General features: G+C 53.0%; 20 protein-coding genes, 1 long non-coding RNA gene and 1 pseudogene across 46 annotated transcripts; 12 read left to right on the top strand and 10 right to left on the bottom strand.

Moving 5' to 3' along the window:
- The first annotated feature begins 2,599 nt into the window (after positions 1–2,599).
- Positions 2,600–24,369, top strand: WNT3 (Wnt family member 3). Its single transcript, XM_048927212.1, has 4 exons — positions 2,600–2,679; positions 16,105–16,346; positions 21,541–21,806; positions 23,074–24,369. The coding sequence occupies exons 1-4, from the start codon at positions 2,600–2,602 to the stop codon at positions 23,551–23,553; spliced, it is 1,068 nt and encodes a 355-aa protein (XP_048783169.1). The 3' UTR covers positions 23,554–24,369.
- A 1,069-nt stretch (positions 24,370–25,438) lies between these two features.
- On the bottom strand, positions 25,439–80,655 carry NSF (N-ethylmaleimide sensitive factor, vesicle fusing ATPase). Its single transcript, XM_048927200.1, has 21 exons — positions 80,543–80,655; positions 73,538–73,623; positions 69,231–69,330; positions 67,386–67,425; positions 63,808–63,974; positions 63,135–63,242; positions 62,455–62,530; positions 59,184–59,339; positions 48,905–49,104; positions 46,803–46,968; positions 46,467–46,541; positions 44,986–45,173; positions 42,346–42,441; positions 41,981–42,137; positions 41,298–41,431; positions 40,078–40,144; positions 39,840–39,919; positions 33,607–33,741; positions 32,968–33,081; positions 27,456–27,511; positions 25,439–26,922 (listed from the first exon to the last, which is right to left on the bottom strand). The coding sequence occupies exons 1-21, from the start codon at positions 80,552–80,554 to the stop codon at positions 26,913–26,915; spliced, it is 2,223 nt and encodes a 740-aa protein (XP_048783157.1). The 5' UTR covers positions 80,555–80,655; the 3' UTR covers positions 25,439–26,912.
- LOC125684678 (oxysterols receptor LXR-alpha-like) lies at positions 56,078–58,772 on the top strand (annotated as a pseudogene).
- Positions 80,656–84,391: 3,736 nt separating the features above from the next.
- MEIOC (meiosis specific with coiled-coil domain) lies at positions 84,392–102,203 on the top strand. 3 transcript variants are annotated; one of them, XM_048927197.1, is made up of 8 exons: positions 84,392–84,506; positions 86,791–86,913; positions 88,430–88,587; positions 88,692–88,796; positions 90,155–91,964; positions 93,166–93,300; positions 96,800–96,980; positions 100,164–102,203. In XM_048927197.1, the coding sequence occupies exons 2-8, from the start codon at positions 86,875–86,877 to the stop codon at positions 100,337–100,339; spliced, it is 2,604 nt and encodes an 867-aa protein (XP_048783154.1). In that variant the 5' UTR covers positions 84,392–84,506; positions 86,791–86,874; the 3' UTR covers positions 100,340–102,203. The 3 variants fall into 3 exon arrangements, with proteins under 3 accessions (XP_048783154.1, XP_048783153.1, XP_048783152.1); XM_048927196.1 differs by lacking the exon at positions 84,392–84,506 and adding an exon at positions 84,561–84,612; XM_048927195.1 differs by lacking the exon at positions 84,392–84,506 and adding an exon at positions 84,688–84,950.
- A 351-nt stretch (positions 102,204–102,554) lies between these two features.
- On the bottom strand, positions 102,555–110,094 carry CCDC43 (coiled-coil domain containing 43). Its single transcript, XM_048927213.1, has 5 exons — positions 109,865–110,094; positions 106,206–106,293; positions 104,997–105,132; positions 104,639–104,697; positions 102,555–103,956 (listed from the first exon to the last, which is right to left on the bottom strand). The coding sequence occupies exons 1-5, from the start codon at positions 110,045–110,047 to the stop codon at positions 103,769–103,771; spliced, it is 654 nt and encodes a 217-aa protein (XP_048783170.1). The 5' UTR covers positions 110,048–110,094; the 3' UTR covers positions 102,555–103,768.
- A 65-nt stretch (positions 110,095–110,159) lies between these two features.
- Positions 110,160–120,195, top strand: DBF4B (DBF4 zinc finger B). 5 transcript variants are annotated; one of them, XM_048927203.1, is made up of 12 exons: positions 110,161–110,386; positions 113,162–113,350; positions 114,087–114,137; positions 114,675–114,744; positions 115,503–115,567; positions 115,894–115,930; positions 117,130–117,175; positions 117,720–117,836; positions 118,022–118,142; positions 118,805–118,914; positions 119,070–119,321; positions 119,479–119,646. In XM_048927203.1, exons 1-12 carry the CDS (start codon positions 110,282–110,284, stop codon positions 119,522–119,524), a joined length of 1,209 nt encoding a protein of 402 aa, XP_048783160.1. In that variant the 5' UTR covers positions 110,161–110,281; the 3' UTR covers positions 119,525–119,646. The 5 variants fall into 5 exon arrangements, 4 of the variants coding, with proteins under 4 accessions (XP_048783159.1, XP_048783160.1, XP_048783158.1 ...); XM_048927202.1 differs by having other exon boundaries at positions 110,160–110,386; positions 117,133–117,175; positions 119,070–120,195; XR_007373327.1 differs by lacking the exons at positions 119,070–119,321; positions 119,479–119,646 and adding an exon at positions 118,290–118,412 and having other exon boundaries at positions 118,805–118,890.
- A 430-nt stretch (positions 120,196–120,625) lies between these two features.
- On the top strand, positions 120,626–130,105 carry ADAM11 (ADAM metallopeptidase domain 11). The gene is made up of 26 exons (XM_048927198.1): positions 120,626–120,815; positions 122,041–122,231; positions 122,433–122,509; positions 122,714–122,777; positions 123,369–123,454; positions 123,538–123,604; positions 123,703–123,751; positions 123,830–123,900; positions 124,320–124,394; positions 124,455–124,526; positions 124,734–124,891; positions 124,961–125,045; positions 125,148–125,238; positions 125,316–125,367; positions 125,849–125,948; positions 126,259–126,330; positions 126,403–126,495; positions 126,568–126,648; positions 126,929–126,979; positions 127,616–127,679; positions 127,746–127,845; positions 127,917–128,036; positions 128,807–128,975; positions 129,055–129,169; positions 129,261–129,351; positions 129,811–130,105. Exons 1-26 carry the CDS (start codon positions 120,752–120,754, stop codon positions 129,854–129,856), a joined length of 2,304 nt encoding a protein of 767 aa, XP_048783155.1. The 5' UTR covers positions 120,626–120,751; the 3' UTR covers positions 129,857–130,105.
- Positions 130,106–136,543: 6,438 nt separating this feature from the next.
- Positions 136,544–151,697, bottom strand: GJC1 (gap junction protein gamma 1). Of its 6 annotated transcripts, XM_048927207.1 has the most exons (5): positions 149,722–149,940; positions 142,878–142,956; positions 141,840–142,155; positions 141,566–141,678; positions 136,544–140,157 (listed from the first exon to the last, which is right to left on the bottom strand). In XM_048927207.1, exon 5 carries the CDS (start codon positions 140,136–140,138, stop codon positions 138,954–138,956), a length of 1,185 nt encoding a protein of 394 aa, XP_048783164.1. In that variant the 5' UTR covers positions 140,139–140,157; positions 141,566–141,678; positions 141,840–142,155; positions 142,878–142,956; positions 149,722–149,940; the 3' UTR covers positions 136,544–138,953. The 6 variants fall into 6 exon arrangements, with proteins under 6 accessions (XP_048783164.1, XP_048783166.1, XP_048783163.1 ...); XM_048927209.1 differs by lacking the exon at positions 142,878–142,956; XM_048927206.1 differs by lacking the exons at positions 142,878–142,956; positions 149,722–149,940 and having other exon boundaries at positions 141,840–141,985; positions 142,074–142,088.
- A 1,957-nt stretch (positions 151,698–153,654) lies between these two features.
- On the bottom strand, positions 153,655–175,945 carry EFTUD2 (elongation factor Tu GTP binding domain containing 2). Of its 4 annotated transcripts, none has more exons than XM_048926869.1 (28): positions 175,921–175,945; positions 168,703–168,848; positions 168,295–168,460; positions 168,050–168,128; positions 166,758–166,833; positions 166,423–166,488; positions 166,186–166,221; positions 165,186–165,276; positions 164,811–164,893; positions 164,196–164,362; positions 163,479–163,603; positions 161,810–161,873; positions 161,345–161,435; positions 160,821–160,956; positions 160,419–160,546; positions 159,718–159,911; positions 159,253–159,364; positions 158,924–159,064; positions 158,610–158,711; positions 158,298–158,380; positions 157,189–157,275; positions 156,795–156,921; positions 156,300–156,387; positions 155,989–156,107; positions 155,421–155,515; positions 155,017–155,170; positions 154,328–154,435; positions 153,655–154,228 (listed from the first exon to the last, which is right to left on the bottom strand). In XM_048926869.1, exons 2-28 carry the CDS (start codon positions 168,805–168,807, stop codon positions 154,133–154,135), a joined length of 2,919 nt encoding a protein of 972 aa, XP_048782826.1. In that variant the 5' UTR covers positions 168,808–168,848; positions 175,921–175,945; the 3' UTR covers positions 153,655–154,132. The 4 variants fall into 4 exon arrangements, with proteins under 4 accessions (XP_048782826.1, XP_048782824.1, XP_048782827.1 ...); XM_048926867.1 differs by lacking the exon at positions 175,921–175,945 and adding an exon at positions 169,158–169,266; XM_048926870.1 differs by lacking the exon at positions 175,921–175,945 and adding an exon at positions 169,158–169,254 and having other exon boundaries at positions 168,703–168,808.
- On the top strand, positions 169,314–174,581 carry CCDC103 (coiled-coil domain containing 103). Its single transcript, XM_048926872.1, has 4 exons — positions 169,314–169,413; positions 169,631–169,826; positions 171,355–171,487; positions 173,188–174,581. Exons 2-4 carry the CDS (start codon positions 169,684–169,686, stop codon positions 173,644–173,646), a joined length of 735 nt encoding a protein of 244 aa, XP_048782829.1. The 5' UTR covers positions 169,314–169,413; positions 169,631–169,683; the 3' UTR covers positions 173,647–174,581.
- Positions 174,592–176,225, top strand: FAM187A (family with sequence similarity 187 member A). The gene has a single exon (XM_048926871.1). It carries the CDS (start codon positions 174,883–174,885, stop codon positions 176,125–176,127), a length of 1,245 nt encoding a protein of 414 aa, XP_048782828.1. The 5' UTR covers positions 174,592–174,882; the 3' UTR covers positions 176,128–176,225.
- A 796-nt stretch (positions 176,226–177,021) lies between these two features.
- LOC125684704 (glial fibrillary acidic protein) lies at positions 177,022–182,174 on the bottom strand. The gene is made up of 9 exons (XM_048927097.1): positions 181,202–182,174; positions 180,480–180,540; positions 180,229–180,324; positions 180,001–180,162; positions 179,754–179,879; positions 179,426–179,646; positions 179,242–179,285; positions 178,249–178,334; positions 177,022–178,129 (listed from the first exon to the last, which is right to left on the bottom strand). Exons 1-9 carry the CDS (start codon positions 181,630–181,632, stop codon positions 178,088–178,090), a joined length of 1,269 nt encoding a protein of 422 aa, XP_048783054.1. The 5' UTR covers positions 181,633–182,174; the 3' UTR covers positions 177,022–178,087.
- Positions 182,175–182,670: 496 nt separating this feature from the next.
- KIF18B (kinesin family member 18B) lies at positions 182,671–190,290 on the bottom strand. Of its 2 annotated transcripts, XM_048927096.1 has the most exons (16): positions 190,251–190,290; positions 189,517–189,860; positions 188,339–188,496; positions 187,818–187,922; positions 187,517–187,627; positions 186,606–186,803; positions 186,359–186,535; positions 185,948–186,022; positions 185,709–185,797; positions 185,443–185,557; positions 185,137–185,246; positions 184,826–185,019; positions 183,970–184,474; positions 183,769–183,864; positions 183,573–183,658; positions 182,671–183,313 (listed from the first exon to the last, which is right to left on the bottom strand). In XM_048927096.1, exons 2-16 carry the CDS (start codon positions 189,830–189,832, stop codon positions 183,216–183,218), a joined length of 2,433 nt encoding a protein of 810 aa, XP_048783053.1. In that variant the 5' UTR covers positions 189,833–189,860; positions 190,251–190,290; the 3' UTR covers positions 182,671–183,215. The 2 variants fall into 2 exon arrangements, with proteins under 2 accessions (XP_048783053.1, XP_048783052.1); XM_048927095.1 differs by lacking the exon at positions 190,251–190,290 and having other exon boundaries at positions 189,517–189,942.
- Positions 190,291–190,890: 600 nt separating this feature from the next.
- On the bottom strand, positions 190,891–195,530 carry C1QL1 (complement C1q like 1). The gene is made up of 2 exons (XM_048926731.1): positions 194,801–195,530; positions 190,891–191,356 (listed from the first exon to the last, which is right to left on the bottom strand). The coding sequence occupies exons 1-2, from the start codon at positions 195,356–195,358 to the stop codon at positions 191,177–191,179; spliced, it is 738 nt and encodes a 245-aa protein (XP_048782688.1). The 5' UTR covers positions 195,359–195,530; the 3' UTR covers positions 190,891–191,176.
- Positions 195,531–201,073: 5,543 nt separating this feature from the next.
- Positions 201,074–208,365, bottom strand: DCAKD (dephospho-CoA kinase domain containing). Of its 2 annotated transcripts, none has more exons than XM_048926757.1 (5): positions 207,305–208,217; positions 206,025–206,142; positions 204,322–204,525; positions 202,756–202,843; positions 201,074–202,675 (listed from the first exon to the last, which is right to left on the bottom strand). In XM_048926757.1, the coding sequence occupies exons 2-5, from the start codon at positions 206,134–206,136 to the stop codon at positions 202,390–202,392; spliced, it is 690 nt and encodes a 229-aa protein (XP_048782714.1). In that variant the 5' UTR covers positions 206,137–206,142; positions 207,305–208,217; the 3' UTR covers positions 201,074–202,389. The 2 variants fall into 2 exon arrangements, with proteins under 2 accessions (XP_048782714.1, XP_048782713.1); XM_048926756.1 differs by lacking the exon at positions 207,305–208,217 and adding an exon at positions 208,227–208,365 and having other exon boundaries at positions 201,075–202,675.
- A 94-nt stretch (positions 208,366–208,459) lies between these two features.
- On the top strand, positions 208,460–218,516 carry NMT1 (N-myristoyltransferase 1). The gene is made up of 12 exons (XM_048926754.1): positions 208,460–208,649; positions 211,420–211,531; positions 212,085–212,229; positions 212,980–213,098; positions 213,285–213,376; positions 213,782–213,898; positions 214,311–214,481; positions 214,841–214,949; positions 215,553–215,723; positions 216,238–216,405; positions 216,548–216,685; positions 217,436–218,516. Exons 1-12 carry the CDS (start codon positions 208,522–208,524, stop codon positions 217,454–217,456), a joined length of 1,491 nt encoding a protein of 496 aa, XP_048782711.1. The 5' UTR covers positions 208,460–208,521; the 3' UTR covers positions 217,457–218,516.
- Positions 218,517–218,524: 8 nt separating this feature from the next.
- Positions 218,525–227,757, bottom strand: PLCD3 (phospholipase C delta 3). 2 transcript variants are annotated; one of them, XM_048926752.1, is made up of 15 exons: positions 227,599–227,757; positions 225,372–225,530; positions 223,853–224,081; positions 223,125–223,254; positions 222,517–222,742; positions 221,678–221,879; positions 221,407–221,551; positions 221,174–221,326; positions 220,983–221,108; positions 220,544–220,703; positions 220,061–220,177; positions 219,841–219,989; positions 219,561–219,696; positions 219,082–219,231; positions 218,531–219,013 (listed from the first exon to the last, which is right to left on the bottom strand). In XM_048926752.1, the coding sequence occupies exons 1-15, from the start codon at positions 227,660–227,662 to the stop codon at positions 218,925–218,927; spliced, it is 2,235 nt and encodes a 744-aa protein (XP_048782709.1). In that variant the 5' UTR covers positions 227,663–227,757; the 3' UTR covers positions 218,531–218,924. The 2 variants fall into 2 exon arrangements, with proteins under 2 accessions (XP_048782710.1, XP_048782709.1); XM_048926753.1 differs by lacking the exons at positions 223,853–224,081; positions 227,599–227,757 and having other exon boundaries at positions 218,525–219,013; positions 223,125–223,259.
- A 307-nt stretch (positions 227,758–228,064) lies between these two features.
- On the top strand, positions 228,065–233,838 carry ACBD4 (acyl-CoA binding domain containing 4). Of its 4 annotated transcripts, none has more exons than XM_048926763.1 (10): positions 228,067–228,794; positions 228,861–228,981; positions 229,056–229,140; positions 229,217–229,337; positions 230,386–230,499; positions 231,406–231,602; positions 231,863–232,004; positions 232,749–232,927; positions 233,134–233,175; positions 233,503–233,838. In XM_048926763.1, exons 1-10 carry the CDS (start codon positions 228,725–228,727, stop codon positions 233,611–233,613), a joined length of 1,182 nt encoding a protein of 393 aa, XP_048782720.1. In that variant the 5' UTR covers positions 228,067–228,724; the 3' UTR covers positions 233,614–233,838. The 4 variants fall into 4 exon arrangements, with proteins under 4 accessions (XP_048782718.1, XP_048782720.1, XP_048782719.1 ...); XM_048926764.1 differs by having other exon boundaries at positions 228,082–228,794; positions 231,496–231,602; XM_048926761.1 differs by having other exon boundaries at positions 228,065–228,794; positions 233,134–233,620.
- Positions 233,839–234,845: 1,007 nt separating this feature from the next.
- Positions 234,846–236,369, top strand: HEXIM1 (HEXIM P-TEFb complex subunit 1). The gene has a single exon (XM_048926770.1). The coding sequence runs from the start codon at positions 235,005–235,007 to the stop codon at positions 235,842–235,844; it is 840 nt and encodes a 279-aa protein (XP_048782727.1). The 5' UTR covers positions 234,846–235,004; the 3' UTR covers positions 235,845–236,369.
- A 361-nt stretch (positions 236,370–236,730) lies between these two features.
- LOC125684562 (uncharacterized) lies at positions 236,731–241,216 on the bottom strand. 2 transcript variants are annotated; one of them, XR_007373300.1, is made up of 2 exons: positions 239,683–241,216; positions 236,731–237,241 (listed from the first exon to the last, which is right to left on the bottom strand). It is a non-coding gene; the product is annotated as an uncharacterized LOC125684562 (long non-coding RNA). The 2 variants fall into 2 exon arrangements; XR_007373301.1 differs by having other exon boundaries at positions 237,402–241,212.
- Positions 241,217–242,477: 1,261 nt separating this feature from the next.
- On the top strand, positions 242,478–246,660 carry LOC125684560 (myosin light chain kinase, smooth muscle-like). 4 transcript variants are annotated; one of them, XM_048926766.1, is made up of 11 exons: positions 242,478–242,557; positions 243,384–243,475; positions 243,882–244,007; positions 244,172–244,262; positions 244,379–244,582; positions 244,712–244,929; positions 245,048–245,171; positions 245,248–245,400; positions 245,604–245,724; positions 245,814–245,904; positions 246,276–246,660. In XM_048926766.1, exons 3-11 carry the CDS (start codon positions 243,992–243,994, stop codon positions 246,398–246,400), a joined length of 1,143 nt encoding a protein of 380 aa, XP_048782723.1. In that variant the 5' UTR covers positions 242,478–242,557; positions 243,384–243,475; positions 243,882–243,991; the 3' UTR covers positions 246,401–246,660. The 4 variants fall into 4 exon arrangements, with proteins under 4 accessions (XP_048782723.1, XP_048782724.1, XP_048782726.1 ...); XM_048926767.1 differs by having other exon boundaries at positions 242,535–242,651; XM_048926769.1 differs by lacking the exon at positions 242,478–242,557 and adding an exon at positions 242,954–243,049 and having other exon boundaries at positions 244,175–244,262.
- A 6,422-nt stretch (positions 246,661–253,082) lies between these two features.
- Positions 253,083–271,117, top strand: FMNL1 (formin like 1). Of its 2 annotated transcripts, none has more exons than XM_048927051.1 (27): positions 253,083–253,350; positions 253,554–253,819; positions 260,967–261,050; positions 261,344–261,427; positions 261,519–261,592; positions 262,158–262,241; positions 262,456–262,596; positions 264,066–264,174; positions 264,453–264,529; positions 264,594–264,687; positions 265,018–265,092; positions 265,500–265,610; positions 265,725–265,874; positions 265,977–266,078; positions 266,179–266,398; positions 266,634–266,933; positions 267,023–267,144; positions 267,686–267,888; positions 268,001–268,235; positions 268,320–268,388; positions 268,481–268,561; positions 269,000–269,129; positions 269,239–269,402; positions 269,522–269,623; positions 269,875–269,973; positions 270,196–270,319; positions 271,003–271,114. In XM_048927051.1, exons 1-27 carry the CDS (start codon positions 253,098–253,100, stop codon positions 271,104–271,106), a joined length of 3,657 nt encoding a protein of 1,218 aa, XP_048783008.1. In that variant the 5' UTR covers positions 253,083–253,097; the 3' UTR covers positions 271,107–271,114. The 2 variants fall into 2 exon arrangements, with proteins under 2 accessions (XP_048783008.1, XP_048783007.1); XM_048927050.1 differs by lacking the exon at positions 253,083–253,350 and adding an exon at positions 270,670–270,770 and having other exon boundaries at positions 253,518–253,819; positions 271,003–271,117.
- The last annotated feature ends 1,879 nt before the right edge of the window (positions 271,118–272,996 follow it).

The raw sequence follows: 272,996 nt of genomic DNA, 5'->3' as shown, positions 1-272,996 counted from the left end.
CTCATTCATACTTTGGGGGAGGATTTCTTCATGTCTTTACATTCTCTACAATAGTGATTTACTTTAGGACTGATGACTCGAACCATCAAAAAGCCATTTTCCTATTTCACTTCCAGTTAAATACCAGGACCAAAATTTAGGTCCTCTGAACAATGAATTCAAATGCTTCTGAGACCTGAAACCTCCAAAGACCCCACTGGTGCTGAGGAACCCATCTTCTCACGTTCACTTTCTGGCCGTGCCCCGAGCTGCCAGAATGTGCTATTCAACACTGAGTGCCCAAGAGCCCATCTGCAAGTCAGGCCCTCTGGTGCCATTGCTTAGTGCTGCACCACGGATCACAGCTCTTGCACGTCCTCTGACTCCCCCAGCACAATGCTTGAAGTCTCTCCGTCAGCAGCAGCCCTACATTGTCCATCTCTTGCTCTGTGCCTCCATTCAGCCGCTTTGCATCGCGCTGGCCATGCAATAAATCCACCCAGGGCAGCTGAACTGCACCAGGAAAAGCTTTATTTCCTAGGCTCAGGGTGTTGAAACGCATGGTGAAAAGCAATCCAGGAGAATCCACAGTCTTGTCACCTTTTCCAGACACTTTGTTTCTTACTTTGGTATGTTCTGGAAGGGAAAGGAGGAGTATCTAAAAGGACAAAAAGTGACAAAAGTTAGAGCATCCTATGCTGTGACTTCATGGACTCACGGTACAAATGGAGGCAGCTCTGAAACCCAGCACTGCTTTTTCATCTTTCTTCTCATTGGGCGATCCTTGCCCAATGCACACCTTTTTGGAGTAAATAGCAAATGAAGTCTCCAGGTTTTGGAGTCTTGGATCGCTTTTCAACATTTGGTAATACGTAGAACAATGATTTTGTGACTTGATATTGTCTTGATTTATAAACTGTAGTGACAAGAAATGGATAAAGAACACTTCTAGTTATTCTTGATGGAAAGAAATATCCCACCAAGCCTTTGATGATGGGGAAATCCTCTTTCTCTGGGCCCACACATGCTCCAACCAATCATTTAATTCAGATTTCAAAAGCTTTCCCAAACTGAATTTCTGCCCTGTTTTGGATCCTCCCCCACCCATCCTATGGGATGCCAATGACCTGTGGTATCATCTGAGGTATCAAACTTCCATCTCCCTTTTTCTTTTTTGACATCTTAATGGCTGAAGTACTTTCATTCATTACTTTCAATCACTATTCTGTCTGTGGAGCTCCAAAGCATCAGCCAGGTCAGATTCTTGCTGCAAATCTCAAAACTCAGACAGTGAATTCAACCTGTGCCCTCAAGCTCCCATTTGAAAATCACTGCTTAATTAAACCAAAGTGTTTGAATTCAGTAAAACATCGCTGGTGTTGGGTAAGAGATTTGCTGGGACGCTTTATAGCTAGGCTCTATAACTTCCAAAGCCATGAGATGCATTGGGCTGCCCAAGATCTTGCACCTCTGCTACAACAATTGCCCTGTACGAAATTGATTTGCCAGCACCTCATCTCGACATGCTTATAGACTGGGCAGCTCCACTGCAATGGAGCTGTAATGGCTGAGAATTCTATAATTTCAATTCAGGATATACTATGATTCCACAATTCTATGACTCCAAACCAGGATATTCTATGGTTCCATGACTCTGTGATTCCAATTTAGGATGTAGGAAGATTCCATGATTCTACAATTCCATAATTCTGTGATTCCATTATTCAATCTATGATTCCATGATTCTACAGTTCATCTTTTTGCATCCAGAGTTGCACGTCACAAGAAACTGAATAATGGGACATCTTCACACTCTTGACATGATTTTTTTTCTCAAAAGAAATCCAGGCTGCCATTGCCTCCTTCCTCCACCCATCCCACCCCACAATGGGCACTGCAATATTCATTTAAAGTTTACAACCAGTTTTGTCCACATGGCTCTGATCAACACATGGATAAAGGAGGATTATTTTGCCTCCCTGGTGCTCCTGCAAGGGTTAATGCTCACATCCCTCTAAAGAATAAGTTGTCTACCTCACCCCCACCATGAAATTAAGTGCAATCACAGCTGCCCTCCATCCTTACCTTGCGACGTCTTGGCCAGAAGTCTGTGCATCCTGAGTTTCTTGGGGGAGGGGGGGGGAGGGAGGAAGGAAAAAAGGGGGAAGAAAAAGAAAAAGGAAAAAAAAAAAAAAAAAAAAGGAAAAATCCACCACCAATCCCACAGCCTTTTGCAAAGATGGTTTGTCGGTGGGAGCGAGGAACAAAGTTGTGGGGTGGAGGGGGAGGAGAAGATGATTGACAGCGCAGAGGGAGACTCATCCCTCACCTTGGGCCATGCGGTCTGATTGGCTGCCGGCTGACATCCCCGAGCCCTGCACTTTTTAATAGACGCTTTGGGATGATCTACGGGGAAAAGGCTTGGAGAGGTGTGTTTCTGACAAGCCACAAAGTCATCCGCACTTCAAGGGACTTTGTTTCACTCTTTTTTTCCTTTTTTTTTTTTTTTTTTTTTTTTTATTTTTTTTTTTTTTCTGGAAGGGGGGCTGTTCTTCATTCTGACACTTCATGTTTTGCTGAAAACTTCGCGGCGATTTTCCCCTTGCACCAGCGTGGACTGATGGATTACCACCTGCTTGGATTAATTTTGTCTTTTCTCTTCAATGGCACAAAGGTCTTAGCGGGTTACCCCATTTGGTGGTAAGATTCCTTCCCCCCTTTCCCTCTTCCTATGATTGATTAATGAATTAATTAAATTATTAGCTATGGGATCTGTGTGCATGCACGGTTCTTTTCACCCCGAGCCGGCCGTGATTACATGTTCAATTCTAAGCTTAATTTCTCCAGATTCGCCTGGTAATTAATGAAAAGTTTGGGGGTGATTTTTAAAGGGTGATGCCTACATTTCCCCTTGTGCAAATGGAGTCTTCCCCACCACTCTTAATTTCTCCATTTTCGTCTCTGTAGCAATAGGCATTTGTTTGAGATGTTAAAGGATGTGTTTTTTATTTCTTGTGCAAGAGGAATTTTGGCTGTTGCGTGGCTGTTTCGCAGCTATTTCCTTCCTTTCCAATAATCCTCCAAATAATAATAATAATAATAATAATAATAATAATAATTCTATTTTCTTTTTGGCCACTGCAGTTTTTTTGACTTCTTTCTCTTCTTTTGTTGCATTCTGTTCTGTGAATTTAGTCCAGCAAATGATCTGAGAACGCAAATGGCACCTGAGAAAATGTTCGTTAGCAAAATTCCTCCAAGATGGGTTTTGTTCTTTCTAATTACGGAAACGTCACTTATTTTTTGGCACTAACAGTGATAATAATGAAAGAATAGGTTGTATCTGGTAACAAATAACCTGAGTTACTTATTTTAAAAATAAATATAACGATATGAAGAAATATATTTGCAAAAGGAAGCAGTTAAAAACAGAAAAGAAATAGAGAATAAAGCATTTGAAGTCCCTTAAGCAAGCAATTGCATAACAGAATATTTCAGTTAATTTCCCTCTTTATCATGTAGGATTTTGTCATTGGAATATATCTCATTAAGTTTCTGTGTGTGCCAAGTGGGGGCTTTAGACCTAATGATCCACAGAGCAAAGAGGGAGAGGTTGGAATTGGTGCTATGGAGATCATTGGGTTATTTCTGTCTTTTTCCAGAAAAGTCCTTTTTTTTTAATTCCTGAAGGAGGTCGTTTCAGTGCCAACATGGAGATGGCAAGAAGTAGGTGGGAGTGAACTTGGAAATGGACTGCCATGTCTGGGAGCATTTAGGGATGTGGATGGAAAGCCGATGTTTAAAATAATCTGCTTACTGAGAACGAAAATGCGCAGTTCCCAAAGAGAAAGACCAAGAATACAATGAGAATGCTCAGGAAGCATTTAGCAGCTCTGCAGGTTCGTGACATGGCTAAATCACAGCATGTTTTCCCAAAGAATGAAACGCCCCGGAACCGCGCGGGGCAACGGGATTCTCTGAGTGAGAACCCAAATCTCCTGACAAAAAGGTCCGCTTTTTCTATGAAAATATCTCCATTAGCAAAATGCCTCTTCCTGTCTTCAGGAGAAGATGGTGCAGAAAGGTGCCTGCCCCATGTCCTAGCCTTGCTTCAAATCCCTAAAGTTCAGCCCAAATGAACAATGCAGAGGACACGTAAGGTGGGCAGAAATGCATGGTGCATGGCAAGCAGAGTCCATGGAAAAGGATTGGATCAAACAAGATATCCATGCTATTTTGTTGCTTGTTTGTTTGTTTTTGCTTTTGTTTTTTGCAATTATGTCTTTATCCACAGTGCCAGAGCATCTCCACTGCTTTAAAATGAGAGACTCACAGAGGGCCGAAGGGCAGGGAATGGATTTTGTGATCAGTAGTCTCCCCAGTCCATTGGTCTTAGGCAGCTTTTGGCGGTGAGCCCCATTCGTTCACAGCCCAAGACATGGGGAGGAAGGAAAGATGGAGCACAGTATCTGCTCTGTGCCCTGCGCCGGGCCCCTGCACCATCTGGGCTGGGTGGGATAGGAGATAGATGGAGCTACCTGTGCTACTTGGCTGCAGGGCCAACTCTAACCTAACCCTAGTACTACAAAAGTGAAAAGGAACAAATGGGGCAGAGATGGGAAAAATTGTCTGTATGCTAACTGTAGGAGTGCTGACATAGAATCATAGGATTGTTTGAGTTGGAAGGGACTCCTGAGGGTCATCTAGTCCAATTCCCCTGCAGTGAACAGGGGATATGCCTCCTCAGATACGTGTCACTTATGCTGTCCACATTGCTACTTCTAAATGAGAGATAGAGGAGATGGAGAGATGTGAAGAACTGTGGGGACACAAAACCACTGCTCTTCCTATCCCATCAGGTGGAAGAAAAGTGTGCAGCAAGGCCATAGTTGGCATGCACAGCCTTGGGTCATGACAACAGACGTCTTAGGTGCCTCTTAGGAACACTTAGAGGTCCAAAAAGACAACTCCAGTAAATAACACTGAATGCTCACCTCTTCCACCAGCATTATCCACCTTTGAATGAGGCAAGGATGCTTGAAGACCTCTGGCAGGGGTCTGTCCTGGGGAAAGAGGTCACATTCAGAGCCACAGGTGAAAGCAGGAGGTAAAGAACTCGTGGCTCCCGAGGACAAAATGCCAATAGATCACTTCCCAGAACTGTGATTCACATAACACAAACATCTGTTTTTTCATCTCTAAGCAGGTGGAATGGCTTTTCCCATCGCATGTTATCAAATTCAATTCTACCCTTATCAAGAGAATCTGGAGGCTTTGGCAGCTCTCTGAGGCTCCCAGTGGCACCGGACCCTTAGGAAGAGGCAATAGAAAATAATAGAAATTTAAAAACGTCCTCACTCATCCCACTGTAACTTCCTCCTTAGGAAGCTCACTTATGTGAAAACCTTTTGAACGTAGGTGCAGTTTGAGGTGACATGTAACTTCTTTACCTTTCAGTGTCTCACTTGTCTTTAATTGAAGATGATTGCTTTACGTTTGAATCCTTCATTACAAGCACTATTTGATAAAGTTAGATACCTGCCTAAGGGAACCTATGCAGCAGCATGGGAAATTCAGGGGTGACTTCGGGGCTATCAGTAGCTCAGAGCTCATTAACTCTGGCCAAGAGGATGCAGAGGGTCCAGCAGCAGCCTGTGGCTCAGACTGAGCCTGGTTTGAAATGCAGTGGGTTGGCATTCATTCAGTAAGCATGTTTAGTCTCAGTTTCCTAAAGAAAATGGCTCTAAACAGAGCTGGAAATGGAAATTATGACCCAGGTAGCACTAAAGAATTATGAATCACTTCTGAAAATATTACAGTGAAAGAATTGCAATGGGAGATACCTCTCAGGAAGGTAGGATCCAGCCAGGTGCAAATCACCAAAGAATTGCTGCTGTTGGAAAGATGCTGCCTCTGTGTAAACTGATCTACCTTAAGTCTGATCTTGGAAAGGATGATACCAGACTTGATGACCTTTAAAGGTCCCTTCCAACACAGCCAATTCCGTGACTCTGTGATCTGACCTCTCTCTGTAGACACAGCCAAACAATTCATACCATCTAAACACCTGTTTTTCAGTGGCTGTTTCAGGGGTGAGGTAAATCTGGTGTGGATCAGCACATGGCCATAAGCTGTGATTTTCCTAAAGGGTCTGAAATGGGAAGGATTTGGCTGTATAATTCACATATCCCATGTATAAATAGTTACAGCCTAAGTTCCTTAAACTACCCAAAGTTTAATGTTAGCCTTCTGCTGGTAGACATAATTTTATTTTTTCATTATTACTACTTCTTGTTTTCTTTTTTTTTTTTTTTTCTAATTTGATCTGAGGCTTATTTTGTGTCTACAAATAGATGTGGTTTAATATTATTCAAGTTTTGAGGTAATGTTACAGTAATGTGGATGTAATAAAAAGTGTCTGATAAGGGGGTCAGGCTGTATTATTTCAGGTTGTTTCCTTGAATTTTTCAGGTCAGTGGACTGTTGGTGCAGTTCTTTTGCCACCCCTGAAACTATGAAAGAACTCTGATTTGCTCAGCAAATTTTCCGTGGTCAAGGAACTAAACTCTTTCCTTTCTTTCCTGGGTTTCCTGATTTGCTAATTTGTCTTTTTTCAGTTCTCTGAACCTTTCTAGTTTTAATTAATCTTACAAATGTAATCAAGCCTCTTACTCTTTTCCCAGTAATCGGACCTTTTATTTCTGAGTGAGAAACCCTTTCCCTGAGCCACTGAGCATCACATGGGCTTAGGCACTGGCGATTTTTCCAACAGAACTCCCAGGTTTAGAACAGAAGGAGTTGGTAGTCACTGATGATAAACCCAATTTTGTCCTGATCCCATTTCTATGTCTCATAGGCATCCATATTTCCTGTATCTACTACAGATATTCCATACCTCAGCTGTGCCATTCGCTATCCTTGTTTCCCACTTGATTTCCTTCCCTTGACTGTTGATGATTTCAACAGTTTGGTTCTTCCTTTTATATTCTCTGTTATTCTATTTATGCTCTCTGTTTTATATTCTCTGTTAGATTTCCAATCAAATATTTAATTTCCAACTGATTGTTGCATTGTGTTTCCTCTGAGCTCCAACTTTGGTAATAAACAGATTAATAAGTTTGACTCAAATGCATGGGATTTATGTCTAACGAGTTGTTTACGTACTACACTGAGCCTTTACATGAATGGTGGTCCCGTACCATGATGTCAGCCATCACTCAGCCCTTGAAATCTTATACCAGGGTGTAAGACCAAGGTAGGCATGGTGGTATCCCCCACCACCACTCATACTAACGTACTTAACGGCTCATTAATGGTACTCTCATTCAGTCCAGTCCACGTGGCCTGGCTCAAAGTTGTGTAGCTGCATTCTTAACAAGCATCCACTGTTTTAAGATCTGGCAGTTATGGATTTGTATCTTCATGTCCAACTCTGCCTGGTTTTGGTTATGATTCCCACTTAGAATCACAGAACATCAAGGTTGGAAAAGACCAGTATGATCACCAAGTTCAACCCAACCCATCCCCACCGAGCCCAGCCTTCTCTTGGAGTCATATGAGGCTCCAGGATTCTGATTAATAAGCCAACATCCCGGTTCTACCTGGCAGTAAATATTGAACCACTCATAGAAAGTCCCTGTCACACCACCCAGTCCCACAGGATGCTTTAAACTCAGTTAAGCTCAATATACACAATAATAGCCAGAAAGAACAGCAGATCCCCAGTGATTAAAAAGACATTTCAGGGTAAATTTTCTGAGCAACAATCAGCCTGTTAAGAATAGATAGAGTTTTTCAGTTCAAGGACACCTAATCTGCACAGAATTGATATAGGTTAGGCACTTTATGACAGCTATCTTAGAGGTGGGACACGGTTCAGTGAGCAGCATTTGTGGTAGGTGGACGGTTGGATTCAGTGATCTTAGAGGCCTTTTCCAACCTTCATTGTACTTTGATTCCACGATTCTCTTGTGAACAGTTCTCTGCAGTTGGTGCTCAGTGATTGACATGTAGAATTGATCAACATCTGCAAGCTCTGCACCTTGCTGCTTGGTCTCTTGGTCAGATATCTGTGGACATGTCGGTTGATTGGCAATGGAAGAGGAGATCAGATTTTTTCTCAAAACAGGAAACACTGAGAATGCCAGTGGAATATTTCAGTCCACTTCTACAACCCAAGGTCTGTTTGCAGTCTGATCATTATGTTTCCCAAAAATGGAATACAAAATGAGAAAATCCTAGAGATGAGCCAACAGGAACAAGCAACCAGAAGTGCTGAATTGCTTCAGATAAGGAGACAATATTTACCTCATATTTTTAGCTTGTGAAAATTCAGTGTGTAATGCAGTGAGTGTAATACAGATCTTGAATGGTGATGGGAGTGTGCCTAAGGAGCTTGCTGCTCAGGATAAAAGAACCTAAGGTTGCCAGTGAGATTATCAGGCTGAAGCTTGACTTTTCACCACCATGAACCACAGGCACTAATAGTAGATCTTGTTTCCAAAAGATTCAACTCTTTTCCCTGGTACACCTGACATTAAATACATTAAGATCCAGTTCATCCAGACGTGACAGAGCTTGGTGTCTTACTCTCAACAACATCCATTCTAGATCGCACCCCAAAGCGTGGGACAGCTGGGTGGATGTGGTCATTCCAATCCACAGCATTAAAACAGATGTTCTTGCATCCATGCATTCAGTAAATGCTTTTTGATGGCTTCAGTGCCTCACAGTGGGTGATTTCAGACATTAGGCACCAAGCTCTTAATGGTTCACCCCTGCCAAGGGCTCTTCAAAACGCCACCCATCTGGGCCCTACCAGCACCCAGCCACGGACAAGGAGTGCATCTCACATGAATTTCAGTATCTCTCTCTGCAGTGCTGAAAATATTGCTGTGTTTATTGCGGTCACAGCCTGGAAGCCCCGATTTGCATATGCAAATCATATGCATTTATGCAAATTCACGGGTGAATCATATTATCGCAGCCCCTGCAGAATACATTCTCTCCCATGGCGAATCACTTGATTGTGCTTTCTAAATGGAGAGTGACATGGCTTTGAGCAGGCATTGCTGAACATAACATTTACATCTGATACACGGGGCATAAAGGAGCCCAGTGCCTGGACACGCACCCTCGTCAGCAACTTTATTCATGCTGCATCGTTAGGAAGAGAAGCAGAGTCCAACTCCCAGCCCTGCCCCCATCTCCAACCCTTCTGGCTAGCAAATAACTCAGAGACGAACCTTGGGAGATGCCAAGACAAAGAGGTGGAGGCAGATGCCAAATCACTTTCAAGTCCATGACAGAGCCCTGAGTCACCCAAAGTGGAGCAGCTCTCCCGAAATGGGCTCATCTCACAAAAGTGCTGTTGCTGCAGCAACACTAATCCACAGGGCAGTCGGCAGAGATAATGCGAGGGATGCAACAGCGGATTCGTCTGCTTCACGCCGTGCTCAGACAAGAGGAAATTATAGGAATTTGGAGGGATCTTCTTGCTCTGTTTTGAAGCCCTTTGTTGTGGCGACTCCTACGGCAAAGGCTTCTGACATTAGAAGGAATGTTGGCACAGCAAAGGGCTCAGGTCTGACCCTGCCCCCTGCACCCTGAGCAAGCTCATGGGCTGAGTTATATCACCATTTGCCCAAATTCCCTGCCCAGGATCGAGGAGGGATTGCTCACACAACACCACTTGAGACCCTACGCTCCAGCTGGACCGTGCACCGTGTCCATGCACTCAGGTCCTGCCCCTGATTCCTCAGTAGAACTGAGAATTCCTGGAACACTGAGAATGACAGATATGGAGGTCAGCATCATGCAGAAAGAGACTGGCGTCAAGGTAGCAGACGATATGGAGACTGCAAAGAGGGCTGACAGTAGCAAAGGATAAGGTTGTTCCTCCAAATGAGGCAGTTCCAGGGATAGGAGGACTGAATGTGGCTGAGTGAAGTGTGTGAAAAGGGAAGGCAACTGTGGAATGAGATATTCCCTCAATAAAAAGATTTTAGGGTAGGATTTTTAACAGGTAATCTCAGGTGATAAAAGCCAGGATAGGTGTTTAAAAAAAAATGTGTTTGCTGAATGTTAGGAAAAACTTCTCCAAAAGAAATGTGGTCAGGTATTGGCACAGGCTGCCCAAGGTGGTGTAGAGTCACCATCCCTGGGGGTGTTCACAAACCATGGAGATGTGGCACTGGGTTAGTGGGCATGGTGGGAATGGATCAGGGTTGAACTTGGTGAAGGTCTTTTCCAGCCTTCATGATTCTATGGTTCTATGATTTTATGAGGATGATTCAGTTCAATTTTGGCTCAGCCTCCCGACTTTGTAAATTTGAGATTTGGCTTCAGCAATTACCATCTCTGTAAGGACAGTTCCAGAGTGGGGGGAATATGGAGAGGAGAGAGGAGAAATGAGAGACAGCGATGAGCACAACCTTCCTGCCCAAATCAGGGCCAGATCGAGTGGGTTGTCGGGTACCCTGTTCAGTTGGGTCATCACTGCTACCACTTACCGGCCCACACAGAACTGCATAAAGGCAGAGCTGAACACTCAGCTGGTGGACTCCTCCATCTCCATCCATGGTGTTGTAGTCAAATTCTTCCTGAGCGATGAGAAATGCATAGTTACAGCTCAGAGCATTCAAGGATTCCAAAACAGCTTTTCTGAAAAGCTTTGTAAATGGTGGGCAGGGTTCTGGTTCTATGGGTAAGGTACATTTTCCTGTGCTAGCTTGTGTGAGAAACGCCTCTTTGGCTTCAAACCACTCTTGATGGTTTGTGGACAACATTTGTGGAAATATAAAGTGAGTAAAAGCCCTGTGTAGGCACAGCTTAAAGCCAGGTGTCTGACTGCATGTCCAGACTGTGCTCCAGAGAACCTCATCCAGAAGCAAACAGGTAAAGTGGGTCAGTGGTTCATGTTCTAAAAGTGAATAATTTTCCACTCATTACAAAGGGAGCCTGAGCAGCTGAGATGGAGGCATCCATAACGGATTTCTTGCCCCAAAACGCCATGATGCAAAGCTGCCTTCTATCGAGCCCAACCTGTCCTATGGACCATCTCAACCCAGACACAGCACTTTCCTTGGCTTTTCCTAAGCCTCAGGCAGTTCCCACCAGCACATAAAATCACAGAATCATTGTGGTTGGAAAGACCACTAAGACCATGCAGTCCAACCACCTGCCTGTAGCTCCCATACCATTTCTCAGTCTGCTGAGAATATTCCTTTGAATTTGCCATAGGTAAATCCATGTCAGCAGTTCCCAGACTTGTCTGTGATGTGTTTGGATGTGGCTTGAAGAGGATTTTCTCCATAATCTTCTACATACTGTGCTGTAGTTTTCCAAAAATAACTACTGAAGCTGGTGTGCCGCTTCTGTTCCAAGTTTGCAAGATGCAGTGCTGACCATGCTCAAGGCTACCCTGTGGGTAGACCCTGGGCCAGCTTCACCTTGGAGTTCTACAGTAGTCTGAGGGTGAGCAGAAGGCATTCCCAAACATAAACGTCAGTTAACCCAGAGAAATCTGCAATAGTACCTATTCAAAATCCTTAGGAACTTGGGTAGCATACATGGAATGACACAGTATTGTCGAGAATGTCCAATATGGCGCATAAAAGGAGATTAAGAAAGGAATTATATTTACATACTTTAATTATTGTGAGAGTCAGGTTTATCATTAGCATGGTTGGAATAAATGATCTTAGTGTTTTTTCCAACCTTAATGTTCTATGATTCTATGAGAGGACTTGGTGGGGATGAGTTGACAGTTGGAACTGATGATCTTGGAGATCTTTTTCAAACTTAATTGTATTATGATTAGAAAACACATCTGCCTGAGGAGACCAGCCTTGGTAATTCCAACCTTGGTAATTCTTGCTTTTCCACTTGCCAATTTGCTCCTCATCCTCCTCTCTCCTTCTGGCATCCCAGTGTCCAGGAAGACAGATTTTTCTGTCTCTAAGAAGAACTGCTGGGCAAAAAAAAAAAATCCACAGGAAACAAAGGAACTTTCCTTGGTTTGAATTTAAGGGAAACACTTCTGTCTCACATACCATGAAGCATTGAGAGGATTTTCAGCAAGGTCATTTTGGGAACACAGCATCCTTTCTCCATCCCCTGCACGAGGGGCACTGGGGTTCATACGTGGTCTGTAGTTATCACACTGTTTCCAATTACTGAGCTGACTTTTAACCCAGAGGACAGAAAAAAAATCCTCTCGGCAACCACTGCATTTGATCTTTTTACCCTAAGGGTGAGAAATTCATTCGTATTGGCTCAAACAGAAAATCATAGACTGGATTTGAAGACACACAGTGTTAGAGAATCTGCAGCAAGTGTTGAACATCTGCCTTTTTCTTCTACACTCGTGCTTTGCCTTTTGCTGCTCTGAATTCCCACTCACCAGCCATTGTCTCGCCCTCTTCTGCTGCACAGAAAGTCTTAATCTCACCGCTCCCCTCACTTTAACTCAATAATCTCTCAGAAGTCTTTCCAATAGACCAATCAAACTGTCAACATAAGCCACTGCCTCAGCTCACTGCTATTGCTCTTTTGTCCCCTCTCCATGTTTAACATCCGATTTACAACAAGGAGGAGGCTTAAAACACTCTATTTTCTGCAGCTTCATGTGCTCTTGACTGGATAAGACAGCACACACTTGGCCAGAGCTCAATGATGGCAACGGGAATACAAAACCATCCTTAGGATGGACAGCAGCAAGACCCTGTTGGAATTACTTTTAGAGGCATTCATCACCCTGTGCCTTCATACAGCTGTTGGGCTGTGGGGATTTGCTGCCTCTACAATTCTCCCAACAACTGTGCCAATGGGAAGGGACCTTTGGTTCTACAGCCCCATCTGCCCCTGAGGCATTGCCGTCCCCAGCATCACCCCAGGCAACGGGGTCCAACTGAACCCTACAAACACCCCTCACTGGAGACCTCCATTTTGATGACAACCTGGCCCAGGGATGGATCTTCCAGCAAGAGAATTTTTCCTAATGCCAATTGAACTTCCAAGAGCTTGGCGCCATCAAATAGAATCATAGAATCATAGAATCACTAAGGTTGGAAAAGACCTTTTTAGGTCTTTTCCAATTGAAAATTTCCAATTGAAAATTCCAGTTGAAATTTACAACTTCATCACATGGAGCTGTAGGCAGTCTTTAGTCAGTCCTCAGCCTCCTCTCCTCCTGCCCAGTTCTCTCAACCTCTCCTGCTGCACCACGTGCTCTCAGTCTGTGATCATCACAATCACATCTATTGGGCACTGCCCACAGGAAGACAGAGTTTCTGGTCTCTTGCCACCAATACCAAGAAGAGGGAACAGTAATTCCCCTCAATGTGCTGAGTCCATATTGAGACAGTAAGTGATGTGCCTTGCAGATACTGAGAGTTGGATACAAACCAGGCATAGAGTCATAGAACGTTGAGGTTGGAAAAGACCTCCAAGATCACCAAGTCCAACCCCAACCCATCTCACCACCTCCACTGGCACAAGTCATTCAGTACAATGGCATCAGATGGCACCACTGGGATATTTGCTATCCCCACAGATTATCTAATGGCCAGCATGTGTGATGGAAGGGAGCATTACATGTGAGATAAGCAATAAGTATAGCTATTGTCTGGCATTGCTGGGACCAGCGTGGACTGCCTACTCAGGAGCAACTGCAGAAGGAGATGGTTCTGCTCCAGAATTAGGGTTCTGTCACCAGGATCTTGCCCACAGACACCAAAGTTTGCATCTCTGTGGACCCCATCCGACATCCAACCATCTCAGCTGTTCCTTCTCTGGATTTCCCTTCTTGCCATTTTCTACATCCATTGCCATTCTTATTATTCCTGTCTTCCTAGGATTAAATACTTCAAGCAATTCAGCTTCTGCAGACTGCCACAGTGCAAGTCTCTTCTTGCTTCCTCTGTTGTCCATCCACTACTGGTGCTTTGTCCACATTGCCTGAATCGACCCTTTTTAGTACATAAATCTGCCATATATAGACATGCTTTTTTTTTTCTGCTGCTACGTCTCTGTCAACCCAGCATTTTCAGACCCATCACCCTCCTACCAGTAGGGCAGTACTCTGTCACAAGGCTTGTTCAGTCCTCAGGAAATTGGTTGGAGTGCCCATGGACATGGACCCATGAAGACACGGAGTTCATGGCTTCTCCTCTCCTGGGAGTTTGGACAACCCTGGAGTTGGTATCGAAGCTGAGGTCAAGCATCCAACATTGAGTGCTCTGGACCTGTTTGATGCAGAGCTTTGGAAGGACACTTCCTTCTCTCCTTCCCTTCCCAACAGATGTGAAGATGAGAGAATTTAGCAGTGCAGCAGTTCAGGTTCAACCAATGTGCCAGCAATGCTCTGGGTTGCTCCTGCATCAGTGGAGGACTTCGCGTCTCTGGGGACCAAGAGGGATTGGAACACCTTGAGCTGTCCCTGTGGGAGAGCTCTCAGATGGTTCTTTCCCTCCTTATACCCAACCACAGTGTTGGGAGTGAATCTGGGTGAACATTTGCATTTGTAAGGGTTTAAGGAGAGTTTCTGGACGCTCTACAGAAAAGATCAAAACTCAAGGCACGTCCAGTAGAGATTAAATAGTGGGTGATTTATGAGCAAAGGCATGAGATTCACTTATATTAGGCAGTTCACTAGCAAACTGCATTATTCCTTATTCTAATTTTGTTGTCTTTCTGCCTATTCATTTGAGACCCGGCGTTTCTCAAGCTTATATGTGCATATATATTGCATGTTTTTACTTGCAAAAATATCCCTCATGCTGCTCTTGATCTTTAGACAAACCCAAAACTTTGTGTTCACAAAGGGCTGTTGTCAGCAAATTATGAGAATTTAAAAATATTCATATTCTGCTTGACATAATATGCTTTAGCACAGCTCTAAACTGGCCAAATCCTGTTCTTCTCAAAGAGTTTCAGGTCAGATTTCTCTCAGTATCACGAATTTTTCCAAACTTCCAAATGGAAGATGAGTTTGTTTGGAAAATAGGGGAAAACAGTGGAAAACAGGAGAAAAGAAGGGAAAACAAGGAGGGAAAAAGAGGGGAGAGGAGGAGGAAAGAGAAGAAAAGAGGAGAAAAGGGGAAAGAAGAGGAGAAGAGCAGAAAACAAGGGAAAAGAGGGGGAAAAGATGGGAAGTGAGGGGGAAAAAGGAGAAGGATGTAGGAAGAATGATCCCATCTGGTCTGCACAAGACCATTTCCTCCCAGGGTTCCTAAACCTCATCCCCAGCCAATGGGAGACACGGAGGTCAGCCGGATCCCAACTCTGCTGACTCCAGGGCTATTGGAACAAAAGGAGTCACTGGCCTGACAGACAGTGTCGGGACTCCTGAGAGATTTAAGGGATTAAGCAGAGAAAGAAAAAAGGGATTTCCCATGTGTTTGCCATAGGCACTCATGCTCCTTCTGTAGTGCACCGTGCTCGTACACATGCACACAAAGGCACACCAGAATGTGCCCCTGGCATCTCAGATCCAGATTTGGAACAGATTTTGTTCCATCTTTGTGTCTCAGGAGCTGCACAGGGAATCGTCGGTCCGTGGGTCCCAGGAGGTCAGAGCAGAGCTGCAGCACCCTGAACCTGTGGGCTTGGAGTAGAGGGGGACAAATGAGCCCTTCTTCCTGGTATTTTCTCCCCCTGCTCTTTTGAGGACACTCATCTGTTTGTTTGACATCTGGAGAAATGATGCTGGGAACTGGCTGAGGCTCATAGAGCACCAATGCTCCTGTGCATTCTTGGCATTTGAGCTGGGCATCAGGATCTCAGATTCACAGAATCATCAAATCATTAAGGTTGGAAAAGACCTCCAAGATCACCAAGTGCAACCACCAACCCATACCCACTGTGCCCATTCATATGGTCATAGAATCATAGAATCACGAAGGCTGGAAAAGACCTCTGAGATCCCCAAGTCAAACCCCAGCCCGGCCCACTGACCGTGTTCCCCACTGCCACATCCCCACAGTTCTTGACCATATCCAGGGATGGTGACTCCACCTCCTTCATGTTCCAGTGCCTTTTTTCTTCCTAAAACTCAACCAGAACCTCTCCTGGCACAAGCGCCAGCTGATTTCCCACCACTCACCTGCCCTCTCTCCCTCGCAGGTCCCTCGCTCTCGGCCAGCAGTACAGCTCCCTGGGGTCCCAGCCCATCCTCTGCGGCTCCATCCCCGGCCTCGTCCCCAAACAGCTCCGCTTCTGCCGCAACTACATTGAGATCATGCCCAGCGTGGCCGAGGGGGTGAAGCTGGGCATCCAGGAGTGCCAGCACCAGTTCCGAGGGCGTCGCTGGAACTGCACCACCATCGATGACAGCCTGGCCATCTTCGGGCCTGTCCTGGACAAAGGTAAACAGCAAAGTCAGGGGCTTGGGAGGCAGGCAGAGCCCTGGCGTCTCATCCCCACTTGGCTTTCCAAACACATATTCCTGCTCCTCTTCATCTTTTCCTACTGAATGCCCATCTTCCTAGATCCACCAGCCAGGTACTCCAGAAACTCACACAAAAAGGATGGAAATCCCAACACCCTGGGCATTACACTGTGAAAAGTGAGATGTTGGGTGTAGTTGAAATACTAGCCTGCAGCCAAATGCGGTCTGAGATGAGACTGCTGGAGGGCTTTGGTGTCAGGTTCCACATCTCGCATGATTTCCAGTTAGGGAACCAAGATCTCAGATAAAATAGCACACCCATGAAACAGAAACATACAGTAGGTAAAACTTCCATTATATCCCATCATACCCCATCCTACCCATCCCAACACATCCCGACTCATCCTTTTCCATCCCACCCCTTTTCATCCCATCCCAACTCAGCCCATCTCCTCCTCGCTCATCCCATCCCATCCCATCCCATCCCATCCCATCCCATCCCATTTCATCTCATCTCATCCTATTCCATCCCATCTCATCCCATCCCTTTCAATCCCATCCCATCTCTTCCCATTCCAGCCCATCCCATCCCATTTCAGTGCTAATAGTGACTGTAAGATTCAGTTCCTTTGTGCTCTGTCAGGATGATTTTGAGATAACTGCTGTATTTACAATCAAATAATTTGTCACAAAGCCTTTTTACACTGTAACTTGTTGCCTAATAAATACATGTCCTAAACGTCAACACTTACAAGATCAGAAGGTTTCAACTTTCCTTAAAACTATTGTAAAAACTTTAAGCACATTATGAAAGAACTATTATAGCACTCAGGCACTGAAAAAATCTCTCACCACCACTTCTGTCATCATTAAAGCACTAAAAATTTGGATGTGAACGTCCTCCCCTTAATGAGTAAACTGAACTTTGAATTTACAAAGAATATTTTAAGATTCTTTCAGCTGTGGGGACTGGAGCAAAGCCCCACACGCAGACATGTCTCAACATCTCCATGCACTCAGAGCTGACAAAGTAAAATATCACCTCTAGCTCTGAAATCATCCTGACAGATGGAGAAAAATCACCGGGCACGTTTGGTGTAGAGTTTTCCTGATCAAACGATGAGTTATCAATGGAAATGCTCCCACTGGCGGGCTGCTGAACACCAATCCATGGAGATCAACCTGGTTTCCATCCATGTGCCACAGCCCAACCCAGAATTCCAGCTTGTGGGGGTTTTGCTGTGGCTGGTGAGCCTTTCATTTCCTAAGGCCACTGATTAGTTTTCTGCAGGTTTTCTTTTTTGCATGTCTTTTCTACCAAAAAAAAAAAAAAAAAGGAAAAAAAGAAGGAAAAAAAAAAAGAAAAACCAACACAACCCCAGAATCTGGGGTAAGATCATGTTTTTACAAGCAAATCCTCAGACGTGATTTATACTGCAGGTGTTCAGTCTGGGGCAGCTTTAGGACAAGGAGGAAGGAAAAACCTGCTTTCCCCTCTCCTCCCTCCCTTCTCTTCTTAAAACAAGGTCAGCTTTTATGAAAAGATGATGCCTCTTCCAGCCAAGTCCTATACCAAAGCCAAGGCTGAGCCAACAGGAGGCTCAGGGAGAGCTTATTGCTCCCTACAACCACCTCAATGAGGTCATAGCGAGATGGGGTACATCTCTTCTTCCAAACAGCAAGCAATAGGACAAGAAGAAATGGCCTCAAGTTGAGTCAGGGGAGTTTGAGGTTGGATAGAGTCCCCATCCGTGGGGGTACTTAAGAGATGTGTAGGGACGTGCTTTAGAGGTTGATGGTTGGACTCGACGACCTTGGAGGTCTTGTCCAGCCTTTATAGTTCTATGACTGGTCGTGGTGGTGAGGGGTCGGGATTCAGCTTGGTGATCGTAGAGGTCTTTTCCAACCCTAATGATTCTGTGAGTGGTCACGGTGGGGACGGGTTGAGGCTGGACTCAATGACCTTGGGAGTCTCGCCCAAACTTTGTGATTCTGTGATTTAGAAGTGGCGCTGCTAAGTGAATGATCAGAGCTGATGACCTTGGAGGCCCCGTCCAGCCTTAATGGCTCTACGATTCCATGCCATGAGCAGCAGGGATTGGTGCTTCTCCCTGATCCTTCGGGGCAGCGCTTGCTCTCCCTCCCCAGGTGTCACCAAGGTGCTCCTCAGATCTGGGGCAGCTCGAGTCCATTTCTGGTGGCTGCCATTTCTGGTGGCAGGGCCAGGTGCAGGAGAGGCAGCTGGGCCTGGGCTGCCGTTGGGGTCCTTGTGCTTGGCTAAGCCCCTGACACGAGCAGTGAAAAGGCAGACCGCACCAAGATAACCCATGGCTTTTCTCAGCCATGACACTCGCAGTCATTTGCATCTAAACAGGGGTGTGTGGGATCAGGGGCTGTCTTGATATAAACTCCACAGCTTAAAGGGAGGGGGAGGGAGAAGAGAGAGGGAGAGAGAAAAATAAGCTTATACCGATGAGAAAGAGCTAAGCTTCCTCCCCTACTGTGAGGCAGGGCGAGCGATACCATCCCAGCACTGCGGTCGTTTCAAATTGCTGCACCATTCACACGCCCTTTAGCCATTCTGATCCGGTGGCGGGGGGCTGGGGAGAGCCATCAATAGGGATTTCCCAGCCCGGCTGGCGGGATTGGAGGGTGACGGCAGGACAGGGGAACATTGCCTCGTTGCTACGAGGTGCTCCTGGGGAATGCCAGTGCTCTGTGCCGTGGGTACGCTGGCCGGCGGAAACATTCAGCATTATGCTGGTAATACAGTGTGACACCGCGGGAACAATGGCAAATTGAGTGTCCCAGCAGGTAACGGCCCGGCTGGGAGACAGTCGCAGTGGTGCACTGTCAAGATCGCTCTAATCCTCCCTCGCCAGCCCCTCCCCTGGTTCTGGGAACTCTGCTCCCTCATTTCATCTCTGGGAAATTCTCCCGGCTCCTCGCCCGGACCCAAGGGGAGAATTTCCAGGCGATGCTGTTGTGTTGGCAGCTCATTCCCTGCCCCAACAAGGGGCTGCCGTGGGCCGGGGTTGGGCGTGAAGCAGGGTGGGAGCAGAGGGGCCCGTGTGCAGGAACCCCACCGCCACCACCGCGCTCCTTAGGGCGAGCCCTACAGAACGTGCCTTCATCCCATGCCCGTGGCTCTTCGACCCCGTGATGGAACACGATGGCATGTCGGCAAGGAGAGGGGCTCGTGTCCTCCCCCTCTGTCCTGGTTTGGGGCCAGGACGGCTCACCAGCCCATCTAATTTGATCTGCTGTAGACCGCGGCCCACCCAAATAGCTTTTGTCGGGCTGAAAAACTGGAGTTGGAGCAGTGATTTTCAACCTGTGGCCCCACAGCCCCCAGTGGTCCCTCCCTCAGTAGATGGAGGCAGGGTCTCCAGGGGGTATTGGAGCCAGGGAGGGCAAGGAGAGAAGAGCTTGAATTAAAGAAAGTGAACAACACAGCACCGCTCCCAGCCGTAGGGTTTGGGTTTGGGTTGAGCCAGGAGTTGGACTCTGATCTTTGTGGGTCCCTTCCACTTTGGGATATTCTACCATTCCATGGCTCAATGATCCAAGGCAGCCCAATTTCACCTTCAGCCCTTCCAGCACCCAGGGAGACAGGCCTTCCACCCATCCAGACAGAGCATTTTGAGACAACTCTGGCACCAGCATGAGGTGACAATAAATCCAAGGGCCTCACAATAGGGAAGCTACCATTTATTTGCTAGCTCGAGAGTGTACAAGGCCCCCCTTTTCCATCCTCTAAAGCTGCGTCGTGGTCTCCAGTGGCTGTTGGTGGCCCTTCCCAGTTATCTGCATTCATTCTCCATACTGACCCCTACCCATGTTGCACAAGGGATGCAGGGAAATCAGCCCTGCATTTCATTCTCCATGCCTAAGTCTTGACGGACTGAAGAGCCCGGGATTTTTTTCTTTTCCAAAAAAATGCTCTGCAATTTCAACCAAGAGCAGACAAGGAGAACTTCAACAGAGCTGTATTCCAACATAGCATTGGGTTTTGGTGCTTCTAACATCTCCTAAGTTTGGCTGGTAGTAGTAGGAGAAGAAAATCTTCTTGATGCCAGATGATGATTTGAGTGTGCTAAAGAGCCACCCATTATGGCACTTCGGCTGCTGCCATCCAAAATGCCCATCATTTCTGGGTCACAAAATTGACTGGAGAAGAGGAGGTCCTGAAGGCCATGGCCATGGGTGGAAGAGGTGATGGACAGAGATGCTCCAGTTCAGCAAACCCTTCATCTTTTTGTAGGTCCACGCACGCTCTCATCCCTAGCTCCAGTCCATCCAGCCATTCTGGGCAACTTATTTATTCCCATCTTCAGCATTCAATGCTGGCAGGAATTTGTCTGTTGAGCCTGTCAGAATCCACTCACTGCAACTGTGCACATGGAGCATGCCAACAGCCACAGACAAGAGTTTTGTCTGCTTTACCACACTGAAGTTTCACCTGCTTTGATTTCCTACAGGATTATTCACTAATTAAAGAGCAACTGCAAGGTTAATTTGATGGCTAACGGCACCCATTGCTGTGAAGTAACTTGGTTTAGTTTAGACACATCTAACTGTAATTAATAGCTCTTAGGCTTTGCTCTGCCATGGTCCAGCCCGTGTCGTCTGAAGCCTTTCCCCCATTTCTGATGCATAGCAGTTACTTGTAGGTGTCTCTGTTCATTGCAGGGGAGTTGGACAGAGGACCTTCCAGGGTCCCTCTGGCTCCAATGATTCTACAATTCTACAATTCTATGGTCCTACTTGGGTTGATGGTTGGAGAGGATGATGTCTTTCCAACCTTAATGATTCTACAGGTCGATTCATCTCTCTTGGCCTGAATCCCTGCATCCTCTTTGGGTTTCCAGACCAGAAATTATGGAACGTAGCTACAGAACCCTTGACTGGTGTGAATTGGAAGAGACCTTCCAGATTGTCTACTGCCACCACTGCCATGAGCAGGGACACCTCCCGCTAGGCCAGGTTCTTTGTTAGTCACTCTGGAAACTCCTTAAGCTAGAGTCACACTTTAACCCAGGTGTTTCAAAGGGCAGTTCAGAGAAAAAGAAGTAAAATAACGCTTTGTGTCTTACTGAGATTTTGAAGGAGGCTGGGAAGGAACGAAGCATTACTTGGCACGTAACCGCGTGGGTTCTGCTCCTTCCCAGCCACACGAGAGTCTGCGTTCGTCCACGCCATCGCGTCAGCCGGCGTCGCCTTTGCTGTGACCCGCTCCTGCGCCGAGGGCACCTCCACCATCTGCGGCTGTGACTCCCACCACAAAGGGCCTCCAGGAGAGGGCTGGAAATGGGGTGGATGCAGCGAGGATGCTGACTTCGGGGTGTTGGTGTCCCGGGAATTCGCAGATGCTCGAGAGAATCGTCCGGATGCGCGCTCAGCCATGAACAGACACAACAACGAGGCTGGGAGGACGGTGAGTGCTCCGCAGGCCCCAAGCTGCATGGGCAGCCCATGAACGCAGCCTCAGTGAGGCCCTGGTGTACTCCTGAGGTCCCTTCCAACCCCTAAAATTCTTTGGATAGGTGCACAGATGATTGGAGCAGCTCTCCATCACACATATCCAGTGAAATGTACCCAGCGGAGGTGTTTACGCCTCCCACCACAGCTCCCAGTCACAACTGTATCGGGATGTATTAGGAAATACTTCTTCGCTGAAAAAGCAGCGAGTCATCAGCACGGCTGGGGAGGGAGGTGGTGGAGTCACTGTCCCTGGAGGTGCTCGAGAGATGTGGGGATGTGGCACTGAGGGAGGTGGGCAGTGGGCACCGTGAGGGTGGGCAGGGCTGGGCTTGTGGAGCTTGGAGATCTTTTCCAACCTTAATGATTCCATGCCCACGCTTTCCAGACAAAGCTCAGCTCAGATGTCTGAATCCAGTTGAAGAAAGGCTTGGGATCATAGAATCATTAAGGTTGTGGAAAAGGCCACTAAGGCTGTCTAGTCTACCTACCTACCACCAGCACTGAGCCATACCTGTTAGGTACCACATCTTCACACTTCTTGAACGCTTCCAGGGACGGTGACTCCACCAGCTCTCTGTGCCAATGCATCACCACTCTTTTGGAGAAGTTTCTCCAAAATTGAGCATGAACCTCCCCTGGCACAACTTGAGGCCATTCCCCCTTGTCCTTTTGCTGTTACCTGGAGCAGAGGCCAACCTCACCCCACCACAACTTCCTTTCAGGCAGCTGTAGAGGGCAACGAGCCTCCTCCATGTAATTATGAATGAAAACATCAATTAACCAATGGATCCAGTTATTCACAAAGCAATACGACCTCACACATGCAAAGACTGAGCAATCTAGCCCTATCTAATGACTATCTCACTCCAGTATTAAAGTAAGGATCCATTACAAAACACATCATTCCTTAACCCATTTCGTGTCAGCATACGCTGAGACACTCTAGGATGGGACATGAATAGCTGCCTTCCTAGATAAACTAATGAGACCTTTCAGGGGAGGCTGGGGAAGAAGGAGGTAATTGCTATATTTTAAGCTTGGACAATCATTTAGTCTCAAATATTCTGTGTAATTTGTAACAATAAAGAGGAGGAGAAACGCTTCCTGCCCTTGAGGGAAGTGCCGTAGTGTGAAGTGCCCACTTTAGGATCCAAGTTAACCTTTCAAAATAGAGAACCCAAGGAGCGCAATCCCCACTGACTGTTTTCTCTCCTGGGCAGACCATCCTGGACCACATGCACCTGAAGTGCAAGTGCCACGGGCTCTCGGGAAGCTGCGAAGTCAAGACTTGCTGGTGGGCACAGCCCGACTTCCGGGCGATCGGCGATTACCTGAAGGACAAATACGACAGCGCGTCCGAGATGGTGGTGGAGAAGCACAGGGAATCCCGGGGTTGGGTAGAAACTCTTCGGGCTAAGTACGCCCTTTTCAAGCCGCCGACAGAGCGGGATTTGGTTTACTATGAGAACTCGCCGAATTTTTGTGAGCCCAACCCAGAGACGGGCTCCTTCGGGACAAGGGACAGAACCTGCAATGTCACCTCGCACGGCATCGACGGCTGCGACCTGCTGTGCTGCGGCCGGGGCCACAACACCAGGACTGAAAAAAGGAAGGAGAAGTGCCACTGCATCTTCCACTGGTGCTGCTACGTGAGCTGCCAGGAGTGCATACGTGTCTACGACGTCCATACCTGCAAGTAAGCGCTGTAGGTCTCCAGCTGCTGGGAGGCTGATCCAGAGCGGGGCATGGGGCTCCTGGCCCCAGCAGGGCAGCCTCAGAGGACAGCATAAAGAAACCCGAGCGCTCTTGGCCCTACCAGCGCTCCCTGGCCACCTCCCTCCATCTGGGGCTGTGTTAACGTGGTGCATTGACCCTTCCTGGCAGGCTGCTCCACAGCAAGGACGACGTAGCAGAGTTCCAGTGCCAATTGTCACGTGCCAGTGGTTTGACACAAGTTGCATAAAAACGTCTAACACGTCGGAGCTGCATTTTCTACTCGTTCATTTCTTTGCCCGTGGGAAAGAGAAGCACGTTCTCCTGAAAGAGCAATAAAATGGGTGAAAGACCCCTCGTACAGAGAGCACAGCGCTCAAACCTGTGTCTGGAGTGAGCCAGACCAAAATTCAGCCCCTCTTCTGCAGAGCCCAACAAACAGCTACCGGGTTTGAAAGCATCTGCTTTCAAACACAAAGAGCACAGGGGAGCTCTACGAAACCTCCACAGCTCAGCCATCAGCCGCCGGATCTGCGTTCTATTTAACCTACATATTAAAACCCTGTGTCTGGAAAGAGCCCAAGTACCTGACTTTCAACAAAATTCCTTTTGTTCTGTTTTCTGTTGTTTCATTGTTCTTCTTGTTTTTAATCGAGAAAAGGTATTTAATATTAAATAGAACATTTATTGCCTTGTAATTATTTTACTGTAGTCAGGTATTCTAGCACTGAATGGAAGACCTTTTTCCATCAATCTGCTGTATCCAAAGTTTTGTATAAAGTTGTAGAAGTCGATTGTTTTTTTATTTTATATTCAGAAAATTTCTCTTTTTATAAGCATTATTTATTATACAATGTATATACTTGAGTTAACTAAGATTATATATTATATAAATATATATATTTGGAGAAAAATATATTTCAACTTGCATTTTTTTGTGGTACGTCATTAAAAAGAAGGTAAAAAAAAAAACAAAAAACAAAACCATGCAATTCCCAGAGTGTCATTTGCCTCAAAATCCTTTCAGTTCTGCTGACTGATACCTGTGGGAATGGTGGCTCTTCTCCATTACGCTCAGTGACGGTCACACAAAAGCAGGACAGTGATGGTAAAAAGCAGCCAATAGATGAGATTATAAGCAAAGATCTCAGCCATCAGCCACAGGGTGCCACCTCTGTGCACACACCACGTTAATCTGATCCCCCACATCTCTTTCTTCCCAGAACAGCCGCCCCAGCACTTTCAAACACGGTAAGGAAAGGGATGAGGAATCTGGCCAATGCAGCTCAAGGCAATCCAGTTTTCACTACAAAACCACCCTGCCCAGGCACAGCAGGTCATTCTCTTTCGCCACCTGCAGGAAACTCCTCGAATGGAGGCCGTGGAAGAGGTTGAGCCCATCACTTTGCTCAGGTTTTCCAACCCGGACTTCTGGAGGAGCGACGCAGCGTCCATTCACACACACACACAGCTGAGGCTTCCTAGGCAGTGCCACAGAGCTGGAACAGACTGGGTGGGCTACAATGGCCTTCTTGGGCAGCTCCAGCACTACCTGTGGTCTGCTATCCAGATTTTGGGATCTCTTTGTTCCATCTGCGTTCAGTACAAACTGTTCAGCATCTCTCTGGCCACCAGCAGCCTGGGGATCACTTTCCTGCCTTAGAAACTTAGAACATTAAGGTGGGAAAAGGCCACTAAGACCAAGTTCAACCACTGAACTGTCACCACCATGCCCACTAAACCATGTCCCTAAATAGACTGACCCCATCTTGCTACAATCAGCCTCTGTCCTTTACACAAGGGAGATAAGCAAGCCACCTTCAAGCACTCTAGACAGACAGCTCTGTTTGACTAACGCCAAAGACACAGGTGTCTCCCAGTTGTGCTTTTTTATTGAATCCATCAATGTGCAATTGAACAAGATATTTATTCATCAATATAGCTCTGGACATAGACACAATAAGGTTTACATCATTTACTCTGAAATAAGTTAACGAGTGCTGCTGTCACGAGGACTAGCAGAGCAAAGAAAGGAACAAAGTCACAAGATCATACACAAAATGAGAGGGAAGAATAACCACTGGGACTCGCAATGTCATCACAATACAACAGCACTGCCAAAGGAAAAGAAACCAGAGCGCAGTGACTAAAACACTCTGACTGCCCTAAATATGCAATAAGGACTGCAGTACCTTCACCTTTGGGCCTGAAAATATGCAAAGCACCCTCCTTCCCTGGGAACACCCCGCTGGATACAAGCTGCTAGCCCTTAACAGCATGTCCTGTCAAGTCAAGGAAGCTACACTGACTAACACCTCATAAATGGCTTTGATTCTGTGCCCCACCAAATTGAGGTATGTTCCACGAACCTTATGAAACATGTGGAGCCAAGGAACCAGAGGGGAGTATCCTCCTGCAGTCATCATAACAGCACCTCATTGATGCAAAACGACTATTGGGGAAAGACCACAAAGCAAAGTTTGATACATTCCTTAGTTTGAGTGCAAAACCATGGCAGTGCACACCTCGTGCATCCACAGAGCTCGGCTTCACCTCCAAGGAGGAACTGCATCCTGGGGTAATGCAGCAAAAAATGGGATGTAGTGAGGCCAACTAATGCCAAAACCGTCACATCCAGGTACTAATACAGAGCGTTCGGGCTGGAGTCACCACCACTGAGCCTGTTTCTGAATTAAGAACAAGTTTCAAATACTGGATTCGGAAGTTTTTTCCTCTGTTCTGACCAACAAACTTCCCCACCTTCTTCCAGTCCTTATTATCATTAGCCAGAAAACACCTGGGCATACAAGGAAATGGCTGTTTGCATTTTGGAAATTCTGGAGTCTCATTACTGTGGTCACTGACTCTGGGTTAGCAGCCCTGCTCAGCGTTCAGTGAGGCACAGGGTGACACAACCGAACAAGAAAGCATTCATCAGATCAGATCACAGAGGAGTACTTTAATAAGCCTTCACCACAGGATTTACTAGAAGTCACATCTTCTTTCCTATAGTAGTAACTGGATGCTGGACATAAGTGAGCACTAGCTTCAAAACTTACAGAACATTTCCCCCATGCTAAAATCAAATGAGAACGCAGCCTCGCCTGCACAGAGACAGAAGCACAGTGTTCTAGAAGACACTTCCACGTGATATCTGTATATTAAAGACAAAGAATAAAGATACTGTATTGCACTAAACATGCAAATTCCACATTGGGTTCTTGGAAAAAGGGGAGCGTTTCACTTTGTCCAGTGTGTTGAACACAGAAGGGTAAAGATCCCAGTGTATGTTCTCCAGGTTGGTCACTTTTCCAGCTGCTGATCTTGCACTTGGTCCATCTTCAGTCTAGGGAACTCTTGGAAAAGAAACCAAATCCATCAAAAAGCATGCACAGGTATGAAAGCATTAAGCACACACAGGAGCCCACAAGGCAGGCAGGACAAGCACTGCTGTGAGCTTCCCCAGCTGGCCTACATGCATACATTAGAAAGTCATTTTCTAGTAGAAAATGCCACTGTGCTCAACCATTCCCTGTGATACTGACAGGGGAAAGGGCAGAGCATCCTTCTCTCAGACAGGAAAAAAAAAAAATCAAAGCTCCACTGTTTAGATAAATAAATGGATTTCAGCTCTAGCAGACTCACTTCCCATTTAACTTCAGTTGTGGTCCAACATCTGAGAACTCAGGCAGGTTCTCAAAGTCTTCAGAACTCCCCCCTCCCCTCCCCCCCAAAAACCTGCACAGAAAACTGATCTGAAAACCCCTGTGTACAGGAGGGGTCAACAGTCAAATACACCCTCATGCAGGTTCCCCTTATGGGAAGCAGCAGCCTTATTTCTGACCACAGCACAGAATTTTAACCAATGCTTTAAAATAAGAGCACTTACGTTCCTTCTTCTCTCAGAAGAGCCAAGAATTTTTTCACCCGATACTCAGGATCCATCTAAACACAAACAAAACAGATCTTCTTTAGTACATGATGCAGCCCCCACGTAGCACAATATGAAAATAATGCCACAAACTGCAAGTTTGGTTCTCTGAGTATCTTTGCTGTGCTGCAACAAGTCCTTTGGTCCAGAAGCTCCATGTCCTGTTTCCACTTGTATATTCTGCCTGTATCTTCAGCAACCCACTGTATCTTTAACACATTGCTGACAATACAGTGGTTTCATCCTGAAAGCAGTCGATGGCACTATGAAGCTGACTGGTAACATTCCAGTCCTTGTATCCACTTGGTGATAAACAAGCAGGTGGCTCTGCTAGAAAGTAAAACTGGGATTTATCCCAGGCAGGGATAAGCAGGGTGAATAAACCCTAAAACAACAGCAGAATTACCTGCGATGCAGGCAGGAAAGAAACAGCTAATGAGAATTTGTGCTGAGGAAAGCTGAAATTGTGCAACCTCCTGTCATGTTAAAATATCTCAGAAAGGTCAATATCTCAATACCAACTGCTGGATTATTATTATAAGTCATTGAAAAAAAGATGATTTGAAGGAACTCAGTAAGGATCAATGAGCGATGATGACGGGTTCTTAACATGCAATGGAATACTGGTACTGTTCAGGGTTCTGTAAGAAATGAAAGGCAACATTACTACCTGGAGCAGTGTCTGAAACGTGTAATATGCACTGGAGAGAGTTTAAAGGGCCACAAGGATGACCTGAGCACCTGTCATACAAGGAGAAGCCATGGGAACTAGGAGAAAGAAAGACCCAGCACTGGGATCCTGAAGGTGAACTCTTTCAAAGTGCATAAAAACAAGTAGTGAGGGAGTGAAGAAGAAGAGTGGTGCCTACTGACAGGACAAGAGGTCAGAGGCACAAACTGAAATACAGAAAATTACATGTAAATGTAAGAGAAAGTTTTTTTCTTTTAGGGTGATCCAATACTGTTAGCTACAGCCCATAGAGGCTACAGAGCGCCAGACCTTGGAGATACTCAAAACCCAAATGGGTTTGAGAGGAAGGACAAAATACATCTGATCTTTGGCCATGAGTAGCAAAGTGCAACTGAGAGGAATCCCTGATCTTGTCTGGTAAAACCTACAACGTTTTGGTAGATATTGGCTGTGAAAATGTCTACTTCTGAAAGGACTTCAGAGAAGTAAATCTGCAGCACAGCAAGACCTCAGACTTGACTTCTCATGTATGATCCAAACTCACAGATGGATTATTCATGAGAAAACTAAAACAGATGGACAAATCAAAACTTAAACAGATGTTATCTGATCTGTTAACAGATCAATAGCTAGGAAGCAGACAATGCTAGCAACACTTTAAATAATAATAATAATAATAATAATAATAATAATAATAATAATAATAATAATAATAATAATAATTTTGCATTCGAATTGGAGCCAGAAGGGCCTGGTTCCCATGAAACACTGATGTCACAGAGGATGGTGAGATGTTTGTTATCATCAATATACGCAATCTCTGAAGGTCAAAATTCAGTGTTGACCCTGCTTTGATCTTGATAGCTGCATTAGGTGCTATCTTGAAGTCCTTTCCAAGCAGAATGATTCTGAGATTGGAAGATTTTCAGTACTCTGCAAATAAGGCCAAGCAGAGAACTGCAGTTGTGACAACCAGAGGAACAGTGACTCTACTTAGCTGCACTCCAAAGAGAAGCCCTGCTGAGGGCCAAAGGCAACATCCATACAACCATCACCAATGTTTACACTGCTGGGAATGCCAATGCCCAACAGCCAAACGCACAAAACAGGAGTGTAGAGCCAAGAAGCCAGAAAAATCATCCATTTACTGAGTGAAACAAGAATCTTTCACATCTCCGATTAACCCAAGGAACCATGAACATTGGGGTGGTGCAAGACATGGCTTCTGACCACCAACAGAAAGTGGAAAGCTGGAAGAAAACATCTCAAACAGAACAGTCAGAGGGCCTGGCTCTTTCCAAGACTACTTATCTCAACGACTTGCAGAGGGCATTATCTACCTGCCACGAGTATTATGTACCTGCAAAGAAGATGGCCCTGTTGCCAGGACCTTGGTGCAATCTCAGGGTAGCACAGGAAAGTCAGGTGAACACTCAAAACTCATCACAACCTCAATATGACAGCAAAGGAGCAGTGAATCTGTTCTTTACCAGGAAATGTGCACTAAGGCAATCAGCTGACATTCACACTTGCCAATGCCAGTGTTCCATTTTCTAAATCAAAGATGGCCCTTCCCAATTCTTTTTGCTTAGACACAAGCAAGTGGCACTGGTAAAACCATCCATCATCCATCCTGACACAGCTTCTACAGAGCCTTTTGGGAGGAACAGCACCTACCTGCAATTTCTTAGCCAAAAGATGAAAGCCAGTAGCTTACTCACAAAATGTCGATGAAAAAGGAGAAGGCTGATCTGCTCTGAAAGAAGAGTGCAAAGGAGAAGCAGATTCAGGACTTGAGTAAAATTTCAGGCAATTTGTGAAAGGAGAAATGCTTCTATCAAACTAGGTGAGAGATTTTCTAAGAGAACAGACATGTGACCAATTCTGTGACACAGTTCCCACCACTAGGAAGAAACTGGCTGCCTCTCTCTACATAAGGGAGTACCAGCCCCAGGACGAGCCTGGGAGTCCTTAGGACAAAAAGGAACTTCAGTCCAGAGAAGAGAGAATCCAGCAAGACGTGCATGCCCTTGGATGCTCCTGTAAACCTATCATAAAACCTGAACTCTGGGTGCATTACTTAGTATAAGATAATATACACAGTATTTTAAGACAACTCCTAAAATAAATTCGTTAGTATGTTAAAATAATCAAAGCTGTTTGTCTGCAATGAAAGTTTTATTTACGCTAAACAGAAGTTACCAAATCAGGAAATAGTGGAGGTTCAAAAAAGGGCTTTCTGGAAAGCTGCCTGGCTCTGCCGGGTTCCTACTGAGAAGAGCAAGAGCTGACAATTAAGTCCAAGAGCAACAAGATGGGCGGGGAAAATAAGCAGCAGGAACCAGTCCCCTGTAAGAGGAAAAGGTGGCTCACGTATCCAGGATGGGGATGCAGCGTTGGCCAAGGTGAATCATAGAATCATTTGAGTTGGAAGGAGCCCTTAAATGTCATCTGGTCCAAATCCCCTGCAATGAACAGACACCTAATGCCCGATCAGGTGCTCAAGGCCCATCCAGATCTACCCTGGATGTGAGGGCTGTACCTGGCAGCATTGTGAGGTGGTCCATCTACTGCAGCCAAGAGCACTGCAAAATTAACTGGCATATCATGAGTGTATCCATTCATCAGATGCTTCTTTCAACAAGAACTCAACATCATGCCAGGACTCATAGTATAAACAAGATGACCGAAGTATAAGACACTGAATGAGAACAGTTCAACATTAAAGGGCAGGAACAGCAATAAACACAGCTTGAGGGAAATCAGACTGCCAGAAAGTGTGGGTTTACAAGGTTTGTACACATGGTGACAAAGCAAGCCAAAGCATCAAAGCAATGTGGTGGTTCATGATACTCCATGAAAGGATTCTGATACTGAAAGAAGTTGAGCAAGACTTAAATTGAAAACAAACTAAAATCATTTAAACCCTAAACAGGGTAAGAATAGCTACAAAAAGAACATGCTGGGTTTACTCATCCAGTAAAACAAAACACAGACTGAGGGACTGCAGAGAAGGAAGTTGGGTGCATGGTTTTCTTGCAGAGAATTCATTCACCATGGGATCTAATCACCTGCATTTTGGGAAACAGTGTTCAGCACTTGGCATTTTTAAGGATCTCTTATTTCTGATTGAAGCTTTTTTAAAAAGCTCTATTCTAGCCTGGTGGGAAATAAAAAGGATCAGAATATCTCATCTGATATAATTCCACACTACTGTAAAGCAAGTCAAATTAGATACTGCAGCAATATTCTTCTCTTTAATGACAGCCTGCATTGCTGTCCTGTATTTATAGCAATTCTGCAGATGGAACCATGCAAACAGCTCCAATATTTTGCAATAGAACATCCCTGCATTTAGCTTCCATAGGTTATTACATTCAGTTTGGGTGCAGACTGTAAGTCACATTGCTACCAGCCATCTATGTGCAGAAACACGCAGTTCATCAGACATCCATGCTGATGCCCAGAGTCACTTGTTAGGAACGGCACAAACAGGGTCACAGTTCTGCCCAACTTCTCCCAGCCTGTCTGGTCACAGACTTGTAAGCAGTGATGGTTATCTGGTTAAAAAATGCACAGTTCCACTCTGCACAGTGTACAGCAGCATGGAGACTCCCTGTCACACTATCATAGGTGTGCACCCACGGTGCCTTGCCATGGATAAGTCTGGGTGAGCACTTTCACCCATAACTGACTTAGCTGTAACCTTCAGTTTTGACAAGAACCAACATTTCAGGTCAGAGCAGCAACAGAAAACATCCTGCATCAGAAGAAGGAACCCATTGTGGAGGTGAACTGAAACGGGCTGCAGCAGAGTCCCCGAAGGCCTGCACCCCTTAAATACATTTAATACATGTGAGCAATGACTTACCGACTTGCCTGTAGGTATGGAATTAAAAGCCAAGGAAGAAGAAGAAAAAGTAATCTAGATAAATGACTTTATTCCCCGAGGTGACATCCAGTCAGAGCATATCCTCAGTGCTGTGCAAGTTTTAACAGAATTGTGAATAGTGAACAGAGGGATACATGACTTATATGCTGCTGAACTACATGCCTCTTAGCTTATGCTCAGCCTCTCCTAGGAAGATCTAAGGACAGTTCACTCAGCTGCACTAAATCCATTTGATGTGAAAGGAGAGCGTGTTGGGAGGGGGGAGGACTCAGAAGGGCGCTGAAATGTCAGTGCAGAGGATTAGGGCTGCACGCTACACCCTCTCATTTTCAGCATGCACACACTGTCGAGCAGCAGCTTGATGGCTGCTTGCAGGCATGGGTGATGGGTGCGGGGGAGGGTTAAGAACTGCATATTTCTGCCCTCTGCAATTATTTTCTTTAAAGTGCTGAAAGTGGAAAATAAAGAGGAGAGCAGCTGAACAGCCTGACAGATTTATCTTCTTTAGGGAAGAGGCACATACACCTGCACAGGCACCTTTTCTTTTTAAAAAAGTAATAAAAATCCTAAGCGATTGCTATCTGCAATCTTAACATGCTGACTGTAAAGAAGAAATTCCATGAAAAGTGAGTTAATCCAATCCCTCCCGTTGCCAGACGCTCGTCTCTGAAGTGCAGCTCTAAACAGCCCATGGGCACTGTGGTTTTAAAGATCTCTCCCCAGACCAAGACCTGGCGATTCCTTTGTTCAGAGAATTTCTTCTCACTGAAGCTCTTCTCCCAATTAAACCTATTCAAAGACTCTCAAAGTAGGAGTCTGCAGACAACTGGGAACCTCTGAGACTGCTACATTTACTCCAGTCCTGCCTGGATCAGAAAAATTCTTACTTGTAATGACATTTCTATCAGCATCAGCAGCTTCTTGATACCGATCCAAACAGATTTCCCCTTGACGTTCTGTGCAATGGTGCTGCGTTCCTTATCTTTAAAGTTACCCAGGAGCTGGAAAAGAAAGAAAGAAATCAGAACAGCGCCAGCAGGGACAATGTTACTTAGCACAGGGCAAAGTGAATGAGAAGCTAGAATGCATTTTCTAGCTTAGAAGCACGATTTGTTGCAATATATCCAGACAAGGCAAAACATCCTTCAGTATTCTCTAGGACTTCCACTATGGCATAGACAGGAAGCCATTTAGAGCACAAATCTGTGAAGAATCTATGATTTCTTTGGCACCAAAACCCCTTCATTTTACATTACTCCAATTAATGAAAGCTTGGCATCCTCCACTTTAAGTACCTCAACAATATTCATTTTCTAAGGGTACGAAAAGTGGGATCTTTCAGTCCACCACAGGAATTTCTTTCCTAAATCTACTGTTCTCTCACTTTTCATTAGTTTACATATGAACAAGTAATTCAGAGAAGTTGTAGTTAAGTTGGACAGTGTTCCAAGATGCAGATCTACTGCAAAATCATTCATTTCCAGCAAATTTTAAGGTTATTTGTCATCCTTTAATTTTTTTGTCACCTCCAAAGCTTCCATCAGCTGTTCCCCTGTCGCAATGTTGGGTACATGGATCGTGGTGCTGAAAGCATTCAACATTTCCATTTCCTGCAGGACATCTTTGCGACTGGTGGTTCCAATGATCAGGAGCTTGCGACCCTGTCCACACAACAGAGCAAGTGTCAAGAAAGGAGAAACAAGAGAGGAAGCATCCTGGGAATGCTTCAGCTCACCACGAATGGGAAACAGAAAATGGATGTGTAAAAACACTAAAAAAATAGTAAGATTACACCTCTCAGCAAGTGAATTTGCCAGCATCAATCATACACATCTAGGATCACGTTCCTGAAGTCCAGCAGCAGGGCTTATAGAGTTAAGGACAAATGAAAAGCATCAACTGCCAACGAAAATCAACCTCTGCTGGACCATCTTACAAATGCCATTGGAATTGGTTTGAATTCTGCTATGCAGATTCAGACACCTGATTGATGTTGGCTAATGGAAAGACCTGTTGGACTCCTCAGCTGTGATCTTTGTGCCCCTTTTCCAATTCAGCACACACAAAGCCCATGGGCCAGGAGGTCACCTGGCTGGCCAAGTACCCTTCTCACTGTGCTGCCCAGAAGTTCAACCAGTGCTTACAAAGAATGTGAAGTGAGTTCTCCAGGGACACCGAAACTCTCACCTGATTGTGAGCCACAGAAGTTTGACAACCAATGCTATGGAGCGCTCCAGCATTTGCTCTGGAGTTACCACCCAAGGACACGTCATGTTTTTGGTAGTAGCTAAGAACAGGGAATAACAACCTGCAAACTAACTTCTTGAATGATGCAACCTGAGCAACTTCTACACGGACAAAGAGCATGCTTGGTTATAATAAAAATGGAATCTATTTTGAGGGCTCATTAGAGCCTGAAAGATCCCACCAGGAAAAGATATAAACACTACAGAAATATAATTAGGTAAGTTTCACCGACTCCAATTTCAGGTGTCCACATGTGACCTCATTATCAGTACTTCTTTCTTTGCTAACGAAGCCCAGATGACACTTACCTCCACCCAAAGCAACCTCTACTCTGAACTCCCACAGCAACCCATTTTCTAGCTCAGCTGTAGAAAACCAAACTGCTGACAGCCACATTTATTCAGATGAATCCCAAACTTGCTGTAAATCAGGTCAGCAGACAATTACTACACACACAAGAATGACTCTGAGTGACTTATGACCACTTAGGAAAGCCACTGGAATCACTCATTGTGGCCACTTCTGTGAAAACATTAGCCCAGTGCTAAGCATTACTCAAAATACAAACACTGGGAATGGGAGAAGAGGAAAACAGAAATAATTATTCTACTGCGTGAAATCAGAGTGCTTTTATGCTCTTACTTTAAAGACACTTGTCATTTCAAGTACTAATGTCAAATACAGCACTGAGCTGGAAATGTCGGAGGAAAGCAACAAAGATGCACAGAAATATGGGATAACTTCCCTAGAAGACTCTTGATAAACAACAGGGCCAAGAAGGGAAATGGAGAGGTCCATAAAATCACAGACACTGTGGAGCAGGAGATGAGGGTGCAAACTGCTGTTTCTCGTAACAAAAATCACATCATAACAAAAAGCACTATGTGACATCAGAGGTCAGGCTCTGAGCACCTGACCAAGCTGTAGGTGTCCCTGTCCAGTGCAGGGTGGCCTTCAGAGGTCCCTTCCAACTTGAACAATTCTATGCTGACCCATCGCATGGCTGCATTAAGCACACTCAAGACCCTGAACCACTGAATGGTAGAAAACTCATCAGAACAGATGGCTTCTCTGCAAAGCAGTGCTTAAAAGTTTTTAACTGCCCCACCCAAAGCGTTCTTTTTTCCTTGCTCTCTTCAAAAGCTTTCTTCAACTTGCTACCTCTGAACTTCAACCACTGGAAAAGGTTACGATAAAACAAGCGTAATCTCTGCTGTACCAATTACTAACACAAAAATTGTCAGGAGTTCCCTGTACTTTTCAAGGTTTCAGGCAACTTGCACAGCAAACAACTGCACAACCTACAAGTCAGAAATGTTTTGCCCCAGGCACTACCACAGAAGCACACAAAGCCATGAAGTCAAACTGAAAAGGCTGACTTCATCCACTGCCCTGCAGTGGCAATACACCACAAGGTATCACTGGACTTATTCTTGATGCTAAGACGTACTGCTGGAGCGTCCCTGATTCCAGATATCCTAAGTGTTTTGATCCTTAATTTCTACAATAGCCATTGCAAAGGCTACAGAAGATCAGGACAGAAGTGAACTTCCAAAAATCAGTCGTAACCAGAGTAACACCAAGTAAGAAGGAACTTGGCTTTCCAACAGCTTGAGATCATTTGATTTCAGACATTATCAGGGCAGTGTTAGGAATAGTTCCTCCATCAACACAGATAAGGTACAGGCAGGCACCTCAGCGTGGTTTTCTCCTGCCCATTTTCTGGTAATGAAAGTGCCCAGTAAGGATCCCAAGGCCCATCGATCAGGACGTCCTCAGTGAGGGACATAATTTGCCCCACTGCCTTCTAGAAGTGGGAGAACCCCAGACCCTCTCTCTGCTACACTGAATTTATATGAGTAAAGGACATAATTAGACAGCTGTGGCACTCCAAGTTCATAAATTGAAGTCATTTTAAGTGACGGCATTCTCAAGCAATATGAGATTGATTCTCTCCACTGCATTTTCGCTTCCTAGCGGGCACCAGATGATTGCACTGATGACCAAACTAGATCATACAAGAATGTAATAGACTGCTACAAGCAAATGAAGTCTCAACATGTCAGCAGAGTCTCAAATTACCTAATTTCAGTGCATTTCACCAGCCCCGGGCAAGAGGAGCTCAAAACACAAGTGTCAGTGGGTACTGAAGTGCCTCTGTTGGATACCCGTCAGCTGATCACTTCACTTTGACCCCTTCTTTATTTTTAAGTTTTGAGATGTCAACAATTCTTCCCACGTAACGGGAGAAAATGCAGTTCCCCAGGTTTACAGGTGTAAATGTAAGATCACCATTGTCTCACACTGCTTCCAATTCGCACTGAGTGATGTGGAATCAGGAATGCATATGGGATTATATCCAACAAGGAGATTACTCTCCCCTTTTCTCCATCAACTTTCATAAATGTGCAAAAATGCAGAGGAGAGGAAAGGGGCTGGGGGCCTCTGGGAGCAGTGGAAGGGCATCCACAGGAATGTTCAAGAGCATCTCACTAAGCCCGACATCTCATAACACTGCACAAATTGTATGTCCAGCTTAGCGCGGGGATGCTGCAATGGTCTTTCACCCTTTGAGCCGATTGTTAGCTTTTCACAGGAACCAGCAGGGAAGCACATGTGAAACCTCTGTGGGGCTGGTGAGCGTCTCCATGCCTTGTGTGACTCTGCATGTCGATGAAGCAGCTTCGGCTTTCGGAGCTGCTGCTGCTTAGTTCTCAGAGAAGTCCTTTTCTCCCGCTCGGCTCCCCGCTGCGACAGTCCTTTTCAGGCTTTCTATCCCCCCCAGCCTCTTCTCCTGCACTCAATTGAAAGAAAGACCCAAGAGAACATGGTTTATTTTCTTCTCTTAGTCCATTTTAGAAAAGCTTTTTAATTGGTTTAAAAAAAAAGATGCTAAACAAAATGCAGTGTTTTTGGGCTGGTAACAGATACCACTATTTAAGCACTGCTCAGAGAAACTCTCAGTCGTGAATTTAAAGCACACCCAGAAACGTTTCTCGTTTCTCTAAAGCCTAATTGTGTTTACTCCCAAAACTTCTGCAAAAGTACAAGAAGGTTCAAGCATTTGCCCTCCGCACACCACGTTAATACACTCGCAATAGGAAGAGGGGAGTCCAGGAAGCAGCCTTCACCAACCAACTTAACATACACCTCAATGCATAATTAATGAGATATCGTCCAGAAATGCTCCTTACACACACAGCCTACAGTGACTGCAGGAAGCTGACTGCACATTAAGTATACTCTCTGCATGAGATGTGACAACGCTGTGTGAATACATAATCTGGGCCACAACACTGGAGAGGCAGAGCCGCACAGCTGGAACGCTGCTGCCCACCATCCTCAGCACTCTCTTGTTCCCATTTCTGAGCTTTCCACACCACTTGTGCTCATACTTGGGCCCCCTCTGCCCGTTGATAGAAGAGGACAGGAATTGTGTCCCCAGCATCTCGACATGAATTGCTTGCAGCAGCAGGACAGCTCCAGCGAGCTCCATTTTTATGGGGGATGAACAGAAACCACGTCCTGGTTGGGGGTCTGGGTCTTTGGTTGGGGGGCTGGGTCCCTGGCAGAGACCAGAATGGGTCTCAATGCCAAGAAGCTGGCATTGGTTTGACCTCGTGGAGCAAGTTAGCACCACTAATGCTACTCATGCTCATTTACAGCACGTATCTGCATCTCAAATTACAACCAAACCCACTGGAACCAGCCATCACCTCCAAACAAATTGCTCCCCGAGGGAACTGGTGATCCCAGGGGAAACATGGCAGGGCAGTGATTAACCAGTGGTTTTCCCTCCCTGTGGATTTCTCACTTGAGCTTGAGAGCCTGGAGAGTCTCTGTGCCCAGATTCAATCTTTTTCACAGTAAGAAGAAAACTCTTGGCCTTTCCTGCATGAATCAACATCTTATGCACAGGGTTATTTATGGAAAAAAATAAATAAAAATCCCCACATGTCACAACTGTCACAGAGAGCTCACAGGAAACAAAACACTTTAGGAAGAACCCTATGATCAGAGCTACCCAACTAGGCCCTAAAAGCCCATCTGATCCAATGTCCCAATTTCTACAGTAGCCAATAGTGGACACTTAAAAGGAAAAAAAAAAAAAAGAGAAAAAAGCATCAATCAGAGAGTGACATTTCCTCAGAAAACTCTCTACCCTCCAACAATTTATGGCTTAAGTCACCATAATATTGGCTGTCAACCCGAAGTCTTCAGCCTCAAGGGCATTTCAAACACTGCAGAGCACAAATCTCCAGCAACATGCATAAACTTGGCAAATATCTGAAAGCTCCAAGCCCTGCATCCTGCTTTCAGGAGACTCGAGTGCCAACAAAAGTGCAGCTAGGCAGGAAAATACACTCAGAGGACACAATAATAAAATGGAAAACGTAGTATTTTAACTACTTCGGGCTACTGAGCCAAATCAAGTTCTATTTTTCTCTTCTGATCTATGGGAATAATGGCATTATGGAAATATCTAGCAATAAGTCAATGAGTGCATGAGATTACAACAATCAGAAATGGCTGTGCAGCTGCACACAGCCAGCCCTTCTGTTCCAACTACAGGGTAACAGAATCCAAGTCTGATATTAGATGCTTCACATGGCGAGGGCAGGTCTGGGAGAAGATCTTTGTTCTCCCAGGTTGGCAGTCACAAGGGGAACATCAGGGCCTGTGGCATTAGAATTTAATTCAAAGTTCTGGATTTGAAAGGTCTTTTCAGCAGATCACCTAATGAAAAGAATACTCATGTATACGTGATTGCTTCCAGGATATTAAAAATGACACAAAAAGCAAAAAGGCTTCACCCAGGCTATGCTTCCCTACTTTTCCCTGACACAAACTTGAAAGTTTGTTTTCCTGCTAGAATCCTACTTATTCATGCAGATACTTTCACACACAGCACAATTCTAGTGAATGAGAAGAAAAATGGCAAACAAAAAGGGGGAGTCGCTCCCGTTTGTCTCATTCAGTACAAGCTTCAGAAGCATCATCGTCTGTTGTGTTCTTGAACCTCATCAAGTAAGAAATCACAAATTGACAGGGCCAGAAAACGATGTAAAACCCTGAGCTCTACTCACCTGATGATAGCAAGAATAAATTAAAACCCCAACATTCACAATCAGACACGACTCAGAAAACTGTTTCTAAATAAGGAGGGAGCTCATGCTTGAGCCAGGAATTGATTTGAGCTGAGCTGCTCCTTTTAAATCAAGGCAGACTGCTTGCATGTTTAGAGTTTACATGGTGAAGGTTAAACCTGTTTCCTCCTTTAGTATTTCATAAGATTCAGCTTTAAATAATGAGATAATTAAAGCTGAATCCTTTGTGGTTATCCTAGAAATGTCTAACTGAATGAACAGCAGGGCTGGGATTAACTTGACTGAATCAGAGACAATGGCAGTAATACCACTGGCAGCACAGCAGCTATCAGCAAGACACAAAGCCTTCCACTGTCAGAATTATGGCAGGAATAGGGCATCACACTCCTCGATTACCTCCTTACCTGAGGGGGGGCCTTCTTCAGCAGCACAAGAAGGGCTTGCAACACCAGATTAGAAAACCGTGGTCCGATTGGAACATAATCTGAAATGAAAAATGTATTTTAAGTATTTTAATAAGTAGTTGCAGAGGTATAAAAAAGCAGCCTGAGGCTCCTAAAGTAAATGGTTCCAGATCATTTTTGGTTTGCAGTATCTCAGTATTTCTTCACGGCAGACAACACGGTCCCTGTCCTTACCCACCTAGAAGTCTCTCAATGTCATCCACAACGACGCAGCTGAGCTGGGACTTGTATGCATCATCAAAGATCTGAAAAACAGCAAAAGGAGTCACTGCTAAAAGCACCAAAAGCACAACAGTTGTGATAGGAACTGTCAATCTGTTTCTAAGTAAGCACAGCAGTGTTTAGAGGAATAAACAGAGAATGAAAAAGTTAAAAACTATGCAAGTCTTGCAGTGAACTACTCCTCTGTTCTTAGAGTAACATCCCTCATTTAAATGACTAATCCAGTATAATTCAGCTAGCAAAATAAGTGCTGGCTCGCTTCTGTAAATTAAATCTCCTTCCTTCCACCTGGCTACCTGAAATGATTTAAGGAGTTCAACTTGTCTGCATTTGCCCTGTGCCCCAAGTTGTTAAAACCCCTGTTTAGCCAAACCCTACCAACTCCAAACTGCTCATTCAGGCAGCATCTGTTTTTTCCACGTGCAGCCCTGAGCCCTTCCTTCTTTCACCGTTGGAGACAGAGCTCCAGTGCTCATCGATGATCAGGCGCTCTGTCTCACTGGTAGTGATGATCATACATCAGATCCAGCTGGGACAGAACCAGGACATTTTCCCTTTCAGATGAGTCCCAAACTTCATTCAAAGAGACCACATGGAGTTTCCTCAGTTGGGGCAAAGCAAAAGAAGTTTTTTTGTACACAAATGAGTGAAATGCCTGTGAGCTGCAAGCTTAGACATGCTACCTTCAGCAAGATCCTTGCTCTCTTTTGGGTCTACCCTATCAAGCACCCTGAAAATATAACTGCAACTGACCAAAATAAATGCATGCTAATTTAGATTTCCTGAAGCTGGAAGAATTTGTGTCATTAGTGATTCTGCCACAGAGTTTCATATTACTGGCGAAAATGCACAGTTAAAAGATGGTAACTATGTTGACAAATAGTATTTTGTAGCTGAGAATGTGCTCTGACAAATTGTGTTACTGTGCTCTTCATGTATGTTGGAGTTTTCATGGAAGGAAACATTACTTTTGGAGCAATCCTTGTGTAAGTGCTAAAGCACTCAAGTGTCACAGGATGAGTCACTGAGTGTCAGTACCAAAAAACATTCATCCAACTTCATAACCACTGTCTGTATAGGAATTTAGGACCTACAGAGAGCACCATCACAGGACAGTCCCTTTCTCATCCAGGATGGAGCTGGGTTGTCATAAAAGAAAGGGTAGAAAAGAAGTACCTTCTTCATTGCCTGGCACTTGGCTGTTTCTGAAAATCCAATCATCTTATCAGGAGAACAGATCTTGATGAAAGGGAAGTTGGATTCCTCAGCTATCTTTGCTGCTAAAGCAGTCTTCCCACTGTGTGGGGGACCTGAAACAAAGAAACACAATTAGAAAAAAATCAGGGGAGAAGATGGGCCTAGTAAGGCTCAGCATGAACGATATTTTAAAACTGCTTGTTACTTCTTTCACTGAATATCTGAGAAATGACCTTTTCTTCTACTTGCAGAAAAAACAATGCAATTCAATGCTCCAGATGAAGGAAATGAATCCAACTATTGGAGCACACACAGCCTGACTTGGCATGAAATCACCACAAGGGAAAATGACACGTTTTGTAGGATGGGCCACTGTAGAAAGCATGTATTCCTATTCTGCAGAACCTTTTTGAATCACATTTATGCCTCTGAAAGATACGATGTCTGCAGGTACCAAGCAAACAGCCTGAGTGCCCAGGAAATATTGACAGAGAGAATTTATGATATGCCTGAATGCACACCAGCATAATTTACAGACCAAGGACACATCTTAACACACCCAATCCTAATCACAGATCACCACTTGGGCAGCTGATAGGCACAGTTTAAAGAAGGGTCTTTTTGTCTGTTTGGTTTTGTGCAGATATGATTCCTAAATTTACCTTCTAGAAGAACGCTGACCAGCGGAGTACGGTCACTGTTCTTGGTTTGCTGAACAAGCAGCTCCCCATCATCCAACACCCTCGTTACTGGGTCCCCCCACTTAATAATGCCATTCATGATATAACTTGCATAGTCCTCCTGGTTGGTTCCAAATGCCTGTTTTAACAGAGGGAACATTTACTTCACACTCATCCTCAGCACAAATTCTCATCAGTGAAAGTTGCTCACGGGTTTTGAATCTGCGTCATTTAAAGACAATTCTCAAAAATGGGGCTAAACCTCCTAATTACAAAAGGAATTTGCTTCCTTGCATCATTAACTGTTCTGGGTGACTCTATTATCCAATTACACAGTGCCTACTCACTGGTTTGATATCATTCTCCAAGGATGCAAAGAAGTCTCCTCTTGTCACACGTAAGCTTTCTGCTTTCTCCATGTCTACTTCCACTTTGTTGCTGGCCTAAAGAAGGTAATAAAACACATTAAACACATACAGCACAGCTGCAGAAGATCCCTTTACCAACTTCAATGCAAGGAACCAAAGCTGCAGTTGGGCTGCAACCCAAAAGGACTGTTGAATCCGAATAGGCAAGATTAGAAATTAGGTAGGTTCCCTTTAAAGTAAGGAACTGTTCTCTCCCTTCAGACTGCAGAAATACTTCACTGCAGATTCTGGGTGCTGTATAAAAAGGGGATGAAAACCTTCATTTTCTGACTTTTTTCAGAAGGACAAACTAAAGTTTGGTTTAACCCAACACCACGTTTCCCCACTCCTTTGGCAACTTCAAACAAAGCATTTTCCTCTCCACACACAGAACTCTTTAAGGCAATTGGTAAATATTAGATTTCTTTCTACTTCATTTGCCTCAGTGCAACCAAAGCTGAGTATTCCAGTGCAGAACCATCAGTATTGGAATACACACACCACAATTAGCTCAGCCCACGTTGCTCTCCTTTCTAAACTGAAGACAGCACTTTTCCTTCTGCTGCTCCCAAATTCAGATGCATTACTGACTGTGGCTCCACTCTACACTACAGAGCAGCTCCATTTTCTGCAATTATTTCTAGATCTGCAAATACATGGATTGCCTTAGGCAGCAATCAGGAATTACATGGATATGAAGCAACTTTCCCACTAAGTGTCACACAAACACTCTGTTACAGACTAATCCCATCTGTACAGTCTGCTGAGAATCCTGCATGGAGTTACAGATATCAAAAAGAGGATTAGGCACCAAAGGGGCAGAAGTTGATCTGTGCAAAGCAATCCATCTAACTGCAAGGTGACATGGCAGAAATCTACTTTACTTGGCAATGAGGTGAAAGATTTTCATTCTTCTACATCCTGGCTTTTGGTAATTTCTTTACTTCCCAATTATACCACAACAAATTTCTCTAGATTCCAAAACAAGCCTAATTTTCATTGAAACTTACCTGCATCTTACATCAGCTCATGGTTTTATCCTGAGAGTATAAGAGCCCTACATCATCTGATTGTTCACAAGGTTAAAAAATGGGATTCCAAGGCATTTCTTGGAAGGCACAGCAACACTTAACATCTTTCCCTACATGGACGAGTCAAACAACACTCCCCCTCCAACACACATCTCTCAGATATCACCTTCTAACTAGGATGATCTACAAGAAGAGCTTAAATGATTCAGAAGAATAATTCCATTTGATTTCCAAATGCAATTTGTAGCTTCACATACACTTCTGAAATCTAGGTCAGGCGTATGATGTATATTTTAAGTTTTGCACTACTCACAGCAGAGAATAAAACATCATTTGGCTGAAGACATCTTCAGAATAAACAGTGAGATTACCCAGAAATACTGTGTGCAAGTGTTTGAGAAGAAAAACAGAGTGTGATTGCTTGACATTTGGAAAACACAGACATCTATTACTGAGATGTCAAGGAGGAGACAGCTCTTTTATATTTATATGTCACCATTGTCTTCTCTCCCACTGCAAAATGCTGGCACAACAGGGAATATATCAAAATCAGCCTCCAAAATCAAGCAAAACTCAAACAATGAAAAAGCATCAATTAGAAGTGGAATTAAATATTTAAAGGAAAATGCTTTGTTTGTGGAGGGATGAAAATGCCTCTTTTTTTGAGACAGTACAAGAAAATGAGAAAGCGTTCATCTTTCTGCTTTTTATTATGGGAAACAATAACTTCCTGGCTACACAAAAAATATAAGTAGAAAGAACCAATGCTTCCAACAGATACAAATATCAGAGACATCAAATTATTCTTCTTGCTTAAATTAAAAAGATTTATTTTCTTTGTGTTTAAGGCTGAAGAGATTTTTTACTTGCAATAAATGCATCAGTGCTGTGCAATTGATGTTAAAGGCTCTGATCTGCAGTAATTCACACCAATTCTTGGCCACGAGAGAGGTTACATCTTTCAGCCTCTTTCTTCATGAACTAATAATCATCTCGTATTTCAACACCACTGAATACTGTGTTTTGCATCTGGGTTAATATAACCTGACATTTCATGGTCCTTGTAACTCCTTTCTAGTTAAAGATGCACAGCAAACATTGGGAAAGCAAGGTGATGTTCCTCTAGAATGGAGGAAGCTGAAAAGATTACAAGTCCATATGACCACAGAAAAGTCATAAGCCTGCAATCTCATTGTTCTCTATTTCTAGATCATTTATGAAGATGTTGAGCTGCACAAGCTCCAGCAGACACCTCTGCAATATCACTGACTGTTCTCACTTCCACCTCTTGTTTCCTGTATCCAATCCAATAAACCAAGCCTTTCAGTCTTCACCACAATACACTGAGAGACATTCTCACTGAGCTATGAAAGAGCCACACAGATGCTGGAGACGAAAGAGGTGATTTAGAAGGATGTGAAAAGATGCTGTCCATATGGAAACCATCTAAGCTATGTTAAGATGCCACTATATGTTGGAATATACAAGAAAAGATTCCACAAATAACGACTTTCTCCTTTTTTTTGCCCCGCAGACAGACAGGACTAACCTTGATATGTCTGTTCATTGCAGTAGACTGAGCAGCTCGAACTAAACCTTCTAATTCAGCACCACTGAAGTTTTTTGTCTCCACTGCCAGTTCTGCAATGTCCACATCTTCAGCCAGCAGCTGGTGCTCCCTCATCCGTACCGTGTGGATATGGAGAATCTGGAATCGACCCTTCTCATCTGGCAAACCTGAGTTGTCATACAGAGTGCATGTTAACCAGTGCTTCAGCACAGCTGCAGCAAAGCCCTCCCTGCTCCTCAGTGCTTCCTACGTCTAAAGGCTCTTTCTCCCTATAAGCCATTCCCTCATGTCAGCAGAATATTTTAAAATTCTTGTGTTTAATATAATATTTAAACATTTAAAAATTTGCCCTTGGCAAATCGCTTGGCATCATCCTCAAACTACACCAAGAAACAGGGTTCAGTTCCCTATAAGTTCATTGCTCTCAGGCTCCCATAGCAGGAATTCTCCTTACACAACAGCAATCTGGTCAGCCCAAGCACCCCTAAGCACAGTTTCCACCTTGTCATTTTCATACAGCCTTCATTTTCTCAGATGTAGCTGATTATTTCCCAGTTTTTTCCTTAGCAAGTCCCTTCTGAAATGCACATAATGCAACGTACAGAAAATGCCTTTTCTTGAAAGAAAGGTAAGTCAGCAGCACAACATCCTCTCGGTATAAACAAACTCTAATTAAGTTTTCATCTAATTTTCTGTCACTGAAAGGAAACACATCTCAGTAATACTGATGACCCTGCCTGTCCTTCCAATAAATCTCACCACAGTTTGAGATTTTTTTCAGCTTTGAAATACTCAGTGCCAAGCTCAGAGCACACAAAGTATTTCAGGACATTTGACTGATGTGAAGAAAACAGGAAAACGTTTCATGGGTTCTTACAAAAACTGCACATCTGTGCTTCCAGCCTTTAAACATGGATCTCCACTGCTTTGGATTTCTCACTGCAAGACAGAAGAACTGTGCCTTCCATCAGTCTCAGCCTGTTTTCTGTGCATTCAAACTTCCTTCTGAGGACCGTTAACAGAAGCGAGCACCAAAGTACAGCCACCCTTTGCACTCCATCGTAATCACTATTGATTAAACATTCTGATCTCAAATGGAAAGATAACATTGGCTCCTGAGGAATTCTAACCACCAGATAACTGTTATTTAATTGGAGCTGGTATCAGGTAGGTGTGTAAACTACAGAAGACCTTTCTAAATTAATGACAGGTATTCACATTTTCCAGCTCACACGTACCCAATTCCATTGCATAGACCCTGATATCTGGACAACGGCTTATCAGCTGGTAAATCCAACACAGTGTTTCAATTAGCTGAATAAATTTATAAATTCATGTGGTGAGTTGCACCAACTTTAGCACCCTCACCATCCTGGTTAGTTGTTCCCATGATGATATGTGTTTGCTTTGCTATTCTAAGTACCTGTGAGCTGATGTACTGAGCTGCACAGCTTGCTTACCAATCTCCATCTTCACCTCCAGTCTGCCCGGTCTCAGCAGAGCTTCATCAATCAGGTCAGGTCTGTTGGTCATTCCTTAGTGCAAAATTAAAACCAGGAGGAGCGTTAGCTGAGCTTACTAAGCAGGACTTCAATTCCTGAATACAGTCCATAGAGGTAAGAAGAGACCTCAAAGAGTGTCAAGAAAAATGATGAAAGAGACTCATTTTCAGAAATATTGGGAAAAGTCATGCCTTAAATTAGAATCAGGGCAATAGAGATCAAACCCGCATTGCTCCTGCAATGAACAGAGCAGCAAACTTCAGCCTGACCCCATAACAAGAAAGACCACCATACCAATCACCAGGATGTTATTGAGTTGCTCTACTCCATCAATTTTAGACAGCAGCTGGTTGACAACGGTATCATGAACTCCAGTGCTCCCCGCCATGCTGCCTCGCTGCTTGCAGATTGCATCAATCTCATCGAAAATGATGATATGAACACCACTGTTTGCTCCAAGCTATTGGAGAGAAAAGCATGTCAGGAGTGCCACATGTCACCACTGAAAGCCATTTAACAAAACACAACTTCAAAAGAAGATCAGCCAGCAAAATAAGAAACACTGATTTCTTCAAGTGATTTGGATATCACATGGTATGCATCAGATCCCTCCCCAGTAACATCCTGCTGTGCTCCAAAATGGGTTGGCTGGTACATCCAACCAACTCAACTGGGATGACTGCACCCATCCAACCAACCCAACTGGGATGACTGCACCCATCCAATCAACCCAACTGGAATGATTGCACCCATCCAACCAACCCAACTGGGATGATTGCACCCATCCAACCAACCCAACTGGGATGACTGCACCCATCCAACCAACCCAACTGGGATGACTGCATCCATCCAACCAACCCAACTGGGATGACTGCATCCATCCAACCAACCCAAGGCTGGAAATTTCCATGCTGGAAATATTGGATGGATGTACCCGATGTGGGAAACATCCCAAGTCAAAATGAAGCTAAGAAATACAAAGCTTGCCATGTAACTTAGCTCTCCGTGTTTCAAAGAGTCCATTTGTTCAGTGCCAATCAGAACACAACTGCTTATTTCCAGGTTCACTCCAAGGTGAAGCAGTTGCAGCTGGTAACAACACAAGATACTTTTCTTTGTGACCGAGTTATGAAGCTTTTTCCCTTCAAACTCCACCTCTAAAACATCCATTGTGGTCAGTGGGGACCACATTAATACTGGGTGAATGTGCTGTCCCTGGCAATCTGCCCCAGACACAAATCATTTCAATACCAACCTTTTGGAGACCTTTTTAATCTCACAACTTGTCATCAGGACCATCCCCCCCTCCAGCCAATACCATGTCTATTTTAACAGGTGTGCTACTGCAAAGGAAAGAAGCTCACAGCTTCCAGTCATATTGCAACAAGCGGACAGAAGGAGGCTGTTTACATCTGCGTGGGCTCCCCTCTAAGCTGGCTGATTCATTAATACACCTTGTGCAGAATAAAGTAATGTCAAGCACTATCACAATCTGCAGAACTGTCGTAAATACTATCAGAAGATCCAACACCCTTGGCTAATGCCTTCTGAAAAGGCCTCTCTGTATTTAACTCCGACTTACCTGATGCCATCTTTTCTTTATAGAAACTCTTATCAAGATAAAGTGATACGAAGGGCTACCATAGCACAAAGGAAAAAAAGGTTTTTACTGCTTCAAACTAAAGACTGGGCTTTCTGTAACCAGCTAAAGTAATGGACAAAAAGAACAAATTTGGGAAGAACAATCTTTGCCTCCAATCACACTTTTTGAGATCCATGCTCTCTAGCTTTGAGGCAGAGAGTTCTTAACCATTAGTTTTCTGCTAAGAAAAAATTAATGGTGTATTGATTATTACAGTCACCACAACATTATTATAATGCAGACTTATGTACTCATGTAACTCAAGAACTTGTAGTCATGAGAAGTTATTTGAAGTTCATCCTATTTTATGTGCCCTAACTCCAACTGGACTGTCTCCAAAATAAAACAAGAAAAATGAAAGAAAAAAAAAAAGAAGAGCAAAATGTTTACAAACCAAGTGCTTTTTAAGCACTTTCTGAACAGCTGACATACTGTGTAATATAAAACACAGCAGGATGGGCACTAATGAACTACCTCAAAATGAAAGCTAAACAAACTGTCTGTTTGTAGCACAGCTACCTGGAAGATCAGCTACCTTCTCCAGTTCTACAATATTCTTCTTCCTTTGAGTCAACATTGAGTGAATCTGTAGAACACTAATATTCACTGACTTGCAAGGAGTAACTATAATCAAAAGTGAAGCTGTGACTCAGTCTTTTAATGCAAGCAGCAATTTTCTGATTACAAACTTCCTTTCCAGGCATTCTTTAGGCACATTCATCCTGACCATGCTATTTATCCATGTTTGCATTACCCTTCTTTGTTCCTCTTCTGCATCAGCAAACAGCTTGCGGATGTTGGCCTCAGACTCGCCCACGTATTTATTGAGGATTTCTGGCCCGTTGACCACTTTTGGTTCTCTGGCATTCAGCATCTTGCCAATCTGTCTGGCCATAAGTGTTTTACCACAGCCTGGAGGTCCATATAGCAGAATGCCTTTCACATGCTTGCAGCCTAGAACGAGAGAGAACACAGTTAAAAACAGGGTTACATAGGAAAGAGCCAGGGAAGTGGTGGAGTCACCGTTCCTGGAGGTGTTCAAGAACCATGGAGATGTGGAGCTGAGGGACGCAGTCTGTGGGTATGATGAGCATGGGCTGGGGCTGGACTTGGGTGAGCTTGGAGACCTTCTCCAAAATAATGATTCTGTGACTTCTCACTTCCCCCACAGGGGCACATAGCACAGGTCAGGACAACCTTCCCTTACAGGAAGGTTTCAGTTGAGTTTAATTTTCGTATATAAAGGGAAATGAAGCATCCTTCACAACACCAGTGACTGCCAACGTTACCCAACTGAAGCTCAGCTCCCAGTGCAGATGCAGATAGTGGAGATCACTGCTTCCTGAATCAGAAATCATGGATTATTAGGTAATAATGTTTAACTTTTTACCCCTGCATTGAGCTTTAATGAGCCTAGTTCTGAATTTTTAGGACAAATATGGAGGAAGGCACAAAAGATAAGGCTGCATGGAGCCTGGGTAGCCTGACCTGGTAGCTGGCAACCAGCTCACAGCAGGGGGTTGCAGCTGAATGACCTTTAAGGTTCTTTTCTACTCAAGTCATTCTATGATTCTATGAAACTGAGAAAGGCTTCTAAGAGCCACTGGAACCATTACAGGCCAAAAAAAGCTTGACTGGTAACTAAAGAGATCCAAAAAATCTCTAATTTAATCAAATAACAGGACTGTTGATCACTGTGCATGAGCACTGGCATTTACATTCTACCCTTTGAGAAGAGGAAAGATTCAATGGATCCAAAGCTGGGAACATCCAGCTGATACTGAGAGACACATCCATGTGAAAACAAGAAAGCTCTCCCCTGGATTCACAGAATTTTAGATTCTGTTTTAAAGACAAAGAACAACAACTCACACCACAGCCACTCACCAGCCCTACAGGACATCCCAAGGAAAGAGACCAGGAGGAAGCTGCATCCATCTGAACACAAGTGGTCAATTACAGGGTATGGAGTCCTGTACCACCTTCTCTTTTTCTCTTGCTCCATCCAATATTGGTACATTTGAAGACAAAAAACCTTAGAAACCTTAAAGTACTCTAATGCATTTAGAGAACAAGTACTTTCCTTACCAATGCTCAACTGTGACTTAATTTCACTCACTCCTTAATATTACGTGATGAACTCACTTCAACATGAAAAACAGCTCAACACAAAATGTTTTCTAACATCAGCACACACTGCTCCCTCTCCTTCAGGTTGTTAGTGCATTGAAGTTTAAAGAGAACATCGCTGTGAGGAGCTTCTCACCCCTACAATCCCAAACAGAGATAGTGAAGCACTGCTTAATAAGCACAGTAATAAACCTGGAGGATTTCTCCATGGAAAACAAAGTGTAAAGAATGAAAAGAAAGAGAAAAGAAAATATTGCAAAAAAATCAAGATGTCTGGTTAAGAAGAATCCATCAGTCAACTTTCAGGCACCTACGAGTCAAGCAGCACAAACACACGCTGTCAGTGAAGAACCAGTTTTGCACAGGAACAAATGAGGCTCAGATAAATTAAAAGCTGTTCCTGTCAAATCAATGTCACGAGAGGTATTGTGAACGTGTTTTGCAGAGGAACATGATCACCTATGTAGCCAAGCAGCACAAAGCAGGGTTTTGATGATGAGTGATGCTTTCAGGGGAAATAGCAGGGAAAGAAAGTCAGCGGTGCTCAGAAAGCTCCAAAGTGCTCAAGCAGGAGAGGCCATCCGAAGGCTACCAACAAGTCAGGGCACATGCAGACAGCCCTGCTAGCATCCCAGTAGGGTAGGAAAGCTGCACTGTACTGCATTATCTCTTTGTAGCACACCTTCAAAAAAGCAGCAGCAAAAATACCAACTCTGGGTATTTTTAAAATAGACAAGTGATGACAAACTGCAAATGTTAGGTCTCAAATCACAGTGAGATGCGAAGGAATTCTGAGTGAGGTTATCTCCACATGCTGATTTCACCAATGTTGCCAAATGTCAATACTATTATGAGAACCTTAGAAACACAAATTATTAGCAGTGCAGACAACTAACTCATTAAGCTTACAATTAGGTGCCCAAATCAAAGGTCACTCCTGTAACGGGATACTCTAATTATGAATTAAATGACATGTGGTTACAGGCTGAATAGAGATGTTAACAGGAACTAAAATAGACCAGTATGGGAACTCTTCCACACAAAATATTAGGGAAAAGTCACAAAAAAACACTAAGAATGGGAGTTCTGAACCAGAATGTCACTTACCCAGAGACAGCATGAAGTTCATTCGTTCAACTCTCATTATTCACTTTTTTGAAAGATCAGAAGAAATGTTTTAGCATCATAGGGATTTTCTACCTGGGAGTGTAATTCCCCTTTTAATTAAAATGAAAGCATTCTGTTGTAACTGTATCACTCAGATACACCTATCAGGAATCTGCATCGAAAGCAAAGCACTGATCTTGAATGCAGGGAGAGATGCTTATCTCTGCACATTCAGCTCCAAGCAGGTTACAATAAGATCAGGGTTCCCAGACTTCACCTGCTCCATGGACAACATTGGCCCAAAACACAGTGGAATTTCCCCCTCCTCTCAACCTGTAAGTCCAGCAGTATTTCAGCCTACATCACTGCCTCCCGTTAATCTTCCTAAAGGATTTATGTGCTGCTGACAAGCAGCAGAACCAAAGGAAATAGTCCCTGTTTTGAGTTCAGAGATGGGACATGCAAACCCCTATCAAAAAGAAGTTTCTCTGGAACAACAATGACAAAAAAAAAAAAAGAGTAAATGCCTCTGTCTCAAACAGTTACAAAAATGTCATTAATTTAAAACACAGATTTCATAAGTCCTTGGATGGACTGCTGAACACAACAGCTGATGCTTAGAGTCACATCCTACCTGGATGTTAAGAGCCATAAATCTCATCAGCATTCTCTACTTTTTGGAGTAAAGCTGAATCACTTCTGTCTACTTAAAGTCAGAATGATGTAATTATAAATACATTATGGAACACCGACCTACAGAGTTAATCAGATTAAACAAATGTCAAACTAACAGGGTTACTGGGATGTCCCAAAACTAGTTTCCAGCCAGAGCAATGCTGTACTTAGCAAGCAGTGCTAATGCCTGCTATGGAACACCACAACTGCAACCAAAAGAAGTGAGAGAAGACGTCCCTGTAATTCAGTACTGGGTGCTGGCCTTGGCCATCAACAAAGCAAAAACCCTTGTGGCACTTTTGGTGACAAACACCTCTTCCCTTTGTTACATGCCTGCCTTTTGTGAGCTGCATTTCACATTTCCTGTGCTGAAAGATCAAACACCCACTGATCTGGGTGACCACACTGCAGCCTTTCAATACCTAAAGGGAGCCTAGAGAGGGGAGGGGAATCAACTCTTTGAAAGGGCTGATACTGTAAGAGGAGGGGAAATGGTTTTAAGTTGAGGGAGGGGAGATTGAGGTCGGACATCAGGGGGAAATTCTTTACTATGAGAGTGGTGAGGTGCTGGAACAGCTGCCCAGAGAGGTTATGGATGCCCCGTCCTTGCAGGTGCTCAAGGCCAGGTTGGATGGGGCCCTGGGCAGCCTGGTTTAGCATTAAACGTGGAGGCTGGTGGCCCTGAAGGTGGCGGGGGGGGTGGAGATTCGTGATCCTTGAGGTCCCTTCCAACCCTGGCCTTTCTGTGATTCTGTGATCTCCTTCCAGGGCTGAAGACCTTCAAGACATTCAGTCCACATACAGAAGCTATCCTGAGCCCATCATCCCAATGCCCTGCTCTAAAGCTCTCCAGTTCTACTGCATCCTTTCTGGTTGGAACTGGATGGGCTTTAAGGTCCCTTCCATCCCAAGCCATTGGGTTAAACAAGAACATAAGTTGAACAATAATGGCCCCGGTATGAACACATGAGACACAGCACAAGCGATAAGCCTCTATAGCATGACTTGGCACTGCTTTGAGCTCAACAGTTCAGCCAGACTTTAACCCACTGGGCTTCTCACCTATCTAGTCTGTCTTACAGCAGTTTGCCCACCAGGATGTCATAAGCGCTGAAAGCCTTGAGATGAACAATATCCACACCCCTCCCCTGATTCTCTGAACTGATCTCCTAACTGTAGGACAACTGAAAGGAGGTTGTGGCGAGGTGGGGTCAGCCTCAGCTCCCAGGTAACAGTGACAGGATGAGAAGGAATGGCCTCAAGTTGTACCAAGTTGTACCAAGGGGAGGTTGAGGTTGGCTAGAAGAAAAAACTTCCCTAAAAGAGTGGTGATGCATTGGAACAGGCTGTCCAGGGAGGTGATGGAGTCCCCATCTCTGGAAGCGATCAAGAGATGTAGTACTGAGGCACATGGTTTAGTGGGCAGTATTGGTGGTAGGTGGATGTTTGGACTTAGTTATCGTAGAAGTCTTTTCCAACCTTGGTTAAAGACCATTTTTACTTCATACATCCATGCTGAACACTCCTTATCATCTCCTTCTCCTTCATACGTCTGTTTTCTCCATCCATTTTCACCTTCCCAGGAACTGCAAGAAGAACCCCAGCTACTCCTCTACGCCTTCATGAAGACAGGAGTAATATTTGCTTTCTTCCAGTCTCACATGCCTTGATGTGAGGAGAGCAATTCATTTTATAATTGCATTAGGAGGTGAAGACACAGGAAAGCATTGGTCCAACTCTCGACAGAAAAGAAAGATCAACCATAGGCAATGCTAAGTTCAAACTGCAAAATACTTTTTAATTGAGTGATGATTTAAATTACGAGGCAGTCAACATTCATAACAGTGATAAAGAAGGAATATCTCAGTACAGAACAGGAGAAGAATGAGACAGTTCACAGGAGCATTGAAGACTTAGAGGTTACACCTGGACTTGGACTTCACCCAAAAGCACTCCAAGCATGTGAAGGCATCTCAAAGTCACTGAGAACACATGTGGGTAAGGCACTGGGGGGGAAGAACGTGATCACCACTCTTCATGTTACTAAGGAAAAGAAGAGCCAGGGGAAAGAAAAGGAGCATGGGGTTGGACTAAACCCTGAGAGATCCCTTCCAACTTCAACTACTTTCCGATTCTGTTGTATAGACCTAACACTAACTTAATTCCTAGAGAACTCTGGTATGGTGCCCTTTTAACTAGGTAGAAGAAAATAAGGATGAGTAACACCCAAAAGAAATTTAGTACATACATCTAAAGACAACTTCCCTCTAGGAAAAGGTATGAGGTCACACAGAGGGAGAAGAGACCTTCATAAAGATATGCAGGACCTCTTTATAACTTTGAGCTTTATAAACACATACGAAAAACAGTGCTCAAATGAAGTTAAAGATTAGTTGGAAAGAACACACCAAACCAATAACTCTGAAGCATCAGCATACATTGTTTTTATTGATAACTTGAACGATGGAGCAGAATGACAGAACTGAGTTGGAAGGGACCTTTAAAGGTCATCTAACCCAACTCCTCCACAGTAAGCCAGGACACCTACAGCTAAACCAGGGTGCTCAGAGTCCAACCCAGCCTGACTTCGAATGCCTCCAGGGACAGGGGAGGCAACAGATCTCTGGGCAACCTGTGGGTTCACCACCCTTACCTTAATAAACTTTTTTCTTGTATTCAAACTAAGTCTCCCCTCTTTCCATTTGAAACCTTTTTCCCCTGTCACAACAAACCCTGCTAAAGAGTCTCACTCTCACTCTCCACTACTGACAGCTCACCAGGTCTGCCTGCAGCCCCCTCCACTCCAGGCCAAACAGCCCCAGCTCCTCAGCCTGTCCTTGCAGGGGAGATGTCCCACCTCTCAGATAACTTTTGTGGCCCTCCTCTGGATGCACTCCAGCAGGTCCATGTCTCCCAGTTCTGAGAACACCACATCCAGATGCAGCACCAGATGAGCTCCCACAGCATAGAGCGGCGGGGCAGGATCACCTATTAAAGCTGCACCTTACATGAACAAACAAGAGTCCCCTTCAAAAAGATAAAAACTAAATAATAATAATCTATTTTTAAAAAGGGCAGAAAGGACAACCCAGGGAGCTAATGACCAATGACCTGTCAGTCTCACCTCAGTGTCAGAGGAAATCATGGAGCAGATCCTGCTGGAAGCTGTGCTAAGGCACATGGAAGAGAGGGAGGTGACACAGGACACCCAGCAAGGCTTCACAAGGACAGGTGCAGCCTGACCAGCCTTCTGGCTTTTTATGATGGCATAACAGCATCAGTGAACCAAGGAAGAGCCACCACTGTCATCTACCAGGATTTGAGTGAAGCTTTTCACGTGGTACCCAGAACACTCTTCTCTCCATATTGGAAAGATACAGATCTGATGGGCTTTGTTACAATAAGGGCAGTGAAGCCCTGGCACAGGTTGCCCAGAAAGGCAGTGGGTGCCTCTTTCTTGGAGACATTCAAGGTCAGGCTGGACAGGGCTCTGAGCACCTGATCTAGCTGTAGATGTCCATGTTCACTGCAGGAGACTTAGACCAGATGGCCTCTAAGGACCCTTTCTAACTCCAATAATTCTGTATGATAAATTGCTGCAAGGTTGACAATAATTGGAAAGTTTAGACAGTAAAGATACTCTAAGCAGTGGCATAAGCTGCATTAGGAAGTTCTTGCATTATCACCTCTATTACAGGTTAGGCATCTCTGACAGTGATGTTTCATTTGTAATGAAATCCTACTTTAAAAATAGACTGGGTGAGATCCTAACACTCTTATAGTATCTGAGCACTTCAAGAACAGGCAGGGAATATAAGAGGTCATCCACGTGGTGAAATATCTGTTTCAGTTAGAAAAAAAAAGAACAACAACAAAAAAGAACATTACAGTGTTCCATAATACAACACTCATCAAATAAAAAGGAGAAGCATTGGTTTCTACAAGAGGATCACTTACACAGCAAAAAGGAGTATCCAAAACCAGACCTAAGAAACTAACAGGGATGAAAGGCTGCATGTGGTTCACCATGTAGGTACATGGGTTTACCTGAGCCAAACGTCACAAGATCACCAGGGGTCAAACACCAGGTAAAAAGGAAGTAGACCATGGCCCCAAATTCCTGACCCTCATAACCACAAAGCAAGGCAGCAGCGTTTTGCTCCCTGTAGAGAATGTGTAGTTATTTCTGTGCAAGAGATTGTGGACTCTGCCAAGCAACTACCTGGCTTCTGGGAGCTCACCAGGGAAGGTCAGATTGCTTTGTAGAAGATCTTACCACAGAGGTGATATTGCTGGAGATATCCCTGTGCTACAGACCAGAGATTGAGAGCATCACTTTTATGAAGGACATGATCCACAATTAGGATGACTTGGCACAAGCAGGTCTGCAGTTTGAGTTTATTACCACAATCTCTGAGTTCTCAACAGGAACGAAAGAGCTGCAACTCAATGATGCTTTTAATCACCATTAACATTTTCTCTGCAGACTGACCAAGTGTGCAGAACCAGCGTGTGGTGGATCAGCTGCAGCACACCTGTGTGGAAACCTTCCTTCTTACATGTGCATCAACAGACCAAATGACCACTTGATGTTTCCAAGGATGTTAATGAAGCTGGTCAGTCTTCAGCAGTGTCCACTCCAAACAGGTGTTTGCCATTCAGCTGCAGGACAAAAAACTCCCTCCCTGATATGAAGACTCTCCCCACACATATAACCTCCTCTTCAGAGTCTCTTTTCTTTAAGATGATCAATGAGCAAATGCCCTGCACCTTTCCTCTCTTCTGGGTTACAAAAATAGATTTGCAGGAACTTGCCAACCCCTCTATTGAGAGCAACCCAATTCAGAAGGGTTCTGCAGGGCCCCCAGTGCGCCTGAATCTGAGGAGATCAGGAAAGTCAGTGTGGATGTTCTAGGGGTTTCACTGAGTTTCCTATATATTTCCTATATCCCTTTACAAGGATTCCAAGAGAAGCAGCTGTTATTTCTCTACCATGAGACTTCATCTCTTGAGTCGTCCTTTTATTCTGGCTCTCCTTTGGAAGGAGGATTGGAACTAGATGATCTTTAAGGTCCCTTCCAAACTAAGCCATTCTATGATCAACAATGTTCATAATACTAAAGAATCCCTATAAATGACCGTAAACCTGCAGCCTTAAAAGCAATCAGCTTAAATTGATTAAACTGCCCCAAAGTCTGCTGCCTTCCTCCTGCTGCTACAGCCCATGCAGTTGTGTCACATCAAGCCAACCAGAGAACAGGCTGCTGGGTTGGTCGGGTTTTGGTTTTTGTTCTGTTTTATTTTTCACTTTCAATTGTATTAGCTCTTTTCAGAGGCATACAATCCCAAAGCCAACAATAGGTGGTAAATATGAACATGGGAAAGGCGTGGGTAGGGAAAATGAAATTGTCCCGTTCCAGGGCAGCTATGGAAATGTTTGGTGACCAGCTGAAATGGATCTTAGATTTCTTTTCTTGTATAAACCAGAGGCTGCAGCATCTGAATAGCATTTACATCCTTGGATGATATGGTTAACTAACATTGATTTATATGCTCCAAACCCAGAACATTCCTTGGAAGTTAGATAAACCACACACAAATTGCAAGCAATTTCTGAAGGGTCTATGCTGCCTCTGTGTAGTTACGGGACAGAAATATTTATTGCATTTGGCATGGAAGTTGCAGTCTGTAAGCAAAAAACAGAAGTGGGTGAGTGCTAGAGCACCAGATAGCAAGCAAATTCTTTCTTTTCCTTTCCCAATAAATTATATACAAAGGTGAACAGCTGTCACATTGACATTTCAGATCTGAAATATAGTTAAGAGCAAGTTATAACTAAGGCAAAGAAAATGAATGTCAGAAAGTTTTGTTATTTCAAATTTCAGATAAGCTCTTTAGCCCTAGGGTTCATCAGAGCTCCGTTTGGAGTCAAGCTCCTTACCAGAAAAATGTTTCTTTGTGTAGTATGTGTGTAAACACGCACAAGTAAGGGTATATGTATGTATTCATACAAATAGTATGGCACACCTTGAATTCAAGATTAGCCCCTAGGAGGCCTTCCCTAACAGATCGATACGAAATACGTTAGGCAGCTGAGAGAGAATCATGCACTAATTGGATTTAGCCCAGGGGTTCTTCAACATTTCTCCCTAAGTGCTTAAAGCACTTAGAATAGACCTAACACACCTCACAGAGGAGTTCACTCCAACATCAACTCCACAAACACTGGTAATGGACACGCTCCACGCAGGCACACACAAACAGGACGTATCTTCTGATGAAAATCTGTTTTGTCATCAGAATCGTGATTGCTTCCATTTGTGGGAAGAGGGAAGGTGGATCAAGAAACATAAACATATTTAGAAATTCTGTAGCTCTGAATTCCAAATTTAAATACGATCCCACAAAGATTACATTCAGAGAATGAAGACGAGCTAGAACATCCTCAGCCACGTTATGGGAAAAAGTTATTTGCAGCTGCACATTGCTTAATAAAATTAAATCAGTCCCATTTATCTGCCTGCCAGCACATGTTTATAAAGTAATGGCACTGCCTCTGCTTCCCCAGACCCCAAACGGCTGTTTAAGAATCTGTACTTTTACCAACTCCACGACACGCCACGGCCTCTGCATCCTCTCCAGCACTTCCAATTGGGCCAATCCAGGATCACAGCTAATACTCTTTTTTGGGCTAACACTTTGAGAAGGATATAAGTTCTCAGTGCAGCGGCCAGGACAATAGATACAGTACATAATGCAGGATCATTAAGGGCAGAATTTCCTTTGATTTGTACAGAAAGCCCACTGCCAACAAGTCAGAAATGGGAGCATTTGGTCTCACTGCTGTGAACAAATGATGCATTCAGGAGAAGAGGCAGCGTTTGGGTTTCAACAGAAAAGTATTCAGTTAAACCATGTATCTCATTTGCTCAGACACTTCATGCACAGTGCTGAACATCCAAGCTGCTCCTCTGTCCCCCATAACAGGAGTATGAAAGACATTTGGGAGCAACAGTAGAAGAAAAGAATTTGTCAGTCCATTAGCTCTCCAAGCAACTGCCATATTATAGCATAAGGCTCTTACATGATAGCCAGTCTCCTCAAGCCAGGATTGTACTTACCCATTTGCTCCACAATTTCAGGTGGAAAAACTCGAGAAGCAAAAGCTCGTCGGAAAATATCTGAGAACTCTTTGTCAAGGCCCCCAATGCCCATTTTCTCAAAATTCCAGTCTGGGTTGATGATGGACTGGCGGTTCTCTTTGGTCTTTGATTTACCTGGCAAAAAAGAAACCACTTCAAACTCCTGGCACAGCAGAACTGCAGTAAATATAATACAAGCACCAAACTGGCTCTACCCAGGGAACCCAGCATTTCACAGAATCACACAGAATTGCAGGGGTTGGAAGAGAGCATTGAGCACAAAGCCCTTGCTACAGCAGGCTCCCTACAGCAGGTCACACAGGTAGGCGTCCAAATGGGTTTTGAGCATCTCCACAGAAGGGGAGTCCACAACCCCTCCTTGCATTTTCATACCTGGCATCTCAGGACTAAGCAGCAGTCATATCTGACTGAACTCAGGAGCACTGCTCCTCCCACGCATCACTTTATGTTTATTTATATTGAATTTCCTCTGCCATTTTCCTTCTTAGTCGCTCAGCCCCATCAGAGCACGCTTTGTCACCTTGTTACTCAGCCTTTATTCCACCTTATTCAATAATTATAACGAAAAGCAAAGGGGCCCAGCAGAAATTCAGGCTGAACTCAAGGGGCATTGGTTATTTACCTCTACCTTTCACTATTCATCCACTTCTGCTTAGTTTCCTTTTAAATAAACACTGATAAGAACTGCTGGAAGAGCTTTAAAAAATAAGCTTAAGAGTACTCAGTGCATTTAGGAGACTGACAGTAAGCACAAATGCTACAGTAAGAATGCAGCTGAGACGCTAACAGCCAGAACCATGTCTTGCCTTACACTGGAGGGGAATTTATGGGCAAGCACTCATATGAGCTGGATCAACATTTCCAAATGGCTTCTCATTAGAAACTAATACTAAAAGCCCAGGGAGGAAACAAAGATTCTCAAAATCATTAATACCTGCTGAATTTGAATGTCTTGTATCCTCCTGTTATACAGTGGCTCTGGGAACAATTAACCCCTACATTCAAGCATCCAGAAGCTCAGTAAGAACGCCAAATAAAAGTTCGGTGCTATCTGAACTAGACTGCTGTGAATCTTTGTCTGAAGGCACCTGGAATCAACGCCTTAACTCACAGAATTAGAGCTCTAACATGTCAGCTAGAGGTGAGTTTGTTTTGTCACACTAACACACAGCTGTGATGAACATCTGGCTCACTGATTGCTTTTATTTGTCGCTGCATTGTCCCACTGCACTTTTAGATCAGCCCACTCAGCCAGGCATGATCCTATATTACTTATCCTGAACTTAGCCTATACCCCCCCCTTCTGGCTGCATCTGATCATAATAAGATTCTCACACATTCCACAAAACCACCATCCATTGGTTTTATAACACATCATTTTATGCAAAGTAGAAGAAACAGAATTGGCATTATTTTTTAATGACCACAATTCTTATTTGCTGAAAAAAATAAAGGCCCTTTAATTGAAGCAGCCCTCAATGACATTTTATTTTTATCTTCTCACTCTGAATTTAATTATTCACAACTTCACAATTCTCCAGAGACTAAGGAAGCACATTAAGGAGCTCTGCCTCAGATCAGTCAGGAGATTAAATAAAGGAGCAAAGAAGTAAAGTGAGGCACAAGCAACTCTTGTCTCGTCTGCAGGCAGTGAAACAGGATCACAGCAAAGGAATCCTATTTCCAATCAATTAACCTTCTCTCAGGACCACTTTCCACACCTTCCCAAGCCAGCAGGAAAGTCACAGGTCATTTCATTGCAGTTGGACTAGATGATCTTTTAGGGTCCCTTCCAACTCAAACCACTCTGAGTCTGTGATTTTAAGGCTTTGAATACTCAGCAAATAAAATACCACTGCTTGTTCAGATGCAATAAATCAGGTGATGTCAGCACTCACCCCAAGCTGTCCAAACAAAATACAGTGGACAACTACAGAGCACAAAGTCACAGCCTCACACTGAGGCTAAATAATACTTCAGAACAGCATCAGAAGTGCCCCTTGCTGCAGCTCCTGTAGTGCTCAGTGAGTTAAACTGTAATGTCTTGAGTGCTATTAGCCTCACATTTTACTTCTGAACCAAACCCTCAAAGTACTGAGTGTGCAGAGCCAAGCAGAACTGTGAGCACAAATCTACCACAAAAATTGGAAGTCGCTGAGCTGAGGAGGCCACATCCACTGAGCCCTCACTCACAGCAGCCTTCCCTCCTCTGCCACTTCTTATCTGTGCAAAAGGAGCAGCACAAACAAAAGGTTTATTTCTTTTACCTGGTGTCTCTGAGCTAAGAAGAAAGTAAAAAAGGAAAATAAAGAAGAAAAGGAAGAATGCCTGCTCAGTACAGACATTCAATCATACCCAGCAAGGAATGCCTATAGCCATCTAATCTCCAAGGGAGGTATTTGCAACACTACACCTGCTAAGTGCTGTCCAGTCCGTAACACAGATAGGAAAGGGAAAAGACAAGCTAACAGCACACATCTGCTTGGCAGGAAAGCCACTATGGCCCCAGGGCACATATAAAACCAACTGTCAGAAGATTCCCTCAATGCTCACTTTGTGGACCAGGTCCCCATCATTCAAACTGGTGGCTCTGAGGAAGAACTCTGCATGAGCTCCTTTCTAAGTGAATGTGAGCAGGACACATTAATTATTCCCTGATTTATTTGCTAGTAAAGTCTGAAATTACATACAAGGGTTTTATTAAGGCTTTAGAAAGTGCTTCCTAAGACAAAACCTGCAGAGCTTTGTTAATATATTTGCTGTATTGAGTGCAGTTAGCATAACCTCTATTCTTCTAATTCAATTTCCTACTGTCAGAGTTTCTTAGTCACCTTTTCTTTCCCAATCTCTATCTGTGTATTCTAAATATGCCATGGTGATAAGTCCACAGCACATCAGAGAGCTGTGCAGCTGCAGACTGGGGTGACACAATGACTTCTTTTCAGTCCCAGTAAGGAGCAGCAAAGTCTGCAAGATGGACAGTGTCATCTCAATGCATTGGTTTCCCACAGACACCCAGATACACATTAACTCCCTTCTGAAGGGTCTGGAAAAGGCTCCTAGGGGGTCAAGTATTATCTCAACATTTTAAGACATTTTTAAAGGCAGTTTTCAATGGATTGGGTCAAGTAACATAACAAGAAAAACAATCTCTAAGCATACAAGTCTTTGAGGCCTGAAAGGCAGCAAACTTTGAGCTATTTCTCTCTTCACATACAGTGGCACTTACCAATCAGATTGAGAGAGGAATTCTCAGCTTTTTCAAAGGCCACTTGGCTGTTTCCAAAAACCAAACCCACCTCAATCTGAAAAAGAGAAGGAGTCCAAAAGTCACATTACGCTTTTAGAGCCAACTTCAGATTCTTTAGCATCTCCAAGCAGATCTCAGGAGGAAAGAGCAGAAAGAGCTCCACTACAAAAGTTATTGGAAGGAATGTGAAATAGCCTCCTCTAAAACCAGCTTCAGTAACAACTTGAATGTGGGACCTTGGTGGGCTTTTAAAAGTTAGTTCAAAAGTCTTAGTTCAAAACTAACTGTTCTATTATGGCAAGGTCCAGAAGGAAAAACAAACAAAATATTTGTACTTCCTACCAAAGGAAAAATCAAAATTGGGCATAACTGCTAGACTTAAAGGTCCAAGAGAGAAGTTTCCATGAATTAACATAGGAATTCCAAAAGATACTCCTTGTATTTCATCCAGCTCTGCACTTCAGTAGGTGCAACTCCAAGCTGCCAACTACACCAGCACAGGAAACTGAGAACACACATCTCCTCCAAGGCAAAAGCAGTGGCCAGATGAAACAGAGCAACTTCTTCAAAAGAAAGTAGCCTAAATTCCTCACTGTAGCAGCACCTTATCTGCACTTGAGCCTTTGCAGAACCCAGGGAGTAAATTCCTGCGTCCCCACCTTCTGTTTTTTGCTTCCTCCAGACTCTCCTTTGAGGATGCTGGGATCCATTCCTTCCATGGACTTTACTAACAGGCCGAAAAGCTTGTCATTAAAACTGAACACAAGCTGTGGGAAGAACAGAAGTAGATATGAAGTCATTAAATGTTAAACAGGATTTTGACAGAGCTATTAAGATCGGAAGAGAAAGAGGCCTGAGGACTAAGCTTCCCAAGCAACAAATTCCATATGCTTTCACTGTGTAAAGGTTGAGCATAACGAACACATCCTTTTCATATCCATACTATGCTACTGAGCTTTAATTAAAGCCAACGTTCACTTTACTTTTGTACACAAGGAAGATAAGTGCTGCTTCTCAAAAGATTCCAAGAGCTTCCATGTTTCTACCCAATCAAGCCAAGATATACAGAGAACACAGATTCTCAAACCTCCATTTTCCTTACAAAGATTAATTTCTTTAGCTAAGGAAAAGGAACATACTAAATCACTCTGCTCCTGCTCTCAGTGGAAGTCAGGATTGCTGAACACATCATTAAGACCACATTCACACAATAAACAACTTCCACTTCTCACTGCTCTCTGCAGCTAATACCTAATTATTATTCTTTATACAAGCATTCATTTTACTTCAGGTCATTAGGATACAACACACAAAACTGAAGCCAAAGCACACCTGCTGCCCTACAGAGAATGCCTGGCTGTTGAACTGCTGGATGAACTCAGCAGCCATCTTGTCTGTGTCGTACGGGTTGGAATCAATGTTCTTCTTCTGCAGAAAGTCAATCTCAATCGTCATTGTGCCAATACACTGCTTAGACTTGTCAAAAGTGTACAGGGAAACTGGAAAAAAAAAGAGAACATTCATTTCAGAATGCACAACCAATTGAACACACTGTAAGTCTGGCAACACACGTTCTTCTGTTCCGAATATTTTAGGACACTGAATACCCTATTTCTAATAGAAAACTTTATTTCCCTTAGTTCCTTCTTTCACTACAACATCAGAAACAAAGCAAGTGTACCTCTGCTGAAAATCCTGCATTTCTTTAATAATGTCCTTTAAGTAACATCCTTTAAAACTGCTCAAACACCACACAAGCCTAGGGAAAGAGGACAGTGGAAAATAGTAGTAGCTTCCTTAATGTCAACAGCCTTGGAAGATGACTTAAGAATGCTCAAAGGAAACACATCAAGCCTGAAAAACCACCTACCAGAGGTCATAATTGTTTTTTTCAAGAGATTGAGTAGCTCTTCTCCGGACAGGTTAGTAGAAATGGTAAACCATATTACTGCACTGAACCCACACATGATTTATCAGACTTTCACAGATCACAATGAAGCATCAACTACAACAGGTCTCAACTATTTCATGTCAAAACTCAGGGCAGTTGCTGCTGGAAGTAAGATGAAAATAAAAAGCATGGATCATAACTTTCAGGGCTACTGCCTCAACACAGCTGATTGGAAACACAGGATCTCACAAAGCAACCAGTCCAAGAAACTCACAAACCAGACTACAGCAAAGGACAGAAGGGGAGGAATGAAGTACATTACGAAGAGACAGCCAGCGTGGCTTTGCAAAGAGCAGACTGTGCCTGACCTGTCTGGAGGCGTTCTTGGGTAGAGCGACAGCATCAGCAAATGGCAACTGATGTCACCTACCTGGGCTTGTGCAAGGCCTCTGGCACAGCCCCACACCACATCTTTATCCTTCAGTTGGAGAAAGATGGGTTTGCAGGCTGCACTGTTCAGTGGATAAAGAGTCGGTGGGACGGTCGCAGCCACGGGGCTGTGATCAATGGCTTTGTCCAAGTGGAGGCGGTGAGCGGTGCCCTCCAGGGCTCCATCTGCGACCAGTGCTCTTCAACAGTGGCAAAGACAATGGCATGGAGTGTGCCCTCAGCAGTTTGCAGACCGAGCTGAGTGGTGCAGCTGACAGCACCAGCTAGACCAGGACAGGACTGAAACTGTGCACAGGAGAAACCCATGAGATTCAACAGGGCCGAGTGCAGGGTATTGGACTGGGGCAATCCCAGGTAAGAGCACAGAATGGGAGAAGAGCCTGAGAGCTGCTCTGCAGAGAAGCACTTGGAGACTCTAGTGGATGAAAAGCTGCACGTGAGCCAGCAGCACGTGCCTGCAGCCTGGAAGCTGATGCTCTGCTCCTGTGAGGCCCTAGGTGGAGGATTATGTCTAAGCCTGGGGCCTCCAGTACAGGAAGGATGCAGAGCTGTTGGAGCAGATCAAGAGGAGGACTGTGAAGATGATCAAATGCTGAAGCACCTCTCCTATGAAGAAAGGTTGAGAGATGGGCTTGTTTAGCTTCTGGAGAAGAGAAGGTTCTGGGGAGAGCAGAACCTTTCAGTACAGAACGAACCTTACAAACAGGAGGCACTTTTGGCACCAGCAGAAAGTGACAGGACAAGGCAGAATGGTTTAAACTCAAAGAAGGTAGATTTCGGTCAGATGTTAGCAAGAACTTATTTATTCAGATGGTGGCAATGGAATAGGCTGCCCAGAGAAGCTGTGGATACCCCAATCTCTGCAGGCATTCATGGCCAGGTTGGGATAGGACCCATGGCAGCCTGACCTGGTGGCTGGCAATCCTGCTCATAGCAGGAGGTTGGAAAAGGATAATCTTTGAGGATCCTCCAATCTAGAGATTCAAAGCAGAAGTTTTGTCTGATACAGAAGTCACAGCTAATGTAAAGCAGCAGGAACTGAATAAGGGAAATGCATTTCTCGCACAATGCCCTGCCTGCAGCCAAACCTCCTGGCAATGGAATGGTTTCAGGCAAATCCTGAGATGCCTGCTAGGTGCCACTAAGGAACTCAGCATCAAGCACCCTCTGCCCAAAAGCAAAGCTGCAAGATTCCCTCACCTGGAAAACCTTCAGCATAGCCCCATAAGCCTGACAGGGCTCAACATCACTGTACCACTACATGCAGGACTTCATTTCAGGCTGACATTTAAAGCAGAGCTTCCACATTAGCAGGGGAACAAGACAGAAAGGGAGCCCTGGCGAGTCACCCATTTTATGACTATATCTCCTGATCTGTAGAATAGCTTTGCAAATCCTTTATTCTCAGCAGGCAGTCATATGACAGTTAGTCACTCTGCATGAAATTACTTCAACTGTGTTGTTTCTTTTTTTAAATGCACATTCTCAAAGCATGAAGTTTTTAGCAGGATCTAGAACAAGCACAATCACAGATCTCCTCTAATAACTGATGGTGTTAAACATTAGCGTGTAATTCTCCAAATAATGTTAGTACTAAAAAGCATTTGTTGTTGATACATCACTCCAGCTTGTCACTACAGAGGAAGGTGCACAAAGACTTCAGACTTCTGCAAGTAATGATCCTTCCCCACAGACTTCTGAGACCAAAGCAGCTGGGAAGGTGACCAGCCAAAGAACGGGCTTCATCACAACAATCTTACCAAAGAAAAGTATGAGATGGCGGCCCTCGTGAGTACACAGGTAATTCCTGATGGTCAAAAGAATGGGTATGATCCATTACCTTCAACAGTCTGCAAAGAAAGTGGAGACCTTCCCATAACAGCTGCTGCCAGGAGTTTGGCAATACTCCAGAAGCTACAGGCCAAAGAGCAGCACCTCCAGCCAACAGTGATGCCAACTGTTCAGGCATCTCAGGTAGACGTGAAAGGCAGCAAGAGCCAATGAAAGAGCATACAAGCTGAGAGATGCAGATTGGGCTCTGAACACTGGCAGTGGCTCAAGAGGCTCCATTTATTTGAACAATGGAGTACAAACCTTCAGTCTACAAGAACCCGAGATGCAACTCCTTCTCTTCATCAAAATGCAGAACCCTTCACCTCTTGTCAAAATTGGCATTATAGCCCTGAGCAGAAACAGTGTGTAACAGGGCAAGATCTTGTTCAAAAGGGGAGGGACAGCAAGAAGCTATAGATTTCCCATTTCCTACAGATGGTTGTCCAAGAGCTGAGCAATGAACACAGTGAGACACCCAGACAATGACAATCATGTTCTCCAAAGCCACAAGGACAGACCACCTGTTCAATGTTCGCACTCACGTGTGGACAAAACATCCCAGTGGTTTTGAGAACATTAGCAGACAGGAAAACAGCAAACACAAGAGCAGTTCATCTCAGAAATGGGGGTTCCATATTACTCAAAGTGTTGAAGGTGTGGGATTCTCCAATTCAGTTTCACTTCAGCACAGAAACACGAACTCATTTCTTACACACCATGCTGCTGTCTGACTTACCGTCTATCTCTTGTCCTATGGAAAGTCCAGCCCATTTTCTCTGTAAAAATAAGACAGAAACTTAAGCAAGCCTGTCCTTCAGTAGAACGTGTCTACTCAAAATCTACTTAGAAAAGCAGCTCCTAACTCCCCACCATGAGAACTTTAAGAAAAAGAGGGCAGAACTGGATGAAGACCCCACAGTTAACAGCAAGTCAATCAGTTCTATTAATAACCCTGATTTCTGAAGTGATTCTGTCCAGCTTCCTACATATTACTAATCACCCCATTGCCCCGGACACCAAAGTTACCACCTGTGTATATTTGGTGATTTTTGTTGTTTCTTTCCCCCCCCCCTTCTGCTCCTTTTGGTCAAATACTGTTCACAGAGCAAGTAGTGCAATGGGCAAGAACAGTTTTTCCTGATTATTTTCAAAAGCTTACGTGTGGACAATAGTTGCAGGAAATTGTTACAACGTGCTTGAAGTTATACTAAAACTTGAAGCAATTAAAACTTGTCCAGGTAATTACTAAGAAGGGAATTCTCCAAACCCATCAACTTCCTTTGAATTCCTTTATGAAGTTTTGTGCAGCATGAGAAATAAGAAACGGTTCAATAATACGGGATGTGAAAATCTATGACCTTTATAATGCCAAAAGTTATTGCTTAGTAATTCCAAAAACAGTGTTTTTCCAGTGAGCAGTTCTTCTGACACAGATTGGCTACTGTGTATTTACAGCCCGCTTTCCAGGCAAGGCAGTACTCACCATCTCTTAAATATCTCAACCTTAGAGAGGAGTGAATCACAGAAGTACATAAGTACCATTGCACAGGGCTCTGGTAAAACTGCACTTAAATGCTTTGCTCTGTGGTCAATTATGTTTGGCTTTTTATCCTGGAAGAAGCAATGACCTTTTTCAAAAATGAAAGTTTCCCCCTGAACTCCCTCATCAATATCTTTATGGCTCCAAACTAAAATTAGAGATGAGGAAAGAATTCCCTCAGCATAACAGGGATCAAGCTTTAGAAATGAAAGCTCAGAACAGGAAGTACTTGGTATTTCCAAGAAAGTGAAAACAAACCACGTTTCCGCATTTAATCTCATTCTGCACAGCTTCCACTACTCATCCTTCCTTTCCCCTGACACTGCAGTTCTCCAGCAAAAAGTTACCCTAAACCCACCTTCATGTGAAGTACCACACCTACCTCATTCCCTATCAGAAGAGCTCCCCCAGACCTACAGTAACTGCTGCAATCTACAGAAATGACCACTGAACAGCGACTGCAGTTTCAGGAGGTACAAATATCTCCTACAGATAACTCGCTTTCAGCCTTGGCAGCTTCAGTCTCACCTGCACAGGCAGTAACTTCACACTCTCCTCACCCACTCATTCAGACAAATACGAACAACACGTCAAAAAGCAAAAAGTAGCTCGGATGCCAAGTCATCTTGAGGGAAAAAGCCTCGTGTGTGCAGCACAGGCTCTGCTCCTTGACTGGTTACCAGTAGGCAAATACGAAAGCAGTAGATCAGTGAGCTCAGCTGTTGCAGTTCTATGCATTGAACTCTCTGTGCAAGTCAGCTGAAGTCTCATTTTTCTACTGAGAAGTTAATTGTATCCATTATTTACTCCGAGCATCATTTAACATGCAGTAGCTTGACTTAATTAAGAAAGAATTAATAGTTACATCTATTTTATGCATTTAATTGCACATCTCCTCTAGAAATATTAATGATAAGCATAATAATCAAGGAACTTTGAAAGCAACAAAGAAACACTCTAAAACACAGGAAAACCAGGGAATGTTACAAATCCACCAACAAGAGATGTTGCTTATGGTTTCTTTATTGAAAGGGTTTATACCTGCGGCAAGCTGAAGGCGATGTTGCCAGGAACAACAGAGGGATGAGTTCTCAGAGTGAAGATGTATTTGTGATTGGGAGAAGTCTTCACAACAACATGTCTAGAAGAGAGAACAGGATTTTACTCCAACATATACCCACGTGCATGGCTCCCAGGGCTTTGAGAATTACAAAGAAACAAGTCTGCCTATACCTGTAACAGAAAAAAAATGAGGACTTGAGACGTATGTTGAACCAGGTGGTCTTCAATGTCCCTTCTAACCCAAGTCATCCCATGAAGAGGGCTCTGACAGGAATTCTGCACTTCAAATCTATGATGCTGGCACCAGGTGTCCAACACCTTCAGTGAATATAACATGATCTCAAAGCCCAACTGCAGGACACAACTGCTATTTAAATTCCCCCACAAGCAGCTTTCTGCTTCAGGAATTGCACAATGTAGACATAACCAAACCATAACCACAAAAGCATAAATCAGCACCACTTCCACATCTCAAGTACGTAACATCAGAACTGCAACCTTCAGCTCCAACACAGAGTATACCCAGATGATACAAAAATTATACAAATGAATCTCAGTATATTGTTCAGAAATTGAACTGCAGTAAAGCAGAAGGAATTCAGTCCAAGAAGTAAAAATCAGAGGGACACTGCAGCTGCCCCTTCTGTCAGCTCACGACCTACAGATTCTCTTGGAACTTGCTCAGGATCTGTAGACCAGAAATAGGACTACTGAACTGGAACAGCAGATGTGCTGCACACAGAATCGTCTGAGTTGGAAGGGACCCTGAAAGGTCATCTGGTTCAGTTCCCCTACAATGAACACAGACGTCTATTTTGGCTACACTGGGGATGCACAGCAGCTTCAGCTATACAAGAAAAAACATACAGCCCTCTGAAGTAGAAGAAATGCATGGCCTGTGCAGCCAAGATGACCAGATGTGTAAGCTGCCAGTCACTGCTTACACATCCAGGGCAGGCTTCCTTCCAGGAGCATCAGCTCTTGACAGCACAGAAGGAATAACATAGAAGATAACATAGAAACATTTTAAACACTTACCTCTGCCAGGAGGACAAGTGGTTTGATTCTTCACCAGTTCTGGCCCCAAATTATCCATGAGCTGCCTAAAACCCCACTGCAGAGATGTCCACCCTTCCCTTTATTTATTCCTGCCCAAAGTAGAAATCTAGAGCCCTGCTTCCTCTAAGCTAGTAGACGTTAATCCTGCCTTCAAGGAGGATCCAAGGAACCACAGGGCTGCTCGGCCTCACCTTAGGCCTAGGAAGGTGATGGAGCAAGTAATCTTGGAAGCCAAATGTACTGAAGGACAAGAAAACAACTGAGAGCAGTCAACATGGATGGACAAAGGGAGATCCTGGCCTTTGGTCTTTGCAAAGAACACCATGAGCACATTAAGGATCCAGGAAGCATCTGCTCACGCTGTTACGGACATCCTCCTCTGGTGGATGACTGGAAACCCAGGCAAATTGCTCAGCAATGTTTTTCATGGGCTCCCCACATAACTAAACTGGCATGACACGAGTGGGAAGGTGGATGGTCTCCCCATTAATAAGGCAGCAAAAAAAGGTAATAATAATTAGTCCCAAGAGGAAAAAAAAAAATACACTACCTGCAAATTTTCATGTGCAACACATAGTGCTGCAATCAACTCAAATTTGATCATGTCTCTTTACTAGACTTCTATCAGATCTCTCTTAACAGAGAAAGTTCTCTCTGGCTTCACAATCACAGAATGATTTACATAGGAAAAAAACCTTAAGATCAAGTCCAACTGTCATCTGACCTACAGAAGGAGGCTTTGGGCCATAAAGTACTATTAGTATGCTTCACAGTGAAAAAAGAGGCTTATGCTCTACAGAGGGTGGTTTGGACCTTGATAGGAGGCTTTGAATCTTCCAAAATCAGGCTTTGGACTCTCCAGCTCAGGGGCTGCATCCCAAAGTGGTGCTTTGATCTCTTAAAATAAGCATTTGATTCCCAAAAGAGTCTTTGGACCCTAAATAATCACACTCTGGCTCCTGGCAAATGGCTTTGGGTGCTAGAAAGGAGGCTTTGAGCACTGAAATGAAGCTTTGAGCCTTCACAAAGGTGGTGGTTGAAGGGATAATCATTAAAGGAGTCTCTGGGCTTTAAATTCAAGCCCCTAAAATAAAGTTCATCCTGTCGGAGAATGCCATGGACACCCAAGAGGAGGCTTTGGTCCCTAAAAATAACACTTTGGGCCTTAAGATAAGACTCCAGATCTGAAAAATTAGACTGCAGGTAATAAAACTATCTTCAGATCCCAAGCATAGACACGAGGCTCTGAAAATAAGGGTTTGGTGCTTGATAACAAGGCTGTGGCCTGTAAAGTGGAGCCTGTGGTTCCTATAAGTGCACTTTCCAGACACTAAGAGAGAGTTTAAAGCTTTAAGAGATTGTTTGCGCCATAAAAAGAAAGGCCTGTTCCTTAAAATGAGGCCCTGGACCCTGAGAATGACTCTCTGAAGCCCAAACTGAGGCACGGGGTCATTGAGAAACGAGGTTGGAAGCCGTAATTGAGAGAATGACCACAAGCCTTGCTCACGTCATTGCTTTTTGGCAGTACGTACACTGTGAGCAGCTATTCTCAAAGGATGAGTCACAAGAAGAGTAAAACTTCATCAAAAATCTCTGATGAGTAGGGAACTCACTAAGAATTACCTCTATAGAACCAGCCTGATGCATTCGTTTCACAAAAACAAGGTCAAATACCCCCCTAGTTTTGTGGGTTTTGTTGGCCTCTTTTTTTAATAAAAAAATTAAGTTTTGTTGCTCAGATACATGAACTGCATTATATATTTTATATGCAGCCCAAGACAGATTTATCCACTCAGCGTTGCCCAGATAAGCCAAAAGATCAGAAACCCATGGGATGGAAGCATATCACAGTGTCACCAAATCAACAACGTGACCACAGCAATGGGCTGCACCCCATGAACTCACGCTTCATAAAATCACGATTCATGCTTCCCCAACACACAGGACATGGAAAATAAAGCATGGGAAGATCTATGGTGGCAGCTTGGGGCTAAACAATCACACTGATCTACAGCTGAGGTCCCAGCTCTAAACCATAAGCACCAAATGTAAGCATTAAAGCTAAAACCTGTGAAAGTTACCAAAAAAATCCCTGCAGCCAATCATGAATTGGACAACAGAAAGCAGAACTGCTGGCAGCACGCACATTGCTGCAGCAGATCATAGGGATGGTCTCGCTCAGTTCATCTGCAATGCAGCAGAATGACTACATCTTTCGGTGCTAACTGAATACTGAGACATTCACACTGTAGCCTTACACTTCCCAAAACAATTTATAGCATTTGTTCACAGTCAAACATATGCTGCCTGCTTCATAAGCCCCAATTCCTACAAATAGGTGGCTCTCAAGCAAGTCCCAGAATACTGCTGCCTGTATATTTCAACAAAAGCAATGGAAGTGTTCTCAGACTGAAAGGAAGAGATCACATCCAAGCAGACAACATCACCTGCTCCCAATCCCAAATGTTTTCCTGGTTTGGGGCTGGAGAGAAGAAGTGGTTTGGGCTCTGATGTTCCTTTGGCACTGAAGGTGCAGGGCAGGAGCCCTCCAGAGGGACAGCAGCACAAAAAGAGCCAAGTCCTGAAACACTGCTCCCTTCCACCCCCCTTCAGAGCCATTCATTCTCCATCCTCAGCAGAATTTATCTGAGCCCTAAGGATATGATTCAGTATCATTTCTTAACACTGCTTTCCATTTATGAAATTATTTTTTAAAAGTTTTGTCTTTCCCAGATCAAGCCCAGCTTCAGCTTCCATCACCTGCACAGACTTGTAATTAAAGTACCCAAGTTGTTGTGCCCACACTCTGGCTGTCCTGCCCTGCTGTTCTTGTGCACGAAAGTCTCTAGAAGCAGAGCTGGTTTACGATGACACTGCTCAGTTCTCCAGTGTGATGTGAAAGTGGGAAGGTGCCCCCAATAACACAATTAAATGATACCAATCTAGCTGAAAATCATCCCAATTATGTAACAGGACCAACAGCAAAAAAAAAAAAAAAAAAAAAACAAAGGCCTGAGTTCCTTCATTAAAAAGTGTTTATAATTACTTCAGCAGCTCTTGAGCTGGAAATACTTCTGAGAAAAAAATTACCATTTTTGAGTATCTCCAGTTCTGAGAAAGCACATCTAAAGTTCTGGACTCCAAGGACACACAACTTTTAATTAACCTACTGTATCCAAGCTGTGAAAACAACTCCTTTTTGGTTAAAAGCTGAAAGACACACTTACTGTCCAGAAGGGAAGTCAGCCTCATTCACCACAGCACAGTTTGTTAATGACAGCTCATCAGTGGGACATCGCGCTGCTTGCATAGGCTGTGAAAGGGAGAGATGGGAGAATACATGAAACAAAGCCATATTTTCCCTTTATGTCTCATAACTTCTGTAAACCCATTAGAAATTAGGTCCCATGAGAGCACAGTCCATCGTCACTGATGGCCCCTTTCTCCATTGGTTTCTCCAAGCTCTTCCACTCAACAAAGATGATTGTATCCAAAACCTCTGCCTCCAGGAATGGAGAAAAAGATGTAGAAGGCAGGAGATCCCCATGGCCAGCCACAGACTGAAACTTTTAATTCAGAGCCAAGCTAAATACAATCCTGCAGGATGCTATTTTCAGAGTCCAACCCAACTATTTTCTTTGTCAGACACAGTTTTGCAGCCAGAGCCACCGTTTGTCAGTGTCAACTCATTGCTAATGGCCATTCCAAGTGGGGTTTCTCTTATACACACTTATCTGGATGCTTTCCCATGAGTTAGCATCACAATCAACACTCAGCCCATCACACCCAGGAACTCTGAGCCATTTGAGAAAAGAACCACAGTGAATTCATCTCCATGTGGATTGGAGCAGATTTTGGGTAACAGTGCAATCCCTCCAGAGCCATGGCTGTTTGCAAATGGATTCATTCATCATTTTATAACACTTAGATGCCCTTGACATATGTGACAACAGAGCTACATTCTGGTTTCAGCCTTGAAAACAGCTTTATCTACCCACATCTGAAGAGTAGTGAGAAATTTAATTAAATGTTCTTGCAATAATGGACTTCAGTGGACTCCCAACACGCACAGCACATCTGTAAAGCTCACCACATTTCAAACCAAAAAGCATTCACCAGCTCATCAGTTCTCCTTCAGATTTCTGAGAGCAGTGCAGCAGGTAGGATATTTCTGGACAGAACCACACATGAGCTCCTGGATTAAGCCTCTTTACAGCACGAGTCCTCAGATGCATTTTTAATCCTTCCCGACACGCTGCTTCCTACACGAACTGTGAGCGCTGCTCCTCTGGGTTATTTCTGTGTGCTTTTGGGAATGTGCAAGCTTTGCTGTAAGGAAATGCAGAACATAAAGGGATGCACTGCAAACCCAGCACAAAGCGCTGCTCTGGCAAGCTGTACAGCATGACAGAGCTGTGGGGAAACGCAGCTCCCTGTGCAGCAGCACCGTGCCAGCCAGCCCACTGCCCACCTCTGGGGTTCCAAATGCTCCTGTAGGTTAAAGGAATAAAAGGAGCCCTCTGTGCCTCCAGATGTTGCCCTGATTTACCCAAGGACGAGACTCCAAGGACAGAGGACCTCTGGGGAGGTGACTCCACATTCCAGACTGTGTCTCCTTCCTAGAGCAAAAGAAATCCATCATGCAGCTCCAGCACTGCAGTGCTGCTCCTAAATCTGCATCCATGCCAACAGCCCCTCTGTTTGCCAAGAGAGAAAGGAGACATAAATGTCATGATGAGAGACAAACGTGCAGGACCTCACCCTCGGATTTACGAGACATCAGCAACGCTGTCTCCATTCCTTTACTACTGAACTGATGCAAAACGTGAAAATCCAGCACCATGCTCAATGATCCTGGCATATTTTGCAAAGTAAAAGAACAAACAGCTCCACAACAAAAAAAAAAAAACACCATAATGTTCTAAATATCAGAGAGGTTTTTTTCTTTCCAAAGTTCCACGGATTCCTGCTTTCCTGCAATACAATACAACACTGAGTCATCCCTGCATTTTGGAGAGCTCAGCCCAAAAAGCAATGCTGTCTGGGTATTCTCATCCACACATAAAAGCACACTTTCTCACCCTGAATTTCAAGACCAGCATCCTAACAAAAGGCGAAAGCAAAGCACTGCACTCACTTAGAAAGGAAAGGAATACTAAAAATCTTTGCAGTACTGCAGAAATAGCACCGAGGGTGAGCACCAAGTACAAGATGGGTAATATTTGTGAACTGTAAGGCTGCTGACAGAGGAAGCTGAAGAAAAACATGTCCCTCATTAGCCAGACCCCACAGGAAATTCGTTGGTGGTACGCAATAGCACACTGCTACCTGCCTGCTGGATATGGGAGCTAAGACATCACACAGCATGGCAAAGATGCTCCTCACTTGGAACAGCTTCACTCATTTATTTCCTAACCCTACCCAGGATTATCAAACAGCTCCTAATGCTGAGGCAGGTTTTGCTCTCTGCACTGCAGACATGCATGAAGCACTGCATTCAGTGCAGTTTGCACCATGGATCAAGCGGCAACTGAACCTGAGGAAATGCTGAAAATAAACGAGCACGGGAAGCACAAACAGCAGGAGAGTGCTGCACACAGATGGCAAACAGCAGCACAGCATGCAGGAAGACGAGCTGAGCAGAGCTGGGTCAGCAACGGCCTGGGAGGAGACAAAGTCAGCTCTTCCAGCCCAGGAAAGCCTGCAGAGAAAGCATTCCCCTGTGACCAAAACCGCACACGGCTGCACCAGCAGCAATCCAGGCCACCAGAGCTACTGCACACCTCCTCCTGAACCACATCAGAGAACGGCATGTTTGAAGACACAGCATCAACCGACCCTTCGTGGGGCATCCTGCTCCTGCCTCGCTGAGGTAACGACGAGTTGCCCTCAGAGCAGCAGGCTGTGTTCACACAACCCATGGGTGAGCACTGAGGCCAGGACAAGGCTGGCAGCACCCTGCGGGCTGTTCACCACCTCAGCAAAATCAGAACGCATCGACATTCACTCTGTTGCTTCAGATACGAACAGCAGCCTCACCTTCCTGACAAAACAATTTTGAAATCACTGCAGCAGCCACATTTCCACCACAGCCTGCAGGGGAGCAGACATCCCTCAATGTCAGAACTGGTGGGATTTCTTTTTACCTTTCTATGAACACCCTGTGCTGGTAGCATTAGTGACCCATCACACCTCACAGAACAAAGCGTGTCTTGGTTGGATAAATACCCTGAGCACCTGTAAAGGCAAATGACTGCAGCTCCCTTAATGGAAGACGCAGCCTAAGGAGTCGCTGCAAATCTCTGCAGATTGCAATTATAAAGATAAAAACCAACAAACAAGCAAAAACTAAAGCTTTAGTTTAAAAAAAAAAAAATAAGATACAGCACTCAAATTTTACAAAATTCAGTGCAAACTTTTAGTCTGCAGAGATGCCAACTGACAGCATCCCCCCGCAGCCAAGGCAATGTATGCAGGTGAGCCATTTTCTGATCCTCTGAGGCACACATTTACCAGGGAAATTTACCACACTCAGCCTTAAATGCTGCATCTCTAAAATTAAAAAGGAAGAAGAATCACTGAATAGTTAACAGTTTGCTGAAGGTTTTCCTGGACACCAATAACGTTTCCAGAGTTGCAGCTCAGGAGGCCCTTCTGTCTCCTCCATGTGGCCTCAGTCTGCTGGGCGCTCTGGTTCTGGGTGTGGGGAGCTGCATTCTCCCTCTGCAAGAAGCTCACAAATGGCAACTTTCTTCTCCTGTTAAGAGAGGAAAGTTAGGATCTCAGGACTTAGCATTCCCCTTTTTGCTAAGGCATGGACACACCTCCATAAGGAGCTGAGACAATCTAGAAATCACTCCCATTTCCCCCACAAAAGCCATTTTATTGCCACGGAAGTGCCAAACTCAGCAAGGAGAGGTCGGATCTCCGAGCAGGGCAGTGACTGCTCTCACTTTGTTTGCAAAGTTTATGGCCCAACACTTTCAGCTCTGCAGGGAGTTTGCTGCTCCAAAGCTGTTTCACTGGGTGCACGTGGCTCTGGGAACTCGGATGCACTGCAATCCATTACTTTGCGATGTCTTTAGAAACACAGATCCAAGACTGAGACGTTTGCCAGATTAAAAGGCACACGAGGACAGCACCTGGATGCACATTTCTTACTACGTGTTTAGAACAAACACTCAAGGCAACAGGGACGAGGTTAAAAACGCCCTCTTCACTTGGAATTTGCTCGAGGTGCTGCCACCCCTTGCTTACCCACAGCTCCCCCCACCTGCTGGGCTGTACCAGCACTAATTATTCCAGGACAACGGCTGCTGCACACAATTATAAGCAGCCCACGTTCCAGACCCAACCTCACCAGCGAAAGCAAATGACACGACTTCAGGGCATAACTTACTCCAGATTTTGTGGCAGCAGGTCATTGCTTTATTGCATCCCAGGGGAGCAGAGCAGCGCGCTCTGTCTTCCTGTGCTGCTCACGCTCAGCCCTTCTGAACTATCTGTCCTACAGACACATGGAAGAGCTTTCCAGCACTGCAGCAGGGTCAGAGAGCCTGAAGTCCTGCCCGGATTCAAACGAGATGCAGCATCAGATGGCTGCAGCTCACAGCGACAGGATTTGTTAAGAAGGCTTTTCCATTAGCCAGAGCGACATCAATAATTTCATCTGACTGAAAATCCTGTCCTGCCCAATGGGCATTCCAGCAAAATGTATATTTAGCTGCTTCCTCAGGACTGGATTTCTGCAGGCTCAGGCAGAGCTGATGTTATGACAGCATGAACTCACCCCCAGCTACATTTGAGGGCACTTCCCAAGCCAAATCTCCCAAACAGGATCCTCTCCTAAATGACCTGCTAGGACCCAGGATAGGAAGATCTCGCTGCATCCCCCAGGCAGAGCAGGGAAATTCTTAATTAGAAGTAGCTGCCCGTGGTGAGAAAAGAAGTGAAATCGCTCCGGTTCTGAGGTTGTTGGGAGTGGTCAGAATCACCGAATCATTAAGGAACCCCTAAGACCATCATTCCAACCATCCACCTGCACCAACATGCCCGCTCCTCAGCACCCATGGGTGGATCCCATCCAGCCCCACGGACCCGTGGCAGCAGCAGCTCTCTAACTGTTCCTGCCTGGATCATGGGGGGTTTTTTCTGCTCCCTGTCCCAGACATCCAAGTCAGGGAGCAGAGAACCTCGAGGATAGCTGGTCTGACCATTAAAGACAGACAAAGAAGGCACTGCCAAAGAAGGCTCAGCCTTTTCCTTACCCACAATGGTCACGTCCTCCTCCACATCCATAAAGGACAGAGATTCTTCTTAGTATTGCACTGACATTTCCCCGTTGCTTTTTAACTATTAAGGTTTGGGGACGCTGCTCCTACAGCACAAAGCCAGGCAACAAATCAATCACAGATGACAAGGCCAAGCACCCCACACCCACAAACACACTCTGACGGCCAACAATTTTATTCCAAATAATCCATCGTGGATTTCTGTAGAGCAGAAGTTCCGTAAGCAGCAGCAAAATGTATTTGCAATGATTCTGCACAACGGGTACGGAGCTGCAGAAGTGACCTCAGACAAAGACGTTTCAATTTAGTTTTCTCTGGTTCCCCTAAAGCATGGCTAAAGCCCTATTTCTTTGGAAGCACTAAAAAACGTAAGCACCACTGCAGAAAGACCTAAATTGACAAATGGTTCTGCAGTTGCCTGATGACACCTGCTCCTATGAAGAACGATTGCCACATGTTAGCTGAAAGGAGGAGAAATTAGAATGTACCAAAAACACAAATCCCAGACAAAGCGTCCCACCTAAACCTGCCCTCTGATGCACTGCAAGGAGCACAGCATCAACACACAGTTCTGTAACGCGAGGGACCACAGCCTGTCCCTCACTGCAGCTCCTACAACTCTGCATTCAATCTATTTGATAGCTGATTTCAACAGGTATCTGCAGAGCATCTCCTGCTCAGGTCACTGGTGTTTCAGGAGGGGTTACAGTACAGTTCTGCAAGTGAAACCAAAATCATTTCCAACCACAGACAGGAGAAGCAAACAGGCCACTGCCTCCCATCCTGTGCTGACGGGAACAGCATTTCATGCCTAACTGACGTCCCTGATTCCCAAACTGCACGCAGGAAAATGATGGTGGGGTTATACAAGTTGCAGCTGTTGCATAACTGCAGCCACACAGCTCTGCTTTGCTTCCTGCACCACTCCATGCAGCTCTCTATTCTGGTGCAGTACAAGCTGAAACACAGTGCTGGACCAACAGCTTGATGCTGGCTGGAACAGGGCAGAGAAATCTCTGCACGAGCCACCTGCAGCTCTCTCTATGCATTCTCCACGTTTAGGCATCTTTAAATAACATTAACCATGGGAGAGCATCAGTGCTCCAGCATCAGGCTCACCTGTTGTAATGGGGATATCACACACCGCCATCCTCCCACATGCTGCTCCTTATTTATACAGACCAGCATCCAATGTGACACTGAACAGTGTGCTGTTGGCTGCCCACCTGACCTCTGCTTCATTCTCCTGCTGCCAACCCACGTTCCTTTACACATTAAGGCCTTTCTGCTGATTTTAGCTAAGCAGTTACCAATAGGATTTTTTATTATTATTATTTTTTAGGAAGTATACGATAAAACCACTGCACAGTCCTTAAGGTGTGTTTTAGTATGACATAATCTGGACCCACATTCAGTGCTCTCAGTACTCACAAGAATGAGGAGCCAGCAGGAACCCCACAGGTCTGCCCCATATCCCAGCAGGGCCTCAGGGAACCCTACAGAACTACCCCACATCCCACCTCAGGGAACCCCACAGACCTGCCTTATACCCCATCTCAGGGAACCCCACAGAACTGCCCCAAATCTCACTTGAGAGAACCCTGCAAACTGCCCCACATCCCCAGAGCAGAAGAGCTCCCACAGCACCCGTAAGGGACCCTAAACTCCTCCATAACCCAAAAGGAACCCCGCAGCACCTCACCCCGCAGAGAAGGGCTCACAGCACTCCTCGAGGACCCCACAGAACCCCAAATCTCCATTCCCCATAACCACAGGGACACCACAGCACCATTCGGTTACCCCTCAGGCTGCGAGATCTCACCCCAACGCCTAGCGAAGGGCAGAAGGGACAGGACAGAACCGGAGATAACGAGGTGAAGCATCCCACAGCTGGGCAGGAGGACGAGAAACAACCATTCCCCGGCTCCCCCCCTCACTTACCCGCCCCGCCATCTTGTCGCCTCACACCGCAGCACAGCGCCATGGGGCGGTGCTGCGCATGCGCGGAAGGAGGTGGAACGGACGGAAACAGAGACGCTGCGGGTTCGAGGCTGACCTCGGCCATGTGCAGTCAGGCGGTTCCGTTTTATAGCCCACGGTGTCGTTATTGAGCACCAAAACCTTATCTTCAGGGCACTTGAGAATCAAGGCACTGTTTTCTCACCTGCTGCCTGATTTTTCACACCTGGAGTCTTATTTTAGGGCCCAAAGCATTATTCTCATGGTGCAAAGCCTCCCCTTGGGCATCCATGGCATTCTGTGACAGGAGGAACTTCATTCTATGGGCCCAGGCCTGAATTTTAGAGCCCAAAGTCTCCTTTATCAGCCAGGAAAGCGACAAACCCACCCAAAACCCATCACAGGGAACCCTACAACCTGCCCCCCATCCCACCACAGGGAACCCTACAATCTGCCCCCCATCCCACCACAGGGAACCCTACAACCTGCCCCAACACAGCTCTGTATCACAGCACCCATCCTTCAGGACCTGCTTTTTAAGGGCCTTTTATTATGGCATGCGCCAGCAGACAAGGGAAGAGCCCCCGATGCCATCTATCTGGACTACAGCAACATCCCCATAACATCACGGACTCACTGAATAGCAGAATGGTTCAGGTTGGAGGGGATCTTAAAGACCACCCAGTTCCAACCCCAAAGCCACGTGCAGGGCTGACGGCCACCAAACCAGGCTGCCCAGATCTCCACCCAACTGGCCATGAATGTCCCCAAAGCACCCACAACCCCCCAATTCTTCTCTGCAGGGCTGCTCTCAGTGAGTTTTTCTCCAGCCTGGACTCCTATCTGGGGTTGCCCCAACCCAACACCCGGCGCTTGGCCTTGTTAAGCTTCCTATTCAAACACACTATGCTAATAGCATCTCATTGTGCTTTGGTTTGCCTACAAATTAGAGGTACATACAGATCTAAAAGCCCAGAGCTGCACTCCCAGCCTCCTAACATATGCCAAGCCTTGGAGTTAAGCTCATCTTTTGGTAGGGAGGACTTGGGGCATGCGAGACCAATTGCTCAGCCTCTGCTTGGAATGCAGCCATATTCTGCCCATGCAGGTCCTGTTTCCCCATGGTCTGCTCCCACTGACTCTTTGCAGCCAGACTTCTGGACGTGGATTTTTATGGGGTCCACCTCCCGGGATTTGGTTGAAGCAATGCTCTGCTCTTCAGAATAGATCATATTGGACAGACTGTCTCACGCCGAGAGATGAAAAGCGCTGCATCCCCCAGTGTAACGTTCTGCGGGAGGATGAGATTCCAATTGTGGTCTCCTGTCTTGAATTAGCTTTGAAGGAGGAAGGCAGCAAGTGATTGGACTACAAAGCGAGGTTCAATACTGTCTCCAAAGCTGCCCTCAACAACCTGGAAATCAATTCTGGGCACGAGCTGCGGTGCATTAGCAACCTGTTACATCAACTTCCTGAGCAGGGCTTCGTCAACATCATGAAATATTAACATTGATTTAACTGCCTTGAACAGGTAGTAATTCAGTGGTAGGAATTCAGTGGCATTCAGGTAGTAATTCATGGCAGGGCATGAGGAGCTCCTGCAAAATGGAGGCCCCCTCAGGAGGATGCTTTTTGCACAAGCTCAGTACCACGCTCTGCACCCCAGCACTGAACTCTGCCCAAACAGCACCATTAGGGGAAGTTTTGTCACCACTCTGAGCTTCCCAAAGCTCTCTGCCCTATGGCCTTAAAAAGTCTTCCAGAAACAAGCACAAGGAATATGACCGTTGCATCTGTAGAGAGGCAGTCCTGCTATGGACCACTCAGCGGCCTGCACCCAACCCACAGTACAGTTCTATAACACCAAAGACCCCAGCTGAATTCCAGGCTGCCAGACAGGCTTCATTTTCAACAGCTCTTCCTTCCTGAATCGAATGTGTTTATGGCTCCTGATAGATGCTTCCTCATTGCGTGCAGCTCATTTTGATGCACTTGATAGGGAATTTGAAGTCTCAAAGACACAAAATGCTAAGTAAATCATGCAAAATCCAGCTGCTGGCAGACAAACCCTACTGAGTCAGACTCTGCCCACCCTCAGCAAGTTTGCTCACGATATGAAGCTGGGTTGAGACACCAGAAGCCTTGCTGCCATTCAACAGGACGTGAAGGGCTGGACAGAGAGGAAGCTGGTGGGGTTCAACAAGAGGAAACGCAGAGTCCTGAACCTGGGGAGGAACAGCTGAAGCATCAGTACAGGGGGGGGGCTGAGCTGCTGGAGAGGAGCTCTGCAGTGGAGAACCTGAGGGGTCTGGTGGGCAGAGGTTGAGCCAGCAGCGCGCCCCTGTGCCCAAGAACGCAAAGGGAGCCCTGGGGTGCATCGTGTAGAGTGTGAGCCCTCAATGAGGGCAGAAGCTTCTCGGTGGCATGCAGCAATAGAACAAGGGGCAGAAAACGGAACACAGGAATTTCCACACTAACACAAGGAAGACATTATTTACTCAGAGAGGGTGACAGCACTGGAACAGGCTGCCCAAAGAGGCATCCTCAGGAGTCTTCTCTGGAGATACACAAGACATGTCTGGATGGGATGCCCTCCTGTGTGACCTACTGCAGGCAACCTGCTTCAGCACGGGGGGGTGGACTGAATGATTCTACAGATCCCTACGCCTACAATTCTGTAATTCTCTTCAGATTCGGGGCCAAAGAGAAGCACACCACCTGGTCCTGTGTCCCAGCAACACACCATCTCCCTGCTTAAACAGGGCCTCATGGAGCCCTAGACAGGATACCAAAAACCTTAATTTAGTTAGTATTCAAATTGAATGCCTCTTGATGCCCCAGAGAGGTGAGAACTGGTCCGTTCTCCAAAGAGCATCTATTAGGCAGAGAAGTGCCAAAGAACAATGTACAAGTAGGTGTCAGAGCAATGTTTATACCCCAACATCAGTACCAGCTATGGGCAAACAGCACAGGACTCACAGATGGAACATTAGATTTAACATGCACAAATAGGTGGGAACTTTGTGGACGCTGTATGAATGTTAAGTTCTTTCCTATGAGAGTGGTGAGGTGCTGGAACAGCTGCCCAGAGAGGCTGTGATGCCCCGTCCATCCCTGGAGGTGTTCAAGGCCGGGTTGGATGGGGCCCTGGGCAGCCTGGGCTGGTGTGAAATTGGAGGTTCGTGGCCCTGCGTGTGGCAGGGGGTTGGAGCTTCGTGATCCTTGAAGTCCCTTCCAACTCAGGCCTTTCTGCGATCCTATGATGTTCCTATGTTAACCGTACATAACAAAGGCGATTTATCTCTGGGATATGCATGCTTTGTGAAGAGATCCCCACACACCCAGTGCTGTAATAAACCAGCCATGGCTTTATGAACTATCATTTACCCAAGGCCCAGCACAGCTCAGCACTGCCCTCCACTCCCTGTGAGAAGCTGTGGCCGCCATGAGGCCTTCCCTCAGCTTCCTCTGCTCCGGGCCCAACGCACCGCGGGGCCTTAGCACTCCTCACAGCCGTGCCTTCAGGCCCACCCCCATTTTGTAGTCTGATCTCCCCACAGAACTGACAAATCAAGGCGGCTGAGCGCAACGCTCCCACGCGCTCCGGTCCGCGAGAACGCACTGAGGCATCTGAGCGTGCGGCGCTATCTCCGGGCGAACAACGGCCGCGCGCTCGCTGATTGGCTGTTCTCCCGCCGATGAGGGCGGGCTGAGTGCCAGCGTAATTTCTCATTCGCTATACCTTGGCGGACGAAGGCCAATAGAAACAAACCGCAGTTACCATGTGACCGGCAACGGCGTCCGTTGAGCCGCGTGGAAAAGAAAGGTGGTCACGTGGCGCGGGGAGGTGTGAGGAGTAAGTCGGCGTCTCATTGGTCGGCGCGCTGAGGAGCTGGCCAATCCCGTTGCGCGCGCGGAGCGGGGCGGGCGGTTGCTCCTCTCTGAGGTAACGGCGCCTCAGAACTGTTGGGGCGGTGGCGGCAGGGGTGGGGGGGGAAGAGAGCGGGCGGTGGGCAGCGCTGTGTCAGCCGCGGTCTGCGGGCAGCATGGAGGTGAGGGGCATCGCACCGGGCTGGGGAGCGGCTCAGGGGGCTGCGAGGCGGGGTGGAGCGGTTGGGCTGCGGAAATGTTCCTGTTAGAACGTCATCGACTGGTTGAGGCTGCCGGTCACCGAGCGGAGCTGCGGCCCTGTGCCTCTGTCAGGGGAGTTCCCTGAGATTCCGTGTGGGAAAAGGGCTGTGTGTGGAGGCAGGGGGTTGCAGCCGGCCGAGGCTCCTGCTGCTGGTGTGTTTTCTCATTGTTTGCTGTTTTGAGACGAAAAGCCATACAACTGCACAACCAAAGGAGAAGTGTGTTCGTAATGTGTCTGAGGGTACCAGTACTGGTGCTGGTAAGTGGGGAGGTTGTCCTGTGGCCATGTTGTCATCCTGTAGGGATAGAGATGGAGGAGTGCTTGTTCAGAATGGTGTCAGAGCTGTGGAATTGGGCTTTCTGAATTTAATAAGGATTTCTGAATGGAAAAGGTGATGAAGGAGAACTACAAGGAGCTGAGGGAACTGAGGCCGTTTGGGCTGGAGAAAAGACTGAGAGGAGAACATATTGCTCTCCACAACTGCCTAAAAGGGTGGGGGGTGTTGGGCTCCTGAGGGATCTGGAGGTGTTGGATCGTAGAATAGTCACAGGATCATCTGAACTGGAAGGGATGCTTAAAGGCCATCTGGTCCAGCTGCCCTGCAGTGAGCTGGGACACCGTCAGTGCTCAGACCCCATCCAGCCTGACCTTGAGTGTCTCCAAGGACGGGTTGTCCACCACCTTTCTGTGCCAGAGCCTCATCACCCTTACCGTAAAAACCTTTTCCTTCTGTATTATAAAAAAAGGGGTGGCCAGAAGGGACTGGGAGGTGATCGTCCCCCTCTGCTCGGCTCTTGTGAGGCCCCACCTGCAGTGCTGCATCCAGGCCTGGGGCCCCCAGCGCAGGAAGGACGTGGAGCTCTGGGAGTGGGTCCAGAGGAGGGCAATGAGATGATCAGAGGGCTGGAGCAGCTCTGCTGTGAGGAAAGGTTGAAGGCACTGGGCTTGTTTAGCTTGGAGAAGAGAAGGCTCTGGGGAGACCTCATTGTGGCCTTCCAGTACTTGAAGGGAGCGGATAAACAGGAGGGGGAATGGCTGTTTGTGAGGGTGGGTGGTGATAGGACAAAGGGGAATGGTTTTAAAGTGAGACAGGGAGGTTTAGGTTGGATATTAGGAAGAAGTTTTTCACCCAGAGGGTGGTGAGGCACTGGAACAGGTTGCCCAAGGAGGCTGTGGATGCCCCATCCCTGCAGGCATTCAAGGCCAGGCTGGATGTGGCTCTTGGCAGCTTGGGCTGCTGGTTGGTGACCTGCACACAGCAGGGGGTTGGAACCAGATGAGCATCATGGTCCTTTTCAAGCCAGGCCATTCTGTGATTCTATATCTAGTCTAAATTTGCCCTCTTTTAGTTTGAAACCGTTTCCCCTTGTCCTGTCACAACTGACCCTGCTGGAGAGTCTGTCCCCTTCTTTCCCATAGCTCCCCTTTAGATACTGACAGGCTGCTCTCAGCTCTCCCCAGAGCCTTCTCTTCTCTGGGCTGCACAGCCCCAGCTCTGCCTGTGCTCACAGGGAGTTGTTCCATCCCTTGGTCTGGATGGGATGCACAGATTGGTGTCAGGCTGTGCCAGGGGGCGTTGAGGTTGGGTGTTAGGAAGGGTTTCTTCATGGAGTGGGTGGTCGTGCACTGAAGGGGCTGCCGAGGGAGGAGGTGGAGTCTGCAGCCCTGGCGCTCTTTGGGGTGTGTATAGCAGTGGGGCTGGTGGGTCAGGCAGAGGTTGGACTTGGTGAACTTTCCTACTGAAGTGACTTTGGTGCTACAGTTATGTTCCAAATATTGCACCAGTAATATCACTGCTTTATTTCTCAGCTGTGTTTTTTTTTTTTAGCTAGTCGATTCTAACTTTAATTCTGTTGTGTGCCTCAGCATTCTGAAAAGGGGAAGAAAAACCCGAGGTTCTTGCTTTGTTTTCATTGCCTTTTCCCACTGGGCAACTATTTCTGAGCACATCCAGGTAGATGATGGGGAGAAGGGTGTTTCTTAGGGGGAAGAATCTGCAGATAAGTTAGTTAAATAAGTTACACCAATGAGATCTACACTTCCCAGGTTTATGTATAATTATGTCCTTCTACCACTTTTTCCACCTCATCTTTTGTAGCCCAAAGTTGTGTGCAGAGGAGGCAGCTGCTGTTGGAGCAGTGCAGAGGCTGGCAGCAGGCTGGCAGATGCGTTCAGCAGTGTGATGGCAGAGTCTGGCTCGCATGGCTGCTACAAACCACAGGTTCAGTTGGTTATAAATAAAATTTGTATGTCTCTGTAAGTGTTTGGGGTGTTTGTAAACAAAGCGGCCAAAAATTTTGTTGCTGATAATGCATGAATCAAATGCTGTAACTTATAAGTGTAAGGTTCAGCCGAAAAGACAGGAACTTAAATGTAGTCACAATAAGGCTGTTCACCTGTTGTGTATTTCACCTTTTGTTGTCTCTTGTAATTTTTTGCCCAATTCCATCTGCTGCGTTGTGATCGATTCTGAAATTTTCTGTCATCGCTGCCATACTCAAAATTTCAAGAGAATTTTAATTAAGAGATTTTAATTGGAGCAGTGCTGCAGAATGACGCAGGACCTTCTCCCCATCTTTCCTTCTCTCTGGTAACCTCTGTAGTGCAGGAATTCCAGATCAGCCTTCGGCTTTGTTCATTTGGGGCTCTTTCTCAGTCCACTGACTGAACATCACAGCAGAAGGGGGCTGACAGTAACGGAAAGAAGGAAAGAGTAGATGAGTCCATTGACCTTCTATGTTTATGAGGAAGAGTGACAGAAGACAGATGTTTATGTAGAAGGCTGGTAAATAGGTGAGAGGGAGCATGAGCAAATGGGGAGGGGGGAGGAGAAATTAGGACTTTAGCTGGAGATGTGCTAAATCTAGCTGAATACATCAGGAAGGAGTTAACTGTTGGCATACTGAAACATGGAAGCAATTAGAGCCAGCAGGGGGAAATGGGTTTAGAGTGAAGAAAGTGTAGTCATAGAAGTTATCTGTACTGAGCTGACCTGGGAAAAGAGTGACGTGAAGAATGTAGCAGTTGGAGGTGCCTATGGGAAGAGCAAGAATAGTGAAAACATGGGGGAAGTAAAGAGACGTGGCAGCAAAACCAAGAGGTTGTGACTGAGAGTTGAGTTTAAAATCAAAAACACCACAAAAAAAGCGAGGAGGGAGGGAGGGGGTGAGAATCTATCGAAGAAGTATTTAAAGAAGGACTCAGTGTGGAGTGCTACATATGAAGGAGAATGTGGTGATGAGGAAGATAGTGTTTCAGTTTGTTTTGTTCTTCTGCTAGTATCAACATTTGTAGCAAAGTGAGGAAGAAATTACCATTGTTAGGAAAACTGAGAAGGAGGAGCTTCAGCCTCCCAGCACGTGTTGGGGGGGCACAGAGGTGTTCAAACGTTCATAGAGCAGCTGAGCAGGAGCTGCTTGGTCCGACAGTCGGAAACGCTGTGATAGGAAAATCATTACATCTTTTCATTTTGCATTTCGTAGGCCTAGCTTTTTGCACAGGTAGGAGTCTGAAATGAAAACCCTTTCCCAGTGCCTTCAGGAATACAGCCTGGAAGTCAACAGGAGAGTGGCACTGTGGCACTATGCCCAAAATACATGGTGTGCTTGTTATGGTCAGCTGGTTGCTCCACCAGTGAAGTCATTTAGAACCTTGCAGAATGAAGAAACGGCAACTTAATATTACAATTTATATTATTTCATATTGAAATCCATGTTTCTATTGCCTGTAAAATGCAGAATGAAGAAAACGTAGACCCACCTCAGACCTACAGCTCTTCCCTCTCGACACCAGAATTCTCTGCAGCCGGGGATTCCTCCCTTCTGTACACAGCGTGGTCTGTGTGTGGAGATGACAGCAAGCAGCCCGCTGCTCCTCAGATGAACGTGAAATCCAGGTAGTCAGTTCTGAGTGGGTGATGGGTCGTGTTGAAGGAGATTGTTTTGTTTGTTTCTTTAACTTAATGAACTGTTTTAAATGAACTGACCCATTTGTTTTCAGAATTCAAATAGAAAGGAATGATTATGGCAGCGAAGCAGATTTATATGAGCTTGTGTCTAGCATCTTGGAAGAGCAGGATAAATCCCAGCCATACTGTGCTGAGGGGTGAGTATGCTGTCATGCAAGCACTTCTGGCATTCTCACTGCTGACAAAAACTGCCCTCACGAGCTCAGCCTGTGTTCTCTTATTCACCTTCACATCGCCTGTTAGCAAGCCCTCCTCCTCTGCATTTTCCTTTCCTCCCCCTTAATCTGATAATGTTTTACTTGTGGCAGTACCATGGTAGCTTTTGGTTTTCTGGCATTTACAGAATTTTTTAATTGGAAGTTTTAAAATAAATCTTTAAGCAGCCTGGAAGGGCTGTATTCAGGTAGATCTCCTTCAGTATCATGACTGAGTTCAGACCTGAGGTTTCATTCTTAATTTCAGTCCACAGAAGGAATGCACAAAAGAGGAAATAGTGCTCCTTCGTGCTCTCCTGAATTGACACGAGGGAAGAGTTCTATGAAGAATGAGTTTTCCCTGATGTTTGTGCAACCTAAGTAGTCCTTGCAGACCAAAATGTCAGATTTATTATTCCTATGTTCTGTTGCTGAAATAAATCATTAGATAGCCTGAATCTGACTATTCTAGTTCTCACAGATGAGGAAGGGAGCCCAGTTCTTGTGGTTCACAAGCCACTCACCCTTTGTCTTCCCCAGACAGTTCTGGTTTTTGGTTGTGTGCTGGCTGATGTGGCCAAAGTGAGGCTCTAAACAAAGTCAGTCTTGATCAGAAGGACTTACTAATTCCTTTGCTTTACATAGTTTAGATTTGACAGTGCTGAAAACAAAAATCCAATCTGGGCTGCAATGCATTCCAGCTACAGTTCCACTTTTTCACTTGGTCTGATTACATAATGATTGTTCTATTGTTAATCCATAGCACTTGGTAGAAGGAAAGGACGTGCCTGTTTTTAGTGAGTTGATTTAAATGCAGGAAGCAGCGTAAGCCAGTGTAAAATGCAGGTGATTCTGAAGCAAAAAGCAGCGTGAGGCACAGAAGCAGTTTGTGTAGAGAACTTGGACGTGGCTGTGAAGGGTTACGGGGAGTTTAAGTCATGGTGGTCTTAATCTTCTGCTCTATCAGGAACGTGGAGATGATGGTAAATCCTTTGGTAGGACTGAGTGCGCATTACTTGGTACAAACACACCGCCTGCAGCTCACAGGCACTGTATGTGTATCAGTTGTTCAGGCAAACCAGAATCAGCTCTCTAGTCTAGAGTTATAGGAAGATAACAGGCAGACATAGGAGGATGAAGAAGTGGCAGTAGTTGGTAATGTTTAAAGTAAGTGATTCTTTCCACAGTGAAGAGAAATCGTTGGGAGTGAACTGGTCTTTAAGACTTCTCTCCCCATTTGGGAATGGAGGAGCACTGCAGATGGAATCTAACACTAATGTGTGCTTCTTGCTTTTGTTAAGGAGTTGCTCTTCCAACTTCAAGTCGGTGTGGTCCATGAATGCTACGAGAGTCACAGACCATCACTACCTGTTGTCAGAAACTAAAAGACCATTTGCTGCAGCTGTTTCCCAGCAGAGTTTTTACAGTAGTGAATCAACATCTGCTGCTGAGAAACAGTACTTGCAAAGTGGTAATCTTGCACCACAGCAAAAAGCAGAGGAATGTTATCATGGATTTCCTGCTGCAGACCTCGAGGAGCAGCGCTTGTGCGCTTCTAGGAATGATTGTGCCAACTGCTGCAACATGCAGGCTAATGAGAATATGAAGACAACACCTGTGTGTCAGAGCTATCCGTGTGTGAAAAGCACCTTCACGCCTCCTGCTGCTTATTTGGAAGCAATCAAGGACTCAGGAGCTGATGCTTACTCCTACAGAAGAGAGAATGCGTGTCCCAAAGGAGCGGATGCACAGCTGCAACAAAAGCAGGCAGAAACACTCTCACAGTTTCAAAGATGCAACGAAAATGCTGATTATGGTAGATATGCTGAATATTCTCATTTTACCAAAGCAAAGCCTACCAAGAGCATCAACTGTAGCTTCCAAGAAAGTAAAAAAATAGTAAGTGAAATGACTGAAGCATCATCTCTGGATGTAGAACCCTATTCTAAATTATTTCAATTCAAATCAGGTACTCAGAGAAAAATAGAAACAATTCCAGATCAGCAAAACTTTACATTCACCAAGCCTGCAGGACTCCTATCAGAAAAGCAGTTTGCAAATGAGCCTCTATTCTGCAGTGATCTGGGGCAAAAATTTGAGTATGGACTGAATTCTCTTACAGCTTGTCCAGGGAACAGTGACTGTGCAAACGGTGTGGATAAGCCACAGTTTTCCAAGTCTGATCTTCAGACTCCTGAGTACTGCAAACCACTTCCATTATTACCAAACTCAGCAAACTTGTCAGCAGGTGCCAGTGTAAGGCAGGCTTGGATGAACTTCCAAGCCAAACCCGCTGTCCCACCTCAGAGTCCAAGCATGGTGAAACTGAATAATCGTTTATCTACTTTACAGAAAAATTCCAGTCTCCCTAATGACTTCTTGCAGTTATCCTCTTCAAATGTTCCTTTAAATAGTAATTTATCTCACAAGAACTGTCAAGATAATTCTTTGTTCTTCTCGAGTCTTGATTTTGGTTTTAACGCTTCAGAACGAGCTCAGTCGGCTGCTCTAATGGAAGCACTGGCAAAGACTGGGGAAGAAAATCTCATTGAGTTTTTAAGTGACAAGAAATTAATGCAACCAGATAGAGGCAGCTCAGCTCAGCAGCTGGGGACCCTTGAAAACCTGAACAAGCACTGTTTCCAGTTGAAGCCACAAAGTGGGCATTATGGTGTGGAAGGACAAAAGCACTCAGACAGGTTGTTGCAGAACGCGTACCAGGATTCGGTGGAGTCTCAGGGTCAGCTCAACCTCAGGCAGGGAAATGGAGGTAATAGCGCTGTCAATCCCATCACTCAGGCATCAGGCTTTGCCAACAGCTGTGTGATGGCTGACTGGAAGCATAACCATCAGCTTGGTTCAGCTGCTGTGCCCTCGAGATCTGCTCGTCCATTTGGCCGCCTGGTTGTCCCTCTGATGGAGTCCTACAGCATGTTCTCCAGTGACAGCTTAAATTGCTTCTATCCTTACGTTAACGATTTGATGTGCGATGTACCAGCGCTGGGATATCAAAAGCAAGTTAAAATGCACAGTGGGACTGCCAGGGAACTCCGTGTTAAACTGGAAGAGTGTTACGAACAGTGCAGAGCTTTGGAGAAAGAAAGGAAGGAGGTAAAAAATATTTCTTAGTATTCCCTGTCACAGGTCTGATCGCACTCGAAGGTGAGACCAGTTAGAGAACATGGGAAATCCTCACTAGTAAGAGTTGGAATAATGGGATTTGAGAGAGAAGAGTTTCCCCATGTATTTGAGACTGAAAAGAGAAGTTTTGTTGGTTGGTAGCCTGACTGGAGCATAGTGAATGTTGTGCTTACACCAAAATTCAGCGATGTTTTCAGCCTCTGCACTGGGGCCTGGAAGGGTATATTGGGTGGCTAAAAAATAGGAATTACATTGCAGCCCAAGGAGAAATGTATCTGAAAACTTTCAAAGCAAATCTATTGATTATATTTCAAATTAGGACTAAACTTCAGGCCCTTGAAGAATTAAAATAATGCCCTCTATTCTAGTTCTCTCCTTCCCACCTCCAGTTTGCCTGAAGTTTAAAGCCTAATATGTACTGGAACAGGCTCCTTTTTTTCCTCCAGAAACAAGCTGAAGAAATATAATAATATCGAAACACATAAAAGAAAAAGCTTCAGACAGTTCTGTATGGAGCAGTTTCCATGTTTAATGCAATTGCTCTTTTTGTTAGTAGCAGAAGTGAGTGCCTCAGTCCGTTGTTAAGTGTAAAACCTGTCTTGATTTCACCAGTTTAGGTGGTATGGAGACTCAGAAATGATCTGGAACCACTATTTGGTGTGAAGGAACCTTAATCAAATGTTAGCAGGGGGCAGTGGCAGCTGGCCCTTTGCTCCTTGTCTTTGTGGAAGCTGTTGTGTCAGTCCAGTAGAAGAAATTGAATGGAGATGTAACAGATTTTTGCCAGAGCATTGCCTGACAAAAGCCAGTCATTGCTTTGGATACAGTGGTTACAGGGACGCAGGGCTCAACTTGAGAAGGGGAGATTGATGTCTGTAGTAGAAGTAAAGGGCAAAAGAGGAGGAGCTGAGATGTAGGTGGCAAGTAAATAAAACCACTTTATCTTGTGATAATTGCTCTACTTGTAGCGCTTTGAGTAAACTGGTTGTTGATTTGAAAGAGGTGATTTTCACACCAAATGGTTAAATCCCAAATTAAATCCACATTATCTACTTAAAAAATCCAAAACCCTAAGGGGAAAAAGCTGTATGTCTTAAACTTCTTGCTCCTGAAGCAAAGCACGCCTCACAACTGCTGTTCTGAAGGAGATGATCTTTTTGTTTTCCTGCAGACTGAATCAGCTCTTGCTAAGAGTTACCCAGGGAAAAGCATTTCCAGTAATAACAACGCTCCAGTTCCAAGGCTGACATCAAACTCATCAAAAGTTGATCGCTTGATTGTGGATCAGCTACGTGAACAAGCCAGAGTGAGTTGTAAAAAGATTGTAAAAATCTGTTGAGTTTATTACACAGAGTACAGTAGAAGATACATGTTTGTCAGAGCAGCTTTTCTCCAGATGGTTTTGTTCTTCAGGGCTATGCAGGAAATATTTCAGCAGTCCCTGCTGGGACCTTTACAGCTCCAGGTTCACCCCAGGTCTTAGCAGGGAACCCTGGGTATCTCAGGCTCACAGTTACAGATGTCCATGCCAGGACAGTGTGTTTCCTACTACAGAGCTGTGCATGCAATGCCAGAAACCAACCAGCTGGCCAAACTGCTTGCACAGCTGTAAGATATCCCTGCATTCTGAGCTGTTGGGCACCTCTTGCTCAGCAGAGAAATGTTCATTACAGCTTTGTACTCACTATGTTAGGGGAGGCACCTGTGGGGGGGGAAAAGGAAACAAACATTTATTAATGTTTTTAAGACATTATGATGCATATTTGCATAACAGAGCTGTATTTGTTAGTGAGGAATGGGTATTTGTGCAACTTCAGCTTGAATGTCTGCACTGTTAATTTGTTTTTTAAGCTTAAAACAGGCTGTAAGTCTTGTGCCTTTTGAGCTGCGTGTGGCTCTGTGGCCAAATGATGGTGCCAGTGTGCAGCATGGTGCTGCCTGTGCAGAATCCTGTAAGGGAGACCAGAGGCAGGAGGTGAATGCAAACAGAGCAGATCTGTGCTGCCACAGATGGTGGTGGGCTTGCTTCTGGGCTGGGAGACCAAAGCCAGGCTGCCTGCGCTGCAGAAGGAAAAGAGATGTGGGCTGAGCAGCAGAGGTGCTGAACCCATCCCTGCAGGAGGATGAAAGGCAGAGGCTGCTGTTGTGAAAGGTGCTGGTTCTTGGAGGAACAGACAGAGCTCAGCTCCCAAGGCAGCAGTGCTAAGGCTCAGTCTTTCTTACCAGTCTCATACAGGTGAAATAAGCCATGGAGCCATGTTGGCTTACTGCCTGCTGGGATCAGCCTTCTGCAGCTGCCTCTTTTCTCCCTACAGCTGAGTAGAGAGCAGAGTGAAAATGTATCCACAGGCTGAAGTCTTACTGTAATTTTCCAATTACTGTTTCCTGAACTTTGGAAGAACAGTGTAAGGGAACTACCTCTCATTTCAGATGGCCTGTCCTCATCTTTAAGACTGTGCTTAAAGGAGGGCTTAATCTTGTCTAGCTATGTGAGGAACCAACCTTCAGAATAAAGAACCTCGAATGCCTATTACACAGCAGCTGAAAAGTAGTTTCAAGGATGCTCAAAAGCACAGTAGGCAGTTGAACCTAGATTTGTAGCATCAAAAAGTGCAGTGACAGCCAAGGAGAAAAACTGGTACAAAGGCTTGAGTGAAAGCTGAAGTGGCCGGATGTGGGATTAACTCTTGGTAGCATAGAACCTCTAGTTAAAAGCCTCTTGGTGCTCACAGACGTTTTTCCATTTCTCATTTGAGACTCTCATTTACAGCTGCTCTGATTTCCAGAACAAAATGTAGCTGAAGAAGAGACAATAGCTTCCTTCACTGTGCCAGTCAGTAGCTATTAACAGCACTTAAACTAAGATCTACCCTGTACAGACTCTCATCTCCTTTGTGTCTGGTAAATCTCCAGCTCCTCTGTAAGTGCAGAATGCCACTGCGGAATGTGCTGAGGCTGGATGTTCAGTCTCACCTATTGAAGTTTTCATAAGTAAAACACAATAGTCCCTGATGGACACACGTCACTGTATGATAAACAGTCATCAAAGCTGGACCTGAAACTTCAGTCCTTATTCACTGGTGTGTAAGGGAAGCTGCTGGCTTCCTGCTGCTTCCACTGAGGGATCTGAGTGAGTGAGCAAACCAGCCCTGTGGCAGTCAGAGGGGAGGAGGTGGGAAGTTGAGCATTTGAGCCTTTAGTGCTTCTCCTTGGGCTCCAGGGCAGCCCAGCTTCGACTCTTGTGGATTTTGATTTTACTACCTGTTGGTTCTCCCTGGCTTGTTGTAAAGAGTGCAGGCATTTGACTTGCTGCAGTGGGTGCATTAGGTGTGAGCATGGTACCTGAAAACCAGATCTTGGAGAACCTAACTTCTTCTGCGGGTCTGGATGTCACTGTAGCACCTAACAATACAAAAATGGCCTGCCAGGATTACCAAGTCCAACCATCAACAGCTCTAAGATGAGAAATGACTGCCAGGTTCATCTTTCTTCGTTTTACTTGCTTACATAATCCTGCTGTGCCACTCCTTGTAATTTGTCCTTCAGAAGCCACACTAGTGATTTCCAAACGTTAGCAACTTGTTTCCTCTCCCAGTGACTGATTCCTCAGTTGTTTATGTGAAATTCACCCTGCTCCCTTCCTTTTTTTTTTTTTGTTAGTATTATTTTTTACTCTATAAATGTGGGTTGTTATTTTGAGTTTACTGTTTGCTGCTGCTGCCACAGAAACCTGTGTAATTTATTAATGCCTGCAGTTTTTTTCCAGGCTTTCACAAGATGTAAGGGGAGGCAGGACTATCTTGCCAGGAGCTTGTTCTTCCTGAATGCTCTGCAAAGCCCGGTGTCAGGGAGCCTTGCTGCTGTGTGTGCTACTGCCAAAACAACTGTCTTGGCCTGCAGCCTGCTCTGAGGAGACTTGAGGCGGGTTGGACGAGTTGTCCTGCCTCACATGCTCTGTTTCCCAGCCTGTTGTTAGATAAGCCGAGCATTTCTCCTTTTCTTAGGAAAGCCTCCAGTCCTTCTGTTGTAAGGAAGCATCAAGAACTTGGCTTTTTGTTGTGCTCCCAGCCCCTGTTTGTTTGTTTGTTTGTTTTTTCACTTATTAATCACCAATAAACGTTACATGGGAATTCTGTAGCCAGTATCTGCAGACAAGGAGCCAGGTTCTCCAGAGGCCTATGAGCCTCAGCTGAGGAATCACTCACCAAAGAAAAATTCTTAGTAATGTAAGTGTTGTAAGATAAACAAGGCAGCAAAAGTGCAGATTTTCATTTCTCTGAAGAAAACGGTGATTTTTGAGTGCTTGTGCTTCATATCTATCCTGAAAGGCAGCCTATGGGTGTGGATATAGCAGCTGTTGGCAGTCCAAGCTGCTCTCCCCTGCTGATGTTGGCTTTGCACTGGCACAGGGAAATCGCCTGGGTGAAAACTGGGCAGCCTCTGTGGGATTCATTCTCACCCAGGTGGCTGCAGCAGTGCTGATGGAATGTAAGCAACAGAAATGTAGGTCAAAATGTTGTCAGGGAAACCACCTGTTACGAGGTTGTCCCAGAGCTGTAATATCCATTATTAACTGGTGAGCTGGGTGTCTTGCTGTTGTAACATTTTGCTGTTCTGTGCACGCCTATTTTACAGCTTTGTTTTTGGAGAAGAAAGAATTCCAGCTAAGAATTTCAACTGCTTCACCTATAGCTTTATGAACGGTTCCCAAAACAAAATAATGGTTACAGTTAATCTTTTCTTCCTAATCTGCTTGCTTTCCATGGAAGCTTGAGCTCTTGTAACTTGTGTCAAATGTTCATTAGGTCGTGACTTTACTGGGAAAAATGGAGCGCCTTCGCAGTTCTCCCCTTCACGTCAACATTTCCACTGCTCTTGATAAACATCTGGAGGTGATTCGTGTTGTGCAGATGCGTAGAAAATATGAGATTGTAAATGCTTCCCATCGACCAAAGCAAGGCGCTCCCAGGTGCCAAGATGACCGAGGTATGACTGAGCTGGCATACGTAATGACGTAGCTGCAAAAGTCTGTGTTAAAATGTCTGAGAGTTTGGATGCTACAGTTTCATTTTGTTTTACAGCCAGTTATAATCTGAAGTTATTTTTCAGCTCTGAGTGAAGCAGACCATCTTTTCTAGGTGATGAGACTAGTTAAATCAGTTTTGATTGCATTTATTCAATTAATTATGTAATGCAGCTTGTCACTGGAGATGATTTTAAGCTGTTGCCTCATTCTCTCTGTCCCTGGTAGTGCTGTAACCATTACCTCTGTAGCTCTGTATCTTAATGTTGAACCTGTGAAGAGTGATCAAGGTGTCCTTAAGTTATGAATGCACTTTTTAAGCATTGCTAGTGAAGACTGGCAAAAAAAGCCCCGACAAGTAATGTTTTGGATGGATATGCAAAGATGTACTGTCGAGAATGGTTTTATTCTTCGTGGTATCCAAAATATGCAGAATGTTCAGCTTAACCTCTCAGGAGTGCACAGGCAGAATGGCAGCTTCTTTCCTCTTTTTGTTCCCAGATGTAAGAATAAAGCCCTGCCACCTGTGATGCTCTGCTCCATGGCTTTGTGATGGAAGCATTGTTACAGTTCTGACACTGCTCTGTTCATCTTCTGCCTCCTTTCCAAAACTGAGTGAGATGGATGACTTTATGCCTTTTATGTTTCCCGTCATGCAGTTCTACAGTTCTCAAGATTACTTCAAAAGATACTCTAACAATTTTCCTTCTCACTTCTTCAGGCGTTTTTGTTTCTCTTTACCTTGAAGGTCATGTGACATTTTTGATCTTTAAGCCCATGAAAATAATTGGCACTGGCTTTAGTGCTACACCTTAACCAGGTCAGTGAGCTCTTTGGATCTGAGTAGACAAGAAAACAACTAGCTGTCTGTCGTGGTTTGCAGGCCTGCTCCCTGGCCCAGCTCCTCTAGGGAGAGAAGAGGAGGTGGCCTTGCACAGCAGGATCTGATCATTGAACCAGACGGGCTGTGCTTTCTACTTCTGCTTCTCCTCTGCCACGCTGGCTGGCTGTGAGATTGTCAGCCTGTTGTAGCAACTGGTGAGACATTCAAATGTTAGAATACTCAGCAACTACCTTTGCTGCCTGTTTGGGAGAGCTTTGAGGAAAGTGCCTCAAACTGTGCATCTCCTCTCTTTGCCAGAGCTTCCTTGTTAGTGTGTGAGTTCTGTGAGTTTTGTTCTGTCTGAGGAAGGGTCTCCCTCAGCTCCACCTTGTTCCCATGGCACCTTTATATTCCATCTGATACAATACTGACTACCTTACAAAGCAGAGTCTGACCGTTGTGTCCTGTGTTCTAGGAGATCTGATCTAAACAAAACTTGTACTTGAACCGTGGCCTCGTTTTCTCCTAGCTAACTCTTTTGTTTGAACACAGATTTGCTTTGTTGGGTAGCAGGTAGATCTGGGCTGCCCCATGGCGAGTCTGAAAGATTCTGCTACTACACACAAGAGTTGCAGAACTGTACACGAAATCTGGCAGTTGCTTGTAAATGGTTTTGACCAGCTAATGAAGGAAGTTCTGCAAGAAATCATGATGATGAGAAGGTTTTTCTGACTGCTATTTGCCACCTAGATCAATTCAAAGCCATTTGTAACCATCCCTCTCTTGCCTGAGATTTGATGTTCAGGATCTCTCAAAATAATCTAGATGTTACAGATGATCTTTTGAGGACAGAAAAGACCTCTTTAATGTCTGCAGCTCTTGGATACTGCATCCACAGACTTTAAAACAACTCCTCCTTATTTTGGTGAGATTTTCTCTTATTACCTGGTAGTGACCCAAATACCAGCTGTATCTTTCTGCTTTGAGATGTGCATTTCTGTGTCACTTGTTTCTTACATTCTTCTGATGGTTGAGGTACCATTTCTGTGGGCTGTTCTTTCACAAAGCTTGATGGGAAAAGCACGATCTTGAACGCTCAAAGGATGGCAATTCTATCCTCCTGTTCTGCATTCTGCCCTTGATTTCTCCAGAATTATCATTACAAATATTACCTTGAAGAATTTTATGGGTAGTTGATGTTCGTGTTGCACGAATGGACTTACTCCCTTATTCTTCCTGGTTACCTAAATCAGCTTTCTCTGTCACTCCTTCCGTCAGCTTAGCAGTGGTAACTGTAAGAGGAATCAGTGCTCACTGTTTCTGCAGAAGGAAAGAATGAGGTCTCAGAAAGGTTTTGCAGAAATCAGCCATTGAGCGAGAGGCAGACAAGCTGGTGAAGAGGAAAATGATGAGGAGATGAAGTTAGGCCTTGAAATTCTGTCCTTGTCTGAGGTACCCTTCATATCTCCAGGAGCAGTATGCTTTCACCTACAGAACCCAGGGCTGCTGCTTGAAAGTAGGTGCCAGCTTTGTGCAGTAAAAGGAAACTGCAGTCATGTTCCTGAGCCTGAGTGCCTGGGGAAGCAGGTCTTAAGTCAGTGTCTTCCACTTCTTCCAGTCCCCATGGAAGTGTTTGGCAGGGGAAGCAAGTACACATGCCCTTTCTGTGCAGTCCAACATGCAATGCAGAGTTAACCTGGAATAAGACAAAGTTCTGACTGAAAATTCTGGTGCTTCGAAGAGAGTATTAAATGTTTCCTCACAGAGGCTGGAATTGAAATCCAGTAATTACCCACACATTTAGTGATGGTTGTATGCACTGAGCTGTTGAGTCAGCGTGCCACTGTGCCACTCTGCCTCCCTTTACTTTGAAATGGTGGGTTTTGACACATTTTTGCAGAACGTGGTCTGCACACTCTAATAAAGTGTGCTAAATGAGCTTCTCCTCCACCTTTTGCCAGAATAATTTCTTAGGCAAGATGGGCAGAGGGTCCAGTCTGTAGACCTGAAGGGCTCACTGTGAACATCCAGCAATGAGCTCAGGGAGGGGGTTTGGCTGTAGAATATTTCACAGAGGTGACTGTGAGGTGACTCCCTCCTGACATGAGATGAGAGCAAAGTAGGAGAGTTAATAAAACAAGTACCTGCGTTCCGCCTTCTTCAATTAGGGCCTAAAAACGCTGCTTTCTCAGATGGAACTTTTACGACCTTTTGCAGGAAGAGACAAAATCAGACTCAAAAGGGTCTGAAAGATGCTGCTTTTTGACCAGCAGCGCAGCGATGAACTGTGTAGTAAAGATTAAAGCTCCTTTCTCCCTCGCAGACGTTTTAGCTCTGGTGTTGGCCATCAGTGAGATGAGCGCAGCGACGCGCCGCGTGCGTACGACTCTGTGGTGCGCCCTGCACATGAGCCTGCCAAAGCCTGCAGCCAGACAGCTGCTGACAGCAAAGGCTCTTCGGGAGCGGGCACGGCCTGAAGAGAAGCGTACGAAAATCTGAACGGCCGTGGCAGCGCGGATTGGATGGCAGAAACCAGGTGCAGAGGAAAAGGCGGCGGCGTGCGCCTGCGAGGAGGTGATGACGTTCATTCTTTCTAATTACTTGTGACGTTCAAACTGCTGATACTCGTATTTAAAGCTGTATCTTGAGGGGAGGTTGAATTTTCATCAAGGGCTCTCGGTTTCTCCTTAAACTGCTGAAATTACAGGCAGGACCATAATATTGGGAAGCCCAACTGATGAATGCTAAGTAATCGCACTAATTAAACAACGAGCACCCAGGACGTCATTTGACGTCTGCAGGTGAGCCTTGGTGTAGAATTCTTCTGTTAAGTTTGTTTAGTTTTGTTTTAGAAAAGGGGTTTTAAAATAACGAGTCTTAAAGATTACAGTCTTTCAGACTACAGTCTACTGTGGTGTCCAGGTGGTTTCAGACAAGATTGTGACATAAAAGTGTTTTCTTTATCAAACCAGTACCTGTAAACAGGAGGAAGAATGCTAAGAGTACTCAATATTCATGTAAAATTAAATATTTAACATATTAGTATTTATGAATTTGAGATTTTAGAATCCACGTTTGTGAAAGGAAATGCACCAGATTCTACTAAATTAAATGATGATAAAATTGCTCTTGCAATTTAGTAAATGTATTCAAATCATTTGGGCACGCCCTCAGGAAAAGAAAGAACCTGTTTTAAAGTACCTAAACATAATCAAAATGTGACATGCACACAGTATTAGCCTCTAAAAAAGCTGTACAGCAGCTGAAATAATGAGTATTGTTTTTAATGCCTTCACTTGAAAACTCTGATGGAGGGTAGGCATCACAATGTTCTGAAACTTGTGTTTTTTAAAGTTACTCTTTCACTAGTCTGGTTTGTGATTTGATTGTCCTATTTTAGACATATTAGTTTACATCTGTGTTTCTGACAGCTCTTAACACTTGGTGCTTATGTGCACATCTTATCTCAATCTCTGTACTGAGTATAAATAACTTATTCATTGATAAAAGCGTTGGTATTATGTGACTTAGGAGAGGAGGGGTTTCAGCACTTGCAGCGTCGCGTTCAGAACGCGTGGATTAAGTTCACTCAGTTTTCCTTGCCTCGATGCACTGCTGTTTGAAACACAGTCTGCATTCTTCCTAGTTGTGGAAATCCTGCCACGTACGAGATGGAATCACACCACATAAATTGTCATTAGGGATTATGAGAGAAACACTGAATGAGAACACAGCAGAAAGGAACCACTTTGATCACTGGTATGGCCAGAAGTACTGCCAGAGCGAATTCACGGGGCAGGAGGACAAAGCACTTTTCATACCACAAGTCACTGCATTAAGATTTGTTAACTAGGACATGTTGGTGTTAAAAACAAATGGAATTTAGTCTGTCTGGTAAGAAATAAATTAGCTTTCGTTGCAGAGAATGTGTTCTGTTTTCCTTCGTGTCTCGGTTCCTACAGCATTCTCCAGTAACGAGGATTGTCATTTTCATTTACCTACTGAAAGGTGAGGTGCAAAGCAGGGGGTACTGATATTAATAAAGGACATGACTGCAACTTTAGACTATAGCAAAATTGAATCAGTGCAGTGAATCCAAAGTGTATCTCAGTTAGAAGCTCTGTACTGTCATACAAAGCTCATGCAATGAATTCAGTACCTGCAGTAGAAATCTTAGGAGTGTGCCTGGGGTCTCCCTGGGCCTCAATGCCAGGACAAGGAGCGAGAAATAACATTTGCTATCAGGCACTTCCTACCAGAGACCCACTGGTCTCCTGAAAGTTCTCTGTCATCAGTGCTCAACTCTGCATCAACAGCAAGATTTATTAGCATTTGCTAACAGCTCTGTGGCTTCAAGGAAGACCTGTGACAGCGTGAGCCAGGAAGCATTAACTGTGCTGAAACAGGCTGACGGCCAGGGAAGAGCTGACCTTCTTCAATGCTGTTGATTCATGCAGCTGTGCTCATACGCAGGACTTCACTGTGCTTTGCTTCTGGCCCCCAAAGCAGCAGCGCTCTGGTACAGCCCCACAGGGCCATAGGAAGAGGTGTGAATGAGAGGAACCACACCAGCTCAGCCCCCTGAAATACTGCTGCTGGTAAGAGAAAGTGAGGGTGTGGGACGTGGCATGGAGCCTGAGGACAGACCCTGTGTCTGTCACTACCGCCGCAGACACAAGAGGAGCCCGGCTTCTTGGCCAGCCATCTTTATTGTTCAAGTCCAGAGATAAAGCAGATACTCACACTTGCAAAAATAGTTAAATAATAGGATGCGTTACCCCTAAATCAGACTGGTGCTGAAAGTGGGCAACAGGGGCAGCTACCACCAGGCCAGGAGCTGCCTCCTGCCAAAAGCCAGCCTTGCACGTGAACGCAGTGGCCAGAACATGAAGCAGCACAGGGATGAGGTGCACTGGTTCCCCTGTGCCCCTGGAAGCACCACAGGTCCTTCCTCCACACACAGGGGGGAGTTCAGGTGATGCTGCCACAAAGAAGGCTGAAAACGGCAGCTAAAGAGCCCTTGTGGGGTGAGAGAAGCCTTCACCCCCTCCTCACAGCTCCTGAGTAGGGCTGGGCCAGATGGAGCGACTGCTCATAAAGCCAGAGCATCCAAACCAGTCACAGCCTGCATTAAAGCATTTTCTCTGACAGCTGCTGTAGAAATAACAGTGGATGTTCACCCACACAGAACATCACGGAGCACCATTTTCCAGCCACCAGCATTAAGTTTCAGAACAGCACAAGGGCCTGACTGATGTGCTGCTGCTCTAGCTGACACTCCAATCACTGTGCTTTTCCCTTACCAAGACTCTGTGGGTGAAGTGGTCTCATAGCTGTAACTCATACATATTTCATATGATTTCCTTTCTCTTGCTGCAGAACAGCACTTGCCCTTGCTGAGGGCAGAGCCAAACCCTGCTCTTTCAGCCAGAATGAAGATGTAGCATTGTTCTTGGCAGCACAAATAAACGTATTTGCAAATACATTTTTCAAGGCTAGTGTAAATTCACATTCACCCCATAGCAGCAAGTCCTTAACTGCATGTCAGAGAGGGGCTTTGCTCTGTTCTCAAGTCGTAACGTGCTGTTGCTGCAGTCCATGGATGCAGCCCATTCAGAAGCCCTCTCCTACATCTTGCTTTAACTAGTTAGAAGTAAAACTGATCAATTTGAAACACAAACATCATAACTTCACTGTTCTTTGGTACAACACTGGCCACAAGAATGACTGGGACATTTGACACCACAAGCACATGGCAAAACTTGAGTTTAAGAGGTGCTTGAAATTTCTTTTTTGCTACGTAAAATAAAGGAAATGTTTCCGAAGAACCGGTCACCAGCCACGTGCCCAGAATTTCTGCTGCTTTTTAAACACACACCATATTCATAACTGATTGTATCCCCTTAAAGTCCAACTAGCAAACCCCAGCTATCGCTTCCGCTCTCCTTTTTGTGTCCTTTTCTTCTCCTTCTCCTTCCGCTCCTGCTTGGCTAACTTGTCCTTCTCTCGCTGCAGTTTGTCTTGCTCCTTCTTCTTCTGGAACTCATCTCGCAGCAGCTCCCGCTCCAGCTTTCTGGCATTCAGGACATCCTCCACGTTGGTGTTTCGGAACAGGGCTGGTAGTGAGCTAAGGGCAGACAAGGCACTCTGAACACACAGCTTCCTCTTTGTAGTGCTGGTTTGGGGCCGTACGCTGACTCTGTAGGATCAGCCACAATCCACCTACAACAGATCTCAGCTGCTCATTTTCCTCCCAGCTCTGCAGGGAGAGAAATCCCTCAGCCACCAGCTCTACAAAAGGAGATGCACAAAGACAAGGAACGTTTCTGACTCCCCTCTCTGCTTTCTCACCAAGCGGGTCAACAACCTGGAAGTAACATGAGGAAGGAAAAAGAACCTCTGCTTGTGCCGTGATAAATCCTGCTTCCACCCGAAACTGCCAGCTGCAGAGTTGCAGGAATGTTCCAAATAACACCAACAAAAGCACTGTTGGTGTCGTTGGCTCAGCAACCATGCCCTAGGTGTACATACAACTAAGTGTACCACAGCGGTCTTGTTTCAGTTTCACTTACAATGATCCCTGACATGATTTGCCTCTTTGGACACCGCTCAGAATTAAACTGATGTTTGGGAAAATTATCTGTATCAGTAACATTATGTGAAGCTTCAGAGAGGACAGTAGAGGAAAGGAAGGCATAAAGGAGAGAAAAGGAAAGGATCAGTCTTAGAAAGAATGGGAATTTCGCAGCAGATGCTGCCATCCTCCCAAAAACCCCAACTCAGAGAATCAAAGGATACATTTTTCTGATCCAATGTTTACTGCTGTCGCAGTGGAGCTGTCCTGTTCATCGTCGCCAGTGAAAGAATTAAGGAACTGTGGGCACTGCTCGTGGACTTGTGCTCCTGTAGACTCACTTGGATCAAAACCTGTCATATAACAATTGTACCAGGCCAGGAGGAAGAAGCTCAAAACAACACTGATGACTGAGAACGAGGTAAGCATAAAACCCAATGTTTAACTCCCTAAGCTGGGACCTCCCATGCTTTTTGCCATGGAAGCTCCCTCACAGGGAAAAAGATGGACAAGTTTCTCCAATTCCTCCACCAGACACTGCAAAGCCAGGAAGGCTATTTTAAACAAACATAAAAAGGATATTCCTCTTCATCTGTCACGTTGGCATACTGGGCCAGGAGGGCTGCCTTCCTCTGCTTCTCCTCCTGCGAGATCTCCTTCGGCTTCACGATGATCCTGGCCTGCTTCTCCATCATGCTGGTGATCGCCTGGACCTCATCTGCCAAAAACAGAGCATCAGTCAGCACCCCAGCAGCGAGGGCCTGCTGGCAGCTGCCACACCAGGTTTCCACATGGGTTTGCTTTTGTGCTCCATTTAAAGCTGGAAGATACCCTTCAGGTTTTGTGTTTCAAACACTTCAGTTTGAACCCACAATTACGAGTGGGTACTGACTTGGATCACAGAACGCCTCAGGTTGGAAAGGAACCTTAAAGATTCAGCTCCAGCACTGCTGCTGTGGGACTTCACCTGGGATGTATCCTCCTGTGGAGTCACATTTCTAACAGCATGGCTAGAAGGACATATTGCTCCCATCTTTCTGTGCCCAATAAGAAAAATCCCTCATTTACTGTGCAAAGCCACTGGTAGGAGCCAGAGGGATCCAGCAGCATCTTCAGCAACTCCCATTCCTTGGCCACAAAAAGGGGGTTATTTTTTAACACACGGAGAAGCACGTTTTCCTGTCCTCAGCCAAAGGCAAAATCAGACCAAGGACAGACTGCTTCTATGAATTTTAAGGCAAAGACACTCAACTGCTGTGTGCTGTAACCCTGAGATTTGGTCAAGAGAAGCACAACGTAAATGCAGGGTCCACGATAAGGGCCTGATGGGGACAACTATTTCCAGCACATCGGACGGCGTTCTGTGTGCACCAGAACCAACAAAAAAATGCAAAGCAAATAAGGGCTGTAGCCAAATGGGACGCAGCATCGTGACAACGCAGCCCTGAAGATCACTGAGCCATGCGCTGCATTAAACCTGCACAGCCCTCAGTATGGGATTTCGTTGTGCTCCAGAGGGAAAAAACACAACAAAAGCTTATTTCCTCTGCAGGATTATGAGCCCAGAGAGCAGCAGAATGCTAGCAGCAGCCCTAAGTGAAACTACTCTGCTTTGTTTGTATTTCAAGACAAAACAGAACATAAGCCACAGCAATGAGAAGCAAGTCAGCTCTGCAAACAACGAGCAGCACTGAGTTTAACTCCTAAAAGAGCAAACACACAGCTCTCATCTTGCCGAGCCCTGCACAGCACTCATAGCACACGGAAAGGCACAGTGAGCAGCAACACTACCTTCTTTTTTCTCTTTGGCGTCAACAATCTGAGATTCAGACCACTTCTGGACTACTTCCCTGCAAACATCATTTAAGAGATCTTCTTCCTAGTGGGGGAAAAGAGACTTCTCAGTCTTGGAACAGAGTTGGTCTGCTATAAATGAGCACAAATCAGGTATAAGTACCAGCTGCAAAGGATCAGAACACCCACCAGCAGGCTCAGCTTCCACACGAACTCTACCATGACAGGCACAGAGGGACTTTTGTTAACCTGGGAGCACAATGCACGCCACGAGACGCACCTGCTGTTGGCTCAGCTCAGGGCTGGAGGCAGACCTGGCTGCTGCACAAACAGCACAGCCTCCCTGCTCTCCTTTGGCAGCAGCACTATGCTCAGGGGTCAAATGAGGCAGCAAAGCAGTGTTAACCCAACCAGACCTGTTCTACAGCCCATCTATGCCAAACATGAGCTCTGAAGACTGCAGGTTGCTCCATACCCGCTGCCCAGAAGAGAATTTCCTATCAGGGCTTGCCACAGGCAGGCCTCAGCTGTCTTTCTCCATCTTACCCTGCCTGGCATGCAATTGGCATCTCAAAGACAGCACACCAAACCCCTGCACAGAGCTCCCAGCAAACCTCCCACAGCTAAGCACAGAATAACAGTGAGGTGACAGGAGAACCCAGACAGTGATACCACCACACAAAGTGCCAAGCACAGAGACCACGAGCACAGCAGAGGGAAGGGGGCCCCTGGGTGAGGCTGGAGGCACTATTAGGATGGACGTGCAGGATGTTCCAGACTGTGGCACAGAAAGTGATGTGCAAAACAGCAGAAGGATGAAGGGTTTGTGGCTCCCATCAGTGCCACACACCACGTCAAGGCGACCACTTGCTTTAAAGCAGAGTAAAGCCAGAGGGCAGGATGATGCTTAACCTGCTGAGATCAAGCGTGCAAGCATGGACTCGATGGTGTCCAGAGGTCTCTCCCAGCCCCTACAATTCATGGATCACTGGGTGGATGGGCTGCCCTGAGCTCTGGAAACCTGAGCACAATGGAATCAGGGCTGGAAAGTGGTAAGCAGCTTTAAGTTCAGCCAGGAAAGAAGGCTGGGAAGGACGCTCCCTACATGGCTGGTTTCAGTATCCAGGAGGAAGAAAATTGGGTAAAGAATGACAAAGGAACAGTGGTAAGCAGGAAGGAAAATGAACTGCAAAAAGACTGAAGATGATGGCAAACACCTGTAGGTGCTAATGAGGATTTGAGCAGTAAGAAACAGATCATTTGTGTACCTGAAACATGATGAAGGAACAATAACTCAGCCTTGGCACTATGGGGACTTCATATTCTGAAAGGAATAAAGACCAAGATGACAGCGTGCAAATGGACCTGAATGAAGCAATGGAAAAGAAACAGACAATGCAAAAGTTGACACAGAAGGAAAGAAAGAGAGGTAAGACCACAGCACATTCACTAAATAACCCTCCTAACTCAGCCCACTCAGGACAAGGACCTCTCACAGCCTATGGGAGATGCGCAGAGCCAAAGAACAGATGCTCCTAACACTGATGTTGACCAGGTTGCTGTGGATACAACAATTTTCACCTCATATTCTCTAAAGGAACAAGGAATTTTGTCATTTTAGAGGTTAGTAGACACAATAACTGGAAAATACACAAGAGCAAAGTGACCCAGAGTCTGAGATGAAGAGCAGAACACAAACAGAACTTGACTTGAAATGGGTGAGTTTGAATAAAGTCAGGCTGCATGAAATTTCTTTTAGTGAAGATGGCAAACAAAAAGAAAGCCTGGAATTTGTACACAGATCAAAGAGAAAAGAGTCAGAAAGAAGAGTTCCAAGTTAACCAAATGAAAACTGCTTCAAGTCAGTGCAGAAATCAGCAGCATCTACAAAAACAGTAAAAGTGCACGGAATAAAAGAACATCAGAGAGTTCAAGAGGCAAAAAGAACATTTTAGAGAAATAGTAGATAATCAAACTGAGTTAGAACTTGTGAGCGAAGAATAACTCAGCTGCAAGAGTCAGCCCTGTCAGGAGAGAACAGACTGAAGACACACGAGTGCCATGAACATGCACTGCATGAAAAGCAGTGCTTATGAAACTGGTGGCAGCACAGATGGCACCTCAGCACTAAAGGGAAAAGAGGAGAGATCAGAACGTAACACAGCCAACGGCAGAGCCAAGGTTTGGTGCTTGCTCCTCCTATTAGTCCCAGCACAGGGCTACACTGACAGAGCTGTGCTTCTTTTAGAAACGACAGCACTGCTGGAGCTGCAGGGTGGGGAAGTGATGGAAGGTAGTGAGCAGGTGCTCTGTATTTTAGGAAGAATGGTTTTTAAATGGTGAGCAGTCATTTAACAGAAGGAACTGTAGTTATAAGAACAAAAGTCTGATTGGGTTTTATGCTCCTGCATTTGGGAGAAAACCAGTGGCAGCAGCTGAGCAGACTGCTGATGAACACCGGCACACATTAACTACTCAGCACTTCATACCTGTGAATATTAATTCAGAACCAAAGAATCAGAAAGGTTGGAAAAGACTCTCAGATCCCCCGGCCCAACACATCCCACCCCCCTGACCACATCCCTTAGTGCCACTTCTCCACAGTAACTTGTACCATCCAGGGATGCTGACTTCCCCACCCCCTGGGCAGCCCGTGCCAATGTACCACTGCTCTTTCTGAGAATAATTTCTCCAAATATCCAGTCCTCCCCTGGCACAACTTGAGGCCATCAGCTCTCGTCCTATTGCTGTTCCCAGTAGGCTGCACAGGACTGAGTCCAGACACATCCTGAATATCTCCAGGGAAAGAGACTCCAAAACCTCACAGTCCCAAAGCTCCCTTACTCTCTGACTAGAGAATCCTTTCTTTGTGTTAGCATGGAAAGTCTCGTATTCCAGTTTCTGCCTGTTGCCCCTTGCTGCACATCACCAAAAAGAGTCTGCCCCCATCAGTCTGACTCCCTGACACTTGAGATACATATAAGGAGTGGTGACCCCTCTCAGCCTTCTCTTTTCCAGACTGCAAGGACTCTCAGCCTTTCCTCACACAGGAGATGCTCCAAACCCTTAATCACCTTTGTGGCCCTCCACGGGACTTTTCTAGAAGATACTGGTGAATCCTGAACTGAGGAACCTCATCACATTCCTCTCTGTGCAACTCGCAGCCTGTGCAGGTTTTGTTATATGGCAGCACAGCCTTCCAGCATGTCAGCCACTGCTCCCAGCTCTGCACCATCACCAAACTTGCTGAGGATGGATTCTATCCCTTCATCCACAGTGCTGATGAAGACGTTGCACAAAACCGGGCCCAGCACCGACCCGTGGGGAGCACAGCTCACACCGGCCTCCAAGCAGACTGTGTGCCATTGATCTCAGCACTCTGAGCTCTACTGGTCGGTCCTTTCTCACCCACCCTAAGCCCCGCTACAAGGACGCTGTAGCCGATAAGAGCCTCACGCCCTGCTGACCTAAAGGTGCACAGCATCCACCGCTCTCCCCCCCATCTACCCCACGTTCGCGACACCTTCGTGAGTCACCGCTTTGCTCCAGCACGATTTCCCCATGGCAAACCTCCTTCGGACGCTCCATAATTGCATTATACCCTCCCGCTACGGCCCCGTCACACACAACGCGGGGAACGCGGCCCAGCCCCTCACCAGGCAGGCCGCCAGCACCCCGCGCAGCGCCTCCAGCCGCTCCTCCTCGCTCTCCTCCTCCCGCAGCAGCCCCGCAATATACGCCCCGTACACCGCGCGGTCCAACCCCAGCGCCTCGAGCCGGGCCGCCAGCCAGGCCCCGAAAGCGCCCGGCCCCGCCGCCTCCACGCAGGGCGCCGCCATCTTACAGCGCTTCCACCCCTTCCGGTGGCGCACGAGCACAGAGCAACTTCCGGTGATGTGCACGGAAGCAACTTCCGGTAGCGCATGCGCAAAGAGCCAAGCTACGGCGGCCGGGGAGGGTGCCAATTGTGGCGGGACGCGCGGCCCTCACGGCCACCGTAGCGACCGCCGTTAGCAGCGGTGCGGGGGGAAATTTAAACGGCGGCGGAGCGCTAGAGGCGGTTTCCTTTCGGTATGGCGGCTCCTGCTGGGCCTCTCCGCGGGAGGACCTTCTTCCTGGATGTGCCCAGCGGGTGGGCGGCGAGGGAGCTGGCGGAGGTCATTCGGCACCTGGGCGGGGTGAGTCGGCCTCGGCCGCACGCTGCGGTGCGGCTGGGGGTCCTGAGGGGCGGCGCTGGGAGGTTCCCGCCTGTGGTCGTAGGAGGCTTTATGGGTGTGAAGGGATGGGGCAGGCACGGGGCGCTGGTCACCGCCTGGAGCGTTGGGAAGGGGCGGGTTGGGCACTGGGAGCAGTTTGTGGTTGGAAGTAGTGGTGGTGCAGTGGCTCGGGCTGTGCGGGGGGTCGCTGAGGACTTGGGTAAGCACAGACTGGGGGTGTCACCTCTGTGCCTGGGAAGCCACGGAACAGATCCTACATGAAGGCACATCGAGGTGTTTGTGGGGTGCAGAGGTGACCTGAGTCAGCCAGCACAGTATCACCAAAGGCAGAGCGTGCCTGATGTGTCTGTGGCCCTCACTGATGGAGCACCAGCGTCAGCAGACAAAGGGCAACTGATGTCACCTACCTGGGCTTGTGCAAGGCCTCTGGCACAGCCCCACACCACATCTTTATCCTTCAGTTGGAGAAAGATGGGTTTGCAGGCTGCACTGTTCAGTGGATAAAGAGTCGGTGGGACGGTCGCAGCCACGGGGCTGTGATCAATGGCTTTGTCCAAGTGGAGGCGGTGAGCGGTGCCCTCCAGGGCTCCATCTGCAACCAGTGCTCTTCAACAGTGGCAAAGACAATGGCATGGAGTGTGCCCTCAGCAGTTTGCAGACCGAGCTGAGTGGTGCAGCTGACAGCACCAGCCAGACCAGGACAGGACTGAAACTGTGCACAGGAGAAACCCACGAGATTCAACAGGGCCGAGTGCAGGGTATTGGACTGGGGCAATCCCAGGTAAGAGCACAGACTGGGAGAAGAGCCTGAGAGCTGCTCTGCAGGGAAGCACTTGGAGACTCTAGTGGATGAAAAGCTGCACGTGAGCCAGCAGCACGTGCCTGCAGCCTGGAAGGCCAACAGTGTTCTGGGCTGCATCAACAGAGGGGTGGCAGCAGAGAAGGGAGGTGACTGCCCCCTCTGCTCTTGTGAGGCTCTGTACTGGAGCATCTCTACTATGAAGAGAAGTTGAGGGAGTTGGACTTGTTTCTCTTGGGGAAAAGAAGGCTCTGGGGTGACCTCATTGTGGCCTTCCAGTACTTGAATGGCACCGACATTTACAGAGTCTGATAGAGATAATATGAGGGGGTGGCTTTAAACTGGAAGATGGGAGACCTAAGTAAGATCTTAGGAAGAAACTTTCTGCTCAGTGGGTGGTGAGGTGCTGCTGCAGGCTGCCTGGGGAAGCCATGGGAGCACCATCTCTGGGGAGATTCATGGCCAGGCTGGGCGGGCCCTGGCAGCAACACTGTTTATGACAAGAGGCTGTATCTTATGATCTTAGACCTTCCAACCTAAGCTGTTCACTGGGGACATGGGTTAGGAGACGTGGTAGAGATGGGTTGAGGTTGGACTTGGTGATCTTAGTGTTCTTTTCCAACTTCAGTGAATCTATGGTTTATGGAGCTGGTGACTGAGCCCTTCCCCAGGGAGCAGGGAGGTGTGGGGGTTCTTCCATGGAGGTCTCCAGACCCACCTGGACGTGGCCCTGCTGGTACCAGAGGGACCCCGAGGTGCCCACAGCCGTGCTGTGGTTGAGCTGTTGCTGTCTGTTTTCTGCTGTTTCCTCCATGGCACAGGCCTTTTTATGGGCTCCAAAGCATCCATTCTAAGTCCATCACAGCTTCATAGAATTGTTTGAGTTGGAAAGGATACTTGAAGGCCACCTGTCCCACTGCCTGCAGGGACACCCACAGCTTTGTCAGTGTTCACAGCTCCCTCCAGCCTGGGCACCTCCAGAGCATCCATCACCTCTCTGGGCAATCTGTGCCAGAGCCTCACCACCCTCGCTGTGAAATAACTTCTTCCTTATATCCTCCTTGTAAACAGCCTCTTCCTTATATTCAATCCAAATCTCCCCTCTTTGAATTGGAAACCGTTTCCCCTTGTCCTGCAGGTGCAGGTGTAAGATCTCTGCATTGCTCTCACATTTTCGTTCTGCAGACCTTGCCCTGGGATTTTGCTTTGGCTGCCTAGGTGCTTAGCTGGGCTGACTTGCACTTTTTCCCTTTTCTTCAACCATACATTCATGCTTAACTTGGTTTCCTTCTATCATTGCCTGGATGTGCTGCCAGCCCTCTGAGGAATGCTCTCCAAGTCTCTTTTCACTTTGTGTCTTCCAGTCTAAGAAAGACTCCCAGTGGTTGGTTATTTCTCTGGGCAGCTACCACAGTAGTTGGAAATAACTTTATCCTTTGGACTGTCCCTCTGCTTCTGATCAGAAGTCTCCTTGTGTCACTTCCCCCTGAACTGCAGTCTGCTTCTAGCAGAGTTCTCATTCCTTCCCCCTTCATGGAGATGCTGTATTTGGGTGCAGCATTTGTCAGCAGTCGCAGCCCAAGCCTCTGCACTGGGAGACTTTGAGGCACTCTATTCCTGCAGCCTCCTTTGTATCCTGCAGCAGAAGTCACTGCTGTAGGGCAGTGAGCAATGCCACCGTGGCACTGCATTCTGTGGGGCAGCAGGATGGCCTTGTTTAGCAGCTGTGACTTCAGACTGCACAGATTTCTATCCTCCTGCGTACTTCATACCCTACATCTCTCTGCTTCCACTGAGCTTCTGCTGAGCCTGTTGCTAGTGCCCTAAATCAGGCTTTTTGGTTTCTAGCCTCTTTCTTCATCTTCTGCCTTGTGTGCAAAGGTCTGCATGTGTTGCTGGAGTATTTCTGAGCTGCTCTGCTCTGTCTTTTGCTACAGGAGACTGAGAGCTTCCTAAGCAAAGAAGTCAGCTACGTGGTGTCCAGCAAAAAGGAAGCCAAGCGAAGCAGAGCCAGGGCTCGGGCTGAGAAGAGCAGTGTGACCTCAGAGGGTGCAAAAGCCCAGAGCTCAACACCTTCCTCCTCCAAAGAGAACCACACCAGACCTCAGCAGAAGCCACCAGACACTGTAAGAGCTATTTAGATTAAGGCCAGCCCGAGGGATTTATAGAGTGCAGCCAGTGTTGGGAGGTGTCTGTTGCTGCTCTGAGCAACTCTGTTCTTTTTTTTTTTTTCTCCATTCTCATTTGTACCAATGTTCCTGGTGTCTGTGCTTCTTTTCTCCCTCTAATGTGCATGTCACAGCTTTGAGCTAGCAGCAAAGGATATCTGCTCAAATGGAAGAGAAAATTGAGGGCTTTGCTGGCTTCCCAGCAGAACAGGCAGTCCATCCCAATGCGGGAGTGTGTCTAGGAAAAAAAAAAAAACAACACAACAGGAATGTAAGCAAAACAAATCTGCTTCAGAACCATTGCAGGCTGCAGTTGTGTGCTGACAGGCACAGGTGCAGGGCACAGCAGCTGGCTCCGCAGGAAGGACTAGCAAGGACACTTCTAGCCCCTGCCAGCCTCTTGGCACGCAGGGTTGCAGAGCTAAGTTGCTGCTTCCTCTTGGCTCGCTCTGAAGCTGTTCAATAAAAGCCAAGCCTTGGCTGACTGGCTGCCTACTGTGGATGTGAAGGGTGTCTGTGGTTTGTGTTCCCTGGAAATGCGAGTCCTGCTGTCTTTGAGATGGAGTCTTGGCCGGATTCCTCAGCAGAGCAAGCATCTCTAGAAATCATTGTTGCTGGGCAGCCTCGTTGTCCTCAGCTTGCTGCTGCCCGGGAACTGATGCTGGAACATAATGCTCGGCTGCTTTCTCTGCAGGCCCTGATCAGCAGGGGAAGGGAGCTGCTGCAGAAGGCCATGAAGAATCAGGTGAGCAGCACGTGGCTTTCCTTGAGCAGAGTTCAGAGGACTGCTGATCAGTGCAGAGCCAGTGCCAGGTGCTCTCAGAGCCCCTCCTGCTGAGGGGAGCAGACTGGGCTGGTAAAGGTACAAATCTGTCCAACGATTCTGTGGAGTTGGTGGCCCTGCAGAGTGCTGTGCAGTGCTTCTTCTCAGAGCCGTGCCATCCTGCCCTGTTCAGCTGCTCCTGAGGTCTGTCCCAGCGATCAGGTTGCACCACACAAGAGAACTGCTAACACAGGATCATAATGACGTGAGATTTCAGAACTGAAGCCACGTTGCAGGAGCACTGCAGTCACTCAGTGACCACTTAGGGAGTTCACACAGCAGTGAGAGTTAAAAATCCGAGCTCCGTTCTCCTGTTGGCTTGTAGGTAGAGATGAGTTTGAACCTTCTATGCCCTGAGGCTCACACACTAGTAACTCCTATGCTTTGGCCTGTCAGTTGGGCAACAAGGAAACCCCACTGAACCGGGTTTATTGCTGCCAAACCTCTCTGTTTTCACAGGACACCTGCAGTGGCAGCAGCATCCTCGCCAACGCTCGCTTGTGGGGAGTCCAGATTGTGCATGTGGATGGTATCCTTCTCTGTTATGCTGGAATTCAGGGAATCAGTTAATTTATTTTTATTATTATTATTATTTTAGAGAGAGGCTGTGCAGAAAGGGTACAGTGAGTGTGGGATGGAAGACAAGAGGAATTATGAGGAATGTGTGGTATTTAGTGATGCTTTGCATGCATAGGACGTGCTACTGCCACGTTCACCACAGCAAATGCAGACTATGTTGTAAAGTACTGACTATTGGAAATGTTCATGGCTCAGTCAGTCCTGAATTCACCATTTTTACGGCCTGGAAATGCAGCTGGTGATAATGGGGGGACTTGGTTAATGAGGAGGGGCTGCTGGTTGAGGACCTGTGCTGGAAGGTGCTTCCTGCCTCGGTGATGGATGGGAAGGGGGTGAAGGGACAGAGAGACGATGAAACTGCTTCTAATAATAGGTTCTGGAGTAAAAGGTTTCTGAGTGTGCCGTGACAGTGACGTACTGCTGTGGCTGCATTTGTCTGGCTGTGCGGCGGAGGCTGCGAGCACCCAGCCCTGAGCTGCAGCACTGCTGCAAATCTGTCAGAGTTTTCCAGTGTCCACATGCTGAACAATTCCTGGTAGCGCCCACTGCTGCAGAGGCTTAAAGCCAAGGGGTGGGATGGGATGGGATGGGATGGGATGGGATGCCTTCCTCGGAGCACCAACTCTTCCTTGGCTCGCTCTTGGGTGCATCAGCTGTGTAGTGGTGATGCTGTGCCTTGCTGAGCTCCTTGACAGCCCACCCCCACAGAAATGTTGTCGTATGCTCAGCAGCTGCTGCGTGCTGCCTCAGGAGCACGGAAACAGAGGACAGAGGTGAGTGACCTAAATTCAGCCCAGCTGGAGGCGCTCAGGACCCCTCAGTGGCTCTGAGAAATCCATCCCTCTCATCTAATGGTAATCATCAATCTAATGGTCAGCGTGAAGGTAGGGCAGATGATGAGAGCAGCAACTTGGATGTCATGTTGAAGCACCCCTAGGTAACTTGACAGCCGTAATATTGGAGTGGGTGAGGGTGGAAGGGGGTGCAGTCTGCAGTGCAGAGGGGTGGAGTGGTGGGTGAGTGCTGTAATCTCACTGGGGTCAGAAATCACCACTGCCTGCACTGCCTCCCATACTGAGTGTGGCATTCTCTCCTGCAGGCACAGAGCCCCGTGTCTGGACAAAGAGCTCACAAAGGTAGGCCTGGAAGTTGTTTCCCTGCACATTCACACTCGGAGCCACTTGAAGAAACCTCAGAATTTGAATATCTGCCTGAAACTTCGGCAAACAAAAATATGGTGACTGACTGAGGCGGTTTTTGCAGCTCCTTGTCTGTGAGCAGCTGAGGGCGTTATGCCTTCGAATGCAGGCAGTGTTCTTAAAACCCCACAAACAGTTTGCAGCTTCACTCCCAGCATCCCAAGGCACTTAGCAGCCGTGCTGCTGGCTCTGCTCAACCCGCTGGCTCCAGCAAAGTTCTGAGGTATAATGCATCCTCCAGCAGGGAGCAGTTCCTCACAACCCACTCGTTTCTGCTAGGCTGAAATAAGCATCTGAGGCACCAGGCAGGGAGGGGGCTGGGAAGCCCAGGTTCTCATCTGCAATTAGGCAGGAGTGAGGTGTGGTGCTGGGACTGCACTGGTGATGCAGGCCCGTTTGTGACTCCTTAATTCAGCTCTTTGGAGAGCATCACAGAGCAGAATCCAACCTCAGTATGATTTTCCAGTCTTGGTGGAAAGGTGGCGTGGGGGGCAGGGTACAAGAAGTTGTCAGATAAGGCAGGTTGCAGGCTGCAAGCTCAGAGCCCGTGGTCATGGCACACTGTGTGCTCTTCTCAGGGATGTGTGGTGACAGCTGTCACTGCTCAGCCCTCTGCCACCAGCACTTAAGCAGAAGCATTGATCCTGGCTGCCTCTGATGCAAGCTCAGGGCTGAGACTCGAGGAATGCACTGCTGAGGAGAGGTGGGTTCAGCATTCTGGAAGAATGAGGCTGGAGCTTCCTTGCAGGAAATACGACTGAGCTGCAAGGGAGCTGAGCTGCAACTTCCCCCTTTATTGGCAGTAAGGGAGGTGTGAGGGAGTTGGTCTGAGGGTCAGGCAGGTGCCAGCAGGAACACCTTGGAGTTTGTTTCTTAAGCAGCTCTCAACCTGGATTTTCAGGCGTGGGGCTCACAGGTGTGAGCAGTAGTGATGAGTTTGGCTCTACAGCCCAGCTCTGTTGGGGAATGAATGAATGGCAGGGAACGTCAGGCTGGAGGGGCTCTGAGCTCCTGGTGGGGCTGTGGGTGGCCCTGTGGGGTCCCTCGCTGGACCTTCAAGGGTTCTTCCAGCTCAAACCATTCCATGGTTCTGTGAATTTGGCAGATGGTCACTCCTAACCCAGCTGTCTTTCCAGCAGGAAAACTGAAGCCCCCTTTTCTGAAGGTTGAGGACCAGAGCAGGTAAGTGGGACCTTTCCAAAATCACAGCCAAACCACGTTAGAACTCCTAGGGGAAGGAACCCTTTACTGTTTCTCCTCACTTGTGGGATGGTGGATATTCTCTCCCCAGGGCAGAGTGTGGCTTCCTTGAAGGAAGGTGATGCTCTCCATGGCATTTCCCAAGAGAGAGCAAATAGGGTTTAGAGAAATAATCTTTATGGTTTGTGTGTCATGGGGGAAAAAAGGTGCTCGGTGGGACCTGGCAGCAGTTACTTCCTTGCTCAGATTCCACACGTGATCCTCACAGGTCACCTAATCTGCTTGAGCCCTCTGAAATAGGGAAAGAGATTAAAGCACAGGAGGTCAGAGCTTGTAACTTGATTACAGCGCCTGGCCTGGGGGGATTGGAACTCTGTGGTGTTTCTAACAGTGCTCAGAGCACTAATTAATTGCTCTGAGGACAACATTTAAGGTGACTGCAGGGTCAAATAGTGTATCAAATACCCCTCTGAGGGACGGACAGCTCTGCTCGTGCCACCATTGCTTTCTGATCCGCTTCTTCCAGGCAATTCCGGCCCTTCCACCACCAGTTCAAGAGCTTTCCTGGCCTCAACCTCCTGGCACCCAAGGGCTGCAGCCCCTTTGAGCCTCCAAAGAACCTCCCCAATTCCTGCAGGGCCAGGTAGGTTGTAGCCACTTCAGTGCAAGCTTTTAATCCTGATGCTTACAGAAGCAGCTGTGGGCTGAGAGGAGACCTGCTCTGGGCTCAATATCTGTAGCTCAAAGGAAGTGCTGTGTCCTTGCATCCAGATGTGACAGCTGGGTGCTTGCTGGAGGGCAGGGAAGAGCTTTGCTGTCGCCTTACAGGGCCGTGGAGGGCTGCACAGAGCACAGCAAGGGAGAGAAGAGCCCCCAGTCCACAGCAGTGCCAAAAAAGAAAAGGGGATTTTGTGAGTGCTGCCAGGAGACGTTTGAAGAGCTGCAGAAGGTAAAGGCAAAGCCACATCCTGGGTCATCCCAGCAGGTGTGGGGACTGCACAGTGCAGTGGGAGGTGTGATGTGACTGATGTTGGTAAGTCCCTTTGGAAGCAGAGCGGGTTCACCTGGCCTTGATGTGGTCGGATCTGCCCTGCAGGCAGAAGCCATAGAGCTGCTCAGATTTCCTGGTTTGGGCCAGAAGTGGTTTTGGAGATCATGAGATGCTCATCTGTGGGTCTTGGAGAGTCTCCAAGATGTAACCCTCCACTTGGTGTGTAAGGTGAGCTGTTCTGTAGCAGCTGGGGGACATTGGCTGATCAAAGAGATAAGAGCAGGGTTTTATCTCCTCTAGAACACCAGCGTGGCTTCCAGAGCCCAACCTTCAGTGATAGGCAGCAGGTATTTGGGATCTGCATTTTACTAACTGCTGGGAAAGCTGTGGGCTGCTGTTAGATACAGGCACAGCCCCTCATTATCAGGTGTCTATGGGAACAGAACACTGTAAGCAGCCAGGGGTGACAGCATTGCCTACGTTTCCTAAACCTGTTTCTAAGCAGTGGGGCTGCCTGGTGAGGGCTGTGTGCCACGTGGGGCCCTACAGGCTGTGGGCACTGTTTGGTCCTGCACTTGTGAAAGGATGAGCATTGCCAAAGGGCCTTTTCCTCCTCGCAGCACCTGCAGAGCCCACAGCACAGATGCTTTGCCCTGGATGACTCCCGTTACGCCTTGGTGGATCACGTCATCGCGCAGCTCGCCAGCAGCATCACAGGGCAGCTGCCCAGGTACATGGTGTGTCTGTCATCGTGCACTGAGCCCCACCGGTCTGAAATTACCCAAGGGCTCCTGGCCTCCTGCACTGCAGGAAAAAAGCTTCATCTTGCTGTGGGAGGGTGTTGCTGGGCCTTGAGGTGGATCATTAATGGATGGTTCTTTTCAGGGTGCCGCTGCCCTGCCTGACAGATGAACACTTAATGCCTCGAGCACAATGTGCTGCAGGAGCTGAGGTGCTGACAGCGGTGCTGGGGGAGGAGAGGCAGCAGTGTGAGCAGGCTGTGGGGCTGCTGAGTGCTGATCCCAGCCCTGGCACCAAGGGGTGCTCCTCCTGTCTGCCTGGGAACGGTGTCAGTGATCCCACAGAAACAGAGGGACTGAGTGGAAGCCGCCCTTCTGGACTGTCTGCTGAATTCAGGTCAGCAACTGCTGCTCCGTCTGAACCCCACAGACTTCTGCACACCCCTCCTGCCTGCAGGAAGCGCCCATTGGGCCCTGCTCAGCCCACCCCCCTGGGGAAGAAGCCTCGAGTGGAGCTGAGGGCCAACCCCACTCGGTGCCCTGTGTTCCTGCAGACCCCTCAGCACAACAGCACAACGGCTCCCTGTGGCTTTGAGATGAGTTCTGAGTCAGGCTGGGATGTCCCACTGCTCTCCACGCTGCCCCAGGATGGCAGGATCTGCTCTGTGGACAGGGATCTGCTCCAAAGGGGGGACACCCGCGTGCGGGGCAGTGGGTGCGACTCGCAGCTCTGCCTGGTGCTGCAGGGGAACTCGGAGTCGGACAGGAGCTGCAGAAACTGCTGTGCAGGGAGCAGAGCTGCCTTTCCCCCAATTTCAGACCTTTTTTGGCAGCTGAACTAATTCTAACCACCCTCAGTGGGAGCTGGGCAGCACCCCACACCTCCTGGGGGCAACACATCTTCATCCAGCGCCTGCTGCCCTGGCCTCTGGCAGGGGAGGAGTGATATGGGATGCAACCTTCTGCCCCAGCCCTTGGGAGAAGGACACAAAGCGGTGTGCTGAGCTCACTCCATCACCCTACAGCAGCAGGAGGGCAGCAGTGCATCCTCCTCCCAGCCATCGGGGTCTGCAGTGCCTCTCTCCCGTTGGGCTCCATGGGGTGGGCTGTGACCTCAGCATCCTCAGCATCTTGCCCCTGGGATATGGCTGTGGATGGGCTGGGTGTGCTTACAGATGTTTTTAACTGCCGCTAAGCTGATTTTGTTTCTAGTGAACTTCTAATAAAATGAAAGAACAGAGAGCGGCGTGCGGGGTGGGCTGTGTCCAACTCTGAAGGGCGTGAATTAGGGGTGGGTTGGGGGGGGAGCAGAGGAGCTGCAGGGGGTTGCAGTGCTCTGCTCTGTGGGGCTGCACGGCTGCCCTCGATCCTGGGTTTGTCAGGCCTGGGGTGGGGGGGTCACTCAGGTATCTGGGGTTGGGGGCGCTGACCCACACCAGATTTCACTGTGGGTTTACGTTTGGATTTTATTGCCCGGGCTCAGGACCCCCGTCTCCATCTCCTCTTCGTCCCATGGGGCCCCGCACCGCTGCGGGATCAGCGGGAATCCATCATTTACCCCCAAACCACCCCCGAAATGGTGCGTTTCCCCCGCAGCATCCCCTAAAAGTGGGGCACCCCATTACCGCCGGGGGCGGCTCCGCTGCACCGCCGCATCCGCAGCCGCCGGGGGAGGGGAGAGAAGGGGGGGGGGAGGGGCGGTGCTGCGGACGGGGACGGTGCGGTGCAGCGCTGTGCGGGTGGTGGGGGCGGCCCCTCCGCACCGCTCCGCTCCGCACCGCTCCATCCCCGGCCCCGGGGGGCGGAGGGGCGGATGATGCGGGAGCGATGAGCGCGCTGCGGGGCTGGGGGTGGCTGCTGGCCGCGCTGCTGTCGCTGACCCCGAGAGCAGGTAGGTCCCCCCCGGTCCCCTCCCGATCCCCTTCGGTCTATCCCGGTCTCCTCCGGAACCCCCCCGGACACTCCGGCCCCACCGCTGCGGTGTTTGGATGCGGCGGTACCGCACCGCGCCGCCCCCGTCTGTGTTCCCCGGGTGTCCCCTGGGCGTCCCCTGGCACGCAGAAGCCACGATGCTGTGCCCCCACCCCGGGACGCGGCCCCATCGCAGCCCCTCCGCGTCCCCACGGCCTCGGGACCCCCACAGGACCCGTCCTCACCGGGGCCCCTCCGTGTCCCCGGACCCCAGGTGTCCCTTTCGTGCTGCAGCATGGCCTTGGGTCCCCCAGGATATGTCCCCATCACAGACCCTCTGTGTTCCCATCACCTTGGGACCCCCAGGACGTGTCCACATTTCAGCCTTTCCATGTCCTCCAGGTCCCCAGGTGTCCCCTTTGTATGTGTGTAGCAGGCCTTAGGTCCCCATCACAGCCCCTCTGTGTACCCTGGGTCCCCAGGTGTCCCTTTGGGACTGCAGATCCCCATTGCAGTGCCCCAGGTTCCCATGACCTCGGCTCCCTTCCAGGACGTTGTGTCCCCTCCACGTCCCCCAGATCCCCAGGTTCCTGTGGCTTTGGATCCTCATAGAACACGTCCCCATCGCAGCCCCTCCATGCTCCCCAGGTGTTCCTTGGCAGCGTGGCCTTGGGTCCCACAGGATATGTCCCTGTTGCAGCCCCCTCATGCTTCCCCGGTCCCTATGGCATCAGGTCTACCCAGGACATGTCCCCATCACAGCCCCTCTGTGTCCCCCAGGTGTCCCTTCAGGGACAGAGCATGGCCTTGAGTCCTCCCAGAAACATCCCCATTGAAGCCCTTCTCTGTCCCCATGGCCTCAGGTCCCCCCCTAGAGCATGTCCCCCTTGAATCCCCACCATGTCTACAGGTCCCCACGACCCCAGGTCCCCCCTGATGCATCCCTGGTGCTGCCTCTCCACATCTCCTTGGTCCCCCCAGGATGTATCCCCATCATGGTCCCTCCCCGTCCATCAGGGCCCCATGGCCTTAACCACGGGGCACCCAACGCTTGTCTGTGGGGCACCCAATCCTTAACCACGGGGCGCTCAGCCCATATCTATGTGGAACCCAACCCCTGTCCATGGGGCACCCAGCTGTTGACCATGGAGGACCCAACTGCTGACCCACGGGTCCCACCACCAACCACCACTCCCGGCCCGCAGGCCCCACAGGTGCCACCCCACAGACCAGCACCCCGCAGCAGAGGCTCCCGCAGCCCGGCTGGCTGGAGGGACAGGCACTGGCCGAGGTCACCCACCCCAGCAGGTTGGTGGGACGCAGCGCAGGTGGAGAGGTCCTGAAGCATCAGCTGGACACCAGGGTCCGGAATGAGTCTGGAGCGGGAGGCGGCCCCGTAAGTGCACCGCGTTCCCATCACCCTAATGGGTTCCCATTAAAGCTCAGCTCTGGAGGTGCACGTGTGAGTACACGGCTCATGAATAATGAATGGCCCTCACTCGGCGCTGGGGAGACAGATCCGGTGCTGTGCCGCGTGCCGCCGAGCCACGCTTTGGGGTGGCCCCACGCACCCAACACAGACCCCGCTCTCTTGCAGGGGGTGCATCTGGCGCGGGTCAGCTTCATGGTGCGTGCCTTTGGCTCTGCCTTCATCCTGGACCTGGAGCTCAACCAGTGAGTGTGGGGTGACCCCTGACATGGGGCGTCGCTATGGGGCTGGCTGGGAGCCTTGCTGAATGCGGACGGGGCACAGAGGTGGTGGCATCTCAGTGTCCCTTTGGGTTGGGTTCCCAATGGCCGACGTGCGGCGCACGGCGCTCAGTGGGGTGAGGGTGGCAGGGTGGCACCATTGTCCTCACCCCACTGCTGTCCCCACAGCCACCTCCTCGCCTCTCACTATGTGGAGCGGCACCTCGGTGTCGGACAGAACAGCAGCAGCACGGTGAGGCTGTGCCATGCCAGGCTGTGCCATGCCATGCTGTGCCATGCCAAGCTGTGCCATGCCATGCTGTGCCATGCCATGCTGTGCCATGCCATGCTATGCCATGCCGTGCCATGCCAGGCTGTGCCATGCCAGACTGTGCCATGCCATGCTGTGCCATGCTGTGCCATGCCATGCTGTGCCATGCTGTGCCATGCTGTGCCATGCCAAGCTGTGCCATGCTGTGCCATGATGTGCTGTGTTCTGCCATGTTGTCCCGTGTTGCCCCATGCTGTGCCATGTTGTGCCATGTTGTGTCGTACCACACCGTGCTTTGTCATCTTGTGCCATGTCGTGTTGTGCCATGCTGTGCCATGTTGTGCCGTGCCCCACCATGCTCTTCTGTGTTGTGCCACGTTGTGGTGTATTTTACAAAGTTGTGCCTTGTTGTGTTTTGCCATGTCGTGCCGTGTTGTGCCGTGTTGTGCCATGTTGTGCCATGTGGTGCTGTGTTGTGCCGTGCTATGCTGTGTGGTGCCATGTGGTGCCGTGTGGTGCCATGCCACACCATGCAGCAGTGCCCCATGCCCTCAGCCCTGTCCCCTCTCTTAGGGCACAGGCGAGCACTGCTACTACCAGGGCCGGGTTCGGGGGTGGCCCCGCTCCTTTGCAGCGCTCTCCAGCTGCCGGGGGCTGCAGTGAGTACCGACCCCAACCCCGGGTCAGAGCTGTGCTCACAGAGCAGGGCTGTGGACAGAACCTCTCGGGGCTTCCCTTGCAGCGGGGTCTTCTCAGATGGACGGGATATATTTCTGATTGAGCCCCAAGCAGGCACCGAGCACGCAGAGGTGAGTGGGGACCTCTGCCCTGCCTCAGTTTAAGGGGGACGTGGCCCTGGGGACATGGGGACATGGGGACACGGGTCTTGATGCTCTCTCTGCAATAGGGTCTTCAGCCACATCTCATCCAGCGCACCCCAAGCTGTGCCTTGCCAGGTGAGCACCGTGCTTTGGCACTGCCTGGCACCCCCAGTGCGCCCAGTGCCCCAGTCCCACTGTCCCCATTCCCCGCAGGCTGCATGCTGGGTGCCGTGGGGCAATCTGGCTCAGGCAGCTCGGCCAGGCTGCGGCGGCGGCGGAGGCAGGTGAGTGCTGGGAACATGGGTAGGACATGGGCATGGGGCTGGGGACAGGGGTACAGGGTTGGGGACAAAGGTGTGGATTAGGGGAACAGGGACAAGAACACAGGGTTGGGGACAGGGATACTGTGTTGGGGACAAGAGCAAGAGGCTGGGGATAGGGATATCAGGCTGGGGAGAGGGGTACAGGCCTGGGGACAGGGATGCAGTGTTGGGGACAAGGTCATGGGGTTGGGTACAGAGGATGTGGGACTGGAGACAGGGGAATGGGGATGGCAACAGCAGCATGGATTTGGAGACATGAGGCTGGGAACAGGAGCACGCTTTGGGGCTCACAACCATGAAACAGGGCCAGAAACTCACAAACCCCACTCCTTGCCCCATACATCCCCATGGGCACTGCCCACCTCCTTCCCTGCCCGCAGGTGCGTCGAGCGCAGCACACAGTGCACAGTGAGACCAAGTACATCGAGCTGGCCGTGGTGAACGACCATCAGCTGGTAGGGATGTGGGGCAGAGGGATGGCAATGGGGCGGCCGCCCACCCCCTGCTCCCCAAAGTTCCTACAGCTCCGCAGATCCGTGGTGCTCACCAGCAACTTCGCCAAGTCTGTGGTCAACCTGGCTGACATGGTGAGCGTGGGTCCATCCATGGGGTGGGGACTGCGGGCCCATCTGTAGGGTGCTGAGCATGGTGCTGCCTGTGGTGCTGCTCCCATGGCGCGTTGTGCCCCATGGCCACCCCCACTGTGCACTTTGCCCCCTTGTACCCCATCATGCCCCACTGCCATCCCCCTGGCACGCTGTGCCCCATAGCACCCCATGGTCGTGCTATTGCAGATCTACAAGGAGCAGCTCAACACCCGCATCGTGCTGGTGGCCATGGAGACGTGGGCTGCAGGGGACCGCATCCGCATGGAGGAGGACTCCATGGGGACACTCAACGAGTTCATGCGGCACCGGCGCGAGGAGCACAGCGACGCCATCCACCTCTTCTCGTGAGCATGGGGTCAGGAGCCCAGCCCATGGCCACATGCCCACGTCCCCATTTGCCCCATCCCTTGTAGGGGACGCACCTTCCAGAGCAGCCGCAGCGGTACCGCCTTCGTTGGGGGTATCTGCTCAGCCGGGCGCGCTGGTGGGGTCAACGAGGTGGGTGATGTGGGTGCAGAATGAATGGCGGGCACGGGACCCCATGGTGACAACGTTGTCCCCACTGGAGATCCCATGATGACCGTGTTGCCCCCATTGCAGTATGGCAACATGGCGGCCATGGCGGTGACACTGGCGCAGACGTTGGGGCAGAATGTGGGCATGATGTGGAACAAGCACCGCGCATCAGCAGGTAGCAATGGGGACAGGGGTGGCACCCGTGGGGACAATGTCCCCTCCCTGGCACCGCAGTGCTCTGCCATCCCATAGGGGACTGCCGCTGCCCCGATGCTTGGCTGGGCTGCATCATGGAGGACACGGGGTGAGCGCTGTCCCCACGTGGCACACGACCACCCCAGGAGGTGCCACCCATGGGGTGCTCCCACAGTGGGGTGGTGGAGGGCGCAGTGGGGTCATTGGGAGCACAGGGGGGCCATGTGTGCACAGAGGGGTCATTGGGAGCACTGTGGTATCAGTGGGGTCATTGAGGCACAGCTGGACGGTGGGGGGGACAGTGGGGTCAGTGGGGCACAGCTGGATGGCGGGGGGGACAGCGGGGTCAGTGGGGCACAGTGAGGCTGTGGTGGCACAGCAGGGTTGTAGGGGCACAGTGAGGACACTGGGGGAATAGTGGTGTCACTGGGGAACAGCAGGGCTGTGGGAATACAGCGGGGTCAATGGGGGCACAAGGGGGGTCACTGGGGTACGGGCTGAGCGCTGCCCCCACGTGGCACGTGGCCACTCCTGGAGGTGCCACCCGTGGGGCGATGGCAGCCACCCGGTGTCACCACGTCCCCCCATAGGTACTACCTCCCACGGAAGTTCTCCCGCTGCAGCATTGATGAGTACAACCAATTCCTGCAGGACGGCGGTGGCAGCTGCCTCTTCAACAAACCCCTCAAGGTAAATGGGGCATCAGTGGGGCGGGGGCTCCCTAGGGCATCAGCAGTCCAATAGGCATCAATGGGGTGGGGAGCCCCTGGGGCATCAATGAGTCCAATGTGCATCAATGGGGTGGGGGGTCCCTGGGGGGTCAGTGGGGCCAACAGACATAAATGAGGTGGAGGAGTCTCTGGACCATCGGTGGGGCCGACGTATCAGTGGGATGGGGATTCTCCGAGGCATCAGGGGGCCAACGGGCACCAATGAGGTGGGAAATCCCTTGGGGTCACAGTTGGGTTGGGAGGGACAACCCCACAGCCCTTCCCCACAGCTCCTGGACCCACCAGAGTGCGGCAATGGGTTTGTGGAGGCAGGAGAGGAGTGCGACTGTGGATCGCAGACGGTGAGTGGGATCAGGGCCATGGGGGGGCAGCTATGGGGCCGGGGTGGGGCTGAGCACCGTGCCGCCCCACAGGAGTGTGCCAGGAGCGGAGGGAACTGCTGCAAGAAGTGCACGCTGACACACGACGCCATGTGCAGCGACGGGCTGTGCTGTAAGGGATGCAAGGTGCTATGGGGCACGGTGTGGGGCACTGGGAGGTCTGTGGGGTCAGGTCCTGATGTGGGATTTGTCCCCCAGTATGAACCACGTGGTGTGTCCTGCCGGGAGGCGGTGAATGAGTGTGACATCCCTGAGACCTGCACTGGGGACTCCAGCCAGGTGAGCGGGGTCACTGGGGCACAGTGGGGACGTGGGGGCACAGTGCAGTCACTGGGTGTGCAGTGGGGCTTTGGGAGTCACAGTGGGGTCACTGGGGCACGGTAGGGCCATGGGGGACGTAGTGGGGTCACTGGGAACACGGAGGGGTCACTGGAGGCTCAGTGTGACTGTGGTGGTACTGTGGGGTCATAGGGGCACAATAGAGTCGCAGTAGGACCATGGGGGCACAAAAGGAACACTGGGGTACAGCGGGGTCCCAAGTGTCCTCTCCTGCCCCCAGTGTCCCCCCAACCTCCACAAACTGGACGGGTACTTCTGTGATAAGGAGCAGGTGAGTGGCACCATAGGTATGGCACATCCATGGGATCGCAGCGCCCGTGGGTGCCAACCCTATAACCCTATAACTGCTTCCGTGGGTACCAACCATCACCCCATTCTCAATCCCATGGGTGCCACCACGACCCTACCCCTGCTTCCATGGGTGCCACCAGGACTCTATAACCACTCCCATGGGCACCAACCATCACCCTGTTCCTATTCCCATGGGTGCCGCCATGGCCTTATAACCACTCCCACGGGCGCCAAGTGTGACCCTATTCTCACTCCCATGGGTGGTACTGTGACCCTATAACCACTCTCAAGGGTGCCGCCGTGACTCTGTAACCACTCTCATGGATACCAGCCATGACCCTACAACTGCTTCCATGGGTACCAACCATGACCCTGTTCCTATTCCCCTGGGTGCCACCACAGCCTTATAACCACTCCTGTGGGCGCCAAGTGTGACCCTATCCTCACTCCCATTGGTGCCACCACGACTCTATAACCATTCCCATGGCTACCAGCCATGACCCTATAACTACTTCCACGAGTACCAGCCATGACCCTGTTCCTCCTCCCCTGGGTGCCACCATGACCCTATCATCACTCCCCTGGGTGCCAATCATGACCCTATCACCGCTCCCAGGGCCGCTGCTACGGCGGGCGCTGTAAAACCCGGGACCGGCAGTGCAACGCGTTGTGGGGCCGCGGTGAGTGCCCAGACCCCACTCCCACATCCCCGCGTTGGGGACAGCAGGTGACGCCGCTCGCTGCAGGCTCTGCGGAGCGCTTCTGCTACGAGAAGCTCAACGTGGAGGGCACCGAGAGGGGCAACTGCGGGCGCGAGGGCGCGGGGTGGACGCAGTGCAACAAGCAGTGAGTGGCCCCGCCGAGCGCCCCGCGTCCCCTCCTGCTGTCACCCGGTGTCACCGCCCCGCTGCTGGCAGGGACGTGCTGTGCGGGTTCCTGCTGTGCGCCAACATCTCGGGGACGCCGCGGCTGGGCGAGCTGAGCGGGGAGGTGGCCACCACGACTTTCTTCCATCAGAACCGCTACGTGGACTGCAGGTGGGCGCCGCCGCCCCGGGGACGGGGACACGGGGTCACCCCTATGGAGACGTGGGGACAGGGGGGACCCCACATGAACCCGCTGGGGACAAGGGCATGGTGGTGTGCTTGTGCCACCTCCTTAGGGATGGGGACGTGAGCACGGTGATGTCCTGGGTCACACCTTGGGGACAAGGGTGTGGACACGTTGGGGGATAAGGGCAGCGGGGTCTCTGTGTCACCCCACTGGGGACAGGGAGAAGGTGGCAGCGAGGTCCCTGTGTTCTCCCCTGGAGGACATGGACGTGGTTGGGTCCCTGCATCACCCTCTTGGGGAATGGACTCAGTGGCATCCCTGTGTCATTGGGGTGGAGATGTGGTGGAGCCCCTGTGTCACAGCCCTAGTGACGTGGACATGGGAAGGTCCTTCTGTCCCTGTGTCATCTTCTTGGCGTGTCACTCCGTGGGAGATGGGACAGGGACATGGCAGGGTCCCTGCGGGATGGGGACAATGCACACAGTGTGGTTCCTGTGTCACTCCTTTGCGGACATGGATGCAGTGGGGTCTGTGTGGCACCCCTTGGGGACAGGGACAGGGGACATGGACACAGCGGAGTCCCTTTGTCACCCCCTTGGTGTGTCACCATCCTGAGCATTGGGACATGGACCCGGTTGTGTCCCCACGTCACCCCACTGGATATGAGGACATGGCGGTGTCCTCTTGCCACCCCTTTGGGGACAGGGACATGGACCTGGTGGCATCCCCACATCACCCCACTGCCACCTTGCAGGGGCGGCCACGTGCAGCTGGCGGATGGCTCAGAGCTGAGCTACGTGGAGGACGGCACGCCGTGCGGCCCTGCCATGCTGTGCCTCGACCACAAATGCCTTCCGGTCACCGCCTTCAATTTCAGCTCCTGCCCCGGCAGCGGGGATGGGAAGATCTGCTTTGAGCACGGGGTGAGGCGTGGGGACGGGGCTGGGAGGCGCGGGGTGACGACAGAGGGTGGCATCAAGGGGTGACGCCGCCCCCTCCTAGGTGTGCAGCAATGAGGGGAAGTGCATCTGTCAGCCCGAGTGGACGGGGAAGGACTGCAGCGTCTACGACCCCATTCCTGAACCCAAACCCACGGGGGAGACGGAGCGCTACAAGGGTCTGCTGGGGGCGCGTGGTGCTGTCCCTGCTCCCCATGGTGCCCCATGGCCGTGTCAGCTCTGACGCATGTCCCTGTCCTCCTGTCCCAGGTCCCAGTGGCACCAACATCATCATTGGGTCCATAGCGGGAGCCGTGCTGGTGGCTGCCATTGTCCTTGGTGGCACGGGATGGGGATTCAAGTAAGCGGGGTCATCGGGATGCTCGTTCCCCCGGTCCCATTTGTCCCCTTGTCTCCATGTCCCGTTGTCCCACGGGGTCACTGGGATGCTCATTCCCCTGCTCCCATTTGTCCCCCTCATTACCGTGTCTCCTTGCCCCCCGGGCTCATTGGGACGTTACTTGCCCAGTCCCATTTGTCCCCATTGTCCCCTTGGTCCCTTGTCCCCTGTGGTCATGGAGATGCCATTCCCCCGATCCGACTTGTCCCCTTGACCCCATGTCCCCACGTCCCTTGTCCCCTGGGGTCATCGGGACGCTCATTCCCCAGTCCCCTTTGTCCTTCTTACTCCTTTGTCCCATGAGATCATGGGGATCCTCACCGCCTTGCTCCTACTTGTCCTCCTTGTCCCCTGGGGGTCAAGGGGCTCAGAGGGACACCGGGGACACTGACACCGCCGTCCTCTCCCCCCTGTCCCCAGGAACATCCGCCGCGGAAGGTACGACCCGGCGCAGCAGGGAGTGTAACCCCCCACCCCGTCGTCTCCTCGTCACCATCACCGTCCGGCGGCAGCGGTGACCCCCCCGGGCCGGAACCGCCGCCCGTCTGTCCGTGTCACTGTCTGTCCGGCTGCCCCCGTGCTGTCTCCATCTCTGTGCCCACCCCAAAGAGCCCAGTGGGGCGGGGGGGGGCTCTTTGGGGCTTGGTGTCCCCCGTGTCCCCCCATCCCATACCTCGTGTCACCCCCCTGCACTAAAGCGCTCCTCACTTCTGTGTTGCAGGTCCGGGGGGGCCTGAGCAGGTCCACCCGAGGAGGGAGGAGAGCACGGGGGGATCCCCCCGACCCCACTGCACCGCCACGAATGTCCGGAACCCCCGGGCCCTCTGGGGTTGGGGTCACTGCACCGCCATGAATGTACCCGGGGGGGCCACAACAGGACCCCCAACCCCACATGGCCCTGGGGAGGGGGGGGGGGAAGGGTCAGAACCCCCCCTCACTCCATGTCAACATCTTCCAGCTCTGGGGGCTGCACCCCCTGTATCAGGCCAGTATGCCCCAGTACCCCCCAGCACCAGGCCAGTTGTCCCCTCCGTGCCCCCAGAGCAGGGCCTGGAGGCCATCCCTGTCCCCCCCATCTCACATCCCCACCAGTGGGGTCCCACACCCACGGGTGCCAGGCTCTGGGTCAAGGATATCCCCCATCCATCATCTCCCCCATCCCAAAAGGTGCACCCCAAAATGGGGACCCAACGGCATCAGGGCCACCCTATGGGGCTGGGGGGCAGGGAGAACCCAGGGGAGTGTCACCCCATGTCCCCTTGTTCCCTGGTCCCTTGGGGTCACTGGGATGCTCATTCCCCTGGTCCCATTTGTCCCCCTTGTTCCCCTGGTCCCTTGTCCCTTGGGGTCATTAGGATGCTCATTCTTCTGCCCCCCTGGTCCCCTTGGCACTTCACATGTCCCATGTATCACCCTCAGGACAAGGGGGTGGCACGTGTCACCCCTGTCCCCGCGGCCCCACATCACCCCATGCCATCCATCCCACACCACCACGGAGCACTTAGGGCCCACCGCAGCCCCACGATGACACACAGCACAGTGGGGACCCCACACCCATGGAGGGGTGGCAGTGTCCCCCCCTATATGTGTCTCCTGCTATGGGGTCAGCAGTGGGACAGGAGGTGCCCCCAGGGCAGCCTGCATGGGGTGACCACGAGTGGCAGCCCCAGGACCATAGGGTGGCAGCAGGATGGGACGTCCCCAAACTCAGCTGTAACCGTGTCCCCATATGACACAGCAGCCCCGTGGCCATGGGCTGTGGGGAGCTGGGCAGCACAGAGAGGTGTGTGGGGGTCCAATCCCCCGTCCCTCAATCTGTCACCATGATGTCCCCACAGCTGCAGTGCCTGCGAGAGGACACCGCCGTCCCGTGGGAGCCCCGTGTCCCTGTCCCAACACTCGTCACTGGTTTTGGGGACGTGAACCTATATATAAATATATATATAAATATAAATATTTTTTTTTCTTAATGATTTTAATGCTGTACGGCCCCGCAGTGCCACCAGGACTGGGGGATGGCCCAGGGACGGGGTGAGCTGACCCCAGGGCCCCGCAGCACACCTCACCTCCTGCTCGCGTGCCTGCTTCACCCGTGCTGGGGGTCACCCGGACCCCACAACGCCTCCTGCAACGTCACAGATTTATTTACAATAAAGAACTGGAAAATCAGTGGGAAAATTCTGCCTTTCTGCGGGGCTGGGTGAGCAGCACGAGGCTGGGCAGAGCTGCACGCTCACATCCGACGTATCCTCACACATCCGGGGCCAGACAGAACTCACTCCTCTGGTCCCGTCTGTCCCCCTGTCCTCCTCTGGTCCCTGTGTCCCCCTGGTCCTGTGGTCCCTTGTCCCATAGGGTCACTGGGATGCTCTCTGCCCTGGTTCCACTTGTCCCCCTCACCCTCTGGCATCACTGGGATGCTCAATGCCATGGTCCTACTTGTTCCCCTTATCCCCTGCTCCTCCGTCCTGTGGGAACACATGGATGCTCCTTCCCCTTGTCCACACGTCCCCATGTCCCATGGGGTCACTGATATGCTCATTCCCCTGGTCCCATTTGTCCCTCTTGTCTTTGTGTCCCATTTGTCCCCTGGTCCCCTGCTCCTTGGGGCCATCACTGGGATACTTGTTCCTCTGGTCCCATTTATCCCCTCATCCTCTTGTCCCTTGGGGTCATGTGGATGCTTATTCCCCCGATCCCATTTATCTCCCTTGTCCTCTTGTCCTCGTTCCCTGGTTCCCTGACCCATGGGGTCATTGGGATGCTCGTTCCTCTGGTCCCATTTCTCCCTGTTGTCCTCTTGTCTGCTGGTTCCCTGTCCCATGGGGTCACCGAGATGCTCCTTCCACTGGTCCCATCTGTCCCTCTTGACTTTGTGCCCCATTTGCTCCCTGGTCCCCCATCCCTTGGGGTCATGTGGGTGCTTATTCCCCTGATCTCACTTATCTCCCTTGTCCCCTGGTTCCCTGTCCCACAGGGCCATCGGGACGCTCGTTCCTCCGGTCCCATTTATCCCTGTCATCCCCTTGTCCCCTGGTAACGTCCCACGGGGTCACTGAGATGCTCCTTCCACTGGTCCCATTCATCCCCTTTGTCCTCCTGTCCTCTGTCCCACGGCACACTGGGATGCCCGTTCCGGCCGTACTCCCAGGTCCATACGGATCTCCTCAGCTCGGTTCGACTCTCCCACGCCGCCGTTCTCCCCTCGCAGCGCTCTGCTCACCGCATCAGCCACCAGAGGGCTCCCCCTGCCCGCTCCTCGCACCGACGGCCGGCACAGGAGATGCGCAGCCGGGCCACGACGGCTCCTCGCCCCCCAGCCTGGAGGCTGAAGGCACGACGGGGCTGCAGAACGCTCCCATCTTTGGGGTCCTCCGGAAGGGCGCAGCTTTGCTCCCAGCCACAACAGAGGCGCGGCTCATTGGAGCTTTTTGGGGCCGCTGTCTGTGCGCCGCGGCGCCGAGCGCGTCAGAAATAATGTGGAAGCACAAGCAGTGAATGCTGAGTCCTTTGAGGCCTTTGGGCTCAGGAGGGCATGGAAACGGCGTTGGGTTCCCAGCCCACCCGAGGTCCTTCCCGGAGCCACGTGTCCTCCTGGAACACAGCAAAAAATCAGTGATTTATTTACCATCTTTTTGCCTGAGGGCAGCAGCGAGGCACTGAGCTGCAGGTGCTGCCCATCACAGAGCCCACGAGGAGGAAAAAAGACCCACTGCTCATCAGCAGACCCAACAGAACAGATCTCCTGCAGCCTCCTCTGTGCCATTACATAAAGGGGAGCTGCTCAAACCTGCAGTCCCTCGGCTCCTTCAGCTGCAGGAGCTGATGGTGGACCATCTGGCTGTGATTTGTCGGCGATAATCTAATGAGGCAGACCTCGTTCTTAGGGTGCACACAAGGAAGAACGTCCTCCTGACTCCCCAGGAGCACAGGGTGCCACGTGAGCAGCAGCTTGCAGGAGCAGAGGGAGGCGATGGCTTTTCAGCTCTGCTATCTGAAAGAGAGCAGAGAAGTTTGGGTCAGAGGGAGACATCAGATGGTTGGGAGCCAACTCTGCCATGTGGGCTGGAATGGGAGGATGCCTTCCTGCAGGGAGCCGTGCTTGGGGGATTAAGGAAAAGGGGAGAGAAAGCAAGAGCCCACGTGCTCTGGGTGCTTCACAACTGAGAGAGGCTGCTGGGCTGCACCCAGGGTGGGAGAATGAGGTCTGCAGAGGGGACAGCAAGGGCTCAGCCTCAGCCCTGGCCCCTCACCCTCATCCCATTCTGCTTCCTCCCTGAGTTGACAAATGAAAGCTGGTATTTGGCACCTGCTGCCAAGGTTCTGAGAGCGAGGCCACAGCTGGAGGCACAGAACGCAGACAGGAGCAGCTCGGGGGAGCAGTGAGCATCGCCAAGCAGCCGTGCTGCAGCCGTGGGAAGGAGCAGCTCTGCCAGCAGGCAGCGACCAGGCCCTGACCCACTGCTGGCCTTGCTGGGAAATGGGACACGCAGCCGCTGCAGGCGATGGGGCATCGCGTGTCGGAGCGCTGCTGCAGCAGGAAACGCTCAGACAAGGAGAAAGGAAGGGACACAGCCAGCCCAGCACAGCTGGAAATGCAATGGGAGGCTCCGGCGCTGCTCCCAGCTGCACTGGGGGTGCAAACGCCCTGGGGGCCATGGGGGAAACCCAGTTCCCAGCGATGCAAGAAATCTCCCATTGCCCTTTCGGAAGCGCTCCCCTGGCTGGGATGCTGCCTTGGAGGTCTTTTCCAGCTCAGAGATCCCATCACTCCACAGGCCAGCCTTGCTGCTGCTCTTTCCCTCGCAGTGCTGAGTTCACGTTGCTGCTGGGGAGCTTTGACCCCTGCGGAGCTGAGGCCATCACAGGCACCATGGCAGCAGCGACCCCAAGGCGGGTGTCAAAGCCCCCACAGCTCCCACTGCCCTGCAGGAGGTGGGGATCAGAGCCTGCTGGGCAAAGCAGCGGCTCAGCACCCTGAGCACATCTCCCAGATTTCTCTGAAGGATTTCAAAGCGATGACAAAACGGCAATTTGTTAAATCAGCTCTGAAGGCTGTGGAGCTCCTGAAGAACTCCTGCAATGTCTGCAGCGCTGTGGCACTCGGGGTCAGAGCAGTTTATGTAACCCCCGTCCCCTTGTGCTGCCACCAGCACTGCTGGGATCTCCTTTCGCTGTCAGGCTTTTCTCCTCCCGCGTCAGATACGAAGAAGATGCACACAGATAAGAAATGCCAAGAAATCCCAACAATACAGAGGATCACAGCTTCCCTTATGGGGGGGGGGGAAATAAAAAAGAAAGGAACCCATCTGTTATATAACCCCACTGCAGCTCAGCAGTGAGGTGATGGGAAACCGTGTCTCACAGAGACTCACTGAACCAAACGGCACCTCACACTGCTGCCAGCCCAGCAGCGCACAGCTTCCCTTCCCTGGGGCGATGGGGAAACAACATCCAGGGGAAATATTCACGCAGGGACAGCGTGTTATAATGGATGAAGGAAACTTGACGGCATTTTGCAGCTTCTTCAGCACGTTCTGGGTGAGCAGTGCATACAGCCTGCCCTCTGCTCAGAACCCTGGGTATCGCTATGCCTGCACAGCAGCAGCCTGCCCTGCAGCACTGAGGATTTCCCCGAGCTGAACATCAGCCGAACGGCGCCGGGTGAATGGCGTTCATGCTTTGTGCACAGCACCCCTCCCAACCTCCCTCCCTGCATTTCCTTGAATAAACTCCTTTTCTGTTGGATACAATCACGTGTCTGCTCTTGCTTTAGACGTTTCTTACCTCCTGGCCACACATCTCCCCATGTTGCCCGCGGCAGGACAGCTCTGCAGCTGCTCTGCTGGTTTTGGAGCTGCTTCTCTTCTCCGCAGCCGTGCTGCAAAGTCCTCACAAGCAGATTTTCTCTCTGGTTTTCAGCAGGAGGATTTGTGGCCACCTCAGCTCGGTGATAACGGGAGTGTGCCGAGCTTCCCTTCCAGTGCAAGGCAAGAGGGCTGAAAAGAGATGCTAACGCAGAGCAAGAATGTCTGCAGCACGAAGCATTTGCTCTGAAAGCTGAACGCTGCATGCAGTGCACAGCACGGGTTCCCCTCTCCCAAACCTGTGTATGGACGACCCCATGTGCTGACCCTGCATGCTGACCACATCCCAGCTCCGAGCCCACCGAGCTCCAGCTCACAGCTGATGTCATCACCCCGACTCTTCAGCAGCTCCTGCAAAGAGCTGTTGAGATGTGAGCAAGTTTGCTACCAAATATGGATGACAGATGAAGCGCAGCTGCTGATCCGCGCTCTGCGTGTGAGACAAAGGGCTCAGGGCCGGGGTGGCTCTTAGCTCAGCGAGGCTCTTTGGCTGCTAGGGCACCCTACATTCCTGGCAGCAGCTCAGCGACCACAGGGCCCTCAATTAGCGCCGGAGCTGATTAACAACGCGCCGCTTTGCTGAGCAGGCTGAAGGTTTGGGTGCCGTCCCTCATCCTTCAGGCTGGCACTCAGCAGCGCTGCTCTGAGCTGTGGCTGTGGGGCTTTGTGCTCTGCCCAGGGCAAAAGGAACGCTCAGACAGAAAGGAGCTCACTGGAGTCACCGCACAGCTTTAAACGAGGGCCAGATAAAAGGGCGGCAGTCGGCAGGCTGCAGGACCTGTGTGTGTGCACAGCTGAGACATCGCTGACACGAGGCCTCGTTGGTCGCAGACATGGGAAGAGATTTCCCCCTACAGACCCCCCTCCTGGCACGGCACAGCAGCACCCCAACACCCACAGCACCCTGCAGAAAGCAGAGCGCTGCTTTCCAAGCAGGGAGGAACCCGTGTGCTGACACTGCTCTGATAGAGACGAACTGAGCGGCTGCTGCAGAAGGTGGGTTACATCCTGCTCCTCCACCAACAGCCCAGCTCACAAAGCGATCCTTTGTGACAGCAAAACAGACGGGCATTCAGCTGCGACGTGCAAAGGCAGCCGGCCCCGTCTGCTCCGCTCGGGGCAGCTGAGGCCGCACGCTTCGCCGCGCCGCTCCTCCACATGAGCCCATGCAGATCCCGGGTGGTCGGGAGGAGCTCCTCGAGGGCTCACTCTCCACATTCCTCCCTTTCGACGCCGTTGGAAAGCGGCTCTTTGTTACGCTGAGGTCAAACAGGTTGAAACCCCAACCTCTGCACCCCCCCCATCCCCGCAGCACTGCAAAAACGCCGCCTCAGCCTGCTTTTCTGAACTGCATTTAATAGACAAAACCAGAGGTTAACAAACTCAAGGTACGTTCATTTTCTTTTTTCTTTTTTTCTTTTTTTTTTTGGTCCAAGATCTGTTCTGAGCGTTTATTTCAGCATGGCCTGCATCAAGCCAGAGCAAGGAGCGTTTTCAAGTAATGCATTATCATTTCTTCAGGAGAAAGGAGCCAAACCCGAAGCCTTGAAACCAACTGCAGCCACAGACCCCAGCAGAGGGCTGCCACACACGTCCCCTGCAAGGAGCGCGTCGTCTCAAAGCAGGGGCGCACTGCTTGCACCGCTGGAACTGCCAGGGAATGGAGAGCAACAGAAAGCAGGCATTTCTCAGCGTCCCTCAGATGTGAATGCTCATCGTGGCCAAAAAGACACTGCCAGGGGCAGTAAATACTGCATTCCCCCCCCCCCCCCCCCTTTTTTTTTTCTAATTATAAATTCAAGTTGAATGCCAAAACTGCAGAACGCCGCGGATCTGACCGGCCTCTCGAGCAGAAATGAAGCGGTGCATTTATTGCTCCGTCTGAACTCGGCCCCTCAGACGTGACAGGAGGAAGAGGGGTCGGGGATAAGGCATTGCTGTTTATAGTCAGAAGGGTTTTGTAAAGACCTGTACACACAGCGTGTGTGCGTGGGGCCGGGGGAGCAGGGCTGCCACAGAGCAGAGTGACCACGAGTCCATCCAAGCACATTGCTTTGGAAACACAGCAATCTGCCCCAAAAGGGACTGGAACAACTGGGAGCCCCGGGGAGCGGGGTGTTATGCAACGAGAGAGCACAGAAACATCTTCAATATGTAAATATGTTATGAGTTACGAGGCGTTTTCCATAGGATGAAAACACGCAGTGAGGGACCAGGGGACATAAGGACAAAGGGGACACGGGGAATGGGCATCTCAAACAGCCCGTGGGACCAGGGGACATGGGAACAAATGGGACCAGGGGAATGAAAACCACCATGACCTTAAGGGACAGGAAGACAAATGGAGACAAGGAAGACAAATGGGATCGGGGGAACAAGTATCCCAGTGACCCCAGGGGACAAGGGACCAGAGGACATGAAGGACAAAAGGGACACGGGGAACGAGTGTCCCCATGACCTTGGGACAGCAATCAGGAGACAAGGGGACATGGAGACAAGGGGAATGAGTGCCCCCAAGACTTCATAGAACAGGGGACAAGGGACAGAGGGCAAGGAGGACTAAAGAGAACACAGGAATGAGCATCGCAGCGACCCCAAGAGACAAACAGACCCAGGGAACAAGGGAACATGGGGACAAGGGGGGCAAATGGGACCAGAAGAACAAATATCCCCATGATCTCATGGGACAGGGGACATGGGACAAGGAAGACAAACAGCACCAGGGGAACAAGCATCTCAATGACCCCATGGGATAAGGGGGACAAACGGGATAAGGGGAAAGAGTATCTCCATGACCTCACAGGACAGGGACAAGGGCAGAAGGGGCACGGGGCGAGGACAAAAGAGAGCGAAGGAACGAGCATCCCAACGACCTCAGGGGACAAAGAGGACCAGGGACAAGGGGGACAAAAGGGACCAGGGGAATGAGTGTCCCAGTGACCCCAGGGGACAAGGGACACAGGGACATCTGGGTGAGACAGGCAGGTGGTGGCCCCCATACAGGCAGCTATGGGACGTTTGGAGCAGGGTGTTACGTAACGAGAGACCTCAGAAACCTCTTAAATATGCAAATATGTGGAATTACAAGTCATTTTCCACGGGATGAAGAAACGTAGCACATAACAGCCACAGCGTGACACTTCCATTCGTAGGTAGCACATCATTTTTATAGAAGGTACAGTCAGGAGCACCATCAGCAGACGTTTCCGACCCCCCCCTGCTCTAAGGGAGCAGATCTGGCTCCCTGGTGCTGTGTGTTCAAGGCACTTCTCAAATGCAGCATAGAAAGTTCTGACACTGAAAACAAACAGGAAACGACGACGAACCACAGTAATAAAAGGAGCAAAATGCTGACAGCTACCTACAGTTTTCTCCTTTCGTATAAAAAAGGGTAACTTCAGAGATCCAGTGTACAAATACAAAAATTGTGCATAATAAATGTACGATAATACTGTACATACAGCGTAAACCCTTCAATGAGAATGATTTAAATATACCTATTTGTCTCCTGGCTTGGAAGGCAGAAGAATAAAGTTGTACAGTCCTACAGTGCGCATATAAACACTTTCTTAGAGCTGGAATCGCTAGCCAACAGCATCCCTGAAAATAAGCAGAACCAAATATTTACTTAATGGAAGCCATTACTCAACGGGTTGCTGGTTGTGAGAAAAAGACAACATATAAACTCAGCCAAGGTCAAATCCAGACAGAGTTCTTCCCGTCCCCCGATTTGCTGCTGGCGCTGCTTTTGTTGGAGCCTGCTTTGGACTTCTTCTCTCTGGAGCTGCTGCTGGGGTTGTTTTGGTTGTTGTACGCCTGGATGGCCATGTCCAGGCGTTCCTGAGCCACTTTGATTTCCCTCTGCAGGTTCTCCAGGTCGGCGGGGATGTTCTCCTCGTTGCTGCCGTACTGCTGCTCCTGGGCGATGTTGGCTTTGTTCTGCCTGTAGGCCATCTTGGCGTTGGACAGCTCGGTGTACTGCATTTGGTCGGGTTTGACGGCGATGTTGTAGCCGGGGGGAGCAGAGGGTGTGTTCCAGGTGAAGGGGTAGTTGTAGGTCCCAGAGTCCTCCAGCTCTTTCCTCTTGCTGTTCAAGGTGTCCCGGATGGTGCCAAACCCCAAGTGCAGCATCTCCCACACGTTCAACAGCAAACACATGCAGCTCACCCCGTACATTATGAGCAGGAAGATGGTCTTTTCGGTCGGCCTTGAAATGAAGCAATCTATCTTATGGGGGCAGGGCTTCCTGCTGCACACGAACACGGGGCTGACCTCGAAGCCATACAGGAGGTACTGACCGACCAGAAAGCCGACCTCAAACGTCGCCCTCACCAGCAGCTGCAGCACGTAGATCCTCATCAGCCCGTCCTCGCGGATCCGCCGCCGCCCGTCGTGCTTGGCTTTGGCGGGGGGCTGCTGCTCCTTGTTCTCCCGTTCGCTTTCCAGCTCTATTTCTGGGTACATCATCGGGTCCTCCTCGTGGTCGTCCTCGGCCTCCTCCAAGCCTCGGTGCTGTTTCCAGCGCATCGAAAAGCTTTTGCTTCTGAACCTTCTGTCGACGTCGCTGTGCTCCACCATGCGGGCGATCTTGTGGATGGCGTAGCCCAAATACATGACGGACGGAGTGGCGACGAGGATGATCTGGAACACCCAAAACCTCACGTGAGAAAGAGGAGCAAAAGCGTCGTAACAGACGTTCTCGCAGCCGGGCTGCTCCGTGTTGCACACAAACTTGCTTTGCTCATCGTAATAAATGGATTCGCCTCCCACAGCGGTCAGGACGATCCGAAACACGATCAGCACCGACAGCCAGATTTTGCCAACGAAGGTGGAGTGGTTGTGGATCTCCTCTAAGAGACGGGTCAGAAAGCTCCAACTCATGGTGGTCAAATTATTTTACCTAGAAAACAGACAAAACCCCCAAAAGAGTTGAGTTGATGAGCTCAAGGCCGCACGCTGCAAACATGCAATCAGGAGAGAAAGGCTCAAATCTGACCACCAACGCAGAACTCTTCTGTGGCATCACCTGCTATTGGGAAGCTCCAGCTGCCAGGACTTGTTTGAAGACCTACGTCTCCTTCACAGGCTTTTGGGAAGTCCCCTGTCAAGAAGTAAAGTAGCAGCTCTCTGCCACTGCACAAACAAATCTTGCTTCCAAAGCGGCTTCCATGCAGAAGAGAAAGGCATGGCTGCTCTGCATTTCTAATGTTTACACTTTGGATTGAAATCTCCTTAACGCAGTGGATCAGAAGCTCAGCTCCTGTGACATTTTATGGGCACTGCTGGCTGCATCCCACTGCTGACACCAGGGCTTGTTTTCACTGCTGAAATCTGAGCTAACAATGTTGGCCTCCACCACCCACGGCCAACAGAGAAGCACTGCTAGTTTAATTACACTGCATACCTCAGTGCCCTGAAAAAGGGAAGAAAGGACCCTACAGAGCAATGCCGGCTGTCTTAAGGTAGCAATGAACCACTCAGCCAAAACCTGAGAGCAGGCAACTGCTGTTGACTTTGCTTCAGGACAGGACAATCCAATACAGACCATGAGCTGAGCAGTGCTGCCCTGCAAATCCACAACTTACAGCTATTCAAGTTGTTCCATGCAACGACAGCGGTGTTCACAAGCAGCACGCTGAGGTCTGGGGCGATGCAATTAATGCATTGATACAGCATAACAAAACCAGTGCATCGGTGCATCACCAGCACAACATCCACACAGCCAATGCACCATCAGTGCATCATCAGTGCAACCATCGATGCCATCAGCGTATCATCAACAAATGAAATGATGCAAATTTACCTTTTGTGTGAAATCAAATGTTATACTGAAAAGTCATCAGCACCGCACAACATGGCTGGACTGGGTGGGTCATTTGATTCGTTACTTGATGGCATGATGAGAAAAAAAATAGCATGATATAGCACTAAAAAAGCACACATAACAGCCACTAGAGACCTTGGAAAACAATTCCCACATTAGAACAAAGATCAACTGCTCCCAGTTACAGTGAGCTCCACCAAGACCAGAAACAGCTCTGCACCCAGCAATCCAGGCCTGACAAATGCCACATGTGGTACAGAAGCCTGCAGACTGACAAATGGAAACAGAGTGTAATTGATGCAGATAAATACACGGCTTTGGAGGCTGAGCCCATTGAAACAAAATGCTTTGGCCAAGCTCAATGCAAGGACGTATTTCAGGAAAAGCACGAGTCATTGGGTAAGAGCAGTCACTGGGTTGCAGTGAATAGGAGTCAGAATCCTCTGCAATACAGCAAAAGCAATTGATGCATAAGGGATCTCACCTCCTCGTTAGCAAGACGGCACGCCGTGCCGGTGTGTGCATCCTTCAGAAGTTGCAGGACGTCAGAGAGCGAACGCGTCAGCCTCGAGTCCATCTGAAGAAAGGGGAAGATGCCTGAAAGAGATCAGAGCTCCATTTGTTTCTGTGGGGAACGTGGGGAGAAACGGAGCAGGAAAACAGGCAGGGCTGTGAACCGCCCCTGAACTCTCTTCAGGACGGAGATCGTTTCCCGTTCTGACTGCCAGCGATTACACAAATGAGAGATCACAGCTCACCTACAGACACTGACAGCGCAGACTTGACACTCAGATTAACCACAGCCTTCACAGCGCAAGGCTTATCAGCTGTGTGTTAACGGCGTGCGTTGATTAGGAGGCTCTCAATGCTCAGATTTGAAGCTGCTGAGCAGCTCTGCTTCTCCCTGGCAAGAAAACGTCACTTATTCTATATTTAGCCCCAGTCCAGAGGAAAGCTGCGGATACAAATATGGGAAAACACACCAGCAGCACCTTCTGTCTGTAGGGAAACCTTTGGGCTCAATGGAATGACCTCTCATTAACCCGCTGTCCCGCTGGAAACGTCCATCTCAATCTAATTAGAAGGAAAGAAGGAAGTCATACGCAGAATTCTGGATTTCACATGGTTGTATCCTTCAGTTTCTGAGCTAGAGAGCAGCTCTGCCTTCGCAGATGTGCTGCAGGACCAGACACACGGCAGCAGCCTTCACCCCACGTCCACCAAGTGCCTCCCAGATCTGCCGGCCCGGCAATATTTAACTCAATAATCTTCCATCGTTTGAAGGAGAAGCCGATGGACGCTGACACACATCTGAAAAAGGCAGAACGTCAGCAATTTCAGCTCGTTTAAGATACGGCAGAAATGCATCCGAGAGAGAGCTGCACTCTGTGTCTGTGCCATGAGCTCATCCCCACGCTCGGCACAGAAGCACTCGGTACAGGGAATGGATTTACAGCATTTTTCCCCTTAAAATATACCCTCCTGTGCCGCCCTAATTAAATCTGATTAATTTATTAATGATATATTAGTTTTGCTTTGTTTTTAAGCAGTGTAAAAAGATGCACGCTGATCGGAAAAAAAAAGTCCAGAATAAATGCATGGCAATTCCAGTGATAATCCAAAGTGGTTTCATGCTGCGTGAAAGTCAAATTAGGCCCCCGGGCTAATTAAGATACGATTTGAATTAGGATGAATGCATAACTAGCATAATTCATTCAAATCTCATTTACATTCACTCGATTTTTACTACTCGAGAAGGAAGAAAGCGTTGGCCAAACCCATCACCAGCACAGCACCTCGGACGATGGAACCACAGATCTGGGCAGAATAGAACAGCAGGCCAAAGGGAGGTGGAGAAATAATCAGATTCTTGTGCTGTCAAAAAAATAAAGATGTCAAACACGCATCTTTTGGAAAGCCAACACGCGTGTACCCACCAAGCATTCAGCTCAGAGATGAGCTGGAGCTCGCAGATAAGAGCCGAACCCCCGATAGCCTCCGAGTGCCCCCCAGTAATGCCAGCATGGAAAGCCAAGTGACAGTTTTAGCATCGCTCCCCGCAGTGACACAACTCAAATGGAATTGGGAGATGTGTTGCGCTGGCCAAACTGGCATTCACTTCACCTACAGCAACGGGGAGCTCCAGAAGAGCTATTTCCAGGGCGGTGGAGGTGAGCTGTCGGCTCTGTGCCGTCTCGTGGGGTTCTGGGATCCTACAGACCCCAGATAACAAGGAAGTTCAGCAGCAAGCCCCAGGTGATGCTGGCATTCCGATGATGTGAAATGTAATAATGGAGAAAACAAGCTGGTCAGCAGATTTCACGAGAAGGCAGGGTGTTATCTGACAGCCTGTGAGATGGAACAGCTGGTCCTGGGGGCAACGAGCCACAGCATAACCCAAAGCTGGGACTGCAGCTTGCCACATGAGCTGCCCATCCGCCTCTCCATGACTTGCAAATAAAGAGTAACGGGGCAGGGGATGAAAAGGGCAACAACTTTGTGCAATCAGATCGAATCTGAACCTCAAGTCCGACAAGAACAAACAGCCAAACATGAAGGTCTGCGACCAACACCCAGCTCTCGGACTGCCAGCAAACAGCACTGCCTTCTGACATCCACAGATCAGCAGCAGATCCTCAAAATGACCACTGCTGCCAACCCCAATGACAAACCCATTGAGTGAGCACAGTTTCAGTACAGATTCAGGGCCACAGAATATTTCTGATCAAGCTCTTAGTTCCCCTTATTCCTCTCAACATGGATTCCATTGGGTTTCTGCAAGACGATTACAGTTGGACAGGATGATCCCAGAGGTCTTGTCCAACCTTAATGATTCTGTGACCAGAAACACTCAGCTCTGCTCTTCCAAATACCCAGGAGTGCTCTCCAGCAGCTGCTCCCACCTGGACACCTTGTGATGGAGCAACACAGGACACAACGCTCCCGAGATGAGCGTGCCCACAAGCCCAGCATCGAGCAGACACCAACACAGAACCACCCATTCAACTAATTTACTTACAAAGATGCTCAGCCCCCAATTTTTCTTGTACCAATGCACGTTACCCCCCAAAATGTGCAATGTTTTGCCATCAGGCAGTTGACACTACAGATTCAACCTCCTGATTTCATACTACAACTCTGACAGAGTTCCAGGGCAGGCTCCCAAGCTCTGGCTACAAACACAGACATACCCCACTGCTCCATTTTTGGGACAGAGAGGAGCCACCAAGTGCAGCCATCAAACCCACAGGTCTGGCAGTGGCCAGGCAGGCAGATCCAGCCCACTGCTACCAACCAGTGCAGCTCGGCAGGACTCTGCCCAGTTGGGTTTCCTCCAAGGAAGGAGAATCCACAAGCTCTCTAGACAACCTGTTCCAACATCTTCAAGCAGGATTGCTGTGTTTCAGTGCCCGCTGGGTGCCAACCCATCGCTGGGTGCCACACAGGGGAGGCTGGGACTCAAGCAGCAAAACTACTTTTCCTGTAAGAATGAACACAACGATGGGGGGATGTGTTACAGGGTCTGGAAATATACAGGAGAGCAGCACGGTGCCCCTTCCACCCCGTGCTGGATGGCAGCTCAGTAGGCACGCTCAGGACGTGCATCGCAGCACGGTGTCCCACTGACATCCCCATACCTGAAAGCAGCCCTGAGGACGGATGGGGGCTCCCACGCCGAGACCTGGGACACAGTGCTGAGATCAGAAGGAAAACACATCTGAGCAGCCATCAGGGAGATTCCCCCCGAAGTGATGCAGATCAGCACAGCGCCCCTTTAACGACTCCTGATCCCACTGCAGCGCTTCCACCGCGCTCCTCCAGCACGCTCACAGCCATGAGTGTCAAAAGAAAGTGACACGCTGGAGGCAGCTGACCCAGATATCATTCTCACGGCCATTTCAGGAGAAAAGAGAGAAGCCCAAAGAGAGCAGTGCTGTCTGCTCCTGTAAGTCGGATGGCTCTCGCAGAGCCGAGCAGGAGACGATGGGTGGGTAACACCTCATTCACCAGCACTGGATTATGGCAGAAGGGAAAAAGCAAGCTGACTTCTACTGATAGAACACGCAGCAATGCTAAACTTCCCCCAGTTTCTTATCTCCAGGCTTTCAGTACTTGAGGAGTATGGGCACAGAATCACACAGAGTCACAGAATGGCCCGGGTTGGAAGGGACCTCAAGGATCACGGAGCTCCAACCCCCTGCCACATTTCATGGCAGCCCAGGCTGCCCAGGGCCCCATCCAACCCGGCCTTGAACACCTCCAGGGATGGACGGGGCATCACAGCCTCTCTGGGCAGCTGTTCCAGCCCCTCACCGCTCTCACAGCACAGAACTTCCTCGACATCCAACCTCCATCTGCCCTCCCTCAACTTAAAGCCATTTCCCCTTGTCCTGCTGTTATCTACCCTTTCCAAGAGTTGACTCCCCTCCAGTTTTTAGGCTCCCTGTAGGTACTGAAAGGCTGCATGTCTTCACACAGCCTCTTTAAGTCACTGAACCTCTTGCTCACGTTGCACCCCTCTCCCAGCTGGAGCTCACAGGTGGCCCAACCGTGTCCTGGTGGAGAGGCAAACAAAATTCTGCTTTCCAAAATACTCTGAGCACAAAGGATGCTAAGCAGCGCATGCTGGACCACAGCTCATTCACTCAGGAAAACATGGGCTGACCACAGAACAAGGCAACCCCAAGGATTCCCTTCGTAAGGCATCCTGCACCCACCCCACCACTACTCTGCTGCTTCAGAGGCTCCTCAAGAAATACCCAGAAAGCCCCACCAACAGGCTGACTGCTTGGTGCTGCTAGAAGAGAGAACAGTGGCACATGGAAAAACAAAGCCATTTCCCCATCTCTGTACCCACAGAGCAAGAAAAAGGCACAGCCCCACTCCTCGAGGGACTCCTCAAGACAACAGTCCCAAAGCAAACCTACAAATTCTACATCTCCAAACCCAACACTCATACAGGACAAATGAAATCGCGTGAAAATATAGGCTAGAATCATCAGGCAGCACTTTTTGCAGGAGAAGGTCAGACAGGATTCTGCACGGGGACTTCCAGCGCACAGCAGCAGCGCAGACTGCTGCCTTTTACAAGACTTGCTGCTGTCTCTCAAAGGCTCCCTGCCAGGAAACCACAAGGCCATATTGGCACAGGGACTGTCCTGAAGGGAGGAACAACTGGGTGAGTGATAACCAAGAGAGTGGGAGTAAAGAGTCATTTCCTGCAGAGCAGAGAGGTCACAGCACAGCCTATGTCAAGGATTCCAACTGCGGAGCACAACGGGAGCGGAGACTTCCAATGAGCCAGGGACCAGAGATGAGCACATGGAAGATGAGTGGGTGCTGCTTCTGAACTCTTCAAAGCTCCTTTAAATGTCCCAGGAGTCAGTTTCCAGTAGGAGGATAGCTGTCCTTCTGAAAACAGCTCAACTATTTGGAAGTCAGCTGCAGAATGTCTGCGTTCACTAAAACTGAGCCATTTGTTAACCACCTAAGAAAGGTTTAGTGTGAAAACCACATTACTCTTTCCAGGAGCAGCACACCAGCAAGGCACACATCTCTCAGATGTAAGAACCTGACTGTTTTATTTTTAACCCCATTTGAAAGCACCCTCACACACAGAGCCAGCCCAATGCACGCCAACCACCACCCGAATGCTAAGCCCAAGTCCCCATACTGACAGCTGAGCACTCAGCCAGGCTTCAGCAGGTCACCAGGAGTCAGAAACACCCTCAAGAAAGGGGGAAAAACATCTATGAGCACAAGGAATCACCATTCTGGGCAATTTGTTGAAGCTCCGTGACCTCTGTCGGAGCTCCATGGTCATTACTGGAGCTCAAAGACCTCTGCTGGGGCTCAACCACCTTTGCAGGAGCTCAAAGACCTGCACTGAAGCTCAACAATTTCTGTTGGAGCTCAAAGACATTTGCTGGAGCTCAGTCACCTTCATTGGAGCTCAACCACCTTCATCAGAGCTCAACCACCTTCATTGGAGCTCAACCACCTTCATTGGAGCTCAAACACCTTTGTTAGGGCTCAACCACCCTCACTGAACCTCAAACACCTTCATGAGAGCTCAGCCACCTTCATTGGACCTCAACCACCTTCACTGGAGCTCAACCACCTTCATTGAAGCTCAACCACCTTCATTGGAGCTCAACCACCTTCATTGGACCTCAACCACCTTTATCAGAGCTCAACCACCTTCGTTAGAGCCCAACCACCTTTGTAGGAGCTCAGTGCTCTCCTGAACGCCCCTGGGCAGAGCCCACACCCCCCCATGCCACAAGCACTGCTCATCACCGCACACGCTGTGTCTTCCAGCAGTGCACCACAGCCATCCTCGGGTTTAAAACCAAAATAAAGACCTGTTTCACATTTCTTCAGCAGTGCGGCTCAATCAGGAGAGCAAAGTGGAAACAACGCTGCACCTTTTGGAAGGGCTTTGGGAGCTCAGCAGAAGCAGCAGCGTGCACAGCCACCTCCACGGCAAATCAAACCACCTGGGCAAAGCAGATCAATGGCCGAGAGGAACACGACAAAGGAAAATCATCAACCACAATCACCATCCACCTCTGCAACGTTTACACTTGGGAAGAACAGCAAAAGCTGCTGATCACCCACAACAGATGCCCTCTGTCTGTATCTCAGCAATATCTTAAACAAGGTCAAGCACATGCAATCATAATTGCCTCCTAACAAATGCCTACCTAAAAAGGTGGAACTAATATCCGTAAGAGCTGAAAGCTGGTATCGTGCCCTTATTTAGGCACAGCGCTGGAAGACCTCGGCGATTTTCATCTCAGAAAGCTAATTGGGAGAAATCCCTCGCTCCTGTGCAAAGCCATCAATCCCAGCTCCGCGACTCGTCTGAGCACACGCCTAATTTAAAGCCTGAAAGCAGCCCTGCTGACAGCAGGCACGTGCTGAGCACCGGGATGACCCAAAACACCCCCAGAAAATGCACAGCAGCTCTGTGTGTAAATGAAGCACAGCGATACGGTGAGGACGGCGGCTGCCAGGCTGGGGGCTCAGCACACACATCTGCTCAACTTTAGGCACACAAAACATTTTTCAGCCCAGTGACCCCACAGGGAAATGCCTCACACATCAGCTCATCTGACTCAAATTTTCCATCGCATTTCCCTCGGTGCAGTTTTGCCCATAAAGACTCTGTTTTTTGTTGGTTTTTTTTTTTATTATTCTTCCAAATATAGCTTTTTATTTATAGCCCGGGCAAACGATTCACCTCGCAGCACCACCGACAGCCCCACGCTCTTGTAGGCAATGCCCTCCTTAGGGGATTATTACCAAGATCTGGGACCACGGCATCGATGCTGGAAGGAGGAATGGCCCCCATTCATCGAGCGTCCACCAACTTTCATCTTAAACCACAGTTTAATTCAAGCACAAAACCCCTTAGCAAGGAAGGATTGTTTAACAACCCCCACCAGACCTCCCAGTCAACCGCAGTGTTGCAGTGGGAACGAAAGGGAAATGCAGAGAGTAGGAAACACCAGTTTATTTTTCACTGGAACGGTTCCTCGTTGGTCTCAGCTGCCTGAATGACAGCAAAGCGCTCAGGATCCCAACCCAGGCCTGGGCTGGATGGGACAAAGTGGAGTTTTAGGAGAGTCGGGGTGTTTCTGCACTTACAGAACTGCTGCAGCCAGCTCGTCCCCAAGCCAACAAGTGTGAGTTAAAAATTCAGCGCCAACTTCATCCGCTGCATTCCGGGCTCACAGCTGCAGAGCTCTGCCCTTGAACCCCGTCCTTGCCAGATGTAAAGCCACGTAAAATCAGAAGAGACCTTTCAATATTTCACCCGTGCTGCACAATTCCCATATTAATTATCTCTTCAGCCTGCAGGCAATTCCTCACAGACGCAGCTTTTCTAAAATTAAAAGCAGCAAAGCGCGCCCAAATCCTTTCCTGAATTCTTAAACTGGGTTCAGTGTGGAGCTCTGAGCCCTCCTGGCCTCTTTCCCTCATCCCAGGCGACCCGCAGCCCTGAGCCCAGCACCCTCAGCTCCCAGCTCCGTGCAGCCCTGTGTCACCTGTGACGGTTTGGATATTTCCTGCCAAAAAAGACACTCCTCTACCAAGGGCTACAGGTGGTGCAAACCGAACCCAGCCAGAAAACAAACTGAAAGGGACAATTCCTTCTCTACAAACACGCCTTTAGACCTGCAAGGTGATTCAAACCAACACACAGAACTTAAACCACGAAGCAATGCTGAACAAAGAACTGCTTCGTTCCACTTTTTAACACTGAAGCACCGTCTGCTGCTCAGAGGCATCAGCGACAGCAGAACTTACAATTTCAGCCCTGGAAGCACAAAGGCGGTCACTTGGATGGGGTACAGATGTAATCTAAACAGAACTGGAACTTGACAGAGCCGGCCTGAAAAGCAAAAGGGTGACAACGAGAGGCAGCAACCGGAACAAACCCGCAGCACGGCTGCCAAAGAACTGAAAATAAAAGCCTCTACCCGCTGTCAGCGCACAGCACAACGCTCCCCGTGCCCGGCCCGATCCGTCGCTCTCTCTACGGCCAAACGTCGGTCGAGAAGGAAAGGCACAGCAGCAGGGCGGCTGCCCTCGGAGGAAGCGCAGGCACTGACCGCCGCTCGGCTCACTTACCTGCGGCCCCGCCGGGCGCCGGGCATGGTGAGCGGCTCCCGGCCGGCCTGCACGACGCTGCCGGGCGGCGAGAAAGGAACGGAGCAGCCGCGCATCCGTCAGAAGCAGAAAAGATGCCCGGGTTCAGCCCACCCATCGCACGGCACGCCCCCAGCTCCGCTCCGCTCGCCGCGGGGACACCAGCGCTGCCCCTCGTGCCGGCCCAGCGCTGCAGCACCGCTCGCCTTTCTGCCGTCCCGCTGCAGGGGAAGACGCGCTCCGAAAGAGCAAAGCGTGGCGGCTCGCATAGAAGCAGCGCACGTACCGAGCTCCCCGCTCCGTCCATCGGAGCAGCGCTTTGCTTCTCCCCTGGGAAAGCGAGAACACGTTCCGTGCGTTCTTAGAAAGAAGCGTCCATGGCTGAACTCACATTGCTTCCCTGCTCAGACAAACGGGGCACCCGGCTGCTGAACCCAATTGTTGCTCAAGAATCCATACTGCACGCGCCTGCCCTCATTACAGCCCTGCCCACTGTCTCCTCTTTGCAATCAATTTGATAGTGGAAAAAAAAATTAGCGCTTCCCTGGGAAGCCAGGGCTGAACAGGCAGAAAGAACCAGGATTGATTCCTCTGAAAAGAGAAAGGGATGAAAAATAGCCCTAAAAATAGATGTGCAAATGTCACTGTTGTGAAATCCTAAAGCAATGGTGAAAGGCCTCACAGAGGCCGGAATGTTCCTAAGGGAGCCATTGCTGCTGAGGGATGGAGCACACGGAGCAGAGAGTGCTGTGCTATAGGGCAGCACCCCCAGATGTCCCAGAGCTGAATATGGGATGCCACCAACCCCTGACATCCCATATCTGGAGAGAGCGCCAACCCCAAATGTCCTATAGTTAGCTATAGGGGGCCATCATTTATCTGGCACCCCCAGATACCCCAGAGCTGAATATGGAGAGACCACCAACCCCAAAGTGCCAGAGGTGAACGTGGGATGCCATCAACCCCAAATGTCTTACAGCTAGCTGTGGGGGGCCACCATTTGTCTGGCACCCCCAGATGTCCTGTAGCTACGGAGTGCCACCAATCCCAGATGTACCAGAGCTGAACATGGGATGCCACCAAAACCAGGTGTCCCAGACTGGGCTATGGAGAGACCACCAACCCCAAATGTTCCAGAGTGAAATGTGGAGGGTCCACTGACACCAGATGTCCCATAGCTGAATATGGGGTGCCACCAACCCCAGCTGTCCTATAGCTAGCTATAGGGGGCCATCATTTATCTCCCAGAGCTGAATATGGAGTACCACCAACCCCAGGAGTCCCAAACTGGGCTATGGAAAGCCCACCAACCCCAAATGTTCCAGAGTGAAATGTGGAGACTCCACCAACCCTAGATGTCCCGTAGCTGAATATGTGGTGTCACCAATCCCAGATGTCCCATAGCTTGCTACAGAGAGGCCACCAACCCCAAATGTCCTATAGCTAGCTATGGGGGGGCCTCCATTTGTCTGGTACCCCAGATGTCCCAGAGAGTCCACCAACACCAGATGTCCTATAGCTGAATATGGGATGTCACCAACCCCAGGTGTCCCATAGCTGAATATGGGATGTCACCAACCCCAGGTGTCCCATAGCTGAATATGGGATGTCACCAACCCCAGGTGTCCCATAGCTGAATATGGGATGTCACCATCCCCAGGTGTCCCATAGCTGGCTACGGTTAGCCAACCCCTAACATCCTACAGCTGGCTGTGGGGGCCACCGTTGGTCTGGCAGCCCAGCTGTCCCATAAATTCCTATGGCTTCCTCCACCCCGCACCCCGGCCGTCGCACAGAGGCTGCCCGGCGCGGGACCTCAGGCGCTCACCTGACGCGGGCACCGCGGCCGTTCCGCTCGCTGCCGGTGACACCGCGCCGCACCGCGGCCTTCAGCGCCCGCAGGGGCTGCGGGGTCCGCGCCGGGCTGCGGCCCCACGGCGGGCTTTGGGCCGCGTGGGAGCACGGAACCCCCGCACGGTGCGGGCGGTGCTGGCGCGGCGGGGACCCCTCGTCACCCCCGGCCCCGCGCCGCCCCCCGCGGCCCCGCGGCCCCCTCCTCGCCCCTCATGGCCGCCGCCGCCCTCAGCGCGGCTCGGGCGGGGGGCGCGGGCCGGCGCATGCGCACAGCGCCCCCAAAACCCACCCGACTGCGTTGTGCTGCTCCGGGGCTGCGGGGTGATGGAGGTGGGGGGCGAGGGAACGGGGACACGAGGGATAGGGGACATGGGGTGGGGGTAGGGGGACATGGGGGATAGAGTGGGAACGGGGGGAATGGAAGGGGATAGGGGGACATCGGGAATGGGGTGGGGATAGGGGACATGAGGGGACACGGGGGACGTGGGGTGGGGACATGGGGAATAGGATGGGAATAGGGAGACATGGACAAGGGATGGGAATAGAGGGACATGGGGGATAGGGGACATGGGGGATAGGGGGACATGGGGACTGGGATGGGAACAGGGGGAATGGGAGGGGATAGGGGGACCTGAGGAACAGGGGACATGGAACAGGGAATAGGGATATGTGGAATGGGGTGGGGATAGGGGATGGGGACAGTGGGATAGGGGGACTGGGACATGAGGAATGGGATGGGGACAGGGGATGGGGATATGGGGACACAGAATGGGGATAGGGGAATGGGGCGGGGATATAGGGACATGGGGGATAGGGGGACATGGGGACTGGGATGGGAACAGGGGAAATGGGAGGGGATGGGGGGACATGAGGGACAGGGGACATGGAACAGGGAATGGGGATATGTGGAATGGGATGGGGATGGGGGACATGGGGAATGGGAATAGGGGAATGGGGTGGGGATATAGGGACATGGGGGATAGGGGGACGTGGGGACTGGGATGGGAACAGGGGGAATGGGAGGGGATAGGGGGACACTGGGAATAGGATGAGGACGGGGATGTGAGGACAAGGACATGGGGACAGGGCAGGGACAGGGACACTGGGAATGGGATCAGAACAGGGACGTGGAGACAGGAACACGGGCACATGGACACTGGAAACAGAGATGTGGGGACAGGTTGGGGTCAGGAACATAGAGATGTTTTCAGAAAACATTGGGATGGGGCTCACCCCGTTGTTCAGGACCCCATTGGGGCTGTGAGTGCTGCACTAATGGGGCCAACGTGAGGCCCCACCCCAGCTGCTGCTCCAACTGCAGCGGGGCCCCATTGCTCCTACTGTGTGCCCCGTGTTCCTGCTGCCCCCCTGCCGAGCCCTGCTGAACTCAGGCCACGCACAGAGCCCCGCTCCCAGCTCCCCATGCTGCCGTGCCTCAGTTTACCACTGCATCGCCCCATGGCCGGGCAGACAGGGAGGAATTCCAGCCCCCCCCATCCTGCACACATTCCCCATTCCCATAGAATGACTGCATCCGTGGAAAATTTCCACCCCGCATGTGGGGCCGGCTGTTGCAGGTCAGTGTTTTCCAGCTGCGATCCCACTGGGAGCATCCTGTGTGAGAACTGACCGCTTCCCACGCTGCCGCCCCGTCCTGCACCCACTGGGGTGTGCAGAGAGATGGGGTGGGTGGGGAGAAGGGGAGATACTTGGGGGTCTGCCCACAGGGAACAGCACAGCCCCCCAGAGCTGACACCCAGGCCTAGAGCACAAATCTGGGGGCAGAGCTGTGCTGGAAGGATGATGGATGTCCCCCCCCCCCCCCCCCCCCCTCCAGGGACAAAGCCCTTGCTGCAATGGGGCTGAGCCTTCTGGAGCCTCTGAAAACACAGCAGTGGGCCAAAGCCTAGCAAGAAAGGAAGAAAAGGTTAATGCAGGAGTGCCTGCATGACTTGTCCTGGCTGGGACACAGTGACAAAGACAGAAAGCAGCGCTGCGGTGGGAGCGACCAGGGCACTGTCCCCTCTCCCATCTGCCAAAAGGATCAGACTGAGCTCTGGGTGGAAGTTCGTATTCAATGTTTACCAGGGTTCCAAAAACATGTACAAAAAAAGGCTAAAATCCGGACTTGCCCCTTTTCCTGGGGAGGTTGGTAGGAACAGCCCCTGCCCTCAGCACTGCGCCTGCCCCAAAGGAAGGCAGAGCAACCATGGGCAGCACTGCCAAAAGCAGAGTTCACCCAGCAGCCTTACAGCCCAGGAGCCCAAACATTTGGCTCAAGCTGATGCGTTGCAGCCCAGACCACACCTGTGTGCCTGCAGAGAGCAGATCTAAAGGGAAAACCTCCTCGCTGCACACAGAGCTCTGACAACACACAAAGCATCGGTGCCCCAGGCTGCACTGTGCGTGGGGCAGGCGCTGAGCACACGGTGCACAAACACCCCAAGAGATTTCTCCAGCCATACAAGTGGGATCTGAGGATCTGAGGGGTGGGGATGTGCTGGGCTCACTGGGCTCCCTGGGCTCAGCAGAGATGCATTCACATGGGGTAGTTGAGAACGACGTCTTGCTTGGCCAGCTCCAGCAACATGGGATCGTCGAAGAACTTGCTGATGCTCACATCCTCGCTCAAGCCCTGTAGAGTAACCCAAATCTGTGTTATTCCTCTGCATGCCAGCAGCCATACAGCCACCCTGGCAGAGATCCCACGGATCCTGGTGCCCTGCAGGCTTACCTTCCTGCGCCGGGTCTTGATCATGAACTCTCTGGCCAGATGTGGGGCTGGCTGAGGCTCCAGGGGGCGGATGACGATGCTTTTGTCCAAAGGGTCACCAGGCACAATCTGCAATAAGACCATGGCTGAGAGCAATGCTGGGAGCTCCAGGAGAGCCTGAGCTGCAAAGGCTCTGGTGCCTTGCCCCGCAGACACCCCAGGTGCGACACCTTTGGGTGTCACAAAGCCCCAGCGTGGCATCTGTTCTCCAGGCAGGGAGAAACAGTCACATTGCCACCTGTGACCGATCCTGTAGGAAGTCACTAATGGAGTGTGACCAAAAGGCTTTCCTTGAGAGACAAAGCTGAAAGGTGGCAATCGCAGCACAGCAACAAGTCCAAGCCCTGTGCTCCCCGAGCACCAGAGCTCAGTGCACCCAAACAGCACCCAGCACAGCGTGCCTTCTCAGGCACCGAGAGACCCTTGAGCTCAGGGAGCAGCACTCAGCACTCCTAATAGGGGAAACGCTGGGTAACATGGAGCAAAGCCTCCAGCTTCTGGCAGATGCTTCATGGCTGTGAAGGTGCACAAAGCCTCCACCAGCTCCAACGCCCACACTGGAGATCCTGAGGATGTTTGGCCTGCCCTGTGTAAGCTGCTGCACAGAGCACAGCCTCATGTGCCATCCCCTCCTTCCCAGCAAGACTCACCTGCCAGTGGTGGAAGACAGACAGTGAGAACGCCTGCCCCTGCGTGTGGGTCCTCAGGTCTGTCTCAAAACCAAAGGAATCAATGGCAGGGATGAAGGCTTTGATGGTGTACAGAGGGGAGCCCGGGATCGGAGCGTCCTGCGTCACGTGGCCTCTGCCAGAAAGGCAAAACATTCCTTTTCCTACATGCCCCCTTTTATTTCTCCTCTCCGATGCTCCAACAGAACCAGGCACAAAGCCAAGTGCTGGACGTGGTGCTGGGCATCCCCTCCCCGCACAGCACAGGGGACAGACTTCACCCTCTCCCCTCACTTCCACATCAGCCCCCCCCCCCCAAAAAGGACTGCAGAGGTCTCTACCACCCGGATCCCAGCTGCTGCTTTGCTCAGGTGATGGCAGCTCACCTGCGCCGTGCCAGCACGGTGTACACGGCCGACACGCAGTCAGCTGGGGCCTGCACCTCCACAAAGTAGTAGGGCTCCATCAGACGAGGAGTGGCCTGGGGGCAGAAAGGGACACAGCAGATGAGCCTGCAGCAGTGCAACCTGCAGCACATAAAGGATCAGAAGCTGTCAAACTGCTCAAGCAGCACCCGAGTGGGGATCAGAGGGTTCCTGCTGCCCACTGTGTGCCCAAACCAACCCCAACAAAGGAGCTCTGTGCTTTTCTCCTCCTGCCCACGTTGTGTTCCCTCTCTCACATTCCCACCTTTCCCAGCAAGTCTAACACTTGCACAGCATGAGACAGAGCAGATGCAGGCAGGATTCCAGCCAGGCTGGAACGTGACCACTTGCAAAACCCGCATGCCAGCCTGGAAGGGCACTGCAAACATTCACAAGGCAGTTTAAGTCACACCATCCTCGTGGCAGACACCGCAGCACACGCACAACTGCGCTCATTGAGCCCCTGAGCCACCACAGGAGCCAGCACTGCACGAGGCTCAGCTTTCATCACGCCCAGTGCAACGCTCACCATCAGGAAAGCTGAGTACACCACCCTGCGTGCCGTCGGGATGATCTGTCCTCCACCTCTGTGCAAGGGTTCCTGAGCAATCACTGCATCCAGGATCTTAAACTTCACATTGCGGATCACTGAGGAAGAAACAACAGCACCTCAGCAGATGTCCTTGCCCTACCAGCACCAGCCATGTATCCCCAAAGACTCTGAGCACAAGGGTCGCAGAAGAGACACAGCCATCAGAGAAAGTTCAGCCACTGACACCCCCCAGCAGATATTTGAATTTGGTCGTCCATCAGCCCCACTTCTACACAGGTTCTACTTACATTCATCGCAGAGAGGCCCTTCCCTGGTCCCCCACTGAAATCCCTGCACAATGCTGTCCTTCACGGAGCCCAGCAGTGCCTTGTCCACCTACAGACAGAGAGAGCAAACGTTCCTCACGAGGCAGGAACAGACAGACCAAGTGTTTAAAAGCTGGTTATCAGATGAGCAGCCATGTTCTCCTGCACCCCCCAGAATCATCATCTTCAGAGTTTGACATCCATACTCATAAATTAAAAGTGCCTATTTTGGTAACCCTTAAAGACAGGCTGTTCAGTTGCCAGTTCTGAGAATGCTGGCCCAAACTGTAGACTGAAAAGCAGCAGGCAGTTCACCAGCTATGCAATGAGCATGGTGGAGGAAGCTCAATACATCTGAGATATGACAGACCAACAAAAACTCCTATTGGTAGGACCCTGCTGCAGGACCTGGAGGGAATTGCCACCTCTGGACAGAGGAGAATAAACGTTTCACTCAAAGGTAACCCTGTTTCTCACCTCTGAGGGCAGAGTATCATCTACCAGGATGTTTGGGCCAGTGGCATCCGGCCCAAAGGCCCAGATGGAACGGGCAGCCAGCAAATCCCAGTCATATTTGGTCTGGAAGAATTCACCCAGCTTCTTTCTGATGGAAGAACAGAAGAAAGTTTAAGAAACCAGCATCTGATCTGCACTCACGTTCATAAACCTGTTCCACATAAAAACAGTCTCAGCTCTTTACATGGAGCAAACTGTTTGCTGGGGCAGGACGCTCCCAGACTCACTGGCATTAATGGTGCACCCAGGATCTCTGCCTGGGAGCTGCTGACTGATACTTGCAGATCCCAGCACTCCCCACTTTCCCAATTATTTCCCTCTGAAAGGATTCTTGCTCTCCCCAAATTGTCCATACCTGTTCCACGTTATTTGCACCACTTCATTTTCAATGTCCTCCGCGAGTCCCTTCTCCAGAGGCTCGGCAATCATCGTGATCTTGTTCCTCAGAAGAGACACAGTTGCAATTAGTCCACAGAATGACGGAAATGGGAGTAATTGGCAGGACCTCGGGGACTGTGCAGCACAGCCAGAGAGATGAAGCCATCCATGTCTTTCAGCGTTACTGCTGTGCTTGTAAAGACAGCCCACGCTGCTAACAACTGCTCTCCCAAGTCTGCTCATCTCTAGCAGCAGACTGCTAAGGGACAGCAGTGCCCCATCCCTCCCTGCCAGATGTCCAGAGCTCATACTGGCTGCAGAAGGAAGTGTCAGACACAAGGGATGTTGCCTTGGAGAACCTCATTCACATGGGAACTCTGGCCCTAGAGCACGTCACTCCACCTGTCCTGCACCTCTAAGACAGTCAGAAGCCTGTCTGTTCCCAAAAACAAGACTTCCAGCCACAGTGTATCAGTAAAAAGATGTCAAGAAGAACCAGAAAGCACAGTGGAATACAGTAAAACTATCTGCAATGTATGACAGATCATGACTTGCGTGAAAACTCAGCGTTAAAACATGCTGTACTTTCATTCTGCTTTTTCAACCTGTGTTCTGTACCAGGCCTCCCTCTTTCGTGCCTATCTCATAACACCTTGCTGGAGCACGAAAATAAGACTAGGTTGCAAGACACCAGAATGGGTTGCAAGACACCAGAAAGGAGTACATTAATTTCAAGATTAAGAATGGATGAGACGAAACTTTTCACAAAGTCTGTGGAGTTACTGAAGGCAGTAATGGGCTCTTCGGCACCTGCTCTATGATCCCAATACACCTCCCAGTCTTGGAAACAACAGAAAACTGCTGAGAGGGTGTGAAATTCAGTTAAAGGAAAGGAGAACGTGGATCTCTCTTTATTCCCTCCATTCTGACAGCTCACAGAGAACACGCAAACATCTGTGGGACTCAGTGTGCTACTGGGGGTTCAGCAGATGGAAGGCTGCCACTTGTCTGGGAACGGCTCCCTCACAGAACACCTCCACTGCCTGCCCCCACTGCCTGCTCCCCAGAGGTGCCCAGGGCTCTTACTTCTTATTGGGAGTCTCAGCAAAGCACTTCAGGGAGGACGTTTCCACCACCGTCTCACAGAACGTCACGACTGGATCGGCGACCTGGAATGACAACAGGTTTGTAGCGGGCTCTGTGTTATTTAGGCTGACACAGAAGCCTCTCTGTAACAGGGGCCACAGGGCACTTATTGCAACAACCTCAGCACGCTGGGGAGGAACCAGAGGCAGACAGTCACCCTGTACACTGTGCAAAGTTTGTTTTCCCATCCTTCTGAGTTTGAAGGACAAAGCCCTTCCACAGCTGGGAGCTCCCCCCCCCTCAGCTCCTCACCTTGATATCAATCTCAGAATACATCTTCCGCAGATCATGCATCACACAATCCAGGTAGAGCTCCCCTGTTCCCAGGATCACATGTTCTCCAGACTCTTCCACCTGAAAAACAAGAGAAGGGTTCAGCTAACAGCATTATTGTTCACAGGGCCTTGTCTCGCAGAGCCCTACATAAACATCAGGATTTATCAGCATTAAAAAAAGCCAGAACAAACAAAACATCCCACAGTTAAGCTAACTTGTTTTTAAGATCAGCCTACGAGGTATCCCACAGCACCAGCTGAGAACAGCCAGCACACAAATAGCAGAAATACCTTTGTGGTGAGCGATGGGTAGCTCTTGTTGACTTTGCGGAGACCATCCAACATTTTGGGGAGCTCGGAGGGGTTGACTGGCTCTACTGCTATTTTGATGACAGATGTTGTGTTGAACTTCAAAGGCCGGAAGATCTGAGCCTGAAATCAGGTGAGGACAAAAAGTTTTGCACCACAGAAGGACAGCATTTGAGCGGCTCTTCCATGGGTGGCTCTTGTGCCCAGGCTCTTTGCAGGCAGAGTTCATTTAACCTCACCACCCGTGCTTTTAAGATACATTCCAACATTGAGTCCCTGCAAGGCTGAGTGACAGCAGCTACCCACAGTACCTCCTCATTGCCTCTCGGCTCCGTGACAGTTGCAGTCTTCACAATGGGCTGGTCCACTCCTTCTATCAGCACCCAGTTGCCAGCAGGAACACGGTTAACCTCAATGTGATACCTAAAAGGAGGGGAGAATGACAGAACCATAAAACAGTTGGAGTTAGAAAGGGTTTTTAAAGACCATTTCCTCACCAGAAGCCAAGATCTCCCACCAGATCAGGTTGGTCAAGGTCCCATGCAATCTGACTGAATGCTTCCAGGGATGGGGCACCCACAACCTCTTTAGGCAGCCTGTTCCAGCATTTAGCCACCCTCACACTACAGAAATTCTTCCTTATATCTGAACTAAATCTACTCTTTCATCTCTGCAGCTTCAGGCCCCTAACAGCACTGTGCTCCTCCCTATCCCTGACAGCAATGACTTCCAGTGACTTCTCTCCAAAACTAACACTTTGTCAGAGCTTTTCCTACCTCGCAACTGAGATCCAAAGGCGCCCAACGGTGCAGATCTGGGAATCCTCCTCATCCTCCAAGGTGTAGTTCTCTCCCAGGACCTTCACAGGCTGCCCAGCATGGATGGTACCACTGAGCACTCTGCCAAAGGCATGGAACTGAACACCGTCGTCTGTGCTGTACATTTTTGTTGTGTGACACATCAGCGGACCCTTCCCATGGAAAAGAAAGAAACCACTTTCAGTAGACAGCTAAACAACTGACACAGACCTGCTAGGACCTATAGATACAAATGGGTTTAAAAGACAGAACTTAGAAATTCTTCTTATGACTTGCCCATATGGGGTTATTGTTATCAGCATCACGCAGGCCAGTTTTCTCTGAGCTTGGAGAGTGAATAAAACTTCATGGAAAAGGGACAAAAGGCAGCAAAAGGACACAGAATCACCCCGCAGCGCCCACATGCTCCAAAGTCCTGACCCAGACTCTTGTTCTGAACACTGTCAAACAGTAATCTCTCCCAAGGGCTGCCCTGACAGGCACCAAAGTTTCTCAGAGTGAAGAGATCTGTTTCAGTATCGGATGAGAGGTTTCAGAGTGCTGGAAGTCAAATCTGTGCAGATGGCTGTCTAGGAGGCAGCTGCTCTGTCAAGGCAGTGAAAGGAGGGTGTATGTGGCACATTTTGGATGCTCGGAACAAAACAAAAGGGCTTCCTTACATCAGGGTCACATTCACTCATGGCCTCCCCGAGATCGGAGTCAATGCCGCCGGTGTAGGTGTGTTCAATTTTCGTCTTGGCTCCCACCTTTGGGGAGGGAATATGCTGCACACACATGTCCACAAAGCCTGCAAAAGTAACACGGCGTGATTAAGCAGGGTAGAAGAAAGACACGTACCCCAATAAGCACAACGTAAATCCCAACGCAGTGCCCCCACAGCAATGGGGAAAACGTGAGCAGTGTCTCAAGCTGTTCTTTGAGGAAACAGTTTGTCTTTTATACACGGAAAAGCAAAGCCATGAGAGGAATCCGTGCAAGCTGACACTCCATGTCTGCATTACAGCCCTTAAACCGTCCATGTGAGGGTAAGTGATTGGGAACAGCGGCAGAAAAGGATTTACCTGTAAACTCCCCAAAGAACTTCTTGCAGACAAGTCGTAGGAGCGGTCGAATGTTCAACTTCAATTCCTCTTTGGTCAGGTGGATGCCAAGTTCATCCAGAGTCCGAGGCAGAGTCGTGTCCACATCCCCCACCACCTGCAGGACGACAGGCACCGGTCAGCACTGCTGCAGGTTCTGTTCCCAAGCCCCAGGCTCCCAGGTGCAGCTGAAGGCCCTGAACTTATTGCCAGGTATCGCTCTCAGCTCCTGCCTTGCTCACACAGAGCTCACCCAAAACAGGCTGGGTGGCTCGTTTTATCACTCGGCCCATATCATAGCACCTTACAAAGAGCAAAAGCAGTTCTAACTGTACAGGCATAGGGCTACACGTGCAAGAAACAGCTGTAAGGAGATGCCCATCACTTCTATGCATGCTCAAACCCAGAAACGTGTGAAGTCCCGCAGGCACCAGACATACCACCACCTAGTGCCCAGTCCTTGCATGCTCACGTCTGGAGCTGCAGGATAACAAACCACCACGGACCTGAGCCAAGATCTTGTAGAGGGGCTCAAGAATGAACTCCACGAAGCTGCGCTGGGAGCTGCTGGTTGGGGCCTTCTTAGTGAACTTCCGCCTGTTGGAAGACAAAAAGAGCGGGGAGGAGGGAGCACACCACGAGCACCTGGCACAACACACACAGCCACTGCTCTTCTCCAGCTGCCTGCTGCTCCCAACCCCCCTGGGAAGCACTCGTGGATAACGGAGTCACTCCTACTCCAAACAAAGGTCAGCAGAGCGCCCTGCTCCCACCTGGGATTCAGGAGAACACAGAATCACATCAAACAGGAGGCCTGACCCAACCTTTCTGCCCATCACAAGATCACAGGGCAGCCCAGGCTGGAAGGGACCTCAGGTGGTCACCTAGCCCACAGTTTACATGGAAGGGAGAGGAAAAAAAAAAAACAAAACATCAATATAAAGTAACAGACACCTCAACAGGCCTCTTACGTTTTTGGGTTGAAGTAGATGTCGCCCCAAAGCCGCTTTGCAAACTCCTGATAATTGATATCTCCTAAAAGGAAGAAGCAAGAATAAGAGACACTCAGCGTTTCTCTCATTTTGGAGATCTGATTTTTGCTTTTTAAAGCAGCCCTGAGGTTTTGACGCAATGCTGGTGAGTGAACACTTGGTACCATCTGGAGTAACTGATTAAATCCAGAGCTGGGCAGGTTGGGCAGAGAAGTGGCCAGAAAACAGCCCTGTGAGGACTGCAGCAGCGGCCCCCAGGAGCGCCGTGCGTTTGCACATTTCCCTCTCAGGAACATTTCAGCTGTCCTGATCACACACGAGGTTCCAGCTGAGAGGAGTCAGACTCTGCTCTGCAGGAACCCAGCTCCACCTGCCTCATTTTCCCAACCTGACTGCAAAGGTGCTGGGATGGCTGACACCCTGCCGGCTCATCGCAGCATTTTCTGCCTTGCTGAACACCTCCAGGTTCCTGTTTCAGCTGATGCATTAAGTGCCTCTCCAAGTACCCAAGTGCTGAAGGAACGGTACTTGGCTGTCATGGTGGATTTACAAATAACAAGACAGCAGTGATAATTTACAGCTGTTTCCAAACAAGCTTTTGCTGTGGGCAGATGTGAAAGCATAAGAAATGTCAGGGTGGCTGCGGTTCTGACAGTTAAACCACCATAACTCACGTTACTGGAAGGGTGGTGGCTGCACACAAAATCCCTGGTGACCACCGCCGAATGGTATGGACTCAATTCAGCTCATGGACGACATCTCCACCAGCCGTGCTGAATGCTTTATCAGCCTCCAAAAGCTGGGCCCCGTCCTGCTTTAATTCCGCGGTGCCCAGGGAGCTCATTTATTGCTCCAAACTGATGGAGGCGCGCAGCAGCCCTGGAACAGCGGTCTTTGACCTCTACAACTTCGTCCTCCCTCAGGCCAAGTTCTTTGCAAGAGCTGATCTACAGCATCCTTCCTTCCTACAGATCACCCCAAATTCCCCACCACAGAACTTCACAACTCGGCTGGATCGCTGACTAACGCGAGCAATGCAAGCAAAAGGCCCCCTTTTACAAGAGGCAGATTGCCTCAAGGGGGCACCTGGGGAACAGAAAATTAAATCCAAGGCAGAAAAAGACGGTTTCTTAAAAAAGATCGAAGGGCAAAAGTGCAAAACCTCGTGGGCTGAGCTCTGCCTGGCTGCAGCTGAACCTCAGACTCAGATTCTTCTGGGAAAAGGCAGGCAGAGCTTAACAGCTTCACTGCTGAGCTGTGTGGACACACGGAGTGCAAGGCGCACGCTTGTCTTCAACTGCCACAGAACCAGCTGCTTCTTCTGATTAAGGGTGTATATAAAACGTCAACTCCTGACTCCAGGAATATTTATCAGGAGAAACTATTTACCTAAAACCAAGTTTGAACTCTATTTTTGCTTTTTACCAGCATGGAAAGACCTTCATAAATAGTCTGCAGTCTACGAGACTATAATAAAGTCACTTGGGGCTCAGATGTGCAGTACCTCTCAATTTCCTGAAGTTCAAGAGTGCATAAACTGACCACATAGATACACGGCGAAAGCTGAAGCAGAACAGCTTGGAAAGCCTCAACAAAAAGGTTAGGAAATGAGATGTTAAAGCATGCAAGGTTTCTGGATAATCCTCACCATATGTGTCTGCATAAATCTTTGCAAAAGATCCCAGCGTGAAGCAGATGCTGTACTGTGAGCTGGAGAAACACACGTTCCCCAGAAGGGGAGACAGGACGAGGTTCTCGTCGGTGGAATACATGCTGAGAGGAGACAGGTTTTGGAGACAAGGGGAAAAAAAACAACATAAATCAATGTTATGAACCAAGGAGGACGTTTACATTTATTTCCCACACCAAACAGCAGCAGGTGAAAGGCAGGCAGTTTACACTGCCTGGATCATTAGAAAGTGGGCGGCGAGGGGGGGTGGAGGGGCTGCAGCAGTGTGGGGAGCAATCAGTGTTGTGGGGTGCTGGGACACAGGGCTGGGCACGGCCCTGCTGCTGGCCTGGAGCTCATCAGGGAGGACTGGGGATTTGGGGAAGAGAGAGAGCAGGCGGTGGTGGGGCTGTGGGACGGGGTTGGAGCTGCTCTGTGCCTCAGTTTCCCCTCCACAAGTGTGGAGGTGCACCCTTGTGTGGGGATGCCTGTGCACACGTGGCTGTGTGGCTGCGTGTGCCTGTGTGCGTGGCTGAGCTCACATGTGCACACAGGCGTGCGATGAAGTGTGCTCACCGAGGTGGTGTGCAATGAATGGGCTGCAAAAGCTCCTGTGTGGGGATTCCTCTGCTGCTGCCAACTGCCCTGGCGGCACCTATCCACCCACAAACCCAGCCACCCACCCCCCATCCCTACCTGATCAGACCATTAACTTCATCCACAATATGTCGGAGTTTGTAGTAAGCATCTGTAGGGGGCAACTTCAGCTCCAGGATCAGGCGGTCGATTTTGTTGATGCACACAGTCACTGCCAGCCGCTCCTGCACCGCGTGCTTGATCAGCCTCTCTGTGTTCAGCATCACCTGCAGGGAAATGAGCACCAACGCCCCTAGCAAAAGCCCTCCTCAAAATGCTATGTAGGGCATGCCAGGCAGTGACCCTTACACACAGGGCTGCAGCCTGTAGGAAAGCCTCAGCTGAACCGTCAGTGATCGTCCTGAAATTTAAAGTAGGTGCTAACCCAACCGAACTGCTTGGGTCCTACCCCTCAGACATCACTGGTATAAATAACCTGCTCAATTTTACATACAGTGGAGATGCAAATAAATCAGATATGAGCCCACAGGTCACACACGTCACATCAGACCTGGAAACAGAAGCGGGAGGGCCGAGTCCCCACTTTGGCAGTTTCTCCAAGTGTCCTCCAAAAACCCTTCAGCACTCAAGCTGAGCCCCTCCCCTCCATGATAAAGCAGGGTCCAGGCTCTGGTGCGAGCTCAGAATTGACGCCTGGGAGAAGCTGACACTCACCCCCTCGGCTGCATCGATGAAAAGCACGACGCCATCCGAAATACGAAGGCCAGCCGTCACCTCGTCAGAGAAATTGACGTGACCTTCAGAAAACAAACAAAAATGAGGAGAAAAGTGAGAACGAGAGCAATCTCAAACCTGAGTGCAGGTCTGGGGCTGCCCCTCGGCTCGGGTCACTGACACCCAGCAAGGCAGAACACACAGATGCCCTCCCCCTGAAATTTGGCCTCGGTTTCCTACCACACATCGATCTGCTCCCATCAACAGCACTACCCAGAGGGCCAAAGAGGAAGGAACACGTGCTCATACGTCTGCTTTACACACCCAGCTGCCTTCAGCTACACACACCCCGAAACAGGATTTGCAGGATTATACCTGGGGTGTCAATGATGTTGAAGAGAAAAGACTTTCCTTTGGTGTCTGGCAGAACAATGGTCACTGGTGTGCTCTTGATCCCCACTCCCCTCTGAAACACAGCAAAGCAGGATTACCAGTTAAAGGAATGAAATGAAAAGTTCCCAGATAAAAGATGAAGAAGGAAGAATTCATCAGGACTGAGGGAAGCAAACATCCCTCCAGCCCAACATCCTGCACTCAGATCACTGCTGTGCAGCCCAGCTGCTCCTTCCACGCTGGTGCAGACTGGCCAGCTACCACTGTGGGGCCACGCAACCAGAGTCTGATTACAGCTAAGGAAATACAAATGCCAGAGACAGAAGATGTGCATTTTTCTGTGTTTTCACTGCTCTGCTATTGAGTTACACCTCAGCACTTAAGATTCAATCACACAGAGTGCAAAGCACAGCAGTAAGCTGAAGAGAAAGAGAAGCTCCCCAGGACTGCTCTGGTCATGGCAGCATTCAGTGCGAAGGACTGATAAAATCCCCATCCAATGCCAACATGCAATCACAGCACTCAGTTACAATTTCCCATCACAGGAAGCCTAGCAGAAAGATGTGCATTAGAAATTACAGTTTTTCTCCTCCTCCACCACTGCTATGAATCCCTTCCACCTCTTTCCCCTCAAAAAATAAAATAAAATAAAATAAAATAATTGGTTTACCCCTATGTCGTGATATTACTGCTACAGATTAATGGGCTACCTGTGTGTCACAATAATGCTGTGTGGATTTTCAGCATCACAGAGGTAGATAAGTAAAATCACACATGGAGGTGAGGGCTGCAGTAGATGGGAAACAGTTGGACAAGGGATCTGGCAAAACTAGAGAAGATCACTTTCTTGATAAAGAAAATAATCAAACTGCAGAAGGCACAAAAGATGATGAGATGAAAGAGGAAGAAGGAACTGTAAGTAATTGTGAGTGAAGCGTGAGGCAGCTGGGTGAAAGCAGTTTGTCCTACAAGGCTCACTTACCTCCTGCTCTGTGAACAATATATCAGTATAGCACAGCTGCAAAGACAAAACAAGAATCAGAATATCATGGTTTTGCACTGACCAGCACAACATGGCAGCTCTTTGCACGCTGTTAGCATGGCAAGTGACAGAGCTGGAATCAGGACTGCACTCCGGTTTTCCAGTCCCTCATTCTAACCACAGAACCACACTTTCCCCACACGTTCCAAGGCAGGAAGACACCCAGAGCTCACTCACATCCTGGTCGTAGCGCTTCCTGATTTCTGGGTGCGTCTGCTCTATCAGGCAGTCAACAAAACAAGTCTGAAAAACACCAAACCAAGGGGAAAAGAGATGCGACTTCATTCCAGGAGATAAACAGCAGCAGAATCCCACCCCTCCCACGGGGCACACAGAAAAGGGGCTACAGAAATACTTCCACATGACGGAAAGAAAGGCCACAAATAACTGCAGAGCAACGGGAGCAGGAGAGAACGCTGCTGCGGGGATCAGGGGGTCAAAAGAGCAGCAGCCAAAGAAAGGAACGGAGAGATCATTACTGCTACCCAGCGCACGTGGGATGTTCACACTACCTTGCCGTGGTGAAGGTGCCCACACAGAGTCACATTCCGAATCAGCTCAGAGTTGTCCATCAGATCTGCCAGGAAACTGGAGGGATGAAGCACAAAAGACTGTTGGAGGCTTCTGCTGTGTCTAAGAAAAGCAGGCGCCGCTTTCCACCCGAGGGCCCTCTGAATCCTCTCCAAACTTTCGTGCCCTGCGGAGGAAGAATCCCACTCTGCAGATGGGGAGGACAAGAGAGTTGGAGTCCTGGACAGATGGCAGTGGGTGGGAGGAGACGGAGTTGGTAAAACTGCAAGAGATTAAATACTCTGAACGCCTTTCTTCTCTTCTAGACAGGATTAGAGCAGCTCAGATGAGGAAACGCTTCCGCTCCAATGGTGGCAGGTAGTCAACTAAACCAGAGAGGTGGATAACAACACCCCACACACTTTTAAAAGGTGGCCACGGGGTGCTGCAGACTATTAATTCTGACTTTCAGGTCTTAATTCTGACTTTCAGGTCTTAAAACACTGATGCTCCCAGGGACTGGAGGAAACAGTAATAGAATTTAAATCTTTTTTGAACCAGCAATGAGCTGAGGAGTGAAGAGCCGGTCACCTCTGCAGAGGTCCCAGCCAAAATGGAACTGAGAACCTAAATCAGCAGCTACTCTTCAAAATAAAGGAAAGCTATCAAACAAGAATCAATGATTATGGATTTGCAGATAGTAAGCCCAGTCAAATAATCTCCTTCTTAAAAATACTTTAGTTTTCACTTATGAAGCAGGCTTTTTAGCATACAACATTTTGATTAAGAGCTTAAAAAGCACAAAAATCAATAAGAATACAAATTAAAAGCTTGCCTATCGGTCTTAAATCAAGGCTAAATGTGAAATCAATAGCAAGCTTGCAGGTTTCTGGTTAAGTCCCACCGGGACTTCTGCATGGCCCCATCTTAAGCATCTACATCAAGGAAGAGCAGGAGTAAGAATTAATTACTGATGGAGTGAGCATAGTATAAAGGCATCAGAAAAATAGTAGGAAATGCACCATGTTGCCTACAAGGAAGGCAAAATAGCTGTAAAATGGTTGGCCTCGTGCTTTCCTCCTCTTCTTTTTTGTTCAAACTCCGGGAGCCAGCTGCACTCGCTTATATGGCTGCTGTTAGTAAGAAACAAACCCAGTGCCCCCTGTGGGCTCCCGCCTCCGTACAGCACTCCCCTCTGCCTCCCCACCTTGCCTGTAAGCAATGAGAAGCAAGGAAATTGCAGCACAGATGGCCTGAACCAAAGCACACGCTTCCAACTCCGCAAATTACTTACTCCATCTCATAGACGGTGACCGGTAACGTCTGTTCCATCAATGAGAACTTTTTGGTTTTCACAGGTTTAATAATAGGCTCTGAAAACAAAAGAAAGAACAATAGAACACTGTTATGGGTGACCTGAACCCAGCACCCCCAAATACTGCATGGGGATTTTCTGCAGATCAGGAACACAGCTTTAAATTGACAGATTCCTTTCTCTTTTTATGGGAGGACCAAACGAGATGACTTAACGCCACTCACCAGTGAGAGGCTGCGTGTCCTCCTCCTGCACTATGGTCTCCACTTCAGGCCCATAGACCTCCTCAGCAGTGGGGTAGTACTTCTTGTCCTCGTGCAGCACCACCTCCATCCCAGGGTGGTCCTCATCGTGGTCCCCCATATCATCATCATCGTCATCATCCTCGAGCTGCAACCAACACTCACAGTGAGCTGCTGCCAGCACCAAAGTGCTTCAGAAACCTTAACTGTGGCTGGAGGTAAAGCCTCAGTGTCATAAATCAGGAGTCAGGAAACTGACAGCACAAAGGGCACCCTCCACCCTTGAGAGCTTTCCCCACAGTGGGAGCCAGGCATGGGGCAGGCCACATTTAACACCTCCTGTGTGTGGCCACGCTGCTCAGCACAGCCCCGCCACAGCCGTGCACCCACCTCGTCCAGCTCCTTGGACTCCCGGCCCAGCTCATCGTCCTCATCATCAGAGTCCAGCTCCGGCCCGATGTAGTTCCCAAACTCGTCGTACAGGTCAGTGTCCATGCTGGGAGTGAAGCGATGGGATCAGAGCTGGGAGCAGAACCCTGGAACCACAACTCAGCTTCAATTCCAGCCCCAGGACCAGACCAAGATCCCGATCCAGCCTCATCTCCACAGCCCATAACCGGCCCCGGATGCAGGACCAGTCCTACACCCAGCTCGTGCCCCAGAGTCACAGCCAGCCCCACGCGCACATCCTGCCTCAGAGACACCCCACCTCAGTTCCAGAAAAGGCCGCACATTCAGAACCCGCCCCTGACGCGGATCCTAAGCCCTAAGCCCCAGGCCCCGGCCCTCGGCCCTCAGTTCCCGGCCTCGCACCACGTTCCCCGCCCTTTTCCCGCACCCCTCACCCCGGATCCCCGCCGCGCTCTCCCCGCTCTCTCGGCCGTTGGCGCCGCCGACGGCGCAGCGGAAGGACCGGGGCTGCCCTGGGCGCCCGTCCCGCGCGGGGCGGCAGCGGCGCCGCCGCTCTTCAGGCACGACGCGGGCAGCCCCGCCGGGTCCTTCGGGCGGCGCGCGGCGCTGCCGCCATGGCAACGGGAGGGGCGGGCGCGGCGGAGCGGCTCGGGGCGCCGTCGCGATAGGAGCGAGGCTGCCGGGTTGGCGGTGCGTGTGGGCGGGGCCGATCGCGACAGGAATGAGGGTGCACGGCCCGGTGAGGGCTGTCGCGACGGGAATCCCTGGGGGAGCGGTGTGCGCCGGCCCGGTGGTCTGTCGCGACATGAGGGTCAGCCGCGAGCCGTTGCGGCAGCAGCGGGGTCCTCGTCGCCACTGAGGCGCTTTAGCGGGTATCGCTGTCACAACGGGAGCCTTATCCCCGCAGCTGGTCGCGCGCCGAGGCCTCCCGTCGTGGCTATCGCGACAGCAGGTGGGCCAATGGAGGCGGACGGAGCCGTGGATATGGGTGCGCTGCGGGCGGAGCTGCGGGCGGCGCTGGAGGCCGACGAGAGGCGCGAGAGGGAGAACAGCGCCAAGCTGCGCGCCGTGCGGCAGCGCGTGGAATCCTACGAGCAGTTCAGGTGGGCGCAACGCCCCGCACGGCACCGCACAGCACAGCACCGCACACAGCACCGCACAGCACTGCGCACAGCACCGCACACAGCACTGCACAGCACCGCACAGCACTGCGCACTGCACAGCACCGCACACAGCACCGCACACAGCACCGCACAGCACTGCACAGCACTGCGCACAGCACAGCACCGCACACAGCACCGCACAGCACCGCACACAGCACTGCACAGCACCGCACAGCACTGCGCACAGCACAGCACCGCACACAGCACCGCACAGCACCGCACACAGCACTGCACACAATACAGCACCGAACGGCACCGCACTGCACCGCAGTGCCGCATCGCAGGTCAGCCGCGGTTCCTCCTCTGCAGAGCTCCTCCTGCCTTCCTTCCTCCCTCGCCTGCCCGTGCTGGATGTCCCAGGGCTCCTCTTTGTCTGCAAGGGGAGATGGTTTGCAGTTGAGGGAGGGCAGATGGAGGTTGGATGTCGAGGAAGTTCTGTGCTGTGGGAGCGGTGAGGTGCTGGAACAGCTGCCCAGAGAGGCTGTGATGCCCCGTCCGTCCCTGGAGGTGTTCAAGGCCAGGTTGGATGGGGCCCTGGGCAGCCTGGACTGCCATGAAATGTGGCAGGGGGTTGGAGCTCCGTGATCCTTGAGGTCCCTTCCAACCCGGGCCATCCTGTGATTCTGTGTGATTCTGCCCAGGTCCTGCTGAAAGGCAGCTCGGCGGCTCCTCCATCAGCAGATTTGCAATCTAGGATGCAGGAAGCTCCTTTTGGGCAGGCAATGTGGGACACTCCTAGCATCCTCCACCGTGTCCCCGTCCCTCACATCCACGGGAAGATCCATAGATGGACCCAGGGGGGTCTATCCACCCCCAATAGACTTATCCAGTGCTGGAGCACGTGGCACTGGCAGCTCCATTCTGCCTGAATGTGGCCACACTGTCAGATCTGAGTAAAGGAAAAACTTTAAAATGGCATTTATGGCACTGCTTTCTCTCCTATCCCTATAAAAGGACTCAGCTGCAGTTCTCTTGGTAGAATACGATCAAAAATCACATTCCTGCTCAGTTCACAAAACCTGCAGTGCGCTGTGGTGTCAGCAGCCAGGAGTCATCCGCAGGAGAACAGAACGGCTTCTCCCCGTGGGTGCTGCTTCCCCACTTGTGAGGGCCAGCAGAGCCCTGAACCCATTTGAAAATCTCGTTACTGGGAGGACTAATGAACAACAGGCACAGACGTTCATCCCACGGGATGAGAAGAATGACATGAGCTGCTGAGTCCGGGCTGCTGCAATTAGTCACAGACGTCAGTGTAATGGGGTGGCTGAGTAAGAATGCCTATAAGAACGGAGGGCTTCTCCTGTGGAAGTCCCAAAGATACAAAATCTTCATTGTACCCTAGGAAAATGCAGGAGGAAGAAGAGTCCTGCCTGTCCTTGGGCCCTGGCTGCTGCAGAAGCTGTTGGGTAGAAACGCCAACTCCATCACCCATGTGCTTCACCTTGTGTCCTCTTCCTGTTCCCTGCAGGGACATCGTGCTGGCGTCACACCTGAGGCCTCTAGAGAAGAAGGACAAGATGGGGAACAAGAGAAACGTGCTGTGGAACCCCTGTGCAGGCCACCCGAGGGGCCAGCAAGCCACTGAGGTGGAGATACCACAGGTGAGGGAGATGCCCTGGGCGAGGGGAGATGCTTTCTGGGGCTTCACCCACGCCTAAATATTACTGCAGAATAATTTGGGTGTCACTTTAATGCACAAGAGCTATTCAGAATTATTTCTACGTGCGAAGAAGCCCTCAGAATACCCAGTTCTGAGCTGCAGGGTTCAGTCTCAGCTCCTTTTTTGTGTCTGCATCAAGAGTTGAAGACCAGATGATGGAAGACTCGGTGCCCTGTGTCTGACAGTGGCCAGCAATGGATTCTTGGGGAAGAGTGCCCTCCGTTGGCCACGCTCCTCCAGCTGGCTGCAGCCTGGAGACTGAGAGCCAGGCTGTGCATCTGGATTGCTGCATTTAATGGCCACAGATAACACATCTTCTGTGAACGGAGCCAATTCTTCTTCACCCCACAGTTTAATTATGCATGAGATGGAAAGGCGCTGCTTTGTTTTCAGCCTGCTGCCCGATGAGTTCATTGGGTCATCCTTACTTCTGCAGTTGGGAAACGGTGCAAAAATATTTTCTCTGCAGGCTCCGTGTGATGGGGCTGACATCTGCCCTGCTGCCATCAGAGGACTTCTTCCAAGTCCTGATCAGCTGAGTGTCTTCTGGAATGGAAGGACTCCGTGCTTCCATCTTTCCCTTATTTCCCTTCCCGCTCTGGTGTTGGGTTATTTTGATGCAGGCACCCACCAGATGTGCAGAAATAAAAAATGGTCACTTTGCTCTCAGTTGGTTTCCTGTTAGCCCCCAATGTTGGCTCTGTTTTGGTGTTTTCAGCCCGTGGTGACCCCTGGCAGCCCAGCAGCACGATGGCAGTGTTGGTGGTGCGCTCTGTTCTGGACTGTTCCCAGCTGGAAATGTTCTGCGTGAAATTTTTGACAGTGAATTTCGTTTGCCTGTTTATGATGAGATCCTTTTTGCAGCTCTTCTAAGGCAGCTTTGTCTTTGCTTGGGCTGAGCAGTGATCTCCCCAGAGCAAATGCTGCTCTTAATCCCATTAGTGCTCAGGCTCTGATCTCCAGGGCCTCTCCATTTCGTGTTTAGACACTGCCTGATGCTGCTGCACCTCGTTCTCAGGATCTGTATAAAAGCCCAAACATTTTAATCCTTCTGCAGGCAGCAGTATGAGTTCAGCAGTTCAATTACATATCGTATAAGCAGGATTTCTTTTTATCTGGAGATGCCACATTGAGCTGGATGTCTCAGTCTGGGTGCTCGATTGTGGGTGTTTGTGTTACAGGACGCTACGAGACAGTATGTGAGGCTGTTTATACAGGGTTAGGGTGTGCATATAGGATGCATAAAATAATATGCTTTCTGGGTTTTAAGCCCTTCAGCTTTTTTCTCTTCACCTGTTTGGTTTGCTTGAGAGGGACCCAAATTTCTGTGGGATTATCACAGTCTCCAAGAGATCCTTTTCAGTGGATGGTGGATCCAGAGTGGGCAGTTTGGGTTCCTGTGTTCATGTGCATTTCATCTCTCACCCACTCTTCCTTTATTTTCCTCTGAAGTCCTCTGGTTTCTCTTGGGCTCGATGAACCTGGTATCCCTTTGTCTCTTTGCATGTGTTGCTGCCTTACAAGCTTTGTGCAGCTCTTTGTGCTGGAAGGATCTGTCAGACATCCACAGGCTGATGGGGGGGGGATAAAAACCTTTGTGAGGAACAAAGCAGAAAACTTGACAATCATTTTCTCCTTCAGGAGCTGGAGCAATTGCCTGGAACCTCTGCCGAATTTTACAGAGATTGGCGCAGGTGCTTAAAAAGTGGAAAAGAAAAATACCAGCTTTTGCTTAAACTGGAGGGGAAGGCCTTGAGCAGAATCTTTCAGGCCGAGTTGGGTTTTGGCCTCCTGGGTGAGTTCCTTACCGTGCTGGCACAGAACGTCTGCCACGAAGACAGAGATGCTGTGCTTCAGATCTTACAGAGCCTTTCCAGCACCAAACGCTTTGGGTTAAACCTGGATCTTCTGAGCACGTCAGAAAAAGAGAGCACCAGGGATCTGTTTAGGAAGCTGCAGAGCATGAGTGGGGGTTATTGGACCCCTGGCCGTCCCTGTGGCGAAGCAGAGGGAGAAGCCCACCCCACCGACACCGACTTGCAGAAGGAAGCGGAGGAAAGGAGAGTCACAGAGCTGATGAGGTGCTACCAGGCCAGCTGAGGGAGCAGCAGTGGTTCTGCCAAATAAAGGTTAGCAAAGACTTTGTGTTCTTGTGATCTCTGTGTCCTCACAGGACAGTTCTGTAAGAATCTCTTAGGTGAGGAGAATAAATGAAGGAAAGAACATTTAGGCTGACGTGTACGGAGGAGAAACCAAAACCCAGGTAGTTCCTCCCCTTCTTCATCTCTGTCCATTGTCACTCTGGATTTAAGAAATGTAATCCAGGACATTTGATGCTTAACCACGCAGCCAGGGCTGGTGAGGGTGGGGATGCAGTGCAAGGCAGAAATTCTGGGACTGACCCATTTTAAGCTTTTTTACTTGGTGTAAACCTCAGAGATGCTGTCACCCCATGGTCCTGGACCAAGGTTTGCCTAAATTCTACATAAATTGAAATTTAGAAGGAACTGTCAGGCAGCATTGTAACAGGGGGACTCTCCAATGCTGTGTGTTATCATGTCTGGATTGATTAGCCATTCTGTTTAGGCTGCAGACTTCAGAAAGGCTCTCATATGGTACAGCTCAGCACCTGCCCACCACACTCTCCTGCAGGTCTAGTGTGGGAAGATCTCCCAGGAGTGCTGGAGAGCACAGGCTGTACTGCACTGCTCAGATTCCCTTGAATTCAGCTCAGAATCAACTACCGAGTCCATTTTGTTCAAAAGCCCAGCTAGAGGAGCAAAAGGCAGAGTCAGCCCTGCCTGGCTATATCTCACCCTCTCCCACCTTCTCTGGGCCCCCAATTTCAGGCTTCTCTTGGCACGTGTCTTGGTTTTGTGGCATGTATCTTGGGGACGTGTGTGTCCCTGCAGTCTTTTTGCCTTTGTGCAGCCAGGAAGCTAACAGAAAGCCTTTTGTCTTAAACAAAAAGGGAAGATCCTGGGGGCTCCCAGAATCAGAGCTGGGGATACTGATACATCAGGGAGGATATGAAACTCCAATTATATTGTGTGAAACCTCTGGCTCTGGGCTGCAGGTGAAGCTGCCAGCAGGGAGGTTCTCCATGATCATTGTCTACAGAAGAGTTGGTAAGGTGATCCTTATGTTTGCTTTTTCTCAAGAGAACAGCAGTGATTCCCTTGTTCCCCCCCCATTTTGCCTCCATGGCCGTGCTACATGATGGAGCTCTCTGCTGGTTGCCCATAGCAAAACCCATAGCACAGCACGTTCTAGAACACCTGGAAAGGCTTAGAGCAGCTGGAAGGGTTCCAGAGCCGTGTCCCTTGGACACGTAGGATGGAGATGGGGCTGCTGGGAGCCGTCCTGCTCCTCTGCATGGCAGATGTTCTCCACTCCTTTGCGATTGGGGAGAAAGAAGACATATTCAGGCGCATGGTGTGTCCTGCTTTCCTGATGTTTGACAACGCCGCCTACCTGGCCGACATGACCTTCGAGCTCCCCTGCAACTGCAAGCCCGAGGAGGTCTCCAACGTCGTCTGGTATTTCCAGAAGAACATGGGAGGCCACGAAACCACCGTCCTGACAGACTTTTCTGGCAACATGGTGCTCGACTCGAGCCACATCCACGTGGGCACTGACGTCCTGAAGCGTTTCACCATCCGGATGTTCAGCCTCATCGTTTTCCGTGCCCAGGTATCAGACTCGGGCCACTACCTGTGTGGCACCCAGAGAGGGGATTTTTTTTACGGCTATGACGTGGACGTGCAGCCCACCAAGCACATCACGGTGGCGTTCTTGGACGTGGGACAGCACGTCCAGGATGATCACACGGCGAAGGCCTTCAGTCTCTTCACCACCTTCTGGGACTGGACCACGTGCGACCGCTGCGGGGTGCGAGGCGAGCAGCGGCGCATCGGGCTCTGCTACGTGCAGAGCGCCCGGCTGCACCCGCGCTACCGCACCGTGCTGCCCAACGTCACCTCCTGCGGCTCCAGGGCCGTTCCGGCGCGGCTCCAGCGCTCCAGCCGCCACCGGAAGCCCGAGGTGGCGATCCGGAGCTGCGTGGCCCCGTGTCCGCAGGAGGACAACCCGCAGGAAGGCGTGCAGGCCATCTCCAACGTCATCCACAAGCTGGGCCAGAAGCCCTGGCTGCCCCGCGTCCCCACGCAGTTCTACAAGCATCCCCTCGGAAGAGATCTGGTCATCGCCTGCCCCGGGGCCCGGCCCGAGCACGCCGTGGCGTGGGACAAGGACTCCGTGCGGCTCTACCGCTCCCGCTACCTCGTGGGGGTCAACAAGAGCATGCGCGTCTTCATCGACCACGGAAACCACCTGCATGTCCGCCGGGTCCGCTTCAGCGACGGAGGCACCTACCTCTGCTGGAGGGAGGGCAAACTGGTGGCCGGGCTGCGGCTCCGTGTGAGCTACCAGGCTGAGCGCCGCCGCTCGCTCGACGACCCCGAGACGATCTACGTCGTCAAGGCCATCGGCGTCAGCTACGTCCTCATCGGGGCCGTCTTCATCGGCGTCCACTCGTGCCGCTGCTGCTGGTGGGCGCTGCGGCACTCTGTGAGGATTTAGGGTCAATCTCACACCTCGCACCGCTCCCTGGTGGGAAATTTATGAGGTTTTGACTGCTGGAAATGCAGCTGCTGCCCTCCTATCCTCTGCTCGGCGTCGTGCAGCGATGGAGACCAAAGTGGAAAGTCCCGTTGTGCTGTGGCAGGGATTTCCCACCGCCGTGTCACTTCCTGGCTTCGCTGAAGGCTTGTGGTGGGCTTTTAACCTCAGTGTAATCCTTTCTGAATGAATAGCTGGAGCCGTTGCAGCGTTTTCTGGATAAGCACCATGGAGTTCTTCTGCCACACCGGTGATTTATTAGGGTTGTTTTTCTAAGAGGCCACTGTAATCCTCCAGACTGTTCTACTCCAATTAATTCTGGCTTTCCTTACCTTTTAAAAATCATATCCCCACTGCCCACTGTGTTCCCCAAGGCCAACCGCAGCCCAAAGCTGCCCACCAAGGCAGTGCCACCAAGGCCAACCTCAGTGACGAGGACCCTCCTGTTGCCAATGCCAACTGTGCCCCAAAGGGATTTTAAGACACTCAGTGTTTGTGCAAGATCCTCAGCTGGAGCGATCTGTTTTTCGACAAGCTGAGTTTGAACATTTCTATTTTTCTTCTGCACCAGAGGGTGGTGGGCTGGAGCTCAAGGAGCATTGGGACACCAGTCTTAGACGCAGGGTTTGGGCAGAGCCAGGAGTCGGGCAATGATCCGCATCCCTTCCGGCTGGGGATATTCTGTGATGGCAGAATGCATTGGTCATGGCCTGGGGCTCAGGGCTGAGCCTTGGTCCCACAGTGAGAAACCTTTGAGCACCCAAAGGGCCGCTGTGCCCTGACTGATCCCAAAAACGCACCGCTCTGCAGCTTGTCCTGCAGGTTGCAGTCATGACCACCGAGGCAGCACTTGTGTTAGGCTTTATTTCACACCTCATGTTGTTGCAGCGTTAGGGCATTAATCCAGTAGCAGTAAGGGCTGCAAAGCGCCATCCAGCTCATGGGGGACAAAGTGACCCCTGGCACTGTCACCCCGTAACACATCCTGCCCTGGGAATGGCCCCTGTGGAACCAGGATCTGCAAAGCTCAGAGCTGAGCTGGGGGATGTGGAGATAAGTGGGGTGAGGAGGCAGCACCCCAGTGGCACCCCATGGGCTGAACTTATGGAGTAAGGGGAGTGCTGATGAGTGGGTGCTGCTGTGTTAGGTGGCAGCAGGGCACGTTTAGCTCATGGTCAGTGGCTAAAATAAAGTGAGTATGGGGTCTGCGGGGGCCCCAGGTGGGTGACATGCAGTGGGAGAGCGCACAGGAGACAGGGCCGCACGGTGCTGAGGGACAACAGATTTCTTCCAACCCCTCCAGAATGGCCATGCAGAGCTGGGCTCGGGCCATGAGCCCCCTGGACTGTCTCCTCATCTCTGGAGATGGAGGCATCTCAGTGTGCTGCATCCCATCAGGGTCAAAACAGCCCCATGGCGCTGTGTCCAGGAAAGCCAACAAGGACTCCCACGCTGCTGTGCCCATTGCTGCTCCAGCCCCACAACCGCTCTGCATCCCCAGGCACCCTGCTCAGGCCCCACTCCGTCACCCTTCTCCCCATCCCAACATCGACCTGCCTCCCCGTATGCTCCATCCTCCTCTTCCTCCTGCCTGCACCTCTTGGCTAAGCCCAACTGCTGCTCGACAACAGTAAAACATCCCTGGCCATGCAGTGCCACGTCCCCTCCATCCCTCCCAGGGATGCCCAGGACACGGTGGGGAAACTCGAGGTGGCCTCATGGACCAATGAGGTGGGAAGTGGGGAGCATTGCCCCCATATCTCAGTCCTGACTGGACCAACGCAGGGGTCCCGGGGGCGTGGGGTGGTGGGGGAGATGAGGGTGGGTTTCTCCTATGTCTCCGGCCCCACTGCAGGGCTCCCTCGCAGCATCAGGTGGGATCTACGGAGCTACGGCTACAAGCGTGGCTGTGGCTTCACACCTACACCACCTCCTTGTGCTCCTGCTTGGACTCCTTGATCACCTGGAAGCAGAGGGAGGACTGTCAGCCCACTCAGGTCTGTCTGAACATGCCTGGGGACGGGACCCGTGCACATGACAGAGTGTCTCCCCTTGGGGATGGAGGGGATGAAGACTTCCCACCTCTCCATCTCTCGTCTCCACCGTTTTGACCACAATGCTCCTCTTCAAATGAGCTTCTGACACAGACTTGGTGTCCAGGCTGGTCTCTAGGGAACACGGGGAGGTTTAGGTTAGACATTAGGAGGATGTTTTTCATACAGAAGGTGGTGAGGCACTGGAACAGGTTGCCCAAGGAGGCTGTGGATGCCCCCATCCCTGCAGGCATTCAAGGCCAGGCTGGATGTGGCTCTGGGCAGCCTGGGCTGCTGGTTGGTGACCTGCATACAGCAGGGGGTTGGAACCAGATGAGCGCTGTGCTCCTTTTCAACACAGGCCATTCTGTGATTCTATGGATGGGACAGGGTGGTGACCCAGTGCTCCCAGTATGGCCACTCATACACCTTGAAGGGGTGCAAAAGGAATTAGTTGGGCTGAAAAATCCCAATCTGTTGGAGCGAACACTGTTGGCCTTGGGAGAAATGTCGGCACTGGGTTGCGGTTGGGGACCTTGTGGTTGGGACTGGACTGTGACCTTGGGGTGAAGGCAGCACTGAGGACATGGCTGGCCCTGAGGATGTGTCTGGCTTTGGTATGTGGCTGGCCGTGGGGATATGACTGGCCTCATCGATGGTGTTGGCCTTGGTGACGTGGCTTTGAGTTGTGGTTGGCCTTAGGGACAAAGCATCCCTGGGGGAAGATCGGGCACTTGGTTATGGTTGACACTGGGGATGAGGGTAGCACTGGAGACATGGTTGGTGTTGGCTACATGCAACACTAGGAATACAATTAGCCTCATCAGTGGAGTTGGCCTTGGAGCCACGGTTGGCCTCAGCAACAGGATTGACCCTGGGGGAATGGTTGGCAATGGGGACGCGGCCTCGGAGATGCCGTTGGCCTTAGGGATGTGACCACAGCGTATCATCCCCTCCACCTTGGGACTCTGCAGGGGACTCTTGGGGCACAGAGAGCTGGCAGCCCATCCTACCCCCATCCCGTGCACAGCTGCAGCCTCACCTCGGATCTGCAGGTTGGAGAAGCTCTGCACAGGGACGGTGATCCTGCGGGAGCAACGGGAGCGTCGGGGAGAGCATCGGGTCCCCTCTGCCCCACGGGTGAGGCAGGAGGGCTGCAGGGCGCTCCCCAAACCCAGCAGCACCAAAAGGACCCAGGGATGGTTCGGGGCAGGGAGGGCCATCACCTGCTCTCCTCGCCCTCCAGCAGCTTGCGGTACGTGGCGATCTCGATGTCGAGGGCCAGCTTGACGTTGAGCAGGTCCTGGTATTCCTGCAGGTGCCGCGCCATCTCCTCCTTGAGGCTGCGGATGTCCTCCTCCAGCCGTCCCACCGTGTCCTGGTAGGCAGACGTCTCCAGTGCGTAGCGCTCCTCCAGCTCCCGCAGCTGCCTCTCCAGGGACTCGTTCTGGTGACCACCGTGGGACGTGATGCCCTCGATGCCACCTCCTTGGGCACCCGTGGTGCCACGACCCGGGGATACGTCCCACCTCATGCCCTACGGTTGGCACCTACCGAGCCCCGCAGAGCCTCCAGGTCGCAGGTGAGGGCCTGGAGCTGCCGCCGGTACTCGTTGGCCTCATGCTTGGCTGCACGTAGGGCCTCTGCGTGCCGGGCAGCTGCATCTGTCAGGTCTGCAAACTGGAAGGGACACACCGTAGGGTCAGCCCTCCTGTGCCATTGCCCCATAGAGCCACCCAGCCACAGGAGAAGCCAACCCAACCCACGGAGATGATATACGGGGACAGGGTGCCACCTGCACCTTGGACTTGTACCACTCCTCAGTCTCCTGCATGTTGCTGGCAGCCATGGCCTCGTACTGTGTGCGGATATCGCGCAGTGCTGCCGTCAGGTCTGGCTTGCTGGCATCCACCTCCACGTGCACCCGGTGCTGGGCCAGCTGCTCCTGCAGCTCCCGCAGCTCCTGCAGGGAACCGGGGTCAGCGAGGTGATGGATCCCCCCTGGAGCCCCGCACCGCAGCGACGTTACCTCCTCATGCACCTTCTGGAGGAAGGCCACCTCATCCTGCAGGGACCCTACGCGACGCTCCAGGTCAAGGCGAGCCAGGGCAGCAGCATCAACATCCTGCCACCGTGTGACATGGAGGGATCAGCACCAGGGTGGGCACGGGGGTCTGCCCATCCCTCCATCACATCTCCTGTCATCCCATCCCAGCCCTGTCCCGGGAGCCCCAGAGAGGGGAGCTGATGCCCACTCCCCATCTCATCCCCTGCCCTCACCTGCCGGTACGCAGCCAGGGTGCTCTCGGCCTCCAGCCGCAGGGTGACCTCCTGCTGCAGCCTTCAATGGAGCAGGGACATGTTGTTACTCATAAGACACAGTCACCTGTTACTCATGGTGGCCACTTACAGCTCAGACCACCCTAGAGCAGCCCCATTGCACTTATACCACCCCAGTAGCCATTTCCTAGTTCTGGTGGTCACCTCGGACCCCATCACTACCTTGGTCATCGTCCCGGTGACCCCCTTAGTGCTGCTGGACACCTGATACTTGTTCCAGTAGACACCTTTGTGCCTGGGACCACTATGATCACGGTGGCTACATTGGTCCTCGTCACCATCCTGGTCCTCATCCTGGTTGTGGCAGCCACTCTGATCCCCAGTACCACCTAAATCTCCATTATCACCCTGCTCCCCATCATCAACCATGGTCCTGGTGGCCACTTTGGTCCCCAGCATCACCTTGCTGCCCGTTGCCACTCCAGCACCCATCGCGCTGCCCATCACCAGGCCGATCCCCATCCCGGTCCCCATTATCCCCCCGGTCACAGTGGCTACCTTTAGTCCCCACCACCACCACCACCTCAATCCTCATCACCACCCTGGTCCCCACCACCACGTCGGTCCCCACCCCGGTCCTGGCAGCCACCTCAGTCCCCACCACCCCCGGACCCCCACAGCAGCCCCCCCCCCCCCCCCCCCGTTGCAAGACCCCCCCATACTTTTCCCGCAGACTCCCCAGCTCCTCAGCCAGGCCGTCCCTCTGCACCTCCGCGCGCGCCTTGGCGGTGCCCAGCAGCTCCACGCGGCGCCGCAGCTCCCGCAGCTCCTCCTGGTACACATCGGCCAGACGGGACGGCTCCTGCTCCCGCGCCCTGTTCAGCTCCAGCACCAGCACCTTGTTGCGCTGCTCCAGCAGCCGCACCTTCTCGATGTAACTGGCGAAGCGGTCGTTCAGCTCCATCATCTCCACCTTCTCGTTGGTGCGGATCTCCCGGAACTCCGAGTTGAGGACGTTGACCGACGAGAAATCCACCCTGCCCGACGTGCGGGGTGCGGGCAGAGCGCCGCGGGAACGGAGCCGCTCCGAGGGGCTCCACGCAGAGCCGCTGGGGCCGAAGCGGCGGCCGTAGGACAACCGGCGGCTCTCCATGGCGGAGGTGGGCGCGACGTGCGCCGCGATGGGGTTTTATGGCCTCGGCGTTGGCCGGAGGCCGTGCAGCACAAAGCCGGGCTTTGTGGCGCCCAGCGGGGGCGGCCGAGCGCTGGCAGCCGGCGCCGAGTGCTGGCAGCGCCCGCAGAGAGCGGGGGTAAAACGCGGGGCAGAGCAGGACGCAGCGCGAGTGCGGTGCTGTGGGGCGCTGCGGGTCCTGGGTGCGACGCTGTGGGGCACGATGAGGTGCACCCCAGGAGGCCTGGCAGCGCAGGGAGGCTGCTAATTAAGGCCAGCTTTAATTGGGCAGCCAAAATGTCCCGAGCCCGTTCCAGCCCAGCGGTGCCAGAACTGCCTGAAAGGGCTCAGTGTACACAGCGCAGCAATGAGACCTCTGTGCAGCACCGGGAAATGAGGGTGGGGGCAACGGGCACGGGGCCACCGCTGGCCCTGATGGGGTCCGGGCACGGGGACACGGCGGGGATGTGCCAGGATCGGCACAGCGGGGCCGTGGATGGGGGACAAAGCCCGTAGGTGACAGCTAGGTGGCAGCCGGCAGCTGGGAAAACTCAACCGGGATGGGGACAACGCCGGGCCCCAGCGGACGCCAGGGGCCCCTTTACGCCCCCCTCCATTCCCAGCTCTGCATCAGGCATCCTGCTCCAGCCCCCGGTTTGGTTCGACAGCCACAAAAGCACCTCCCCTGTGTGCTGAGAGCCCAAGTGGGGCAGGGACAGCTCTGCTGCTGCACTCAGTGGCGGCCCTTTGGGATCCCCCTCCTTTCCCCTCCCCAAATCCACGTGGAGGGATGGGGCAGAGGGTGCCCCCACTGTGATCCCCCCAGGATTTATTTTCTCCCTGCTCCCACGCAATGGGATCAAAGCAGAGAGCTGTCACTGCGGGGACACAGAGCCAGCCCCCCCTCCTTAATGAGGCAAACGAATACAGAAGCTTTAATTAGAAGCTTCCAGCCTGAGAGAAGACAGAGGGGAGAGCAAAGTAGGGCAGAGAGCAGTGACCCCAGTCCCTATGGGGAGCAGTGCATGGGACAATGGGGCCAGAACATAGCAGGGGCTGCGGGGTGAAGGCAGCCATGCAGCTTTTGGGACCTCAGTGCAAAGCCATCACCTCTGCTGGTGGCCCCAAGGACCCCCAGAGACCCCACAGCAGAGGAAGAAATACTCTGAAGCCCCAAAGGGACAATGGGAACCCAGCCCTGCAGGGAGCCCAGCACCACTCTGAGGCTGAACGGGGAAGAAACAGCCCCACCTCTCCCCTCATTCCTTTGGGTTGAAGCTGTAAGATTTATTAAAAGCGCGTGGCAGTGCTTAGCATCGCCCATCTGTCAGCATTCGACACCCCGAGAGGGGCTGAGAGGGAACAGCAGCGATCCATCTGCTACAGAATAGTGGGGCTGTGCAGGGGGAGGGGGCAGGAGGGAGCAGGGACAGCAGCCAGGGGACAGCGGGGCAACATTTGGGGTGGTGGCCCTTCTACCTCCCTGGATGGGAGGAACAGATGTGGCAGCTGCATTTGGGGCCGTGTGAAGGGTCCTGGCTGTCAGGGACATGAGCAGAGTGGCTTCATGGCTTTTGAGGTGGGGGCTGAGGGGCACCATCACGTGCTGCCAGCTCTCTGGGGCCACCCTGCCCCTTCCAGGTGAGCCCAGGGGGAGGATGCTCTGAGGGAGAAACAAGAGAAAGGGATGAAGGAGATGAAGAGGCAAAACCTACAAAACCCTGAGCCAGCCCCATCCTTACAGCCATCCCTAGACCCCCACCGCCCCTCCCAAGGATGCGGCCACAGGAAGGAGGCAGCAAACCCAAAAAACATGCCCCACCATCCCCAGACACGCCAACACACCAACACCAGGTATTTTGCCCCAGGTGTGAAGGCGTCAGGGATGGGGCATCACGCAGAGGAACGCCTGTGGGACTCACCTGGGATGCTTTGGGGCTGCGCCGGCCGCCGGCTGCTGCTCGAGGTGATGCGGCTCTGGATCCCACCCAGCGAACGGGAAGCAGTGCTGTGAAGGGAAAGGGGACACATGGGGATGGCCCCAGGCTGACAGCAGGCAAAAAGGGGGTCCCAGCCCCACAGAGGAGTGCCCACAGCAGCAAATGGCTGCCGTCTCACCTCACTGCTCGCCTTCGCTTCTGCGCAGACCCTTTGGAGATGGAGGACAGCTTTGGGATGGAGGAACCCTTCATGGAGAACACTGGGATGGAGGCTCTGCAGGGAGGAAGAAGGGTCAGAGGGTCCAGCCCTGGGCCCAGAAGGAAAAGGAGGAGCAGGTTCTTTGGGATGCTGTTTGTATCTAAGTGGTACAGCACCCACCTGGGCACAAAGGGGCCCTCCTGCTTCTTTAGGGCACACAGGGCATTCTCCCAGCCAGGGAACCGGGGCAGGCTGACGGCTCCCGGCTTGGCAACATCCTCAGAGAGGCTGTAAGTCACATTGAGGTCGCACACAGTCGGGGTGCAGCAGTTCTGGGCTGCCGATGTCATCAGGGGCACACGCCTTTTGGTGACAGTCAGAGGGCAGATTTTGGGGGTGCAGCACGGTGGCAGCTGGGGGGATCGGGGCTCTTTAGGGCACAGGGTGCTTGGGCTCTGCGGTGCCTCCGCTTCCCCCCCGGTGCTCTGTGAGGATTTCCGCTGGCGCTTCGCCTGCATGTTGAGGCTGTGTGTTGTTTCCAATCTGGAAGCGTTGCTCATCTCGGATCTCCTCCTCTTCTTCACTGCCAGTTTGGGGCTGGAGAGCGGAGTGAGCAGCTGCAGGCGGCGCAGGGCAGCCCTCGTCATGGGGCCGCCGGGCTCAGGGCTGAGCGTCGGGGCTGACGCTAAAGGAAAAGCAACACACGCAGTCGGCACCGTCTGCAGCATTCCCACACATCTCCAGCCCTCAGCATTGCCCCCAAGGCTGTCATTTCCCAGCAGGTATCACCAAACCACGCTCACATCAAACCCAGAGGGACAGAGCCACCGCAAATCCCCAAATCCTAAAAGCACCGCAGTGGTTCCAAGGGAAACGTGCTACGGCAGGGCTCAGCCTGGAAAACAGAGCCTGCAGAGCCTTCAGCCTCGATGCTGGGTTCATTTGTGACACTGGGGGCGAGGAGGCAGAGCTACAGACTGAGCAAGCCATTAAATGAGACCAGAAAATAAAGGAATCAGAGCTGCTGGTTGCTCACCATCACAGCCCCGCTGTGTCCTCGGGGCTGGAGGGGCCCCGCTGGTGTCTGTGGGTTCAGGGCTCACAGCTGCTTCCTGCTGCACCAAGAGCTGCAGCTCCTCAAATTCGGAGACCATGTCAGGAGTGAGGAGGTTGGCAGCCTTCAGGAGGGAGTATTGCTTCTGGGCAACACTCAGAACGGTGGCTACGAGCCTGGGACAGAGGGGAGGACAGTGTCAGATAAATGGGTCTGGGCAGCCCCTCCGCTTCCAAAGCATCGGTCAGCTTGGGCCACCTGAGCAGGAGGGGGCGCACAGAGGAAGGACTCACGTGTCTGTGTGGCTGTGGGACAAACATTGTGGAAGGTGGTTTGGTTTCTTCATTCCCAGCTGGAGATCTGCCTGCTGCGTGGGGCTGCTGGGGGGCATTTCCTCTGGGACCTGGAACAACATCCCAAAGCGATCACTTATCTGAGCCAAACGGAGCTGAGTCTCATCCTCCAAACTCCTTTATCTAAAAGCTGAAGGGTTTTGCTAGCAATAAGGAGCTCACGCTAAGCCAGCACCCCAGGACTGAGCTCCTGTCCTCTGTGCCATGTGGGCATTTGATCCCCAGCCCTCCCACTCTTTCTCTCACCTCCTCCTCTCCTCCCAGCTGAGCATCCTGCCCAGCTCCCAGCTCCTGCTGCTCCCCACTACTCTCCCTGCAAGCAGTCGTGTCTGAGCAGCTCTTTGGGACAGCTTCTTCCATCCTACAGAAACGAGGAGAGACAAAGAAATCCATTGGGAAAACAGCCACATTTGGGTTGGATTAATAAGGACGATGTTTGGGATTCCCAGCCCAGCTTCCTTTAGGGCTCACCCCAGCTCTGCCTCTCCTCCCCACTGGCCCCACAACCTCACCTGGGAGAAGGCAGCAGTGCTGGTATTTGCTTTCCTGTATCCTGGGCAGCATCCTCGTAGGCACGGAGCTTGGCCCGGAGATCTGCCACCTGTAGAGAAGGATCACCTGCACCACAGCTGTTTCAGCAGCCCCACAGAGCCCAGAGCTCTGCCAACAGGCAGCACTGTGACACGACTTGCAGAGGAGCTCAGAGGTGCACACATCAATCAAAGCACAGCTAAAAGACAGAGCACCTCACCTCTGTTTTCAGCTGCTCGCAGATTGTGGCATATTTACTGATGTGGCAGTCGAGGCTGAGCACGTTGCTCTTCAGCTGCAGAGACAAGGATGGGCAAGAGGTCAAAAGAGCAACGGGGCTGAGCTCAGATCCCTCCCAGTGCTGGAGCAGAGGCTGCAGATGGCACGAGCAATGCACGGGGACCTGCTGTCCCTGCCACCAGTCCTGCTGGGATGAGGGGCTTCGGCACAGACTGTGCATTCAGTGTCCTCAGCATCAATCGGCCAGAGGGGCTGGATGCCACAACCCAACAGACCACCCAACCTGGAGCACAGAGGCACCCACTGACCCTCCCCGCACACCGGGGCAGGCTGTGAAACCCAACTCCTTCCCACCGGCTCCCAAACCCTCAGCAGAAGATGAGCTCCTCACCGACAGCTTGATCTCCTTGGCCCTGTTGGCGTACTTGAGAGTGTTGTAGGTGTCCTCGTAGGCCAGGGAGGAGGGGCTGACAGCAGCAATCATGATGGTGCGGCAGTTGCCACCAATGGAGTCCTTCAGCAGGCGCGTCAGCTTGCTGTCCCGGTACGGGATGTGGGTTTTCTTGCTCTGCACCAAGAGAGGGGCTGCTCAGCTTTTGTGCCCTGGCACTCAGCAGGGCACGACAGAACAGCACTACCTTTGCATCAGCCAACGCATTGATGACGTTGATGAGGGCCAGCAGCGAGCGGTTGATGTTTGCGCCCTCCCGGAGACGCTCTCCTTTGGTTTTGGTGACAGAGGCTCGCTCAGAGCCTGCCAGGTCAATCAGGCTCATCTTGGCAACCCGCAGGTCCTGAGCAAGGCCGACAACACGGTCCTGCTGCTTCACGTAGATCTGCGAGCGCAGAGACTGGTGAGGCCACAACGCAACGAGGATGGACAAACCCAGCGCTGGGGGAATCGCCCAGACATCGCCTCGCAGTGCTTGGGAGCACCGGGAGCACCCAGGCTGCGTTCTCAGAGCTGAGCCCAACTCCTGTGTCGTATCCCAGTCCTACACCCTCAGCAGCCCACGCCTGGCTCACCAGCAGGCAGAGCTAGCAGCAGGGAGGGCACAATTCCAGCGCTGCTAACGGCTGTGCAGCAGGCAGGAGTCCAGCGCCCAGCAATGCACCCGGCTGGGAAGGCATCCAGACACCTGGACTCCCCCTGCTCACAGCCACCAGGTTCACACAGAAATTGCAGGCAGAGCCCTCAGTCTCCCCACGCAGCCGTGACAGCCCTGCTAATTCAAGGAAGGGCCTGGCTGGAATTGAAATCGAGTGGCTGGTTTGTGGGGGAGAGCACCGACACAGTGAGGACAAAGAGGGCAGGGATCCCGGCTCTGTGCTGAGGGGGACAATGGGACAGATAAGCCCTGGAGATCCCAAAGCCAAAGGTGGAGCCCTGGGCAGCCCAAGCTGATGTGGGGCACCCAGACCACAGCAGCAGTGCAGCTGGGGGCCTTGGGGGTCCCTTCCAACCCAACTTGTTGTGATTCCACAGTTCTAAGATCTTCAAGGCTTTTTTCAGGCCAACCATGCTGTGGTTTTATGGTTCAGCCCTCACCTGGAAGACCGCGTGAGAGCGGGAGGAGGTGGCGTTGGCGTCCGTGGGGTGCTGGGTCCGGTTTTTGTTGCCATTGGCCAACATCTCCAGGAGCTGCTCTGCTGATTTTGGCTGGAATCGAGCAGAGGGGTGGATATCAGCAGGCTGGGTGCCCCGTGTAGCCGCCACAACAACCCAACGTTAAGAAATGACAACTGGGATGTAAGGCACCCCACTGCCCTGCAGCGTTCCCTTCAGCTCAGGATCACATTTGCTGCTAGGACAGCATTGCACTGAGCCTGCGCACAGCCCTTACACCCACCTGGTGGAAGGAGAGCCCCTGGACCACGACTCCTTTCTCTGGATCCTCCCGGATGGCCAAAGGGCCCTTGGGTTCCAGCAGGTCGTGGATCTGCTCGTTGTACACCTGGAGCAGGGAACAGGCAGCCCGTTACCCCAGCATCGAGCAGCTCTGCGCACGAGGGTCACAATCTGATCCGATGAGTCCTTCCCACCCCAATCCCTGCAAGGCGCTGCCCAGGCGTGACACAGAGCGGCTGACAGTGCTCTAAATGCAGAGGACAGCTCTCGAGGGCTTTACTTGCAAGTCACTGCGCTGCCGCTCCTCCTGCACAGCCCTTTCAGATTGCTATGCAGACTGCAGGCGCCGCGGCGGCTCGGTGAGGCAGAAAAACTTCCCATTCTCTGCATGGCAGGAACCAGCAGCACCAGTTCCCCACCAGTTTGGTGAGCCCAAATCCAGCTGGGACAGCAGGCATCCCCAGCATACTGCAGCGCTACGGGGTCAGCAGCAGCCCCAAAACACATGGGGAACACGCATACCTCCTGGTAGGAGACGAGCACCTCGCAGCTCTTCTCGTCCCTCCTGGCCTCAATCCTCCTGTACAGCTCCGCCATGGTGAGGTACATAATGCCTGGACTCTGCTCTGAGCCCAGCATGGTGTAGGTTTTCCCCGCTCCCGTCGCACCGTAGGCAAACACTGCGAGGAGGGAGAGGGGTGTTTGAAACTGTCAGCAGCGTGACGGCCCTGCAGCAGACGCTGCAGCAGAGCGGGTCACTCGCAGCCGTCGCAGAGCGGTTCAATAGTTAATTACCCTCAGCACTGTCTGCACAATTCCCCCAGTGCAATTTCTCTCTCGTTTCAGCTGTCAGCGTCTCTAATTTAGCGGATAAAGACAGGACGAGTCCCCACGCCGTCACCCATTCAGACGCTTCAAGGCCACACTCGAGCCACCCTACAAGCTGAGCACCCCCAGGTCTCCATCTCTCAGTGAAGGAGGTTCTTTCTCCAGACCTTGCAATTCATCCACATTCCCCAGTCCTTCAGCCCCCTCTCCAAAGCATTAGCATTGGAACAGGACACTAATCTAGAGAACCTTAGCCTTTCTCCCCATTAGCAAGGCTTTGGGAATATCTCATTTGAGGATCTGGGAGTTATTTCACACAGGCAGAGACAGGAGATGCTGCCAGGTGGGCACGGTGACAGAGCCAGGAATAGCATCGTGCAGCCCCAGCGCCCAGCTCAGCGCCGTGCAGCTCGTTACGCCACGCTGCTGACAGCCTGCAAGCAGCACGAGGATCTGCAGCGCGGGGCAAGGAGCGTTCAGACCTGTCCTGTGTGCACTGCAGGGCTGGGAGATGCACAAGGAACACAGCAGCTCCCAGAGATCACAGCACACATCCATCTCACCCAGCCTCCTGCTCAGCAGCTCTCAGTATTCTCTCAGTCTCCCCTGTGCCAGGGACACCCCGCCTCGACCACACCTGCAACCCCCAGCTCAATGCTGATGGCAGTTTAGCACCACCTGCTCCTGTGCTGCTGTTTTATGACCCATTCCCTCTCATCTTCTTTGGGTTTTCCACCATGCTGCCACAAATCAAGGACTGAGTTGGCAGCAGACACAGACACCCCTTCCCACCCTGGGGACGTCCCTTGCAGCACAAAGGCCACATCCTGGCTCCGCTGAGGGTGTGTGGGACAGCCCCCCCCGGGCCGTACCGGAGCAGTTGTAGCCATTGAGGACTCCATCCAACACCTCCCTCGTCGTGTGCTGGAACACCTCCTCCTGCGTGGCCCCCTCCCCGAAAACACGATCGAAGACGAACTTGAGGTCCTTGCCGCGGTGTTTGGGGCCGCGGGCGGGCAGCGCGGTGCCGGGGGGTCCGCCGGGCTCCTCGGGGTCGAAGACGAGGATGTGCTGATCCACGACGTGCAGCACGGGCCGCGCGGCCCCGTCCCGTTCGCTGGGGACGGCCGGCCGCACCCGCACCATTACGGCCACGGCGCCGTCCTCGGGCGGGGCGCCCATCGCCATAGGGACGGCGGGCTCGGCGGGACGCGGCCTGGGATCCGCGCACAGCGGGGTGAGGGGCGCAGGTGAGCCTCGGGGCGCAGCGCCGGCACCCGCTGTCCCTACAGCTCCCCACCGCCCACCCCTCCGCCTGCGCCGCCCCCTGTAAGGCCCCGCCCGCCCCTACGGCCCCCCTTAGAGCCTAGAGGGCGCGGCGTTGACCCCACGGGCTCTACAGCACCCGCGCTACGGGCCCTACGGTCCCTCCCTACTGTCTGTGCTGACACCCCGAGGCCCCGCAGCCCTTCAGATCCCACAGCACCGCTCCGGCCTAACAGCCTTCGTTTGCGACCCGAGGCCCACGGCCCCCAGCAGGCCTCAAACCCCCGCTCGGATCCCGCCTGTTTCCCCTCAGCCCCACACCGCCCCCCTCCCCACTCACCCGCCACTTCCGGCCCTCCGCGTTCAAATCTCCCGGCAGCCCCTCCCGCCTTTCTGATTGGCCGTTCGCTCCGTTACCTCCCGTTGGCTCATCCGAGTCACGTGACATTCAGCCTCCGCGCGGGGCATCACGGGACTTGTGGTCCTGTATTGCGGGGCTGGGGGCGGGGCAGGGGGCGGAGCAGCCTCTAAAGCCCGGAGGGCCGAGCCCTTCCACGGGGCCACGTTCTGTCATGTATCCCATGTTCTCACATGGCGCCAACATCCCATCACAGGGACATGTCTGACCGTGTGCTACCATGCAGGCAGCTCCTCTCATGGGGCCACCTCCCACCACGGGGCCACATTCTGCCACAGGGCTGCGTCATGTCGCAGCTTCCCCACACCACCCCCCCCTGCACAGCCCAGCCCCACAGTGGGCACCGTGAACCCCCGAGGGGACCCAGCCCACTGTCACCCTGCAGGGACAGCGAGGGGACAATGACAGCGGCTCCCACCTGGACTGCAGCACCTGGGGACGGTGCCCCGTGTTCTTGGCCGGTCTGAGGGGGGACAATGAGGCCAGCAGGTGCCATCCCCAACCCTGGTGACATCCCGACACAGGGACAAAGACAGCACACGGGGAGAGGTCACAGCTCTGCTTTACCATGGAGTCACCCAGGGCCAGGCAGCTCCCCCAGCACAACCCCAGCACGAGGTACCCCATACAGACCCACATCCCACGGGCACTGAGCGGGTCGCAGCCAGGGGACTGCCCTTCTGCTCCCCCCGCCCCGATTAGCAGCAATGGGGTGAGCGGGTGATGGGGGAGGGGGATCCTGGGCCCCACGGCCGGCCATAGGGCTGCACATGGGGATGCCATGGGGCTGGGTGGGTGTGGAGCGATGCCATGGGGCGATGCCATGGGGTGATGCCATGGGTCCAGGCTCAGTCCGAATAGATGATGAAGCCCGAGAAGGTGCTGTATTTGTTGTTGTTGCCGCCGTGGGCTTTGCCCCCGTCCAGCTTGATGAAGACCTCATCACCTGCATCCAGGTGTAGGATGACGCTGTTGCTGGCGTAGTCGTAGTTCTGGTCTGCATCCTGCGCAATGGCGCTGGCCCGCACCTGCACAGGGGACACAGCTTTAGCCCACCTGCATCCATGGCCCCACTTCCCTGCTGTGACCCCGCACCCAGCCACCCCATGGGGCCCCATTTCCCGTTTCATTCAGGCTTCTTTGGACCCATTCCATGGTTGATGGGACCTGGATGGAAGAGATGGCACTGGCGTGGGGACAGCGGTGCCGTTGTGGTGCTGCGGAGCATTGCCCTGACCCATAGGCTTGAACATGGGGTTATGGCTCAGGCGTGGGGCGGGAAGGGATACTTATATCTGTAAAAACCCACACGTACCCAACGGCCTCGTGGCCACCCAGGGAAGTGGCACTGCGGCTGCAGCTGATAGGGAATTATTGGGGTAATCAAATCTGAGCCAGAGCCTTGCAGCGGGATCTCAGTGACAGTGACAAGGCAGCAGGTAAAAAATCCCAAGTGAAATGCAAAGCGGCACAGCAGGGAGAAGCAGCTCCTAATTAGGACTGACAAGAATGGGCTCTCCGTCGGCTCGCAGGGAGCAGCCCCAACCCTGCAGCTGAACGGACACAACCACAGCCCCGTGGCCGCCCCCGGGGTGCTGCTACCACAAAAGCCATCGGGGCAGAGGCAGCAGCATCCCCAGACCTGCAGGCAGCCCACGGCCGTGACAGATCCCACCCATCAGCCCCTGTTTACTCTGGAACCTACTGATGTCCCAGCACACCGCCCATCCCCGCTGCAGCGACTGCCATCCGTCTTCCCTCGTTAAGGAGCCACCTCGTCACCACGCGCCCGCCAGCCCTTGGCTAACCAGGGAAGATAAATGGCTCCATGGCAGCAGAGCCACTGCGTTGTCCCAGCAGCCGTGTCCCCAGGACCGGAGGGGATGCAGAGATGGGGCGCAGCAGCTCCGTGCTTCAGTTTTCCCATGGCGCTGCCCGTGGGAAAGGAGAAGAGCCCAAAATGGGGACATCAACCGAAGCAACCCCACGGCTGGGAGCTGTGCCTGCACCCAAGGGATGCGGGAAGAAGTGCCCAAAATGGGGACGTGGCACCTGGGGAGTGCTGTCACCAACCCCACTGACCCTACGGCTGTGAGCTGCCCCCAGCAGTGTCCTGGCCACTGTGACCACTGCAGCTCTGTGCCCACCCAGTGCAGAGGGACATGGAGCAGTGTTTGAGGGCACCCCGTGTCTTTGGGGTCCGACACATCACCTTTGGGTGCACCAGGGCTCTCCCAGGTGTGGCCCCATGGGCACATCCCTCTGTGGGGTCACACTTTGGGGGCCGTCCCCCACTGTCCCCCACATCCCCTCAAGGGACAACACTGAGGACATCCATCCACCTTCCTCCCAAACACAATTTTGTCACCCCGTGCTCACTGAAACAGCGACAAGCTAATACAAATAATCATGATTAATGCTAATTAATAACCAGGAGCAGCTCCCCTGGCTCTCATTAACTCGAGCGGCGCGGCCGGCGCTGCGATGGACACTTCTCCATAGGGAAACACTGGGGCATCGCTGCTGCGGTGCGACCCCACCACCCCAGCTTCACTCTGGGCTGTATTTCTGCGACACAAACCCCAATTAGAGCTGTGATATCGTGCTGGCAATTAACACCCGGCGCGTGGGGACGGCTGCGAAGCCGGCGCCCGACGAGGACGGCCGTGACGATGATTAAGCTGTATTGCAGGCGCACGCCCGAATGGGTTTATTTACTCTTGACAGGAGCTTTGTAGCTTCGGGAAACGCAGCTGTTAGTGCCGGCACGAGCCCGCGGCGTGGGGATGGCAAAGGGATGGGCGGCGACCCCGTTCCCAGCTGGGTTTTGGGATTCTAAATTACTGCGTGGGGTTATTTGGGAAGGAAAAAAACCATCCTAGTGCTGGGGAGACGCTCAGCGCAATGGGCACCGCGTGGGGGTCTCGGAGTTGTTGCCGTGGGGATAAGCATAGAGCATCCTGAGTGTCCTGAATGTGGGGCTGTGAGCCAAGGGAGGCAGAAACCAACAGCTGAACGCCAAACCCAACTGCTGGGCAAAGCTGTGGCTCACATCATGGGGGGATGCGGATGGCAAAGGGACGGGCCAGCGACCCCATTCCCAGCTGGGTTCTGGGCTCCTAAATCCCTCTAAATCCCACGGGGCTCTTGAAGAAGGAAAAATCCCATCCAGGTGCCGGGGTGATGCTCGGTGCAATGGTTCTGCGCAGTGACACTCAGAGGCAGCACCACGGGGACAAGCACTGAGCATCTCTGATGCCTCGGATCTGGGGCAGTGAGTGAAGGGAGGGAGAACCCAACAGCCAAAGGCCAAACCCAACTGCTGGGGCAGAGCTGTGGCTGAGGCCATGGGGAGATGTCACCCCACTGAGCTCAGAGCCTCTCGGTGCAGTGTGACATTTGCAGTGCGACAGCCACAGCTCCAGCAAAGGGTTTGTGTCGTGAGGATGCGACATCAGCTGGTAGCCTCAGCCATGGGGATGGTGGAGATGTGGGGGCTGCGGGTGGTGAGGATGGGGGCAGCTTGAGCACCGGGGCAGCGGCCCCACTGTGTGTCACCCAGGGGCTGTCACCGGGTGGAGGAGATGTCCCATGGGTGCACAGCAGCTGGGGATGGGGACATCTGTCCCCAAACAGGGCTGAGAAACAGTGGACCCAGTTCCGGGCTGGGCTCACACTGCCCTCAATGTGGGTTCAGCACTGCACAGCCCTGCAGTGTCCCCAAAACCACCACAAACGTTGTCCCTGCATTGCTGTCCCCAGGGCACGGCCGCTGGCACGCACCATGGGGACAAGGCAGGGAGCACACAGACAGCCCATGGCACAGCAGGGCACATCACTGGGGCAGGAGAAGGGGACCCGTGGGGACACATCATTGCTACCAGGAGAAGGATGGAGCATCCCAGGGTGCACATCCCATGGTCAGGAGGAGATAGGAGACCGCGGGGTGCACCTGGGGCACATCATTGTCACTGGGAGAAGGATGGAGCATCTCAGGGGTGTGCATCCCAAGGGCAGGGAGGGACAGAGCAACGTGGGGTGTGCATCCCATGGCTGGAAAAAGGACAGAGCACCCTGGGGGTGCACATCTCATGGCTGGAATAGGGATGGAGCACCCTGGGGGTGCACATCCCATGGGCAGGAGGAGGATGGGGATCTCAGGGCACAGAGGGTACCTGAGGCACATCATTGGCACTGGGAGGACGGAGCACCCTGGGGGTGCGCATCCCACGGCTGGAAGAGGGATGGAGCATCCTGAGGTGCACACTTCATGGGCAGGAGAAAAACAGGGCACCTCAGGGAGGGACCTGGAGCACAACACTGCCACTGAGGGAAGGACGGAGCATCATGGGGGCCGACATCCCACGGGCAAGAGAAGGACAGAGCATCCCGGGGCTGCACAAGATGAGCATCCCATGGGCAAGAGAAGGACAGGACCCCCGAGGACCTCCCCGCACCCCTCCATCCCGTACCTGCCCGTTCTTGCAGAGGTCAGCCCACATGCTGGTGCCGTCTCCGCCGCGCATCAGGACGTGGTAGGTGAAGAAATAAGTGCCGGGGATGACACAGGTGAACTTCCCCGAGGCGGCATCGTAGCTGTTGCCCAGGTTGGTGACCACATCATCGAACTTGAGGATCTCGTAGCCCTCGTGTGGGTTCTTCAGGCCGGCGTAGAAGGCGACGCGCGGCACCGTGCTGTAGGTGGCCGTGCTCACCGCCCCCGTGCCCCCCAAACCCGGCAGCCCGGGCGGCCCCGGTTTGCCCGCTTCGCCCCTCACCCCCGGCGGGCCCGCAGCGCCCGGCGGGCCCGGTTCGCCGGGGGGTCCCGGCGGTCCCGGTTTGCCCGGTTTGCCCGCTTTGCCCTGCGGCCCCTGCACCAGCGTGGAGGGCGGTGGGATCGGGCCGCCCCCCGGCGCGGTGCCCCCGTAGGGCTCGCAGAGCATGCGGCAGGTGCCTAGCATCTCGTAGCGGCCGTCGGTGCCCGCCGAGCTCACCAGCACCGGGATCAGCACCACCAGCACCAGCACCATCACCACGCCCGCAGCGGCCGCCAGCAAAGTTTTACGGCCGAGGCTGAGCCGACGCCCGGCCGGGGCTGCTCGCTGGGCCGGAATGGTGCCGGTTTGGGGGCGGACAGGGCGGTGGGGTTCGGGGATCGGCGGTGCCGCTCCGCTCCGATCCGCTCCGCTGAGCTCCGGTGCGCTCCGCTCCCGGCCACGCCCCCCCGCTCCCGGCCACGCCCACGCCTCCTGTGACCACGCCCACTGCCTGTGCAGACACGCCCGAGCACTCCTTGGCCACGCCCTCTCAGTCGGGAGTCACGCCCACTTCGCACAGACCACGCCCCCTCCGCGCTGTGATTCGCCTCCAGCGCCGCCCGGGGAGCGCAGAGCCACGCCCCCAATCTGGCCACGCCCCCAGCCGGTGCGGCCATGGGGTGCAGCCCCGGGGACACCCACGGGGCACGAGGGGTCAGAAGCACCGCCACCCCGTGTCCCCTCTGTGTCCCCGGCGGGGCCAGGGGTGGCTCAGCCAGAGGCACTGCTCCCTGGGTTTGTCACCTGTGTCCCTGCTGGCCCGCGGAGGGGATCCCTGTGACATCTGGGGACTTTCAGTCACACCCCATGGGGACACACATGTCACACGGAGACACACGGTTGGACAGTAAGGGGACACACGTGGCACACGGGGGACGTTGCAGTCACACACCAAGGGGACAAATGTCAGCCACAAGCTCAGGGTCAACCCTATACCCCCAAAGTGCCCCACAGCTCCCACCCTATAAGGACACCCCAATGGACTCTGTCCCCAAAGTGTCCCCACTGTCCCAGCTGGGACCGCTGGGGACGGGGAGCAGGACCACATCTGCACCCCAGTGCAGCCCATGGGGCGGCAGTGCCGCACTGCCCCTCCGTGGCCATCATCACTCCACGTCCCCAGCACGTCCCCATCACCCCAACTCCTCCCAGCCCCACGCACGCACCGCGCTGTGACCCACACGGGCTGTCGCTGCTGGTGGTAGCGGGGCTGAGCACACCGTCCCCAGCAATGCCACCCCCACGCACATGGCACTGACGGTGACGGCGGGGACGAAGCCCTGTGGCACACCCCGCTCTGTGCCTGGGGCTTTGGTGGCCGCGCTCCGCCGCGTGTCACCCTGCGTTCCGCAGCCGAGGACCGGGGGCTGCGGGGCCGAGCGCCCGCTCGTCACAGCCGGCATTGCGACGCGATGGGAGCTGACAGCCGCCCGCGGCGCCGCGGCCGAATCGCAACGGGGACGCGGGGACCGGTGACACCCATCAGAGTGACACCACAGCCCCGGGACACGCGGCCGTGGCGCTGGCTGTGGGGGATTCGGGGGCTTTAAGAAGATTTTGGGGTCGGGGTGCCGCCCCTGCGCTGTCCCCACGAGCAGTCACCACGTGAAGGATAACTGCGCTCCGCCGCCGCTTCCCCGCTCCTTTTCTCCCTCTCCCCTCCTTTTCCTTTCCTTTTCTTTTTTAATGAGCTCCTAAAAATACGCCTCGGCAAGGCCATGGGCTCCGTGAGTCACCCACCGGCGCAGCGCTCCCACGGATGGCACAGGGCTGTGCGTGGGGACGGGGACAGGGGTGGTGTGCCACAGAGGGGCCCCATTGGACACCCCCAGATTGGATCACAGCACTCGCCTCATGCCGAGGGATAATGGGACACTGCTGTGCTCAGACACTTGTGCCGATGTCACTTTGTCCCCAGAACAGGGCCACCACTACAGGCCACCTCACCACCCCAAACCAGTGCGTCCCCATAGTACAGCAACCACCCCAAACCACTGCATCTCCACGGCGCAGCCACCACCCCCAAAACACCACATCCTCATGGCACAGCCAGCATCCCAAATCATCCTGTCCCTATCGGCATGGACACCGCGTCCCCATGACACGGCCACCTCTCTCAGCCATAATGACCCTATTGACATGGACACCACCCCACTTCATGGCACAGCCACCACCTCAGGCCACCGGGTCCCCATGGCATGGCTACTACCCCAAAACAGGCACAGCCCCAAACCACCCTGTTCCCATGGCACAGCCAGCAGCCCAGGCTACCACATCCCCATGGCATGGCCACCACCCCAAACTACCTCATCCCTATCGACACGGCCACGAACCCAAATCAGCGCATCTCCAGGGCACAGCCACCACCTCATACAACCATGTCCCTACCAGCACGGCCACCACCCCAAGCAACCACATCCTATGGCACAGCCACCACCCTAAAGTGCCACGTTCCCACAGTGCCGGCACCAGGAGCATTACCCCCATTACCCCACATGTGCAGCACCACGTGAGTGGGGACAACATCCCGAGCGGTCCACAAAGAGACCCCGGGGTGATCCCTGTCCCCATCCCCTGCTCGTGGGCCACCACAGCCCCTCAGCCAAGCAAGCAAAGCCCATTAGCAGCTGAAGGATGGGGAAGGACAAAGCTGAGAGGCAGCATCTCCTCGTGCCGCACGCCTGCCGCTCTCTGCAAAGGTTAAGCAAACAGCAGCTCTCACAGAATCGATGCGCAGCCGAGCCCGCGGCTGTTTGCTCTGCAGAGCGAGGCGGAGGTGGGCGGCCGGGGGGCGCAGAGGGGCAGCGGTGGTGTGGGGCACAATCAATATTGTGGGGCACGGGGATGGTGCGGGGGCACGGGGATGGCCATGGCCTTGCTGCCGGCTTGGAGCTCGTTAGGGAGGATTGGGGATTTGGGGAAGAGAGAGAGCAGGCAGTGGTGGGGCTGTGGGACGGGGTTGGAGCTGCTCTGTGCCTCAGTTTCCCCTCCACCCTCGTGTGGGGATGCCTGTGCACACGTGGCTGTGTGGCTGCGTGTGCCTGTGTGCGTGGCTGAGCTCACATGTGCACACAGGCGTGCGATGAAGTGTGCTCACCGAGGTGGTGTGCAATGAATGGGCTGCAAAAGCTCCTGTGTGGGGATTCCTCTGCTGCTGCCAACCACCCTGGGGGCACCTATCCACCCACAAACCCACCCATTATCCACCCAAACAGCCTCCCTTCCCTTCCCTTCCCTTCCCTTCCCTTCCCTTCCCTTCCCTTCCCTTCCCTTCCCTTCCCTTCCCTTCCCTTCCCTTCCCTTCCCTTCCCTTCCCTTCCCTTCCCTTCCCTTCCCTTCCCTTCCCTTCCCTTCCCTTCCCTTCCCTTCCCTTCCCTTCCCTTCCCTTCCCTTCCCTTCCCTTCCCTCCTTCCCTCCCTCCCTCCTTCCCTCCATCTGTACATCCTTCCATTTATGCACACCTCCCTCAATCCCGACCTGTATCCACCCATGCACACGATTGTATTCTTCACAGCCACCCATCCACACATCCTCCCACCCATGCATCCATGCATCAATTTAACCCCATATCATTTGCACATCCATCCATCCATCCATCCATCCATCCATCCATCCATCCATCCATCCTTTCATCCCTCTACCCATACACCTGACCATCCATCCGTCTTCCACACATCTACTCATCCATGCATGAATGCACCTATCCTTGTTTCCATGCATGCATGCACTCATTTGTCCACCCTTCCACCCATCCCTCCACCCCTCCATCCATCCACCCATCCATCCTTCTATCCATCCATCCTTCCATTCATCCTTTCATACCTTAATCTCTCCATCCATCTCCCCACACATCCCTCTATCCCTCCAGACCCGCAGCTCTTCCAGCACTGAGAGGGGGCACCGTGACCAATTGCCTCGTTGGGCAGGAGAGCTGATTAAATGAAGGTGTTAATGAGGAGCTTTCCAGACAAGCGATGGTGTGGTGTGGTGTCTGGGCACTGTGACAGCAACATGGAGCTGGAGAGAAAGAAACAGAAGGGGAAACTGAGGCAAGTTCTAGCACAGTGCTCCCTTGTCCCTGCTAAATGCTTTGGCCATGGTCCCAGCCACCGTGCGCCCACTGCAGGCCAGACACCCCAGTGGCTCTTTGGTTGCCTGCTTGGCTAGAGATGTGGCTGATGGAGTGGCTGGATGGCTAGGCAGCTGGCTAGTGGGATGCTGGCAGCTGCCTAGCTGGTTGGCTGGCTGGTAGGCGGCTGGGCGCTGCGCTGGTTAGCTATCTGGCTGACTTGATGGCCAGCAGGCTGGCTGGTTGGCTAACTGGCCGGTTGACCATCAGGCTTTCTGGCTAGCTGGGTGGCCAGCTGGCCAACAGACTAGCTGGGTGACTCAGGGAGCTAGCTGGCCAGCGGGCATGGGCTAACCCTCATACCCAGCTCAGTGCTGGGCGATGCCCCCATCCTAGGGGTGACCCCGGCGCAGCTTTGGGGTGAGGCTGGGGCACTACATCCCCCAGCCCGTCCCCATTGCATGGATGCTCATTACAGAGGCTGTGGGCGCAGCGGGGCCACCACCCTCCCACCGCTTGGCAATTAAGGGCTGCCAACACCGATACTTAATTAGAGCCTGGCTGATCGAGACAGCCGGTGACTGATGGAAAATCACTGCTTGCCTGGCAGCAGGGGACAGGGATGAGGCGGGCGGACGGGACCAGCTCAGGGACCATGGGGACACGTTCCCCAGTGCATCGGGGACCATGGGGACGCATCCCCCAGTGGGTTGGGGACCGTGCAGTGACAGGAGTGACGGCCTACAGGACGTGCAGGGGAGCAGCCATGGCACTGCCAAGCGGCACTGCGTGACACCCCCAGGCCACGCAGTGACAGCAATGCTGGGTGACACCCGCAGGCCACGCGCTGGCGGCAACGCTGTGCGATGCGCTGCAGGACGGCGGTGACGTGAGGCCGGGTGACACCCGTGGGCCATGCAATGACATGGCGCTGTGTGACACCCGTGCACCAGGCAGTGACAGTGACTCTGTGTGACAACCCATGGGAGCTGCAGTGACACTGTGTGGCACCCCGTGGCCAGGCAGCAACAGTGACACCCCGTGCAGTGTGCAGTGACAGTGACACCATGTGACACCATGGACGGTGACGCCGCGGGGCTGTGCTGCAGCACTGTGCCACGCGTGCAGGACCGTGTGGTGATGGTGACACTGTGCCATGCTGCAGGGACCACGTGGTGACAGCAACCGGGACACCGGTGCCGTGAGTGACACCACTCAGCCCTCTCCTCCTGTCCCTAGGGGCCCCTCTTTGGGTGTTGGGTCCCAGTCCATGCCTGGGGACAAAGGGACACTGCTGTCCCCACAGCCTGGGTGCCTCCACGGACCCATGCTGGGTGGCAGCCACCAGTGTCACAAGCACGGAGGTCTCAAGCAGGCCTCGTCTACCCAGATGGATGTGCATTGCCCTTCGGGTTCCCTCCAGAGCCATCGATTGAGCTGTCGATGGCACAGAGCTGAGCCATTTGTCACCGGTGGGGACAGCCGCTGAGTGCAGGGTGTCCCTGAAAGGGTCAGGGATGTGGCCACAGGGTGTGCCCCAGGTTGTCCCCAAAACTGAGGGACATGGCAGCCAGAGGACACCCGCAGTGGGGGACCATCGTTGGGTACCCACGGGGGACGCAGCATCCAATTCCAAAGCCGTGCACTGGGCTCAGCATCCTCCCCACGGGTGCCAGCTGTGCAGCCAGGACACAAGATGTGAGCCCAGCTCAGCCCCACAGCCGGGCAGTGCACATCCCCATCCCCACGCTGGGCAGCACTGCGCCTCTCAGCCCCCCTGAAATCAGCCCTCCCTTGGCCCTACTAAACTCATTAGTGCCTGGGAAACGTCAGCGGGGCGGGAGCGGAGCGCCAAATGTGATTACTGTGCCAGCCTCACTGCCCCCGGCCTCATCGCAGCCCCATTTATCGCAGAGGCAGCGAGCCGGGAGGGAGGAACGCAATCAGTGCTTATCTCTGGCTTAGCCTGTCCTGCTCCAGCCCTGATTTATGGCTTGCTGGGAGGGACTCCCGGCCCCGACATCACCACCGCAATTAAAGGCACATTAAAAAGCAGGAGAGGGGCATGACGGAGAGTTATTGCTTGTGCTGGGATGCTCAGACTAAGCAGCCCAGGGCTGGGACCCACAGGTCCCTGCAGCCATGCTAACTGCGGGACCCGGAACCCCGCTGCACTCTGTGCTCATGAGCCCAGAGCTGAGAGCAGAGCTCAGGGCCAGGGCTGAGCCACGGCCCTGCAGGAACCGAGGCTGCAGAGCTCCTGGGACCAGAACCAGGCTCTGCATCGGGAACACATCAGCGTGCTCGTAAGCTTTGCTTGCACACAATGAACTTTACAGAGCGCAGCCGTGCCCCAGCATAGGAACAGCCTGGGAGAAGGCCAGGAAAAGAGCAGCGCTGCAGCCCGGAAATCTCAGAGCCACGGGGACCTGTCTGCTGGTTAGTGCTTTATTAAACCAAACGCCAAGAGCCAGCACCCGCCTCGCCCAGGCTCATCCTCTCCAGTAGTGCCTTCCCAAGGGGCAGCTCCCGGGTCTCAGCCCCTCTGGGGGTGCATCAGGCCCTCAGCATCATCCCCCCTTGGGAGGTAGTGCTCACGGGGTTGTTTAGGCTGCAGAAACATGGGGCAGAGGGGATGCGAGCAGCCAGCTGTACACCCAGCCCTGGGGAATGACGTGCTGCTGGTTCCCAACCACAGGTTTAAAGTGAAAGAAGGGGAAATCTCATATCTAATCCCAGGGGATCAACCTGGGGACAGTTAGCAGCAGGAACCAGATCTGAGAGCCCACCTATTCCCCCCATAAAGAGATTGCCATGGAAGAGGCTGAGGTGCCTGGATTCACCACAGGTTGGAATGCCACCATTCAGATCTCCGTGGGGCTAAGAAGGGCCTCATCCCCTCCATGGGAGCCGTCTCACCCACAGATGGGCACCAGCCCCTGAGCAGAAAGTTAAAGAACAGAGATGTGAGACGGTGCTGGAAGAAAACTCACATTCACCTTGGGAAGTCAGCAGGAGAAAACCTCACCCCACCGTCTGCATTCAGCTGGCAAAGCTCATTAAAACAGGTGGCCTTTCAGTGCCCTTTTCAAACCTGGAAATCCAGGCCTTCAGAAAACAACTGAGGGGAAAAAAAAAAATAAAAAGAAAAAAAAAAAAACCCTAAAAAGGTGAATTAAGAGATGAAACGTTGGAGGAGGAGGTACAGCAGCCCTCCGAGCGCAGCCACGGCCGTCCCCACCGCCAGCCGTGCCCACAGGAAGTCCAGGGAATCCTCCAGCCTCGCGTGCAGCCGCAGCACCTGCTGGCGCGTGCTCTCGCGGTCGCCGGAGTTGTCGATGACGTGAGCGGCCAGGCGGCGCTTCTCATCCAGCGGCAGCTGCGAGGCGATGCGTGCTTCGGCCTCGGCCTGGGACAGCCCGCTCCTCTTCCTCAGCCGTGCCAGCTGGGTCTGCGGGTCGCTGCGGGGCAGAGGCGGCGCTGAGTTGGGCGCGGAGGGACGGGGAGGTGGCCCAGTGCTCGCGGCTTGTGTGGCGCTTACCAATAAACCAGGACGGTGTGCTTCATGAACTTGGTCAACCTCTGGGTCTCGAAGAGCAGAGGGATGTCGAGGATCACATAGCGGTAGCCTGCAGGAACGACAACACCCCCAAAAGGGTCGGCGTTACACGGATTCCCAACAGCCTCACACGTGCGCTGCAGCTGCTCCGGCAAAACTCTCCGTGAGCGCAGCTGCTCTGAGAGAACAGCAGCCCCCCTCCTTTCAGACAGAGGAAATGGTTTCAGTCCAAGTTTCTGCAGGGGAAAGAAGAAAAAAAAACAAAACCAACCGAAACCCTAACCTGGATGATCTCAGACCAAAGGTGAAGCTGCAGAAATATAATGAGGAGATGAAACAAGAAGCTCAAATGGAAGCGGCAGTGCAGTGCTGGCAGGAGCAGCAGTCACACGTCGTCGCCAGCCTCTCCAGGGGAGCAGCGCCCACAGCAGAATTTGCTCTTCTCTCTTTCAGCTGTCCGAGGCTCTGCCAGGCTGCAGTCAGCTAAGCCGATGTTTCCCAGCTCATTTTCCAGCTTAGTTTTCTTCCCTTTTGGAAAGCTTTAGCTGAGCAGTTTCACTTTCCCCAAAGAGAGCAAGGAGATCCTTGCAGACAGCTCTGCTGGTTTATAAACAAAGCCAGTGCTCCCCATCCAACCAGGCCATGGCAACAAAAGCCTGGACAAAGGCACAATCCCCCAGCAAACCACCATTTTACCAGCATCTCTGTCTAGAGATGCTTCTTGCTGCCCTATGGCTTGATCAATAGAGCCTTCCTTACAGAGCAATCCTCGGAGACAGCATCCAGCTATCCCAAATCATTAAAACCTGACTAATGAGGACAAAGCAGCCTGCTGAACACACACTGCACTCTCGCCAAGGGGCAGGACAGGGCCTTCCTTCTGAGTTTGCAGCCTGGGTTCAGAACTCGGAGTGTTTTGGCTCCCAGCTCTCCTGCCCGTTGTTTCCCTTGCCTTCTGCTCCTTCCACCCCAAATCTTGGGGTCCCTGTGCAGCCCTATTCAGCTGTCAAGCAGCTCAGCTTTGATAAGCTCCACAAAACCAGACTGACTCTATTAAGACATCCTTCTGTCTACACGGAGACCTCCAAAACAGCTGGTGATCTTATCTGGCATTTGATTAGACCAAGTCTGACAGCTGCATTTGTTATATTTATCAGGGGGAAAAGCGGGACTTTGGAAAGCACAGCTGTCAGCCCATTTCTCACCTTATCGAGACTAAAAGTGCTCTGCAGCTTTCATCGAAGCCCAGGGAGGCTGGGAGCGGGGAATAATATTTGGCCATTTCAGAAGGTATGACATTATCCAAAGAGCAATCTCCAAAGAGGCCTCACAATGCCTTTCTCAGGCCCTGCAGATGTACTGTAAACCATACAAGAAGAATGCGAAGGGCAGCGGTGAAAGGCAGGAAGGGCAGCGACGAAAACTCGGAACACTGAAGCTAAAGGCCACCAGCGGCGGAGCACAAAGGCGGCCACTCAGCTCCGCTCCCCTTCCCTGCCCCTTTCTCCACGTTGACATGGGCACAGCCAGCAGCCCCGCCGCCCTTACCTAGCACAAAGTACTTCAAGACTTGCTTCAGCATCTCCTTCTGGATCTCGGGGTGGGTGATGGCGTTCAGCAGCCGCCGTTTCTCGGGGTGGGAGAAGATGATGTTTCCCAGTGCCTCACGGTTGATCTCTCCGCTCTCCAGGAGGATCTCGGGGCCGAAGCAATGCACGATCTGCCGATAGGCCTTCAGGCGGGGCTGCACCACTGATAACATTAAACAGCCGGAGGTCAGAGACAACCGCACGGCACAGGCAGCTTTTGCATCAGCGATCGGCCTCAAATGAGGTTTGCTCATTAAACAACAGAGCTTGAGAGCGCATCTGCCCGCCAGCACGCACCGGCAGACAGCTGGCACCGGCGCTGCAGGCAGCGCTCCGCAAACTCTCAGCCCAAGGTCCCTCCGAGGGCTGACGCCTGGGGATCGAAGCGCTTTGGGGACATTAATTCAGCGCCACGACCGCCTCGGACGTGCTGCACTGCCGGCTCTGGCTGTCACAAAGGTGTTTTGCTGCTTTTAGCCTCAGCCACCAAATTCTTAGTGAGAACGAATGCAGCGAGCGCCTCAGAGATCGATTCCCAGCAGGTATTTGGGGGGGACTCTGATGTTAAACGGGCATCAAAATCACCGACAGAAAGGATGAAATAATAAAAATGTAATTAAGATCAAGCTGAGGCTGGCCACAGAGAGTGGCAAACCAGATGTAATTTCCTCTCAGAAATCCAGGAACGTTGCCACAGGTTGTAACCATGGGCCAACCTAATAAAAGTCTTTAAGGCCAATTTCTTTCTCCATCGGAATTTCACGGCGAGGCCGTTGCAGGGTGGGGCAGATCCATACGTGAGCACACACACATAAAAAAGGAATTGGAGGAAAACGAAGCGATTGGTAGAAAACCGACATCAAGCATCCGTAGCGCTTTCCTACGGCCTCCAAGGGCTCTGAGCACCTCCAGCAAATTTCCAGCGCCTCCAGGGGAATTACAGTGCAATAAAACATGAGGGCATCGCAGCTTTGAGTGGCTACATGGTAAGATCTTCCACAAACAGAAGTGCTTTAAAATGACACAGCCTGCACCGCTGCTCAGCCCCAGCGCCGGGGTTTCTAAGCAGCAAGGTGCAGACGTGCAGGAGCACAGCCTGAATTCCCTCTGAGCTGAGATCTTCACGCCTCTTTTTTTTTTTTTTTTTTTTTTTTTTTTTTTTTTTTTGAGCACATTAAGGCACAAATGATTTTGTGGATGGATTTCTCTGTATTCACAGCCAGCACCAGGGGAATTCTTTCAGCTCAGTGATACCACCCAGCATAACTGAGTTACACGGTGAGGTCCTGGGGCTCAGGAGGTCGGATCAGCCCACGGAACCCAGTGTAAGGAGAAATGCATTTCTTTTGCCAAGAGCTCACTTTCAAAGCCGGAAAGCACTGACTGCATTGCACTCCTGGAGAGGGAAACTCAGGATAAGATCTCCCCTGGCATTTGTTATTAGGACATTATTTTTCTTTTCTTTTTTTTTTTTTTTATTAGAAATATATCTTAGTTCCAATCCCCTGAGACAGCTGCTCCACACATCCCCATCGGCTGGGGGAATGGGAGGGAAGCAGATCTAATGTACCCAGAGCACCCTCTGCCGTCTGCGCGTCACTGCACATCAATCCCAGTTGTCAGGGGAACATCGGGGAGAAAGATCAGCAATGCAGAACGAACCCTCTCTGGCAATAACATCAGCATCAATCACGGCACAGCCCAGTTCCCGGAGCACGGCCACCACCGTGCTCTTCCCCGACGCGATTCCACCCGAGAGCCCGACCAGGAACATTGCGCTCTGAAATAGAAAGAGAGAGCTGAAAACGCGCCAGGACGCGGCTGTTTTGTTCATCAAATATTTATACCAAACAAGCAACTCCATTCAGAGCCCAGTCATACATTTTCAGGGAGTCACTGAGACATTATTAGAGTCTTGGCACCCCTCTGAGCTGGGTGCCCACGCTGAAGAACAGAGCCAGGTTAAACAAGGCTTCCCCAGAGCATGGGGATTCTGGCTGTGCCTCACCTACAGCGTCCCAAATCAGAGGGCACCCAACGCTTCTGGCAGGGTGACACAGGATCTGTGACAACGGGAAGAACTCACTCAGCACTTCAGCCCACGAGGACAGATAGTGAGCCCTGCTTGATCTCAACAGATGGGGAGCAAGAGGAGACAAGCTACCTCTGACATAATCGGGACGCAGACCATGGGAGACTGCAAGTAAATCACATCTCTGCACTACCTGGAAGCCAGCACTGTCATCGGCAGCACGCACCGCATGGACAGCACGATGGATGCAAGAAATCACGGCTCTGAGCAGTGAGCTCCTGGCTGTCAGCTCACAAACAGGCATCAGACACACAGCCCTGTGCCTGCTGATAGCCCAGGGGCCGGTTCAGCCCTTTGCCAAATCGGCTGTGAGCGGCTCCATCCCCTTAGTAACCACATCCCCGGACTGGTGGGCTGCTCTTGGCCACTCCTCATCCTCCTCCTAGCCAGACCAGGGGAAGCTCAGCCTCTCCTGGAGAGGCACCTGCCCCAAACCCTGACGATCTGTGTGATTTCAATGCTTCCTCTTTGCTAGAAAAAGACACCTGCGTCACGACTCAGTCCTACAAATGGGATCCAGAGAGGGCTGGATGTGCTCAGCAGCAGCTGAAGGCAGTTTGGCAGAGGGAGGAAATGGGAGTTAGAGCAAAGAGAGGAAAGCCATCAGCACCTGCCAGCAACTTCACTCTGTGGCTGCTGAGAGTACACAGAGCCCACAACAGCACCATGTGCGCTCTTCCCTTCCTCTTGGCAAACAGATGGGGTTAACTCCAGCAAGAAGGGGGAATTCAGAGAGGGCAGCCACAACAAACATCAGTGATCTCCAAGAGGCTGAAGTAAATCCTGAGCTTTGTTGCCAAGTGAGCACCTGACCCCCATGGGGCATTCCCTCCTCCTATGCCCCCCTCACCTTCAGAGCAGGTTTGGATCCGGCCCTGGATGTTCTACATGTTCTACACCCTGTGATGTGAGCAGTGCTGGTGTGGGGGCGAGGAAGTGGCTCAGGCCATCAGTACCCAGCTTTGTGGGGAGGAAACTCTTTTCCTGTTTAGAAACATAAAACTCTCCTGCCCATGTAAAGTAAATACAGCGTTTCTAAGCGCAGTAACCCTAAGCTGTGGCCCCAGCTGGGACCTGGTCCCAACAAACCTATTTCTGTCCTGTTACGTGATCCCAATGAATCTATTTCTGTCCCTCTGTTATGTGCTCCCAACAAACCTATTTCTGTCCCTCCATTACAGACCTCTGTGAGCTGACAGCTGCAGGAATTACTGAGGGGTAAAGGAGCGGTGTGAAAGGCTGGCATCCAAAATGCAGCCCAATGGAGTTTGTAAGCATTTGTACAGCCACAGGGACCAGACGAGACCCGTGGTGCGAGGTATCAACGTGCTGTGAGGTGTGAATGTTTAACGATTTGATTTGTACACAGGGGCTGATCATCCCTTCCTGCAGGAGCCAGATGCTGCTTTTCCCCCAGAACAGAGCAGTTTGGGGCGGTGTTGGTCTGCCCTAATTAAACAAACAAACAAGAGGAAAGCCAAAACCAGAAGAGAAAAAAAAAAAATAAAGTGGTGAATTCAATGATTTTACCACACAGAACAGAGAGGCCTAACGGCCCACATCCCAAGGAGCCGTGACTGAAGGCCAAAGTGCACCAACTTCACTCCGAGCCCAGCGCCGGGGGCTCGGCAATGAAAAAAAATGAAATTAAAAGAGAAAAAAGTAAAAAAAATAAATCATGATCTCAGCGTGGAAATCCGCAGCCACACCCCCAACCGCAGCCCCTCAGCCGGGCCGAGCCGGACCCGCAGCCTCGCCCCCTACGCACTCACCCGCTGCCGGCTTCGCGCACCACGCAGTGTAGCGCACGCCGATTGGGTGGGAGGAACTGAGAGTGCCGCTCTCAGCCAATCAGCGCCACCTGCATTAGGATCGGTCCGACCCCCTCGGGCAGGAAACGGGTGGGGGGGCGGCAAAGGCTGACGGGAGTTGTAGTTCCCGCCCACGCCCAGTCCGGCCCACGCCTACCCGCGCGGACTACCGCTCCCGGCATGCCCGGCGGCGCGCTACCCAATCACAGCGCGCTTTGTTGTGGGGGTGCGGCAGCCGCCGAGGCCCCGTTTCAAGATGGCGGACGACAGTGAGACAGCAGTGAGGCGGCCGCTGGCGAGGCCTCAGCGGCCGTCGGCGGAGGAGAACGACCACGAGCACTGCAGCGACTGCGAGAACGAAGCGGAGCGCGGCTCGAAGCGGGGGTGAGCGCGGCGCGGGGGCGGCCGCGGGGCCCATGGAGGTGGGCAGCGGCCGGGAAGTCAGCGCCGCCCCGCCCCTGGCGCGCGTTGATTGGCCGGCAGATAACATCGCGCGTTGCGATTGGACGAGCCGTTTGTCGGTCGGCCTGGGGGCGGGCCGTTTAGCTTCCATTCACTCCTATGTGTGAGAGCGTGTGCTGAAGCTGCGGGGTCGGGCCCGATCGTGGCGTGGATGGAGGCGGGGGGCGGAGACCTCGGGGATTCTTGCAGTTTTATGCCGAATTCTGGGTGCTTTGGTTTGTGCCATCCTCCTGCCTGCAGCCCCCGCTGGCTCCTACAGCATCGCCGTGTCACCCAGTGCCACCTGCTTGGCACCCATCAGCGCAGTGCTGGGGACACGAGGTGTGAAGCGATGACACAGACACTAGCAGTGATCCCACACCATTCGCACTGAGGTTTTGTGCCTCTGCCTGGCACATCCCAGCCTCACCAGGCTCCCACCTGCATCCTAGGAACGGCCTTTCTCTTCCCATCAGCAGTGATCTTGCCTGTCTGGTAATAAAAGGTCATGCAAGACATACTACAGAAGCTGTTTTACAGCAGCATAGATGTGCATTTCTATTTTATTTGCCTCCTGGGTGTGGCATCATGTTTCCTTTTAATGGGTTTAGCCATGCTTGGAAAGGTTTCTCTTTTCCTCTGCTCTTACATGATTAGGTTTGCAGGAACCAGGACCAAGCAGAGAGCAGACATGGCATTTAATCACTGCTACTGTGCTTTCTCGGCATGATTTCCCAGTACAGCTGTTCAGATGAATGGTGGCTGATGAGTGAGCTGGGTTAGGAAGGGTTGGGTGCCGTTGAGCAAGTCACATAGTCATTAAATTTGGAGGAGTCCTCTAAGATCATCCAGTCCAACCCCAACCCATCCCCACCAGATCCATCCGCTCCATGAACTCCACTCATAGAACATTAAGGTTGGATAAGACCTCTAAGATCATCCAGTCACACTTCAACCCATCCCAATGTCCACTAACCATGTCCCCCAGTGCCACATCTGCAAGGGCACGAGGTGAGTGCTGTCCCCAGCACAGAGCTTTGTGCGGTTTTTGGGAGCTGTGCCTGGGGCTGTCCCTCTGCCAGTGCCCAGTTTGTGCTTGGAGCCATCAGCTCTTGGCTCTAGGCTGTAGGAACTCAGCACTATTACTGAGCGATAGCAGCACTTCCTTTCCTTTTAAGGACAGGAAGGAGGAATTGACATCCCCCGCCCTGGTTCTGTGTCAGCGCTGGGAAGTGGCTCTGTGGTGAAGCACAGAGTTCATTTTCCAACAGAGAAACTTTTCACACTTTCATGTTTATTCTCATTTCCTTTGTGTGGAAGCGGTGTTTCGTTGCTGTTTCTGGTTTGCTGCAGAACACATCACAGTGATGATGTCCCGCCATCTGCCCGCCCCCACAGCCTAATGAGATTACCTGCACCCAATTAGCCACACAATTAGTTTGTCAGGAGGATTTTCCAGCATCTAAATGTGGAACAGACACAGCTCCTCATCCACCACCTCTCTGATTTCTAAGCATGGAGGTGTTTGAGGAGTTGGAATCACAAAAAGGTTTTGGTTTGATGGGACCTTAAAGCTCATGCAGCTCCACCTCCCCTCACCATGGGCTGGTGATGCCCTGCTGGCTGCTTCCCGTCACCTCATCTTGTGCCTTAACATCTCTTTCAAGAATCATTAAGGTTGGAGAAGACCTCCAAGATCACCAAGCTCCACCCAACTCGTCCCTGCTATGCCAGTAGCCCATGTCCCGAAGTACCCAGATAGGTCTGGTAGCGCAGCTGGTGTGCCTTTCTCCACCCATGTTATCTGTCAGAGCAGCTCTTGGGTTGACGAGATAGGAGAGGAAAAAGGCTGTGAGCACATCTGGGAGAGCTGTGGGCTCGAGGCAGAGCTGTCTGTTCACTGACAGATGGGATGGAGAGCAGCCCCGTGCACTGCGATTGGGGATGTTTGCAATTCGTGCAGGGCACGGGGGTTAATTTGGGGAGTTGGAGGGGATTGTACACGCTATTTGTTTTGCTAAATGGACTTTAAAATAGAAAATACCTCTAACCGTTGGTATTTGCTTTGCTAAGTGGGTTTAAAATTGAAAATCCCTCCAAGCACGGCTGTGAGTCCCAAGGACTCCGGCGTAGCTCCCATTCTCTGCATTACATTTCCTCTGTGCTTTGCCTGATGGGCTGCATTCATTCCCCAGCTGAAATCTGCTGAAGTGGAACACTCAGCTCTGATTTCTTCCTGCTCACGACATCTTCACTCATAAATCAGGGAGGTTTTTTTCCCCTCTTCTACCTGTTGGTAAAATAATTCCGCTTGGGCTGAACTTGTTAGCAGGAGTTTGGAGTGGAGAGATGCTGTGTGGGTCCATGGACCGAAGACGTATCCACACACACAGAGACCTCTTGGCTTTGGCAATGGGGTTTCTCCTGGTGTGGAAGCTGCTGGAGCCTCTAGCCATGGAGGCAGGCAGCCCTTGGTCCTGGCCACCAGCTCAGATGGCCCCAGTGCATCCAGAAGTGCCTCCAACCTCAACCAATGCATGGTCCTCAGCTGGAGGACAGGGGAAGGAAGGGGACTGTGAGGCCAGGGCTTGGAACAGGGAGCTTTTATTTTCCTTAGGGTGTTTCAGAGACTGTGTAAGTGTCCTCAAAAAAAAAAACAACACCAAAAACAAACCAGCCCAAAAACTGCAATGATGTTTCTTTTGTTCCCTAGTGGCTTGAGTCCAGTGAATGACAGCGGAGCCAAAAAGAAGAAAAAGAAACCAAAACGGAAGAAAGAAAAAGGAGGAGATCAGCCCGACCAGGCTCAGGACCAGCCAATGAAGGTGAACATCTCAAACCTTTCAGGGCAGTCAAAATTACCCCGGTGCTGACACTGCCTGCTGTTGTATTCAGGCACTTGGCTGCTCGAAAGCCTTCATGTTCAGAGTGATTTCCTGGCTCAGTGCATGGGAATTCCCACTGCTGTGGGAGGTGTTGCTGCAGGGTGAATGCAGCCCGTTGCTGGGTATCAAAGCCAGCTCCACTGAAAGGCTCAGACTGGCGCCTCTCAGCTGCTCTTCCCGAAATCAGAGCGGGGATGGCAGGGAACGGCCGCTCTGTGCCACCATGCCTGGCTGCCAGCACAACAAACCCATTTTCCTACACTTGGACAACATTCCCTGGTGTTGATTTTTGTTTAATTAACATAAGAACAGCAGCAGGGGCTGTCTGCCCCTCTTGGCTTTGCCCTGGACTAGCAATGAGAGCCTTGGGAAGGAGCATGGGAGGTGCAGGGTTTGTCCCTACCCCATTGGTACCCCCCAGCACTCCTCACGAGGAGCTGAAACACAGACCTACAAGCTCAGCATCCTCATTTCATCTTTTTTTTTGCCCCAGGTCAACTCTTTGCCCGCTGAGAGGATCCAGGAGATTCAGAAAGCCATTGAGCTCTTCTCTGTAGGCCAGGGCCCTGCCAAAACCATGGAGGAGGCCAGCAAGCGCAGCTACCAGTTCTGGGACACGCAGCCAGTGCCCAAGCTCGGTACGTGGCCCGGAGCCCCCAGGCTGTCCCAAGAAGCCCTCACAGGAGATGGGAGCATAGTATGTAGGTTCATCTGAAGTTGTTGTGGCTGCAGATTGTCTGCACAATCTTCACAAGGCAGTTCCCAACACTTCTTGCTGCAAACGCTGCGTGTGATTCCCTTTTCATGCTGTCAGCACCCGTCCGAGGCTTTGTTTGGTCTCAAAGGGCTGTTTGCTGGAAGTGATACCCAGCTTTGGTCCCTCTTTGTGCTTGTGCTGGGAAATCATTGTGGAATACCAAAGGCACGGGGTTACCGAGGCAGCAAAGCCTGGTTTGTGTTTGCCCCTTTCACCAGAGGATCCTGACGTGGCAAACATCGCCTCTGTGCCCATAAACCCCATTAGTTGGGAGGTACAGCATGAAAGGGGTGGGGAAGGAGAGGCACCAAACAGCCACAGTGCACCAAACTGCTGACTGTGCTCTGGCTGACTGCCCCACTGTCCATCTCAGTGTTTTAGGCATGCAGTGTTACATGGATGAGCACTTCCAGAAGCGGAGGTGGGGACAGTTCTTGCTGTGGGCTTTGTTTGCCTCCTCATTGCCTGGAAACTTTTTCAGTGCCATTTGAAGGCAATTCCTCAGCACTGGGGTGTGCATCTTTTGACAGCCATGCTGTCTTTGCCTGCATGAGGGCTGAGGTGCTGAGAGCCCAGAGCAGGTGCTGTGGGGATGGAGGTGATTTTCATAGTTCCCTGCTCTCTTTGGCAGGAGAGGTGGTGAACACCCACGGCCCCGTTGAACCAGACAAGGACAACATCCGCCAGGAGCCATACACTTTGCCCCAGGGCTTCACCTGGGACGCGCTGGACCTTGGAGACAGAGGCGTGGTGAGTAGGGGCAGCTCAGTGTGTGAGTCCCCATCGCATGGTTCAGTGCTTTGACGTCTGGAAGTGATTTTTGGAGTGCTGAAGCCACACCAGAAGTGTTCTGGATCCTGGTTCAGGGCTGCTGGCTTCAGCAGGTGAACAGTGCTGGTTGAATAACTCGCTTGACCTGCTTGATCTCTCCTCCAGCTGAAGGAGCTGTACACGCTGCTGAATGAGAACTACGTGGAAGATGATGACAACATGTTCCGCTTCGACTACTCTCCTGAGTTCCTGCTGTGGTGAGTGGCAGCGCAGCCGCAGAGCAGAGGGTGTGGGATGCTGCGGGCTCAACCCCGGCCAGAGCACTGCAGCTGCTTCCCAGTGACCCAGAGCTGCAGGATGAAGGTGACTGCCAAGTAACGCTGCCAGCAGTAGCACTTGGAGACCTGTTATAGCTGAGCTGCTGTTTCCTCGGGGCATTTGTGAATCGAGGAGTGTTGATTTCTTCCTGTGTCAGGCCAGAAGGAGCAGGAATGCCTCCCAGTGTTCCTGCAGTGTCACTCTGTGGTCACCTCTTGTCCTCCTGCCTGGGTGTCTCGGTGGCCTGGAGCAGGTTTGGGGATGTTTCAGGGAGGCAGCAGGAGGTGCATGTAGAACCTCGGGTGTGCTGTGTGCTGTGATCACAGCGTGTGTCTCTCCTCCAGGGCGCTGCGTCCCCCAGGCTGGCTGCCCCAGTGGCACTGTGGTGTCAGAGTGGTCTCCAGCAAGAAGCTGGTTGGGTTTATCAGTGCGATTCCTGCCACCATCCACATCTATGAAACGTAAGTTCTGCTCGCATGAGTTTCTCATCCTGTCCCTTGGTGGCATTCCAGGCCGATGCCCTTCAGCCATGGAGATGCTTGGCTGCTTGGAGGATAAGACTGGGGATATTTAGGATGGGCTGCAAGGTTCTGTGCAAGGATGCCATGTAGCTAACAGCCGTGAGGGCTGTTTTCACCATGAGTGAGATGAGCGTAGAGCTCTGCCCCACAGAAATCCAGAGCTGGTTGGAGACTATTTCCTGGGGAAACCTCGTGTGGCAGCTTCAAGGAGAGCTCTCCAAAGCCAGACCTTGCTCCTTGACCTCCCATGGGCCTTGTCTGTGTTTCAGGGGAGCTGGAATTAAATTGCTCAGGGCGTTGGATCCCGCTCAGCACAGTTGGGTCTCACGCTTTGCATTGTTTCTTTCCACAGAGAGAAGAAGATGGTGGAGATAAACTTCTTGTGTGTCCACAAAAAGCTGCGTTCAAAACGAGTGGCTCCGGTCCTGATCCGTGAGATCACACGAAGGGTTCACCTGGAGGGGATCTTTCAGGCTGTTTACACAGCAGGAGTGGTGCTGCCAAAGCCTGTGGGGACATGCAGGTGAGCTCCAGTTCTCTGAAAAGATTTAGGACTGATGAAAAGCTCTGCCCCTTGTGCTGCAGAGGATGGGGATGGCTGCACTTATCGGTGTGGGGCTCCCTGAGGCAGCACACGTCAGCCTCAGCCCAGGTTTCTCCTCCCTGCAGTGTCCTTCAGGGATTATCCCAGCAGCTTTGCTTAAGCTGCTCCTTTATCACAAGGCAGGAGGCTCTGCAGCACACGCTCTTGTTTTTCTCTCCTGGAGCTCCTGGCCGTCCCCTTTGCAGTGTTCTCGCTTGCCCTCTCATGGCAGCTTTGAGAACCTTGCACTCCTTCCCGCTGCCCAGGAACGACCTCCCCCAGCAGATGTGTTTGTGCAGGTACTGGCACCGCTCCCTGAATCCTCGGAAACTCATCGAGGTCAAATTCTCCCACCTGAGCAGGAACATGACTATGCAACGCACCATGAAGCTTTACCGGTTGCCCGAGGTGGGTGAGCTGGGAGTTGGACACACACAGACCTCAGCAGAGGCTGAATCCTCTGCATGGAGAGCGGGCATTGGTTTATGTAAATAGCTTTATCGAGCCATTAGGTTTTATTTAATCATTGCTTATTTTACCCGGGTACCTGCATTTTGAGGGTGACTCCTGGCAACCACAGGACCCCTGCGATCTTTTGTTTCACGGTGACTCACATCCCATCCTCCTGGTAGAACAGGAATGCAGAAGTGACAGCCCTCATCTGTCCAAACGCAGCCTCATGGTGACCTTGAGTTGGGTCAGTCCCTCATTCCTCAGTCACACTGATGGGTTCTGGTGCCGCCGTTGTCCTGCTGGGGAACTTCCCCATCTGGATAGAGGAGAAAAACAAAGCGTTCTGATTGCCACCACCTGCGCTGCCCTTGTTTGTTTCCTTCTGGTGGTGGGAGCTGTCTGTCTCATTTGGAGGAGGCTGCTTTTCTATAGCTGCTGCTTTTTGAGCAGAAAGTCAGACCCACATCTCAGCTCAGAGGCATCTGGGGAGTGAAGGCATTCCTTTGGGGACAAAGCTGCCCTATACGTGGTGCCAATGACTTTTCTTGCTTTCTGCAGACCCCCAAGACTCCAGGCTTGCGGCCAATGGAGCACAAAGACATCCCTGCAGTGCACAAGCTCCTGACCGAGTACCTGAAGCATTTCCACCTGACGCCCGTCATGAGCCAAGAGGAGGTGGAGCACTGGTTCCTACCTCAGGAGAACATCATCGACACCTTCGTGGTGGAGGTGAGGGGGAGGAACGAGGCAGGGCTGTTCTCTTGGGATCATCTTGGTGTGAGCTGCTGCAGGGCGCTGCTTCCCATGTGGGGAGAGCTGCCCCAGCTCTCAGGGAGCCCTTAGAATTGTAGAATCATTGTGGTTGGAAAAGACCTCCAAGATCACTGAGTCCAACCCCAAGCCATCCCCACCATGCCCATCAACCACGTCCCCAAGTGCCACATCTCCACATTTTGATGGCAGGGAAACTAAAAGGGCATTTCCAGAGGAGGCAGAAACAAAGTGATGCATATGAAATCCAGTCCAAGGCCATAACTTCAAACCCATCCATACAGCACGTACAGCAGTGTGAAACTGAGAACGCTGTGTGGAAATTTAGGGAGTTTCACCCCTCCAGGAAAGAGCTGGGTGGTCTGAGAGCAGAGAAGAGAGCAGATCAGTGCTCCCATGCTACAGTTTAAAGGCTCTGGGCAGGCATTAACCCAGCCCTGACACGCTGCGGTGTCACATTTTTGCCTTTCAGAGCACCCCAGGGGAGGTGACAGACTTCCTGAGCTTCTACACGCTGCCCTCCACCATCATGAACCACCCGACCCACAAGAGCCTGAAAGCTGCTTACTCCTTCTACAACGTCCACACCAAAACGCCTCTCATCGACCTCATGAGCGACGCTCTCATCCTCGCCAAGTCGGTGAGCACAGCGGGGCTGGGCGGCTTGGAGCCTCATCATCCTCATATTTTGGGGTGCAGAGAGCCAGAGAGGGGTCAGGAAGCACTCACACGGGAGAACTGCCCGGCACATAAGCTGATGGCTTTGTATTTTGCTCGTACAGAAAGGATTTGATGTCTTCAATGCACTGGATCTCATGGAAAACAAAACTTTCCTGGAGAAGCTGAAGTTCGGGATTGGGGACGGGAACCTGCAGTATTACCTGTACAATTGGAAATGTCCCAGCATGGCACCAGAGAAGGTGAGTGGGGTCCTCCAGCCCAGAGGACCTGAGGGACAGGCTCCAGAGGTGGGGAGTTGCAGCTGAGAGGAGGTTGTGGGCTGGCAGATACACAGCGGTGGGCGCAGCGGTCCTTCCTGTGTGCCTTGAATGCAGTGTGCAGCACTACGGCTGTGTGTCAGCCTGGTGCAGGACACCATGGTGGGACAATACCAACAGGAGCCCCTCTGGAGGGAGCTGAACTGCTCCACTGCACGGCATTGTGGCTCAGCATCCATCGCACTCCCAGGGAGTCCTGGGTGGGATGGGAACCACGCTGGGTGTAGCCCTGGAGAGCCGGGCGCCGTCCTGCTGTGCAGCACAGTGCTCCTGCAGTCTGCCCATCGCGACAGCTCATTAATACTAATGGCATTCATTAGGGTCTCTGCCATCCCGAAGGCAGGAGAGCCCGCAGAAGCTCGTTAGAGGTGTGAGGGCTGACAGGTGTGGAATTAGGGATTTCTGACACCTCCAGCTGCGAAGTCCGGGCTGATCTGAGTCACGCAGCTCCCACAGGGCACAAATCCACGCAGCTCAGCGCAGCTTTGCTCCACCACTGAGCTCCCAGGGATCTCTGCAGGGCTGCTCGAGCAGCTCCTCACCGGAGAGCTGGCGGGTTTGGGGCTGCAGCCCTCCCAGCAGCAATGGGCCGGGAGTTCCGTCCATCCCGGCTGGGTTTGAGGTAGGAGACAGTCACTTGTCGCTTGCAACCCACATCTCTTTGCTCTCCAGGTTGGACTGGTGTTGCAGTAAGTGACCCTGTGAGGATGGCACGCTGTCACTGAGGAGCCTGGCCTGGCTGAACGTGGCACCACGTGGAAGTGAGCCAGCCCTGCCAGCCCCGACTGATGTCACCGACTGCATCCCCAGGCACCAGCAGTGCTCTCCTTTGTTTTGAATTAATTGCATCCTCCTAAAGACATGATCAAGGGAATGTAACTGCTGAAACTAGCTCATGATTGGCATATAATGGAGTTAACGGGTGAATAATAAAAGTATATATTATATATATTTTAAATCTTTCCTGTTCCAAATTGGCACGAATGCATTCAGCTGCTGAAGGCTACCACCTGCTCCTTGGTGCCATCCCTCCCTGCTTGGGAACACCTCAATATTTGGTTTTAAGGGCTATTTGTGCAAGCAATGCCTTGTCCCTTCTCCTCCCCAGCCTCGGAGACTTGAAGCCTCAGGGCGAAGATGCAGGGGACCCAGCTTGGAGCACATCCACATCCGCCACCCCAGGCCACCTCGGCGCACTGTGCTCAGATGTTTTTCTCTCCACGCCACCGAAGTCCAGCCTGCATGCCCTACAACGTGCCATCAGCCTTCCTGGGGGCTCAGCTGCTCCCAGTGCCTCCTGCACAGGCTCAGAATCAGGACCAGATTCGTCCATGGAACCCTTTTTCCCGAGAAGACGTCTGTTTCCATCGCTCCATTGCTCTCGATCTCCACGCCAAAGGTTTCAGAGCTGCACGTGCCCATCTATGCACTCCCAGTGTCCCTGTCCCCCTACTATGCAAGCAGCTCTGCATCCCCTCCTGTGCCCCACAGAGCCAAGAGCCGCCCTGCACTGGTGATGGGGACATCAGCTACAAGTACTGAGCTGGGAGCACGTGGGACTTTCTGGGGCTGTGGGACAGTGGGGTGAACCAGGCTTCAACAAGCCCCCAGCACTGGGGAAAGCATCAGAAAAGGGGGCTCAGCCATTTCCCCCTGCATCTCCTCCCTTTGTCCCCAGAGCCACCCCTCCTGCAGGTGACAGCAGGTGAAGGGGACACGGGGCAAGCTGTTCAATAAACCTTTATTCAATCCACTGGGCACCGGGTACAAATCTCTGTCAACAGTTCTCAAGCACCAAACCATGTGGTTTGCGCCACGGCTGTGGAGGCAGGGTCTCCTTGGGGACATTGTGGCAGGCACCATCCCTGCAGCCCAAAGGAATCGGGATGGAGCCAGTGAAGCTGCTGTCACCATCATGTCCCTCCAGATGCATTGGGAACATGGTGGCTGGGCCACCCCATCCTGGTTGTCACCATGTCCCCATCTCCTCCTGGTCTCAGCCAGAGGGGAAAAGTGGGGTGTGAGCGCAAGCAATTGGGACACAGGCAGGGTCCTCTACCCAACTGGAGACCCCAGGCAGCCCTGCTGTCACCCTGGCTGGACAGCAGTGTCCCCATTCTGTCCCTGCACCCCATTCAGGAGCGCGTTTGCCATGGGGACATCATGGGCGTTTGCATGTGACGTGCACAAAGAGCGTGGCAGGGGCCAGGGACGCGCCATCCTTGGAGAGCAGGTGGATGTGGCGGTACCCTGGGGACAGAGCAGGCACCGAGTAGGAGACCCGGGGTTGTCCCCTCCCCCAGTAGGGGGGCACCCACCTTCTCGCATGCTGCCCAGCGGCAGCGTGAACTGCCCCACGAAGTCATTGCAGGAGGTGCTGTCGTGGTCCTCCACCACAAAGCGCACCAACGCCAGCTCAGGGACCCGCAGCTGGAACGTGAGCGTCTCCTCCCAGCGTGGGTTGAAGCCTACAGGAGTGCGTCAAGGGGGGTCATTGCCCAGGGAATGGGGAACAGTGGGAGCAGGCTGAGATGAGCTGGGAGGAATGGGGACCGTTATGGGGTCAGGCTGAGATGAGCTGGGAGGAGTGGGGACCAAACTGGGGCCGGGTTGAAATGTACCGAGAGGAATGAGGATCATAATGGGACAAGTTGAGATGTACCAGGTGGAATGGGATGGCACTGGGATATACTGGAGGAAAAGGTGGGACCAGGCTGGGGTATATTAAAAGAAATGGGGATTATAATGGGACTGGGTTGATGTGCACTGAGAGGAATGGGGATAATAATGGGATCACCGTTGTTGCTCCTGTAGGTGGTTTGCTGCTTGCTGCAGTCTGCCGTCACCCCATAGATCTCCACTCTGACAAAAGGGTCCACGATGGAGCTGAGCTTCTCCCGGTTCAGCTTTGGCAGCTGCTGTGCCGTGATGACCTGGGGACAACAGGGGAACAGGATGACACTGTGGGGGTCCCTGTGGGAAGGGACATTGGGAAGGCATGGCGGGTGGCACGTGGCTGGACATGGGGTTGGTGTCACCCATACGGGATGCAGGCAGCAGCAGTAGGGGAGCCTCACCCTGATGCACAACACGAGGGGGTGGGGGCTGCCGCTGTGGGGGTTGAGCAGGAATTGGGGTTTCAGCACGTAACCACAACCCCCGTTGCCCAGGAAGCGCCCGGTGTTCAGGTCCATCTCATAGCCTGGCGTCTGGAAGTTGAGGGCCACTGCAGGGACAGAGATGGGGCCATTGGGGTGGATGTTGCATCTCAGGGGATGTATGGGGCTGAGGGCTCACCCAGCTGGCAGCCGGCGTTCCACATCTCCTGGGGGTTGTAGTTGGAGGAGGTCATCTTCAATCCCAAAGGGTAGACGCGGCTCAGCTGCCGGGAGGTGTAGCGCACAAACGTGGGGCCTGAGTGGGACAGTTGGGTGGGGTGGGGGCCACATGGTGCCACGGACCTCAAAACCTGACCCCAAAACCTGTCCCCAAACTTCAGACCCTGACCTTGAGTCTGGATCCCAATGGACCACAAAACCTGACCTTCATCCCAACCCCAGACCTGATCCCAAACAGACACACTGCACCCAAACGCCAGATCCCAAATGTTGACCTTTCCACCAGAGCCCCCATTCCCACCAGTCCTGAGCATCTTGTGCCAATGCCCAAACCCAGCCCATGGGCCACCTCAGCAACCACAACCTTGTGTCCTGGAGTGGCCAGAGCAGCTCTGTCCTCATCTCTGTCCCTGACCCCCTGTCCCCATCCCACTGCCTTTACCTGCCTCCTTGATGAGTTTCCGAGCCTTCCTTTCGCTGAAGGAGGACATCTCATAGGGCCGGGGCTGCTGTAGGGCCTGGGCCAGGCCGGGGAAGGGGGTGGCCTGGCAGTACACCACCATGGCTGACAGCTCTGGGGCCACATGGGAAGCATCTTTGGCCTGTGGAGTCACCCCAAAGTGATGGAGGTGCCAAAGCAATGGACATCCCAAGATGTCAGATACCCCAAAGCAAAGGACAACTCAAAGCAATGGACATCCCAACATGTCAGATACCCCAAAGCAAAGGACAACCCAAAGCAATGGACATCCCAAGATGTCAGATACCCCAAAGCAAAGGACAACCCAAAGCAATGGACATCCTAAGATGTTAGTCCAAAGCATGGACAGCCTAAGATGATAGAGACCCCAAGGTGATGGAGACCCCAAAAAATTGACAACCTGCAGCCTGTCCTCTTCCTCTGTCTCCTCTTCCTCCTCTTCATCCAGGATGGAGGTGACACTGCAGGTCTCACTCTGCAGCTCTGGCAGCTTCTTGCCCTTCACCAGGACTTTCCCCTTCAGCTGCTGCGGGACGAAGGGCCGAGCTCAGGTGCTTGGGGACACGGGGACACCACAACAGATGGCCTTACCTCTGGGGACGGGAGGACACTGGGGTCCTGTCCTTCCAGGGGCTGTGTCAGCAGCATGTCCCCAAGGATGGCCTTCATGTGCCGCGCCATGGTGGCCTGCTGCTGCACCCCGCAGTGGTTCTCCAGCGAGAGGATGACGGGGTATGGCGATCGCTGGGAGGTGGGGATGGGAGTGGGCAGCACTGAGCACCAGCACCCAGTGCCCAACCCAGGGCTGATGGCGCCAGCCTTACCTTGAAGGCGTAATCGCGGATAGCCTCGATGACATCACGGAAGAGGATCTTGGAGGTGAACATATGGCCATGGCAGACGATGGGCTCCCCATCGGGACCCTCCCAGCAGTCCAGCTCCACGCAACGGCATCCCATCATCAGTGCCCTGCACCGCAGGATGAGTCCCCCCATCACCCCATGTCACTCACATCATCCAGTGAGTCCCCACGTCACCCAGTCCACCACCACTGGATCAGTACTTGTGTCACCCGGGCCACCCCACGGCACCCACCTGGCATAGGCTTCGGTGCTGCTGGTGCCTCCAATCTGGTTGCGGGTCAGGTAGGTGTTATGGGATGAGGAGATGAAGTAGTGGCACAAGGGCTGGCTCATGTCCTGGTGTACCTGCGTGTGCTCCTGGTTGAGGATGTCACCAGCAGCTGACAGGAGGTACATCGTGAAGCCATCCAGTGTCATCAGGCCCTGCTGCCGGGCTGGGGGAGGTGGCAAAGGTGGCACCTCATGGGTTGTCCCCACATGGATGTCCCCTGGCACTGCCATGCTCGCCCCAGACACCGTGGCACACAGATGACATGCAAGTCCCATTCATTGGGTGTCTTCCATCCCTTCACTGCCTTGACCACCATGGACACGGCATGGTGGCACCCACAAGAGGTGGAGGTCCTCTCTCCCCACCCCAATGTTCCCCACTTAATAGGTCACTAAGACACAAATGTCCCCTTGGCGTCCCATCTCCTCCTGCTGTCTCCTGGCATATTCACCTTTGGGTTGGCACTATGGCACACAAGGCACATGGAAGTCCCTTGGTGTATTTCCCGCATCCTGCTGGTTACAGGGACACGGAGGTGACTGCTCCCAACCTGCTGCCCTGTGGCAGTGCCACATTCACCCTTGGGATGGCAATAGGGCACAGGGAGGTCCCTTGGTGTCCATCCCAACCTTCATGTCCATGACCAAAATAGGGCAAGGCCACCTCCGTGGAAGGGTGAGGGGGACAACGGGGCAAAGGGACACTCTGTCCAGCCCTGCAGAATCTCAAGCCCACATCCCCATGGCACCCGTTCTGCCCTTCAGCCACCCACCCTCCAGCGGGGACGTCCCCATCCCTACCCTTCTCGTTGAGCTCATGGGCACAGATGATGGCACAGGCCTGGTGTAGGGTGCCCTCCTCGCCCTGGTCCTGCAGGAAATCCCGCAGCTCCTCGGCCGACAACACGCAGTCCTCACCCGAATAATGCCCAAAGAGCTCCTCCAGCTCCGGGCGCCGCAGCAGCCGCCGGCAGAAGTCCTCCAGCTCCCGGTCCTCCAACCGCCCATCACCGGAGTGGTCACATTCCTATGGGACGGCAGCCATTGGCCCTAACCCCAAAGGACCCACCTGGCCTGGGATGTGTTTGGGAGCTTCAGCTACCCAGGGGCACCCATGGAATGTGCAAGTCCCATTGGGTGTCTTCCACCTCTTCACTGCCTTGACCACCGTGGATGGGGCATGGTGACACCCAGTGATTCTTTGTCCCCATCCCAACAGGGGGATCCTGGGGCCTCGTGGGTCACCTTGGGTCTGTGTGAGTCATGTCCTTCTGTCATTGTCCCCAGTCCCCCATCCCCTGGGTTATGCAGCTGTGTGGGTCATGTCCCCTCTGTCATCGTCCCCAGCCCTCTACCCTCTGGTTTAGGCTGGTTGGTGACAGACAGGGACGTCAGGTGACAGAGAGTACCTTGAAGAGCTGGTGGGCGTAGGCATTGTCCATGTGGATGTTGGCCATGCGCAGCATGATCTGCACCTCCTGGAAGCACATCCTGTTGTCCTTGTCCTTATCGGCACGCTGCAGCATGCCATGGATCCAGCTACGCTGCGTTAAGGAAAGCACCCAAACTGTCCCCAAGTTGTCCCCAGCATATCCCCAAGATACCCCAAGACTGCCCCAAGCTTTCCTCAAGATGTCCTTAAACTGTCCCCAAGCTGTCCCCAACACGTTTCCAAGATATCCCCAGACTGCCCCCACGCCGTCCCAAGCTGTCCTCAGGAGGTCCCCAAGATACACCCAGGCTATCCCCAAGATGTCCACCTCACCTTCCCAGCATGTCCCCAGACTGTCCCCAGGCTGTCCATGAGATGTCACCAAGATGTTCCTCAGGCTGTGCCCAAATTATCCCCACAGTGTCCCAGACTGTCCTCAAGCTATCCCCAACACGTCCCCACGACGTCTCCAGGCTGTCCATGAGATGCCCCTGGATGTCTCCAAGGTGTCCCCAAGCTGTCTCCAAACTCCTCCCAAGGTGTCCCCAGGCTGCCCCAACACATCCCCGCGAGATGTTGCCAAGCTGTCCTCAGGCTGTCCCCACGATGCCCCCACGATGTCCCCAGGCTGTCCACGAGATGTCCCTGGATGTCTCCAAGATGCCCCCAGGCTGTTCCCAGGACCCCGCTGAGCCCATAGGATACTGCTCGAGCCTCTCCCGCTGGCTCATGCCCCGCAGCCTCCCCCGCAGCGTGCGGAGCCCCCGCACCCAGCGCAGTGCCACGTCCTCATCCCGTGCCCCCAGGTCCAGGTTCCTGCGCCCGCCCTCGAAGGCGATGGTGAAGCAGTTCCACTCAGGGATGGCACAGCCGTACCGGCGCAGCCCCTCCGAATGGTGCCCCCGGTGCACCGACACAATGTGTGCAACGGAGACTGCGGGGACACAGGGATGGTTCCAATGAGCACCACGCAGGGACACCAGAGCCAACCAATGTCCCCTTGGGCTGCGCCGAAGACGAGAATCCCAGGCAAGACAGAGAGGAAACGGGAGGCAACGGGATACCCTGAGAGGCACTGGAAGGCACTGGAAAGTACTGGGATGCAATGGCAGGAGCTGGGATGCAATGAGGTATATAGGGAGGCATTGCGATGCAATGGGATACAGTGGGAGGAAATGGGATGCACTGAGATGTAATGGGAGGAAAAGAGACACAATGGGATGCAACGGGTTATGCTGGGATGCAATGGGATACACTGGGAGGCACTGGGATGCAATGGGATGCAATAGAAGGAACTGGGATGCAGTGGGATACATTGAAGGCACTGGGATACAGTGGGATGCAGTGGGATATACTGGCATGTACTGGGATGCAATGGTATAGACTGGGATACATTGGGACACAATGATATGCACTGGGATGCAATGGGATGCATTGTGAGGCACTGGGATGCAATTGGAACCACTGGGAGTCATGGGGATGCAATGAGATGCAATGGGAGGCAATGGGATCCAATGGGATATGCTAGGAGGCACTGGGATGCAATGAGATAGAACATGGGGAGGCACTGGGATGCAATGGAATGCAAGGGGATGCAATGGGATACTCTGGGAGGCAATGGGATCCAATGGGATACAGTGAGGTGCACTGAAGGTATTGGGATGCAATGGGATACACTGGGAGGCTCTGGGATGCAATGGGATGCAATGGGATTGAACAGGATGCAATGGGATATGCTGGGAGGCTCTGGGATGCAAGGGGAGACTCTGGGATGCAATGGAATATGTTGGGAGGCTCTGGGATGCAGTGGGTTACTCTGGGATGCAATGGGATATGCTGGGAGGCACTGGAAGGCCATGGGAGGTACTGGATGCACAGAGAGGTGATGGAATGCACTGGATGCAGTGGAATGCACTGAGATGTACCAGGATGCAAGGGGGTACACTGGGATGCACTGGGAGGCAATAGGATACACAGGGTGCAGGAAGGCAATGGAATAAAATAGAATGCCATGGGATGCACTGGGAGGCACTGGTCCACGGCTGGGGCACAAAGCCTGTTTTCAGATGGGGACCATAGGGCATCACCAAGAGGGGTCTAAGGTTGGAGTCGGGGTCCCATATGGGGTCTGGGTTAGGGTTAGGATTAGGATTAGCCCACCCGGCCACACTGGGGGCCATGCCAAACCCACACCAGTGCCCCCAGCCCCAGTGCCAGCACTCACAGCTGTGTTTGGAGGCCATGCGGCCGAAGCGCCGCTCAGACACCACAGTGACCCCATCCTCCTGCAGGCGGTACCGCCGCTCCTTCGCCCGCCGTGGGGTCACCTTGAGCAGCAGGGAGCCCTGCAGCATCAGCTGGAGGTCCTCATCCTCTGACAGACCTGCAGGGGGACAGGATGGGACAGGGTTATGTGGGATGGGACAGGTGGGATGGGATGGAATTGAGTGGGGTGGGGATGGCATGGGGTGGATGGGGTAAAATGGGGATGGGATGGGGATGAGAGAATGGGGATGGGATGGGGATGAGAGAATGGGGATGGGATGGGATGGGATGGGATGGGATGGGATGGGATGGGATGGGATGGGATGGGATGGGATGGGGTGGGTTGAGGCAGGGTGAGGTGGGGTGGGGCACGGATGTGGATGGGACAGACAGTATGGGGTGGAATAGGATGGGAGTGGGATGGGGGTGGGATGGGAATGGGATGAGAGAGACATGATGGAACAGACAAGACGTAATGGGATGGGATAGGACAGACATAACAAGATGGGTCAGATAGAGTGGGAGAGATATGATGGGATAGGACAGTCAGGACAGGGTGAGATGGGACAGGACAGCCAGGATGGGATGGGGCAGAGGGGATGGGGTAGGATAGGGTGGGATGGAGTAGGGTGGGGTGGGGCAGACACTATGAGATGGCACAGACAGGACAGGACAGATGACATGGGACAGGACAGATATCATGGATGGGATGGGATGGGATGGGATGGGATGGGATGGGATGGGATGGGATGGGATGGGATGGGATGGGATGGCCACTGCAGTCAGCTCCTCTCACACTGTGCAGCCGGAAGGGATGGGACACAGCCAAGCAGTGGACACAGAGCTGTGCTCACACTGCAGAACTCTTGGCCAGAGCTGTGCAATGCCAGCAAAGCTGCTGCAATCCAGTGTGGGAGCACCAGGAGCGGGGCTGCCACCCGCCCTGCACAGCCCCAACCCTGTCCCCAGGCTGGCCACACACCCGCTCTGACGGGACATTTCCGTCCATTCTCCATGAAATCATTTCCTCCTTTTTATTTGTTTTTTGGAAGCACCCCTTGAGAACAGCCCCAGCAGCCATGCGCTGCTCTTGCAGTGGGAAATGGTTGTTCCCAACCATGGGGACCCAAACACTAGACCTGCAACCATGGGTACCCCTGGCCATAGGGACACCCCTAACCATGGGGACCCTCAATCATGGGTAATTCCAACCATGGGGATCTCTGACCACGGAGACCCCCAACTATAGGAACCCATGACTGTGGAGACCCCTGACCATGAGGACCCCCTTGACTACAGGGAACTCCAACCACAAAGAAACTCCAACTATGGGGGCTTCTGACCATTGGGACCCCTGACCATGGGGATGTCCAACCATGGGGAACTCTAGCCATGGAGACCTCCAACTGTTAGGCCCAAAATCATAGGGATCCCCCCGACCATGGGGAAACTCCATCCATGGGAATCCCTGACCATTGGACCCCCAACCATGGGGATAGCTGACCACGATGGACCCTCATCCCCATGACTATGGGGACTCCCAACCACGAGGACCCTTACGATGATGACCCCCAATTACTGGGTCCCAACCATGGAGACCCCTGACCAGGTGGACTCCCAACTATGAGGACCCCGACAATGGGCAACACCCCTGACCACAGAGACCCCCAAACCACAGGGGACTCCAACCACAGAGACCACCAATCACTGGACTCCAAACCATAGTGACACCCCTGACCTCAACAACCCCCAACCATGAGGAACTCCAACCATGGGGACCCCTGACCATGGGGAACCCCTCCAACCGTTGGACCCCCCAACCACACGGACTCCTGACTGTGGGGACCCTGACCATGGGGGACACTCCTTACCATGGGGACCCCCAACTGTGAGGAACTCCATGAACGGAGACCTCCAACCGATGGATGCCCAACCATAGAGACTCCCCTGACCACGATGACCCCCAACCGTGGGGAACCCCAACCATGGGGAACTCCAACCAAGGAGACCCCTGACCATGGGGACCCCCGATCACACGGAACCCCTCCAACCTTTGGACCCCCCAACCACACGGACCCCCAGCTACGCAGATGCCGACCATGGGGGACACTGCTGACCACGAAGACCCCCAATCAAGGAGACTCCCCCATCTTTGAGACCCCCGACCACGTTGCCCCGGCACTCACCCAACTTCTTCAAGACCCCCCCGCTCTGCTCGGGGCGGGGCCGCGCCCTCCGCCCGCAGATCATCGTACGGCGCTCCCGGGGCCGTGCGGGGCCGTGCGGGGGAGGAGCGGGGCGGAACCAGGAGGAGCCGGCATGGAGCCCGGGGGCTGGGTTTGCAGCGGAGATTTTGGATCGGGGGGGCAGGGGGGGGGGGGGGAAGGTGGGTTGCATGCACATACATGTGCGTGTGCGGCCATATGCACGTGTGTGCGTGCACATACATGCGTGTACGTGTGTTTGCATGCACGGCCGTGCAGCCGCACCCCCCCCGTCCCGCACCGTCTCGGGGTGAACAAACAGCGCTGCGTGAGCACAGATTCCCCCCCCCCGCCAGATGACGCACGGGGAAGGAATGCAGGGGCGGCGCGAGGCGGGGGGCGATGCCACAGCGCCTTGTCCCTATAATGTCCTTATAATGTCCCTGTAATGTCCCCACCCCGTGCCCCGTCCTGTTATTCTGCCCTGTCCCCGCGCCCTGTCCCTTTACACCGTCCCCACTCCCTGTCCCCATCCCCATGCTCCGTCCCTTTATTCTATCCCCATATTCTACCCCATCACACCGTCCCACTCCCTGTCCCCATATCGTCCCTATACTCTGTCCCCACGTCCTATCCCCACTCCCTGTCCCCAAATCCCTGCCTGCACTCCCTGTCCCCATACCGTGTCCCAATACTCTGTCCCCATGCCCTACCCCATCACACTGTCCCCATTCCGTCCCTATACACTGTCCCCACGTCCTATTCCCACTCCCTGTCCCCAATACCGTCCCTATTCCCTGTCCCCAAATCCGTGTCCCCACTTTCTGTCCCTGCACTCGGTCCCCTCCCGCCCCGCCCCACGCGGCCGGCAGGGGGCGCCACAGCGCGCGTTCCCCGCTCTCCCATTGGTTGCAGCGCGCTCCGCCTCCAGCAGGGGGCTCCCGCGCTACGCCGCTATTGGCTCGGAGGAGGCGGGACAGCGCGGCCCGTTTCGCAAGCGGCGCGCCGATTGGGCGCGGCACGGCGGCGCAGACGGAAGCCTCGCGCTGATTGGCTGCGCGCTTTCCCCTCACGGAGAGCCGAGCGGCGGGGCCGGCGGAGCGGGGCCATGGCGGAGCCGGGCTGCGGGGCTCAGTTCCAGGCGGCCGTGCGCGTCATCCAGGGGCTGCCCCGGAGCGGTGAGTGCGGGCGGGAGCGGGGCAGGGGCCGCTGCGGGCCGCGCTGACGACGTTGCGGTGCTCCAGGTTCGTACCGGCCTTCCTACGAGGAGATGCTGCGCTTCTACAGCTACTACAAGCAGGCGACGGCGGGCCGCTGCCAGGAGCCTCGGCCCGGCTTCTGGGACCCCATCGGCCGCTACAAGTGGTACGGAGCGCCGAGCCCCGCATCGGGCGCCGCGGGGTCGGCTCGGCCCCGGCTCAGCGCCGTCCGCCCCGCAGGGACGCGTGGCACAGCCTAGGCCGGATGAGCAGGGAGGAGGCCATGGCCGCGTACGTGGCCGAGATGAAGAAGGTGGCCCAGAAGGTAACGGCGGCCGCGGGGCTCCGGGCGGCGCCGCCCGCCGGGCCGGCCCTCAGCACGGCTCTGCCCGCCGCCGCAGATCATCGCCACGCTGCGCCCGGACGAGACGACGCAGGAGATGTTCCGCTACTTCGAGCCGCTCTACGAGGTGATCCGCGACATGCCGCGGCCCCCGGAGGGCTTCTTCCGACGGCCGGGCGGTGAGTGCGGCTGCGCTGCCGGCTCCGAGCCTCGCCTCCCTGCCGCCGCGTCCCGCCCGCCTGGCGCTGCCCTCCAGCCTCCTCTCGGCTCGGAGGAGAAGAGCTGAGCTTGGCTTCCGAGCGCCCCGCGCGCAGCCCTACATGGCCGTGGCAGCCAGGCTCTGCCCCTCCCGCAAGGCATGGCGCCAGGCTGCGCTCACCTGATGTAAACACGGGGCTGGGAAGGGGCTGTGGGGGTGGGGAGGTGCTGGGGTGGCCTTGTGCGGGGAAAAAAAGCCGTGCGTAAGGCTGCTGGGTGCTGCCTCCATTCGCTCTGCAGCAGGTGAGCTTTGGGCTGTGTTGGCAGCAGGTGTAAACTGGCAGCGTAACGCTGATGTTAGAAGAGCTCTGACAGACAGACTCACTGCCCCCTCTGTCCCCCCGCATCCACAAAGACACCCAAAACACGTTGGTAGGGTGTGTTCCTGCATGGCTTGGCCTCACAATGGCTGCTTCCCTGCAGGTGCTTTTGTTCTTTTTACTGAATAGCACATAAATATTCTCTGTTTTTCTCTGTGACGTGGAAGCCGGGTCCGAACTCCCCATCCTTACCCACTTGTGGGTGTCCTCCTGCACTGCTGTTGCTCAGTCTCATTGAAATCCAAACCTCACACTGCCTGCGAGGCAGATAAACACCGGGTGCCTGAAATGTGGTTTAAAACCAACTTCTTAAGCTGTTGAGTTATTTGTGCTAAAGGTTCTTAGGCTCACTGTGAGCCTTTTTGTTGTTGTTGTTGCAGCTGTTGTTAATGATAATCCAGGTGAGGCGATTTTGGAGGCTGTGCTGGGTGGGTGGGTTGGTGCTGGTGGTGCCATGGCAAGGTGCAGGGCAGCATTGCCACATCGCTGCCTGCCCAGGAGCGGGGAGCAAAGTCCTGCCTGTTAGAAACGCTGCATGGCTGCGCTTCACCCCGTGGGGGCGTGGGGTGCCCCACATCCACACAGAGGGCGGGCAGCCCCGCAAAGAGATCCGCAGCACTTTAACTCTGCTCCCTTTCTCTCCCTGCAGATGAGCAGGAGCAGCCGGCCGAGCACGGCCAGGAGGAGCAAGCAAACGGCCCGGCCCCAGAGCGGCCGGAGGATGCACTGCCCAGGGAGCAGCAGGACGGGCAGCAGATGCCAGGTTGGTCTCCCCGGAGTGGCCAACAGCCGGCAGAGACCCCATGGAGGAGGCAGTGGCGACGGGGCCGGGCCGGGCCTCCGTCCCAACGCAGAGCTGTTGGCTTCAGGCACGTCTGGTCCAACCCCGCCTGCGTGTCATGCAGGGCCGGGGCTTCTTGTGGGGCAGCTGCTGACCCCCGGCGTAACCCTGAGCGTGTTGGGCGACTGTGTTGCTCGTGGCTGTGTGCAGAGGCCTAATTGTGAGGACAGAGCAAGGCACAGATGGGCAGAGCGCCCTGGGAGGTGTGTGTTCCATAGTGGAAGTACCCTCGGCTCCAGCCGGGCATGCCCAGCCGGGAGCCGCAGTGCTGAGCCCCGGCCCTGGGTCGCGCGGCCCCTGGCACACGCAGTGCTGGGGGAGCAGACTTGGGTGTGCCGGCACGGAACGGCCCCTGCTGTCAGCTGTGTGCTGCGGGGCAGCCGGGCTGCCCGCCCACCAGCGGCACCTGTGGTCACGGAGCAGCGCTGGTCTGCGCCCGGCCTGTGCCTGAGGGAGCCGAGCGGGGCGTGCAGTGAGGGCTCTGTCCAGTGGGACGCGTGGGGCGGGAGCTGCCGGTCCCTGCGGGCCGTGCTGTGGTCCCTGCGGGCCGTGCTGTGGTCCCTGCGGGCCGTGCTGTGGTCCCTGCAGGATGTGGCCCTGTTCCCGCAGAGCTCTGTGCCGGCTCATGAGCCGGGCCCTGGCGCAGCGGGACGCGGTCCCTGCATTTATAGCCACGATGAATCTGCCCCTCTGCCCCCTGTGCTGCAGCGTCCTTCCTGTGGTGCGAGCGACGCTTTGTGGCCCTGAGTGGCAGGAATGAGTGCTTCTCCTCCCGCTGAGGAATTCAGGCCTTGCTTTGCGCACACCTCTGCTTCTTGCTGCCCGCAGCCCTGCTGGCCGTGCCGAGCTTTCGCCCCACGCGCACAGCGGCTCCGCAGCCGCCTCCCATCACGCCGGGCTGCCTGTGCTTCCTTGCAGGAGCAAGGCCGGCTCCTGCTGCCGACACGCGCCAGGGCAGCCAGGGCACCAGCGACTCCGAGGGGGAAGTGTTCTGCGATACCATGGAGCAGATGGAGCCTGAGCAGGTAACAGCCCCCAGGGCAGGACGGCCCGGAGGCGCGCTGGGTCCCAGCAGCCCCCCTGCTTACAGGCGCTGCTGCACCGCTGTCGGCTCCTCACTGCTTTCCTGGGAGCGCTGCGAGACCCCTGAGCTCCTGCACTGTGGGGCTGCAGCAGGGCGGGGGGGGAGGAGGGCGCACGGCAGGAGCTGCTGCGGCTCAGCCCTGGCCTCGTGGGCTGGCGGTGGGGCCCGGGGATCTCAGGGTCGTTCTTCGCCCTCACGCAGGCTGGGCAACTGCTGGCTGAGCGGGGGCTGGTCCCAAAGAGCGCCCCGGCCGGGCGCGTGGCTGGGCGGGCAGAGCGGGGTGAAGGCAGAAGACGGGAGGGGAGCGGCGGTGCCGACCTCGCGGCCCGGGGCTCTGACAGAGGTGGGTGCAGCCCGGCTCCCGCTGCTCCCCGCCCGCCTGGGATGCTTGGGGTGAGGCTGTGAGCACCGATGGTCGGCAGCCGCGAATCCCCGCATCCGCCCTCTTCACGCCTTGGTTCCCGAACGGCTCGGTGCTTCCCCTCCGGGTCAGATCCCCTTTATTGTCCCGCGGTGTCAGGGCTGTGCTGAATGCTGTGCATCCTTCAGCTGCAGCGCGGTGCGGCCCTGCCGGCAGCGCCTGCTCGGTGCCCTTGGATACAGGGCGGCCGGGAGCTCTCCGCGGGGCCGGCCTCGGGGGCACCCTGGAGGTGCTGACACGGGACAGAACCGCCGCAGCCATCCTGGCGGTCCCCAGCAGGGATGCGGTGAGGAACGGCTCCGGTAGCTGCAACCATCCTGCCAGACATTGGGGTTCTGCCACCCTCCCCAGCCCGCGACGCGCTCAGCTCCCCACTGATGTTTGCAAACCTCCGGGGCTGCTTGACCTTGGGAGTTAACTTGTAACGAGGCCGATCAAGGCGGGCGCGGGGGGCCGAGGAGCGGCCGCGCTGTTGCAGCACCTGCCGGTCTGCTGGCCGCCGGGCTTATCGGGAGGCGGCAGGGCAGGTTTAGGGCCGAGGAGCGGAGATCCTTCGTCCAGCAGCGCTGGGACAGAGAGCCCCTCTACTGCCAGCGGCGTGCCGTCTGTGTGCTGCGCAGCCCGCTCTGCCTCGTGTCTGAGCGTCACCTCCCTTTGCTCCCGCAGATCCGCAGCTCACCGGGGCAGAGGAGGACGCGGGGAGCCCCGCCGAGCCCACTGCCGTGGAGCAGCAGCTGCTGCCGGAGCTGGACGCCCACGTGGCCGGCACCGTGCGGGCCCTGCAGGACGACATGCAGCGCGTGCTGGAGCGGCTGAGCGAGCTGGAGCTGCTCACCTCCGCGAAGGTACGTGGCACCGCTCCCACGGGCGGGCGGCTCGGGGTGGGCCGGGGGCGGAGTGGGGACAGACCGCGGTGGTGCCGAGTCGTGGCAAGGTGGGGCCGCCCTCGAATCCGCCCCAGGGCCGAGCGGGGAGGGCTGCCCCCGTGATTCCCATTGCCCCGGGTCCCGATGACGGGGACGCGGTGGCCAAAACCCCTCCTGTGTTGCAGGACGCACCTGGGGCCGATCCCGGAGAGCTGCTCGCTGTGCAGGTGAGTGGGGTGGGAGGCAGCGCTGCGCAGTCCCTGCCGGCCTGTGCTCGACGTCCGGGCGGCTCTGTGACCTCGGCTGTGCTGCTGGGGGCGGTGACCGGGCTGGGGAGGGGTCCTTCAGCAGGAGAGCAGGAGGTGGCCGTGGGGCAGGCAGCAGGGACAGGTGTGAGGAACGCGTCCCCCTGCAATTCTGTCCCCGTGCCCCGTCCCTGACAACGGCGGAGCGATGCGGTGAGACCCCAGCAGGACGATGGGCGCAAAAGGGACGGCAGCGCTCGGGGCGTTGGGTGCCGCCCCGCTCTCCCACATCTCTCTGTCCCTCTCCAGGCGGAGTCCCCGTGGCCGCTACCCGCGTCCCCGCACACCCTGCTGTTCCTCGTGGCCTGGCCCTTCGTCACCCAGTGGCTGCTGCGGCGCTGGCGGGGCAGGAAGAGGTGACGCGTCCCCGTCGCGGCCTCCCAGCGCCCCGCGCAGCAGCCACCGTTCCCGGTTCTGCTTCTCCCGCTCCGCCGCCAGCTCGGGGCGGAGCAGCCGCGGGGTCCCGGGTGCCGCTCGGGGCGGGGAGACCCGCGGGGGCACAGACGGCAGCGGGGTCAGGGCGCTGCCAGGCGGGACTCAGCCCGGCTCCCCCCCCCGATTAAAGTTGCCTTTTCAGTGCGGTTCTGGCTGTGTGCGCTGCCCTGCTGTGTGTGGGGGGCAGACACCGTGGGGACACCGGGATCCCCCACCGCGCCGTCCCTTTGCCACCCGGCGGTGCCGTCCCTGCGGGCGCCGAACGACGCCGGGGCGCTGCGGGCCGCACAACCCGTACGGGGCCGGGTCCGGTGCCGGCCGGCCCCCCCGGTTCGGTTCGGTTCCCCCGCACGTGACACCGTCGTAGCGCGATGCCATCGGTTGCAGCGAGATCCCACCGCATCCGGCGCCACCTCTTGAGGGGCGCGAGGCAGCAGCCCGCGCACCACCGGCGGCTCTCCGCCCCGGGGCGCCCATTGCCCGCTCCTCGCACTCCAGGAGCTCCTGCTCCCACCCCCCAGCACTACCCACGAAAAAAGGGACGCGGCGCCTTTAAGATGGGACTCGTTCCTCTCAGGTTTGTTTACATCTCCCTCCGCGCGGCCTCAGCCTCTTCACAGCGCGGCGGTCCCGTGATTCCTCCGCCCGAACCCCCCTTCTGTCTCCCTTTGCCCCCCGGCTCTGTTTCCTCACTCCCCCCCCGCTCTCGCTGCGAGCTCCATGGAACGGTCCCGGGGCGGCGACACTGAAGCACCGCTCGGTGCCCCTCCGCGCGGCGCGGACTCTTTTGGATCGTACCAGGGAGAGGCGGGGGGGGCGGAGCGCTGCCCTCATAGCGGCGCTGAAGGTCGCAGAGCCGCGCGCCTGGAGCCCCCCCTCCGCGAGCGGTACGGTCCTGACCCGCCCCCTCTCTGCTATTGGTCCAAGTGCGCGATCGACGTTCCGCTTCGCCAATCGGCACTCGGCCGGCCGAACGGTGAGGGGGCGTGTCTAAGCGATACGCTCCTCCCCTCGCGCACACTGATTGGTTGCGGGGCGGGGCACGCAGCGCGCCTGCGCGGGATGCGCGCAGCTATATAAGGCGGCGGAGCGGGTGGGGAGCGGCAGTCGGGAGGCGGCGGCGGGTGGTGGCGGTGGCGGCGCGGGGGGGCGGGGCGGGTGCGGCGCGGAGGGAGGAGGAGAAGGAGGCGGCGGCGCGTGCCATGCGCGCGGGGGGGCGGGCCCGGCGGCGTTAACCCCTGTGCGGCCGTGACCCCGCGGCCCGGGGGGACGGGACCGATGTAGCGGCCGTCCGCGAGGGAGCGGAGCGCGCAGCCATGGCCGACGCCGAGCGCGCCCCGGAGGCGGCGCCCGCGGACCCCGAACGGGGCGAAGCGCAGACGGACGGGGAGAGCGGGCGGCTGCCGCCCCCCGAGGAGGCGGCGGCGGCGGCGGAGGGCGCGGGGGACCACGAGGCGCGGCCGTCGGAGGGCGGCGCGGCGCAGCCCGGGCTGAGGCCGCGGTACCGCGCGGCCGTGGGGCGCGCCCAGGAGTGGCCCGCGAAGAAGAAGCACCGTCGTCGGCCGTCGAAGAACAAACGGCGCTGGAAGCCCTACTCGAAGCTGAGCTGGGAGGAGAAGCAGCAGTTCGACGAGCGGCAGAGTCTGCGCGCCTCGCGGCTCCGCGCGGAGATGTTCGCCAAGGGGCAGCCCGTGGCCCCCTACAACACCACGCAGTTCCTGATGGAGGACCACGACCAGGAGGAGCCCGACCTGAAAACCGGGCTGTACCCGCGGCGCTCCGCCGCCAAATCGGACGATACGAGCGAGGAGGACTTCCTGGAGGAGGCGGCCGAGGAGGACGGCGGCAGCGATGGGATGGGGGGGGACGGCAGCGAGTTCCTGCAGAGGGACTTCTCGGAGACGTACGAGCGGTACCACGTGGAGAGCCTGCAGAACATGAGCAAGCAGGAGCTGGTGAAGGAGTACCTGGAGCTGGAGAAGTGCCTCTCCCGCATGGAGGACGAGAACAACCGCCTGAGGATGGAGAGCAAGAAGCACGGCGAGGCGGTGGAGGCGGCGCGGCTGCTGGAGCTGGAGGTGGACCGACTGCGGGCGGAGAACCTGCAGCTGCTGCGGGAGAGGGACGTGAGAGCGGCGGAGGCGGCTCCGGAGTGAGCGACCCTCGGAGCGGAGCTGCGGGACGCGGCGCTCAGCCCTCCCCCTTTGGGGGCGGGTGGGGAGGGGTCGCTGTCAAAGTGAACTCATGATGATGCTCTTTTTTTTCCCTCCTCCTCCTCGTGTGTGTGTGTGTGTTTAAACCAAAAAGGAAAAAAAAGAAAAAAGAAAAAAAAAGTGTAAATTGGCCAAAACTGACTATAAAAAAATTATAGAGGTCTAATAAATTTAATTACTTGTAACTGTAACAGTTTCGGTGTGATTTCTGGGGAATGTTCAAAGTGTTCTCCCACGAGGGAATGCAGTTTGAGTTGTTTTCGGCGCATTTCGGACACGGAAAAACGGAGCTCCTCACCGAGCTCAGCACCGCTCCGCGCGCACTGAGGCTCCTCTGGCGCTGCTGTGCTCGGTGGGCTCCGGGCCGACAGAGGGGGGGCACCGCGCCGCGCTGCGTACGACGGGCACAGCTGACACCTTTCTAACGCTTCTTCGCTCACCTAAAGGCTCGGTTCGTTCTCCTGTCTCCTCCTCCTCGGGGGTGAGGTCGCAGCAGAGCCCCCCAGAAACGCTCTCAGTGCCATAAGTGGGGCTTTGAAAGTTCTCTTCCAGCAAAGAGAGAAGTTGTGGTGTCAGCAGTGCTGGGCAGCGGCCGGGGGGGCCGAGGGGGGCGGGGGGCCGAGGGGGGCGGGGGGCCGAGGGGGGCGGGGGGCCGAGCGGGGCGGGGGGCCGAGGGGGGCGGTCCCCAGCGCTGTACCTGGGGGGGGGGGGAAGAACGGGGAGCTGGGGGGGAGGGCGAAGGGTGAAGCAGCGCTGGGGCTGAGCGGCTGTTGCGTAACCGAGGGCAGGATGGGCGCTATGGAACGCATCTCGCAGAGGAGGCAGCCCGCTCGGTACCTACGGGGGCAGGTTTATTTCATAACGAACGTCAGCTCCGGGGAAGGGGAAGATGGCGTGGGGCTGCCGTGGGGCTCCAGGAAGGTTTTAGCAGAAGCTTGGCCAAAAAATCCGCTCGGGGCAAACGCCGCCACCAGCTGTGGGAAGGACAGCGGGGTGCCGAGGTGCTGCCCCGAAGCCTCGCAGTCTCCTTTCCCCTTCCCTCTGCCATGACAGCGCCGGGCAGCGGCAGCGCTGGGGTGGCTGCAGGGGCTCTGCCGCCGCTCCGTGTGTTGGAGCGGGCTGGGTTAATTGGGCTCTCGTTAGGAGCAGGCTGGGTTAATTGGGATCTCACTCGTTAGGAGCCATTGCTCAGGGAGAGAAGCAGCAGCCCGCTGAGGCCTCCTGTTCCACCTGGAGCCCCGCAGCGCTGCACGGGGCCTCGGCTCCTCCCGGACAGCTGCGTGTCCGACTCCGGCAGCAGAAGCCCCGGTGAGCCGGGCAGCACGGGCAGCCTTCGGCACCTGGAGGGGGACAAACCCACACGAGGGCATCGTCAGAGAAATGTAGCAGCGCGGGTGCTACTAAGTGAAGCCGTGACCGATTCGTGCAGGCCGTCCTGCGCCCCCTGACCCCAAACCGGTTACATTGAATTCATAAGAGCGGCCCTTTGTTCGGAGTTACCTGCAAACACTTCAACGATGGCTCTTACAGACACAGGAACGCAGGAACCTCTCCCCCCTGCTCAGAGCGCCGCTGCTCCCTCCATAACCATCGACTCCGCGACCCTGCTTTGATTCTACCAACTTTATGCCACATTCTGCTTAATGAAGGAGTCTTAACACACACTAATTGCTCCTAATCCCCACCGCAGGTGTTCCGGAGCGGTGCGTCGCCCCGCAGGGTCCGACCCCACCTCCTGCGCTCACACTTAGCGGCAGTGCAGCCTTTCAGCGCCCGCTGAAGCGCCTCGTCCCCAGGGGGAGCCGGGACACCCCGCTCTGCTTCCAGCCGCTCTCCAGGCAGGAAGCGTTGCAGCGGCAGCCCGGCTCCCCGAAAACGCTGCCGCAAAAAGGGAAGCCGTCCATTGTAACAGCACGCCAACACCGCAACAGCCAACGGCCGCGCTAAGCGAAACCCGGCTCCCCCCGCAGCGCCGCCGAGGGGACGGCACGGCACTGCACGGCGCGGCTCCCGCAGGCCGGCAGCTTTGGGACGGCTTCGCGGCCGCTCCGTGGCTCCTCGCAAGGGCCCGGCTTTGGCATCGCTGCTGCTCGCTGCGTACAGCGCCAGCCCTAAGGCTCAACTCGCTCCAGTGCCGCCTATTCGCTACCTTTAAGACACAGCACTCACACGCTGCTCTGGCCATCCCAACAACACTGCAATGTAAGCAGGACTCCTTTCTAAAGCAGGCTCTCTGGCGCTGCTAACCCCGCACCACGTTCCCATCCGGCTGCCCCACGGCATCGGGATCTGCCCCTCTGTGGCTTCTTTCCATCCCCCTTCACACCCTTTTGGAAAAAAAGCACCAAAAGCCCCCAGCTCTAACAACCAGACAGGCGCAGGGCACACAGGTTCAACAACACGACACGTTCAGCTCTAAGACACGCAGAGCACCACACCGTCTTTAGGCATGGAAGGCCATTAAGGTCCTTGGGGACCTCCACCCCCATCCCACCCTGCCTGCTATGGGGCCACATCCCCACGGTTCCAAACACCCCCCGGGCAGCTGTGCCACTGCCCCACCACCCATTCTGCGAAGAAATATTTCCTAATATCCAACCTGCTCCTCCCCTGGTGCAACATAAGCCCATCCCTCTCGTCCTATCGCTGCTACCTGGAGCAGAGGCCGACACCCCCCCCCCCCCCACCTCCTTCCAGGGTGCTGTAGAGAGCAATGAGGTCTCCCTGAGCTCCTCTCCTCCGCACTGATCCATCCCTGCTCCCTCAGCTGCTCCCTTCTGTGTTCACAGCCCTCACAGCTCCATGCCCTTCTCTGCACACGCTCCAGGGCCTCAGCGTCTTCGTTGCTGTGAGGGCTGAACACAGCACTGAGGTACATGGAAATAAAGCTCCCAGCCCGGCCATGCAGCAGTGTATGAAGTGCAAGGCTCCAGCACACAGGAACTAATAGAGCAACGTGGACATTTGTCGGCAAATCTGTTTCAACAGAGCATTTTCTTAAAAAAGAGAACGAAACCAACCCTCCAGTTGTATAAATGGAAAAGAATTCGGCTTGTGACTGGCAGGTCCCATGTTTGACAGCAGGACCTACACTCAGAAACCCCAAATGGTGCCGTTTTACACCTGAACCAAGTCCAAGCGCTGTTATTTCCCCAGCCTTCATTTCCACTGCACTGAGTGACGTCTGCAGCCCCAGGCTGGGGCTCTGTGGTGCATGATGGACCCCAGGGCTGCTGTGTGGGGCTCTGGGGGTGATGTGTGGGTCCGTGTTGGCTGTGGGGAGCCCTGCAGCACTTCAGGGTCCCGTGAGCCCGAGTGATACCGAGGGTAATGTTCTCGGGGGGCCATTTTTCAGCTGCCGTGCATTAAAGGCGCATTGTGTCACCATGTGGCTTTTCCATGTTTCTAAACCAGAGCGTCTCTTTCACTACAAAAACGCGCCGTTTCCCCCCACGCTGCTCCCACCGGGGTCACTCAGACACCGCTGATCCCCAGCACAGCCCGAGCTCACAGCTTTCCTACCACAATGTCTGCTACCCCTCTCATCCCCCAAGTGAGGCCCAGGTCCGGCCCCCTCCGCCCCGTTTCCCTCAGCCACGGCCCCCCCCCCGGAGCTGCGGCCTTCCCGGGGCCCTCCCCGCCTCACAGCCCCGCACTCCTGAGGGGAACGGCCGCACCGCGCGGACCTCCGCCGCTCTCCTCAGGACTCAACACCGGAGGGAGCCGCTCCCCCGTGCTCCCGGCTCGGCCCAGAGTCCCCTCGAAGTCCCCGGCCGCTCACCGGCCCCGCGGCGGCGGGCAGCGAGGCCTGGCGTAAGCCCCCACACACACAAAATGGCGGCCGAGCCCTCACACCGCCCGCTCGTCCGCCATAGCCGCCGCCTCGTCCCGCTCGCCTTCCAACCAATCAGACGCTGCCGTACTGCTGCCGGGCATCGCGGCGGAGCCAATGGGAGGGAGAGATGTAGAGGAAGGGGAGAGGTGCGCTTCCGCCGTGAGGGTTTATGGGAGCTGTAGTCCTATGCCGCGGGCGGGGTTGAGGGGGTGTAGCGCTGCGGACTTGTTGTCCCATGATGCCGTGAGGCCCACTCATGGGATTCTGCGCCTGCGCGCTTCGCGTTGCCATGGCGACAGGCGCTGGGCCTGCGGCCTGCTCCGGCCTACCGCCCGGTGGGAGCCTCGCGCTGTGCCTGTCTCCAGCTCCGTTCGGAAGATCCACCCACGTACCGAAACACAGACAAAAAATAGGGTTACAGACGGGGCAGGGACTGAGCGCACGGCTGTGAGGAGCACTGAGACTCTGCGCTGTGCTGGGCCCGGAGAAGAGGAGGCTGAGGGAAGGCCTCATGGCGGCCACAGCTCCTCTCAGTGCACATTAAACCCCATGGGCTCCCATCGCCGTATCTTCTTCCCTCACCGTTGTGGTTCCTAGATCCCAGTTGCCAATTTTAAGTTCCCAAATTCCATCTTTGGTTTCCAGTTCCATCGAGCAACTCCCATTTCTGAGCTCTGTGACTGAGGTCACAGTTCCAAGCTCCCTGTTCAGTTTCCATTTCCCTGTTCCCAGCTCCAAGAGCTCCCAGTTTCCAGCTCCCAAATCACACTTGCTTCTAACAGTTCCCACTTCCCAACCATTTTACCTCCTCTTTTAAAGCCCTCTGCTTCCTATTCCCAGTTCCCTTTCACCACTTCCCATTTCCCAGCCACCAGTTCACAACTCCCAGCACCACATTCCCAGTTCTCAACACAGTAATTGCATTCCCTACTTCCCAGCTCAGTGTTCTCTGTTCTGAGCTCCCAATTCTAAGTCCCTAGATCCCAGTTACCACTTCCCAGTTACCAATTCTTCCCAATCCCTTGCTCCCAGTTTCCAGTTCCCACCCCACAGTACCCAGAACCAATCCTTTGCTCCAGTTCTCACTTCTCAGATCCCAGTTCCTAGCTCCCAGTTATGACTTTTTTCCCGTTCCCAGATCCTGCTTGATGTCCCCAGCCAACGTATTCTTGTTGTGTCCCCATGTCTCTGGGTGCTTCCTGTGCCACTCATGTCCACTTTGCATCCCCAGGTCCTCTGAATCCCCCCAATATCTCCCTACGTCATCTCATGTCCCACGTGCACTCCATGTCCCCCCGCATGTCCCAGGGTCACCCACCTGTCCCTGGGTCCTCCCAGATCCCTGTGGCTTCAATGTGTCCCCATTCCTGGTGTCCTCAGGCCTCCCATGTCCCCCCATGTGCTCTGTAACTGTCACATTGCTCACATGCCTCCCATGTCCATTGTGTCCTCTATGTCCCTTGTGTCCCCCCACGTCCCGCATGTCCCCCATGTCTTCTATGTCCCCCGTGTCTCCCCGCATGCCCCTCATCCCCCAAGTCTTCCATGTACCTTACATCCCTGCACATCCTCCTCATGCCTCCTGTGTCCCCCTACATGCCATCCATGCCCCCTGTATTCCTGTGGTTCCCACATGTCCCCATGTCTTCCCTTTCCCCAGTGTCCCCCAAATGTCCTGTGTCCTCTCCATGTAGCACTGCCCCCAGTTCTGGGTGCTGCCCCAAGATGGGTGGCCCTGCTGTGCATCAGCGTGGCTACGGGGCCAAGATGAGAGACGGTGGCCCCTATGGGACCTAGAGTGATGGACACCAGAGCAGGGCTCTGTGAGCAGACTGAGTGCTGCAGAGGTGTTTTTGTAGCACCTACAAACAAACAGGCAGCTTCTCTTTAAACCCACCTAGCATCCAGCACAAAGAGGGGATCTGAAATGGAGTGGGAAACATGGGGGTGTGTGGAGAGACAAGAGACCCAAGAGAAAGTGCTGGGATTGCACACCCGGCCCCAGCACCCCACCAAACTTTGCTGTACATCCAAATCCCACAGTGGGCATTTCTGCAGCTTTTTGGGGCACATCCTGCGCTCAGCTCTTAAAAGCTTTGGCTTTTTTTCTTTTGGGTTCATTCCAAACTGGGGGTGTGGGACATCTCCAGCCCCCGGAGAATTAAGGTGTGGGGGATGAAGGATGTGATCAGTTTCAACAAAGAGCTTTGGCTTTTTTTTCCAGAGCATTTTTCTATTTTGCTGGGATGAGCATGAGGACAACACTGACACCCAGCAGCTGTGGATTCCGATTGTGCCCTCGGGTGCTGCACAGACCCCATTCCCTGTGCTGTGCAGCACCTTACAGCCTCACTCTGCCCAATTTTGTCCCTTTTCATCTCCTTTTTGCCCCGTGCTGAGATGCAGATGGTGCATTACAGCACGGTCTAAACCCCCAAACCCTCCTGAACAGGATTAAACCCCACGTTGAGGATGTTGCAAGGAATGAGGTACACAGACGGGGGTCTCCACCGCCCCTCACCCACTGCAGCAGCTCTGGCCTCTCCTCTGTCGTCCCCTACATGTCCTCCATGTCCCCGGCACGCCGTGCTGTGTCCCAGCAGGGTCGATATTGCAGCGGGAGAGCGGTGAGGTCGTGTCACCGTCCCCAGGCCGTGGGCTGTGTGAGAGCCTGGACGCAGTGGCCCTGCCACCCTGCTGGGAACGTTGTCCCATGGACTTTGAGCACTTTGGGAGTGGCTGGCAGAGCTCCGTATTGCTTCTGTCCCAACAGCACCAGCGATAACCAGAGCAGTGCCAGGACCCTGTAGGGGCACAGCAGGTAATGGGGTGACATCTCCTGAGCTGCAGGGAGGCTGTGACGCAGGGCTGCCCAAGGGGTGGGACCCTCTGCAGCTCCTCGGCCCCATCCCCAGGTCTGTGGGAAATTGTTGCGTCATTCCGGTTTTAAAGCAGCAGAAACCATAGCACGGTGCTTTCAGAGCAGCTGCACAGCCTGCAAATCCCTTGGTCCTGAGGGAGAGGCTGGAAAACCCTGTTTTTGCTTCAAAGCAGCAGAGTTCAGAAGCAGGAGTGGTTTCACAATGCTGTGTTCCAATTCATCCCAGCTCACCTGGGGACTTCAGGGTGGTCACAGCCTGGGATGGGTGTGGGGACAGCAATGGATCTGATGGGATATTGGCTGCAAGTGGAGCTGGGGGAGCAGGTGTGGGTACTTAGGGCCTTGTGGGTGGGATGAGGTGGGGCTGCTGCAGGATTTAGGTCCAGCTAAGGCCCTAGGATGGGATATTGGCTAGTGTGAAGCTGAGGTCTTGTGAGTTCTCTCCAGAACCCTGGGTGGTTTTAATTGGGGTTTCTCTAGCTGGGATCTGAGTCCAAACTTGAGTGGTGCCCAGTGGGGTATTTGGGATTGCAGTGCTGGGGCTGCTTTGGGGGTGGCTGCCAGGCAGCTCAGCGTTGATGCTTGTGGTTGTTTCTCCCCGAGTACGGAAATGCTCTGGGAAGGAAGGGGAGGGCTGTTCCCTGTGAGAGCGATGCTCCAGCTGTGCCTGGAGCCTGGCTGGCGCTTTGCCCTGAGATGTTCCCATTTAAGCTGTGTGGCTGCAGTGATCCCCAATGCCAACTCCACCATCACCCTTCCTTCCCAGCTCACTCGTGACTCCGGTGGCTCAGCGGTGACCTGGAAGGACTGGGAGCCTGTGTGGGTGGCCTGGAACACAACGGGACCAGGTGGTGACAGGTCAGCACTGAGGGTCTGGGTTTGGGTGCCACCGTGCAGCACCTGGGTGTGTCTGTGATCTGGCCTACCCCCTCCTTATGGGTATGCTTGAGGAGGGGACTTGCCTAAGGAAGCAGCTCCTCTGCCCTAGAGAAGCAGTTTTTCCTGGGGATTTCCTGGCTGCTGCGAGCTGGAGCATGTAAGAGGCTATAGCTTCTTGCCTAAGGTAATGGGGGTCCTAGAAAGAGATCGTTCCCATTTGAGGGGAAAAAGGGGTGCTGCTTTAAAATTGCTTCCTGCCTGTGCAAACAGCAGCTCAGCGTCTTCCTGAAGTCTCTCCTGGTGAAGGGGCAGCACCCTGCATGGCATCAGTGGGGGCTGCCTGGGGCTCTCCCTGTGTGCACAGCCTTGCTTCTTTCCCATGCAGATCCCAAGGAGCAGGCAGAGGGGTGCCTTTGCCTCACCCCCCACACCAACACTGCATCCAGCATCTGTCCTGACCGTGCTAACACCCTGACAGGGGCCAGTGGCACCGTGATGTCTCAGGCAGAAGGTACACACTGTCCTTGGTCTGCTGAGGGAGGGGCACAGCTGCAGCGCTGGGTCCCCAGCACTGGGCTCCTCCCTCCCATCAGCACTCACCTCTTGTCCCACTCTGTTCAATGCTTTGGCTGTGCCACTACAGCTCTCCTGATCACCCCCCTCTATTCCTACCAGCAGGTGAGGAGGATTTTGAATGCTGTGATGTTGTCATTAACAGCCAGGATAAGGTTTCAGATGTGTACACACAGCTGGAGAAGCTTGGAGAGTAAGTGGGGGTCCTACAATCCCTACAGCTCCGAGCTGTAGGGTCTGTTATGGGTGGGATGTGAGGTGGCAGTGATGGGGACAGCTCCTCCATTCCTCCTGCTTGCTCTGTTCCAGGGGCAAGTTTGGGACAGTGTACCGGCTGCAGGAGAAAGCCACAGGCAAGATCCGGGCTGGGAAGTTCTTCCGGACACGGACAGCCAAGGAGAAGCAGGCGGCTCGGGCTGAGGTTGAGCTGATGAACCTGCTGCATCACCCGCGCCTCGTGCAGTGCCTTGCTGCCTTCCAGGGTCCCACAGAGCTGGTGATGGTCATGGAGTAGTGAGTGTGGGGCGATGGGGATGGTGCTGGGGTGGCTCTCTGTGCCCTGGGATGGTGGCACGGAGTGCAGGGTGGTTTGGGAACCTGCAGACCCCTGTGTGGTTCTCAGCACTCTGCCTGCACCTGCAGTGTGGCTGGTGGGGAACTCTTTGAGCGGATCGTGGATGATGACTTTGAGCACACAGAGCCCAGCAGCACCCAATACATGCGGCAGATCCTGGAGGGGCTGCAGTACATGCATGGCCAGGCTGTCGTCCACCTCGACCTCAAACCTGAGAACATTGTCTGCGTCAGCCCAGCCAGCCACTGGCTCAAGATCATCGACTTTGGCCTGGCACGGAAGTTGGGTGAGTGAGGGGGGACCCTTGGTGACAACAGGATGTTCCAGCTGGGTGCAGGGGCACATGTCGGGTTCAGCTGGGCTGCAATGGGGCTGCTTGCCCATGGGCTCCATCTCCTCTGCAGCTCCGGACACCCCTGTGAAGGTGCTGCATGGAACTCCTGAGTTCATGGCTCCAGAAGTGGTCTCCTTTGAGCCTGTGGGGCTTGCCACAGACATGTGGAGCGTCGGTGTCATCTGTTATATCCTGTGAGTGGACTCCTGGGGACAACAGTTGCTCAGGAAGGGGCTGAGCTGTCCCTGAAGTCCTCTGCTCTCTCTTCAGGCTGAGTGGGGAGTCCCCCTTCCAGGGAGAGAATGACATGGAGACACTGAGCAATATCACAGCTGCCCGGTGGGAATTTGAGGAGGAGATCTTCTCAGACATCTCCCAGCAGGCCAAGGACTTCATCAGCCAGCTGCTGCAGAAGGATCCTCGGTAAGATCCAGGTGTGGGGTGAGTCCCCATGGTTAGAGCTGGATTTGGGGTGTGAGGAAGATGAAGGGAGCAGATGCTCAAGCCCAGGGATGAGCAGGGGAAGGTGCAAACCCTTCTGTGCTGAACAGAGCACTGCCCAGAGCCACTCCTTGGGGCCACACCAAGGGCCGGAGGGCAGCCCCTCAAACTGTATCCATCCCTAGCTGCCGGCTCTCCAGCCCAGGGGCTCTCCAGCACCCCTGGCTCCAGCAGCCCCTGCCCCGAAGCATGAAGGCACTGCCAAAGGAGCGGATCAAGCAGTTCCTGACCCGTCAGAAGTGGCAGGTATGTGGGGCAGGCTGTGCCTGGGGGACAGTGGAGGGCACGAAGGGTTCCCTTCCAGTGAGCCTCAGTGCTCTTTTCCTTCTCTCCAGAAAACAGGCAAAGCCCTGCTGGCCATCAACAGGCTCACGTTACTGTCCCAGAACCAAGACAGGAGAGCATCAGAGACTCAGGATGAGGAAGGTGATGGTGCTGAACTGTTAACCCATAAACCCCAGTTCTCTCTGCTCTGCCACCCCCATCGCCTTGTGCTCCCTGTCAGTTTCCCCCCACTGCTCTGGCTGCCCTGTATCGCTCAACATGCTGGGCATGTCCCCAGTGCAGAGCTTTGGGCCAGCTTCAGTGCCCTTTAGGGCTGTCTCATGCCTTCAACCTGAGGGGCCAGCTCTAGCTGTAGAGCAGGCATGTCCCATACTGCAGCACTAGGACCTATACGTGATCCTGATCTCAAGGATCAGCTCCTGCTTCCTACAAGTGTCACACAGGTTTTTCCAGCAGCAGAATAGGGTTGCATGCAGCTGGCTCCTCACTGTTCTCTGTCCATCTGCTCACAGACTCATGCTGCAGTGCAGAGGAGAGCCAAGGCTGTGGGTTTCTGCCCCAAAAAGATCCCAGCACCTCAGAGCCACCAACAGGTGAAGAAGACAATGGCACAACGGAGGCTGCAGGCAAGGCCTAGCACAGTACTGCTGTGCTGCCCCGGGCCACAGAGAAAGGAAGAAGAGTCACCAGGACAAAGCCTTCTCCAGGCCTGCAGTTTGTACTGTGACCTTGCCAGCCGGTGGTAGGTGTCCCTGTGCTGGTGTGGGGACAGGTGTGTCTTTTGTCCCAACAAGGAACCGGTGCTCCTGTCTGCATGGCTGCCTGGACTGGGGCTGCAGCCTGGCTCTTCTTGCTGTGTATTTTGTGAGCCCAATAAAAAGCACTGAGGATCTCTTGCTCCCTGTGCTGCTCTTTTCTCCCTAGATCATGGGGTGGGAGGAGAGCTGCCCAAAACTGTTCCAACATGCTGACCTGTGTGACCTGGTGTAGGGAACCTGCTTTGGCAGGGGGGGTTGAACTCGATCTCTGGAGGCCCCTTCCAACCCCTACAATTCTGTGATCCTGGGAACCCTTTGTGGGCTGCTACCACGGCCTCAGGAAGGAGACTAGCCCTGTGCCCTGGGGCAGGGACTGAAGGGGATTTAGCAGCATCTCTGAAGTCCACCCTCAGGAAGCATTTTCCCTCTAAGGGTGTAGGCAGCACTGTGCCCTGGCTCTGCCCTCATGGCACTCTCCTTTCAGGTATGCATACACATTGAGAAGATCCCTTGCACCCCCTCTTTTTCAGGCTGAACAGCCATAGATCTCTCAGCCTTCCCTCAGACCTGCTTCAGACTCTTTCAGTCCCTTGCTGGACTCCAACCTGCAGACTTGCTGAGGATACTCTGTGCCCCATCATCCAGAACACTAACAAAGATGCTGAGCAAGTCTGGACCCAGTGCTGATTCCTGAGGTGCGCTGCTCGTTAGTAACCTCCAGCTAAACCTGGCACAGCTGATGGCCATCCTCTGGGCTCTGCTATTCAGGCTGCTTTCAATCCACCTCCTATCACCCATCCAGGCCCCACAACAACAGCTTGTTTATGTGCCCTGTAGGGCACAGTATCAAAGGACTGACTCGAAGTCTACCAGATCAGCAATATCCACTCTCAACAATTCTTAACAATGCACCCCAAAAACCTCCTGAATTGTTTAGGTTCTGCTGCGCTGTCCCTCCATGGGGTCCCACGAAGGACCAGGACCTGAGCCTGGTGAGCCTGCTGCCACCTGCCTGTAGAGGGCCTCGTCGGCTTGTCCTTGCTGCTCAGGTGGCCTGGAGCAGGAGCCCATCACAACAGCAGCTCTATCCAGCCCCTCATTAACCTGAACCAGTGAACTCCTGGTTTGCTCCTCCTCCAACCCCAGACAGCACTTTGTGCACTTCAGCTGCTCCCTTACAGGGAGGAGGAGCAATCCAACCTCATCTTTCCATCTTGTCAGTCTTAAAGAGCCTGTATCGCTCTGCTGCAATGCTCCAGCTGTCTCTCCCCCCACATCTCTCCCCACCTCTGTGATCCCAACAAGGTCGTAGCTGTGCACCTGCAGGCATGCTGTGTTTATTCCCTATATGCAATAGTGCAGTAGTGTGGGGGCACCTCATGCTCCCCAGCATGCAGCTTCTGTAAGAGGTCTGGGGTGCTTCCTTGTGCTCACTGAGTGCTAAAAGTGAACCTGACAAAGCTTCACATTAATTTTGTGACTCCCCGTCACAACGCCTCGTGCCCTTTGTTCAGTAACTTTGTCCACTGTTCCCTCCTAGAGCTGCTGCTTCCTCCCCTTCTCCTGTTCTCTTAGTTTAAAGCCTGTCTTACACATTCAGCCACCCCTGGTGGTTCTGGTCTCCTAATTTTTGTGCTAACTTTCTAACCAGCAGGGACTGAGGGGGCTCAGAAACTGCAGTGTGACCTCAAACTTCACCTTAAGGTGGCAGGTTAGGTGGAAATCAGGATTTGGAAGCAACAGGCAGGAAATGTCCTCGTCTTTTCCTGCTCCTGGTGGTGCTGAGCAGGCTCTGGAGCACAGCTGTTTGCTGCACTCCCTCTCTGTCCCAGTGAACCCATCCCTCCTGTTCAAGCTGGACTGGAAGATGCCCTCTCCCAGCAAATGCTGAAGCTGAAGAGCTTGCAAAGGTGCCCCGGTCTGAATGGTGCAGCTCTGTGTGCGCTGCTGTGGTGAGGCTGTGCCAAGTAATGCTTGAGGCACGCCGGTACGCCTTCCTCTTTCCCTCCGCCCACTGTGTCTCCTCAGGCCTTTCCTGCTGTGTGCTCCTTGAGGCTGGAGGTGAGGCCGTGAGGCATTAAGAGGCAAGCATTACTTTTATCAAAGAGAACCGAATCCACTCACTCCCAACTACTGCAGGGATGTGCGCCTGGGGGCTCTGGCGGGGCACGCTCACAAGACACAGATGGAAGGGAAACCAGCCCTCAGAACTGCTGCTGAATGGGCAACAAGGAACCAGATCATTCACCATTCCATTTAGAAGGCCTGTAGTCACTGTGGCAGGAGGAGCCTATGGCAGAATTTGTCATGCTGTAGCAGCCCCCAGGAAGGTGAGATGAGCTCAGGTGTCTGCAGACTCTCGTTTGGAGGATTTCATAGCTCCTAGCTGCTCTTCTCTTGGACTAATAGGAAAGGATGCTGTGACCTTGCTGTTTTGCTATCATGGTGTGGACCCTCTTGATGAAACGGTCTTATCAGCACACAGCCCAGCTCATATTTTTGTGGTAAGAGCCTGTTCCTGTTAATAATATCAATTCCTGACAGCTGCTTCTGTGTACATTTCCCCATGGGAAGCCAGCAAGAAAAAAACTACTGTGGTATTGCAGGGTTCAAGCACGCTCTGCCCAGGATTTGGCTCCCTCTTTCCCCTGTAAACAATAGATGTATTGCAGGAAAGGGAATCCAGATGGATTTGGGAGCTGGTGCACACAGACCTACACTCAGAACACAGGGCAAACTTTTTGGCCTCTTTTGGTGATGCCACTGCTGCTGCTGTGTATGCTGTAGGTCATTCCCAGCAAGAATTCCAAATATGACTCTTCAAAGACTGTGTCAGGCAACTCCTGATAGAGTTCATCTACTTGCTGTCTTTTTCCATAAGAGACATTTTCAGCAGCAGAAGTGAACTCACTGCTACAGAGAACCTGGTAAGAATCTGTGAGAGACACACTTTTCATTCATGACGAGGGGTTCTGGCCAAATTCACAAGTGGTTCTGGTTCTGAGTTGGAGGAGAAGCTCCCAGAAACACACAAACAATCATTCTGTATTCTGTCTGTGGTGTTTATCTTCCATTCCCAGAGAAACAGAGGCACTGAAGAACTCTCTTCTCCTCCATTACTCCTCCAAGTGCTTCTCTCGATGCTCGCATACATCATATCCTAATTTCCACCCATTAGTATCATCTGTTCCATGTTTTCTTCATTACGCAGACTCTGGCTGATCTAAACTCACACACATCCCTTGGGAACCAAGCAGAATGCCTTCAAGCTGTGGATGATAAGCAAACACCAACTTACATATAATCAATCCCTTGATGAGCTATTTACCATGTGACATTACCAAAATATTTCTCATTGGGAACTATGTTTATCTCAGTCTATTTTTCAAACTACCCACAGCCCTGAAAATTCACATCCTGGTGTTCAGACACAAGCTTTCTCTCTATCATCTTGCCATTTGCTTCAAGATTGCATCTACTTGACTCTGCAAACATTAATTTACCTACAGAAGCTGATTTATCTACAGAAGCCTGTGTCCTCCGGCACACATTTCTTCTCCTTCCACTGCTTCCCGTGGCTTAACACAGAACAATGAACACTTGTCAGAGAAAGCAATAGACTAAATGAAGAGTGGAGTTATACCTGGAACTCATTACAATCACTGAGAAATTCAGAAGCACTGAAAATAGAAATCCAATCTCAGCACTTGCAAGGAAAGGAATTAATAAGTGATCCTTCAATCGAGACTGACTCCGTTCGCTTCAGCCACACCACTTCAGGACACTGACACCAATCACTGGATGCCTGCCAGCAAGGTGGGAGAGTGGCGCAGCTGGAGAACCTCGATAAGTGGTTCTCTTCCTTATTCTTGGGTCCAGCTTCTCAGAGGTATGCAAGGAACAGTCAGCTGCTTGAATAAACCTTGAGGTTCTGGGTCCAGTCAGAGCTGAGCTTTAAGGAAGAGCTCATGTTTACTTTGGTTGCAGAATCTAGGCATAAGAATGCTTATTCGGACCAGCAGATATCCCTTGGGCAGCACTAACACCAAGGAATACGATGATATTTCTTTGTGGAATCTCTCCCGCCTGCAAATTCAGGGCGAGGGGAAGCAGAAGTGTGATTCGTGATTTCCTCTATGCGTATTTTGCTGCGAGTTGAACTGAATTAAGAAAACAAACCTAAGTCTGAGGTGAACCTCAGTGTAAAAAATCAGCACTGGGCAAACACTGAAGTGAATACATCACTTCCAGTACGCTCTTTTAAGGACTGTTACACCAGGGAGCACACAGCTATTGACTCAAGGGCAGCACCAGCTAAAAGCCATCACACATCACTAATAAAATACCAGAGGAGTGCAGAGAAGGCAGGCAGAGCTCGGATGCAAAGGCACTTAAATGGTGATAGGAGCTGTAAGCGGTAAGGGATGATGGACAGAACATCAGCAATACCTGAACCACACATCTCAGCCACGCCCAGATGGGCCTCACCATGTTTTACGACTGCAGCGGGCCCCATTCTTGAACCAGGTGATCAGTCAGTAAATCACCTCACTGCAGCACTTCATCAAGCCAAGCACGAGGCGAGGCGAGGGTGACAGCAGGCGCGGCAGGGCCACTCCAACATGGCGGCTCTCACGTGACACAGAGCCACGAGCCTCGGCCTGGCCCGGCCCCGCCCCACGCTCTCAACGGGATTGGCCAGCTCCGGAATGACCCAACCAATAAAGAACCTCGCGCCTCCCGCCACCACCCGACCCAGCGGCTCTGAGGCTTTATTGGCTGTGGGGCCGCCAATGAGTGCCCTGTCAGCGCCCGCCGCCATTTTGGCCCAGGCTCCGCCACTCGACGCCCCGTTTCTCCGCCTTTGCTCTCGACGGGCTCCGCTTCTCCCGGGGCAGCTCGGTCCCGGGCCGGTCCCTCGGTGAGGGCGGGAAAAGTCATCTGAAGGCACAGCGGTGAAGCTGAGCCCGATGGCGGGCGAGGGGCCTCCCCTCTGGCCGCGGTGCTGCGCCGCCTCGGTCCATGTGGGTGCGGATGAGGCTGCGCTGCGCTCCGGGGCCGGGGGGGGGCAGCAGGCGGCCGAGCTCTCCGAGCAGCCGGTGCTGCTGCTGCGGGGCCGAGGCGAGTGGCTCGTCTGCCTTTCCTGGTGCCCGGCTCCAGAGCCGGGGCCGCGGTGTGGAGCTGTACCAGCGTGGCCGTTGGTGCCGTGCCGCCGTTGCTCCCCTCCCGCCGTCAGAGCCCTCCCCGTGGCCGGGATTCGGGACCGTGGGGCTCATCTCCGCCTCTCCTGGTGGCCGAGGCTCTCAGCTTTGCCCTGTGTCACCTCCCTGCCAGCGTGCTGCTCTGCTGGGACTTGGCATTGGCGAGGGGCATCCCTCAAGGGATTGCACTTCTCCCTGGTGTGGGGCACCCTGCAGAGGAGGGCCCCTCTGGCTCTTGGGATCTCAGCCTGGCCCAGTGGGCAGCCTGGGCTCATCTTTGGGCCTGTTTTCTATGCTGGCTCTCCTGCGCAGGCAGACTGTTCTCACCCTGTACCCCAGCTGGGATCAAGGCAAGCAGATCTTATTGTATGCAAAATATTCAGTGAAATGATGAAATATTTAATGGAACTAAGGTATTTAAACTGCAAAGTCAAGCTGTGGAATGTCAGAATGTACCGTAATGTGGGTGACCCCAATTTCTGTGTCTGTGAGCTGCCCGTGGCTCCTCTCAGGCCTCCCAAGGCACAGAGAATGGTGCTCAGTGTGAGGAGGGTGCAGCGGTGCATCAAGGTCAGGTCAGGAACCTGTGGCAGCTTGCTCCTGTCAGCCTTCCCCTGGGCACGTCACACATCCCCATGTGGGATCTGGGGTTTGCAGAAGGGTGGGGAATGCTTTGAGGCCATGTGGTGAGGGTAAAAATCCCTGCTTTGCTGCAGAGGTTGACAGAGCAGGTCTGGCTCATTCTCCCAGCACACAGGCCTTTGGAGTGGCAGGTGGCTTGCCCTGACACCTCGGCAGGTGACCAGGCACACTTTGCAGATCAGGAGATGCTGCGGCACCCAGGCAGACATGGAGCCAGCATTGGAGCCCAGGCGGGTGAGTGGGGCTGTGCGGGGCTGCTGGGCCTTGGCACACATCAGGGGGTCCCGGTCTCTGTCCTTACGTGGCCCTCGGCGGCTCTTTATCTCCATCTCTCATCTGGAATAATGTGCTCGTGTAATGGCAGCTTTTCAGAACTACATTTATTGATGCCAGTGCAGCAGGAGCTGTGAGGAGATGAATTGCTCCTTGCTCTGCCAGGGCTTTCAGGAAGCAGGAGCTGCATGTTAACGGGGTGAGAACAGCTGCCTCATCCTTTCCTGCATCCTCTACCGAGGGCAGTGGGTAGTTCTGTGCCTGTCACAGGCAGGTGTCCCCACACAGAGCGTCCTGTCAGCTCCTGGGGAGGCACCTCCAGAGCCGGGATGGGGAGCTGGGCAGCGTCACAGCGCATCTCTGATCCACAGCACAGCACAGCTGTCTGCCATCCATCCATGCCCCAGCCCTGAGGCGTGCTGGTGCCTCCCTGCCCGGAGCTCCATCCCTGCTGCTGGGGATGCTCAGAGCCCTGCCCAGAGGTGTGGTGAATTTGCACAGCCTCAGCTCGTCCTCCTTTGGCAGCCGGGGGGAAAAGAGGAAGAGAGGAGGGCCCCCAGCCGTCCCCACTGCCCTCCCCAGCCCCATCTGTCTCCCTCCTTTCCTTTCTTACAAAAATATTATTAAAATGAAACCGGCCCCGAGGCGCAGCCCGGCGCCGCGCAGCCGTGGGCTTTGGGACCCTGGAGCCGGGCTGCGGCGGAGGGCGGCAGGTGCCGGGGCTGCGACGCGGGGCTGTGGGGGCACGGCGGCCGGTCGGGACCGGGGCGCAGCGGAGCCCTGCCCGCGGGGCGGGGGTGTAGGCGGGGGGAGGCGTTTGCGGCTCAATAACGCCCAGGAGAAGTTGCGAGCGGCGAAGAGAGACAGAGAAGGGGAAAAAACACCCCGACACTCACCCGCCCCATCCCTCCTGCAGCTCCGCTTCCTGCCCAGCCCAGCTCGCTGCAGCGTGACCGCTCCGCTCCTCTCCATCTCCGGCACCCCGGGCACCCCGGGCCCGGCGGCAGCGCCATGGGCAACGCGGCCGGGGGCATGGAGGGGGCTGCGGCCAGAGAGAACCGAGACCCCCGGGCTCCGGGCCCCGCCGCCGCCGCCGCCGCCACCCCACCGCGGCCGCCGCCGCCCGCCCGGCAGCCCATGCCCTCCGCGGACGAGCTTGAGGAGCGCTTCAGCCGCGTCCTGGTGAGTCCTGGAGAAGCCGCAGTCCTGGCCGGGCTTTGCTCTGCTTTTTTTTTTTTTTTTCCCCTCCTTTCCCATCCCCGCGGCGTGGGCCGTCTCCTCCCGTTGCTCACGGGAACTGCCGGCGGGATGCCCCGATCTCCGTGCTGCCCGCTCGGGTGATGCTAATCGGCTAATCGGCCCCGGGGATGCTCTGCAGCCGCAAGGATGGGGCTGAGGAGCCGGCGGCAGGCCCGGAGCTGGCAGCGCGTAGCCTGCGAGCAGTGCCAGCCGTGCACGCTGCAGCGAGCCGGTGCTACAGATACCAACCTGCCTTGCTCACCTCCTCCCCTGCTCCTCTACGGCACATCCCGGCAGCGCTCTCCCTCACCCTCTCCCCCTCCCTCTCTCCATCTCAGCGCCGGGGTGAGAACTGGGCAGATCAGCCCCAGGCTCGCTGCGTGGTCTGTTGCAAACCGCCGGCTGCCCTGTGCAGTGGGGCGATTCCCCCCCTCCTGCAGCCCCACAGCCCCATGAGGCTCTCGGGTAGGCAGAGCAGAAGGAGGTGAGCTGAGTGCCGGGCACCGGCAACGCTGGATTGAGCTGCTGGCAGCTCCTCTCTGTCCTTGGGAGGGGAAGGATGGCCGTGACCTTCGCTGTACAGCTGTGCTGGACGCGGTCCCCGTGCCTGCGCCTTCCCCCGCACGCAGCGATGTGGCCTTTCCTCCCTCTGCAGCTCCGGAGCGGGAGGCGAGAGCAGCGCGACTCTCCCTCCCCGCAAAGCCCCGCACGTGGGGAGCTGGGGCACGCTCTGAAGGTCGTGCTCCCGTGTGTCCTCACTCACCAAAAAGCTCTACGGCAAAGTCAGGTCGGCAATGCACCGAGAGCAGGGAAACACTTTCTGCGTTCATATTTGCTGCTTTAATCCCCTTATCCCCTGCAGCGAGCCCATGCGCTCACCTGAAGCGGTGCAGGAGCAGCAGCCCGGCTCTGGTTGCGGGCTCAGCTCCGGCGGCTGCCGTTACACAACGAGGGCCGGAGCAGCACCGGCGCCGTGACCTGAGATGCTCCGCGGTGTGTGTGTGGCCCCGCGGCAGGCAGGACCCGCCGGCCCGGCCCAGCACAGATTATTTACAGGCTTTTCCGCCGTGCAGCAATTACAGGAGGATTATGGGGACAGGCATCGCAGCTGAAGTGTCTGCTTTGCCTGCAGACACGGGCTGTGACTCCTCTGCATCTGTTTTGGCTTGCTGTCACTGCAGAGGGATCACAAAGGGCTCTGCAACACAGGGTCTGGGTGATGCTCCTGGGACCCCCGGGACAGGGATTTGCTGTAACTTGCTGTGTGCTTTGGGTGCAGACTGCAGGGTGAGGTTCAGATTGCGGCTGTGCCTGCAATGGCTCTGGGGTGACGCGTGCTGTGCTTTCAGGAAGGGGATGGGGACCTTGAGGTGCTTCAGCTGCGATTGCGAGGCCTCAGGAAACGCCACTTTCTGCTGGTGAGATGGGCCTAGGTGTGCTCCAAGGGGCTCAAAGGCCTAAACTGAGAAGTGATCAAAAAGGGCAAAGTGGAGATCGAAAGTCTCTCCCAACCCTCCTGGGTCCCTGGCAGGGCGCTGCTGGGAGGAGCGCGCAGCTTTCAGCGACACGGGAACCAGGCTTCTTGTGAAACTGGCTGTCCCAATCTCTCTTCCTCCTTTCACAGAGGCTCCCTTCCCCCTCCTTCCATCCCACTCAGGGCAGGGGGAGCAGCAGAACCCCTACAACTCAGGAACAAAGGACCTTCAGCCACACCAACTGCCTCCCCCTGTCTGGTTTCAGGTGCAGGGTAAGTCCCTGCATAACCCTGCAGCAAGTTCTCCCCATGCTGGCTTTGCTGTGGTGAGGGTCGCAGCCAGCCACCTCCAGCCAGGGCATCGCTGAGATGTTGGGCCCCTGAGGGACACTTGGTGGCTGTTCAGGCTCTCTCATATACCTCTCATATACCAACTGTATTTTTAATCACCTCTACAAACTTTTGGTGTTAATGGATTCACTTCTTTACTTCTAAGGGTGTGGGATTAGCAATAAGGTGTGAAGTGGTGTGCTGGTGATCCATCTGTGCTATTGCTGGTACATGACCTGGGTCCATCACAGAGCCTTGGGGACAGCAGTGCCATAGCAGGGCTGCTGCATCCTGGTCTTGTGAGAGCACATTGGTGCAAACCAGTTTCTGGGCAGGCATCCCAAACTGGGAGAGCTACTGGGAGAAAGCCAGGTTGAAAGTCAGCCCAGGGCTGTCAGGCCAGCAGCGAGGTCTTGGGGGTCCCAACTGCCACCGTGTGCTCAGAAATGGGGAATTCTGTATTAGTGCAGAAATTCTGGCTTGTTCCCAGCTAGGGCACCGTGACAGATGCTGCATTGGCAGAGGGATGGCAGGGCTGTTTCTGTGCCAAGCAATTTGGGAAGCGCTGGTGTGGCTGTGGAGTTAGGCGATATGGGGACAGGAGGAGGAAGGAGTCAGTCCCTGGCTGCTGGGCCAGGGGTATGTAGGTGTGCGTGTTCAGGGCAGTGTTGTTCTTCCCCTTGACATATCAAGAAGCAAACAAAGGTCCAGGGAGGGCTTAAATGAAGCAGTGAGATGAGGGTGTGGTGGAGGTGAACCACAGCTGGGCTGCCTGAGCATCCAGAAATAGCTGCGAGGGCTCTCAGATGGGGACGGTGCTGGTTCTGCTGGGAGATTTTGCTGCTGAGCCGTGGCAGCTCCCTGCTCAGCTGGTCACGAGAGCTTTGCTTTGGCCCCTCTGAGGACCCGGAAGAGAGATCAGCCACATCCGAAGGGGCAGAGACCTAAAAACTCTCTGAGCCCTCGAGGAGCCGGGTGGCAGATTCCCCCAGAGCCCTTGTTTAGCTGCTGGTATCACCTAAAATCCGCAAATGCTCTGTGAAATCAGGGCAGCCTGTAGGGCAGAGATGGAAACCAGGAGACCTCAGAAACTTCACGTTGCTGAAGAATCATGGCATGCCGCGGGGCCCCGCGGGGCCGGGAGCCACTGGTGTGCGTTTGCAGTTGTCCTGGGGAACCAGCAAACGTCACCCTGCAGATGTTTGCAGATGGACTGCCGGCCGGAGCGCGGCGCTGGGGTCGGTCGCAGTGAGCCTCAGTTGCAGCCGTGCTGTGTGCTGGGGGATCTCACCCAGGAAAGGCAAACGGTGCCCTGCTTCCTGCTGGATCCATCCCCAGCCTGGTCCCCGTACAGCACAGCAGCATGCGGGATGGTGCCATGCTGTCAGGGCTCCTGTGCAGCTCTGCTGATGTCTCCTGTGTCCCCATGCAGGGACGTTTGGCCACACAGCTCGGTGATGGGAAGGAAGCCTGTGCTGTGTGTCTGGCTCAGCCCTTGGCTGAATCCAGAGGGTGTCCTGATGTGGGGATCCCCCTCCATGCTGGCACCAGGCGGACACTCAGTGGGGAGGTGAGCGTGGCTGACAAGTCTCATTTCCCTGCCTGTGCTCAGAGCAGCTTCTGCTTGTGCTTAAAATAGAGCCGGGAGCAGCAGGCAGCAGGGAGGCTTTGGCCGCAGCTGCGTGGTAGCAGTGCCTGTCCCTTAGCAACTCCTTACCCTCCTGTGGGGTGGGCTCTGGCCCTTGGTGGGGTGCTGCCTGCTTCCCCACCAGCTTTTCCCCTCTGACACCTGGCAGGTTTGGGACCTGGCCATGGGAATCCCTCGCAGGGTGAGGTGCTCCTGGGAGTGCTGCCCAGCCCTGGTAGCTGTGTGCTGGGGTTTGGGAGAGCTCAGGCTGCCCCGGTACCTGGCACTGAGCCTTGGGAAGAGGTTGTGGCCCCTGTGCCGTGTCAGCATAGCAAGGAGAGATGTGCTTGCTGGAGCGGGATGGGGCTGGTGCCTCTCACTGTAGGAAGAGCTGTGCCACAGAGCGGGCGTGCTCCAAGCCCTGCCTGGCAGGAGCATCACCTTCACAGCATCACCACAAGGGTTGGAGCGTCCTGGGACTGGCACATCCCGTTGGCTGCCAGCCCACCTTTCTGCTGTCATCACTCTTCCCTGTGGCCTTGAGCTGGGTGCTGTCCTGTCGCTGCTGCCCGGCATCTGGGCCTTTACGCTGGGCTGGGAGCAGCTTCCCATTGCTGCTGTGTGGCTCTGCGTCTGCCGTGTGCCCTGACACTGCTGCTCACACAGATCTGCACGTGAGCTTCCAGCTCTCAGCCCCACGCGCTGCTCCTCTCTCCCCACAGCCCTGTGCAGGTCAGGAAACCACAGAAGACGCCTCAGCAGCTCAGCCAGGATCCCTAAGCAACGGGCGTCTTGTTTCAGTCTGGGTTTCACTCGAGCTGTCCGGGCAGCCAACCAGCAATGGCAGCACTGTGTGTGTTTTGCAGAGCTAACACTTCCGTGGTGGATGCTTTTAATTTTCTCTCAGAGTGTAGAGGCTGGCCCTGCTTGAAGCTGCTCGGGGTGTGGAATAAAAACGGAGTGCCTGACACCCAGAACCCCTCAGCCTGCCCAGCAGGGTTCCTCTGCGTGGCCTCATGCTGCTGCTGTACAACCAGAAGTCCTTTTCGTAGTGGGAAATGATGTAGGTGCTGCCTCCCCCTGTCTGGTTTCAGGTGCAGGGTAAGTCCCTGCATAACCCTGCAGCAAGTTCTCCCCATGCTGGCTTTGCTGTGGTGAGGGTCGCAGCCAGCCACCTCCAGCCAGGGCATCGCTGAGATGTCACTGCAGGTGCTGGAGATGTTGGGCCCCTGAGGGACACTTGGTGGCATCTGTTCAGGCTGCCAGGAGCACGGCAGGCAGCAGTGCTGCTCAGCAGCTGTGTCTGCCCTCGTGGGCTGTGCAGCCTGCTGGGGGTGCACCCCATGGCACAGTGGGATGGAGGTGGGCTTGACAGTGGGTGCTGGGTGGGATGAGGTTGCCAGTCTGGGATGTGATTGCTGGGGTAAGTCCCCTTGTCCCCTCCATCCTTGTCCTCACCATCCCTATCACCCAAGGAGGAGCGCTGAATCCTGCCTTTGCCACCTGCAAGGTTTCCTTGCATCACATCTCCTGCTCTGCCCCACGCCCCCAGCAGCACCAGGGCCTCCATCAAGAAGTGAGAACCAGCTTCTCTGTGCTCCTGGCTGACGCCACGGACCACAGCAGAGTGTCCTGGGTAGGAGGCCACTTCCTTCCCCTGCACCACGTGCCTTTGTGGGGAAGGCATCCGCCACCCTGTTTGTAACCCAGACGGTGCCACATCCTGCCCCCAGGCCCAGCCCTGCTTTGTGAGGAAGGGGCTGTGCCCTCACTGGGGACAGCAGGTGGCAGAGCCCAGCATGGCCACCTCTGTAGGGACATCTCTGACATCCCAGTCTGCCTGCATTCTTGGGGCAGGGAGACCATGCAAGGCCCTGTCCCATCAGTGAGGTTTGTTCTTGGCTTTTCAGAGCTTCACAGCTGGTAAAATCAGGCCCTGCTGGTTTAATTTTTGGATTGTCTTGGGGGAAGCCAGGATTTGCACGCGGTGATCTCTGTGGGTCCCTTCCAGCTCAGGACATTCTGTGTTCAGCCTTTGGAACAGTCCAGTGCAAAGCTTATACATGGGCTTGGGGTCTGCAGGCTCCCATCTGTTCACATAAACAGGGGAATCTATGAGGACAGGGCTCCCCAGCAGGAAGAGCACTGGGGGTGTCAGTCACCCACGGCAGGTCCTGTGCAGCAACCTGGGCTGTGTCGCTGCCATGCCTTCCCAGGGCCCATCTGGCCACTCTGATGCAGCCTGGTGGCCTCACAGTGAGGCTGTTTGTGGCCTCGCCGCATAATTTTGGTGTTGGTGCTGAGCTCACCTGCTGTGGACAGGTGGGGGGGAGCAGCTGGCTCCAGGAAGCCTGGCCAAATCCAGCCAAACACCGGCTTGACATGGTGGCCTGGGTCTCCAGGCAGCTCGGTGGCCATAGCTTCGGCCTCTGTGCAGGCTCCTTCCTTCCCCCATCACCCGGTTTGGTTTGTTGCAAAAGCAGCCCAACAGGTCGTTGGTGGGAGGTGGGCGCTGAGGTTTCCGGTCCTTCCTGGCGTGCTGGCACTTCCCTTTCATGGGCTCCTCTGTGGCTGCCTGCATCTCTCCCTGATTGACTCAAATCCTGGCCAAACCCTTGTGGGATTCCCCAGGGATGTGGGTGTCCCAAGGGCTGCGCCCACTGGTGACTGCATCTTACAGCCCTGCGCTGGGGTAGCCCAAAACTGGAGGTTAAGCTGACTCAACGGGGTTGGATCTGTGCACTGTCTCCATGTGCCATCGCTCTGTCTTGCCAGGCCATGGCTTTTCCAGGCTCTGCTCCTGCTTTTCTTGGGGCTGAACCTCCGAAAAATTCCTCTTTTGGGAAATCAAATCTCAGACCTTTTAAACTTGAGGCATGTGTGCCGTGCCGGAGGCACAGTGGAGGTCCTCCGAGGCTCTGCAGGTTGCCCTGCAGTGTCCCCACACCTCTGAGACGCACTGGCACTCTGCACTTTGGTGCCCTGCAGGCAGGAGCTGAGCCTGGGGTGTCCCAGGGCCCCCAGACTTGGTGAGCAGCAGTTTTGGTGGCTGCCTCTTGCCATTTGGGGAGCGGAAACCACGTCACGTCCTGCTTGGGCGACCGCGGTGGTGGAGAGGCTGCTGGGTGGGGAGGCGGCGCGGCTGCGTTGTGCAACGCTGGCACGAAGGGACGTGGTGACATGCAGCACCCTGCCCTCAGATCGTGTCCACAAATAAACACTGATTTCACCATCTGCGCCTGTTGTGTGCCTGCGGCAGGGCTCCGGGCCATCCGTCACCCTCAGGCCGTGGAGGCTCAGCCTCGTCCCCAGCCTGGGTCACCACTCAAGGTGGTGGTGCTGCTGGACTCGGATCCAGGATGGCTGAGGCCAAGAGTTTTGCGCCCTTGTGACGTGGAGGGGTGACTTCAATTCCCCCAGCACCTCCTGTCCCCCAGCTCCTGTGCCCTCTGCAGTGGGGATCCCAGACACCCCTGGACAGGGAACGTTGCTGATGGGTCTGTGATGCCTGATGGTGACATGAGCACATCCTGGGGATGGCAATGTCCCCATGGTCCCACCAGCAAACAGAGGCACTGGGTGCTGAATGAATGGGGAGCACCACATGCCCAGAGGGGACTCTGGGGACAGCCGTGCCCCTGACACCTGTCTCCCCACAGAGCTCCATGAACCTGCCCCCAGACAAGATGAAGCTGCTCAGCCAGTACGACAATGAGAAGAAGTGGGAACTTGTCTGTGACCAGGTGAGGTCTGAGTGCTGCGTGGCACCTTGCTGGCCCTGCTCCTGGCCGTGTCCCCAAATGCCACTCACAGTTGGTGGCTGCTGGTACATGAGGCTGAAGCGGTGGACCCGAGTGCTGGCATCCATCTCCATTAGTGAGACAGCAGCTTATTAACCTGATTAAACATTTATAGGCGGCCATCTGCAGTACAGGGGGTGGGTGGCTGCTGTGCTTCTGGGCAGCGCTGGGAGCTGGGACATTTCCCCATGCTGCATGCAGATGTCCTGGCTTCAGCCTCTCTGTGTGGTTTGTAGGAGCGTTTCCAGGTGAAAAACCCGCCGTCTGCCTACATCCAGAAGCTGAAGAGCTACTTGGACACGGGCGGTGTGAGCAGGAAGGTGAGGGCTGCCTTACACCTTGTGAGTCTGCCTTTGTTCTCCTGTGCTGGTCACCAGCCTAGTGACCCTTCGGCTGTCCCTGTTCCCTCAGTTCAAGCGGCGAGTGCAGGAGTCAACACAGGTGCTCCGGGAGCTGGAGATTTCCTTGAGGACCAACTACATTGGGTAAGGAGTGGGGATCATGGACATCATGGGGCAGAGGCTCACGTGCTGGTGGCTTCTGGCTGTGGGGGTGACAGTGTGATGTGGAGGCACAGGTAGAGGCTGGTAGCCTCATCCTGCATGTCTGGGAGGACTCTGATGAGAGGATGGAGGTGCTGAGGCAGCAGCCAGCTGTGCTCTGACTGCTGCAGAACCCAGTTCCCATTTTGGCCATGCCAGTTCATTGCCACCTATGGGACCCTGCCCCCCACACTGGGTGCCCTGGTTCCTTGTGGCAGAAGGGTTACCTGTGTTCTTATGTGGGCATGGGGACCTGCTGCTGCTGGGCTGTTCCTTAGGGGTGGCAGCAGAGCCCGTGGGCTGTGTCCCTTGCAGGTCAGGCACTGGGATTTTGTGACACACACCTGTCTTGAAGAGATGGCACGTGGTGCCATGTCCCCTGCATGTCCTAACATAATGTCTGGGGACATCTGGCCAGATGCCTTCCCCACCCTCTGCTGGGGATGTGGAAGGGGAGGTGGGAGGTAGAGAAGGGTTGGAATACCCCACTAACCCCTCTTCTCCCCAGCTGGGTCCAGGAGTTTCTCAACGAGGAGAACAAGGGGCTGGACGTGCTGCTGGAGTACCTCGCCTTTGCCCAGTGCTCTGTCGCGTACGTCCCCACTGCCACTGGCATTCCAGCTGCCCCTTTTCCCCTGATCCCCTGCCCTGATGCTCCGTCACTGGGCTGGGGTCAGGCTCAGAGGGGCTGGGCGGGCTTGGGGGGCTCTGAACAGCCCACGTTCACAGCCCTTGGTGTCCCCATGTGTCTGCTGGCATTGACGTTGCTCCTTGCCCATCTGTCCCTGCCCCCCGTGGGCCACCAGGTATGACATGGAGAGCACTGAGAATGGCAGCCCGGGCTCTGAAAAGGGCAAACCCCTGGAGCGGTCAGTTGAGGACCTGAGCAAAAGCAACTCCTCATCTCCCACACACGGCATCTCCAAAGTGCGGCACCTCACCGTCAGGTAACATGCAGCACCCCAGCACCGGACCCCACTCTGCCTCGCTGCCCCCCAGCCCGCCATGCCATGCTGTGCCAGCTCTGAGGGGCTCAGCAGGGAGATGCAGTCCTGGTCCTAAAAGTGGATTCCCGTCACTGCGTGGGGGACTGAGGAGGGACAAAGTCACGTGTGCTCCCAGCAGTGGATAAACCCTGCTAGGAGGCAGGGCAGAAGCACGATTGGATCCATTCTCAGCATAGCTCCCTGCTGTGGGATGCCCTGGCCAAAAGCAGGAGTGGGGTGATCTGTGAATGAGCAAAATCAGAGCTGCTTGAGATTTGGGGAAGCAAATCCCCAACCCACTGCTTCATCGGGCATGGGAGGGTTTAAAAGCAGCGAGGGTTTGAACGTGACCAGGCCTGCGCCCTCTGAGCGGGCCCAGCCGGCTGGCAGCTCTCGCTTGCTAACCCTGCAGCCCTCTTCTAACCCCGCTCTTCTCTTGCACGCTGCCGGGGGATGTGCTCACGGTAGGTGACGGGGCCAGGGTGCTGGTGTGGCAGATGCCACAGTGGGGCTGTGCAGACCCCCCTGACTCACTGCTGGCTCTGGTGTGGGGACAATCCCTGCAGTCGTCCCCAGTAGTCAGGGCGGTCTGAGGGGACACCCAGCTGTGGCCGTCCTGGGAAGGGAGACAGCTGTCATAGCGTGGCTGGGGGCTCCCTGAGGACCGCAGGGCCTCTCGCCACCTGCCAGCACCTCCGGAGGAGCCGGTGTGTCCCCAACCCCAGGGACAGGTCAGGAGTGATGGCTCGGATGTGGCACCCGCGGGGTCCCAGCCCTTTGTCACCCGCCATGCCTCAGCCTGGTCACAGGCTTAGAACGGCAGCACTTCGGTGCTTGATGCCAGCCTCTGCGAGCGGCAGCAGCCACCCTGCTTGCCCCTCACCTGTGTTCCCCTGGCCCCCAGCTCTGTGCCCCAGCCACCCCATGGGCCGCGCGGGAGCCCTGTTTCTCCCTCCTGTCTGCAGGCTCTAACGTGCCTCCAGCTGCTGCCTCTCGAACCAGCACATCCACACCCTCCTCCACCACGTCCACCCCAGCGTCCCCTGCAGCGCCCCGGGCAGCGATGGGGACAGTTGCCCCAGGTCACCTGGCAGCTCCTATTCGCCCTGGTGAGCCTCCAAGACCACCCATGCACGAAGGGCACCTGGCCTTCCTGCCACCTCGGCCCCACCATGGCCCACTCCTGGTGCCAAGAGTCCCTTGGGCTTGCAGATGGGAATGGCCACTGAGCCAGACATGGGGTCTCCCTCCTTTTGGGATGCAACTGGCTTGGTTTCTGGGTTTCTGCTGCTGGCTGGTGAGCCCAGGCCCACCAAGGCCACTGCCTGATCCCTTTGGCCGCCCACCCCCGTGCTGCCCCTGCCCTGCTTGCGCTGCGCCCCCCAGCTGCCCTCGGCTGCCCCCTGCTCAGCTGCCTTCTTGCCTGGCAGGCTCAACCCCTCGCACAGCAGGAAGGCACTGAGGAATTCTCGCATCGTCAACCAGAAGGATGATGTCCATGTCTGCATCATGTGTCTCCGTGCCATCATGAACTACCAGGTGGGCACTGGCAGCATGCTCAGAGATCCCTGAGGTCCTCCAAAATCTTCCGGTCCCTGTGCTGCCCTCTTCAGGGCACTGGGATGGATGAGGAGGAGGAGTACACGTCCTCTGTCCCCAAGCCCTAATGGCATAGGGACACCCAGTCTTTGCACTCAAACGTCCTCACTCAGCCACCTGTACAGTGGGACCATGGCAGGGACATGTCACAGGATCTTTGGCGTCCTTGGGGTGGGCTAGAGGATGCCTGACCTCATTCATAATCCTTTTCCCCCCAGTCTGGCTTCAGCCTGGTGATGAACCACCCAGCCTGTGTCAACGAGATCACCCTGAGCCTCAACAACAGGAATGCCAGGTAGGATCTGTCCCCTGTCCCCTCACACACCCCACAGCCCTGGTTCATTCCTGTGTCCCCACAGGACAAAGGCACTCGTGCTGGAGCTGCTGGCTGCAGTCTGCCTGGTCCGAGGTGGCCATGACATTATCCTCGCTGCCTTTGACAACTTCAAGGAGGTGAGTCTCCAGCAGGGGTACAGTGTCTCCATGATGACACCTGTGCTTTTGCCTCAGTTTCCTTTAGTGCAGCAGAGCCCTGCCCCATTGGAACACCTTTGATCCTAAAAATTCCCATCTCCTAACTCATTTGAGGCCACTTGAACTGTTGGGAACGATGTTCCCATGCCAGCACTTGTCTCCAGGGCCACGTCCCAGCTGGACCATGGCACTGAGCAGCACCCAGCAGGGCTGGAGAGGCCTTGCCAGTGGCACGTGCTGCCCTGACACCCCAGAGTTGCCCACTCTGTCCCTGCCCTTCCCAGCCCTCAGCCCCTGCTCCCATTCCAGGTCTGCGGTGAGAAGAACCGCTTTGAGAAACTGATGGAGTATTTCCGAAACGAGGACAGCAACATCGACTTCATGGTGAGTGTTTGTAAGGCAGGGCACCCACAGCCTGAGGACCTGCAGCCTCCCGCCTTGGGGGCAGCTCCCATGGTCCACCACTTGGCCGTGTCTCCAGATATGGGGCTGTTCCCGTTGTGCTGTGTCCCCAAGAGCTGCTGGTCCCTCCCCAGGGTCCCAAGGACAGTCAGACAGGGCTGTGCTGTCCCCAGGGCGTTGTGTCTCAGAGCCAGCATGCCATTCTGTGTCTGTGGGCCACTGAGCCACATCGGTGCCCCCAGACCGTTGTGTCCCCAAGGGCTGCTGAGCAGCTGGCTGTTTCCCAGCCCCCCAAGACAGTGAAGCTGCCGTGCAGCCCACAGGGAACCGTGTTCCCAGGGCCACCATGCTGTGCCCGGGGCCATGCTGAGCCTGCTCCCATCCTGCAGGTCGCCTGCATGCAGTTCATCAACATCGTGGTGCACTCGGTGGAGAACATGAACTTCCGCGTATTCCTGCAGTACGAGTTCACCCACCTGGGGCTCGACCAGTACCTGGAGGTGGGTGGTGCTGCACTTCCCCAAGACCCTCCATGATCCTGGTGGTGGGATGGGGGTGGGTGGACGCTGTGGTTGTCACCGGCCGTGACGGTGCCACCGGCCGTCCCACGGCAGAGCCTGCGTCTCACCGAGAGCGACAAGCTGCAGGTACAGATCCAAGCCTACCTGGACAACGTCTTTGATGTGGGGGCCATGCTGGAGGACTCAGAGACCAAGACGGCCGTGCTGGAGCACATGGAGGAGCTGGAGGAGCACGTCAGCCAGGTGGGACGTGGGTGCGGGGGCCGGAGCTGCTGACGCAAACCCCGCTCGGGGCGGGTGGCGGCCGCGGCTGAGCGACGGTGCCTCATCCCTCATCCCACACAGCTGACGGAGAAGCTGCAGGATGCGGAGAACGACTCCATGGCCAAGATAGCGGAGCTGGAGAAGCAGCTGAGCCAGGCGCGGCGAGAGCTGGAGGCGCTGCGGGTGAGCGCCTGCGGGTGCTGCGGTGCTGCCGTGCACGGGGAGCCTCGTTTGGGATGCGAGGGGGACATTGGTGACACGCTGGGTTTTGTCCCCGCTGCAGGAGCAGCTCAGCCCGCCGCGGCCGCCCAGCCCGCCGACCCCGCAGCCACAGGAGTGCTACCGGCTGGCGCTGGAGCGGCGGCTGGTGGAGCTGGAGGAGAAGGGGTTAGTGCAGATCCTGCGTGGGCCCGATGGAGACGTCGCCATCGAAATTGTCCCCGTCGTCATAGAAACTACAGCAGCCCCCGTGGTAACCGGAGAGGCCACCGCCACCAGCACAGGTACTACGGGTGCAGGGAAATGGTGGCTGCCTGCTGTGTCCCCGATGTCCCTTTCATGTTTGGGATGGGTGGCACGGAGGAGGAGTAGCAGCGTATTTGGGACGCAGCAAAGGTCACTGAGGTGGGGGGTGCGGGGATGTGCCCAGGGATGCAGGATCACCCGGTGGCAGTGGATCTTGGCAGTGGCCCTGTGCCCTGCTGTAGTGTCGACTCACCCACTTCTTTCTGTTTGCAGATACTCCGGCTCCAGCTCCATCTCCTGCCCCAGCACCTGCTGCCCCACCACCACCCTCACCACCACCCCCCCCGCCGCTGCCTGGGGCTGAGCCTGGGCCCCCCGTGCCCCCTGCCCCCCCACTGCCCACAGGCATCACGCCCCCCCCAGCCCCTCCACTGCCAGGTGCCCAGGTACCCCCACCACCCCCACCGCTCCCTGGGGGCCCGGAGGGCCCTGTGCCACCGCCACCACCACCCCCACCACTCGGTGGGCAGCCCCATGCTGGGCCAGGTGCCCCCCCCACTGCCAACGGTTCAGGTGAGTTGGTCCTGGGAATGCTGGGACGTTTCTGTGAGCATGCTGCGGGCTTGGCCCCCCAGTGACACTGCCCTGCTCTCATCCTGCAGTGAAGGTGAAGAAGCCGATCCAGACCAAGTTCCGCATGCCTGTATTTAACTGGGTTGCACTGAAACCGAGCCAGATCGACGGCACCGTCTTCACCGAGCTCAACGATGAGAAAGTGCTGCAGGTGAGGCCATGTGGGAAGGGGGGGTTGGGAGGAGGGGGCTCAGCATGGCTGGCACCCCAGTCCTTGCTGCAGCCGCACTGACGTTACCCCGTGCACCTGCATTGCGGCCGTGCTGGCTTTGAACTTGCGCCCACGTGGCACCCATCTGTGTCACTGCCTCACGGGGCTGCAGCCTCCGAGGAGATGGAGGTCAGCATGACAGAAGGAAGCAACATGGGGCCTGCGCTGTTGTCTTCCTGTTGCCCCTCCTTGTCTCCTCGCTCCATCTCATTCTGCCTACATCTTCTTCCTCATCTTCATCCTTTGCCTTTATCCCACTCCCCTCACTTTGTTCCCTTACCCCCTCATTATTCTCTTGTCTCTCCCTGTCCTCTTGTCCTATCCCTGTCCTGTCCCCATCCCCTCTCCACCTCCTCATCCCCTCCCTCCATCCTCTTCCTTTTCCCTGTCCCACTTATCCTGTTGCAGTCCTCTGGCCGCAGCCCCGTCCCCTGTGTCCCACCACAGCCCCACCAGTGCCCTCAGCCCCGTGTCCCCACAGGAGTTGGACATGAGTGATTTTGAGGAGCAGTTCAAGACCAAAGCGCAAGGCCCCGGCCTGGACATCAGTGCCCTAAAGGTGAAGGCCACACAGAAAGCTCCCAGCAAGGTCACGCTCATGGAGTCCAACAGGGCCAAGAACCTGGCCATCACACTTCGCAAAGGCGGCCGCAGCATCCAGGACATCTGCACAGCCATTGAGACGTGAGTGTCCCCTCCTCAGCAGGGTGAGGTCACACTGAGTGCTCGGGGTGGCGCGGGGCGGGCTGCGCTTCGGGGTGGTGGCGGTGGTGGGGTGCAGCCCGTTGTGCTGCAGGTACGACCAGCAGGCGCTGAGCCTCGATTTCCTGGAGCTGCTGCTGCGCTTCCTGCCCACTGAGTACGAGCGGACGCTCATCGGGAAGTTCGAGCGGGAGCAGCAGCCTGCGGAGGAGCTCTCGGAGGAGGACCAGTTCATGATCCGCTTCAGCAAGATCCCGCGCCTGGCCGAGCGCATGAACGTCATGATCTTCCTGGGCAACTTCAGCGACACGGCCCAGCTGCTCATGCCGGTGTGTGGGGCCGCGGGCGGCGCTGGGGGGGCTGCGAGGGGGCGGCATCCTGCGGTGAGACTCACGCTTCCCTTCCACCCACAGCAACTCAACGCCATCATCGCCGCCTCCATGTCCCTCAAGTCCTCCAGCAAGCTGCGCAACATCCTCGAGGTGAGGGGCGTGAGGGGCAGCCCCAGTGGGGGACCCTGGGGCACGGGGGGCTGCTGGGGTGCGATGCCGACCTGCCTGGGGTGTCCCCTCAGATCGTCCTGGCCTTTGGGAACTACATGAACAGCAGCAAGCGTGGGGCAGCCTATGGCTTCCGCCTGCAGAGCCTCGATGCGGTACGTTGGGTGCGGGTCTGGTGTGCAGGCAGTGTCACTGCACGGGGATGCACCGTGGGAACAGGGATGCAGTGACCTGCTGTGGGTGGGGGGGACACGGGAAGCAGGCGTGGGGTGGAGGGGTGTGGGGAGCAGCTGTAGGGATGGAGAGACACAGAGCTAGCTGGGGGGACAGAGGGATACATTGAAGCAGGTATGGAGATGGAGGGAGGTGGGGACTGGCTGTGGGGTTTGGAGGAGTGTGAGAACTAACCATGGGGTTTGGAGGGATATAGAGAGCAGCTGTGGGGATGGAGGGGCACAAGAAACAGGTGTGGAGATGGAAGGGTGTGTGTGCACAGAAAGACATGGGAACCAGCTGTGAGCAACGAGGGCTACCCTGAGCAGGGAGCATTGGGCAGTGGGATGCAGGGCAGGGCTAACACTGCTCTCTCCCAGCTGCTGGAGATGAAATCAACAGACCGTAAGCAGACACTGCTGCATTACCTGGTGCGGGTGATCACAGAGAAGTACCCTGAGCTGACCGGCTTCCACACCGAGCTGCATTTTCTTGACAAGGCGGGCACAGGTAGCACCTGTGGGCATGGGGATGGGGGCCATGGGGGTGCAGCCCCCACCTGGGGACCATCTGAGCCCGCCCTGACCCTGGAGCTGGTTGCTGACCGCCCTCCCCGCAGTGTCCCTGGACGGCGTGTTGCAGGACGTGCGGAGCCTGCAGCAGGGCATGGAGCTCACCCGCAAGGAGTTCATGCGGCAGGACGACAGCCTCGTGCTCAAGGAGTTCCTCAAGGCCAACACGGAGCTGATGGAGAAGCTGCAAGCCGACAGCAAAACTGCCAAGGTGGGTGTTGGGCCCCCAGTCCTGTGTGGGGATGCCATGGGGCGCTCTCTGCTCACGCCTGTGCCCCCTGGAGGGCTGCTGCCAGCCCCCAGCCCCCACATCTCTGCCTCTGCTCACAGGAGGCCTATGAGTCAGCCGTGGAATACTTTGGGGAGAACCCCAAGACCAGTCCCCCCACTACTTTCTTCCCCATGTTCATGCGCTTCATCAGAGCCTACAAGGTAAGAGGGAATGGGGATGTCCTGTTCCTGGGGGTTGGGAGGGGACAAAGCCACAAATGAGGCCAGGGGCTCGCTGGTCACATGAACCCCAGCACTCAGAGTCATCCTTTGGGGCAGCTGCAGATCCCGGCTCCCTGAAGGTGCCAGGCTGGGCTGCTGGGGACCACCAAGGAGGGGGGAGGAGGGCACTGTGCTCCCCCAGCCCTGCAGCAGCCCCCAGCTCAGCGGGCCCTCCCTGTGCCTCTCCTCAGAAAGCAGAGCAGGACATCGAGCTGTGGAAGAAACAAGAGGCTGCGGCCAAGGAGGCAGAGTCCGGCCGCCCCGGCAGTGAGGAGCAGCTTGACCTGAAGGTACCTGGTGCTGGGACAGGGCCCCACAGCGTCGCTGCCCCAGCAAACCCCACTCAGCCACAGTCAGGAGGCAGCAGCCCGGATCTGTCTGTGCCCTCGTGGGGCGGCCTCACTGCACCCAGAGCACACTGCCTCTGGGAGAGAGCAAAAGGCTTCTTCCAGCTGGGCTGGGGGAGATGGGCAGCACGGAATGCACTGCTCACTCTGCTGCCCCCTCTGCAGTCACCATTCCAGAAAGCCAAGCGGCAGCAGATGGACATGATTGCTGAGCTGAAGAAGAAGCAGATGGTGAAGGAGCCGCTCATTTATGAAGGCAAAGACGGGGCCATCGAGGACATTATTTCAGGTGAGCGGCTGGCTATCCCCCCTGCATGCCTGGGGCTCAGGCTGTGCCGGCACAGGGCCCCCGAGGGCAGGACATCGGGTGGGCCACGGCTCATCACACAGTGGTGTTCTGGGCCCGGCCCCCAGCTCTGCAGTCTGTGGCACAGCAGGGACAGCCTCGGGGATATGGGGATGTCAGCAAGGAGCGGAGAGCCCCGAGTGCTGCGCAGAGCCCAGGCCCACCTTCAGCATCTTCCTGTCGCACGCAGCGAGGCTGCCAACCTCTCTGCCCTGTCTCACGGCTCTTCCTCCTCTTCTGCTCCTTCTTCCTTTCCTCCTTCCTCCTTGCTGTCTCTGGATTGCTGTGCTCAGCTCTGAAAACTGTTCCTTTCACGGCCCGGACGGGCAAGCGCTCGTCCCGGCTCTTCTGCGATGTGAGCTTCAGCGAGGAGAGTCCCCTGTAGTGGCTGCCCGTAGGTAACAGGGCGGGGGGCACAGGTGGGGGCTGCAGCATGGCGGATCTGCAGCACTGGGTGCAGGCAGGGCTGGGAGCGGGGCGCACACAGCTGGATCCCAGCTCCTCTCCTTCCGCCTCGTAGCCGGGGGGTGAGGGAAGGTTCCATCCTGCAGCTGTGGGTACCGCTGGGGCAGGCAGGACGCGGCAGGCTGCTGCTCACTGCCGCTCTGCGCTTTCTCCCACTGCAGATCTGCGGAACAACCCGTACCGGCGTGCAGACAAGGGCCGCGGCAGCGCCAAGAAGCGGGCGGCGGGGCAGAGCCTGCAGGCTACGCCAGACATCTCGCTGTGAGGGGAACCGGGGCCTGGGATGGCACGGGGTGCGGAGCGGTGCCCACGCTCAGTGCCGGCCGCCCCGCTGCCCCGCACGCCTTTGGGTCAGCCGGGGCTGCCCCGGCGCTTGCTTAGTGATGCTGCTGAGCTCTTCTCCAGTGGGCAGAGCGGGGAGCGACGGGAGCCGCTGCCCAGAGCTGCTTTGTTGCACTCCAGGCCTCGGGGGCAGCCCCGCACCGCTGTGCCCCTTTAGCCTGCTGGTGCCTTTGACCTCCTGCTCCTGGAGAGGAGGAGGAGGGCTGCCAGACGGGGCTGCAGCGCTGCCGGTGCCCCTTTCATCCCTGCGGAGCCCTTTGACACCGCGTTCTCCTCCACCGCAGAGCCGGGCGGGCGCAGGCTGCGCCTCTCCAGCACGGAGCTGCTGCAAACATCCCACCCTGGGCGCGAGCCCCAGGAGCTGGCAGGGGTGCTATTTTACACTCACTTTCTATGTCTTCCTGAACATCTCTGTGCTGAGGGAGCAGGGCCTGGTGCTGCCGTGGGTTCCCACCGGGTGAGCGGCGCCGGCCCGCGGCTCCCAGCCCTGCTGCTGCTGCTCACAGCCGTGCCCCACACCGCTCAGCTGCCCCCCGCTCCCTTCCCCGCAGTCGCTGCCCACATCCTGGCCCCCCAGGAAAGCTGCAGGCAGCGCAGCTCCCCGCTGTAACTACGCTGCTCAGCGCCACGCACCGCTCCGAGGGAGGGATGGGAAATGAATGTGTAACTTATAAATGCCTTTAAGCCAGAATGTAAAACATTAACTGCTCATTTGTATACATTATTATTTTTATATACCGAGGGCCTGTTAAAGCAGAACTGGTAATAAACCGACCCCGAGGGTGAAGCGGTGTCTGCGGGACGGGCTGAGCTGTGTGCTGGGAGCGCAGTCACGCAACCCGGCCGCAGCGCCCTCTCCTCGCTCTCTGGGACAGCACACCAATGAAAACCAATAGTCTGCCTTTCTTTTCTTCATCCCTGGCTTTTATTTTTTTCCCCCATGAAGCTGCAGGTGAAACGCTGGTTTCCAGAAACAGCAGCTTGATAAAGTGTCACACGCGCAGCAGAACCAGCGCTGCCCTCAGCCCCGCGCCGCTGTGCCAAAGCTGGGGCTTTTCCAAGGGCTGCAGGAAGGATTGATGTGACAAAAGCATCGTGTGCTGCTGCTCCGCTGGGCTGAGCTCAGGCCTACAGCCTGACCGTGTTCTCATGCACGGCTTCAAGCAGACGTTAGCATGGATAACAAAAACCTTCCCTGAGCATCAGCACCGTGCGGCCCTCCTGGAAGTGGCATTTTTCAGCCTGCCGCAGCAAAACCAACCACAGCAACAGGAAGGCGGGCTGGCAGCAGGAGAGAAGAGAGCCCACGGGGCAGGCAGCACAGCCTTAAAGCCGCATGGATCAGCCCCTGCGTGGGCACAGTAGGAAAGCACCACAGCTTTGTGCCAGGGGCTGCTGCAGAACCGCGCAGGGTTTGGGGGAAAGGAGCAGGACGGAGGGGTGGCGATGCTGTGTGGGGACAGGAGGACGCCCACAAACCCCCCATCCCAGCTTCACACCAGACTGCTGTGCACCCGCAGCCCTCAGAGCAGCATTAATGCTGAAGGTGAAGTGCAAAGCCCTGCAGTCTGCGCTCAAAATGCATCATGTTTTAGTGGGACGCTTCCTCCAGCTGGGAGCCCGTTTCAGACAGCGGATTTAGTAAGTGCTTCAGAACAGAAAAGTGCTAAAAGATACCCATGGAGGGGACGGGTTTAAGTTTTCTTCAAGAGTTCCACTTCCCTACTGCACCACAGCTGTATGGTTCTGGTTAAGGACAACACTGCCACGTGTGGTGGGAGCCAAGGAGAGCAGCTCCTCAAAGCAAAGGTCC

Source organism: Lagopus muta, chromosome 25, assembly GCF_023343835.1.
Source record: "Lagopus muta isolate bLagMut1 chromosome 25, bLagMut1 primary, whole genome shotgun sequence".
Taxonomy (NCBI): domain Eukaryota; kingdom Metazoa; phylum Chordata; class Aves; order Galliformes; family Phasianidae; genus Lagopus; species Lagopus muta.
This window is presented reverse-complemented; position numbering and strand designations above follow the sequence as displayed.

Bases quoted from the DNA above. Each gene is read 5' to 3' on its own strand.
- WNT3 (XM_048927212.1), top strand. From the start codon at position 2,600: ATGGATTACCACCTGCTTGGATTAATTTTGTCTTTTCTCTTCAATGGC. The intron at 2,680-16,104 runs GTAAGATTCCTT...TCTCCCTCGCAG, and splicing joins GCGGGTTACCCCATTTGGTG to GTCCCTCGCTCTCGGCCAGC. The intron at 21,807-23,073 runs GTGAGTGCTCCG...TCTCCTGGGCAG, and splicing joins ACAACGAGGCTGGGAGGACG to ACCATCCTGGACCACATGCA.
- NSF (XM_048927200.1), bottom strand. The intron at 63,975-67,385 runs GTAAGTCAGACA...TTTTTTTTCCAG, and splicing joins CATAGGACAAGAGATAGACG to TTTCCCTGTACACTTTTGAC. The intron at 49,105-59,183 runs GTAAGTACAATC...CTCTCGTTCTAG, and splicing joins TGAAATTGTGGAGCAAATGG to GCTGCAAGCATGTGAAAGGC.
- MEIOC (XM_048927195.1), top strand. From the start codon at position 84,921: ATGTGTCTGAGGGTACCAGTACTGGTGCTG. The intron at 88,797-90,154 runs GTGAGTATGCTG...GCTTTTGTTAAG, and splicing joins CAGCCATACTGTGCTGAGGG to GAGTTGCTCTTCCAACTTCA. The intron at 91,965-93,165 runs GTAAAAAATATT...GTTTTCCTGCAG, and splicing joins TGGAGAAAGAAAGGAAGGAG to ACTGAATCAGCTCTTGCTAA.
- CCDC43 (XM_048927213.1), bottom strand. From the start codon at position 110,047: ATGGCGGCGCCCTGCGTGGAGGCGGCGGGGCCGGGCGCTTTCGGGGCC. The intron at 106,294-109,864 runs GTGAGGGGCTGG...TTCCCCCACTAG, and splicing joins GGGTGCTGGCGGCCTGCCTG to GAAGAAGATCTCTTAAATGA. The intron at 105,133-106,205 runs GTAGTGTTGCTG...TGTTTTTGGCAG, and splicing joins CGCCAAAGAGAAAAAAGAAG to ATGAGGTCCAGGCGATCACC.
- DBF4B (XM_048927201.1), top strand. From the start codon at position 110,282: ATGGCGGCTCCTGCTGGGCCTCTCCGCGGGAGGACCTTCTTCCTGGAT. The intron at 114,745-115,502 runs GTATCCTTCTCT...CCACCCCCACAG, and splicing joins CCAGATTGTGCATGTGGATG to AAATGTTGTCGTATGCTCAG. The intron at 118,915-119,069 runs GTACATGGTGTG...GGTTCTTTTCAG, and splicing joins ATCACAGGGCAGCTGCCCAG to GGTGCCGCTGCCCTGCCTGA.
- ADAM11 (XM_048927198.1), top strand. From the start codon at position 120,752: ATGAGCGCGCTGCGGGGCTGGGGGTGGCTGCTGGCCGCGCTGCTGTCG. The intron at 127,846-127,916 runs GTGAGTGGCCCC...CGCTGCTGGCAG, and splicing joins TGGACGCAGTGCAACAAGCA to GGACGTGCTGTGCGGGTTCC. The intron at 128,976-129,054 runs GTGAGGCGTGGG...GCCCCCTCCTAG, and splicing joins AGATCTGCTTTGAGCACGGG to GTGTGCAGCAATGAGGGGAA.
- GJC1 (XM_048927211.1), bottom strand. From the start codon at position 140,138: ATGAGTTGGAGCTTTCTGACCCGTCTCTTAGAGGAGATCCACAACCAC.
- EFTUD2 (XM_048926869.1), bottom strand. From the start codon at position 168,807: ATGGACACTGACCTGTACGACGAGTTTGGGAACTACATCGGGCCGGAG. The intron at 157,276-158,297 runs GTAAGAGCCCTG...GTCTCTTCTGAG, and splicing joins GCTGAGACTCCCAATAAGAA to GAACAAGATCACGATGATTG. The intron at 156,922-157,188 runs GTATGGACAATT...TTCTTCCATCAG, and splicing joins GTGCAAATAACGTGGAACAG to AAAGAAGCTGGGTGAATTCT.
- CCDC103 (XM_048926872.1), top strand. From the start codon at position 169,684: ATGGAGGCGGACGGAGCCGTGGATATGGGTGCGCTGCGGGCGGAGCTG. The intron at 169,827-171,354 runs GTGGGCGCAACG...TGTTCCCTGCAG, and splicing joins GAATCCTACGAGCAGTTCAG to GGACATCGTGCTGGCGTCAC. The intron at 171,488-173,187 runs GTGAGGGAGATG...TTTCTCCTTCAG, and splicing joins CTGAGGTGGAGATACCACAG to GAGCTGGAGCAATTGCCTGG.
- FAM187A (XM_048926871.1), top strand. From the start codon at position 174,883: ATGGAGATGGGGCTGCTGGGAGCCGTCCTGCTCCTCTGCATGGCAGAT.
- LOC125684704 (XM_048927097.1), bottom strand. From the start codon at position 181,632: ATGGAGAGCCGCCGGTTGTCCTACGGCCGCCGCTTCGGCCCCAGCGGC. The intron at 180,541-181,201 runs GTATGGGGGGGT...GCTCCATTGAAG, and splicing joins CTGGGGAGTCTGCGGGAAAA to GCTGCAGCAGGAGGTCACCC. The intron at 178,335-179,241 runs GTGAGGCTGCAG...CGTGTTCCCTAG, and splicing joins CTCCAACCTGCAGATCCGAG to AGACCAGCCTGGACACCAAG.
- KIF18B (XM_048927096.1), bottom strand. From the start codon at position 189,832: ATGGCGATGGGCGCCCCGCCCGAGGACGGCGCCGTGGCCGTAATGGTG. The intron at 185,020-185,136 runs GTGAGTCCTTCC...CCTCTGTCCCAG, and splicing joins TCCCACAGCCACACAGACAC to GCTCGTAGCCACCGTTCTGA. The intron at 183,865-183,969 runs GTGGGTGCTGTA...TCCTCCCTGCAG, and splicing joins GAGGGCCCCTTTGTGCCCAG to AGCCTCCATCCCAGTGTTCT.
- C1QL1 (XM_048926731.1), bottom strand. From the start codon at position 195,358: ATGGTGCTGGTGCTGGTGGTGCTGATCCCGGTGCTGGTGAGCTCGGCG. The intron at 191,357-194,800 runs GTACGGGATGGA...TCCCCTGTGCAG, and splicing joins ACCTCTGCAAGAACGGGCAG to GTGCGGGCCAGCGCCATTGC.
- DCAKD (XM_048926756.1), bottom strand. From the start codon at position 206,136: ATGTTCCTGGTCGGGCTCTCGGGTGGAATCGCGTCGGGGAAGAGCACG. The intron at 204,526-206,024 runs GTTCGTTCTGCA...TAATGTTATCAG, and splicing joins TGATGTTATTGCCAGAGAGG to TGGTGCAGCCCCGCCTGAAG. The intron at 202,844-204,321 runs GTAAGGGCGGCG...TCGTTCCTGCAG, and splicing joins CTTGAAGTACTTTGTGCTAG to GCTACCGCTATGTGATCCTC.
- NMT1 (XM_048926754.1), top strand. From the start codon at position 208,522: ATGGCGGACGACAGTGAGACAGCAGTGAGGCGGCCGCTGGCGAGGCCT. The intron at 211,532-212,084 runs GTGAACATCTCA...TTTTTGCCCCAG, and splicing joins CTCAGGACCAGCCAATGAAG to GTCAACTCTTTGCCCGCTGA. The intron at 213,899-214,310 runs GTAAGTTCTGCT...TTCTTTCCACAG, and splicing joins ACCATCCACATCTATGAAAC to AGAGAAGAAGATGGTGGAGA.
- PLCD3 (XM_048926752.1), bottom strand. From the start codon at position 227,662: ATGATCTGCGGGCGGAGGGCGCGGCCCCGCCCCGAGCAGAGCGGGGGG. The intron at 224,082-225,371 runs GTGAGTGCTGGC...GTGTCCCCGCAG, and splicing joins CATGGCCTCCAAACACAGCT to TCTCCGTTGCACACATTGTG. The intron at 221,327-221,406 runs GTAAGGCTGGCG...CCCACCTCCCAG, and splicing joins TCCGCGATTACGCCTTCAAG to CGATCGCCATACCCCGTCAT.
- ACBD4 (XM_048926761.1), top strand. From the start codon at position 228,065: ATGTCCCCACCCCGTGCCCCGTCCTGTTATTCTGCCCTGTCCCCGCGC. The intron at 230,500-231,405 runs GTTGGTCTCCCC...TGCTGCCCGCAG, and splicing joins GGACGGGCAGCAGATGCCAG to CCCTGCTGGCCGTGCCGAGC. The intron at 231,603-231,862 runs GTAACAGCCCCC...GCCCTCACGCAG, and splicing joins AGCAGATGGAGCCTGAGCAG to GCTGGGCAACTGCTGGCTGA.
- HEXIM1 (XM_048926770.1), top strand. From the start codon at position 235,005: ATGGCCGACGCCGAGCGCGCCCCGGAGGCGGCGCCCGCGGACCCCGAA.
- LOC125684560 (XM_048926766.1), top strand. The intron at 244,930-245,047 runs GTGAGTGAGGGG...TCTCCTCTGCAG, and splicing joins TGGCCTGGCACGGAAGTTGG to CTCCGGACACCCCTGTGAAG. The intron at 245,172-245,247 runs GTGAGTGGACTC...CTCTCTCTTCAG, and splicing joins GGTGTCATCTGTTATATCCT to GCTGAGTGGGGAGTCCCCCT.
- FMNL1 (XM_048927051.1), top strand. From the start codon at position 253,098: ATGCTCAGAGCCCTGCCCAGAGGTGTGGTGAATTTGCACAGCCTCAGC. The intron at 265,611-265,724 runs GTGGGTGGTGCT...GTCCCACGGCAG, and splicing joins GGCTCGACCAGTACCTGGAG to AGCCTGCGTCTCACCGAGAG. The intron at 266,934-267,022 runs GTGAGTTGGTCC...CTCATCCTGCAG, and splicing joins CCCCACTGCCAACGGTTCAG to TGAAGGTGAAGAAGCCGATC.